General features: G+C 31.2%; 6 protein-coding genes across 7 annotated transcripts in view; 2 read left to right on the forward strand and 4 right to left on the reverse strand.

Moving 5' to 3' along the window:
* Positions 1-2,800, reverse strand: part of LOC115874659 (guanylate cyclase soluble subunit beta-1) — a 69,019-nt gene extending 66,219 nt beyond the window's left edge. The window contains exons 1-2 of the mRNA XM_030889876.1: positions 2,728-2,800; positions 2,583-2,656 (exon numbers count right to left, since the gene is read on the reverse strand). Coding sequence (XP_030745736.1) covers positions 2,583-2,656; positions 2,728-2,730 — 77 coding nt within the window. The 5' untranslated portion in view covers positions 2,731-2,800. The remainder of the gene's footprint in view (positions 1-2,582; positions 2,657-2,727) is intronic.
* A 19,909-nt stretch (positions 2,801-22,709) lies between these two features.
* On the forward strand, positions 22,710-226,949 carry LOC115874661 (head-specific guanylate cyclase). Its single transcript, XM_030889880.1, has 13 exons — positions 22,710-22,788; positions 34,338-34,631; positions 107,139-107,215; positions 110,157-110,239; positions 111,271-111,441; positions 116,700-117,044; positions 123,933-124,144; positions 161,679-161,867; positions 165,747-165,885; positions 173,133-173,299; positions 173,417-173,560; positions 221,566-221,720; positions 226,487-226,949. The coding sequence occupies exons 2-13, from the start codon at positions 34,437-34,439 to the stop codon at positions 226,719-226,721; spliced, it is 2,112 nt and encodes a 703-aa protein (XP_030745740.1). The 5' UTR covers positions 22,710-22,788; positions 34,338-34,436; the 3' UTR covers positions 226,722-226,949.
* A 16,398-nt stretch (positions 226,950-243,347) lies between these two features.
* Positions 243,348-259,789, forward strand: LOC115874662 (RIB43A-like with coiled-coils protein 2). The gene is made up of 8 exons (XM_030889881.1): positions 243,348-243,558; positions 246,369-246,509; positions 246,571-246,734; positions 248,858-248,994; positions 249,050-249,153; positions 252,227-252,454; positions 252,524-252,630; positions 259,612-259,789. The coding sequence occupies exons 1-8, from the start codon at positions 243,436-243,438 to the stop codon at positions 259,751-259,753; spliced, it is 1,146 nt and encodes a 381-aa protein (XP_030745741.1). The 5' UTR covers positions 243,348-243,435; the 3' UTR covers positions 259,754-259,789.
* Positions 259,790-261,135: 1,346 nt separating this feature from the next.
* On the reverse strand, positions 261,136-268,061 carry LOC115874663 (histone deacetylase 11). Of its 2 annotated transcripts, XM_030889882.1 has the most exons (8): positions 267,660-268,061; positions 265,432-265,566; positions 265,205-265,315; positions 264,994-265,085; positions 264,378-264,549; positions 263,270-263,475; positions 261,405-261,513; positions 261,136-261,340 (listed from the first exon to the last, which is right to left on the reverse strand). In XM_030889882.1, exons 2-8 carry the CDS (start codon positions 265,561-265,563, stop codon positions 261,167-261,169), a joined length of 996 nt encoding a protein of 331 aa, XP_030745742.1. In that variant the 5' UTR covers positions 265,564-265,566; positions 267,660-268,061; the 3' UTR covers positions 261,136-261,166. The 2 variants fall into 2 exon arrangements, with proteins under 2 accessions (XP_030745742.1, XP_030745743.1); XM_030889883.1 differs by lacking the exon at positions 267,660-268,061 and having other exon boundaries at positions 265,432-266,182.
* Positions 268,062-272,545: 4,484 nt separating this feature from the next.
* Positions 272,546-278,230, reverse strand: LOC115874664 (serine/threonine-protein phosphatase PP1-gamma catalytic subunit-like). The gene is made up of 7 exons (XM_030889884.1): positions 278,084-278,230; positions 277,719-277,850; positions 277,323-277,553; positions 277,063-277,239; positions 275,070-275,218; positions 272,966-273,100; positions 272,546-272,850 (listed from the first exon to the last, which is right to left on the reverse strand). The coding sequence occupies exons 1-7, from the start codon at positions 278,130-278,132 to the stop codon at positions 272,815-272,817; spliced, it is 909 nt and encodes a 302-aa protein (XP_030745744.1). The 5' UTR covers positions 278,133-278,230; the 3' UTR covers positions 272,546-272,814.
* Positions 278,231-280,514: 2,284 nt separating this feature from the next.
* Positions 280,515-288,358, reverse strand: part of LOC115874666 (probable cation-transporting ATPase 13A3) — a 17,242-nt gene continuing 9,398 nt past the window's right edge. Inside the window, exons 10-17 of the mRNA XM_030889885.1 lie at positions 287,895-288,012; positions 287,422-287,600; positions 287,171-287,365; positions 286,361-286,567; positions 286,084-286,168; positions 283,789-284,056; positions 280,775-280,982; positions 280,515-280,713 (exon numbers count right to left, since the gene is read on the reverse strand). Coding sequence (XP_030745745.1) covers positions 280,552-280,713; positions 280,775-280,982; positions 283,789-284,056; positions 286,084-286,168; positions 286,361-286,567; positions 287,171-287,365; positions 287,422-287,600; positions 287,895-288,012 — 1,422 coding nt within the window. The 3' untranslated portion in view covers positions 280,515-280,551. The remainder of the gene's footprint in view (positions 280,714-280,774; positions 280,983-283,788; positions 284,057-286,083; positions 286,169-286,360; positions 286,568-287,170; positions 287,366-287,421; positions 287,601-287,894; positions 288,013-288,358) is intronic.

Here is a 288,358-nt window from a genome sequence, read left to right on the forward strand (position 1 = left end):
CTCCTTTATTTAGAATATAGAGGGCGGCACAAGCTAGACTCTAGGATGACTAAATTAGGCAATCTTGCGACTAGTACCTATACTACCTGTTAAGGCTAAACTGCGACTTTATTAGTCCAGTATGCGACTACTCGAACTAAAACACTTTACTGGACTAATCAGTATGCGACTACTCGAACTACTCCATCTTAATCTCCAAAATAACAAAGTGAAAGCCGCCATGTTGTTGAATAAGAAAATTCCTGCTTTTTAATACATTAACTTGAAATATTTAACCCTAAACAACACGCGGAATTTTTTTTCGACGGCGAATAAATTATTCTCATTTTACTAAAAAAAAATTTCAAGAAATTTTTTAACACTTCTTTAATTTTAAGGCCCATTAGTATTTTTCAAAGTAGAAACAATACATTTATCAATAAAGTTGTTTGCGTTTTACTTTTTTGCCTTGGGTAACGAGTTACAGAGTTGGTTAAAGTGTTTCAATAATTATGATCTTCAAACATCCTCCACACTTAAATACTTTTGTATTGTTTTCCTTTACTACCATCTGGGATATGTCTCTAACTAAATCATAAAAATAATATTTTTACTATAATTATCCTAATTTAGGATAAAACGCGACTTGACGCCATATTATTATAGTTTTTTATTTGTGTGAATTAGGATTTTAAACAACGTTGCAGTTTGTACTAAATTAGGATGCTAGCCAACGTAGGTATCCAACGTCGTTTCGACCTAAATATTATTCTCCAAATTAGTGCAGACTAGGGTTGGCAGGAGGTTGTGCCGACGTTGCGCCCCCACCGTTTGGTCGCGTGACACAACGTTGTCCCGACGTCCAAATGCTGCTTGGGTACGTATAGCGTCAATACAATAAAAATACGGAACGAGTATGGAATGGATATGGAATGGAAACGGAAGGTATAGTGAGAATCAACCTTTAAATGGAATATAATAATAGTTATTTTTTATACAAGAATTTTTTTAGTGGTATTTTATGGTCGACCGAAAAGATTAATTCACGAGCGATGAAATCGCAAGTGAATTAATTTCGGGAGACGATAATGCAATTTTATCGTCATGCATATAACGAGTTACGTTTTAAAAAATATTCAGAAATTATTATTTCAAGGAATGTATTACAAGTAGAAAAAATATTGTGCTGGGTTGGCGTTGGTTTCTATGTAATTTGACAAATAAATAAGGCTGTCTCTTTAGTTGTCAGTTTTGAGTCAATATTTTTGAATTCTTTTTCGTGTCGATTGCTGATTCAATTGGAGCCAGAAATGGCTCAAAACGAAATAAGTAAATTACCAACAGATATTCAGGCTGAGGTGACAAACTCTATATCCACACTACTTCCATTTAAATCCCGAATAACTTATGAAAAGGAATACAAAGATTTTCACAAATGGAAACAATTAAAAAGCGTGCGAGAAGAAATAAAGTTTTTAACCTATCCTCGCTCTTAAAGTATCATTTAATCTACCCTTGCGGTTAAAGTACTATTTTTGATAGATATAAAGCAATTTTAACAGTTGCTATGGAAAAAATGGAATTATATTTTCATGTTTTGTTTTTAATTTTCTCTAAAACGGTATGGAAATTTAAAAAAGTATAAATAGGATTTTAGAAAAAGGATTTTTTTAAGAAGAATGCATTTTTTCAAAATGTCAATAATAAAAAAGTTTTTCCTATTGTGTGGTCAAAATTTTACGCCAAACTTTTATCAAAGTCACCCAGTGATTTTTCTCTCGTATTTTACCATTGAAAAAAACATATGAAATAATACTGCGTGTGTCTGCAAAACTATTAAAAATTTTGATATTCTTTAAAACAAAAAATGTTCATTTTTTAACTCTCCATCTAATAAAAAAATAATATACAAGTTGTTTTATTTAAAAAAAAACAAAGAAAAATTATTTCATATTTTAGAACGTTTGGCGTAGAATTTTGAGCTCCCTGTATGATTTAGGATTACGATATTTATAGCAAAGTAAGTATATCTAAAGTACATCTAAAGTAAATACCTAATGTAGTTTTGATTTCAGGACAATTCTTATATTTGTAATAATTTTTTTAAACGAAGGTTGAAAAATATTTATTTTTTATTTTTTTTATTAATATTTCTGGAATTATGAAAATATATTTACTCATAAATAAATTTGAATCGTTTTTTTCATGTTTTTCTTTCAATTTTCTCTAACATTCTTTTTAGGACTATTCTTATATATTTGTAATATATTTTTTAAGGAATGTTGAAAAATATATATTTTTTATTTATTTTTATTAATATCTCTGGAATTATCGAAATATATTTAGTCAGAAATAAATATGAATCATCTTTTCATGTTTTTATTTTAAATTTCTCTAAAACGGTACGGAAATTTCAAAAAGTATAAACGGGATTAACCATTTTAGAACAAGCAAAAATTTTATGAAGCACTTTTCTCAAAATGTCAATATTAAAAAAAATGTTCCACTTGTATAGACAATCCGGGGACATAATAATTGTAGACAAATATTATTTTTTTATTTAAATTTTAAAAATTAAATTTGTAATAATAACAAACACTTACTTTATTTCTTCCCATATTTCCTCACTGTACGTTTTGGTGACTAATAGCTCCAAAGCGTAGTTTACGAACCCATACTACAAAAAAACAATTTCCGATTAAAAAATTAATTTAGGAAAGCATAATATCTACTATCGTGAACAAATACCATTTTCGAACACGTCGATTTTCAATTTTCCCAGCTTCCGACAAAAAGTGGCGTTCTAGTGATCGACTGGCGGGAAACTAAATGTGTTTTCATCGGAAAATCCGGAACAGTAGAGCGAAGATCGATTGGGAAGGTTGTACGCTTGCGTCATAGTCCGAGTGTTGAGTTTTCCTTTGCCGGCCGTTTGAAACACCATCAAAAATTAATAATGTCGTTAAATAAACCGATCATATATAGATTCAGAGCCAGAAGAAAGTCTTAATGAAATTGCTTATGATGCAATCTACAGGATGATCCAGTTTTACGTAAAAACATTAAATGAGATTTTCTTCTGAGATTTCTATCTCAAACATTATTACGAAATACGCGAGCGTTTTGGTGGCGCAAGTTTAAAAGAAATCATAGATATACAAAGTAAGGTGGATGGATCAGAGAAGGCCAATTATAAAAAAGTCATAGTTGTAGGCTTGGTGCATTCTCTGTCGGTGCTGCCACCATCGGAGAATATCGTAAACAACTCGTACTTACAAATACACGGGCTTAAATAGCGAGAATACAAAAAAAATATTATCTAATTATTCTAAAAGTATTAGTAAGTTAAGGAAAAATAAAAAAGTAACTATTTTGATATTTTTAGAAGGTCTAATTTGTATTATAATTTATTAATCCAGTTAAAAAAAATTTAGATGAGTTCAGCTACGGTAACGATCATAGTTTTAATCAGCGGTTTTGCTAGTGGGGCATATTATATGCATATATGGGGCATATTGCGGCTATTTCGGCTATAACGAAATTTTTTAAAGGTATATAATGTATATGAAAATGTTTTATGAACATTTAATCACCAGTTGATTAAAAAAAGTATACCATTAATATTGCAAATTATATTTTGTCCTCTCATAGTATATGTATGTCTTTTTAATTTTTTGATTATGTAACGAGCACTTTGCTTACTCACTTGTTTCGGGAGAGTTGAATATCCGGAAAAGTTGAATTATTGAATGTTATTGCACCCAACAACGCCCTAATTATCATATAAGTACCTGTTATGGTACTAAAAAAAATAATAATTTTGCTTTGATTTCAGATAAAATATCGGTAGTGTTCCTAAGAAAGACGGTGGTTCCTTATAAGGCCAGTCAAAAATTTGACGGCTGGCCTTGCTAGGGTACATGGGTCTTACTAGGAACATTTACAGATCATGAAAATATGAACACTTAGTTTTTAGTTTTAAATAGGTAGATACTGGGAAAGTTGAAACAATGTTTTATGTTTTGTAATATTATTATTTATAAAGGTTATTTCAACTTTTTAGCTGAAAAAACATTTTGGTCTTACAAAGAACAAAACCATAAGAAGGCTATTAGTATAGGTATTTTTTTCTTTTTTAATTTTGTCCTAAAACGCATTGGCAAATTATTTGTTATTGATATAATACTCAATATTATACTTACTATAATTTTTAAATAATTTTTAAATAATTTTTAAATAATTTTTAAATAATTTTTAAATAATTGATAAAATAGATTTAAATAAATTTTTAGATAATTTTTAATTGCCAATTAATCATACTATTGTCTCTAACCGGTTTAAAAATAGTGTTTAAGATTTACTAGAAAAATATATAAATAGCTTTCGAAGGAAAGCTTATTTTTTATTATAATAGTGTGGAAAATAGTGGACGTGGAAAATAAGTATTATTGTTGATTGAAGAAATAAGAAGATACGCAACCTAATGGGCGATTTCGTGGCATAAAACCTGTCCGAGATGTAGCTGGCGTTGCCGTCAGCCTGTACGAGATTTAGTTTACCTCTGCGCCGCTGCGCGCTGATAGTCGTTCACAGCGCAACAAATAAAGAATACTGTACCGTATGTCTATGGTACCGTAGTTCTGCTTTCAGTCGACAGAGTGAGTGGTTGTCCGAGAGAGTGTTGCCAGAACTACTGATAAATCCGTAGATTTAGGGATTTTGTGTACAGTACTTTAATAATACGAATATTCTATCATTATAAACAATTTAATATATTATACAAATTATCACCCTACAGTTTGTTGACCACCAAGTGCCATCGAGGGAATTCAAAGTATTTATCATAATTCATTTTCGAATTAATGCCTCGACGTGGTAAGTTACCTTGCTAAACAATTATTGCATTTTCCGCATACTTTTTCATAGCGAGGCGATGCCGATGGCTCGAATGGGGCGTGAAAATTGAGAGAAGAGGAATGTGTGGTAGTTTTGCGTTTATTGACGATATTATCCGTGAAATACGAGTGTGATTTTATTACTTTCAGCGCGATAACAAAAACGGGCAAAGTAATATTGTACGGTGTGCTTTCAAAAGGAAATTCTTTTTCGTTATTTCGTTTTAAAAGAACAATTCGGGAGTGACATAGGCGATTTTTATTCGTAGAACTGTAATACAAATATAAATTTTGTTATAAAATTGCATTATTTTATGTCATTCTAGCTAAAGGACATATTAAATTACAAAATATATTTATGAATCTTGGATCATTCCCATTGCACCAAAACGCTCTCTGTTAACAAGTTACTTTTTATTCAAATCACTATTATATTATACTCAAATCTAGATTGCCACTTTATCTAAAGAAGAAAACATTTGACCAATGTATTCCATTATATTATTTATACGAACTTTGTTATTTATTTTAATGTGCAGAATATGCTGCCGAAGTTTCCGGAATACAGTTCGGACCACCCTGTATTATGGCATTTCGTTCAAAAGAAAAGCTTGGGGATCTTATTAAGTCGGAATAAGAAAAATTCGATGGTAAGGTTTTTGCGGCGTTACCAAATTTATCTACAATTTTTTTTTCGAAAAGATAAGTAGACAAAATCATTAAATATGTTTCCAGGCATCTGAAATCGGATCATAAGAATATCATTAAGATGTCCATTTTTTTTAATAATGAAAAAATGTCAATAATCGCAGTAATTTAAAAATTTTAACACATAACACGCGATAACTCAAGAACCACTTTAAATATTAAAACTTTCTTTTTTTTATTTTGAAGTTCGGATATTCGCCAAGTTGTTTAAAGAAGAAAAATGTACAACCTTCCCTAGAATTCTAAGTACTACATTTCAATTTTATAATTTTATGAGACGCGACAGCGCTAGAATAGCTGAAAAGAAGACAATTTATATTTTTCGAATAAAGTAATATTTTATAAGCTTCTACTTCAGTATACATTAAACTGAGATGAACCGCCTACTTAAAAATAAACATATTTATTTAAATTCAAAACATTCATTTTTAAGGTACTCTATACAGGGTTGTTCACCACATACGACACGAAGTATTGTAGCTAAACGACTAGATTTTTACAAATTGTAAGTTTTGGATTCGTTGAAGGACTATTAGAGCTACAATTTAAAAATATTTTTACAAAATACAGAGTGTCCCAAATAAATAAAAAATATCAGAGTTGTATTTTTTTAAATGGAACACCCTATATATTATTACATTTTTAGTTTCTACGCTTAAAATAAAGGTAAATTTGATTAAGGTTTATTACACTTAAACCTTACCGTTTTTGAAATATTTTCAATTTTGTGAAATTGCAGTATAAACTTTAAGGCTTCATTTCTCCGAGGGTATCAAAGTTTTTATTACTAAATATTTACTGAAGTTTATCTATTGATCAGTAATTGTGTTGCAATAATAAAAACTTTACTACCTTATACAGAGTGTCTAAAAATTAATTTTAAATAATTACTAGCTTTAAACGGCAATAATTTGTTTAATTTAAATAGAACACCCTGTATATTTTATGAGAATCAGATGCACAATTTAATTGTCTATCAAATTATATTATACCATTTTTTACCTATCTCTTCAAGTTTCCGTAGAAAATACATTTTCTTGTAATTTAGAACCCATTTATCAATATACCCATGGAATACTGACATTTTAGATTATTTTTAAAGATGTACCAAATTTTTAAAGAGTACAGATACTAATATTGTCGATATAGTTCGTTTATTTCATTAAAAAAAACTGTTTAAATATTTGTTAAAAAGGACCAATTAATATGATTCCAGTATTCAAACTACATTAATTGACTGTTTGCGTTGATTAATAATAATTGCTCCAAATACTAAAAAGCTGAATTATGTATGTGTATTAGACAGTGTGGTAAAAAGTAACACCTTAAAAATGATATTTAATTTTTCGACAAATGCCTATTTATAACAACAGAGACGTTCATTTTCATAACTTATTATTATATTGATTTCTGACTCAAATCCACATTTATTTAGAATAATTTATTAACGAACACAATTAAGTATGTAGTTAATTAGTATTTGGGCGGAAATACTGGTGGTATATTTAATTAATGGTATACTCTTTTATAAAGATTTAAATAGTTTTCTTTTTGCATACAAATGGGCTAGTAATATTATCGTTTTACTAAAAACGATAATATTACTAGCCTGTACATTTTGTACATTTGTTGTTTTAAAAACAATCTAAAATGTCAATATTCCATGGGTATATTTATAAATGAGGTCTAAATTATAAGAAAATGCATTTTCTACGAAAACTTGAAGGGATAGGTAAGAAGTGGTATAATACAATTTGATAGACAATTAAATTGTGCATCTGATTCTCATAAAATATACAGGGTGTTCTATTTAATGTAAATAAGTTATTGCCGTTTAAAGCTAGTAATTATTTAAAATAAAATTTTAGACACTCTGTATAAGGTAGTATAATTTTTATTATTGCAACACAATAACTGATCGATAAATAAACTTCAGTAAATATTTAGTATTAAAAACTTTGATATCCTCGGAGAAATAAAGCCTTAAAATTTATACTGCAATTTCGCAAAATTGAAAATATTTCAAAAACGGTAAGGTTTAAGTGTAATAAACGATTCAAATTTACCTTTATTTTAATCATAAAAACTAAAAATGCAATAATATACAGGGTGTTCCGTTTAAAAAAATACAACTTTGATATTTTTTATATATTTGGGACACTCTGTATCTTGTAAAAATATTTTTAAATTGTAGCTCTAATAGTCCTTCAACAAACCCAAAACATACAATTTGTAAAAATCTAATCGTTTAGCTACAATACTCCGTGTCGTATGTGGTGAACAACCCTGTATACATAAATAAAATTATTGATTTTTAAAAATATTATTCGTAAACTAGGGAGAGGGAAATCAGGCGACGAATAGACACATGATAGCTGTTAAATAATAGCTTTTAGACCGCCATTCGAGACGCATTATATTACTTTGCTTTGTAAATTTTGGTTATTGTGATAAAGAAGGTTATTAAAAGTAAAGTAAATGTTTTCCCATTAACTTTTTAATTTTAACTAGTGTTAACTAAAGCATAATATTTTGTTTTTCTGTTGTAAAATTCAGTTCTTAAGCCTTTCCGTATTTATTTGATTTTACAAAGGTATTACATAGCATGTAATGTGTATGTATTTAATAGATTGCATTTGTGCTGTGAATAATTTCTAGTATAAAATTAAATCTAAATGCAATCGTTTACTGTACAGGGTGGACCATTTTGGTTGTTTCTATAGGGTATCTAGGAAACCGTGAGAAATATTCAAATTTTGATATTGCAGTCTCGGGTTCTTTTTTTGAAAAAATTACAATGGCGCAAACGGATCGTGGCTATCTTGATCGGTTTCGAGGCTACAGAGGATTTTCAGATTTTGTAATTTTTGAAGATGTTCGATAGTTTGTTTATTTCAGCAACCACAGAAAAATGAATTATACATTCTAAAGGCACTTTTCTGTGTAGAATACAGTGGCGTAGTCAGACTTTTTTCGAAAAAAAATATTTTTTGAGATATTAACTATACTTATGTTGTAGTAGTTTAGGCTTTCGCGGCCATCGTTTGAAGAATTTTGGTTTTTCGGGTTATTAGGCCGTCATCAGTCTAGTGTGAGCAATCGGAGCAAACACACCTCTGAAGATGCTAGCCACTCGTGCTAGCGAAACGTTAGGAAGCAATTCTAACCGACGACGGCCTAATAACCCGAAAAACCAAAATTCTTTATACTTATGTTGTTTTAAATAGAACCCCCTGTATATTTTTAAATTTTCTTATTAAGCTTGGCATGGGCTTCTCCAAAATATATAACACTCTATATTTATTTTCACTATTATCTTCAACATTTCAAATTTTTCTTAAAATATCTACTTAGTAGACAGTAGGCCGCGCCGAGTAACAAAGTAAACGGTTGTCATGGTGATCGGAACATACCTTTGATGGATGCGAGACAGATTTCATTTTAACAGATTGAAGTGTGTGTATTTTAAATAATAATAAAATGAGTAAATTTGAAAATTTTGAGAAATATAATATGTTAGAGTCTTATATTGAGTCTAACAAACATAAGCAAATGGCAGCTGATTTATATTTTGAGCGGTATCCAGAGCGCGAACAACCAAACCGAGCCATTTTTAGAAGGTTAGAAGATAGTTTAATCAATTTTGGATATTTTCAAAAACCGCGTCCCAAAAATTACCAGAATGAAGATGAAGAAAATCGATATATTAATGTTCTCGGAGCCGTAACACTAGATCCAACAACATCAAGTAGAGCTATTGAAATGCTGTTAGCGGCGCGGCGCCGGCGTGCGGAGACGGTACCAATTCTGTCTAGATAATAACGGGCAGCAGTCTGAACATTTAATGTAGTCTTTGTGTTTTTATTTTTTTTATATTAGCCCGATTGAAGTAACCTCTTGAGTTTATATTAAAAATTTTCTTTTGTTTCTGTTACACTTATTTTTTATTTGCTTCGTATTGTTCGATTTTATTTAATTGCTAATTCATGTATTCAAAAATCGCGTCCGATTACGCGATTCCAAAGAAGATCCAAAATTGATTAAACTATCTTTTAATTGCTCGCGTTCTGGATACCGCTCAAAATATAAATCAGCTGCCATTTGCTTATGTTTGTTCAACTCAAAATAACATTCTAATATATTATATTTCTGAAAATTTTCAAATTTACTCATTTTTTTATTATTTATAATACACACACTTCAATCTGTTGAAATAAAATGTCCCGCATCCATCAAAGGTATGTTCCGATCACCATGACAACCGTTTATTTTGTTATTCGGCGCGGCCTACTATCTACTAAGTGGATATTTTAAGAAAAATTTGAAATGTTGAGGTTAATAGTGAAAATAAATATAGAGTGTTATATATTTTCGAGAAGCCCATGCCAAGCTGAATAAGAAAATTTAAAAACATACAGGGGGTTCTATTTAAAAAAACATAAGTATAGTTAATATCTCAAAAAATATTTTTTTCGAAAAAAGTCTGACTACGCCACTTCATTCTACACAGAAAAGTGCTTTTAGAATGTATAATTTATTTTTCTGTGGTTGCTGAAATAATCAAAAAGTACAAAATCTGAGAATTCCCCTGTAGCTTCGAAACCGATCAAGATAGCCACGATCCGTTTGCGCCATTGTATTTTTTTCAAAAAAAAGAACCCGAGACTGCAGTATCAAAATTTGAATATTTCTCACGGTTTTCTAGATACCCTATAGAAATAACCAAAATGGTCCACCCTGTACATTAGTGCCGATGTTTTTGATCCAGTATAACTTTTTGAGACACAACTATGACAACAGTACAACATTTTTGACAGTAGTTTGTACAACACTTTTCGAATGAATGGCTACTTCACAAGATTCATTCCATGCATTCTATTTCCTATTGGTCGAGATATTTTGAGGTTAGGGTTATTTTGTGTTTGAATTTGAAATTAACTGACTATTACCTTAAATTCACGTCTATCTGAAAAAATCATAACTAATGAATTAACACCCTCCAAATAACCACGCTAACCAACCCGCCAAATAACTAAAAACAATAAACAATGCCCTAACCCTAACCTGAAAATATCTCGACCAATAGGAAATGGAATGCATCTTGTGAATTAGCCGCTCATCTTTTTGACAGTATAATAGTGTAAAAATAAGGGCCTTGTTGCCTTGTAATCTTTTTGCCATAAATCTTGTTGGTCTGTAATAATTTCCAACCGTGCCTGGGCGAATATCTTAGCACACAAATGAGCAGTCAAAACCAATAAATGGTATAGTATAACTCATAGTCTAAAGATATTGGCACCAACCATATCAACTTTAGCTGAGCAACCTCCCGAATTCCAGGGACCTCAGTACCTGAAGGTGGGGACCTTCTAAATAACAAAACCTCTTCAGTTATATATGTATTAAACCTGAAACCTTGGTATGAAAGAATGGAGGCTTATGGAGGAGTATTTGTATTATTATTATTTCCCTTAAATAGCTCAGCATAGTTGGATCCTCTAGAATAGTGATCAGAGTTTGAGAAAATCAGGGCAGAGATGCCGTACTCTTTTACTTGTGAATTCCAGGCAGAATACGGTACTCCTTTCATTTTATTTAATAAAATAAGTAGGACTATTTACAAATTTAGCATTTGATTTAGGCTGTATTCCGTTGCAAAACCAGGCGAACCAAACCGGTAAACTACGGTAAAGAGCGGTTCCTGAAAAACATCGGTTTGATACGGAACGGTTTGGTAAAGTACTGGAAAGGTCAAATGTTGACGTTTTCTAAATTTCAATACCTCTATTATAAAATTTATCTTTTATGCATTTTTAATGTACCTATTCTCTGCTTTTACGTTTGCTTCTTCTTTTCAATGGAGTTTAATATTGAAAAGTACTTTATTAATAAACTGTTAAACTCGTTAGACAGCTCAAGTGAAAATTTGCAGGTCCAATATTAAAACAGATCAATAATAAATAAACAAATCTAATCAATATTTATATTTTCATAGCTTACAAAACATTCACGATTACTTGTTGTCTTGTTTTTCATGTTTTCTTTAATTGTTCCTGACTTTAAGAAACAATGGCTGCATGATAAGTTTAAATGGTCCTAAAAAGTAATTCTATTTAGTTAATGAAATTTATTTACCTTTACTGTCTACCTCCATTGCTTTTGGATGTAAATACAAAATATTATTACAAATTTTAGAAAATAAATGAGAATTTCACTCGAACTTCCAATATTTGCTTGATTTCTGTCACATAAATGACATTGATTGACAAACAAAACCAGAAAAACCAGCCTTCTCGCGCTGGTTAGTTTGGTGACAGTTATAACCGAATCTTTCAGGAACCGTGTTCCGTAATAAGAAAACTTTCAGGAAACCGATAGAAACGGAGCGTAAAACCATAACCAAGGTAAGCAACGGAATACACCCTTACATAACCGGTCCTCTTCAAATTTCCCAAAATATTGCTTCTGTCGAGAGCATCCAAGGTAATCACAATACAAAAATATTAATAACACAAAGTAGGTTCCTTTATTTCATTTAAATTGTTTTTATACCAGTTGTCCAAAATATTACCTTTTTAACTTTGTTGAACGAATATGGATTGTTATACTACAATACTTATAAGTTATTAACCTAAATATTTTTTTTTGTATCGTAAATGTGTTCTTTATTGACATTTGAATTCTGTTTCGCAGGCAAGAATTTCAAAAAGCAATATAGTGGAGCAGGCAGTATATGTAAAATAGCAGATACTGGAACCCCTGATTCAATTTAAGCGAAATGGAGCAATATAAAGTTAAAATTCAATAAGAGGCAAAACAAGAGAGCATAGTATATCTACACTATCAGTTGTATTTTATATTAAAATTGTTGGCATTTTTTATTTAAATAAACAAAAAATGATTTTGAGATGAACCTCCTATTTAAAAATAAACATATTTCTTTAAACTCAAAACATTCATTTTTAAGACACTCTGTATACACAATGTTGTAATTATTGATTACTAAAAAATTATTCGTAAACTAGGGAGAGGGAAATCAGATAACCAATAGAGATGTGTTAAATAATAGTTTTGAGACAAGGGTACAAATATAGTGGGACATCTCGATGCGATGCTCCCCATGATGCATCCTAAGCGCACGTTTTAAGCACTGTTTTAAGACGGCGAATAAGTGCGCGTAGGATGCATCGCGGCGAGTATCGCTTCGAGATGCCTTACTATGTAGGTGCTCACAGATTGGAGATGCATTGATGTTATTTTTTTTTGTTTGTAAATTTTGTGACAAAGAATGTTATTAAAGGTCAAGTAAATAATTCCTCATTATTTAACTAATGTTAAGTAAAGCATATATTTTTAGCCGACCATACCAACAGGTATGGTAGGCTATCAAGATCGGCAAAAAAAGTCTTTTTAATTTCACTCAAAATGAGTTATTTGGGTCATAAATGACCTAAATACAAAATATTTTCATGGTGTCTGTCTGTTCGTCGATCCGTCTGTAACACGATAACTCAAAAACCGCTAAACCGATTTTAACCAAATTTGGCACAAAAATACTGCGGCACCCGAGAATCTGGCCATTAGTTTTTTTGTAGGGGTGGGGGGTTGGTAAGGGGTATGGGAGAGGGTCAAAAATTTAAAAAAATCGTAACTCCAAAATTACAGTATACTCTGTTTTTTTCTCAGGTAAGATTTCGACAGACGATGACAGAAGAAAAGCAGATGACGTCCCATACCAATCAATTTATTTTACTAAAAAAAGTTTCTAATAATTTTTAAGTTAACTATGGATGGGTTTAAATATAAATCCGTCATACGTCGTCTCTTGTTGTTTCTAACCGGTTTTATTGGTTTATTTCAAAAATAACAGATCGTATTTCAATTTTATTGGTTTACCGGAACAATGAACGACAAACGGATTCCGTATGCGTATGAACTCGCCTTTAGATTTTTGACGCTTGTCAAAGTCTTGCTAAATTAGAGGTTATAATTTTGTGTCAACTTTTGTCAGTTTTGTCAAATACCCTGCGTTTTGGAAGATGATGCATTTTGATTCGTGTTATTACGTGTGTTTTGTGTCTTTTGAAGTCAAGTGGAGGAAAAATCGAGTGAAAATTAACTGTAGACCCAGAGCACAGTCTATGGTTAATACTCGCTGCCCAGGCAAAAAGTCTTATATACCAATAAAGTTACTATCTTTAAAGTTCGTATACCATCTCGTCGTAGATAAGTGCATCTCGAATATGGTAGAAGGACCATACTAAACACATACTAAAAACTGGAGTAGCTGTAAAATATCGACATCACATGATAGGTAAATAATGGATTTTAGTACTGCACAAGAAAAATAATGCCAAAGGTACTGGTTTAAAAAAATTAAGATTAAAGTTAATTAATCAACCTTTAAGGTACCTATAAAATTTGGTAAGTGTTATTAATAATAAAATAGTTTGTTTTATTTATGTTGTTTATTCCTGCGGAATATTACAAATTTGTATTTGTACATAAGTTATATTGATAAATATAATCATAAATGTTGGAAGTTTCATAAAGCTTGAACAGAAATAAGTAAGAAATAGTTCTTTTTTATATTTTTTTTGGTATGTGGTGTCTTGTTCTTGTTTGTTTTATATTAACACATACCGTTTTTTATTAAATTAAATAACTCGATTACATTTTTTCAGTTTTATACAGTTTTTTTCCACAATATTTTGAAGCAATCACTTGTGAGTCAAATTTTAAATATAATAATTTCCTGCTATGCGTTCCAGTTGTACCAACTTATTTTTTTGTAAAATAAAATAAACTACTTTGAAATTAAAATGACAGATACATCTATCACTGTCAAGGATCTTCTCGTTGGACAGACTGTAGCTAGCGAAACGCGGTTTTCAATTTAAGATTAGGAATATTTGCAACAAAATTTGTAATAACATCAAAATCAGTCAAAGTTGCAATTTTCGAAATAATTGAAACTAAAAGAACTACCTACCAACTTTTTATTAACATATTTTAGTATGGGCGGCTATACGTGCCTCCCGGCGCCAATTTTTTTTTGTTGTAATATTCTGTTCTAAAGTTTTCTTTATTTATTTGATCTGGCAAAGGTATTATAAATATAGCATGTATGTATATGTATATAATAGATTCCTTTTATTCTGTAAATAATTTCTAGTTTAAAATTAAATACAATCGTTTACGTACATACGTGCCGATGTTTTTGGTTCAGTATGACTTTTTGAGACGCAACTTATGACAACATTATGACTTTTTGACAGTAAACTAGTGTGACAATAAGGGCCTTGTAGCGTGTACTAATAATTTCCAACCGTGCCTGGGCGAATGTCTTAGCAAACAAATGAGCAGCCTAAGACAATCTCCTCGACTGTAAAGGATACGGAGGGCTAAGCCCAATCATATATTCATTATACTTATGCTGTGAGCCTCCTTAATTTTTTTTTTATTTGTTTAATACATTTTCTTACTTTTAACCTTTATGTAAATTGTCATTTGAGTTGATATCAACGGCGATAAATTTCTAAGTAGTTGTTGGGAACACAAATTTGCGTAGCCAACAAAGATATTTGACATTTCAAAAGGTTTCTCCCTTATTCTCGAAGGCAAAAAGGAAATAAGAGAAAACAATTTAAAATATTCAAATGAACTTAAAGAAGAACACTTTAACCGTTTTTACAGATGCATCTGTATGAGTGTCGAAGTGGTAAAGGAAATTACTAACGTTTTTTTTAATTTGTTTTCGTTATATAAGGTATATAAGGTAGTCTAGGTGTATAAGGTAGTCTAGGTGAAAGAATTTTAAAATTTATTATTTTAAAATATTATTGTGGTCTGCAATAATAGCTGACTACATTGTTTCACCCCTTTTCGAGTCTTTATGTTCATTAAGTGTTCCATATTATAGACGATTGTTATCGACTTCTTACTACACTTACAAGATTTCGACAGACGATGACAGAAAAAAAGCAGATGACGTCCATATCAATCTACTTATTTTACTATAAAAAGTTTCTAATATTTTTTAAGTTAACTATGGATGGGTTTATATATAAATCCGTCATGACGTTGTCTCTAGTTGTTTTTAACAAATTTGATTGGTTTATTTCAAAACTGACAGTTCGTATATCAATATCATTAAGATATCATTGGACTGACGGAGCGCTGAACGATACACGGACTCAGATGCATACGAACTCGAATTAAGATTTTATAGATTGTGTTAGAAGATGATAAACATTTGCGAATTGCTTTTGCATTTTGGTTCGTGTTATTAAGTTTTTTTTGAAGTTAAGTGCAGGAAAAATCGAGGGAAAATTAACTGTAGCCACAGAGCACAGTTTATAGTTAATATTCGGTGCCCAGACAAAGAGTTTTATTAGCCACCATCCACCAATAAAGTTTGTAAACCATCTCGTATATGGTACAAGAAACTGGAGTAGCTGTAAAATAACCATATCACATGACAGGCAAATGAGAGATTTTAGTTCAGCAGAAAGATAATTGTCAAAAGGCACTGGTTTAAAAAATTAATATTAAAGTTGATTAATCATCTTTTAAGGTATAAGTAAGTGTTATTAATAAAATATTTTGTTTTATTTAATGTTGAGTTTTATTTATTCCTGCAATATTAAACATTTTATGTTTGTACATAAGTTATATTCATAAATATAATAATATAAGCAGGAATTTTTTTTGAGATTCACAAGTAAGAAATAGTCCTTTTTATGTGGTGTTTTGTTTAAAATACACCCTTCTTTGTTTTGTATTAACACATACCGTATTTTTTTTTAATAAAATAACGTGACTAGATTTTTTCAGTTTTATACAGTTTTTTCACAATAATTTGAAGTAATCACTTGTCATTCAAATTTTAAAATATATTAATTTCCTGCTGTGCATTCCAATTGTAACAACTATTTCTTTGTAAAATAAAATAAACTACTTTGAAACTAAAATGACATACACATCTATCACTGTCAAGGATTTTGTCGTTGGTCAGACTATAGCTAGTAAATACACTCTATATCTTGGTTTCATGATTCCGGGTTTGGGAGTTTTTTGTTAAGGAACATCAGTAATTAGTTCCAGACTTACAAACAGTTTTAATGTTTATACTGTTTGAATATTTGCCTGATCTTTTTTGACGTTCCTTTCAAATATAAAAAAAAACAATTAATTGACTAAACATTCTCAATTAAATTTAAAAAAATGTGTGTACACTCTGTGCGCATATTTGAAGTTTAATTTCTAACTTCAGTCTGTCTGACCATCTATCCGTCTAAGGACTCCATTCGAGTACCTCTATCCACATACTCAGTTTGGTTCCAATCTACCCATAATTTACAAAAATCCTGATGATTTCGTCCATTTAGACCCATCGGTTCGAAACGTCGAGGACGTCGTCTTGTAGCCCGACCCCAATATCAAATCCTTAGTCCCACCCTGATGAAGATGTAAACGAAACGTCTTATCCAACTTTGCAGCAAACCAATCAAATTTGGTAGCTATTGGAAGACAACAACCTTTGATGTTTTTTACGTCAGAACTAACTGTCACAGTGACACGTGTCGTACACGGTCAAGTTGGCCTTGATCCAATCTATCGACATACCAAATTTTATATAAATTGGACGTTTTTTTTATTTTTTAATGATTTGATTCATCGATGATGGGGTTTTGTAGTACACAAAACGTTATCTAAATATCATGAAAAGATTCAGCCTCTTAGCTCACATAGGGCCCGAGTTACGACCCTACAAGATCGTTACCAGATTTCCTCTCGCCAGCTCGTGTGTCACGGCCTTCATTTTTCACTCATCATCGCGCGTAAAAAAGTTTAATTTCAAAAATATTAACCATCTTTCCTAAAAAAATACATTTTAATCAATCACCAAGTCAATCGAATATATTAAAGCAAAACGCTCTTTAATTTTCGGACAATTGAGGCAAAACCGCTTCAAGCTTCAACGCGCCCGCGTGAATCCGCGATAACGGAGTAAAAGGGAGCAAGCGACGGACGCCTTGCCATAGTCAGTTATTTGTCTGATTCCGTGACAGAAGCCACGCCACCTTCGAACTCGTACATCACGATATCGTATTTTTATTATTAACGACACAATTTTACTCGTGACAATTTGTGCATCTTGAAAAGGTCCAATCAGATTTTATCCAGGTATTTAATGGTATATTTTTTTATCAAATTCTACATACTTTGATTATTTAAGATAAATATTTAGATATTTTTGAATTTTTTGATCTATATTATATTTGTATGTTAAAATAAAAATATATTTTTTAATAATTTTGAATACAAGAAAAAAATTGTTTACTTAATTTTCCTTTATAATACATATAATTCTAATTTCTTATTTGGTTTTTGTTAAACGCACAGCTAATTTTATTTTTTTAAAAATGTAAATGCTTTAAATTATTTAAAACCATGTGTATGGATATTAAATTAATCTTAATAATTCCAGACTTGAACTTACTATTTAAAAGTAGAGCATACTTTTTACAAACACATAAAACAGTTTAAGATTAATCGGTAAGAAAGATTATAAAAAGGCAATTGGTTATCATACCGAGACAAATTATGAATATTATGCATTTGACGTTTAGGAGAAATATTAAAAATTATAGTAAAAGTCAATAACAAACGCTGTGAAGTTTTCCTGGAAACATTTTTATTGCAAAACTAAATGTTGTATTACAAATCTGTTTAAGACAACTAAGAAATAATCATAAAAAGTCAAGAATATAGCAGAAAAGTAAATTAGAAAATATATTTTATGTTATGGACATTTACAACTAGTCAGTAAAAAAAACAAACAAATGCAAAGGTTTATTATTCCTAACGTTAAAATATTATTTTTCAAATCTCCTACTATATTTATTTAATACCTATCTATTTTAAATATTTATTTTCATTAAATTGAAACCACTCTTTTATTTCATCGTTTTTTACTGGAAAAATACGAAATAATAATTGGTTTCTATTTGTTGCTAAAACTTTATTACGATATATATATTCATATAAATGTTTGCATGGTTTATTAAGGCACGTTTTCTAAAAATATTTTATTGTATACAGAATGTTCCAAAAAAATAATGATGTTTTATTGTTTATTAAAATGCAACCCACATTTCTAAAGAGAATTGGATTCAAAATAAAATTCTTTTATACGGTATCCTACTTTATTTGAAACGGTATTGACGTTCTATTTTTTAAGTGAATAAAATGTTAATTAAACACACTACATCCAAAATGTGTTTAAAAACTGGAGTGAATTTAATTTTATTGTTACTTAATCACCAAGGATATTAGAATAAATTTGTAGAGAAAAATTTACATTATCTTGTACCGGGTATTTTATAAGGCGTCGCTAGCATTCCAATATTTAAAATGCTATAACTGTATCATAATTTTTGATAAATGAATCATCCTGTATATTATTTTTCTTTTAGATTTTTTAGAATTAAAACATCAACATGTAAAACGTTAAAATCATTTTTTAATTCTGCACCTAAGAGAAAAATAATAAACATAGTGTTCAATTTAAACAAAATTGAGATATCAGCATCATAATTTTCAGCTTATTCAAACATTTTCAATTATGGTGTAGCCTCACGCATATATTTAAAAACTTTCTTTGTAGTTGGACTCATTAGTGTATATTGTTGATTATGCGGGCCCAAGTTATCCCTGCTAAATTTATAATATCATGGTCCCATCTCAAGTTTGATCTTCTTCAAGGTCTCTTAATTCCTTGTGGATACCATACTGTAATTTTTGTGCTCCATCAGTTGCTATCCGTCCTTCTTGCCAGGTGTCCTGCCCATTGCCAAATGAGGAATTTGATTCTGTGGATGACATCTATTACCTGGATCTTTTGTTGTATTCACTCTATTATTTTACGGTATTTCTTGGTTATTCCCAGCATAATTTCGTTCCATTGGGCGTTGTGCGAACTGCAGTTTCGTTATAATGCCCCTTTTAAGTGTCCAGGTTTTTGAGAGGTAAAATTGAGATATAGAATTCTAAATCTTGCATTATTGGCGATACCTTAAAAAATACCCTATATAAGATATGTATTTTTTTGCGGGTTGTTATACTTAATATTTAGAAATATATAGATTAATAAAGTTATATGCATTTCGGTTTTTTACAACTCTTCGAATGTAGAAAACGAAAAATTTTAGTAAATACCAAGAATTGTGAAGCATGTGAACCTTTATAATGCAATATTTATTAATAAAGTTTTTTTCATCTTCGACAACAACAACGATATTCGACTTTCTCGCACTAATGAGCTATCTGTATATATCAACTTTAGATAATGCAACTTCAAGATAGATGTTAAAATTATTTAATACTTAATTAGGCAATATGGATCCATATAATGCGGTTTATGACTGGATCTTGGGATAATCGTTTCATATTAACTCAGTAATATGTTTCGATATGAATGGCGGTATACATAGAGAAGTTGAATTTAATACAACCATTATGGCAAGTGGTGTATCAGGAGCAGACAAATTATGCATATGCTTTTGACGTTGAAGATTATAATTATAGATTTCGATGAAAAAACTATAGGTAACAAATTATAACATTATTATTTTAATAAAATACTCATAAAATTACTCTGATATTAAGGAAGAAAACCAGATTAAGGAAACATTAGAAAATAATAAAATCATGATAAAGTCCATTATGTCATTTGTTTCGAGGTTTCCAAAAAAATTTAAAGTATGAAAGTTATAGGGAAGATTAAAATAACAAATGTTAAAATTATTACAGAGTATACAGAGTGCTTCAAAAATGTAGCGGATATAACATGGTTTTTTTAGATTCAACACTATGTTTTATTTTCTTTTTAGATTCTGCGTAAAATTCTTTAACTTTTTTATATCTAAAATTAAGTTTATTAAGTTGGACTCTACTAGAGAGATGAAGAAAAAAATATATGTAGATATATTTTAGTTAGATGCTACAGGGTGTTCAAAATATATTTGTGAATTTTGTCTACTTAAAATTTAAAAATCTAAAATTTTTTAAATGGCACACCCAATATATATTTTCTGATAAAAAAAGTCCTGTAATTAATATACTAAATCTTAAAATTCGAATGAGATATGTTTGTGTGATGAATTTTTTCTATTTTAAAAACTGCTAGCATATTCAATACATTAGTCAATTGGTAATTATACATTTTTTTAGTAAATTTCAAAAATCTTAAAATTGCTTAGAACCGAAGAAGGTATGCTTTGACGATTAAATTACAATCATTACTTTATTTCATAAAATTTTACAAAGCAAAATAGAACAAGTAATTAATATTTTACTTATTTCTCCAAAAAAATCCTTTATGGGTATTTCGCCACTGCACTGCAAGAAAAATCTACAAAATAAAATAGTTATTTTTTGTAAACACTTCTGCGTTAAACCTAAACGGACACTGCTTGTCAAAAGTTATGTTTGCAGTAATACAATTTTGCCTAACAAAGAAAAAAATGCTTAACGTTTCGCAAAGTTTATCTCTTTCCGTCGTCGGAAGCAAAAAATTACAAAGAATAAAGAAGAAAACTATTTAAAATATTTAAATTCAACTATTCGAGAACACTTTACTTTTTTTAAAACAGATACATATACAAGAAATCGTTCACGTTCTGTTAAAATGACATTATATCAATCCGCCATATAAGTATAGACATTTTTAATTTGCTTATTGTTATATTATATTAGTACAAATTTCCAGATATGCATAACTCTATAATATCCCATATTTAGTTAAACCTTTACTGCAGAAATTATTAAGATCTCAACTTTATTTATAACTCAATTAGGATGCTGAGAATCCCGGTAATGCGTTTTCTAACTAGATATAGGTATAATCGCTTTATATTGATCCAGTGATATCATTTTATATGCGTGACAGGATTGAGAATATGAATTTAATCTTGCCATAAGCGAAACATCGCCATGAAAGAGAGGCAAAGATTATAAATATAAAGTGTGTCTCATACTTAGACAAATTATAAACACACTTAATGACCGTTAGATATTATTACCAAGTAAATTAATATGACGAAAAACAAAAGCAGATGCTATGGACTGTCGTATAACATGTTTCATATAATATCATTTTATAAGACTGTACATAAGATTGCATTATGTGTACCGGAACTTTTAGATATTTGTTTAGCTAATTTAAGTGAAATATAGAAATTTTAAATAATTTTCCGATGCACGTCATCAATCATATCGAAATTGACACTAAAGCCTACAAACCTGAGTAAATGAAATTTTAGCAAAAATGTTTAAATTTATTGACTAAATTAAAATACCAAGCAGCTCTTCATTATGCTTTATAGAGCAAATGATTGTAACAGATATTTTATTTAGATTAAAGCTGGAAAAATTAGTTTAAACCGATTTTTATTATCGCCTTGTTGGGTCAAATTGCGCCATGTTCAGCAGTGTTGTCGTCTATTATTTGACAATTATCCTAGTGTCAGTCATTATTTTATTTTTTATAATATGGTGTTGTTGAATTTTTGGAAATAATTCTCGTTTTTTGCCGTTTTTCATAGTTTTTTTTTCTTAAATTGTACTTCTAAACACAAACGCTTCTTTAAAGAACTAAATTTTCTAGATTTTTTACTGTATTTTTTGAAATTGTGAACTAAAAATATGCCGAAGCCTTTAAACAGTCAAAACAAAGCGCTTATAGCTTCCCTGATAAAATATTTTGAGCGCGAACGTGACAATAAAGGTCCTTTATTACCCTTGAATGCAGTCAGAGAAATAAGATTGATTGGTAAGCACATTATACCACTTTCAAGTTATTTCTACTTATTTCAATTTGTAGCGATTTACATACTAAATATATTGTTTATCACTTTTAAATTAAGATTCATCTCATAAATCCATCACAATCTGGCAGCGCTGTCGCCATCGGTTGTCACTCAAAGTTGATGACGTGCATCGGAAAATGTTTTAAAATTTCTATATACTGTCAGCAAGATAGACCCCTCACAACTTTGAGAGTATCAGAATTTTGTTAAACTTTCAAAGTAAAAAAACGAATACGGACCTATACGATGGGCTTCCTGATCTCCGCATTTTTGAAATATAAAATATATCATGGCAATTACAACAATGTCGAAGACCTGGAAAAAGCTGTCGGGTAAGCTTTTAGTTATCTGCCAAAATAAAAGTAAATAAGTAAAAATAAATAAGTAAAATATATTCAAATACTAAGTGGTAACAGTTTAAAAGTAGAGTATTTCAGTCCCAACTAAAATTTTAACATGTGTATGACTATTTCAGTATATACCATTTTGATTTTTTTGTTATCCATTACGGCCTACTAATAAGTTAACGATATCTTATAGATATTGTGAATATATTAGGTTTGTTCCAACCCGCCGTAGAACCGTCACCGAACGATCACGCTCGTGCGCAGTAATTCAAATGTGTTCCAACCGAGATTTGATGGTTATCGGACGATCCTATTTGCGTACCAACCTACCTTGGGATCGTTTGGTTACGATTTCAGAACGGTAATTTTGATACATGGTCCAAATTGAGAACTGTTTGGGTTGACTTGCGCATTAAAGCATAATATTGGCAGAGATTATCGATTTTTAACAGCTGATTCTGTTTCGGCGTCCGGCTGATGCTTATGTCTTGGTTATTTTTTACGAATTCGAATACGTGTGCGTTATACTTTGCATGTAAGTTTGTGTGGAGTAAATCGTTCGGAAATTTTAATTAATTTTTTATTTATAAAATAATGTTCAAAGATTCTACCACTGCAATGAAATAACAGGAAACAACGCATAACAGGATCATAAAAGAGAGGATAGGTAAGTGAGTTAATGCGTATACAGTTGAAACAACACTTACCAACAATTACTGAATACTGATTCTCTATTTCAAGAATAATAATAATTATTATTGCAAATTGCAAACAAAAATAATAGGGTTATGTTATAAAATTCTAAACAAAAACAAAAAAACGATCGATACACGCACGCTTGACACTTTTGCCAGTCCCGAAAACAATCCACAAAGCGTTCCAACGTTGATACTTTTTGCACCGTCACGAAACTATTCGAAGTCTGCGCATGCTAACAAAGTGCAAGAAAATCGATTCGAGTACGATTTGGAAACGACCCCGAAATGCTGGTTGGAACAAACCTATTATATTCTATTCTATTCTTTTATTTATTTTCTGATATTTGTGAAAATAAATATACAGTGATATATATTTTTGAGAAGGTCATAGGTAAAACGGATCATATGATTTGTAAATATATAAGGTGTTCCATTTCAAAAAACATTACTTTAGTTCATATTTTCAAAAATATTTTTTAGTAGAAAAACAAACTGCACCACTGTATTCAACGTAAAAAGTCTCACCTTCTGGATACTATTCGCATTAACGGAGATACAAAGATCCTGTAGCTCAAAAACTAAGAGGGCAATAAAAATTTTGTTTACTGCATCTTCCGTTTGACAAAAAACTGGTACAGGTTTGTGCAATCTACATTGGTTGAAATCATACATGCCATATGATTTCAACTAAAATGGGATACCCTGTACACTGTACATCAATACCCCCCCCCCCCAACCTATTCTCCAAAGTTATATTTCTACATGTAGATTTATATTATTAATTAATTTAGGGCAATCAACACAAGCCATTTTATGGTAAGGCTTTTGTGTGGTAACGAAATAGATTAATATTCTAATTACATAGTAAACTGTAATAAACAGCTCGGTAAACCAGTATTTATACTTGTCATTAGTATCAACTAATATACTAATTTCTATTCATACTTTGTGAAAGCGTTTTTAATACTACTGCAGGATACAAACTTGCATTGTTAAATAATAAATCTGTTTTATATATTTTACTTATAGATTTATAGTTCTTTACTTTTAAAAATCTGTAAGTTAGAAATTTAAAAATAATTATTAATGGTTTTTTTTAGCAGAGTCTAATATAAGGCGACCTACTTAAAAGATTGATTCTTTTTCTGTTTTTACGCCAAATTAATTTAGAAGTCGATTTCTTTAGTCATTCATTTTATTCCTTTCTCTTGACGTATTCTATTAGCCTTTTTGAGACTGTCGTTAACAGATTATTATTAATTTTTGTACTTAAACTTTACAACCTCAAGATGATAAATTTGAGTCTTTTTTATTTAATTTTAATAAAATTTAATGGTTGCATTAATTTGCAAAATAGTCGAAGAGACACAAATTTTGTAATTATTTCCCAGCGGGCCCCGTTTTGTAATTATTTTCCCCTACAGGGTTGTTCACCACATACGACATGGAGTATTGTAGCTAAACGATTAGATTTTTACAAACTGTAAGTTTTAGGTTTATTGAAGGACTATTAGAGGTACATTTTAAAAATAATTTTATAAGATACAGAGTGTCCCAAATAAGTAACAAATATTATAGTTTTATTTTTTTTTAAATGGAACACCCTGTATTTTATTCTATTTTTAGATTCTACAGTTTAAAGAAAGGCAAATTTGATTAAGGTTTATCACACTTAAACCTTACCGTTTTTGAAACATTTTCAATTTTGTGAAATTCCAGTAAAAAATTTAAGGCTTCATTTCTCCAAGGGTATTAAAGGTTTTAATACTAAATACAGGGTGGCGCACCTCATTCGCCTCGGTTGATTATACGAAAACGGAAAGACGTAGAAACAAAATATTTTATGGCTATATGTGGGGAGACAATGTGCACAATTTAAAATTATTTTGAAATATACAGCATGTTTCAGAACTAAGATCCATACCAAAGTTATATTTTTTCTTATGGAACACCCGGTATTTTATTTCATTTTTGGATTCTTGGGCCTAAAAAAAGGCCTTTATTACAGCTACAGGGTTAAATATGTTTAAAATCTTTAGTTTTTGAGATATTTAAAGATATTTAAATTTGCATGCTGCAATATACTAGATTATTAACAACCTGTACATTACTTTTCAGAATTAATTCTTATGCTGAGTTAAAGGTAGAGAAATAAACTTTACTGAAAAATGGTATAGCTTCATTAAATTTATACAGGGCTACCAAAAGTTGCTGATCTATTTTAAGGTTATATTTTATATAAAAACTTCATTATTTCAAATGCAACACCCTGTATTTTATTTTTTAAAAGAAATCGAAGCAGATTTAAATGCTGTTTCAAACTATATTAGGTTTCCCTATACCTATCTAGCTCAGATTTTGAATAAAAAGCGATTTTTAAATAAAAGTGCAATCAAGATGGCTTGTGTCATCATGGCAATTTTCTAGTGACAGTTTAAGTAATTATTTTCAAAGTCGACATTAGTTTATGAACATTATTATTTATAATTTATAACAATTTACTTAAATGTACCTACAATTGTTTAATACGTAAGTATGCATTATTTTATCAAGAAAAATAAAGCAGTATCTGCTGGCGGAACGAATACATATGTTACTAGTGATTTTATTTTGTGAGTAAAATTGCTTCTTGGCCTCAAAGGGCTTATGCTCAAAGATATGCAACTATTAGGTTATTACTATTAGGCAGAAACCTGTCGTTGGAAGTGAAGAAAATGAATTTGTCGTATTTGGCTCTTTTATAGAAAATTTATATATCTACAAGTCATCGTAAAATAAATCAAAGAACTACTTTTTTGTTTTTCTTAATAGAATAATAAATACATATTTAATAAATATTATTTATTAAACTATTGTAGGTAAATTAAATAAATGTAAACTGGTATAAATTTAAATAAGCCCATAAACTAATTTCGATTTTGAAAATAGCTACTAACTGTCACTGGAAACTTGCCATGACAACATTAGCCATCTTGGTTGTCATTTTATTGAAAAATTGCTCTTTTTCAAAGGTATAGGAAACCCTAATATAGTTTGAAAGAGTATTTGAATCTGCTTCGATTTATTTAAAAAAATACAGGGTGTTGTATTTGAAATAACGAAGTTTTTATGTAAAATAAATTCTTAAAATAGATCAGCAATTTTTGATACCCCTGTATAAATTTAAGGAAGCAATAACATTTTCCTGTAAAGTTTATTTCTGTACCTTTAAAATCAGCACAAGAATTAATTCTGAAAAGTAATGTATAGGGTGTTAATAATCTATTCTATTGTAGCATGCAAATTTAAATAACTTTAAATAACTCAAAAACAAAGATTTTTTAACCCTTATAATAAAGGACTTTTTTTAGGCCCAAGAATCCAAAAATGAATTAAAATACCGGGTTTTCCATAAGAAAAAATATAACTTTGGTATGGATCTCGGTTCTGAAACACCCTGTATATTCCAAAATAATTTTAAATTGTGCACGTTGCCTCCCCACATATGCCCATAAAATATTTTTTTCTACATCTTTCCGTTTCCGTATAATCAACCGAGGCGAATGAGGTGCGCTACCCTGTATTTACTGAAATTTATTTATTGATCAGATCTTGTGTTGCAATAATAAAAATTATACTACCTTATACAGAGTGTCCAAAAATTTGTATAAAATAATTACTAGCTTTACAAAAAGAAAACTATTTAAATCTTTGTAAAAGGGTATACCGATTATTAGTAATTATTAATATAACAGCAATGTAATTTTGGCGCCGCGCCGGTAGTGCCGAAATTAAGAGTCCCAATCTATTCCAACTGCCTTCAGATAAACGATACCGAAAATCTTCACTGCCTCCTGAACTAAAACTGTTGATGATAGATGATATTACAAAACCATATATTTTCTACGTCATTTTTTATATTTGTACTTAAATTATTTCTGTTGTTATTAATCAACCAAGTTACTAAAAAAAATAGGAGTGATACTAAATAGATATTATTTAAATAATTACGGCATAATTGATAATATGACTCAAATAGCTTTTTTTTAATATTATCTCTAATTTATTACCCTACTTACTCCTAGTTATTATACAAATAATTTTCTATTTATTAAAAGTAATAATAAATAATATAACCTCTGATAAACAAAGCTTTATTAGATGTTTGATGTATTTCTTTTCATAATTTTAAGTTTGCTGTAATACTAATAACCTCAAAAATATAACTGTAATAAAAATTTGTCTTTTAATCGATAAAATATTTTAATTATTTCTGAAATTGGATTCGAATGCAATAATTTGAGGCAATATTTTTTTATTTCGGTAAGAAAAGTTGAATAACATTTTGGCTGTATTCTTAATTAAAAATTCGTGTCCCTATTGAAAAAAATTACGAAAAAAGTGTCGATGAAAAATGAAAATTGATTATCGCCTTTTTCCTCGGGGCTTAATTGGATACTTCCCTTGTAATTGAATTTTGAAAAGCAAAGCTTTGATACAAATTATCATTGGCAGGTGTTAGAATCAATGTTTTCAATTTTTCGGATAATTTTTAAACCTTGAAATTATTTTGACATTCGTTTTCATTCGGAACGGCTCTAGCATGGCAAGCTGTACCTTGTTATACCTAAACAGTTAAGTTTGATTTGTATGCATCCGCTGTACGACGATATGATGATACGATATTAATTTTATTGGTTGAATTTAAGACATCTATTAAAAGTGTCAAGCGTGCGTGTATCGATCGGTTTTTTGTTTTTGTTTATAATTTCATAACATAATCCTATTATTTTTGTTTGCAATTTGCTATAATAATAATTATTATTCTTCAAATGGAGAATAATTATTTTATTTTTAGTAATTGTTGGTAAGTGTTGTTTCAACTGTATACTCACTAACTCACTTACCTATCCTCTCTTTTATGATCCTGTTATGCGTAGTTTCCTGTTATTTCATTGCAATGGTAGAATTTCTGAACATTATTTTATAAATAAAAAATTAATTAAAATTTCCGAACGATTTACTCCACACAAACTCACAATCAAAAGTATAACGCACACGTATTCGAATTCGTAAAAAATAACCAAGACAGAAGCATCAGCCGGACGCCGGACCAGAATCAGCTGTTAAAAATCGATAATCCCTGTCAATATGCTTTAATGCGCAAGTCAACACAAACAGTTCTCAATTTGGACCATGTACCGAAATTACCGTTCTGAAATCGTAGCCAAACGATCCCAAGGTAGGTTACTACGCAAATAGGATCGTCCGATAACCGTCAAATCTCGGTTGGAACACATTTGAATTACTGCGCACGAGCGTGATCGTTCGGTGACGGTTCTGCGGCGAGTTGGAACAAACCTACTGTATTTTATTTATAAAATCAAAAGAAAATAATAATAAATTTGAATAAACAATATTTGGGGACATAATTCTGGAAAAAGCTGAACCGATCCGAAATTATCAAAAGCTTTGGATCGCGACCGTTTCAAGAACAGCGCCAAATAGTGTTTACATTGTCCTTATGTTATTGTCCTTTCCAATCTAAATATGTTTCATTTATCTATGGTTATCGTACGATCTTCCTCCGTTGACGGGCTGGAGTAAAAATTTACGGATGAAAAGTGGCGCGAAAACGTTATGACTAAAAGGTACATTCAGGCTGAGAGCGTCTAGCGTCGCGTCGAGTTTGCGTTGCATCCGCGTATCGAAATGGAATCAATTCACTTAACTTAAATTAGACCGTTCAGGCAGACAGCGTCGCGTTTGGCGTTGTGCTAGCGTCCGCTGACCGTCGGTGTTCGAGTTCAATGGACTTGACAGACGCGACGCAAACGCGACGCTCTCAGCCTGAATGTACCTTTAATGCTTTATATAGTTTAACACGGCAAGTTAAAAAAAAATGCCCGTAAAAAATAGACTCAGCTGCTTCAGAGAAATATCATGTAATGTAATATAATTAATAAGAACTGAAGTAAACTTATTTATTATTTTAATTTTTTCTTGTCAGCTGGTAATGACGCGTATAAAAAATAGGAGATATCTTGTGTAAGAATTAATCGCAAGTTAGCTTTTATAAAAAGGAACTAATTTGCTTAGAAAAGATGTTACTTTGCTACATCGTCGAAAGTTGTTTTAAATGGGTTTTTAATTACGTCCTTATTTTTTCTCTTGTTTTTTATTCTTTTCGCTTCTCCGTGCTTAAACGAACGTGACTTTCATCTGATTATGTCCAAGACATTACCTTCGCAACCAAGTTAATCAAGTTAATTAATTGGTTCTGGGTGGTTGATAGCAAAAAAGATAACGATAAGGGAGGTAGAGAAAGTTTGAAAATATTTACAGGATCCGTACGTAATTTGGAAAATTAACAGTTACATGTCTAACTTTGGGGAGTGATTCTGCAGATAAAAATAAAACAAAAAGTTATTATAAACATATGTTACAGCCCTCGAAAAGTTAAATAAAAATAATATACTTTGTTCATTTTTAAGAACATTCATAAACCGACTACTTTGACAACTCCAATTGTACTTGACAATTCCAATCCAGTCAATATACAGAGAGGGGTAAGACAGGGATGTTTGCTGTCTCCTTCGTTGTTTAATGTTTATTCTGAGGCAATTTTTCGGGAAGCTTTCTCTTCAACAGATTTCGGTATTAAAGTCAACGGCGAAATCATTAACAACATAGATTTGCCGATGACACAGTTCCTATTGCCGGCTCTGATACTGGACCCCAGAGTTTAGTGGAGCGACTTGAGGGCTCCTGTAAGAAATACTGGTTGAAGATCAATTCCTCTAAGACCAAACTCAACGTATTTGAAAAGAACCAAAATGTACCAATTCCTATTAAAATAGAGGGCAATACCTTAAAACAGGTCTACAAGTTCAAATATTTGGGGTTCTGGGTAGTTAACACCTTGAACAACGACGTGGAAATAAAAACCAGAATAGAACAAGCGAGAAATGCATTTTTAAAAAAGAAGAACGTTTTCCAGAACCCCAGATTGGACCTTGAGTTGAGAACTAGGCTCGTCAGTTGTTATGTTTGGTCAAACCTATTATACGGAGCAGAAACATGGGCGCTGAAAGTTCAAGAGAGTTCAATCGAATCGTTCGAAATATGGATATATCGAAGAATGCTTAAAATTCCATGGACAGCCGATATCACAAATACCGAAGTTTATAACAGAATAGACAGAGAAAGAGAATTGCTCAATATAATAAAAATAAGAAAAATATCGTACTTAGGGCATATATGAGAGAAATGAAAAATACCACGTCTTACAATTAATAGTTAAGGATAAAATTGAAGGAAAAAGAGGTCTCGGCAGGAAGAAACTATCTTGGTTGGGGAACATTGGACTCACCTAACTTTTGAAGAACTCATAAGGAAAGCCGAGAATCGTGAAGATTTTCCCAATGTGATCGCCAACCTCCATGAAAGAGACGGCACGTAAAGAAGAAGATGGGAATGCTTCTTTTATCCTTATAGATAGATATAGTTTTTTTTTGTTTCAACAAATGAAAATTAAAGCTAGGACATTTAAACGCATAAAAGGAGCTCGTCGTTTAGTTCGAAACAGTGAGCGGTTTTCAAGATATTTACATTTATAGGTTACGATGCATCGATTTTAGCATTAGTAGTATCAGGAGATTAATTTATTTAAAATTTCTTTATATTCTATCATTTCAATAATACTAAAATCGATGTATCGTAATCTTTAAACGCAAATATCAGGAAACCCGTTCACCGTTTTGAACTAAAAGAGGAGCACCTTTTTATGTAAAAAAATCTAGCTTTTTATTTCATCTGTTGAAATTACTCTATAACAAAAAAAAGGACCAACGGAATTCTACACTATCGCCATTCGCTTTGGCATTAAAATGAGTGTAAAAGTACCAAATTTCAAGAAACACGGTCTACGAATGTTCTTAAAAATAAACAAAATATGTTATTTTTATTTAACCTTTTGAGAGCTGTAATTTCTTCGAGAAGGTTTTTAAGGCGTACGTTTATAGGAACTTTTTATCTTATTTTTATCAGTAGAATGAACCATCGAAGTTAGATATGCTAGTTTTTGACACCCTGTATATTTCAATGAAAACCAGTAACATCCTTATTTCAATCGTTCGACTTCTGCAAATTTATATTTTTCTGCCTGAATGCGAATCAACTATGCACATCAAACTCCGTTTCACATCAGTGAAGAAATCCATAAATCTTTTAATACCCAATCTTTTTAAGCGTGTAGAAACGCCGTAAACTAAAAATTTTACCAAGCACGAATCTAAAATTTTTGAGAGGAAGAACAGTAAAAACAGGGTAATATTTTTCTTACTACCTATGTATATATTTTCGTATTATAGTTTTATTTAGGAGAAACAAAAATAACTTCAAAGAATTATCCGCATAAATGACACATTTTAAAAAAAAATTCGGTAGTATTATCTTTTTAATGGAAATTATACGGAGATTACATCGACCTATTATAATGATATTTTTCCGCTGTTTTTATAATATAATCTTGGAGCGTCAACTGGATTTTTACGAGAATATGTTTTCAACGAGAGGATAAAAATATGTAGAGCGCTCAAAAGTATATTAATCTCGCTTAGATGGAACGTTCGTAATGATTACGTCAAAAATCGTTTTTTTCGTGTAATAAAAAATCTCTACGTGGGGTAAATTATCTTTTAATGAGAAATATATATATGTCAATATTTACATAATAAATCCATAAATATACATAATAAGTCGATAAATACGGTGTGTTCCAGGTTCAGTGTGCATTAGAAGATTCTAGAGAACTATATCTAGATCGGAGATTTTTTGCACATCATTGTTTCACAATGAGATCTATCGATTAAAAATATTTTCAGTATAGTGACACTCTTCGGGAAATACCAGAATTTGACAGGAACTTTAAAATTTTTAGAGGAAAAAACTCGTCAAAAAAATGTATATAGCTTAAATGTCAAATTTAGTGATTACCACAGTCACTGTGATATTAGAAGACATGTGGCTTATCTATTTCAAAAATTACATTTTTTTTCAAATGGAAACCTACTTTTCTTTATTTCGCCAGTGAAAAGGTTTTATAATTAAAAAGTAACGAATTGAAAAACCTTTTCACTAGTGAAGTAAAAAAAACGGTTTTCTTTTTGAAAAAAATTGATTTGTGATAATTTGTTTATCTCCCAATACCATAACAGTTACAGCCAATATTATATAACAATAAAACAATTTAATTTTTGAAATAGATAGCCCCATATGCCTTCTCTTTATGTGACAGTGGCTGTGGTAATCACGGTTTAGGCTATACATATTTTTTGGCAGGTAATTTTTTTCCTCCAAAAATTTTAAATATTTTTTCTCAAAATCGTTTAATAATAGAGTGTCTGATATCAAGATTCATAAAATTTTACAGAGAAATCAAGTAATAATAATAGCTCCCGTATATAGCGTTTAACGCCTTGGGAGTAGCAAGGTACAGCTTGCTATACTAGAGACCTTCGGTATACAAGAAAGGTAATGTGGCTAGCACTACGCTTCAACCGCCTATTATTACCTCAGGATTGTGAATCCCAAGTACTCATTTAAGGCTGAGTCGAGGTACGAGGTGGCTAGGTACCCAAACTACTTTTGTTTTAATAAAAATAGTCGGCTGATGAAATGCCGGGTGTGGGAATCGAACCCACACCTTGAGATTGGTAGACGAGGGCCTGTACCTCTACGCCACCGGGCACGAATAGATTAGAAATCAAGTATGTAATAAAAAAATTACGGTATAGATATATAGATGCATAGAATAGACGCACGTTTAGCCTGGGATACCCTGTATGTATGTATACTTTACCATTTGACAAAGGAATCGTAGACCATATACCACCGTAAGCTATTTGTGCTGATGCTATGCCGGTGCAATCAAAATCGCAGTATTGGGAACTGCGATCGCATATCGCAGTGGCAAATCGCAACATAAGTAATATTGGTTGTCTAAAAATTCAAAATCGGTAGATAGAAGCCTCAATCGCAAGTCTTTACTATGCCTTAACGTTAAGTTAAAGTTTTACTATAGTCTTAACTACAGTTTATTATAAAAAACTCCAGAACAATTACCACGCTCCTAAAACTTAAAAACAAAATACCACCAAATATCATGCATTATGTTCATCAAGGAATATATATTTAATTAATACATGGAGTAATAACAACAGAACAAACTTAAACATGCTACAAAGACAACAAAATAAAATACTAACACCTACAGAAGAAGTAGGTATACCAAAAAACAAAAGAACTAAACATAAGACAATTAATAAAATATCATAAATATTACTTCTAAACAAAATCAAAGATAAATGAATAAAAACAAATATTTCTTTAAAAACTAACCAACAAATACACGCTTAAGAAACTAGAAGAAAATTAGACATCAGAACAGCCAAGAGAACTCAAAAAACATTCACAAAAACTAACAATAGAAACTACCACAATATAATATAATATGTTGCCAAAAAAACTAACACAATAAGATTATAAAAATTTTAAGAAAAAAATTAAAAACATGATATTTGAGAACAGCGTATAAACGTAGACGACATAGACCAATTTATAATAAAAAGAACAATGCCTTCGATACCACCTGTCCAAGGAGAGTCTTAAAAGTCTTCAAACTGTTGCAGATGAAGAAGGACGCAACCAACAACTGCCACGAAGATAAAGCTTAGTAATGTTAAATGTGATCGCAAGTTGCGATTGTGAATTTACAATCACTGCAATTAAATTGCAGGTTGCGATTTTCTGCTCTACAATATATGTACAAATTTCAATAAATGTATCTGTTTTCAGGTTAAAGAAAATGTAACAGATATTACCAACCACTTAAGTTCAACTCCGCGTCCGTAGCATTTGAACTCGACCCCCAATTAAACGGTGAGCCAACCGACCATGGCTTGCCCCTTTCAAAGTTTTCGAGGTGAAAGCAGCCAAGGTGGCAGTGGCGGCGCCAGCAGACCTCGGCTGAGCCGTAGTTTGACAAGACGACAGGGATCGATCCAGGTGGCTATGGAAGACGAAGAGGACAAGAACACACTGAATTTGAAGAACTTGAACGCCGCTATACTCACTTTGACCTCTCCATCGGTAAGTGTTTTTTTTGTAATTTTCTTGACCTGTATCATACAGTATGTCCCCTGATTGTCTTTGCAAGGGGAAAACATTTTTTATTATTGATATTTCGAGAAAAATGCATTATTCATAAAAAAATTTGCTTATTCTAAAATGGTTAAATTCGTCTATAATGTTTAAATCCTATCCGATAGTCAAACAGCACTAAACGCGATCAACTCAGTAACAATCAATTCAAAGTTGGGCAAAGAATGCCTAGAGAAGCTCAACAAAGTGGGCAAAGAAAATAAAGTCCTCCTACTCTGGGTGCCTGCTCACCAAGGGATAGAAGGCAATTAAAAAGCAAATGATCTAGCTAGAAAAGGAGCGAATACTCCACTAACTGGACCAGAACCGTTCTGTTTTCCTAACGCGAACCAACTGAAAGCGGAACTGAAGAATCTGGAAGACTCCATCCATAACTTGGAATAGACACTCAAAAAACTTCCTCAGAACTTACGACCGAGAAAAATTAAAGGTTTTCCTTGATTTAAGTAAAAACAATCTTCGGATTGTCACGGGGTTTCTAACAGGACGCTGTCTCCTCAACGAACACCTCAGTAGGCTGAAGCTGAGAAACAACGGCGAATGCAGATTTTGTGGGGAAAGTGCGCCGAGACGACGACTATTCGTGCCATGAACTTTGGTACGGCTGATGTCGAGGATAGAGAGCTGGCCTCTTTGGAGCCGTCTGAGATACTGGCTTTTGTTAAAGTCCTGCGACTGTATGATGAGTTATAACTCGTTATAACTGAGGAAAGGGGAACAAACAATAGATTTGTAAGGTCGCGGTGATTAACTCCCCTCCTAAACATTCTACATTCTACAAGCATAATATGTTATAACTTAATGTCTGGGATATACTTCAGGTAGAGAATATTGACGAAAGATAAAACTAAAATCTGACCAAAGAACTTCAAAGAATAGTGGAATAATTAAATAATAATTATTAAAATAATACTCTGATTTTATTAGTCATTATGGCGATGACTTTATGTAGTCCAAATATTCGTCACGATAATCGAACAGAACTGGGCAAATAGCGTTTATGGTTTCATTGCACGCAATTTTGCCACGACATTGCCGGCCACAAACGTGATTCTGAACAGAATGCGAATAGTATTAAATATCTATTAACACGGCGTTATGGATGCCTGTCATGTCACGCTCTCTATTGAGTGGATTAATTTTTACGAATTTGTTTTTCCGATAACCAAAAAATAAATTGGTTTATCATATTAATTTATTAGTAGTAATTAGCTAGTAGTAGCGAGTGATTAAATAACTCGTGAAGTAAGTATTATTTTTTGAAGTGAAATTTTCTTACGCGTGCTGGGAGTAAAAATTCATAGCCATGACACGACACACGACACACGAGAGCAAAGTGGAAAAAATCGTCCGATTTAAATGACCAAGAACCAAGGCTAGCTTAACCGTATACGACACGTGTCACTGTGACAATTAGTTTTGACGTAGGAAACGTCAAACCTTAATGTCGTCCGATCGCGACTAAAATTGGTGGGTGGGCTAAATAGTACAAAGAAAACAAGGTATGATCGATAGCGGCTCCAATTTTGTTCAATTTGCGCATACCACCTGTGACATCATACGCCAATCAAAAAAGTATCCATATTGTTCAATTGCCACTAATAAAAAATGACCTAAAATAGGGAAGAATTAGGACATAACCATAAAAGTTATGTCAAATCATCGAGCTTGACATTTGAAAAATTATTTTCAAATTTATTATGTCATCTGTTTTACAATTATTTGAGATCGGCGCGGGCGCGCGGAGCTTGCCGACCAATGGTGCGGTTTATCACCTGTGACGTAGTGCCTAACCTGCGCAATATCATACCTTGTATTCTTTGTATCATGGGTGGGCTATGTGAGCGATGATGTACACAATCCCATCCTGCAAAGTTGGATACGACGCGACGTTTCGTTTACATCTTGATCAGGATGGGACTAACTATTTAATATTGATGAAAAATGTGGGTCGATTTCAGCATAATTGGGAACGGGTTATAGGATGACGCCCTCCAAGTTTCGAATAGATGTCTCTAAGTGGACGAAATCATGGGAATTTTCCTTAATTATTGGTTGTTGGGAACCAAACTCGGCACTTAGATAGAGGTACCAAAATGAAGTCCCCAGACGGACAAATTTAATACAAATTTTGTGACAGTAAATCAAATTATTTATTAAATTTTAATTTATTATTTTTTCAACATTTCAAACTACACTTTTTCAAACATGTCTTTCAAATCCTCCTATTTAATTCGTAAGAAAGAATTAAATTAAATTACTAAGAAGTTTCACTTCAAATATGCGCTCATAGTTAATACACATTTTTTAAAATAATGTCATCAAAAACATTTATTGACTTAAAACTAAATCTATTCGAAGTACGTCAAACAATTTAAAAAAATTATAACTCTTTAACCTTTTTTATAAAATGATGTTTTTTGTAAATGATGTAAATGCAACAATTACTGCAAACATTGATAGCCGTAAAGATACAGGAATAATTAACATGAAAAAAAGAATTAAATGTATTGAACGCACGCTAATATCACGGCATATAAATCACACGGCAGGCCAACTCGCTTTGGCGGGAACGCTATGCGCATATTCTTGCGCACGCCGCCATTATGGGTGCCAACAACAGAAATTAACCAGTGTCGTAGTCTTTGTCATCGACATCATACAGTTACGGCAGCTTTGAGTCAGTAGCATGCGGCTTAATTTATTTCATTCTTTTCTTGAGTGATATATTTTGTTTTTTTATTTTTGTTTATTGTGTGATATATTTGGTTTTTGTAGTTTAGTAGTACAATGGAAGTCCGAAATTCTTTTAGTTTTAATACTCAATCATTGCCTCCCTCAAAGTAATTTTTATTATTAGGTATCCTGCAAAATGACAAACAAGATTCATTTCTAAATTACTGTTTTTCTGATTGTCCGTAACTATTTGTAATCTTTATGGATAGCTCATGACAATTCAGAGAGAAAAGAACAGAGGTCTCGTTGTTTTTTATAATAAGGTTTGCCGTTTTTAATAAGATGTTTGCCAGATCATTTTGGCAATTTTCAGTACCCGTGTGTAATATTCGGACACAAAGTTTTTAAATGTTCTTCTAAACTGGATGAATTTATCCTGGATGGGAATAATAATATGTTTACAAGATATTGGAATTACAAGAATTACAAGATAAAGTTGTGGTACCAGATTTTTATGAGTGCAACTGTACACTCAAATCTCGCGAAAAGCTTTTATATAATATAAAATTCTGTAATGAAGTTCATAATAAAAGTTTATTTTTTTCTTTGTAATGTATTTTTTTTTAGTTTTTTTTTTCTTAAATTTATTTTTTACTTTTTAGTTATGCTGGTTTCTCAGTGCCACACACTTAAACTCAATTCTTTTTCTTAAATAACTTCCTATGGGCATCCTAATGATATGTATATCGATTTTTATTAAAAAAGGAGAACTTAAAAAAAAACGACAGCTGTCAAATTTGACAGTTCAAATGTGAGACAAATAAAATGAAAACCGACTATGGGATAGGGAGCATCCAATATATCGATTTTTATCAAAATCGGACAACTATGAGATTTTTTTCACAGCTGTCAAATTTGACAGCTCAATTTTTTTTCTTTCATTTTAACCCATGGCCATCCTATATATAGGTTTTTATCAAAATCGGACAACTTTGAATTTTTTGTGACAGCTGTCATATTTGACAGCTCAATTTTTTTCTTTCATTTTAGCCCATGACCATCCTATATATCGATTTTTATGATCGAAATCGGACAACTTTGATTTTTTTTTGACAGCTGTCAAAAATTCGAGTCATGCTTTGCTTTGCTTTTTAGAGTCTCAAATACACTAAGATTTTCTAAGCCAGGTTTGATATCGATGTCATATATTCATTTTCTTAGTGTCTCTGGGTCTCCGGACGTGTAAGGCAAAATAGATTTGTCAAGAGCGTCTTGTATATTTTTGGCCGGGAAAAGTATATCGCCAGACATTTATATTTAAGTTCATCAGTTTCTTCCTTTAGCTGATTTGTTAATTAGCGAAATTTGAATATTAATAGAATTTGCTACGTCCATTGATGGACATAATTTGTACGTAGCCTCTTTATATTGCTCAACAGATATTTTATTGGGTATTTCTTTCATTCTTGTTTGTAACTCCTGGCACTCCTGGCATGTTTTTTAATTTTAATTCTCTATTCTCTACAGTTAAATGTTTAATTGATTTTATTTATTAGTTTATAAAGATAAAAGTATTGTGTAAATAAAATTCAGTTTCAGTCAATTACAGTATTTTTTTAATTCGACCCTGTCTATCAATATTTTATTTTCTGGGAAATTTTTTGATACGTTTTAATCCGGCCCTGACTCGGCACCCATAATGGTGTTTTCAAGGTCAAATTTTATAGAAATTTTAACAATGGAATTTGGGCAGAGTTTGCCGTGTGATTTATATGCCGTGCTAATATGGTGTAAAATGGATTAAAATAAAATACTATTTTACACAATTTATTGACGTTTCGACATGTAAACATACATAAACCCAATCAGCACACCAATAAAGAATCAGTTATATTGTTAGTTCCAAACAATGCAACATTATTTTTGAAAAATATATAACTTTCTAACTCATTAACTGTATTAATACAATAAAATTATATTGCTAAAATGTGCAATGTAAAATATTCATTATGTGTATGTAACCAGATAATTTACCAAATAACCTAAATAAGTAATTGTTACATAATATATAACTAACGTATTTATATCACAAAATACAATCCATTTTGTCCCACATAAACACCGAACAATAGAGAAAAACTTGACATAAAATATCATGTTAATGTAAGATATTTTATATTAAAGCATCATTCAGAACCTCGCAATTAGTGGTTTCATTTCTATTTCCTGACTAGATAGAGCAAAACCGACATAGATGCCATGGGCTTGATTTCTGAATCACGTTTAATGGCGTAAACCGCCTGTTGATATTTTCACAGTCAACTGAGATACGGGGTCTTTTTGAATTTTTTACCATTTGGAAAATTGCCCGTAACTTTTTTATTTCGCGTAATAATAAAATTCTGCAAAAACCTTCTTAAGGCACTATTTTAAGCGCAATCCAGTGGCGTATTAACTTTTTTTCTACGCTTGCCCTTTTTGTCAGAAATAATAAAAAAATATATTTTTTAAATGGAAATCATAGTTTGCTATGAACTTAAAAAAATGCTGGCGTTTAACTCTTTCCAACCAGATAAAGTTATGGGCATTTATTTTTAAGAATGAGAGAAATATTAGGTTTTTTAACTTTGTATAGAAGCGGGCCTTGATTTTGTGCTGACCTAGATGCCTAATTATTTTTTATCACAATTTAATATTCTATATTATTATTTATCAGCATAATTAAAGAGTTTTGAAAAGGTAAATCAACATTCTGTATTAGTATTATCAATTACAATTAAAACCCCAGTGTTACAAAAATGAACTATTAAATGGAGAATTGGGGGGAACAAGGGGCCCCATATCTTAGCCAGACAAGGTCCTGGGATTTAACTCCTTTCGACTTTTTATGGAGGAAATTAAAAGACATTATATATAAGAGAAGAACCATTGGGACGGGAGAAGAATTGCAGAAGGCTACTAGGCCAGCTTTTGGACTTATTACACCAGTTCATCTATAACAAATCGCTGTAACTCTGTACGCAAAAGATATTTATTGTGTATTCAACAAAGAGGTGCTCAGTTGGAATAGCTTTGAAGATTTTTTTTAGAAAACTATATTCGTCGCTCAAAAAATAGGTATTTAATTTTCTTGTTTGTTTATTGTATTGATTTCAATTGTAATTACTAATACTAATATAGATTTTTAATTTACCTTTTCAACAGTCTTTAATTATGCAGATAAATAATAATAATATAGAATATTAAACTGTGATAAAAATAATTAGTCCAATAGGTCAACACAAAATCAAGGCCCGCTTCGATATAAAGAAAAAAAACTTAATATTTCTCTCATTCTTAGAAATAGATACCCGTAACCTTATATCGTTGAAAAGGGATTTTTTAAAGCATTTTTTTAAGTTTATAGCCAACTATGATTTCTATTTAAAAAATTATATTTTTTATTATTTCTGACAAAAAGAGCCTGTATAGAAAAAAAATGACGACGCCACTGGATTGTGCTTAAAAAAGTGCCTTAAATAGGTCTTTACAGAAATTTATTATTCCACGAAATATAAATATTATGGGCAATTTTCCATATTGTAAAAAACTCAAAAAGACCCCGTATCTCAGTTGGCAATGAAAATACCAACAGACGGTTTACGCCATTAAACTTGTTTCAGAAATCGAGCCCATGACATCTATGTCAGTTTTGCTCTATCTGGTCAGAAAATAGGTTTTCTCTGTTAAAACAGACCAATTTCGACCACCCTGCACAGGGTTGGTCAAATTCGACGCTTTTAAATGGAAACATCCTTATCTATAAGAGATAGACGAAAACTAATATCGGTATCTGGAGCTCAATTTTCATCAAAACATGATGGTGAAAACCGCACATCAATATGTTACCGTTTCGGAGTTACGGGGTATTTTTCAAAAATGCGCATTTTTAACAAATCGCTGTAACTTTTTTGCTATGGAAAATTTTGTATTTCTATGAAAACATTTCCAAAGCACCTTTATACGTAGAATTTAATGGTTTAAGTATAGTTTTTTTAAAATTGTTAATTTAAGAGTTATCAACAGAAAAATTGATTTTTTATTTGGGACACCCTTTATATTTTTAATTAACTGAAAAGAATTTAAAATTACCTTTCCAAAAATATAGCACACTTAATATTTTGTTATAATCCCCTTCGAAATACAGAATTTTTAAAAGTTCGCCACTTTTAACTAGTAGGCTTTGGACCCCTTATTGATGATATGCCCTTAATGGAACTCGAAAACATATTTTTCCAGCAAGACGACGCACCGCCTCTGAACGCTGAAGTTATCAGCAAATTTTTGCAGCCAATTTCAAGGATAATTGAATAGCTAACCAATATCCCAGCCGTTGGCCGTCGAGGCTGCCTGACTTAGTGCCCATGGATCTAATCCTAGACAAGAATTAGAAATACTTAGCAGTTATGAGAGGGTATCTTTCACCCCCACTGAGATGAGTTCCGCGAGAAATGTTCAAAAACTGCCCTATCTGTCCATAATAGAAGACGGTTGATATGTCGACCTGTAGCAAAATCTCATGTCTTGGTTTGCTATATATTTTTATTGTTATTAGATATAGTTTAAATGTGTTGATGTTGGTTAAATATATTTCAAATTGTTATAAAATTCTGCATCTCTCATTATTTTCGTTTTAATTGATGCTCACAGCTAGAATTTTTTTGCATTACAGCCGGTGCCGTTCAAAGCCTTCTTATTTAAAGCGGGCGAATTTTTATATACTCTATATCTCGAAGAGGAATCGAGCAAAATATAAAGTGTGTTATATTTTTGGAAAGGTAATTTTAAATTCTTTTCAATAAATTAAAAATAGACAGGGTGTCCCATATAAAAAATCAAATTTTTTGTTGATAATTCTTAAATTATTAATTTTAAAAAAATTATACTTAAACCATTAAATTCTACGTAAAAAGGTGCTTTGGAAATATTTTCATAAAAATACAAAATTTTCCATAGCAAAAAAGTTACAGCGATTTATTAAAAATGCATATTTTTGAAAAACACCCCGTAACTCCGAAACGGTAACAGATATCGATATGCGGTTTTCACCATTGTGTTTTTGACAAAAATTGAGCTCCAAATACCGATATTAGTTTTTGTCTATCTCCTATAGAAAAGGGTGTTTCCATTTAAAAGCGTCGAATTTGACCCACCCTGTACACTTTATACTTTTTAGTTTACGATCATTCGCAATATTTAAAGAGCACAATTAAAATTAATAGAATAGCCTATTAACAGCTTGCGTTAATCAGTTGTATCCATAGAGAAAGCCTAATATTTAGCTTATAAAATAATAAACTTTTGATTTCTAACCACATTTTTCTGTTGACAGATGATAATCAAAGGCCAAAATAACATTCCTCGCAAATTTTAAAGTATAATTAGTGGAAAATTTGTAAATTTGTTAACTTTTTCTACTAATTGAAAATGACTACCACTAATTCTAACATTCTGAGCGCTTCCATTGAAATAAGGGAAACAAACTTTTACGCTAGTTGAACCACTAATATATTCGACTAATTTCGACGTTCTGAATAAAGCTTTATCTGTTGAGTGAATTAAAAAACATAACAAATATTTTAAAAAGAAATATTTTCGCAAATCTAAAACACCTTCTAGACTAGGCCCGAAATGTTTCACGAAATATTTCGGGAAATATTTCGTGAAACATATGTGTGTGTCATGTCTTCGGACACTATTTCAGTCTATTATGTGAGCATCAAAATTTAATATGCCCGACATATTGTTATTAAATTCTTCGCTAATTTATCTCTGAATTTGGGTCATCAGCCTATTCAAGCTGGATGTAAACTGTATTGTAATCCAGCCCAAAATGTTTTTGCCTCAAACAACCCATATCGCTCATTAACCCATTTTTTATTTTGATTTTTCGTTCTCAGCATCCTTATACATAAATGTTTTTGTCATAATTTTGGATATAACCTTCTCAAGAATATCCAATATACCATCAAAAGCATAGAATGTAAAAAAATACCCTTGCTCTATAAAAAGTTGTGATATCTCAAATCAAACCGAGTCAGTTTATTTTATTTAGTTTCTATTTAAACATCTGTTCAACAATTTTGTTATAAATTGTTGTTAGTATCAATATTAGACATCTTTATTTCACTAATAATTATAATGACTTGGCAATTGCACGGCACCATAATTTATAAAAATAATATACCATTTCGACTACTAAGTAAATCTAAACAGTGCCCTTAAGAACCAAGTTTTTTAATTAGTATCGACTATCATGTCGTGCAATTGCCAAGTCGTTATACTTATTACAGCAGTAAAGCTATGTAATATTAGGTTTGTTCCAACCAGCATTTCGGGATCGTTTTGAAATCGTACTCGAATCGGTTTTCTTGAACTTTGTTGGCATGCGCGCACTTCGAATAGTTTCATGATGGAGCAAAAAGTATCAACGTTAGAACGCTTTGTGGATTGTTTTCGGGACTGTCAAAAGTGTATCAATCGGTTTTTTGTTTTTGTTTAGAATTTCATAACATAACCCTATTATTTTTGTTTGCAATTTGCAATAATAATAATTATTATTCTTGAAATGGAGAATCAGAATCTAGTAATTGTTGGTAAGTGTTGTTTCAACTGTATACTCACTAACTCACTTACCTATCCTCTCTTTTTTGATCCTGTTATACGTACTTTCCTGTTATTTCATTGCAGTGGTAGAATATTTGAACATTATTTTATAAATAAAAAATTAATTAAAATTTCCGAACGATTTAGTCCACACAAACCCACAAGCAAAAGTATAAAATATTTTATTCAGTAAACTTTTGTATAACGCACACGTATTCGAATTTGTAAAAAATAACCAAGACAGAAGCATCAGCCGAACGCTGGTTCAGAAGGTTTGTTCCAACCAGCATTGCGGGATCGTTTCGAAATCGTACTCAAATCGGGTTTCTTGCACTTTGTTAGCATGAGCGCACTTCGAATAGTTTAGTGACTGTGCAAAAAGTATCAATGTTGGAACGCTTTGTGGATTGTTTTCGGGACTGTCAAAATGTCAAGCGTGCGTGTATCAATCGGTTTTTTGTTTTTGTTCGAGGAAACAACAAAATACAATTAAAAACTACCTAAATATTGTTCGTTTTTCACCCTTTCACTAGGCAGTAACTCCAAATTGTCACTATCTGAAGTGGAGGTAAAGAAATCGGTGATACCATCGCCACTCATTCTTAATTATTATCTATGGATAATTATGAAAGTGTACAATTTAAAATTTCCAAACGATTTACTCCACACAACCTCACAAGCAAAAGTATAACAAAGGTATAACGCACACGTATTCGAATTCGTCAAAAATAACCAAGACAGAAGCATCAGCCGGATGCCGGACCAGAGTTAGCTGTTAAAATTCGATAATCCTTGCCAATATGCTTTAATGCACAAGTCACCCCAAACAGTTCTCAATTTGGACCATGTGCCGAAATTACCGTTCTGAAATCGTAACTAAACGATCCCAAGGTAGGTTGGTACGCAAATAGGAACGTCCGATAATCGTCAAATCTCGGTTGGAACACATTTGAATTACTGCGCACGAGCGTGATCGTTCGGTGACGGTTCTGCGGCGGGTTGGAACAAACCTAGAATCAGCTGCTAAAAATCGATGATCCCTGCCAATATGCTTTGATGCGCAAGTCAACCCAAACAGTTCTCAATTTGGACCATGTACCGAAATTACCGTTCTGAAATCGTAACTAAACAAGCCCAAGGTAGGTTGGTACGCACACAAAAAAATGGGCAGCTTTTGGTAAACTTAACTTTATATTCAAAAGCAAAATCCCAAATAGCCTAAAAAGAGACGTTTACAACAAATGCGTCTTGCCTGTCATGACTTATGGTTTGGAGACTATGACGATGACGGCAAGAAGTGTGAACAGGTTGCGAGTGAGCCAAAGAGCTATGGAAAGAGCCATGATGGGTATCAGTCTTCGCGACCACATTAGAAATGAAGACATTCGCCGACCGACGAGGATAACGGACATCGTAGAGAGGATAGCTAACTCTAAATGGTCTTGGGCAAGACACTTGGCCAGACAGTCCGAGGAAAGATGGGCAAAAAGACTTCTTTGCTGGAGGCCACGCCTAGCAAAACGCCCAGTCGGCCGACCTCCTAAAAGATGGAGTGATGATATCCAAACCGTAGCCGGTAAGAACTGGATGAGGAGAGCACAGAATCGAAACGAGTGGAAGAAACTGAGAGAGGTCTACATTCTGCAGTGGATGAGTAATGGCTGAGAAGAGAGAAGAGAGAGAGATAGGCTTGGCGGTACTCTACGGCAGAAATCAGAAGTGATTAATATATAGTTCACGCTGGCGCCGCCGTCATGTCGATCACATTAAAATAATATTGAAATCGTGGCTTAGTCATAATATTTAAATATTTTAGTTTTTTGCTAGTGCAGTTATTGAGACTATAAAACACTCAGGTACGAGGTTTGTGTGATATAACGCTGTTTCGGGTAGTAAAAAATAAGTGAAAAAGAATTCGAACTAGGCGTCTTCTTGTGTTGTGACAATTTCAAATGTTAATAAAATTGCTCCAAAAAATGTTAAAGGAGTAACGCGTAAACGAGAGCGTAATTAGGGCGTTGTTGGGTGCAATAACATTCAATAACTCAACTTTCCCGGATATTCAACTCTCCCGAAACAACATTTTATAGCTTCATAATTTCTTACAGCAAAAACTTACTTGCAAAAATGCATTCAAGCAGTTCGACGAAACAAATAATGAGTAAACAAAGTGTTTGTTACATAATCAAAAAATTAAATAGACATATACTATGAGAGGATGACATATAATTTGTGTGCAATATTAATGGTGTACTTGTTAATCAACTAGTGTTTAAATGTTTTATGAACATCTTCTATAATAATAATAATAGCTCCCGTATATAGCGTTTGACGCCTTGGGAGTAGCAAGGTACAGCTTGCTATACTAGAGCCGTTCGGTATACAAGGAAGGTAATGTAGCTAGCTCTACGCTTTAACCGCCTATTATTACCTCAGGATTGTGAATCCCAAGTACTCATTTAAGGCTGAGTCGACCTAGGTACCCAAACTATTTTTATTTTAATAAAAATAGTCGGCTGATGAAATGCCGGGTGTGGGAATCGAACCCACACCTTGAGATTGGTAGACGAGAACCTGTACCTCTACGCCACCGGGCACCTTTATGAACATCTTCTAAAATTATAATAATTATGTATCTTTAAAAGTTTCGTTATAGCCGAAATAGCTCCAATTATGCCCCACTAGCAAAACCGGTGATAAAAATATGCTACCGCAGTTGAACTCATCTGATTTTTTTTAACTGGAATAATAAATTATAATGCAAGTTAGACCTTCTGAAGATATCAAAATATTTACCTTTTTATTTTTATTTTTAGAATTTTCACAAATTATACTTCAATTGCTCGAAATTTTTAAAATCAACTGAAATGCGCCAAGCCTATATGAAATTTTGTATTACATTTTTAACATTTAACAAAAATCTTTATATTACTTTGATATTGTTTTCATTTCATTAGACCAGTACCAAAACTATTTTTAACTAAAAATATCCTAAATTCAAAACCAGTGATTTTTAACTTCAAAAAGTATAATTTTAAAATTTTCCCTGACTATTAAATTTAAAAAAATATAGTATTCCATTCAATTACATACCTACGGTCTCCATAGATATTAAATAGGCCTGACAGTATTTAAAAAGTTGACCAAATATTTTTCCAAACAGAACAGGATTATGTTCAGGCAAAACGCCGGCTTTTTCAATAATGCAGGGAATGCCGTTTGATGTATTTGTCTTTGAAATTGGATGGTTTATTGGTTTTTATTGTGCGAATTTATTGTGATATTTTTTGGGGATTATTCGATCAGCAAATTGTGAAAAATATGTCGGTTTTATGATTAGTTGTTATTTCTGTACTTTTTTTATTAATTTTAGATGTTCAGCCGTTGTTGAAATAAAAATATTGTTAAAAGCTAACTAAAACAAAAATACTCACAGTATAATAAGGGGTTGTAGATCTGAAAAAATAAAACATTTTTTTTGTTTACAGTTTAATTTAAAAATAACCGACTGATTTAACTTTGAAAGTTTAAGTTAAGTTGGTTAGTAGCAGTTAGTTAACTACTAACTGCTACCACAGAATATCTAGCTACGCAACAGAAGCCTCGTTACATGTATAAAATTGTAGGTAGCAAAAGGAAACAGGCTTTAAAAGTCTGTCTCCAAATCAGATATTTTGATCTGGTAGTTTCGCTACTTAATAATAGAGGGCAATAAATTTAAAAGAAAACAGTTTTCTACAAACAAAATTTAAAAGAATTTTGTGCAGTGTTGCCATTGTGTAATTCATATCGTAATACTTCCTGATAAAGCCTACCTTCAAATTTGCTACATCATTTAAACATATTAAAATAGATCAGAGCTGTTTTTTTCAGTTTGCCATGTTAGTTGGAATTAAAACTTATGAGCTAAATTACAATCACTTCCTGACGTTTGATTGTATAATTGAATCCTGAATTTTCATTGTAATTCGGCGACAATATAATAAGTATTGTTCTACTATTATACCACTTCCTGACGTTCGATTGTGTTCATACCAAGTTCATATTGTATAATCGGGAAAAAACGGCGTTAGCGATAGCTATGAAATGAATATCACTGTCATTTTATATGTAAATTTCTATGGGAAATGTCATCGATCGTCCTTTTCCAGCCAACTAGACGCCGTTTTTTTCAGAAGCATATCAAGTGATACCATAATATAGTACTATACTACGATACATGGCGTTCGATTGGGCTTAAACTTGGTATACTATATCTTCAGTGACATTGTAATATCGTGGTATCATGGAGCATATAAAGTGGTACCTTCTATAGTACCATATTTGATGACATAGCAATATTAGGTACATGGCGGCAATAGGGCTTAAACTTGGTGTACTACGGATCTTCGGTGACATTGCAATATTATGGTACCTTAAAGTATATCGAGTGGTGCCATAATATAGTACACTATTATGATATCATTTCCTGGAGTTCGATTGGGCCCAAATTTGGTATACTTGCGTTTCTTTATAAAGATTTGTTTAAATAATAATTTTAATTTATTTTACGAATTTTAATTTATTGTTCGATGTCGTGACAGCAACTTTTATGCCGAACTAATATATTATTAATTGTACCTGTGTCACTTTTTAAAATCTACTTAGGTCTATATAAATAACGTGGCAAACGGAAGAAATTTGTTATTATAGTATTTTTTAGTCAGTTAACATTTTTTGTACTGCATTTTAATAAATTATTTCCATTATTATTAAACTTATATTGCATTACTAACGCTCCAGCATTAATAAATATCACTATCAATCGCCCTGTATATTATTAATTTTAAAGGTAATTAAAGGTATTTTCTTAGTTAACATTATAAGGTAGTGTATATTAAAATGTATATGTTTTGTAATAATATACTTAAACCTATTTTAATAGCCAAAGGAATAATTAATATAAGTGTATCTGACAAGAAAAGAAGAATAGAAAGAAACACATACTGCATTATACAAAATAAAAAGAATGGGATGCCAATTCAAGTCTTTTTGAATCTGGCAACTGTGCATATTTAGCCGAGCTATAAGGCCGTCGACGAGCCGTCGATCCAAAACCGAAAGTTCAAAATTTCTAATTATATTCTGATTATGATATTGTCGCGCCATCTAGTATTCTATTTGTGCAATTTTAGCTCTTTCATTTCGAGTATTTTTCTGTTGCGTAGCTAGATATTCTGTGCTGCTACTAAGCAACAATTTGTTTTGTGTGGTCTGTGGTCTATTTTTGTTTAAATGTTTTGTTCATTATTCATGTTGGGGATTTATTTTTAAATTAATCATTAGGCAACCAGTAAACTCAAAAAATATGTATTTCTTTTCCATAATCAAAATTGTCACTCTAAATTTTCCATAACCAAGTTTTCACTCTAAATCGCTGTCTTTTTTAGACTTTGATGTTTTTAAGACAGATGTTACTTGTCTTGTCATTATTCAATTAATTATTCGAATTCTCAAAATGTTGTTAACAAAAGTTTCATCTTAAAATAAAATTTTAATGAATCACAATTGTTTATCTCCATCATTTACCAAATTAATAATACAGAAATTACAGCTCAATTACAAACAATTCATTATTTATAGTGATATACAGTAATTTATTAAATTATACGAATATTCTCGTTGATTATTGGTTTGAAATAAATATGACAATTCTGGCAAATGAGCTAGATGCTTTACCTAGACCGTTATTCAGAAGCTGTACACCTATCGATAAAAATATGCATGAAAATTTACTTCCTATGATCAAGGTTGGTACAATATCAAGTGTATTATAGTGATTTTCTTAGCCGTGTAGGACACAGATCATTTTCCAGTGTTGCCACAAGCTAATTTTTCATCGGGGTAGATCATCATGAGATAGTGGGGTTAAATTGTTTTAGAAAGGGGGTAGATCTGCTACGAATGGAGTAACTGTGGCAACATTACCCCATTATCACCTTTCCTCTCGCTAGCTCGCGCATAACGGCCGCCATTCAAAATACAAAACAAAACAGGGGAAAACCCAGGGACGTCCAATTAAAAGTTGTATAAAATCTAAATCTAAACTAGTATTTCTTTGTTGTAGGAAGAAAATTATATTTAAGTAGGATTTTATTAGAATACATAAATTTACTACATGACTATAAGTAATACTAACTGCAAGATGCATGCTTGTCGCCCATACGTAAGGACATCTCTGGTTCTTACCATTTAAGTGTGGACTACTCTGGTTTTTCCCTTGTACGGCAAAATAACCAAACTGTAATATCTCTGGGACTAAGCGTATTATTACTTTCTTTGATGGTGCCTCGAATAACGCTTATATTTGCCTATAAAGTTGTGTCACTATTTTAATTTCTATGAAAATTTGAAACATCTGTTTTTTCCCGTGTAGTCTTGAAATGTGTCGCAAGTAGCTAACTTTTCCGGCCCTGCTGGTGTAAAAGAGTTCACTATCTTTATTAAACTGTCTAGGAAGTTCTTCGTTGTTTGTATGTTTGGTCGAGGAAATCTTAAGGATTCACCTGGAGCACCAGATTTCAAAGGCACTGCGATAACTTGAAACTGACAAGTGGAAATAAAAAGTTACCATTAATTTCCACAGGAGATACAGGATATTGAAGAAGTAAATTCAATCGGAAATGTTAGGACATAAAAGATAATATGTAGCCATGTTCCAAAGAAAGAAAAAACTCAATATCCGTTTAGTATTGAAGAAAGTATGAAGTCCATTTACGGTCATGATTAGATGTCGAAACTATTTGTGAAATGTTTTTACACCTGCAAATTTATTCTACTGATTCTGTGACTTATTTCCTTGTATGTACTGGGTGTCCCACTAAGAATAGCTCTGGGCTGTATCTCGGAAAGTATTAGCCGTAGCGGCTGCGGAAAAAAATATTTATAACTAAAGAGGCTATGAGAAAGGCTATGAGGCTGTGAGAAATTGCTGGAAATTATTTTCAAGTTAGTAGAACGACCGCTAGAGGGCGTAACTACAACAAAATAAGAAAATGTAGTTTTTACACAATTTTGCCTAGATAAGCTGTACTATAAGTAACAGCTTCATAATCTTCAGTAAATTTTGAATATTTTTTGTTAGAGCCATTTTCCCCTATCTACCAAAATAAAGTGGTGGGGGAAGGTTAGATCTGTTTTAAGTTGAATATTAATAACTCTGGACTGGATGATCGGATTCCAACAATCGAGAGCTCGTTTAGAAGAGCGTTTCTTACTCTATATTGTACCGTATAAACAATAATAATAAGCTTTTGAATGTAGACGCTAGGGGGCGTTGTCTTACAATTTAACACACATTGCGCGTTTTTTCAAAAAAAAATAAATGCAATAGTATATGTAATTTTAGCTGATAGTAAAGAGTAGTAAAAGTTTAAAAAGTCAGCGAAAAGCGCATCTTGATATCTTCTTTCAAACCGAAAATATTAGCAAAATTATAATAAATACAAAAAAATAAGCCATTAATTACATTATTTTTACAACACGGTATCAGTAGCTCTCTTGATTATGCCCATTCTATCCTAAAAATAAGATAGAAACAGTTAGTTTATTTTAAAATCGACGATATACCAGAATATCATAATAACAGATGTATTAATATCTAATAATTACGATATTAATATTAGTGAACAAGAAACGATGATTCAGTGAAGTCATGGTAGGCTTTGGAAAAAAGTTGCTTTTGACGTAATAGTATAAACTTCAAATTGTTATTAGATCAACATTTTGATAGTCTTAGCAGTAGTTTTTTATCTTTTGATTGCTTTTTCAAAATGCCCCAACAACTTCAACTACTTAAAATAATAAAGGCATTTTGAAAAAGTATTTAAAAGAAAAAAAACGCTGCTAAGACTATCAAAATGTTGATTTAATAACAATTTGACGTTTATACTATTACGTCAAAAGCAACTTCTTTCCAAAGCCTACTATGACTTCACTGAATCATCGTTTCTTGTTCACTATTATTAATATCTTAATTATTAGATATTATATGGTATATTATGGTATTCTGGTATTTCGTCGATTTTAAAATAAACTATTTCTATCTTAGTTTTTATCATTTAAATAAAGATAGATCTAACCTTCCCCCACTACGTTATTTTAGCAGATAGGGGAAAATGGTTCTAACAAAAAAAATCTAAAATTTACTGAAGATTATGAAGCTATTATTTACAGCACCCATTATATAGGCAAAATTCTGTAAAAATCTATTTTCTTATTTTCCATAGCAATTTCGCCACCTAGCGGCCGTTTTATAAACTTGAAAATAATTTCCAGCAATTTCTCATAGCCCCTTTAGTTATAAATATTTTTTTCCGCAGCCCCTACGGCTAATACTTTCCGAGATACAGCCGAGAGCTATTCTTAGTGGGACACCCGGTACTTTAATATATTTTCAAGTTTTAACTTTAAGTTTTTTTTACATTTTATTTATATAATAGTTTTATTTCATAACTATCAGTACAAACATGTCAGTCCAAAGGTCTTGTAAAACTTTAAGTTTAATTAATTTTGCTTATTTCTTATTTTTTTCATTAATTCAAAATTCAACTTTTTTACAAAAAACTGTTTTAAAATTCCTTGTCGTTTCTAACTTGTCGTTTCTAACGATGATAACTTATTACTCTTTGGGGATAAATATTAAACAAATAACATTGTAAGTGATAATATGTTTATTATTGAGAAAAATTATTTGTTAACACTCGTTAAAAAATACAAAGAAGATGTGTACCATGAATCAATATATTATGGTATTTTTCAAAAACTGCTATTAGTCTGTTAAAATTTACTTTCCTTCAAATAAACATACATATGTATTACAGTTGAGGGTTGGAACTTTTGGTGTTACACAGCAAAATAAAATACTAAATCACCACAATACACCAAAACACTTTTACTTTTACACTGGACGCGTGTTTCGCTAACCATGTTAGCATCATCAGCAGATGATTATGAACTAAGTTTATATACGGACCTAAATAACCTTAATATTCGGACCTAAATAATCACACACAATGTATAAATATTAAGAATATAATAGAAAGAAATGTAAATAGAAGAATGGAAATATAAGAGAAAATATAAACTTCTGTAGCCTAGTATTTATTTCTCAAAACAAACGGAGAATACCTATTTACGTAACATTTCAAAGTTGAGTTAACTTATACTAAAAAAATATTATGACACGGTTTGCTGCATCCGTTCCTTCCGTTCAAACCAACCCTCTCGGTGTCCGTTTTCTCGGACCAGCGGACAGCGCAAAATAAATACCGTCCCGTGTCGCTTTAATTAAAGACTAGAGATGAAGTTCCGACTCGATACTAATTGACTTTGCTTTTCAACATCGTCTTGAATAACAGGCGCCTAATAAACAAAATAAGTTACGGTGAAATTTTGAGTCGTAACATAACGATTTTTTTTAACGGTGGGAGCGCAAAATACCGGTAAAATACTTAATATATGATACAAATAATGACCAGCGGCAGCTCGTGGTTATTATTATAGGGAGGTCAATATCTAAAAATGTTGCGTCGATTTTTTTTAAGACGCTCCCTCGGACGCGCCCAAATTTAATTGGTTTCTTACAAGGTACTTGTACGCTTAGTTAAAGGAAAATAAATCTAAAAATAAATAAAATTCTGTTAAAATGAAACCTATCCTTACATTTTTAAGCAGGTGGTCTAGTGCCATTTCACTAAAAATCCAGTTAATGTTCTTTACACAAATTTGCCACGGAGAAAGATACGTCAAAATAGTTTCCAATACCGTTTGATACCGTTTTCAATATCGTTGAGAGTTATCCCGTGGTTTAAAAAGAATTTTTAAGAATGTCAATTATAAACTTGTATATAGTGCTAATAATAGACAATTACAACAATTATTAGGTAATTTTAAGATAAAACATCTTCACTGGAAAGGTCGTATATTTATGAAATTTCATGTAAAAATTGTAGCAAAATAAAACACTAAATCACAACAATACACCAAAACACTTTTACTTTTACATTGGACGCGCGTTTCGCTAACCATGTTAGCATCATCAGCAGATGATTAAAAACTGTTTTTAAATTATTATTCTTTACTATTTAAACCCATGTATTTTTTAGTCCGCTTGTATCAAAACGGCTCTGTATTTTTATTTTAGAAGATATCGGTTCTTTTTACTAAATAATATTAACATATTTTTACATTAAATAATAATACGCTAACCAACAGTGTATAGATGTAGACTAAAGGGTTAAATAAAGCCAAATATTGACATTTTGTTGTTGCTAAACAAACGCTAATTGATCGATTAAACCCGTTAATGCTGACGTGCACCGATAGAGCCAGACGAGTCGGTTTGGACTACAACGAAAACAAATTTCAAAGTAAATAGAAAAGACAAATTGCCAGCGCCCATTATAATGCTTTTGCCGTGTACCGCCCGAAGTTTGTCTTTTTTAAAGCTTCGTATTTTGGCTCGACTTCGGTATGGGTGGAATCGTTTTGCTAAGCGAATTGATACGTTAGTTATGTCTGCAAGTTACGGTAAACTTCTAAGTAAATTAATGGTGTCGTTTGACTTTGGCTGTCGATGTTAAATCGATTACTTTTAGTGCTTTAAACCAGTGTTCCTATCTATATAAATAAATACTGATACTTACTTTAACCCGACTAGACCAAAAAAAAATGGTTTAAGAATAGATGGAGAATATTTTAGCCATCTAAGTTTATCTGATGATATAGTCTTAATTGCCAATAGTCCTGAAGTACTACGAGCACAAATTAACAAATTAAATACAATCAGCAATAAAGTAGGTCTCAAAATGAATTTAGGAAAAACTAAAGTAATGTACAACGAACTGGTAGACAGAAAAAAATAGATTCTAGTAAATAACACAACACTGGAAATAGTAGAATAATACAAACTGATCGAAAAAAGTTAAGGATATTGTGATTATTCTGTCATCGATAATATGAATAGACGTCATTTAACAGTAAAGGAAGCAAATCAAGCCATTGTGTTGCCTCTTGGCGGTGCACGACAAATCGATGTGGCTGATCGATTTAAAGTCACTTAAAGTGTAATTTCTAGACTTAAAATCCGATTTAAAGAGACTGGATCTGTCATAGAAGGCATAGGGAGGGTAGACCAAGGTCGACAAATGCTAGGGAGGACCGAAGATTAATGAGAGGAGCTTGAATGGATCCTTTAAGAAACTACACGTTGTTCAGCCAGGACCTCTTCACTGCCAGCAGGGTACGTATTGCCTCTCGGACGGTCTTAAATCGATTAAAAAAAGCAGGTTTACATTGCTATAGGCCTATAAGACGTCCTCCGTGATCCTCCAATGATGTCGTCAGCATAAATTTTACCTGTCATTTCATCTTCACAGATATACAATTCCGTTCGGCCTCCGTAGAAAATTCAACCCCAGACCATTACACCTCTAACTCCAAAGAGATGCCCTTCTTGAACATATCGGTCGTTAAGTCTTGTATTTCTTAGTCTCCACACACGAACTGTACGTTTGTCAGTACAAAGAGAAAAGCGGCTTTCATCGCTGAACATCGCAGTATGCCACTCATCATTCCAGTTAGCTCTTTCATTACACCAGTGCAAACGTTGAGCTTTATGACCTCAACCTGACTCTCGCGGTCAACGAAGGGCGTCTTATAGGCCTATAGCAATGTAAACCTGCTTTTTTTAATCCCGTCCGAGGGGTGATACGTACTATGCTGGCAGCCAAAAGGTCCTGGCTGAGCAACGTGTAGTTTCTTGCAGGACCCATCCTAGCCCCTCTCAGTAAGCTTCGGCCCTCCCTAGCATTTGTCAACCTTGGTCGACCCTCCCTATGCCTCTCCATGACAGATCCAGTCTCATTAAATTAGGTTTAAAGCCTAGAAATTACACTTTAGGTGACTAAATCAATCAGCCACATCGATCGGTCGCGCACCAGTAAGAACCAACCCAATGGCTTGATTTGCTTCCTCTATTGTTAAATGACGTCTGTTCATATTATCGATGACAGAATAACCACAATATCGCACACTGCCGCTTAGCAACACGCAAACAAGTTCTATTCTAAACAAAAATTAAATGTACATTTTTGATGATAATGCTTTTCATTTGTTTGGGTACAATTTTTTATGTTTACAAACCAGTATTTTTTTAAACACAAACGACATAGGTATTAATAGTTATATCACATTTTTTCTGAAAAATTTTCTTCCTAGCTAAAACACAATATCCTTAACTTTTTTCGATTAATTTATATATTGGAAGCAACTAATATACAGCTCGACATCTTTATTACCACAAATTAACAGACCAATTACGTTAGCTCGGAATACTTATGGAAGAATCTCAATCATATTCAAATCTAGAATGCCACTTTATCTAAAGAAGAAAACATTCGACCAATGTGTACTACCAGTCATGACCTATGTATGCAAAACCTGGACACTTAAAACCGACATTATAAGGAAACCACAGATCGCACAACGCTCAATGGAACGAATTATGCTGGGAATAACCAAGATTGACAGAAAAAGAATAGAGTCGATACGACAAAAGACCCAAGTAATAGATGTCATTAATAGAATCAAATCCCTCAAGTGGCAATGGGCAGGACACCTGGCAAGAAGGACGGACAACAGATGGACCACAAAAACTAAAACTTTTTTATTACTTACTTTAGCTAAATATAAAAAGATGTCAATCATAAAATAATATGTTATGCAATAGTTAGTGCATTTAGTTTTTCTTAAAATATCATTAGATAATTTTGTGTCAATTAACTAAATAGTATTTGAAATATAAAATACCCGGAACAGTAATTTAGGAAAATTTAAAAGAAATTGCAAAAAAGAGAACAATATTTAAAACTGTATATATTTAAATTGTAAATAATTATAACATAAATTATATCAGATAATAGTATAGTAATAAGAATTGAATATAAAACAGTTAATAAAAAATCATAACGTGGTTAAAATAGTCAACATAACAAAATTTAGGTGAGTATTGCAAATCTCATCTAAAAAATATAGTAAACTAACAACTGGATTTTTGTTTTTAAATTCTACAAATCGTAAATATAATACGTTCCGTTGCACAGAATTCTTGTCTTTGGTTAATAAAATTATATTTTCACAACGTCCAAGCACAGATTTGTCAAAAAACAAGATAACATTCACAATGTGAGAAAGCAACAACTTCAAAAAAGCATTACCTCCCAAGAAATTGTTGTTAACTGGTCAAATCGAATGTCGAACACTGACTTATACGATTATTTCAATTCCGAATTATAATATTGTACATTATTGAATACCCACACAAATAAATATTATACAGGGTGGTCCAAACTGTATTCCGGAAACTTCGGCAGTATATTCTGCAGATAAAAATAAGTAAAAAATAAACACGTTGAGTGGATTTGTTAGTAGTTACTTGACTGAAATAATAAATTTGGTATATTTTTATAATTTTAAATACATCATATTTTTTTCTGCTTTTGGCACAAAAACATTTCAAGTTTATGGTTTCAGTCTAATAACTATTCAGTTAACATGTTTAATTTATGTCAATGATGACAGGTATCGATAATTTCGATTTCAAATATCTCGAGAATCATTACCCTTAGCGATATTTACCAAGAGACCTTTTTTACGTAAAAAACGTCGTCAATGTATATTATTTTACTCAGTACTTTTATACAGGTACGGGCGAAAAGTTATTACTCTTCAAACCAATTAAGAAATATATAGGCGGCGCCCTTTACATCTAGGAGTCATAATGACATCAAAATCAAATTTTTTATGTCAAAAAACTCTCAGACATCAATTCTCATCCAAATATTGACGTTATTTCATAAATTATTAGGAAAAAATCGAAATAAAAATGAAACTTCTACACCCTGTATCTCCGAAACTAAGCATTTTAAAACAAGCAGGTTTACACATTTACATTTTTTTTAATTATTTTTATCTGCAGAATATGTTTCCGAAGTTTCCGGAATACAGTTCGAACCACCCTGTATGTAAATAAAAGGAAAACTATTAATTTCTAAAAAAGCTTTTAACAAAAAACCTTTTTAACTTTGCTTTTACATGCTAGAGTTCCAAGTTTGTTATTTTTTAAAGCTCAGTCCTTGACTTAACTTGTCTGTGCGTTACTTAGAACTTAGAACATCAATATACAGTAAACTTTGAACTAGTGTTCCTATCTACATGAATAAAAATTGATGCTGCACACTTAAAGGTTATAATGTGACCGCTTTGATGGGCGAATACTACGTTACTTAGAGCATTAATATAGGGTAAACTCTGAAGATAATTATCGGAGTAATTTGACTTTGATTGTAGCCATTAAATCAAATTTCTTGAGTGCTTTGAACTAGTTTTGCTAACTACATAAACAAAAATTGATGCGGCTCATATGCTTGTTAAGTGCAGTACTTACATAGCTATTAAAGCAAGATATTTGAAATAGAAACTTCCTTAATTTAATCAATTACAAGATGTGTATGTAATTTTAAGTACTATAAATAATGTACCTTCGTAGCGAGATCATTTCTTGAGAAGAATCCCAAGTAGCATTTTTATACACATTTTAGATAATGTTTATAATAATCGTGTCTGTTATAGATAACAGCGCCTTTTATAGATAACACCACAGGATACCACCTAGTTGTTATTTTTTAAACATTACTACACACCTTAGTATCTGAGTAAACTTGAAAATATATAAAACAGTTTGGTTTATGGCAAATATTATCTAAATCACCTATAAAATACGATTAAAAACATCGTGAACAAACGAAAAGCATAAAACTGTATATTTGCTAAAGTGCAATTTTAGAAAAGTTTGGATAACTACTATTACAGTTCACCTTAAAGATTTTCTCAAGTGGATGTTTTCATTCTCGAACTATATTGTTTTAATCTATAATAGTTTAAAATTCATATTATCTAAATATTAGCATTATGACATAAAAATCATAGACAATCAAATTTAATTGCACTAAAAATAAATATGTTTAACATTTTTGTATTTATAGTAATCTATAATGTTTATTTTTAAGTCTCGAAAATTAGAAATAGCGTAAGCATGAGTCAATTAAATGAAAATTCATATGAGACCTTTTTTGAAGACCTTTCAATTTTCTACAAGCATATGTATTGATTTTTACAAAACGCTGATTTGTTTGTAAACGCAATAAAATTCTAAAGAAAAACAAAATTTTCCCCCGTGCCATTTAAATGGGAAATAGAAAATCATGATGAGGCATCTGTTAATATTAATATTAAAAGCTCATACTTTACCAGATTTTTTTCATCATCCTGAACGATATTTTCACGGTAACTAAAAAGAAAAAAAAATTGGTGCACCCTACTATTTATTATCTAGACCCTCAAATGTTCGAATTAAAGAACATAAAGATTATTTAAGAAAGGGAGATTTTCACAAATAATCTAAGATTTGTCAGCATTCATGGGACACAGGGCACAGAATAAATTTTAACAACGCCAAAATTATAATGAAAGAAGCGATAGCCTATAAAAGAAAATTAAAAGAGGTTTTTTTAATACAACCTAATAAAAATAAATGTATTGCTCATGCATCTGTAGATGTTAGTAATGTACGGCAATCGCTTCTTTGATTAAGAACATAACATAAATAAACATAACATACGTAAAAAATAAAAATAATCATACAAAAAGTTTGAGGCTCTTTTGTTTTACCTTATTAAGTAATTGTTATCAGGTAATAATTGTTAATTTTGAAGTTTAACTTGATATAATGTCATTTTAACAGAACGTCAACGGTTTCTGTAGACGTATCTGTTAAAAAAAACTAAAGTGTTCTCGAATAGTTGAATTTTAAATATTTTAAATAGTTTTTTCATTCTTTGCATTTTTGTTTGCTTCCGACGACGGAAAGAGATAAACTTTCCGAAACGTTAAGCATTTTATTGTTCGTTAGGCAAATTTGTTAATCTGTAAACTTAACTGCTGACAAGTAGTTTTTTTGGATTAATGCGGCAGTGTTTACAAAAAATAACTATTTTATTTTGTAGATTTTCTTGCAGTAGCGAAATACCCATACTTTTTTGGAGAGATTAATCCGCCACATAGGTATAGACATTTTCTACTATTTATATTATTAGTCTGAGGAAACTACAAATTCCCAGCGTCTATTATAATGCTTTTACATGCTAGAGTTCCAAGTTTGTCTTTTTTAAACTCTGCCCTTTGACCTAACTTGTCTGTCTAAATAGGATCGTTTTGTTGGGCGAATACGTACGTTACCTAGAACAGCAATATAGGGTAAACTTCAAAGTTAATTATAGGTGTAATTTGACTTTCATTGTAGCCGCTAGATCGAATTTGTTAAGTGCTTTGAACTTGCGTTTTGCTAACTACGTAAATAAAAAAGGATGCCGCTCTTTGGTAAATGCATCACTCAGGAAGATGTTTGACTTAACAAACTTCCGTAACTTAATAAATTACAAGATGGGTTTCATAACGTAACATATTATGCAAAAATTATCGAAATAAATTAATTTTATTAACATAAGTAACTAAATATATATTTAGTCAAAATAATTATGTAAATATACAGGGTAGCGCCTCTCATACGCCTCAGGGGCTTCAAGGAGAAGGACAGTTTGTATTGAAATGAAATTTTGTGAGCATATTTAGGTTAATTCAGACCACTTTTTAAAAATATAGAAAGTTAAAAACCAAAAAAAGTTACATATCAAAGTTTTGTTTTTGTAATGGAACACCCTATATATTAATTCATTTTCGGATTCTGGGAGAAAAATAAAGGTGAAGTTTGTAAGAAAAGTATATGACTAAAATGTAAGGTTTTTGACATAGTTTAATGTAAGGTTTTTGACATTTTCAAGAAATAAAGCAACAATTTTTAAGTAACAATAAAAGCTACCTAAATTTGAATTTACCCGGTATAGCCTAATATAAAGTTAAATTAATCTAGTACTTTAAATCGAATTAAAACTTGACCCAAAAAGTTATACAGGGTGAGACAAAATTAATATTAAACATTGGTGACTTTTAAAAGCATGTATTGCTCATGCATCTGTAGATGTTAGTAATGTACGGCAATCGCTTCTTTGATTAAGAACATAACATAAATAAACATAACATACGTAAAAAATAAAAATAATCATACAAAAAGTTTGAGGCTCTTTTGTTTTACCTTATTAAGTAATTGTTATCAGGTAATAATTGTTAATTTTGAAGTTTAACTTGATATAATGTCATTTTAACAGAACGTCAACGGTTTCTGTAGACGTATCTGTTAAAAAAAACTAAAGTGTTCTCGAATAGTTGAATTTTAAATATTTTAAATAGTTTTTTTCATTCTTTGCATTTTTGTTTGCTTCCGACGACGGAAAGAGATAAACTTTCCGAAACGTTAAGCATTTTATTGTTCGTTAGGCAAATTTGTTAATCTGTAAACTTAACTGCTGACAAGTAGTTTTTTTTGGATTAATGCGGCAGTGTTTACAAAAAATAACTATTTTATTTTGTAGATTTTCTTGCAGTAGCGAAATACCCATACTTTTTTTGGAGAGATTAATCCGCCACATAGGTATAGACATTTTCTACTATTTATATTATTAGTCTGAGGAAACTACAAATTCCCAGCGTCTATTATAATGCTTTTACATACTAGAGTTCCAAGTTTGTCTTTTTTTAAACTCTGCCCTTTGACCTAACTTGTCTGTCTAAATAGGATCGTTTTGTTGGGCGAATACGTACGTTACCTAGAACAGCAATATAGGGTAAACTTCAAAGTTAATTATAGGTGTAATTTGACTTTCATTGTAGCCGCTAGATCGAATTTGTTAAGTGCTTTGAACTTGCGTTTTGCTAACTACGTAAATAAAAAAGGATGCCGCTCTTTGGTAAATGCATCACTCAGGAAGATGTTTGACTTAACAAACTTCCGTAACTTAATAAATTACAAGATGCGTTTCATAACGTAACATATTATGCAAAAATTATCGAAATAAATTAATTTTATTAACATAAGTAACTAAATAAATATTTAGTCAAAAAAATTATGTAAATATACAGGGTAGCGCCTCTCATACGCCTCAGGGGCTTCAAGGAGAAGGACAGTTTGTATTGAAATGAAATTTTGTGAGTATATTTAGGTTAATTCAGACCACTTTTTAAAAATATATAGAGTTCTACAGGGTGTGTCCAAAAATAGTTACATATCAAAGTTGTGTTTTTGTAATGGAACACCCTATATATTAATTCATTTTCAGTTCTGGGAGAGAGAAAAATAAAGATTGAAGTTTGTAAGAAAAGAGTATATGATTAAGAGGTTTGAGCATAGTTTAATGTAAGGTTTGACATTTTCAAGAAATAAAATTTTAAGTAACAATAAAAGCTACCTAAATTTGAATTTACCCGGTATAGTCTAATATGTAGTTAAGTTAACTATTGTAGTTTAAATCAAATTAATACTTGATCCAAAAAGTTACACAGGGTGAGACAAAATTAATATTGAACATTGGTCACCTTTAAATGCACGTTACTCTTTTATTTTAAATGGAACACCCAGTATATTATTATGATATTTAATGGAGAATTCATGTCTCTTCAAAATACTATTAAGGGCTACCCCTCAAACAAAGATTTTCCTAGATATTTTCATTTACATGATTTGAACTGAGTAGATCTTTATTATTTGATAAAATCTAGGTGGCTGTAATATGTCTGACGTTACTTCAACATAGCTGTCTAATTAGTCCAACTTTAACAACTAGTTATCATTTTGTGTCAGTTGAAACAAAAAAAATTCTTAGAAATTTTCCGAAAATGCAAACTTATACTACATCAGAGAGAATTTGTATGATTCTATTATTTCGTGAATGCAATGTGCATTCACCAATTATTAATACTTAATTAGAATACTTAAATGCTCCTAATTTTATCTAGTCTGAGTTTTTTTATGGGGATATGTTAAAGACAGTGTTTACAAAACTCGACCAACTATTATCGACAACATGTGAGAAATTATTGTAGCTGCTTTTCGAGGTAGAACTCCACATATGCCTTTTAAAATGAAAATATCCTTTTGAAAAGACAATAATTTTATGTAGTTAACAGGAATAAAGGAAGCATTTTGAGCATTTTATTTCATTTAGCTAGTTTTTGTCACATAATTATAGGTTTATAGCTAGTTTTAATTCTGTAATAATTAAAATATGTTTTAGACGTGTATCTTTTTATTACCGTTGAGTATTTTACTCTACAATCTTTAATTTTTGTTAAATTAACAAAAGGTACATCACACAGCCACCCTAGATTTCTTCAAATAATAAAGATCTACTGACGCAAAATTATAAAAATTAAAATATCTAGAAAAATCTTTGTCTGAGGGGTAGGCAACCTTAATAATATTTTGAAGATATATAAATTCCCTATTGAACACCAGAAAATATACTGGGTGTTCCATTTAAAATAAAGGAGTATCTTGCTTTTAAAAGTGACTAATGTTCTATATTAATTTTGTCGCACCCTGTATAACTTTTCAGGTCAAATTTCAATTTGGTTTTAACATACAATGGTTACTGTAATTCAATATCAGGCTATACAAGATCAACTAAAATCTAGGTAGCTGTTAATAGAAATAGGTAGAAATTTAAAATTTACTCTTCATTTTCACAAAGTATGAAATATGTGAAAATCCTTGGATTTTGGGTATTGATTTGATTTTTGATTGATTGATTGGGATTTTGAAGATTACGATGCATCGATTTTAGTATTAGTGAAATGATAAAATGTAAAGAAATTTTAAATAAATTAATTTTTTGATTTCGGTAATGCTAAAATCGATGCATCGGAACCTTTGATCGCATAAATATCTCTAAAACCGTTCACTTTGCTTATTGAAATTACTGTATCTATAAGGATTTATTATAAGGATTATTATCTGTAAAATCACACACCGAAGTTATATACACTATTTTTTTGACACCCTGTCTATCTAAATATAGGCCAAGAGCAAGACTTTATTGCTCTTGTTCCTAGTCTTGCTGTTAATAAGTAGTCTTGGTTTTGGTCTTAGTGTTGGCCTTGCCGGATCCGATATTAGAATATTTCTCTGACAAAATTAATTTTTATTTATCCGTTGAATATTGAAAGTATTTATTTCTTTCAAATTTTATGCAATAGTTGTAATAGTCTAAGAACTAGCAACGTTTTTGAGAAAGTATTTTAAGGAAGCTGGCTCTTTAATATATCTTTTGCTATGCTCTCTGGAACAGCGTGCGAGTCGTCTGGCTGCCGATAGACATTTTCACTATTGCGCATTGAAAGAAGACCCTATATATTTTTTATGTATTTCGTTAAATACTAGTATTGAATATAAATTGAACAAATCTCCGTAGCGCTGAGCGAAAAAGTTCAGCCTATAAAGCGAGAAGTTCAGAATTCAATACCGTTTCGGGGTTTATTTTTATTTTATATTCCTTTGTATTCTGATAGTAGAGTACTAAATAATTGTTTTTTTTAATCACCAAAATTATGTAATACCCTACTATCAAATTTAATATAGTTATACTTGGATTAATGCTGACCAAGATGGTGGCCTTGGTCTTGAACTTGGTCTTGCACAAAAAGCAAGACCAAGACCAAGACCACCATCTTGGTCAGCACTAATCCAAGCAGACCAAATCGACCCAACCTTCCTACCGAATTGGACATTGTATAGCCGATTTAAGAATAAATTTTGTATTGAGTCAAGTAAAGTTTAAAAAATGTAGAATTTTAAAAAATAGTTTAAGCTTGTCTCAAAAATAAAATTTTTATCAACTCGAGTAGGTAAAACAAAAAAATATTTTCTGCTATAAAATTGCAGTATAACTGTATTATATTTATTCAAGTATTACAGTAGCATTATTGTCTTGTCTTTTATATTAAATTTAAGTTGCAAGCCAGTTGCGATCTAAACATACTCGTAAATATAAAATATTATATATTCGTATGACAAAAATAGTTATTTAAAACTTGTTTACAAAAATATTTTATATAAAATTCACTATATTACAATATTAGTTGTGACATATATATTACAATATATACTGTGTTCAATTTCAAAATAAGACTAGGTCACTTTTGTCTCGAGGGTATTTGATATAAACAGAAAGAAGTAAGACAAATATTTTCTGACATAAAATCGCAATATAGCTGTATTAGCTTTATTCAGATATTGCAATAACTTTATTGTATTGTGTTTTTATTAAATTGAAGTGGTAAGCCAGTTTGAGTTTTATGATATACGTATATCACATATGTCAAATATACAGGGTTGTTCACCACATACGACACATAGTATTGTAGCTAAACGACTAGATTTTTACAAATTGTAAATTTTGGGTTCGTTGAAGGACTATTAGAGCTACAATTTAAAAATATTTTTACAAGATACAGAGTCTCCCAAATAAATAAAAATATCAAAGATGTATTTTTTTAAATGGAACACCCTATAAATTATTACATTTTTAGTTTCTACGATTAAAATAAAGGTAAATTTTATTAAGGTTTATTACACTTAAACCTTACAGTTTTTGAAATATTTTCAATTTTGTGAAATTGCAGTATAAATTTTAAAGCTTCATTTTTCTGAGGGTATCAAAGTTTTTAATACTAAATATTTACTGAAGTTTATTTATTGATCAGTTATTGTGCTGCAATAATACAAACTTTACTACCTTTTACAGAGTGTCTAAAAATTTATTTTAAATAATTACTAGCTTTAAACGGCAATAACTTGTTTAATTTAAATATAACACCCTGTATATTTTATGAGAATCAGATGTACAATTTAATTGTCTATCAAATTGTATTATACCATTTTTTACCTATCTCTTCAAGTTTCCGTAGAAAATGAATTTTCTTGTAATTTAGAACTCATTTATCATTTTAGATTATTTTTAAAGATGTACCAAATTTTTAAAAAGTACAGATACTAATATTGTCGATATAGTTCGTTTATTTCATTAAACAATAAAAAAACTGTTTAAATATTTGTTAAAGAGGACCAATTAATATGATTCCAGTATTCAAACTACATTAATTGACTGTTTGCGTTGATTAGTAATAATTGCTACAAATACTAAAAAACTGAATTATGTATGTGTATTAGACAGTGTGGTAAAAAGTAACACCTTAACAATGATATTTAATTTTTTGACAAATACTTATTTATAACAACAGAGACGTTCATTTTTATAACTTATTATTATATTGAATTCTGATTCAAATCCACATTTATTTAGAATAATTTTTAACGAACACAATTAAGTTTGTAGTTAATTAGTATTTGGGCCGAAATACTGGTGGTATATTTAATTAATGGTATACTCTTTTATAAAGATTTAAATAGTTTTCTTTTTGCATACAAATGGGCTAGTAATATTATCGTTTTACTAAAAACGATAAAATTACTAGCCTGTACATTTTGTACAGTTGTTGTTTTAAAAACAATCTAAAATGTCAATATTCCATGGGTATATTGATAAATGAGGTCTAAATTATAAGAAAATGTATTTTCTACGAAAACTTGAAGGAATAGGGAAGAAGTGGTATAATACAATTTGATAAACAATTAAATTGTGCATCTGATTCTCATAAAATATACAGGGTGTTCTATTTAAATTAAATAAGTTATTGCCGTTTAAAGCTAGTAATTATTTAAAATAAATTTTTAGACACTCTGTATAAGGTAGTATAATTTTTATTATTGCAACACAATAACTGATCAATAAATAAACTTCAGTAAATATTTAGTATTAAAAACTTTGATATCCTCGGAGAAATGAAACCTTAAAATTTATACTGCAATTTCGCAAAATTGAAAATATTTCAAAAGCGGTAAGGTTTAAGTGTAATAAACCTTAATCAAATTTACCTTTATTTTAATCGTAGACACTAAAAATGCAATAATATACAGGGTGTTCCATTTAAAAAAATGCAACTTTGATATTTTTTATTTATTTGGGACACTCTGCATCTTGTAAAAATATTTTTAAATTGTAGCTGTAATGGTCCTTCACCGAACCCAAAACTTACAATTTGTAAAAATCTAATCGTTTAGCTACAATACTCCGTGTTGTATGTGGTAAACAACCCTGTATATGTTTAAATGTTGTATAAAAGTGGCATATTTAGAAGCAGTTCTTTATTAAAACAAGACCTACCTTTATGCTTATTAGGTTGTAAAAAATTCTGTTATGCAATTTATACCGGGTACGTCTCAAAAGTGGCCCAACTCTATAACTTTTTATTTTTTTAGATAAAAAAAACGAGATTTGGTATGTTAAAATACGATATAAATTAGGGTTGATTGACGTATTCAATTATTTTCGGTCACTTCCTCTTTCACCGGAAATGACTATAACTTTTGATTTTTAAATGACACCCTTGGCATTTTTGGCTTTATTCTATAGAAAATGAAACATTAAAATGCAATCGATTTTGAAAATATGAGCCTTCAGGAAATACTTGCATGTTTTTGCACCTGACTCTTGAACATATTTATATTTTAAAAATATTGTGTGCGTTTTTTATACTCGGTATACCGTAGTTTGGCGCGAAATTGATAACCGGGGGCGAAATTGATAATTACATGGTTTAGTCACATTTTTAAATTTAGCGCTAAATTTATGCAACTAGAAGCAGTGATGTGCATCAGTCTTGTTTAGTAAAGCTTTGATGACAAGACGTATGCAGTCGGGTGTGCCATTTTTTATAGATAGAAAAATAGATAAAAAATGACACACCCGACTGCATACGTCATCAAAGCTTTACTAAACAAGACTGATGCACACCACTGCTTCTAGTTGCATAAATTTGGCGCTAAATTTAAAAATGTGACTAAACCATGTAATTATCAATTTCGCCTCCAGTTATCAATTTCGCCCCAAACTACGGTAACTAATATTATATAAGATATCTCTACAACTATATGAGCGAATGGTTCCCGGTCGCATGGAGAAGATCGTGGAATCAAAACTTATCCCTCACCAAGCAGACTTTAGGCCAGGGAAATCATGCACTGGGCAAGTCTTGGCCCTTACTGAGGAGATTCGAGGATAGGCTGATCACTATAGTCGCTCTTGTTGATCTAACCGCCACATATGACACCATCATCCATAAAAATCTTCTAAATAAGTTATATGCAACAATCAAGGACTATAACCTAATGAAGGTGGTTGAGTCAATGATACAGAATCGACGCTTTTATGTCACCCGAAATAATAATAAGAGAAGGTGTGGAGAATTCAAAAGAATGAGTTGCCCCAAGGGAGCGTCTTGGCGCCCATGCTATTTAATATATATACCAACGATTAGCCCCTTCCTGCCTACTCAAAACATTTTCATTATGGCGACGACCTGGCAATAGCGGTGCAAGACAGCAGCTTTCACAGGATCGAACAAAAACTGGAAGCTGCAGTTAACACCATGGCTGATTACTACGACCAAAACTTACTAAAGCCCAACCCTTCCAAGACGCAGGTTTCTGCCTTCCACCTACGCAACAGAGAGGCTACGATAAAACTCAATGTTTTGTGGAGAGGTAGTTCATTGGAACACACAGAAACACCTAAATATCTCGGTGTGACATTAGACAGGACCTTAACATACAAGTACCACTGTCAGAGAACTCAACAAAAGGTCAACGCGAGAAATAATATTTTAAGAAGGTTAACCGGAAGCAAGTGGGGTGCAAATCCTCGACCTTAAGAACGACGGCTCGGGCTCAATGTTTTTCAACAAGCGAATACGCTTGTCCTGTATGGAGCAGATCGAGCAATGCGAAACAAGTTGACGTTGCTTTAAATGAAACGTTCCGAATAACAACCGGGTGTATAAAAGCAACAAGTCTACCTCAACTTTATAGAGCCTTCGGTTTTGCAGCCCCTCTACAGCGACGCAAAGCAACTGAATATACTGAAATGTTTAAACAGATGTTCAATGATCGCCATCCAATTTATGGAGAGTTCCAGGGACCGAGCAGACTTCGGTTACGAAAAAACTTCATAAAAGCTGTTCCAGAAGATCCACCATCTGACTACGCTCTTAAGGAAAAAGATCCCACCGGCCATCATCTTGATTGGGCCAACTGGCAGTCCTTGAACCGAATTAGAACAGGAGTAGCGCCGGTTAAGACCAACAAAGCCAAATAGGGGCTTATCAACGTCGAGGACACGGACTGTAAATGTGGCGAAACCCAAAATATGGAGCATCTGTTGTCCTCCAGAAGTTGCCCTCATACCTGTAGCCTAGAAGATTTATGGAACGCTGAAGAAAATGCTATAGACGTTGCTCGGTTTTGGGGCTAAAGAATTTTAAATTACACTTATATATGTACATATTTATTATCCGGACATGAAAAAGTAAAGTAAGTATATAAGATATCAATCTTATATAAAAATTACAAATTATACAATGTAACTCTATATACTAAAATCAGAAATACGTAGTTTTTAATGTCCCGATACTTGTAGTAATTCAATTTATAATGTTTACTTCGAATTTTCTCTTATCCTGTTGTTCACTTAGAAATAGGAGTAAGTTGAGATGAAATATTGTGTTAGTAGGAAAATCATAAAATATCGTGGAATTGAAAATGAAAACTAAATCAGTCTTGTCTCGAAGAATATTGGTATAAATTGAAAGAAGTAAAACTAATATTTTTAGATATAAAATTGGTAAACAACTATATTAGATTTATTCAGATAATTGCAATATCTTTCATTTCATGTCCTTTGTATTAAATTTAAGTTGTCAGTCAGTTTAAGTTGGAAGCTAAACATATAACATATATGACAAATATGTAATGTATTTAAAATACCTTTTCTATTATATTCTGCTTGAAATTTACTGAATAAATTATGATGCCATATTTTGTATAAAATCTTTATTTAAAAAAATATATCTAGAAAAATAAAGAGGGAGTTTCATAAAATAGTAATATGACTGTGTATTAGATTTATTCAGGTATTGTAATATCTGTATTTTCTTGTCGCTTATTTTAAATTTAAGTTGCAAGCCAGCTTTTAGAGCGAACTTGAGAGCTAAACATATAATATAAAATTTGAAAAAAAAATTTTTCCGAAGCTGATTTCCAAAAAATGTTTTTTTGTCACATCAAGCTATGGAGGCGCATAAAATAGATTATGCTCTTAATAATCTAGCTGGCCAAATTATTATGAAATTTTACGTTACTACTAAAAATGATATTGGACAATAAGCTTCATAAAAGCTTAAAGAAATAATAAATTCTATAATCTCTATTATTTTCATTGATGCTCTCTAACAGACAAAGGAACCACTTTTGTATAAAAGTAAATTATGTGCAATTAATTTATTTTGATTCAAAGAAAACCTAGTTGTTCACGGAATATTCGAACTCACTGTGTATTTTGAAGGTCGGCATTGGAAAAATAAATTTTCCAACTTTTTTTTCTCATAAACAATGCGATGTGGCGTTTTTTTTATAAGAGACAAAAAATGTAGCATTATGTAGCGTAATTTTATGAAAAGAAAATCGGTCGTCGGTTGAGTTGGAAAATATTTATACTAAAATTTATGGAGGGGTGGGGGTAGTTTCTACCCTTCCCGTAATTTTTCTTGATTTTTGTGAAAGTCAAATGTTAAAGCACTTAGCAAAATATAGACACCCAAAATCTCATTCAAATTGGAATCATCATCATCATCATCATCATCAACCAGCCTGAAGTGTCCAATGCTGGACGTAGGCCTCCCTCAAATCCTTCTAGTCTTCTCGGTCCTGTGCCACTTGAATCCAGTTTCCCTTAAATCTCTTCTTTTTTTGTATTCAAAGCATTTTGTATAGAGGTAAAGTCATCTGACCATCTTGTCGGAGGTCTGCCTCTGTTTCTGAGAGCATCTTGTCTTGGCCGCCATTCTAGTATTAGCTTGGTCCATCTATCATCCGTTCTTCTGGCAATATGCCCAGCCCAGTTCCATTTGAGTTTTTTAAGCAGATATATAGCATCTGTTATTCGTGTACGCTGTTTTATAACTGTACTGGGTATCTTGTCTCTTAGAGATACACCAAGCATTGCTCTTTCCATAGCTCGTTGAGCTACACGGATTTTTTCTATGGACTTTTTCGCCAATGTAAGTGTCTCTGCGCCATATGTAAGTACTGGCATAACGCACTGATGGAACACCTTCCTCTTTAAGCACATTGGTAGATCTGATTTTAACACATATCTTAGTTTGCCGAATGATGCCCATGTTAGTCCTACTCTTCTTTGTATCTCGTCCGTCTGGTTATCGCGGCCAATTGTTATTTCGTCCCCAGATATTTATATGAATATACTTGTTCTATATTTGCTCCGTCTATCGAGACATTTCCACTAATAACAAGATTAGCCATTAATTTGGTTTTTGAATAATTTATGGGTAGTCCAATTTGATCTGACTCCCGTTTAAGTGTTTTTAGCATATTTTGAGCTTCGTGTATTTTGTCTGTAATCAGCACCAAGTCATCAGCAAAACGCAGGTTATTGAGCATTTCCCCGTTAACATTAATGCCCATTTCCTCCCAGTTTAGTCTTTTGAACATATATTCTAATAGTGCTATGAACAATTTGGGGGAAATTGTATCGCCTTGCCGTACTCCTCTTTTAATACGGAATTTATTTGTGTTTTCGTTTAGCGATGCAGATGCTGTTGCATGGTCGTATATATATTTTAAAAGGTTAGTATAACGGGTGTCTATACGACATTCGGCTAGGGCCTTGAATAATTTGTGTTGATCGATAGAGTCGAATGCCTTTTCGTAGTCGACAAATATTAAAATGAGGGGTTTATTATACTCAACACATTTTTCTATTAGCGACTTCACCACCAACAGATGGTCATTTGTACCGAAGTTCGATCTAAATCCAGCCTGTTCTCTTGGTTGATATTGTTCTAGTTTTAGGGAGAGACGATTTGTGAGGATTTTTGTGAATAATTTGTATGTGTGGCTCAGTAAACTAATAGGCCGATTATTGTCGTCACCGGGAGACCTATTATTTTTCATAAAGTTTAATGCCGCCGATATTTCATCTGAAGTAATATCTGGGATTTCTTCTGAGCCTTGATTCATCACAGTTGGTATGGTACTATACAAGTTTCTAGGGTTCGGGTTTTCATATAACTGCTGGTAGAAATTTTCCGTAACACGCAGAATATCTGCTCTATTTGATGTTATCTATCCTTCTGCATTTTGCAATTTATGAATTAGTGCTCTCCCTATGCTTGCCTCTTTTTTGAAAACTTTTAATCCTTGATTTCTCTCAATGAGTTGCGTTATTTTGTTGGTATTGTGGGTTCTGCTGTCTTTCCTTATCTCTTTTGATATCTTCTTGTTAAGTTTCCTATAATCATCTGAGTGTTTGTTTATCATAACTCTACGTTGCTTTATCAGATCTTTAGTGTTTTGGGTTAGTTTTGTGTTTCTCTGATTATCCTTTTTAGGACAATTTTCTTTAATAGCTTGCGTTAAAATAGTTACAATGTGATTATTTATATCTTCAATTTCCATATTTTCCATTCTTTCCAGATTTCCTAAATTTTCAGCTGCCATTGCTCTATATTCTTCTGGCTTTTCTGGTGTTACCCATTTTCTCATGGTCCTCTTCCTTATCATTTATCGTCGTTCAGATTTAAGGTTGAATTCAATTCTAGTTCGAACTATTCGGTGGTCACTTCCTATGGAGAATTCGCCCAATATTTATACATCTCTAATTATCCATTTGTAATCAGTCATGATGAAATCTATCTCGTTCTTGGTAATTCCGTCCGGACTTGCCCAGGTCCATTTTCGATTTGGATGTTTCTTAAAGAAGGTGTTCATTACATATAGTCCATTTTGCAGCGTGAATTCGATCATTTTCACTCCTCTCTCATTTCTTTCACCATAACCATATGTACCCACGCATATTTCTGCTTCATCTTCTTTTAGTCCAGCTTTAGCATTAAAATCACCCATTAATATTGTAAATTGGGATTTGATTGATAGAGCTTTGGAGACGTCCTCATAAAAAATATCTATTTCTTCCTCGGTGCTATTTGACGTTGGGGCATTTTTTAGAGAGTAACGGTTATTCAAACGAAGGGTTAGGTATATGACTCTAGGACTGATGTTTCCAATGTTTACGATGTTCTTAATATGTCTCTTGTCAATCAGAAAGCCTACACCGCCCAGAGCATATTCGTTATTTCCCTGATGATAAAGAAGGTTCCCAGATTTCAATTCTATTTGTTTTTCGGTCTTCTTCTTACCTCACTTAGACCCACAACATCCCATTTTATATGTTGTAATTCTTCCTTCAATTCCAATAATTTCTCATCCCTTGACAGGGTTTGAACGTTAAAAGTGGCGATATGCAGTTTTCGTCGATTAAGGTAGCCTGATCCACTCCGGGGATTCTTAGCACCCTCTGCTCTTTTCCTTGCTCGGCCGCTACCATAGTCGAGGGAGTTTGAGCTGCCGGAGACTGAGGGCCGTATCTTGGAAGACGTTTCCATAGTTAAGGGGGAATTGGCTATACTCTACCACGCTAGCCCTGCGGGTTGGTAGAAGGTAGGGGGATAGGGTAGGATAATTGGTTGGAATAGGGTAGGATAAAGGGTTTGGGACATGATTCCCCCTAAAGTAAAGGAGGTAGAGGAAATCATGGGGCTTGCGTGGGCAGGAGCGCATTCCTGAAGTAAACCTATCCTCCACCGGGATCGTGAAGAAGTGCCTACCCGCTACCCGAAATTGGAATAACGGTTCTTAAAATATTTGAAAAAATATGATTATTTTTTAAAGTTTGGTGCCTTCTAGTGGACAAACGAAGCATTTTGTATAGAGGTAAATTGTGTCTAATGAACTTATTTTGATTCCGAAAATACGTAGTAGTTCTATGTCCACGAAATATTGGGATACCCTGTATATATAAAAAGTTTGAAAAGTATTTCGACTCTATGACTTCAATGACTATGGCATTAACCTAATTTTATTTTTATTTCTGTTTGCTCTTAACTTTTTTGAAATTGATATCCTGTCAGAGAACAACATATTACCACAAATAAAATCTCAAAGCACAAAAGTTTTCATTTATGGAGATAATTTGCACTGATGTATGTCTAGCACCGGTTATTCTTCGATTCTATAAAGCTTCCAACAGCTATAAACTCATGGTTTTATGAGGATTCATGCTATAACTTTGTAGAGGCAGTTTATAGAGGTAATAAAATTCAAATTATAAAAATCTTGACAGACCGTCTTAAAGTCTTTAACATCCCAATACAAAAGGAACTATTTGAGGAGTTGAGACATTTCGGATTTTTACTTATAATAAATACGTTTTTTTATGAAATATTGTTGGTAATAATAGTAGTTTAGGTTAGGTTAGGTTGCTGGGAATTGGGATCTTGTTTGCTCCCTCACTTATAATATTTTCGGAATGAAGATTAAAATTAAATTATGATTTGTTCGGACGAAACTATATAATCTACATTTATAATTATTTATGGTGCTCGGTGGCGTAGAGGTACAGCTCTCGTCTACCAAAAATCATGATTAACCCCCTCCTAAACATTCTACATTCTACAATAGTTGTTTTTATAAATAGTCAGTCGATATGAATTAATTGAAACATAATTCACAAAACAAACGTGTCTCATAAAATAAGAAATTATGTATCATTAGTTGGTAACAAGATTTCTAAACGGGAATGAATAGGTATAATTATTATCTTACTAAATTAATTTATTTTGAAATAGAGTGAAAATATCTATTAAAACCCTCTATAATTTAATTCTCCTAAGCTAATAAGAGTTGGGATACCTGGGGCGCTATTCTCTACACGTCATTGACAATCGTCGGTATCGGTAAGTTACCGACAGCTATCGTTACGTACGACTAATAAACGTCGTGTTAATTGTTGTTGTCATAGTATTAGCTGTCATTAATAGGGCATATAGCAAATTTAAATAGTATTTCCGAAGTGAATTGGAAATAGTGAGACCCTTAAGCTTTTTGTCTAGCCGACGCGATGCCGACAAAGGCGCTGATAAAAACAGTGCCGAAATTAAGAGCCCCTATCTATTCCAACTTACTTCAGACAAACTATACCGACAACTATTGGTGTCTCTACTGTGGGATTAAGAAGGGCACGGTAAAGATACCGATCCCCGTCTTTAAAAAATTGGGATATCTGCCATAGGGCCAATCAATAAGACCATAGACAATAATAATTGTCGGTTTTGATAAAAAAAATTGTCTCTTGCCATAAGAAAGGGATCAAAGTTCATGTGATATAATTTTTAGAAAATGAATTAAAACTTCCTAGAAAAATTTTGGAAAGCGATAAAATTGGTGAGCTTTATAGACTTGCGTTATCGTCTATACAGGGTCGCTTTTATGTATGGAAACGGTCGATTATTAAGTAAAATATAGGAGGTACCGCAAAAAGTTAAATACAAAAGTTATAGGATTTTTAAATATCTATTAGCGAATAATAAATTTAAGTATACAGGGTCGGTCATAAAGTCGTCGCACATCAATGTTTCATTTTATTAAATAGAACTCCATGTATCTTATTACATATTTCAATTCTTCCTTTAATTCTAAGCAAAAATCAAAATATACACAATGTACCTCAAAGCAACCGTTTCCGAGTTATTGACTTTTGAAAATATCACTTAAACAAAAATCAAAATATACACAATGTACCTCAAAGCAACCGTTTCCGAGTTATTGACTTTTGAAAATATCACTTAAACAATTCGATTTAATTAATTTCGAAGTGTTTGGTTTGATTTAATGATGCCATTCTGCCGAAACTCTGATACTGTTGTAATAGGTTATTAAATTCATATTACTTACTACTAGTAAATTTAAGTATACACGGTCTATCATAAAGTTGTGTCACATCAAATCTTTTTTTAATGAAATCTCCTGTATATTATTGCATATTTCAATTCTTCCTTCAATTTTAAACAATAATCGTAATACACAATGTTCGTAAATTGAAGAATTGAAATGTTAAACAAAAAGTTTGTAATTTCCAGACTTGCTACACTCATATTTTATACATCTATAAATGCGAACTTGAGAACTAATGCTATTACTAAGTATCACAGTTTCGTACTAAGGCTATTATTAAGTATCACAGTTTCGGGAAAATGGCATCGTTAAATGAAACTGAACATATCGAAAATAATTAAATCAAATTGTTTAAGTGATATTTTCAAAAGTCAATAACTCGGAAACGGTTGGTATGAGGTACATTATGTATATTTCGATTTTTGCTTAGAATTGAAGAAAGAACCGAAATACGCAATAATATACAGGGGGTTTCATGTGCCACGGCTTTATGACCGACCCTGTATACTTAAATTTATTACCCGCTAATAGATAAACCCTATGACTTTTATATTTAACTTTTTGCGGTACCGGCTATATTTTATCTAATAATCGACCGTCTCCATACATAAAAGCGACGCTGTATATAAGACTTCTAAAACATAAGGTTTTTGCTTAGAATTGAAGAAAGAACCGAAATACGCAATAATATACAGGGGGTTTCATGTGCCACGGCTTTATGACCGACCCTGTATACTTAAATTTATTACCCGATAATAGATAAACCCTATGACTTTTATATTTAACTTTTTGCGGTACCGGCTATATTTTATCTAATAATCGACCGTCTCCATACATAAAAGCGACGCTGTATATAAGACTTCTAAAACATAAGGTTTTTGCTTAGAATTGAAGAAAGAACCGAAATACGCAATAATATACAGGGGGTTTCATGTGCCACGGCTTTATGACCGACCCTGTATACTTAAATTTATTACCCGCTAATAGATAAACCCTATGACTTTTATATTTAACTTTTTGCGGTACCGGCTATATTTTATCTAATAATCGACCGTCTCCATACATAAAAGCGACGCTGTATAGAAGACTTCTAAAACATAAGGTTTTTGCTTAGAATTGAAGAAAGAACCGAAATACGCAATAATATACAGGGGGTTTCATGTGCCACGGCTTTATGACCGACCCTGTATACTTAAATTTATTACCCGCTAATAGATAAACCCTATGACTTTTATATTTAACTTTTTGCGGTACCGGCTATATTTTATCTAATAATCGACCGTCTCCATACATAAAAGCGACGGACGCTGTATATAAGACTTCTAAAACATAAGGTTTCTTCTTGCTCAAATAGTTGAGTATACAACTTTAGAGGTCAAATACACTTATATCTTATTTCAACACAAAATTGGCTTAAGTCCCTTCTTGCACGCATTGATTCAATTGTCGATACCGTGTCTATGCCGTAGTGCCCCTGGTTGAAAACTTGTGTTTGAAACAAAAATATCACTTCTCTGTCTCCCGCGACGATATTTTTATTTAATCACATAATAATTTTGGTATTGTTGTTTTACTGGATTTTGCATATTGATATCTCTAAAGGCTCTTGTAGGATTTTAAATAAAATTAATGTCGGAACTTTTGAAATACAAAAGACAGGAAGGCAGAAAAAATAACTAAAATATTTTAGTACTACCAAAAGCGCACAATAAAAATTCCATAAAAAAGTAATAAATCCGGAGTAAAAATTTTACAACTCGCCAATTGTCGTCCCACGTTAACTTTATATACTATTCTCACTTTCCTAGTTTTAGCAAGGTCTATTATGGGAGCTGTAAAGTAAAACAAAATAGAATTTATGAGGCCTTTGTATCATCCACACACTGGAATACAATTGAACGGTTTGATGTAGATGAGACAAACAAAGGAACGATTTAATAAGGCAATACAATTTTCTCGAAGATGTATTCTTTGAGCTCTATGCTGGTAAACACTTATATATAAATGCGTAGGTTGTTGTCAAATCTGTTCCTACGTATACAGGGTGAGTTTTGAATTAGTGCAAATATTTTCAGAGATGATAGATCTGGATAAAAGAAACATAACCGTTTTTTCGAATAAAAATAACCGAGGTATTTTACTTTAAAAATTTTGAAATTTTGATTTTTCTCCTAAATTTTGAAAAACACTGGATCTTTTCTGGATTTTTTTTTCTTGGAAATTTCATCTACTATACTGTGTGCGTCTCAAAAGTGGCTAACCCCCATAAATTTTTTATTATTTTCAGATAAAAAACTAGATTTGGTATGTTAGTAAATGACATAAATTAGGATTGATTGATGTATTCTACAATACAATACTAGGATTACTACTATAATAGGATTGATTGATGTATTCAAATACAATAAAACTGAATTTGAACCGCAGGTTATAATTTCAAATAAACCATAGGCACAAATGTCAAAAGTTGATATACGATATGTCATTCTATTCAGAATGTAATTTTCTATCGAATAAAGTAAAAAAATACTGAGTGTGCCATTTAAACATCAAAAGTTGTAGTAATTTCCGGTGAAACAGGAAGCGACCAAAAACAATTGAATATGTCAATCAATCCTAATTTATGTCATATACTAACATACCAAATCTCGTTTTTTAGCTGAAAAAATAAAAAAGTAATGAGAGAAGTCATATTTTTTTTATTTTCTCTAAAACGGTATGGAAATTTATAAAAGTATAAACGGGATTAATTATTTTGAACAAGCACAAATTTTTATGAAGAATGCATTTTTCCAAAAATGTCAGAGTTTTTCCTCTTGTAAAGACAATCCGGGGACAAACTGTATGGCAAATAATATTACGTAATATTTATTACCGGACAAAAGTTTGGTTCTGTTATACACCTTGTTTCATTCTAAAATAAATTAAAGGTTGAAAGTACAATATGCGGAAGTTTAGAAGCACTTAAAGTTAGTAAAGTAAAATTAATTACTCTTGCCATAAATTTTCTTTTCAAACAATTTTGATTAATTGAAAAAAGAACGTATATTAAAATGCGTGTTTCGCAAACTTTCAAAAAACTTAAAAGCAAGCGTTAGAATTGAAAAATTTTAATTTTAAAATAGTTTGTTTGCTTTAGAAATTATGTGGCATAACTGCAAATTTAAAATAAAATTTATTATTTCAGTGCATTTAATTTGTGGGCATAAAAGCCAATAGATAAAATACTTAATAAAATAGTTATTTTTTATACAAGACGATAAAATGGCGTTTTATCGTCGACCGAAAAGATTAATTCACGAGCGATGTAATCGCGAGTGAATTAATTTCGGGAGACGATAATGCAATTTTATCGTCGTGTATCAAACAATATTGTTTTCCATAACGAGTGACGTTTTAAAAAATATTCAGAAATTATTATTTCAAGGAATTTATATCTTTATACAACGAGTAGTAAAAAATATTGTGCTGGGTTGGCGTTGGTTTCTATGTAATTTGACAAATAAATAAAGCTGTCTCTTTAGTTGTCAGTTTTGAGTCAATATTTTTTAATTCTCTTTCGTGTCGATTGCTGATTGAATTTACTTCCAATTCAGTCAGTGTTGCACATATTTTTTTTTTAGAAAAATGGTGCAGTGATAACTGATATGCACGTCACTGGTCAATATGCCGACACTTTTTTAGCATTAAAATATGTCGCACTTATACCCAAAAAATTTCATTGTAATCGATAAAAGCACATGCAAGGAAAGTATAATAATTCGAAAAAAGATGAAGACTTTGTAGCTAAGAAACAAAGCAGAAGCGGACCTATGTTAATATGAGAAATAAATCTTATTTTTACGAGAGAAATCTCCCCACGAGAGATGGCATATGTTTTTTGAAACACCCTGTGTGTGTTACGGTTAAAGTCCGAAATAAAATGTTAATCTCAATATTACCCAAAAAATAAGATTATGTGTTAAAAAATGGCTTGACAAAAACACTTAAACTTAACCAAGTCTAATCCGATTTACCTGTAGTTATCAGACGACAAGCCTACACACAAACTGACTTTTCATCCAACTCGACTAAATTGATCCAACCTTCTGACCAAACTAGACCGTATATATACAATAAAAACAAATATTTATTGAGATATTATATATACAATAAAAACAAATATATATATATATATATATATATATATATATATATATATATATATATATATATATATATATATATATATATATATATATATATATATATATATATATATATATATATATATATATATATACAATAAAAACAAATATTTATCTCAAATAATATTTGAGACTAGCGTGTACCAGCGACTTCGTTCGCGTCGAACTAATCATTTGTAATGGTGATGATAAAGCAAAGTAAGAATTTCCATTAACGTACAAACTGGATAAAATTTTCTCACATTTATGTCAGCATGAGAAAAAACAATATGGCGATATTATTATATAACTTGGTAATATTTGATGGGTAGTTTCATCTCGTTTGAATTTGACTTTCGAAAAATCCGTTTGCCAAAAATGAGCTTTTTACGTCAAACGGTTTAAGCAGAATCGTGGTTAAGAAATTACCTAACTTTTTGGAACACCCTGTATGATTTTTTAAAAAATTTCAAAATATGTAAAAAAACCAAATAAATTATGCTTGTCCAAGCGTTTTCCCGAAAAACTAACCGTTTTTTAAATAACAAATATCGTAATATTTGAGGGGCGTTTTCACCCTCTTGGAATTTGAGATTTGAGAAACCCCTCCTTATCGAACCTCTACACACTCTACACCCCACAGTCGTCAAGTGGTATACCATAGCTTAATAGTCTTAAAAACTCGCAACTTTATTAGAATATTTTAAACGAGAAAGCGGTAGTAATGGCCATTTACGTCCCTTAAGTGCTGTTAGGAAGGTGAGTTTTGTTGATATAAATAATAACTGTTATATATTTATAATTAACTTGTTTTATTTCCTAAAATATTTTGATTAAAAGAAAATATATAAAAGTGGGCAAGGCTGTGACGATGAACTATACAGGGTGCTACAAATTCGAGGTACGAGCATTGGTATCTCGGTAACCGTAATAGATACGAAGATGGTTAAATTGGGGCAAAATTGCGCCTTGGGATGTTCACCAAAATGCCATCAAAAAAGTTTTAAAAATTTCAAGGATTGCTGAGTTTTTGGAAAAAACGGATTTTTTTGAAAATCAATTTTATTTTTTCCTGTCGCACAGTGGTCATTTTGTCTGTTCTAGGTGGACATAAATGTTCTTATTAAATTTCAACAAAGTTATTATTGCATATTAATAGTAAGTATTAGTGAATTCAAATAGTGGCCAATTAAGCACAAATTTAACAGTATTACCAGAAAACAATAAAAAAATATCCCCAATATACAGGGTGTTTTTTAATATTACCACAAAATTCAGGGACGTGTTCCTTGGATGAAATGAAGCAAAAAAGTTCCTATGAACATAGGTCCGGAAATGCATCGTTTCTTAGATACAGGGTGTTGAAAGTAAAAATGTCATATTTGTATATGATTGAAAAAAGGGTACGCCACTGCTTTTTTTAGAACATAAATTATTTTCATAATCTCTGACCAGTTTCTAACAAAAACGGCCCTTTGACATTTTTCTGTCCGACGAACGGTTTTTGCGTGGGAAAATAAAATAAAATGATCTACATTCCTAAAGATGCATAGGTCATGTAGATAGAAATAACCCTATCTATCAATCAATTTATCTATTTTTTTACGCAAAAACCTTTTGTCGAACAGAAAATTGTAGGGAGGCCGTTTTTGTTAGAAACTAGGCGGAGATTATGAATATAATTTTTATTCTAGAAAAAGCAGGGGTGTACCGTTATTTCGATCGAAAGCAAATATGACATTTTTCACTTTCAACACCCTGTATCTAAGAAACGAAGGATTTCTGGACATATGTTCATAAGAACATTTTTGCTTCATTTCGTTTCAAGGAAAACATCCCTGAATTTTGTCGCAATATTAAAAAAATACCCTGTATGCAAACAAACATACATGAAACTTCAAAAAGTGTTCTACGGGTGACCGAACATGTCGATTAGAACAAAAAAATATTGATAAAAGTTGCAAATATATGCAAAACAAGACTATATCACAATTAATATAAAACCCTAAGTATAGTTATAAAGCCAGAATCAAAGCGGAAATCCGCGGGAATCGATTTATATAGCTTTTTGAAATTGAAAGAAGAATAAAAATAAATATTTTTGCACGGACCACAAAACAACTATCTATATTATTAAAACCTTTCAAGTTTGAATGTGATATATTTTTAATTAATAGTACATACCTTGATCTACAACTTCCATGTTTTAAAATTTTTGAAATATTTTGAACTAGCGAACACAAGTCATTAAAATTCACTTTATTACTGCTCGGATTTGCAAAGCAGTCCATATCTGTTTTAAATTGCTCGACACAATATTTTTTTTATCAAACATCAACTAATATAGCATATCTGTTTGTGCATATTTTCTTAGTATGAGTTCTTATCTTTACAATATACATAAACAAATGTAAATTAGTACACCTAAGGAAACCGGATTTTTATCCATCTAGATTTCAAAAAATGACTATTGTGTGTCGTTAGTTTTTAGAAAATCAAAAAACTAATTGCATATTCTCAAAGCCACTTTATTAGGGCTATCTGATCGTATTTTTAGATTTTCAAATTAGCCGATATTTTGTGATATAGAGAGGCCGACTTAATTTTTTTGGACCTGCATTTTTATTTTAGATTTTGGAAGAACTCGGTCTCCTGAGTACAATGATATGCCACACTTTATAGTTTTTTTTTTGTTTCGGACATTTGAACACAAAATTTATTTAAACTAATTTCAAGTCCGGCTCTGTTTTTTAAATATTTAAATTATTCATTGTTACAATATTGATAAGCCTTCAAACTTAACTATGACGTGGGGTAAAACATTGAATACGAAAAATGAAATTCAATAAAAAAAATAATTGCATTACTTGACATCATTTGTAAAAGTGAAATCAATATTTTTCAACATTTACAATAAAGAGTAAAAAATGCATTCGGAAGTATAAGAAGAAGATATGTCCAAAGAACTATAAATAAAATTGAAAGAATAATAAATATGTGCAATAGGCAAGGTGGTAACTCTTTCGAACATGTAGAGCATTAGAAACTAGTTTGTAGAAGGTGATTTATTTATAATGACTACGATTAATATTATGCATATTGTTCGTACACTGAGAATTTCAAATTCACAATAAAAAAAGTTAAGAATAATATCTTTAAATTGCTGAGCTGGCATATTATTTATGTGAATATTTCAGTTGGCTCGATTTTCCGTATTCAATGTTAATTAGTACTGATCAATATTGTTGCAATGAATATAATCAGATTAAATATTTTAACAAACCAGGGTCGGACTTCACAATATTTTAAATAATAATTAAATAGTTTTGTTGTTGTTAAGGTACCCAAAACAAAAAAAAGTATAAAGTGTGGCATATCATTGTACTCAGGAGACCGAGTTCTTTCAAAAACTGAAATAAAAAATGCAGATCCGTATTTAAAAATATTAAGTCGGCCTCTGTATCTCACAAATTATCAACTAATTTGAAAATCTAAAAATACTGTCAGATAGCCCTAATAAAGTGGCTATGAGAATATGCAATTAGTTTTTTGATTTTCTAAAAAGTAACGACAGGAAAAAATGAAATTTTCCAAAAAACTCAGCAATCCTTGAAATTTTAAAAACTTTTTTGATAGCATCTTGGTGAACATCCTAAGGCGCAACTTTGCTGCAATTTAAGCATCTTCGTTTCTATTACGGTTTCCGAGATACTAATGGTCGCACCTCGAATTTGTAGCACCCTGTATATGGTCATACTCTATAAGAACCTTTGTGTATTTCCATCTTGTTTTTAGAGCTACCAGTAATAGATAACATTGCTAAAAAGCAAGAGGTCTGACATAGACTAAATTAAGTTATTTAACAAGCCAATTCTCGTAATGACCGCTGGAGGATTCGTATTTTACAGTTGGACACTTTAAATTGCAATTTGAAACAGTTACAACGTAGTAATTTGCACCAGACTCTAATCAAATTTCATTTCCTGCATTCTATTTAGTACTGGTGCACACTATTTATTTTTCGTGGATGGATGAATACGTATTATAGAGTTATATATAGAGTGATTCACGGCGATAGCACGTTTATATAGAATACGTTTATAGAGAACCAGTCATAGAATTTTTGATTTTTACAAAAAGGCACTTGTCCCATATATCTAAAATATATTCACAGTTTGAGTGTTGCCGCTTCATATTTCAAGTGGTAGCCTCTTTCTTATTTTAAATGGAACACCCGGTATATTATTATATTTTTGGAAACTATTTTCATATCCCAAAATTCTTCTATTATACTAACCTAGTATCTAGTATATCTATATAATTTTTTTTTGTTTTTCAATTTTTTTAAATAATATACATATTCTTGAATTTAAAATAACAATGAGTTGAGGCATTTTATAACAAACGGAAATAGTTTTTTGATCTCACTGTTTGATATCCAATCGGTTGGCTTAGACAGATCGAATGTGTCGACTTTCCTTAACCTATGAACCAAATTTCAACTTTCAATATGCCGAATTTATGATTTTTTCTTCTTGCGGTGGCGTGCCTGTCTTCAGGCGTTGGCGATCTCCATGACTATTTCGTGGAAGAGTTCTCTATCTTCTGTTGCATGAAACAGTCTCTCCACCCATAGACTGGTCCAGTTCCGTATATTTCTGAGCCATGACAGTTTCTACCCATCTTCTACCTTCGACTTTTCCTTGAATAATCAAACGAGGAATATAATATTTGGTTCCACGCGTTATGTGTCCAAAGTAGCTAACCTTTCTGGCCTTGATGGTGGTTAATAGTTCCCGATCTTTGTTCAGCTGTCCAAGAACTTCCTCGTTGCTTATATAAGTTCGGTCCAAGAAATCTTAAGCATTCTGCGGAATTTATAATTTAACCAATGCTTATTCTAGATCATGTTTTTATTAATTTTAAGCATGTTTTATTTATTATCTCTAAAACTACTCGAGATTTGTATAGGTTAGTATAATAGAAACATGTTGAGCTATGGAAGCAGTTTCGAAAAATATAATAATATACCGTGTGTTTCATTTAAAATAAAAAAGATTCTGCAACTTTTAGTATGAAGCGGCAACACTGTAATGCTAAAAATAATTTAGACAGATGGAGCAGGGGCCTTTATACAAAATTTTCAAAAAAATTCGATCACCATTCGTTTTCCATAAAAAGTGCCATGGCTGTGAATCACCCTGTATATTACGTATTATAGAGATACGATGATGAAAGTGTATTATAGATTTTTTATTAATTAAAGATAACATAGGGAACAAATAATTAAATAAAATACAACGAACAAGTTGCTAAAATAAAATCAACCTTTATATCTCTAGAGTTTTCGTTCCATATTCAAGCATTTCAAACAACTCGAATTAAAAAAACTCTTATTTCACGCTTTTCAACGTCTCTACGTTGTGTACCGAAACTAAATAAAAAATGCAAACGGAACAGAAAAACTTACACGACACGGTACGATAAAACTTTCCGAAAAATATGGGATAAAAATTGTTTTTCATTTCCGCTTGTGGCGCCGTCTCGCTGAGGTTAGCATCATTAATATTATTTCGAGAAAAAGTTAGAGCTGGAACATGTAGTACATTGCTGGATGCTTTAAAAATTAATTAAACAGAATGATTTACTACGTCCTGAAATTGATATAACATAATAATCAGTATATGATCAACCGACATTCGCACATGGAATTACAATAACATTATATTTGTTATACAAATTTAATTTTATTTAAGTTTAAGCGTCAAGCATTTATCATTTTTTTTTTCAAGGTAACGGCATGAATTGCTTTCAGTCCCAAAAACATGCCAAAATAACTAATAAAAATATACAGTGTAAAACAAAGATAAATGTATATTTGATACCGATTAAACTTGCAGTTGCGTAATCGATGGCGCCATTTTTAAATTTATTGTTGCCAACCATGGTCATATTCGGCGTCGCGTCGCGCGTCGGGCTGACTAACTGGAATTTAAATTGCACACGGGGGATTCAGGTGGTAGCTCTGCTGTAAAAAATGTCAAGTTGCCACATTTATTTGTTTATTTCCTGATATTATTATTCATTTTGACATTTTAGTTTTGTATTACGAGTTTCTGGTTTAAATTAATTATGTTGTGATACTTTAAGCTGATAAAACTTAAAACAGACCTTGCAGTCGAACGTTGGTCTTTTTAGAACTTCTTTAATGCGAAGTATACAAGATAGCTTAATAGCCGTAAAAACTCATCGCAACTTTATTAGAATATTTTAAACGGGAAAGTGGTAGCAAAACCATTTATATCCCCTAAGTGCAGTTAAGAAGGTGAGTTTTGTTGATGTAAATAATAACTGTTTATATATTTACAATTAATTTATTTTTGTTTCCTAAAATATTTTGATTAAAAGAAAATATGTAAAAGTGGGCAACGCTGTACCGCTCAATCTTAATTACGTTACTAAAAGTTTATTTGATATGAACTATAGTTGACAATTAAAGGAATCTCAGATCGTGTTGCCTATCTCATACTAAAAATAAAAAGAACATCGCTTAAAGTAATCCAAGTGTATGCCCCCACTTCTACCTACGATGACGAGCACATCGATTTATTCTATGAAGATATTTCAAAGGCTATGGAAGAACATAAAACCTGCCTTACGTTAGTAATGGGAGATTTCAATGCCAAATTAGGTAAGAAAATTCACATAGAGGAAACTAAAATAGGGGATTTTGGATATGGAGAAAGGAATGATATAGGCACGGCCTTAATTAATTACCTAGAGGAAAAACACATATACGCAATGAATTTATTCTATAAGAAGAAACCGCAACGAAAGTGGACATGGCTCAGCCCTAATGGAGCAACGAGAAACGAAATTGATTATATATTAACTACTGAGAAAAAGATCGTTAAGGATATAACAGTCCTAAACAGCTTTGCAACAGGCAGTGATCACAGGATGGTCAGAGTAAAAATATCTATTGATAGTAATTTCGAAATGAAAAAGAAAAGTAATAGCAACCACGAACAACTGGACATGAATAAACTTGCAGAGAATAAAACCACTTATAAAGAAATGCTAAAGGAACAGTTAGAACAAACCTTAAGAAGTGAAAATGGAACTGTAGACGAAATAAACGATACACTGACAAGAGCGATGAAAAAAGTAGGAAAAAAAGTCGCACAAAAGGGCAAAAAGAAAGAAAATTACATCTCAGAAGATATAAAAAATCTCATGGATAAAAGGCGTAACTTGAACAAAGAAGGAAAAAGGACATCGATGGAATACACAGAGATAAATAAACCATAAGAAAAATGATAAAAGAAAATAAAAGAAAGAACCAAGAAATACAAATTGAGAGAGTAATAGAAAATAACAAAAGTATGAAATGTCTAAACCCCACTCTAGGTAAATTCGAAATAAATAAAATAAAGGACAGGAACAGCATAGAAACTAACATTAAAGATGACATTAAAAAATCACACAGATGTTCTATACATAACTATACGAAACAAAACGGGAACCGCCGGTAGACACCGTAAAGAAACTCCAAACAAAAATAAGAAACGTAAACTCAGAACTACAACCTGAAATAAGCAAATCGGAAATTAAGAGAGCATGGAAGAAAATGAAAAACAACAAATCACTTGGAAAAGACGGAATAACAACAGAAATGCTAAAGTACGGCGGAAAAGCTGTAATTAATACTCTTCATATTCTCCTGAATAAAATCCTAATAGAAAAAATAATCCCAAACGACTGGAAGGAATCTATAACCATCATCCTACATAAAAAAGATGATAGGGTAGATCTAAAAAACTATCGTCCTATAACACTCCTTAACGTAATTTATAAGCTCTTCACGAAAATATTAACCGATAGACTAACAACAAAATTTGACGGATACCAAGCAAAAGAACAAAGCAGGCTTCAGAAAAGGATACAGTACAGTTGACCACTTACTAACTATGAAAATACTAATAGAACGAGCCAATGAATACAACATCCTACTATATATTGCATTTGTAGATTTTGAAAAGGCTTTTGATAGTATTGAGCACTGGGCAGTAAAAACTTCCTTAATAAATAGCAGGATAGACTACAGATACGCAGACTTAATAGCCAACATATATAGCGAGCAACAACAACAATTAAAATCCACGAAAGAACAAAGCCAATTCGCATAAGAAGAGGTGTCAGACAGGGTGATACAATATCCCCTAAACTCGTTAACCAGGCATTAGAAGATGTTTTCAAAAATTTAGACTGGGAAGAAAAAGGTATCAAAATATGTGGACAATACTTGAAGCACCTAAGATATGCGGATGATATCGCCTTAATAACAGAAAAGATAGAAGAACTGGTAGAAATGCTGAAAGAACTGGATACAGCAGCTAGAAGAATAGGCCTAAATATGAACAACACTAAAACTAAAATCATAACAAACACAGATGAAAACATAACAACCAAAATAAGCCAAGAAAAAATAGAACAAGTTGAAGAGTATATATATCTGGGACAAATGATTAAACTGAAAAAAGAAAACCAAACAGCTGAAATAAAGAGACGCGTAAGACTGGCCTCGGCAGCATTTGGAAAATTAAGTTACATATTAAAAAACAAAAGATATCCACAGTACCTCAAAACCAAAGTATATAATCAATGTGTACTTCCTGTACTTACTTACGGATCCCAGACATGGACACTGACAAAATCAAATATTGATAAGGTAACCAAATCTCAAAGATCTATGGAAAGACAAATGCTACATATAGGGCTGGCAGATAGAAAAAGGAATGAGTGGATCAGAGGAAAAACTAAAGTAAGGGATGTTAGAAGTGAAGTAGCAAAATTGAAATGGAAGTTTGCCGGTCACAATGTCAGACAGGAGGATGATCTATGGAACAAATGCATCGTAAACTGGAGGCCCTGGGAGAATAGAAGAAGTAGAGGAAGACCCAAGATGAGATGGGCGGACGATCTGAGGAAACATGCAGGCACAAGATGGATGAGCATGGCGACAGAGAGGGAAGAGTGGAAGAGATTGGGGGAGGCCTATGTCCAATGATGGACCGAAGAGGCTGAATAGATAGAAGAGATAGAGATAGTTGACATAAGTTATAACTAACTGATAGAGAAAGACAAAGCAAGGTAGGGTTGCCGGTTCTCAAGTAAATGTGGGCAAGGTAGAAATTAAACTGAAAAATAAAGAGAACAATAATCATATATTATATCACGGGGCGAGACCTATAAATTTAATCGATTTAACTATTCAAATATATTTTGAATATATATTTTGAAAATATTTTGAATATATTTGAAAAATAAAGAGAACAATAATCATATATTATATCACGGGGCGAGACCTATAAATTTAATCGATTTAACTATTCAAATATATTTTGCGCGCGATTTTGCTAGGAAAACAGTTGAATGGCACAATAATTTAATAAAAAATTTTATTCTAAAATTATTGTGCATGAAACTATTTTCTAAAAAGCAAAATCATGCAAAAAATTATTTGGGTAGTTTAATCAATTAAATTTATAGGTTGAGTGATATACGGCTAGATTGTTTCCTGAATGACTTAGAAATGAAGCGAATGACTTAGGATGAAGCAAGAATTTTATTAACTATAAAATTTAACATTTTCGGACAACATTTTTTCAAAATGACGTCTCGTAAGTAATGTTTGTGCTCCTGCTATCTTGGTTACGCATCCCAACAATGCATCGAGGACCGTTTCGCATGTCAACATATCAAATTCTGACGTATTTTTCTCCACTTATTTGTTCAAAATAATATCGAATAAGGGGTTTTCACCGAAATCGTTATGATTTTAAATGAACTGTTGCCAAAATATCTCAGAATTAGTGATAAACGACAAAAAGAAAACCCAAAAGGAAACCGAAAAAATAATCGCGGTTAAACTGGTCTTGGGATTTAATCACTTATCTAAACAAAATTTATTCGAAAAATTAGATTAGCTGATTGGTCCATTTCACGATAAGGGAAATAATCAATAAAATTTAACTTATTATGTAATATATTAATACTGATGACTTATAAATATTTAATGAAGAAACCGACAGTCTCTATGTAAAGAAAAAATAAAACGATTTTATGCAGTGGTATATTACAAAAAAAAACTTTTTTAAGATATCTATTTTAGTAGTGAAACACGCAAATACTATACTCTACTAGTATACAGTTTAAAAAATGGTGAATCATAACATCGTAAGTTATGGCATTAGGTATATAAAAGTGGAGTAGAAAAAATAACTTATAGTACTGAATTTAATACTCAATTCCGCAATTGATTTAAATAATATTGGCCGTCGTTTATCACCATGAAACAGAATAATTTCGTTAATTGACTATTAATTTACATCTATTCCTAAATATTCCACTCAAAAAAATGCGATTTTAAACAGGTCTCAAGTCCTCAATCGTTCAGAAAATAATTCAGACATTTTAGCTTTTAATTTAACGACTGAATCGAAACAAATTTGAAAAACCCAACTCTGTTTCCTTCTTTTTAATGAACTAAACTACAGTTATTTAATTTAAGATTTAAATAGACTGAAAATTGGTATAAAAAGGTTAATGCAACTAACTTTTTTATAGTATATTCTTTAGTCTTTTCCCCCACTTTGGTGAATTTTGTCAGTTTCCTATTCACATCTATGTAAGCTTTTCCTAAATATCTCATATTCTTGAAAAGTTGTTTACAGCAGAGTGGAGTTAAAAAATCCCATTAATTACCTTTTTAATTTTTAGGTACTATACAAGAAACAAAAAAAATATAAACTTTTTGTTAATTCGAGTAAATTTTTGAACCATAACTTTTGCTAATTATTTTCAAATTCGTTACACGCGAAAAACAGCAACACGCCAATTGTAGCCGAGAAAATAAAAGTTTTATTATCCTGTAGTCGTCGGTGTACGTTGCACAGCGTGAAGCCAATTAAATTATACAAGACCCCCGACTGAGAACGGCAGCATTAAATATCAGATAGTAACTCCGGCGTCCACAATCTGGACCAATTGAGGCAAAACGGCTAATGGAACGCTCGCTTCGACTGTTTTTAGAGTTTTATTATTTTATTTTGTGATTAAAAAACACACTTTTAGTTACATCATTATATCTCGTTAATTAGTTAAAGTTATTTTGTTATATTTACGCTTGAAAATTACATTTTTGAAGTGAAACTTCTTTACGTGCGATGAGAGTAAAAATCCAAGACCGTGACACCACGGCCTTGACACGACATGACCTTGAGCATACTTTGACGCACGAGCTAGGGAGAAAAAAAAGTTAAGAAAAGCATTATAATAAACTTGATACTATACCTGGGTACCAATATCTTCTGAGAGAGTGCTAGGAAGTAAATTTTCACTGGAGGTCATTTTATTTTTAAAATATTCATGAGCTCAAAAAAAATCCGGGTTTAATTTGACCTCGTGTGGTATTCGGTAAGAAAATTCCACACCAAATTGTGTTTGAAAATCAAATAATTAAAATGTATTTTTCGATTTTTGGTCGACTTGATTATTTAGTTACTATGGTTTTTCTTGTCACCAATGGATTCTTAGCCTATAAACTGCTGATTTCTACTGATTGTAGTAACTCAAAAGTGCCATTTTAGGACCTAAAATATTATATTCTTTCATTTTATAGTTACTGGAGCTTACTACAAGTGGTAGAAAATCATAATTTAAAAGGTTTTTCGGAACGCTGCATGAACAGATTTACAGCGTGTCACAGTTTTGGCAGCAATTTAGACCTTTAAATTGTTGACTTCTACTCGTTGTAGTTGCATGAAAATACCGTCTCCAGACACAACACAATATATTCTTTAATTTTACATAAGTTTTGAGTAACTACAAGTGGTAGAAAATTGCTTTTTTGCATTTTTATTAGCTTTTCATAAACGCTTTATTGGTATGGAATTCATAACAAGCGCGCAGCGTCAGCAAGCGTCAATCATAAAAGGCTGTGATCATCGTATTTTGACAGTTCAAAATATCAAAAAAGCTTGCGTTTTGTTGTAATAAAGAATATTGTGCAGCTTGAAAACCCAACAAAATTCTCTGTTTTAAAAATGAATCGGTTTGAAAATCATACTACATGCAAAATATGCGTGAAATTGTCTGATGTAATGCAATTATCGTGCGATGACTTATTTACCCGCATTAATAGAGGATTGTGGCTCCTACTTGAAGAAAGAAAATTTGTTTCGAATTGTTCACGAATATTTGCATCTAAACTACTCAAAATTCAAAGTACTAAATGGAAAAAAGGTGAATAAAATAGTGTCTAAATATTATATATATTTCACTAGACATAGACATTTAATTCAGTCCATTCCAGTCCTACATTTTCTTCATTAAGAAGAAAGGAGGTGTCCAAAGAATAGAGAAAACATCTCAGCTTTTTAATTGAAATGTATCAAAATTATCATGTAAACAAATAAAAACCAGAGTCTCAAAATGATATTCTGTCATTAAAAACGTCAAAAAATTTCCAGTATAATTCGCTGTTGGGTGCCCACAAGAAAAATATTTTCACTAAAATGTATCCGTTGCCATGGTGATTTGTCAAAAAAACACGTTTTGATTGGTTAAAAATTACAGGTGTGGAATTTTCAAGCATATTTTTATCGATAGGCTTGTAGCTTCTGAATAATCTAGGTAAAGCGTTTTTTTAGCTCATTTGCTAGTTCAGCATTAGAATTATTAGAGTAAAGCAACTCGCATTTTCATTGGAGGACATCGTTATATTTATTTTAAACCATTAATCAACGAGAACATTCGTATAATTTAACAAAATTACTGTAAACCACTATAAATACGAATTGTTAGTTAGGTTCAAAATGTTTTTCTCTTCTTAAATAAATTTAAGCGTTAACATTATTAGGCATTTGCATAGAAAAAATGTGTATTTTCGGTGGTATTCTACAAAATTTGCAGATTATTGAGGGAACAGAAAATGTACAGATTACAGAAATAAATTGAAAATAATTTTATATTCATCATTAAAAACGGTACATGTGTTACATTGTGATGTATGCGATCAAAATTAGTACTAACCATTTATCAAAGAATAAAAACAAAATGATATTAAAAAATTAATTTAAAAAGAAAAATTTAATTCAAAAAATTAGGAAATATTAACAAAAATTCTCGCAAAATGGTTCAACAAAATATTTAAAAAATACAAAGTAGGTCTTAGTAGTTAAGATGACCGAAAATCCGAAAATATATTATACACTCAGAAGCAAAAATAAACATTTTTCGTCAAATTTAAAGGGATAATTCTTTCATTTTAGCCCAATTTTCAATGATTTTTTTGGCAAACTGTATATGAATTTGTCAGTTTTAATTTGTAATAGCAAGTATATTAATAGTAATTCAGTATTTTATAAACTTTAGTATTGGGTTTTATTATGCAGGGTTTATTAAAAGGTCGTTTTTTACTCTAACTTAACTACATGATTTGGTTAATTTTTAAAAGCAAAATGAAGTTGCCACCAAAAATTTGCAATTTTTTTAGTTATCATTACTTTTTGATGTTATTTTTCAATATGACGAGGTGGCTTTGGTGACTTTTGTGGCAATGTCATATTACGCTATATTGGAAACACTACTAAATTAAAAAAAACGTTAAAAAGTAACAATACAGTATTAGTTTTAATAAACAGAACTAAAAATATAAAAAAGGCACTTATAGATGCTTTCTTTAATATTAAGTATACAAACAGAAAAAAAAACTTCTAAAAATACTTTGTATTTCCTCCCTTGGCTGCTATAACTGCTAGAGGCGTCCGCTCATACTGTCAACAAGGCTGCATATATATCATATTGCGTTATATTTTCCCATTCTTCTTTAAGGACCAAGCGAATCTCATTCAAAAAATATGATGTTAATTAAAATTAACACCCAAAATTTCGGTATGGAAACTTTGGAAAAGTATAAACGGGATTAACCGTTTTAGAATAAGCAACATTTTTTATGAAGAATATTTTACATTTATATATATAATATACATTTTTCTCAAAATATCAACAATAAAAAAGTTTTTTCTTTTGTGAAGACAATCCGGAGACATACTGTATATTACTACTGTTTTAGGTTAGTAGATATTCAGGAAAAATTCTAGTAATAATATTTTCTTAAATTTTTAACTATATTTTTAATTGTTTGACTAAATTCTGCAATTGATTAAAATACTATTTGCCATCGTTTATCATCATGAAACAGAATTAATTCGTTAATTGACTATTAATTTACGTCTTTTCCTAAATATTCCACTCAAAAAATGCGATTTTAAAGAGGTCTCAGGTGCTCAATCATTCAGAAAATCCTTCTGGCATTTTAGCTTTTAATTTAACGAGTGAAACGAAACAAATTTGAATAACCCAACTCTGTTCCTTCTTTTTAATAAATTAAATTGCAGCTATTTAATTTAAGATTTAAATAGACTGAAAATTGGTATAAAAAGGTCAGTGCAACCAACATTTTTTATAGTAGAATTTTTAGCGTTTTTTTTTTCTCCTCTCTGGGGGATTTTGTAAATTTCCTATTCGCATCTATGTAAATTCAGTTAGATTAAAAGTTCTGGCGACAAAATCTACTCTTTCGTAGGACGTCGAATATAGTATGCATTTTAAATGTAATTTTAAGAGAGCTTTTTAACAAATGCATGCATTTAAAAACATTATACCAAGTATATGGGGCATTAAAAATATTTGAAAAAAATTAGAAAATATTAACAAAAATGCTCGCAAAATGGTTCAATAAAATATATAAAAAAATACTAAGTAGGTCTTAGTAGTTAAGACTGCAAATAAAATATAATATATCTGATATCTATTGAAATATGATCCGTATGATCGAAAAAAACGGCGTTAAAGATGGCTGGGGAATCGTTGATATTTTTTTTCGGATCGTCATTTACTAAAATTTGACATAAAACTTGTCATAAATTCACACTAATTCTATAAAGATTAAAAAAGGATAAAACGTTTCCAGACATACAAATCAATTTCTAAACAATTATTTTTGCTCGATTTTTAAACTACACTATTTAAAATTTATTTTGACTTAATATAAAAATAAAATTCAACCTTCTTAAGACAAACTGGCCAAAACGTATAAGTGCCATTAAAAAATAAAGAAGAATACAAGCCAAGTAATGATGTCTAGGGTTTGACCTCGAAAAAATGATCATCCATTGTCATAATCCAGCCATTTTTGAAACCATTTTTCTTTTCGATTGTATGGTATAACATAGAGTATGTCCAACGACAAAATCTTTCATAGTGATACATGTGTCTCTCATTTTTATTTCAAAATAGTTTAATTTATTCTACAAAGAAATAGGTAAAAAAATCAAATCAAGTTATTTTATTTAAAAAAAAACGGTATGTGTTAGTACAAAACAAACCAGGGTGTATTTTAAACAATACACCACATACCAAAAAAATATAAAAAAACTATTTCTTACTTTCAATCTTCAAGAAGTTTCCTGCATTTACTATTATATTTATCAATATAACTTAAGTATAAATAAAAAAAAATAATATTGAACAGGAATAAATAAAACACAAAACCCCTGTATATGTTATCTGCGAAAGTTAGGAATTTATTGATATACCTAATAATTCAAAGAGCAAAATAAAGTCAACCATTAAAATCAGAACAAAAGCGTCCCGTGTCAGTTAAAAATCAAATCACTGACATTTTCGTTACTGATATCATAGACTAATGTCACGTTCTAGAGATAGATTGGACACTGATATAAAACAAGTAAGTCCATCATTGAGAGGCCACCTGGTGATCCGGAAGAAACTAATGAAGAGTTTTGGCATAACATAATTTTAGCGTTACGTTATTTATTAACGCTAACTAAAACGGTAACGTTATACAAGCGCAAAATTATTCCTTGTAAAATATAATATAATAAATATAGACTTGTTTACTATATTTTATGTTTTATTAGATCATTAAAAGTGTAACATATTCAAAACTAAAAATAAAATTATGGATACATACATTTTAAACACCAACAATAGAGCACATAGCGCCTATTTTTTTGATTTAACAAATAAATTATGATATAGTAAAAATATTATAGACTACTAATTAGCTGTTACTAAAAACACTATATTACCAACTATGTATTTACTTATTTATAATCAAACAATTTTTTTATTTCTATTTTATTCGTTATTAATCTAAGATGTCTAAAATGTCTTTACTAAAAAAAGTTTAGTATCTCATACGAAATTGATGATCGACTGTAAATATAAAAATACGCAAACTAATAAAAACACAAACTATAAACACAAATCACCGAACTTTCCGGCAAATCAGGAATATCTGAATTAATAAAATGAATGATTTAAAAATAACTTGACGGATCACCAACACTTTGACAACTAAACCAAAACTAGACCACAGATGGTAGTAAATATAGAGGCTGTCATGTCATCTTCATATATAAATTAGAAACCTGTACTTTAAAGTCTTTTGCGGCGCGGCGTCTGGTGATGCGAAAGAAACTAAATTTGTAGTTCCATAAAATTACCATTGAGTGTCTAGAGCCTGACTGATATTGACAGTTTTGGGATCATAAGCACTCCGGAGACTGGAGAAATGGAGAAATAAACTATTTTTAATAAACTGGCACTTTCGTTTAAGTTTTTCGGCCATGAATAGACGTTTAGACAGTTGTATCATCCAATTCAGATAAACTTAAAAAACAAGTTCACAACAAAGGTTCACAAAAACACCAATTTATAATTAGGTTATGTCAACTTCTACGCAGGCTAAATGTCATAGACAAAAGACAAAAGTTGCTACGGCAACTGATTAAATTACGGCATGTTATAATCTCCATTCGGAGTTGTAAAGTCGTCCAACGAAAACGGCATTTTACCAGGCCTTCGTATATCCTTATGAAATATTTAATTAAGTTTTCCGGTTCGGTGGAAAAGTCCCTAATTTGCCGCTGGTGCTACTGTCCTTTTCAACATGGTGACAAACCCTTTAAAACTGAACGCATACGTATAATAATTTGTTTACTCTCAAAACTCATATATTTTCGCGTCTATATTAATAATTAACATGTTTATCTAATTACATCTTGCAAATACACGAGACAAACACAGGAGTATACATGTAGGTGTAAACTGTTGTTGTCTGCGAGTCATTTTTTTTTCGAAAACTGTACAGGGTGGCGTCTCACTTACGACGCGGAGGCTCGGAGGAGAACGACAGTTTGTACTGAAATGACATTTTGTTAGCATATGTAGGTTAATTTAGGGCATTTTTTAAAAATATAGAGAGATCTACAGGGTGCCCCCAAAGAAAGTTACACATCAAAGTTGTGTTTTTTGTAAAGGAACACCCTATATATTAGAATTAGAATTAGAATGAGTGGGAGGGGGGTTAATCACTGCGACCTTACAGATCCATTGTGTCCCCCTTTCTTGAGTCATAACTCATCATACAGTTCCAGGGCTTTGACAAAAGCCAGTATCTGGGACGGTTTTATAGAGGGTAGTTCTCCATCTCCAATATCAGTCGTACCAAAATTCATGGCACGAATGGTTGTCGTCTCGGCGCACTCAGTGATGAGGTGTACTGGTGTTTCCCCATCTTCCCCACAGAATCTGCATTCGCCGTTTCTTCTTAGTTTCAATCTACTGAGGTGTTCATTGAGGAGACAGTGTCCCGTTAAAAACCCCGTGACAATCCGAAGATTGTTCTTACTTAAACCCAGGAAGATCTGTGATTTTTCTTGATCATAAGCCCTCAGAAACTTCTTCGGCCCATATTAACTGATTTTCGGATTCTAGGTGAAAAATAAAAGTGAGTTTCATTAGAGAAGTATATGACTAAAATGTAAGGTTTTTGACATATTTAACATTTTCTAAAAATGAAGAACAATTTTTAATTCAATAAAAGCTAGCTAAAATGGAATTTACCCGGTATAGCCCAATATATAGTTAAAATAACGACTGTATTTTAAATTAAATTAAAACTTGATCCAAAAAGTTATACAGGGTGAGACAAAATTAATATTGAACATTGGCCACCTTTAAAAGCAAATTACTTTTTTATTTTAAATGAAACACCCAGTATATTACTTTCATATCCAATGGGGAATTCATATCTCTTCAAAATACTATTATGGTTGTCTACCCCTCGAACTAAGATTATCCTAGATATTATTATTTTCATTTTTATGATTTAGTGTCAATCGTAATTACCTAATCTTCATTCTCTATTCCAAGAAAAATTTTGTAAATTGCATATTTTGGCAGAAACTTCCGGAAAACTGATTTTTGGGCCATTTGGGACCATTTTTTCATCCAAAGCTGTCCGAGCACGTTGATACAATTTCCCCCCTAAAACTACTCTTTAAAAGATAGAAGTTTCTTCGAGACAGAATATCTCGAAAACTACTAATTCTACGTAAAAAATGATAATTAGCTTTTTTGTAAGTAATAGAAAATAACTACATCTCACCTTAATACTTAATACTGAAATAAGCAGTTTGGTAACACCTCTTCCATTCTGTGTGATCACAAATATTCAAAATATCTGGGGATTACTCTAGACCGCACACTATCATTTCGAAGACACTTGTAGAAAATGTTGCAGGTAAAATCAGTACACGAAACACATCATACAAAAACTTTTTGGTACTTCTTGGGGTGCAGGAGCAACACTTCAGATCTCTGCCCTTGATCTGGTATTCAGTGTAGCAAAGTATTGTGTACCAGTGTAGTTCAACATCCACCATACAAATTTCATAGACAGACAGCTGAAGAGCACCATGCGGCTGATTACAGGGACAATCAGATCCACACCTGAAGTGACCCTAGACTGAAGTCGAGAAATCCACCTTTACCAACAGCTGAAAGAGATCAAAAACATTGTTTGTTTAGCAAATTTTAACAGAAAAACTTATTCCAGTAACGCAATTACAATTTTGTAGCTAATTAGATATTGGTTGAACTTGCGACACATAACTGACAGTATTTTTCAGAATAAAAGGAACAATATTATTTTTACCCGCGCTATTTGGAAATGGGAAAATTAGAACTTAGCTTTCCTGTAAAGGATAATTGCTAAATCGATACGACACAGCAAACTGCTATTTCAGCAAAAAGTATTTCCGAGATAAAATTGCATTAGACCTCGTTATCTCATTTTTCATCACTTTTATATAGCCCTTACTTAAACTCCAGTAAAATAAAAACCAGTTTAAACGGTCTTGTCACCGCTACTAAAAGTCAGGCTTGACTGTGTAATTAATACGGTCCTTAGTTTCTAAGTGGCGTCCAAGTTGGACCTTTTAAAATACTCATATACTTTTCTTTATTTCTTTTCCGCACTAGATTTTACTATATCTTAGTTTGCATAAAAATATGTTTAGTAGAGTACACTGAGCCCAATCAGCCAGTGTACATTCTATCTGCATCTTATGTATATAATGTACGTCCAAAAAACGTACACGAAAGTACCATTATAAGCGTATCATGTACTGTGCAGCTGGTTCCAAAAAAAATGAATACGACTCTTTACATATTTTTTCGAATATTTGAGCAGTGTATATTTATGTGTCAAGTATTTTGACATGTTAAGGTTATTGTGACATTGAATAGAACAACTTTGCTTTTGACAAAGTGGCAAATAAATTTTTCAGAATGTCAGCATGACATGAGTAAAGAAATGGGGGACTGGTATCATAGAATATACTGCCCGAAATAATACAAATATGTTTTATATCGTATTCAATTTTATTGGAACCAGCTGTACGTACCAGTGTACATTCTATATGCGTCGTATGTACATAAAATTAAGACATAATGAAACTAAAAGAATTTCGGACTTCTATTTCTTTATTTATTTTGCTTACACAACATTTTGGTATTTGCAAACAAGTTTTTTAACAAACAAGTCAGCAGTTCAAACCAATAAATCGAATAACTCATAGTCTAAAGATATTGGCACCAGCCATATCTTTCTCCAACCACCAGCCAAACCACTCTACCTGATTAGCCTCCTGCATCCCAAGGACCTCAGTACCTGCTAATTAACAAAACCTCTTTATGTATTCTTTTTCTATGAATGTATTAAATCTCAAACCTTGGTATGAATACAGTATTTTTATTATTATTATTTCTCTTTAATTAAAGTTCAGAATAGCATAGTTGGATTCTCTGGAATAGTGATCAAGGTTTTCTCTGCCGTGCTCTTTTACCTGTGAATTCCAGGCATAGTACGGCACTCCTTTCATTTCATTTAATAAAATAGATTATTTACAAATTTAGCGTTTGATTTACATAACCTATTCGCCTCAAATTTCCCAAAATATTGCTTCTGTGGAGGCGCAGCCAAGGTAATCACAATAAAAAATATTTTTAGCGCAACGTACCTTCCTTTATTTCATTTAAATTGTTTGTTATACAGTTGGCCAAAATATTATAGTATGAGAGCTAGCAACATCTGGAAAACAAGTATTTTAAGAAAACTGGCTCTTTGATATATCTTTTACTGTGCTCTCTGGAACAGCGGGCAGGCTATCTTGCTACCGATAGACGTTGCGTTCACTACTGCCGCATTGAAAGAAGTTCCTATATTTTTATTTAGCCCTTTAAATTCTAATATAGAATATAAACCGAACAAGTCTTCATAGCGCGGCGCGAGAACGTTCCGCCTATAAAGCGAGAAGTCCCGAGTTAAATACTGGCTCAAGGTAAACTTTATTTTCGTTTATATTCTGATAGTAAAGTACTAATTAGTTCTGGTCATTAAAAAAACAACTATTTAATACTTACTATACTATCAGCATATAAACGAAAATAAAATAAAAAAGAGTTTACCCCGAGCCGGTATTGAACTTGGGACTTCTCGCTTTATAGGCAGAACGTTTTCGCGCCGTGTTATGGAGACTTGTTCAATTTATATTCAACACTAGAATTTAACGGACCAAATAAATAAATATATAGGATCTTCTTGTAACGTTTTCTTGACACAATGCAAACGGCAGCTTTTCGTCTTTGCGAGCAGTCGTAGGTTCGTTTTTTATTTTTTTTATTATGTGTTATAATTAATCAATAAAACAATAATTATTTGGCGCCAGGACATTCACTCAGAAATAATAGATCTCCTTTCTCCAACTTAAATTTATTTATAATTAAAAAATTATGAGATAAGGACAGTAATTGACGGATTAAGTTAGGTTTTTAAAATGAATTAATACTTAAGAATAATAAGTAATCAAAATTTAAATGTATGACATAGAAAAATAGTATCACTTGATCTGTAGATTAAAAATCATTGACATTATTAATATTAAATTACGCAAAATAAAGCTAAATAAGTACCTCAAACTAACGCAGTCCATGAACCTTGTTGTATGCGCACATAATTCCGTAAATCAATCAAAAGTTAATTAAATTAAATATGTCAAGTGACACCATCACAAAATACTTGACAAGATATTAATATATATATATATATATATATATATATATATATATATATATATATATATATATATATATATATATATATATATATATATATATATATATATATATATATATATATATATATATATATATATATATAAATTGTATATTTAAAATTAAAATTAAAAATATATTTTAATAATGAAATTCAAAAACATCTAATAATTACATAATTGATTATGCAATTAATCAACAGTAAGTAAATATATTTAAAATAAGTTAATAAAAATATAATATATGCAATCTGACCTGATTATCCGGTGCAATTCTAGGCTTTGGCTCGTCCTTCTAGATGGTGTGTGGACGTTAGGTGTGGGAGCTCATCCCCAATCTACCACAGCCTCGAACAGCCCCTTACAATACCACCAGCCATGTGGAAATCAAACATGGATCATAGATACAGGCTCTCGTACCTCAAACCACCAATCACGACATATAACTCGCCATGTAACTTGACGGTAAAACCCTGGAAACGGCACAACTTATGCACAAAATGCATTTTAGAAGTTTTAGAACTTACCTCACAATGCTGAGGGTTTACTCAAAAATTAAATTCATGGGAGGACGACCAAAACCACGTTTAGAAAATCTGTAAAGAGATAAGGTTGAACCAAAAGAATAAAATTGTGATGAAGATCAAATTTACCACAAAAATACCCATGAAAACTTAAAATTGATTCCTTCCCCAAATGCCAGGAACCATTAGGACTACATTCTAAAGGTTAATATAATTAAAAAGTTGAAACTTTTTCGGATGACTTCAGATAAGTTGGTCGATGTCTAAGCCACAAAATCTGAATCAAAAATGGTGACTTCCGATAGTCAAAAAGATGCTCTAGTTCTGCGCCGACAAGGGCAAGTACGATCAACAGAGTATCCGAAATTACTCAGAACTAATTCGGTAGGCTGTATGTTGGGTTGCCAATAGTATCGTTTTTCAATGTGTAGTAGTGAACGCTACGTCTATCGGCAGTCAGACGACTCGCACGCTGTTCCAGAGAGCATAGCAAAAGATATATTAAAGAGCCAGCGTTCTTAAAATACTTTCTCGAAAACGTTGCTAGCTCTTAGACTATTACCTCTTCAACTTTGTTGAACGATCCTGGATTGTTATACTACAAAACAAAAAAAATATTTAAATAAAAATATTTTATCTTACTTCCGACAAAAGAAATGCACCTAAATTCTTTTGAAATGTAGAAAATGCTCATTCTGCTACTGCAAAAATGTTTGTTGTCTGACGAGCAAAGCAAGCAGGCGAAAAAGCTGCAAACTGACGGGGCCTTTATAAAATATATATGCGAATGGCACGCAGATAGGTCTTCTGGTCGTTATAATATACGACACCGCCCACACCACAAGAAACCTTTTAAGATAAGAGCGAACGAAAACTGAAAGAGGTTACGAAGAGAAATAAGGTAGATTCTTTTACTTTATTTCAACCAAAGCGTCTTCGGAATCAAAAGTTTAGATCTTTTTTAGAATAAACAACGATCAATCAAATGGTTACCAAGGGAAATCTCATGCAATTACAAAATTTACAGCGTACAAAACACGAGTTTAAGAACATTACTGAACATTTTAACCTATAAACTTGCTATTTTTATCCATTTATTCTCGCGTAATATTATTAAAATACTATTACTAATCCCAATAATTTCTCAGAACTTACGTGCCGAAGAACAATCCTTGAATTGTCACGGGATTTCTAATAGGACACTGTCTCCTCCACGAACCTCATTAGATTGAAGCTGAGAAACCACGGCAAATGCAAATTTTGTGGGGAAAATGGGGAAACATCAGAACACCTCATAACTGAATGCGCCGAGACGACAACCGTTCGTGCTAGAAACTTTAGTACAGCTGATGTCGGAGATGGAAAGCTGGCATCTGTGGAGCCGTCTCAGATACTGGATACTGGCTTTTGTCAAAGCCCTGTGACTGTATGATGAGTTATAACTCGTTATAACTCAATAAAGGGAAACACACAGTAGATCTGTAAGGTCGCGGTGATCCCCCTCCTAAACATTCTACATTACTAATCACCATTTAAAGTATTTTTACGATTTTAAAGATACTTCTAAGCAAAATATTTATATAATGTTACAAAATACTTTTGGAAAAGGTATTTAAAATACTAGATATAAAATACCTATTTTCTTAATACTTTTATTAAAATAAACTACTTTTCTAAAGAAATATTTTTTTCGTTATTTAGCTTAGTACATTAGTAATCAGTACAGAGAAGATCAGCAGGCAAATCAAGACTCGAGCGAATAACTAATGAACGCATAAGAGAGATTAGGGAAGTTAAACATACGATAGTGGACGACATAAAGAACAGTCAACTCATATGGTACGGGCATGTCCAAAGAATGGCAGAAATAAGAATCCCAAAGCAAATTATAAACTGGAAACCTGCAGGAAGAAGAAAACCGGGTAGACCGAGAAGAAGTTGGCAGGAAGGGATTGACACGTTTATGGAGGAAAGATCTCTCGGAGACGGTGCATGGAGAGACAGACAGGCATGGAGAGATGGCATCGGAAGACGTAGAACGTTTTAAACCGATTAATATATATATTACTAATATACATTAGTAATAAAATTATGAACAAGAATTGTGTAAATCTGAGGCTATCTTTATTACTTATGGCAGTGTATCTAAATAGCGGTGCTGCGGAGAAGAGGAATCAGAATCCTCTAAAAACATGTAATAAGATTTGTCTGTTGTCTTTCATTTTAGAAAGTTCTCATTTTTTTTAATCGGTATGAAAAAGAACTATGAGAGCACTATACGTGTTTCAGTCAGGACAACATCTTTGAGACATATTCTTTAAATGATTTTGGCACTCATTTCTTTTTAAAGAATGAAATAGGTGCTTTTCTTTAAACCATTCATTAATACTAGATATATAGAGAAAAATCAAAATGTTTAAAATTAATGTGATTTTTAGAATATTTATTTTGTTCTACCTATTTTAGGTTTAATGTTAATAAAAAAATGTTAAATAATAAATACGAGTTTTTTTATTCATCAACGGATATTTCATTATCCCTAATACAGATATTATATTGGGTCCATATTATGATATTTAATTATATTATATATTAATGATATTACTATTTAAGAATATATAACATGTGTATGCATTTAATGGATTCGATTTATACTATGAATAATTTCTAGTTTAAAATTAAACATAGAGACAGTCGTTTACTATACATTCGTGTCGATGTTTTTGGTTCACTTAGTGTGACAATAAGGGCCTTGTTGTTTGTACTAATATTTTCCCACTGTGCCTTCCGAATATCACACTAATGAGCAGTCAAAACCAAAGAATGGTATAACTCATAATCTAAAGATATTGGCACCATATATGGCATATTGACGCCAGTGATGCCAGTGATACCCGTGACGCCAGTGACGCCAGTGAGGCCAGTAATGCCAGTGATGCCATTGACGCCAGTGATCCCAGTGAGACCAGTGACGTCATTGATGCCAGTGATGCCAGTGACGCCAGTGTCGCCAGTGACGCCAGTGAGGCCAGTGACGCCATTGACGCCAGCGACGCCAGTGACGCCAGTGAGGCCAGTGATGCCAGTGACGCCAGTGAGACCAGTGACACAGTGACACCATTTACTGGATCTCTATACACGTATCCAGTAGCTGGCGCCAGTATCACTGTCACGCCTGTCTTCCACTGGCTGCCAGTCAGTGAGACCATTGGCGCCAGTTACTGGATCTCTTAAACGTTTCATCGTTATTATCAATTAATAAATCACATTCAATAAAAATTTGAAACAAACTTTTACTAATCGATGTTAGCACTCACTGGGTCTTTCTAATTACGACATTTTACATCGTGTATGATAATTATTATTGGGGTAGCCTCCCGAATCCAGGGACCTCAGTACCTGCAGGTGGGGACTTGCTAACTAACAATACCTCTTCATTTACGGATGTTTCAAGTATGTTAAACTTCAAACCTTAGTACGAGGACAGTATTTTTATTATTATTATTCCCCTTTTATTCAAGTTCAGGACAGCATAGTTGGATTCTTTGGAATAGCGATCTAGGTTTTCTATGCCGTACTCTTTTACATGTGATTTTCAGACAGAGTACGGCACTCCTTTCATTTCGTTTAATAAAATCAGTAGGGCTATTTACAAATTTAGCCTTTGATTGACATAATCTATTTTCCTCAAATTTCCCAAATATCGCTTCTGTCTAGTGCATCCGAAATAAGTTAAAATAAAAATATTTTTATTATTCAATATTTATTATTACTTTAAACTAACTATACTAGGTATATAATATTACTTTAAACAAACAAAATTTGAATTAATTAAAAAAGATATAATTAAATTGGTCGAATGACAAACGACCAATCTTATTATATCTTTTTAGGGGACCCTGATTCCTCTGTTGCAAGTAGCTGGCAATAAGTAGGTAATAAATAGCAATGCAATAAGTAATAAAGACACCCTTAGATTTACACAATTCTTGTTCATAATTGTTATTAATGTAGTAAGCTAAATGACGAAAAAATTTTTTCTTTCAAAAAATAGTTTATTTTAATATAGATAACTTAGAAAATAGATATTTTATATTTAGTATTTCAAATACCTTTTGAAAAAGGATTTTGTAACTTTATATGAATACTTTGCTTAGAAGAAGTATCTTGTAACTTGTATTTCAGATGCTTTTTAATGAGGTGTCTGGTACATTAGTAATATCATGATACTGTAAAAGGGTATAAGATTTCAAAATAAACAATAATTTAAATAGTGATTAGTAATATAGAATGTTTAGGAGGTTGGTTAATCACCGCGACCTAACAGATCTATTGTGTGTTTCCCTTTCATGAGTTATCATGAGTTATAACTCATCATACAGTCAAAGGGCTTTGACAAAAGCGAGTATCTGAGACGGCTCCACAGATGCCAGCTGAACAGCGATCAAGGTTTTCTCTGCCATACTCTTTTACTTGTGAAATCCAGGCAGAGTACGGCAGTCCTTTCATTTCATTTAATAAAATCAGTAGGGCTATTTACAAATTTAGCCTTTGATTGACATCATTTATTTTCCTCAAATTTCCCAAATATCGCTTCTGTCTAGTGCATCCGAAATAAGTTACAATAAAAATGTTTTTAACACAACGTCGGTTCCTTTATTTCATTTAAATTGTTTGTTATACAGTTGACCAAAATATTATCTCTTCAACTTTGAACGACCCTGGTTGTTATACTAAAATAAAAAGAAATATTTCAAATGGCTTTAAAACGTATCGTCTAACAAGCACGAATTTTGTTGAATCAAAAGACCGTTGCTTTTAAGAATGAGAGAAAATAAATCAAAGTGACGAATCAAAGTAGGAAGAGAGAATCTATTTCTCTAACCAACGTTTTATTTTTGTTACAGAACGATATCGTCCAACAGGCAGTGAGGAATGTAGTCCTGGAGGAACGGAAAAGAGACCCTCTGAAGTATTCTTGCCTGTAAGTAAACTGTTACATTAGAAATACATAAGAGAATTTGTTTCTTTTTTACTAAAAATAGAAGAATAAAAGAATAGTTGTACTGTCGTGATAAATTATACCGGGTGGTTCTCAAAAGTCGCTCATTCCTACAATTCTTTTTTATTTTTAAAGATAAAAACAGATTTAATACGTTAGTACACTCACCGGCACGAAAAACGGACACCTTAAAATTTTCGCGTGTTTTAAAGTTTTATATAATGTGTTCTAATGGACCGATTTTGACGATTTTTATGGTTCCGTACCCAATGGGTAAAAACGGAAACCCTATTACTAAGATTTCGCTGTCCTTCCGTCCGTCGGTCCGTCTGTCACAAAGGTCTATCTTATGAACCGTTATAGCTAGACAGCCAGACAGAAATTTTTACAGATAATGTATATGTCGCACCCACAAAGTGTAATTGTCCGTTTCATGAAATGGATATCCACTTCGCGAACTGGTTAGGTTAGGTTATGTTAGGTTCGCGAACTGGTTGGTTTCAGTTCGCGAAGTGGATATCCATTTCATGTAACGGACAATTACACTAAGTGGGTGCGACATATATATGTTGCTGCTATAAGAACAAATACTAAAAACAGAATTAAATAAACGTTTATAAATAAAAAAGTAATGTCACTAAACATTATCTTTTAAGTAAGATTTTTTTATAGAATCTTTCAAGTCCTCGGTGGCCGCGTGTTTAAAGCGTTAGTACTTTACGCTGCTTTGACGTTGGAGCCGTAGTAAGGCAGGCTCGAATCCTTCCTAGTCAAGGCGACTTTTATTTAATCGTTTTTTTTTAATTTTTACATATTTATTTTTACTTTTTACATATTTATGATTAATACAATTTTTAATTATGTGTTTCTTCATTTTTTTTAAATTACTTATATACGCGCATTCAAAATTTCAACTAAATCGGAAAAAATGTTAATAATAATATAGCGTCTTGTGTTGTATAGATAATGAATGGTACGGTGATATGGATGGTACCCTTGATAATTTTTTTTAAGCAATTGGTAGCTAAATTAGTTGACATTTAGTATCTCTTTCTAAATTAAAAATGAAACTATATTGGCAAGTATACGAAGGAAAACAAAACATGCCCTTGCTTGTGGTCCTAGTCAATAGACCTATAAAATAGTATTTATGATTTATATAATGTCACTGTCTTTGAAAAATCATATTATTATTGTCTGTTCGGCAGTTACTCTAGCAGATATGGTTTTTAAGTCCAAAAGTTGATTTCTACCATGATCACAAGATACAAAGAAAACAAGGTATGATATTGCGCAGGTTGGTCGCTATATCACAGGTGATAAACGGCACTATTGGTCGGCAAGCTCCGTGTGCCAACTTCAAAATGTCAAACAGATGACATATAATAAACGTTAAAATAATTTTTCAAATGTCAAGCTCGATGATTTGACTTGAATAATAATATGTCTATATTTTATTTCATAGAAAGCGTCGTATATAAAATGTAATACGGAAAAATGAACAACAACTGTGCTAATTTTAGCAAAAAAAATCTTAACGGACCGCAAACGAACTACGTCAACTCGCCCCTTTGACCAAACAGGATTTGTTACTTTTATTTTGTATGGTATATATTTTATTTTTTTATTATGGAAGATTGGTTGGAAAAGTTTGGACACAGGGTGTACGAAAAGGTCATGCTAGAGTGTACTATTTGCGCTAATTGATACTACTTTTTGTTCGCGGAGCAATTACGTGCATGAAATGTAGTACCAAATAGTGCAAATAGCGTGCTCCACAAACCCACCATTAGTTTCAACTACCGCTAGTTTTTTTTTTATAATACCATTATAGCAATATAATTTTGTGTATAATACCAATTACCAATATACGGTTTGTTGCCTCGAATTTATTTTATTTCATTCTCAACTCTAAAACACTGGTTATGATAGAAAAAAAAGGAACACTGGTCAATATTAATGCCGGGTTTATACAACATTTGCATAAGTCGTAATCATAAGCACAGTCTTAATCGACATAATCACAACGCAATTTTAATGTGCGTTTATAACATTTTCATAATCATAATTTTTATATCAGTGAAGTTGGGTAACATAATTAAAGGCAAAGTTCATGGTAGATGTCAAAAGGTTTATAAGAAGTGGATAGTTTAACTTTTATGATGACTATGATTGTGATTACGACTACGTAAATGTTGTATAAACCCGGCATAACTTGCGCAAAGACTTAATTATCACTTAAAAAAATGTATCATTTCTAACTTTCAAGAAATCTTGAATTCAAGAAATCTTGCAAGACTCTTGAAATTTCTTGCATATTAAAGTCTTGTCTTGTCTTGAAATTCAAGACAAGAAATTTTGAAAGTCTTATCTTGAATTTCTTGCAAGAGTCTTTGTTTTACAAGACTTTTTCAAGACTCTTGTGCAACACTACTATCTATCATACCTTGTTTTTTGTAACTACCATGCCATGATCAATTAAAGCAGCAATAGCCGATACTTAAAAATAAACAATAATAATATGACTTTTCAATGACAGTGGCATTTCAAAAACAATAAACACTATTTTATAAGTGTGCTGATGAGGACCAAAAATCAATGCTAAAATTGCTCTAAACTGTTACTGTCTTATTCAAAAGCGAATATCTCAAACAAAAATAAAGCTATTGAGATGAATCAAAAAACAAACTATCCAGAAAAGACGTACCTAGATGATATAATTAAAAAAAATAAGTTAAAAATATATTAAACTCTAAAATACATCAGAATTTAAGGTACCCGTTTTTCGTGAGTCTATGTGACATATAAAGTAAGATTGATGACGTATTCAGTTGTTTCAATTGGTTAATACTACGAAATTTGAATTGACGTATTCAATTCCAATTTTGTAGTACATTATTTTTGATGTAATCTATTTTTATAGGGACAAGATACCGGAAAATATATCCAATTGCAGACATTATGAACTTCTGGATGATGTTTTTGATATCCTCTCTAAAGATGAAGGTAAATTTCTTAATTTATTTTTATATTACGACCGGAGCTGCAAGCTTACAGAAAACTTAAGTCTTTTTTTGACTTAAATAATTTTAATGACTTAAATGATTATTTGATTTTAAGTCATACTTCAAAAGCTGACTTAAGACTTAAAATTTAAGTCATTTGAAGTCATTTTCAAAATGACTTGTGATTTAAGTCTTTATTCCGAAATAGAAAAAGATTTAAGTCATTAAAAAATATTTATGTCTATTAAAAGATTTAAATCTTTTTAGAAAAGATATATCCTTTTTTTCATATATTTTTATCATAACTTTTTAACAGCGGCATCAAATATGTGTTTACTTTACCTTTAGTTTCATAAAAAAGTAGCAATTGTGAAAACCGCATCTTTGTACCGCTGCTCATAAACGAGAAACACAAAAAAATGGGACAACGTGTACAAAGTACCATGAAATTTAATTTTATTTAAGTTGTTGATGTTTTTATATTTGTGTTTTTAGGTCCTTGATGCGTTTATTTTTTTATTGTTTATTGTAGTTGTTAATATAATATTTTATTCTAATCTGAATCTACAATAAATTAATATAGATAATAAAAAATCGGTAATGGGTAATACAAGAAAATTAATATTAACAGTTAATATATAAATATTTTAATTGAATTCTGGTTGTCTTGACTTGGAGAGAAATAATACTGATTTAAGTCATTTCACTGATTTAACTTGCAGATTATCATGATTTAAGTAAAAAAAAGATTTAAGTGAAAAAAAGACTTAAGTAAAAAAATAGCATTATATTGTCAAAAAAACAAAATATATTATTTTTATTTAACCTTTTGACGACTGTAACTTCTTCGAGAAGTATTTTAGGAGATATATTCATAAGAATTTTTTGTTTTATTATTATGTACGGCCGAAGTTAAATACACTAGTTTCTTAACGCCCTGTATAATATATAACGCCCTCTTTAATCGAAACACACATTAATCGGGCCATCCTTAATGACTACCATACTCACTTGGTGAAAATTTCTTTTCAGACGCCAATGAATTCGATTTTTTTGACAAGCTGGGACAAGAACTAATAAACATATGTTGTACCGAAGGCATGGAAAGGGCATTTAAATGCCTGGGTGGTGATTTGAAGGAATTTTTAACCACTTTGGATGGAGTTTACGATGTCCTAAAATACAAAGAGGATATAAATGCAGGTAGGTAATAAAATTAATATACACGACTCAATCCATTTCAGAAAAGGTAACTAAATTTAAAGTCAAAAATATTTACAAGATTTAATATTTCGGTGAAATATAAACGTACAACCGTTGATTGAAAGAATTGGGAAGATACGCTACTTAAGGGGCGAATTCGTGACAAGCCTGATTTGATTTCCCCTTACGTCTCAAGTGCTGTACGGTGAAGACACCAATCAAAAGGTCTGCTTTCTCAGAAAATAGGTAGCGTTAAAATATTCAAACTTGAGGTAGCATATATAGGGTGTTCAAAATCATCGGAGAAGAAATAACCAGAAATATATGACAGAAAATAGCAGTATAAACTATATATTCAATTGCAAACACTTACTTACCATAGTTATTTTGTTTGTGTGTTTGATAAATGCCATAAGCTAAATAAATAAAACCTACCATAGTTTAGAATTTACTGAACGTTTGATAAATATATACTATTATGGACAGTATAGGAAGTTACTTGTCTTAGTAAAAGCCTTGGTAAATGCTCTTGGAATTATAAACAACACTGGCTTGGATAAAAAAATATGGAATATTTTTTCATTGTTTTGCAGCATTACACAAATGGGAATAAATTTAAACTATAATAGGTGAGGATAACTAAAAAATATAATATGTGTTTCAAGATTTTATATACAAAAAAAACTAAATGCCATTTTGGGGGTTCGTAAGTAAAACTTACGCTTAGCTTAGTTTTCTTTACTCTTTCTCTTTACATAGGGCATTGTCTTTGTGGTAAAGACGTCATTCCTGTTTTTGCATAGTTCTTCAATAAAACATTAGATATTCTGAACAAGATGGATTTAATAGTTTGATGTTTGATGGCCTTTTTGAGGCATATTTAGTGCACTTCTTACCCGAGAACTACTAGTAGGAGTGAAATCTCTTTTAATAGCTGTCAACCATTTTTTACGAAGCTCCTCATTTTTGGGGAATATAAAAGCAGAAACCTTGGGACCCCCTCTATAATTCCCGTGACAATTTGGAACAGAGCATATAAAAGGCATGCTACAATAAAATGTTAACCTATCTTTTGATTATTGTAAGCAACCATTATAAAGTACTATGCAGACTGGCGGTGAAGGCTTTTTACTAATTTAGGTGTAATATCTTGATAAATACTTCTAGTTCTTACCTTAAAATAATTAATAATACAGGAGTAGGTACGACAAGCGCAAAAGTTTGAAGTTCCCTATGTGGAATGTCTGGTTTGGATTTTTATTACACTCTTATTTTATCACAATTTTCTGATCACACTTGAACACTAAGAACTAAACAAACATGTTGCAGAAGCACAACAAACTAGAGATAATTAATTATTTCTTGTATGCAAACGGAACGATGGTTAAAGGTAAACAACAGCCTTCGCCGCCATATTTGCCTTGCCCATATCATGTTGATTGGCCTTGAGTGGAGGGGGTAATGTGTGGATCTGAAAGCAACAGTGGTGCCATATTAAAATGGGTAATATCTGTAATGCGTTTGACGAAAATATCTTTGAATGAAAGATCCGCGTCTATGCATTGGAAATTTATTCGTGTTAAATATACATAGAATAAACAACAAAAATAAAAATTCTTTTATAGGTAGGTACTGAATATGTCGTATGATCGAAGAAAGTCGTTTAGTTGGCTTGGAAATGACGATTATTGACATTTACCATAATATTTTACATAGGAAATAACAGCAATCTTCATTTCCAAGCCAAATCTGACACCGGGCCGTTCTTGGTTTAATCATATAATATTATATTAAATTGCTTAATGCTAGAAAATCCGTATTATTAAAGTACTGTACTAAAAATCCGTAAATCTGCGGATTAATCAGTAGTTCTGGCAACACTGTCACTAACAACGTACTGAACCTTCACACGGTACCGCTTCGATTGTTTTGTTCAATCGATAATATCGAAATGCTACAATAGCACATAGTATTTGAATGCAGCTATTGAGAGGACGGATATTATGTGCCGTATACGAAAATTTTTCAGGATACGACCGTGTTGTGCGATCGATTTTGTCACTGCAATTCGTAAGGGTGATTCGATAAAAAAAACGTCATACGGTTTTATCGACGGTGTTCTTATGAGGTTGTTTACATGATCGGATTATATTGTCGACTATCGGATTGTAGGTTTGGTAGTAGGGACGTTCGATTTAAATCGATTCTTCATAAAAGCGATCTTTTGACATGCGATTTCCAATTTTTTAAATCGATGAATCCAAAACCGATTTTTTATAGTATCGATTCTTTTAGACCGAGATCGAATTTTAGATCATGAAACCCGAATTTTATTCTCAATTTCAGAAGATATCGAAGATTCAGGACGTTGAATGGCGCTCGGACGCAACGTTCTCTATTACGCCAGTCAAAGCACGCTGTGTATTTCTATCCTTTAATAAAGTTATCAATTTAAAGTCATTTTACAGTTTATTTATTTAGAATTTTATTTTATGCGCTGATACCTAAAGTAATTTAGCTTCCTGTTGTATTATTTAGAATTATACTTTATTTTGTTTTGTGTCTGTGTGTAAAAAAATAGAAATATATATTTTTAATTTATATCAAAAACGGAAAATCAGAGTCTAAAATTGAATTAGAATAAAAGATCGATTCTAACTAAGGTCGATTTTTTAGCTTGCGATTTTTCTTCTGTCGATTCGCAAAGATTCGATCTAGATCGTAATTCTAAGTCTTAATTCTCAAAAGATTTGTCCTAATCTTTATATCAAATCTTTATACCGGGTGCGTCTGAAAAGTGGCTCACCCTCTAACTTTTTTATTTTTTTAAATAAAAAAACGAGGCTTGGTATGTTTGTATACAAACTTTATTTGATAGAAAATGACACTCTGCATAGAATGACATATGTTATCATATGTCAAATTTTGACATTTTCGCATATGGTTTATTTGAAATTGTAACATGCTCTTCATGACGACAATTTGACTAAAAATACCAAGTGTGTGGTATCAAATTATTCGCAAAAAAATACTTTTTCCAAATATGCTAATGTGCCACCCTTGTTCCATTTGAAAAAAAATGAGATATAATTAAAAATACGATTTGGGCATCTTTTAACCGGCCTGGACAAGACACGAAAGACATTAGACGATCAAAACTATTTTTCCAAGGCTCCTTGATTAAAAATTAGTGTGTTTAACACAGCTGTGGCACTAAAATACGAATTTTTTTTTAGCAAAAATGTCAAAAGTTGACATATGATATGTCATTCTATTAGTATGAGTATCATTTTTAAATTGCATAAAGTAGAAATATACCGAAGGTGCCATTTAAAAATCAAAAGGTGTAGTAATTTCCGGTGAAATAGGAAGTGACCAAAATCAACTGAATACGTCAATCAATCCTAATTTATGTGATATACTAACATACCAAATATCGATTATTTATCTGCAAAAATAAAAAAGTTATAGAGGTGAGCCACATATTAAAATTATATTTTTATAATATATTATTATAAATCCATTTCCTGAGCTTCCAGTATTTGAAAGATTAATCGTAAAAGACAGCGGACTGCATTTCTTACTCAATTTGAAAGCGAGCTGCTGCACGAAAGGTTCTCCTGTTACGATATTTGCAATTTTAATCTAGGCCGATAACTATTGCGCTAAGGAAACGCTGCTGCACGATAAAACGAAAAAGAAGAAGAATAAAGCTATCGCGCATTCCGAATCTGAAATGGAACAAAGAAGATTTTCTCGATATGCAACGCTGTGTGAACAGTTCTGTCGCATAAATTATTTACGCCTGAAATTCCTAAACGTAAGGTAAAAAAACGATACGGTAACAGAAATGCCTATAAAATAGACATGTACAGGGTGGGTCAAATTGGATGCTTTTAAAGAGAAACACCATCTTCTATAGGAGATAGACGAAAATTAATATCGGTGTCTGGAGATCAGTTTATATCAAAAACATGATGGTCAAAACTGCACATCGATAACTGTCATCGTTTCGGAGTTAGGTTAGGTAACTTTTTTGCTATGGAAAATTTGGTATTATTATGAAAACATTTCCAAAGCACCTTTTTTCTTAGAATTTAATGATTTAAGTATAATTTTTTTTTAAATTAATAATTCACGAGTTATCATCAGAAAAATTATTTTTTATTTGGGACACCTTGTTGATATTTAATTATCTGAAAGGAACTTAAAATTAGGTACTTTTTCAAAAATATAGTACACTTGATATTTTGTTACACTATGTTTAAAAAGTCGCCGCTTTTAACTAGTAGGCTTTGGACCTCTTATTGATTGATCTGCCCCTAATGGAACTCGAAAACACATAAATTTTTGCATCCAATTTCGAGAATAACTGAACAGCTAACCAAGATCCCAGCTGTTGGCCGTCGAGGCCGCCGGACTTAGTGCCTCTTTATTTTTGCGGAAGAATAAAGGTTCTTATTTTTAAATTGCCCGTATAACCTAGACAAGAATTAGAAGTACTTAGCGGTTATGCGAGGGTATCTTTCACCCCCACTGAGTTAATGAATTCTACGAGAAATGTTCAAAAACAGTACCGTCAGTCCATAACAGAAGATGGTCGACATTGTAGCAAAATTCTATATCTTAGTTTGCTATTTATTTTTATTGATATTACCTGAAATGTGTTTTGATGTTTTTAAATATAGTTTAAATTGTTATAAAGTTCTGCATCTCTCATTGCAAATATTATTTTCGTTTTAATTGCTTCTCACAGCTAGAATTTTTTTGCATTACAGCCATTCAAAACCTACTTATTCAAAGTGAGCGAATTTTCAAAATTTCTCTCGAAGAGGAAACGAGCAAAATATCAAGAATGCTATATTTTTGGAAAAGTAATTTTAAATTCTTAATAAAAAAAATAATTTAAAATCATTTTTTTTTGTTGATAATTCTTAAATTATTAATTTAAAAAAATATACTTAAACCATTAAATTCTACGTAAAAAGTTATATAAAAACATTTCCAAAGCACGAAATGTTTTTATAAAAATACAAAATTTTCCATAACAAAAAAGTTACAGCGATTATCTCCTATAGAAAAGGATCTTTCCCTTTAAAATCATCCAATTTGGCCCACACTGTACAGGGTGTCCTACTAAGAATAGCTCTCGGCTGCATCTCGGAAAGTATTAACCCCAAAGCCTGCGGAAACAATATTTATAAGTAAAAAATTTTTTTTTTTATTAGAAATTATTGTCATTGTGTAATTATTTTCAGGAGAATCTCCCGAAACAGAAGCAGCCTTCGTCTGCAACGCGACCAGCGACATGGACCTCTATCTCGATTTTACGACAGACCGACCAGCCGTCGGTCACTTACTGGTGGGTAGTCTGAAGTCCATCGCCAAGACATTGTACTACACGCGCGTTGAAGTGACCATGATACGCGAGCTTGATGCCAAGGGGCAGTTCAAATACCACATCCGATATTTAGACGTAGCCAACCAGATTGGAACGCCCCACTGTCCAAAAACGCCTAATGGTTTTGCCGGTTTACTTCCAGGCAACATACCTATGAGTATACCTACGTTTTGTCGAGCTTTTCCGTGGCATTTTGTTATAGGTAAGTCTAAATTTTAACTTAAAAACAACCCGTTTTATTTAGTAATGGTTGTTTTGATTAAGTATTATATACTAATTAAATTGAAAAACATACGCACAGATCTTCATGACGTGGGGTGACATAGTGTGGCGTGGCGTGGCGTGGCGTGTTGGCTAATGGGCTCTCGGCATAATAGTTGCAACGATACACGTTATTTATTTAAGCTAGTCTTAAAATAACTGTACCCGTAATGCTCTATAGCTCAATATTTTGTTACGTTAAACTGGTTAAAATATAAAAAAATAAAATTTACAGGTAGAGTATTTCGAAAAATAGATCATTATTCACAAACTAATCACTGTTTTTTCATTATTAATGCAAATTGGCTTTGTTTCACGTAAATTATTATATATTTTTTTATTTTTTGGAAACATCATTATCGTTTCTGATAAAATCGGTCTATTAAAGAGTATATAATTAAAACCCGATAACAGCGTTCCTGTATTTATAAACTAACTGAAACTAATGAGTATAATTATATTTTGTTTGTTAATTGGGGCTTAAATAATAATTTTCATAATCGTAATATTACTATAATACTATTGTTATGATTTTAGATAAAAACTGTTATGTGTAAAATCGCTTATTTCTGGAACTTACTCAACCGGGTCTCACAATGCAAATTCACCTCAAATATCCATTTAGTTGGTCATTGGCAAGCAGGCTCTCATTGTACATGAAAATAACAAAACAAACATTTACTGATCTGGATAAAATTGATAGTTAAATAGTAAAACTCACCCGGGGGAACTCCGCCCCTTAGCCACTGGTATTCTATTGAACATATCCCATTCATTATGTTCCATCTAATTCAAACATTATTCGGATCTATTGGTTAATCTTCAACAACTAGTTGGTGTCACCTGAAATAAATATAGGTTTCCCCGGACGCAAATCTGCAGCTAAATAGATTCGCATCCCTAATAGTCTCGTATCCTAATAGTCAATAAGACTCGTAACCTAATAGTCAATAAGACTCGTATCCAAATAGGCAATAAGACTCGTAACCAAATAGTCAATAAGACTCGTATCCAAATAGTCAATAAGACTCGTAACCAAATAGTCAATAATACTCGTAACCAAATAGTCAATAAGACTCGTATCCAAATAGTAAATAAGACCCGTAACCAAATAGTCAATAAGACTCGTTTCCTAATAGTCAATAAGACTCGTAACCAAATAGTCAATAAGACTCGTATAACCAAATAGTCAATAAGACTCGTATCCAAATAGTCAATAAGACTCGTAACCAAATAGTCAATAAGACTCGTATCCTAATAGTCAATAAGACTCGTATCCAAATAGTATATATATATCCTATAGTATAGTATATCCTAATCCTTTATACCTAACCTAACCTAACCTTAGTCATAAGACTCGCAACCTCCAAATGTCAGCTCTGTGACAAAACACAACACAACACTACTTTACACCCGGCCGTCCCGTCTACTACTGACTGACCTAGCAAGCTAAGCCTCTTCTTACATCACATTTTTACCTGATTACAAATATTTACATCGCTTGCCAGTGAATCATACTATTTTCTCTAATCGACTATCAAATTAATAGAGTGTTCTAGCATTGCTAGATAAATAAATAGAGAGTTTCCGAATTATAAAACCATTATTACAACCAACTTATTTCCCAAGTTTTACATATGATTTTATTTAATTTTTACAGCGTAAAAACTGAGAAATGTAAAAGTAAAAATGGAAACGTACAAGATGCCTTTCAATTAATTTTGTTAACTTGTTATATTCAGTTTATTATAAGTAGTCAAAAAATACCAAGTATTGTACGATACAACAGATATAAACATTCTTTTTTAAAACTTTTATACCCATTCTCTCTCTTTATTCCTAAAAATGCTGAATCAGGTTTTAGCCTAACTGAAAGGCCTAAGTTGTGCCTCAAAAGGATTTGTTTTTTAACAACAACCTTTGTATTTGTATTTACTAAGAGTGGGTCCCAGGTGGGACTCTCTATTGCGGCCGCGAGGGCTTATGCACAACAACCCTTACTCAACAACTCTGTATTTACATTGTTTTGCTCCCACAATAGAAAATTGCAAAACGAAACACATTTGATGTTGACTTTGTATCGTAAAAAGTATATACCGAATGACAGCTATTGGCGGTGAAAAAATATTCAACGTTACAAAAGCATCTAGTCTAGCAGTATAAAAAGCATCTAAAAATTTTCGTTTAAAGCTGCGTTCACATTGCTCGCGAGCAGGCCGAACGAACACGTGAAATAGGAAAAACATGGCAAACAGTCGAAGCGAGATGTTTGCGGCGCTCGCGACGTTCGTGGTGCTCCACATGCTTGCGATCACATAAAATGCCTGCTTCGATTCTCTCGCGGTACATCAAAGAGACGCTTCGGAGCCATGCGAGCATACTTTAAAGCGGTTCGAAGCGCTCGAGCGTGTTCTGATGTGAGAGCTCTGCGTTATTTGTTTAGTTTTTAGTTTGGTTTAATTCATAGAATTCGGTATTTACTGCAGTATGATGATACTACCATAATTTTTCTTTTTTTCCAGATTTACAAATTTGTGTTTAGTTCTTGGATTAATAACATTAAATAGGTATACCTTTAATAAAATATAACTCTATATTTATATTGCCTACTTATCTTAATCTGATCTTTGAGAACTTTATTTATATTTTTGGCATACGCTTGGTATTATTTTTGAAATGATTTGCTTGGAAACTTTGAATAAATAACCCAAACCGGTATGTGAGTCTCTAGTTGCAAAGAATCTTAATGTCATGGCCAATCTTTATTTAACTCTTTCTTTAACCGGAATACACTTCCTAAACGTTGTATTTTTCCTTTCTATACGGGGGCCAACTAAGTTAATAAGTCTTTCAAAATCAGTAGCGGACATGCGATAAAAAATATTAAAAAAACATTTTGTCTGTAAATCGCGTAAATGTTTACTTTCACAGCGCTGGGATAGAATTTTGAAAGTATTAGACATCCAGCATCTACTTTTTTCTCTTTGTCTCCATCATTTTGCAATAATGATCGCACTAGCAGCCGCTATTAGAAATACTTCGGTATCATCCATGTCCGAACAGCACGAACGCAAGCACTACATTACAATGTGGACGCCGTTGCTTGCGTGCCGAAAGATCTTGAGCAACACGATAAACAGGAAGCGCAAGCAACGCAAGCACAATCAGAAGCAAGAGCGCGAGCAGGATTACAAGCAATGTGGATGCCAGCTTAAGACATATTTATAAAATTATGTGTCCGTATGTTACGCAATCAACCAATCATCTGCTAGGCTATTTCTGTTAAATCAACCATTTTTCTGATACACAATATTGCTTTTATGCATCGACTTTAAAACTGTTTTAATGACTATCAAAGCCATGCAATTTTGCATTGAATTATTGCAGTATTACACAGTAAAATATAACAGTAACATTATCTCTAACAGTTAAGTCGTGAAAAATAATGGCATGAAATAATGGCTGTCTCATATTTTATTTAAAACTTAATTAAAACATTTTGAGCTTATTGAGAACCCATTCAATATTTTTGGTCAATTTTTTAATTATAAAATGTTATTAAAAATTACATGGTTTTAGAAATTTCGACAATTTTACATACAGGGGTTTGAATTCCTCGTCTCTCAATTCCTCGTGGGTAACATGCTATAATTTTTGTGGTTTATCTGTTGTCTGTTGTTCTTGTCAGGTGTCTTGTCCATTGCCATTTGAGAGATTTGACTCTGTGGACATCTCTTACTTATGGTTTTGTCGTATCCACTCTATTTTCTTACGCTCTCTCTTGGTTCTTCTTCTTCTTTACGTGCTGTCTCTTTCATGGAGGTTGGCGATCACATTGGCAAAATCTTCACGATTCTCGGCTTTTCTTATGAGTTCTTCAAAAGTTAGGTTAGTCCAATTTCTGATGTTCCTCAACCAAGATAGTTTCTTCCTGTCGAGACCTCTTTTTCCTTCAATTTTACCCTTAACTATTAATTGTAAGACGTGGTATTTTTAATTTCTCAAAATATGCCCTAAGTACGATGTTTTTCTTATTTTTGTTATATTGAGCAATCCTCTTTCTCTGCCTATTCTGTTATAAACTTTGGTATTTATGATATGGGCTGTCCATGGAATTATAAGCATTCTTCGACATATCCATGTTTCGAACGATTCGAGGCGATTCATTTCTTGAATTTTCAGCGTCCATATTTCTGCCCCGCATAATAGGATTGACCAAACAACACCTGACGAGCCTAGTTCTCAACTCAAGGTCCAATCTGGGGTTCTGGATAACGTTCTTCATTTTTAAAAATGCATTTCTCGCTTGTTCTATTCTGGTTTTTATTTCCACGTCGTTGTTCAAGGTGTTAACTATCCAGGACCCCAAATGTTTTAACTTGTAGACCTGTTCTAAGGTATTGCCTTCTATTTTAATAGAAATTGGTACATTTTGGTTCTTTCCAAATACCATGACTTTGGTTTTAGGGGAATTGATCTTCATCCCGTATTTCTTACAGGAGCCTTCAAGTTGCTCCACTAAACTCCAGTGAATCCACTGAGTCCAGTATCAGAGTCGACAATAAGAACTGTGTCATCGGCAAATCTAATGTTGTAAATGACTTCGCCGTTGACTTTAATACCGCAATCTGTTGAAGAGAACGCTTCCCGAAAAATATCCTCAGAATAAACATTAAACAACGAAGGAGACAGCACACATCCCTGTCTTACTCCTCTCTATATATTGACTAGATTGGAATTGTCATTTTCAACTTTCATGTGGGCTGTTTGTTGCCAATATTTATTTTCTCTCTTGGTTATTCCCAGCATATTTCGTTCCATTGAGCATTGTGCGACGTAAACAGCGCAATAAAGAAGTTAGGAACGTATAATAGTATATTGTTTTATTAGGGAGTAAAATGACACTTTTTGAGGCGAGACTGTACGTTTGACATACAGCCGAGGGACAAAAGGTCATTTTTACTCCGAACAGAACATGCCTTTTTTCAAACGCCAGAAATAATTTGTTAAACAATTTCAAACGTTCCCAAATAATATAAAAATATTTACAAGTCAGAATGTAATTATATATCGAGAAAGTATGGTTACGCTCGTTGAATTTGACACTTTATGTCAGTTTAATAATATTTTTTCGTGTTTTTATGCTTAGGCATAAAAGTGCTTTATTTTTATGCTTAGGCGTTAAAATTACTTTTTATATTGTCAATCACGTCGCAAAAATTAATACTTTTGCGACGTTTGAAAAAAAATATATTATTTATAACAAATAATTTATAACAAAAATGAAAATCTACCCTTTCACAAGTTAATCAGCATATAATATGGTCTAATATATGCTGAATAATGGATGCTATGTAATCATAATATGAGTAAGGCAACTTAATGCTTTTGAGTATTTGATTTAGACACAAATCTGAATTATTTAAGCTAATGATATTTGGAAACGGTATATTTTATATTTATTAGAACCTATGCAATCCAAATTAAAATAATTCATGTGATATATAAAATAGTTTCTTTTAAAAAAACTCCTAAACTGATAAACAATGTTATTTTCCGAACAATATGCAACATACCTTCAATATATCACAGGGCAAATGCAGGACACAGCTACTATTAAAAATACATTACTTTTACATTAGTCAGATTTTAGATTCATTTTAATCTGTAGACATGTGCAAGATATTTCTCATTTTGTTTCATCGATATTAGATAGGTTTGCTAATGAAATTTGCGATATTGCTAATGACATATGGGGATGCTTTTAATCCGTATTCTATTTCTCAGGGTTAAATTCACAACAAATGATTTTTTTGTTATTGACGTCATCTACTCTATCGGCAAGCGAAGTCTAGGTGTTTACATGTCCAGGGGAGAATCGCATAGATAAACCAAACAAGTTTAGATTGGAAAGTGCCCATAAGGAAAATGTAACGACGCGTATAACGATACGCGTGTAACGGTTGCGACCCAAAGCTTTTGAAAATTTCGGAGCGGTTCGACTTTTTCCGGAATTATATCGCTAAATATTATTTGTTCAAATTTATTATTATTTTCTTTTGATTTTGTAAATAAAATACAGTGTGTCGCATACAAGAAACTTTATTCTATATAAGGACATTGGACAAATGGACGCTTTAAACGCATTTCGGGATTTTTTTCAGCGAGAGGGGTTTAGATTAAGATTTTATAATTTTTGAAGATTCTGACTTTGACAAGAGATATGGAAAAGAGAAAATTATTTCTGGTTATAGCGAGTTAAGTTTTAAAAAATATTCAGAAATTATTATTTCAAGGAATTTATTACGAGTAGAGTTACAAGAGTAGTATTGTGCTGGGTTGGCGTTGGTTTCTATGTAATTTGACAAATAAATAAAACTGTCCCTTTAGTTGTCAGTTTTGAGTCAATATTTTTTAATTCTCTTTCGTGTCGATTGCTGATTGAATTGGAGCCAGAAATGGCTCAAAACGAAATAAGTAAATTACCAAGAGATATTCAGGCTGAGGCGACAAACGCCATATCCAAACTACTTCCATTTAAATCCCGAATAACTTATGAAAAGGAATACAAAAATTTTCAAAAATGGAAGCAATTAAAAAACGTGCGAGAAGAAATAAAGTTTTTAACCTATCCTCGCTCCTTACTTGATACTTTATCATGTAATCCACCCTTGCAGTTAAAGCACTATTTTATCTACTATTTTTGATAGATATAAGGCAATTTTAACAGTAGCTATGGAAATCAAAATAAAATCAGTCTTTATTCCCGTGTATTTCTTGTAGTCTATACTAGTCTATGCTGTAGTATAATCGTTTTTTCTTGTTACAGATCGCCATCTAGAGATAGTCCAGCTAGGCTCAGGATGCATGCGCCTCTTCGGCTGTTTGCTCAAGAGCCACGGCACCTCGGTGTCCACCTACTTCGAGTTCAAGCGACCTCGCAGCCTTACCCTCTCCTTCGGCGAGATCATCAAACGGGCCAACACGCCCTTCGTCCTGGCCCTCAGACAGATTCCCGGTGATCGATCGAGTCAGCCGAAGGTAGGTCATCAATCTTGTGACGCGTATATTGTTTGGAAACGGGAATGCTATATCTGGCCGACATCAGTAATCGGTCTGTCTGTCTATACGTCCATTTGTTAGCGGGTGTTCTTCATTAAGATAGGCCGAATATGTCGATATTGATTTGTTACTGGCTTTTATTTTTCATATTAAGAACTGTTCTCAAACTGATCTCATGCATTAAATATTGGATGCGTCTCAAAAGTGGCTCATCCTTATAACTTATTTATTTTTTTTAGTTAAAAAATCAAGATTTGGTATGCTAGTATATGACATAAATTAGGATTGATTGACGTATTCAATTGTTTTCGGTCACTTCCCTTTTCACCGGAAATTACGACAATTTTTTATTTTTAAATAGCACCCACGGTATTTTTTTACTTTATTCGATAGCAAAATGACACTCTGAATACAATGACATATCATAACTCAACTTTTGATATTTTCGCTTAAACATAAATCGAATTTAAAATATTATTCTAGAATGTAATGGCTGTGTTAAATATAACTATTTTAAATCAAGGAGCCTTGGAAAAATAGATTTGAACGTCTAAAGTTTTTAGTGTCTTGTCCTGGCCGGTTAAAAGATGCCCAAATCGTATTTTTAATCATATTTCAATTTTTTCAAAGGGAATGAGGGTGGCTCATTAGCATATTTGAAAAAAGCATTTTTCACGAATAATTTGGTACCATGCACTTGGTACTTCGAGTCAAATTATCATTATGGATCGCATATTGCAACTTCAAATAAACCATATTCGAAAATGTCTAAAGTTGATATATGAGATGTCAGCCCAGTGAGCAAAGTTTTGCCACTTTTAAGGTTTGTTCCAACCGGAATTTCGGGATCGTTTCGAAATGGTACCCGAATCGGTTTTCTTGTACTTTGTTAGCATGCGCGGACTTCGAATAGTTTCGTGACGGTGCAAAAAGTATCAACGTTGGAACGCTTTGTGGATTGTTTACGGGACTGTCAAAAGTGTCAAGCGTGCGTGTATCTATCGGTTTTTTGTTTTTGTTTAGAATTTTATAAGATAACCCTATTATTTTTGTTTGCAATTTGCAATAATAATAATTATTATTCTTGAAATGGAGAATCAGAATCCAGTAATTATTGGTAAGTGTTATTTCAACTGTATACTCACTTACCTATCCGCTCTTTTATGATCCTGTTATGCGTAGTTTCCTGTTATTTCATTGCAGTGGTAGAATATTTAAACATTATTTAATTAATTAAAATTTCCGAACAATTTACTCCACACAAACTCACAAGCAAAAGTATAACGCACACGTATTCGAATTCGTAAAAAATAACCAAGACAGAAGCATCAGCCGGACGCCGGACCAGAATCAGCTGTTGAAAATCGATAATCCCTGCCAATATGCTTTAATGCGCAAGTCAACACAAACAGTTCTCAGTTTGGACAGTGTTCCGAAATTACCGTTCTGAAATCGTAACTAAACGATCCCAAGGTAGGTTGGTACGCAAATAGGATCGTCCGATAACCGTCAATTCTTGGTTGGAACACATTTGAATTACTGCGTACGAGCGTGATCGTTCGGTGACGGTTCTGCGGCGCGGCGTGTTGGGACAAACCTTTAGAGAACATTAGGAAACAGTTACATATCTGCGTTTTATTGCTTCATATAAGGCACAAGAAGAGCTTGGTAACGTAACAATGACGTCACCTAGAACACATTTCCCTTAAAAGAATAAAATGCTCACTGGGAATTTATTCAGCATATTGAATACCTCAATCAATCCTACTTTATATCATAGAGTGCGTCTCAAAAGTGGCTCACCTCTATAACTATTTTATTTTTTTTTAGTATATGACATAAATTAGGATTGATTGAAATGTTCAATTGGTTTTGGACACATTCTGTTTCACCGGAAATTACTACAACTTTTGATTTTTAAATAGCACCTCCGATTTTTTTTTTACTTTATTCCATAGAAAATGTCACTCTGAATCGAATGACATATCATATGTCAACTTTTGATATTTCCTGATGGTTTATTCGAAATTGTAACATACGGTACCAAATTATTTGTAAAAAATTTGTATTTTTCCAAATATGCTAATGTGCCACCCTCGTTCTATTTGAAAAAATTGAGATATGATTAAAAATATGATTTGAGCATCTTTTAACCGGCCCAGACAAGACACGAAAAACATTAGACGATCCAATCTATTTTTTCAATACTCCTTCTTTAAAAATTAGTGTTTTTAATACAACCATGGTCCTATAGATTGATTTTTTTTAAAGCGAATATGTCAAAAGTCATTCTATTCAGAATGTCATTTTCTATCGAATAAAGTAAAAAATACGGAGGGTGCCATTTAAAAATCCAAAGTTTTTTCCGGTGAAACAGGAAGTGATTAAAAACCATACCAAATATCGTTTTTTTTTATCTGAAAAAATAAATAAGTTATAAGGGTGAGCCACTTTTGAGACGCACCACTTTTCAGACGCACGTAATTCCTTTTTTTTCAAATATGCGATAATTGCTTTGACTAATGTATTTATGTTTTCTAACAACTAATGTTTATCTTCCTCGTATATTCTACAAAAGGTAATTTTATATTCTCAATCATGGTCATAGTAACCACGTTTATACATTTGAATCCACTCATTTGACAGCTTTAATTTAAATAACTAAAGCTCGCTCAGTACAAAATTGTGCTATATTATTAACGGGAACTCTGTTGATTTAACTAGTTTTCATTAAATAAATCACCTTCAATTACCTGCAATATCGGGTTTTGTGATGAAAATTTCCGATTATGGGTTATTCAGTAAAACAGAGCTTAAATAACAAACTGTCAATATGGAATTTTAAAAAAACACGACATGTTTTAATTAATTTTTTATGCATAAAAGGTATACCTAATTGGTGTTATCGACAATTATTAGGCCGCATAAAGTGTAGATTAACGGTCTTTCTGCCGAGGAGCAAGGGGAAAGACCACCTACCTGCTGAGCTGTATCCAGGGTCAGAACTTCAATGTAAGGATATCGAGTTGGCGAGTCATCAACTCGAGGAAGGAGGGTCATGGTCAGGTCCTCACAATAGGAATTATCCTCAAATCCAAGGAGGTAATAGAGAAAGAGAAACATATCCTCTATTATAGATACGGGACAACACCGGTATCAGGTCTAAAGAGAGACCAAGTTAAAGAGGTGGAGAAAATAAAGACAGATCCTCCAGCCTCCACCTCACGGATTCCTCAGCCGGAGGCAAGTTCCTCGACTCTGAAGAGCGGCACGGAGGGCCAAACTCCAACCGTGTGTGTGTACTCTCGGAGGAAGAACTGTTGTCAGAGGAGGATGGGAAATATCCTGTCCCCTCAACAACAGGGGTATGATGGGTTATAGACTGTGTGATGACTCAAGGAAGGGGGGCTCAATAGATCTTTAAGGTCGCAGTGATTAATCCCCCTCTTACTCATTCTACATTCTACATTCTACAAAGTGTAGATTAGGGTGAGCCAAAAAAAAAAATAACCTATGGAATTTATGGCTTAAAATGAACCTAATAACCGAGAAAAGAATATCCCCGGAAGGCAGGATTTTTAGCTCACTTTTAAAAGGTGTCGGTGAACATTCAAAGTTATCCATTTAAATAACACGTAAAAAATAGTTTTCCATTAAAAGTACCATAACTTTGTAACGGTTTATGATAAAAAAATTACATCGCGGATTCTTGTAGAGCTTAAAATTTACTAAAAAATCTATCTAAGAGTAATTTTTTATTTATTAATCAGTTTTAGTGTATATTGATTAAAAGTTTTCATATTTGGTAAAAAGAAACTAGAGTATCCTGAGATAGATTTTTTAGTAAATTTTATGCTCTACAAGAATCCGCGATGTAGATTTTTTTATCGCAAACCGTTTCAAAGTTATGGTACTTTTAATGGAAAAAGATCTTTTTACGTGTTATTTAAATGGAAAGCTTTGAATGATTACCGACACCTTTTAAAATTGAGCTAAAAATCCTGCCTTTCGGGGATATTCTTTTCTCATTTATAAGGTTCATTTTAACCCATAGATTTTATAGGTTAGTTTTTTTGGCTCATCCTAGTGTAGATTTTTTCTATTTTTTGTTTCCTTTAATATTAAATATGTGGGGTAAAATAATTTGCCACTGGCGAAGCCATTCTTCCATTGATGGGGGCGATTTGTCGCATTCCCTCAAAATATAAATAAATAAATAAATAATTGCCTTTACTGTCAAAAATTTTTTCAATTTGTAGACAAAGGTAAACTAAACAAACAAAGTAAACAAACAAGGTACTCAAACAAACAAACAAAAGATAATACAAAACATTATACAAATAATATTGTCAGTCTTATTGTTTAAAATAAACATTTATAAATGTTTACAATGTCAAAGAACAAAAAAATAAAAATAATATTCAAAAATACTTAGTTTATAGTAAATATCAATGACTTCTAAATAAATTTATTTCGATGTCATTAGTAAATATAACAATAGCTAACATTAGACCAGTGTTTACAAGATCAAATTCGATTTTCAAAATATAATTCATTTACGGGGTAGAAAGCCTTGTCTAGTAAATAAGAGTTCAATGCTTTGCGAAATGAAGAAAATGATGTTATGGATTTGATTTAAAATGGCAGATGATTGTGCATTTTTTTTCGAGTTGTATAATTGAACTTTTAACTAACTCTGAGCGTGGAGTAGGTAGATAAAGGTCTTGCTCCGCGTTCCTGAGTGGATAAGTGTGAGATGACCTTCCTTGAGAAGCTGATACATGCTTACGTATTACGTAAACCAAACCAAACACAAACGGATTCAAATATAAATAAATAAGGAAGAGTCAATATTTTTAATTTTTTAAAAAAGTCCTGGCAATGAGTTCTGCTGTTTAGTCCCAATGAATATCGAACAGCTCTCTTCTGGAGCTTCAAAATACGGTCAAATTGAGTCGCAAAACACGTACCCCAGAATGGCAGGGGATACCTGAGGTGCGACTCAAAAAGTGCATAATAAACAGTTCTATCCACTGACAAGTTAAGCTCCTTGGAAACAGATCTTAATGCAAAACAGGCAGAGCTCAGTTTTTTCGACAAAGCTTCGATATGTATGTCCCATTTCAGAGAATTGTCTACAACAAGCCCTAAGAATTTTACAGATTTTACGACGTCAATGGTGGTGTTGTTAAGTACAAAAGGCTGCAGCGAGTTTTTATACGACAAAGCTTTAGTTTTAGAAATGTTGAGACTCAGGAGGTTCGAATCACACCAAGATTTAATGGTGATTAAGTCATTTGATATAATCCTATGAAGTGCCGTGATTGCCATATTGTAATACGTTTTTATTTAAAAAAAAGTTACCGAGATCTCCCATTATAAATTAAAATTCTCAGTAAATTTTTCAAATAATTAAATTCAATTTATATTATTTAATGTGTATATTGGTCGAGATTTATAGATAACGCCAAGACCTACGCCAAACCCTAAAAATAAAAATATCAATTTTATTAATCACAATTAATAATATTAAAATAAAAATAAAATTGATAAATTATATATTTTACCTAATTTATTATTTAATATTATTGCTATTAGTTATTATTACTATTAGTCTAACATACAGCAATTTCAAATAAAAAATAATGGTATTTAAGGTAATTTCAAAAGATCTAATTTTAAAAATCTTTAACATTGTGTAACTCTGAAACTATGCATTTCCATAGCCATGTTTATAGGAACTTTTTTCATATTTTTTGATGAGGAATCAATGAATACTTATTAAAACTTTCGCAAGTTAATGATATTATAATATTTTAAAGATTGCTATTAGACTGGGATCAAGGCAAATTAATAAAATTGCGTTTATCTCAAGAAGGCCGAAATCGAGAAAATATGAAGAGACAACTTTTAATCAGCATTAAACTGGTTACACTACTTCGCTAACAAGAGAAAAAAGTCAGTGACGCACATGCTTTTTTTAGAAAAATATTCCAAATATTCCAGTGATAACCCAAACGCACATCCCTTGTGAATATATCAACACTATTTTAGCTTTAAAATATGTCGCATCTCTGGTAACTTTTACCCTAAAAATTTTATTCGAAACGCTAAAAGTACTTGGAAGAAAACTATAATAAATCGAAAAAATATCAAGATTTTAACACTCTATAGCTACGAAACAAACTAGAATCGGACCTATGTTGATATGAAAAATAAATTTTATTTTTACGTAAGGAATCTCCCCACGAGAGATAGCACATGTTTTTTGAAACACCCTGTACAGGGTGTCCCACTAAGAATAGGTCTCGGCTGTATCTCGGAAAGTATTAGCCGTAGAGGCTGCGGAAAAAATATTTATGACTAAAGAGGCTATGGAAAATTGCTGGAAATTATTTTCAAGTTTGTAGAACGACCGATAGGGGGCGCAACTGCAACAAAAAATAAGAAAATGGCGTTTTACACAATTTTGCCTAGATAAGGCGTACTAAAAGTAATAGGTTCATAATCTTCAGTAAATTTTGAATATTTTTTGTTAAAGCCATTTTCCCCCATCTACCAAAATAAAGTGGTGAGGGAAGGTTAGATCTATTTTTATTTAAATATTAATAACTCTGGACTGGATGATCAGAATCCAACAAGCGAGGGCTCGTTTAAAAGGGCGTTTCTTACTCTATATTGTACCATATAAACAATGATAATAAGCTTTTGAACGTAGACGCTAGGGGGCGTTGTCTTACAACTTAACAAACATTGCGCGTTTTTTCAAAAAAATAAAAAGCAATAGTATATGTAATTTAAGCTGATAGTAAAGAGTAGCAAAAGCTTAGAAAGTCAGCGAAAATCGCATTTTGATATCTTCTTTCAAACCGAAGATATTAGCAAAATTATAATAAATACCAAAAAATAAGCCCTTAATTACCTTATTTTTACAACACGGTATCAGTAGCTCCCTTAATTATGCCCATTCTAACAAAAGAATAAGACAGAAAGTTAGTTTATTTTAAAATCGACGAAATACCAGAATACCATAATACCAGAGGTATTAATATCTAATAATTAAGAATAACAGTGAACAAGAAACGATGATTCAGTGAAGTCATGGTAGGCTTTGGAAAAAAGTTGCTTTTGACGTAATAGTATAAACGTCAAATTGTTATTAGATCAACATTTTTATAGTCTTATCAGAATTTTTTTATCTTTTGATTGCTTTTTCAAAATGCCAACAACTTCAACTTTTTCAAATAATAAAGATATAATAATAAATATTTATTTAATTTTCTTGAAAAAACGCGCAATGTTTGTTAAATTGTAAGACAATGCCCCCTAGCGTCTACGTTCAAAAGCTTATTATTATTGTTTATCTCAACGCTCTTTTAAACGAGCTCTCGCTTATTGGATTTTGATCATCCAGTCCAGAGTTATTAATATTTAAATAAATATTTTGGTAGATAGGGGAAAATGGCTCTAACAAAAAATATTCAAAATTTACTGAAGATTGTGAAGCTATTACTTATAGTACACCTTATCTCTGCAAAATTGTGTAAAAACTCTATTTTCATATTTTTTGTTGCAGTTGCGCCCCCTAGCGGTCGTTCAACAAACTTGAAAATAATTTCCAGCAATTTTCCATAGCCTCTTTAGTTATAAATATTTGTTTCCGCAGCCCCTACGGCTAATACTTTCCGAGATACAGCCGAGAGCTATTCTTAGTGGGACACCCGGTACATATTTTCATGTTTTTTTTTAATATTCTTTAATAAAGTATGGAAATTTGCAAAAATATGAAAGGGATTAACCATTTTAGAATAAGCAACTATTTTTATGAAGAATGCATTTTTCTCAAAATTTCAATAATAAAAAAGTTTTTTCTCTTGTAAAGACAATCCGGGGACATACTGTATAATTAATTCAGCTATTTTCGAATAATATACTAACAAGAATTACATAAAATTTTAATAATTCCTTCCGAACACCTTTAGATAAAATTCTTTGTTTCAGCAAGTAGAACCATTTAGGATTTATCTCAATACAGAATTTAAAAATAAATACAGACTTCTAAGCTTTTAAAGCTTTCTACCGTCCTTTAACTGACAGCTTTATTAGATGCAGGATAAGAGAAATATATTTATTTGCCTAAAATGGCGCATTTTCCGCTTCAGCAGTGTCAGAGGATTTTGCACAAAGCAATGCAATTCGATGAAAATAATATTCTAGAATTAACAATAGACGAGGCAAGCTCATAATTTCAAAACCTTAATAATAAAAATCCTTTATGGCAACTATATTAATCTCGTTTATTTATTTTTGATTATTTTCTATTCCGTTTGTATTATCAGTAATTCCTGTTCGATATTAAAACTGAATATTGAAAATTAAATTTGTTAACGAAAAATATAAACAGTGATATGATTTTGATTGGAATTAAGTTTTAATTAAATATAAATCCAAGTTTTTTGTTTGGTTTAGAATGTAAATATTTTTTTGAATATTTTTTCTAAATTATGCTGATCTTTAACTTACTTTGAATCGTGGAACAAAAAAATGATTAAGACAGAAGCCTGTCTAAATATTTTGACATTAAAGTTTTGCTGATATTTTTTCTTTGCATCTTTTTTATTTTTCCTTGATTATTTTATGAATTATTGTTTTATGCGAAGTGCATAAATCTGAGAATACTTTGTATGAGGATTTTAATTACGGTGATATACAAGGTGTTCCAGAAATAAGTGCAAGTATTATTATTTTAAGAGGTGGTAGATCTCGATAAAATAAAAAAAAATTCGATTATGTGGTATAAAGTTACAATTGTTATGTCACCGACTAGTATACCAGTCAGTCAAAATGTTTATAATAATTTAATGTCAACTATGGACATCACATCTCTACAGGCTGTCCCATTTATTATTAGGTAATTTTCCACGCAGAATCAGCATTCCTGTTGTTTCTTAGCTTCAATCTAGTGAGGTATTCTATAAGGAAATAGTAACACCTTCAATCCGAATATTAGTTATGATTAGGTTACATCAATTTAATTAATTTTACTTATTTGTTTCAGTACAACACATCTTTATGTTTGTTATTAAATAATTATAATAACTTATTTATTTTTATTAGAAATATTTTTTTAAATTAAATTTAGTAGTTATTAGCATCTATTGACATGACGTAAAACAAAACCAAAAATTTATTTAATTTATCTTTATATTTTAATATATAACGTTCCAGTAAACCGTTGTGTAAGTTAAAACAAACAAAGACGATGGAAGTCTCTATTATTTTCCTTATTTATTCTTTCCTTATTTCTTGTATTATATTTTCCTTCTTTTTATTCAATGTTTTGAAACGGATTTTACGAAATTATTGTTAAAAGTTCAAATAAAATTACCTAATTAATGTAATTCAATTATAAAAAGTTACATGTAAGTACGTTTATAGGGGTATTTGTAAAGATTATAGAATTATAGAAATATAATTATGCTAAAAGAAAAATAGTTAACAAAATAATATTTTGTACAATATTATAAAAATAAAATAAGTAAATATTTTTTGTAAATAATATTTCAAGAAATTTTTATTGTACAAAAATTTGGAAATTTATTTTTAAGAAATAATGCGCTGTTGAAACATAAATCTCGACCTCAACTGGGCGTATGCTGTTTCTTGTAATAAAAGCGGCTTAAATATGACATTATCGATTGACTGCTCTAGTTTGAACTGGCACGTGCAGTCCTATTCGATCTAAAGTTATTCATTATATTAGGTGTCCTACTGTTTGAACAATCATCATAAATGTCAGTTTATTTAGAAGTTGACGTCCTCTAATTTGAATTATAATAACATATACTGGCGATATTGGCTTGAATATTCAAAAATATTTATTTTTGAAGAATTTCATTTAAAAAGATCCACTTTAGTGTAGAAATATATTTCTATTGCCCTGTATATTTATGAAAATGTCTTTAAAAGTACCTTACTACCCGTATATTGGATAAAAGAGGATTTTTCCAATATTTCGGAATTTTTTTACCAAACACTGAGTCACCCTATACATTTTCATTGAAAAAGACATTAATTCGAAGTATGGTAAGTTATATATATTTTTTTTTTACTTTTGATTAAAAAAATGTGATTAATTTTTCCGATATTCCCAATTATTTATAAAATGTGATTCCTATCCAAGAAAATTATGAATAGGAATTTATAGAAAATTGCGCACATTTGCTAATTGCGCACAAGTTATACAAAAAGTTAGGTATTAAACTCTAGATTACAGTTAAGGGTTAGAACGTTTAGTGTTATAATAGCAAAATAAATCACTTGTTCATCAGAATACACCAAAACGCTTAACTTTTAAATACTAAGGCGCGTTTCGATAACTATATTAGCATCATCAGAAGATGATGTAAATTTTTAATTTTAATCATCTGTTGATGATGCTAACGTTGTTAGCCGTTTTAGTTAGAACATATTTTAGTATATTATTTAAAAAAACATTTTATAAAAGGCATTTGAAGATAGAAGGACTATACAGGGTCCGGCAATAGTGCGTCGGGCATCTGTAGCTCCTAGAATAAAAAATTTTGTTTAAGTGCAAACCTAAAGTAACTGTCCTGAAATCAAAACTATATTAGGTATTTATTTTAGATGGTAGGTACTTACTTTGCTATAAATATGGTATTCGTAAATCATACAGGATGCTCAAAATTCTACGGCAAACTTTCTAAAATATAAAACGGACGACCCTGTATATTATTTTTTCAATAAATGGAGAATTAAAAAATAAACATATTTTGTATTGAGAGTATTTCAAAATTAATAACGGTTTCGCAGATATTCGCGAATTTATATTTCATATGGCATTTTCCACAGTAAATTTTTATCATTAATATATTAAGCCACCCAATGATTTTTCTCTCGTATTTTACCGTTGAGAGAAATCATACTACGTGTATCTGCAAAACCATTAAAAATTTTGTAATATTTTAAATACAAAAAATGTTCAATTTTTAATTCTACATCTAATAAAAAATAATATACATTTGAATAAAAACAAAGAAAAATTATTTCATATTTTAGAGAGTTTGGTGTAGAATTTTGAACATCCTGTATGATTTAAGATTACAAAATGCAATAATATACAGGGTGTTCCATTTACAATAAATAATCCCGGTCCACTCACACTTTTTTTGAGCCATCCTATAGAAGTTAAAATATTTTCCCGAAATACATCCTCATACATACTTTAGGTTTACACTTAAATAAAATTTCCATATTTTTTATGTGAGGAGCAACAGATGCCCGACGCACTATTGCCGGACCCTGTGTAAAAGTGGATTATAATTTTTACCTGTAACTTTTTTGAAAAAGTGAGTCACACTGTATATCTTCATTTAAAAATATATTAGCAAATATACGATGTGTTATATTTTTTTTCAACTATTAATAAAGTATGATTCATAGCCAGGATAATTGTGAACAAGGATTTATAGAAAATGTATCAAGATAAACAAAAATTCTTGCATTAAACTCTAGACTGACATTTTCCTAACCACATAAGTTTCATTAAGAATTAATTTAAACAGTTATAACTATAATAACCGTTAATTTGATTTTAACAGTAAAAATTCTGATTTATAATTCAATTTTATAAGCTAAATGTATTTTAGCTGTGGTTAAATAAACGATACTTTAGTTTATTATTTAAAAAAGCAAGTTAAAAAATTCAAGTTTAATTGAAACAACTACACAGGGTGAGTCTTAAATAAGTGCAAATCTTTTTAGCTGTAGTATATTTCGACACGTTTATGAGGTTTTTTCGCAAAAATAAAATTAAAAATTATGAATTTTTTGAAAATAAAAAAAATATATATTTTTTTGTTAAAAATCATATTATCTTGATATGGCAACTGTAGGTTATAAGTTAAACTTACAAGAAAGAAAACCCATAAAACATTAACATAAAAAATTTTTGGTAAAAAAAATATTTTTATTAAATTTTATGTTACTTATTTGAAAAACGGTATAGAGAAAATATATTTATTTTATCGAGATCTACCAATACTGAAAATATTTACACTTATTTTTGATTCACCCTGTATAAAAATGGAAATAAACTTTTATATTTTTTTATTGTTCTACATTAAGTCATAAAAACCACAGTGCATGGTGTTATCGATTTAACGCCTAAAATATAACAAGAACATATTTTTCACTATTTTTATATTATTTATAAATTTCTATTTAGTTATTTATATTGCCGTGACAGTCTTTTTAAATACGATGCTTATATTGTTGACTTAGAAACATTAAAATATTAAAATCCATCTTCTATTTACTGTTTTGCCACTGGCGAGCATAAGTTAACAATTAGCTCTGAACACAGAATGTGCTTTATGAGGTAAATAATGAAATGGAATTTGCAATAATGCGGTAATGAAATTTTAAATGAAACCTAGACCGAGGTTGAAAGGCGATCAATAGGTTCTAGGTATTTCCCCCTTAATCTATCTGCCACAAACCTACCGAAAACGATAAAGCTTTGTTTCTAATTTGCCTCAAAATAGCTTAGATTAATTCATTATTTAATATTAGTATATTTATGCCTAATAACATTAGATGGTAATTAAATTAAAAACTCTAGAATGTATAAAAGCAGATTTACCAGCAGCGCTATTTTGTCGTGCTTAATTTGTTTTATACTATCTAACTTTTATAAACACTCTAGAACAGAGTTGAAAATATAATAAAGTACTTAACTTTTAGGAAATAATATTATTACAAACACTACGTGAATACACGATATAGCTTTTCTGATATTGTGCAAACTCAACCATGTATGTCCTAATATCTTTATCGTTTATTGGATTATGTGCAGCGCTTTTATTTTGTTGTGTCCGAATTCTAACTAACTATAATCTTTTTATATTTGGATATAGAATATCTACTAAAAAAATTAATTTTAAAGTTTTTAATCAAGTTTTATTATTTATAAGCAAAAATGTCATACGTTTCAAATGTATAATATTAGATGTATATATACTATACTCATGTATCTGTAGAGGTCAGTAATGTATGGCAATCGCTTCTTTGATTTTAAAGAACATAACATAACATACGTAAAAAATAAAAACAAATTAAAAATAATTATACTAAAAGTTTGAAGCTTTTTGGTTTTACCTTACTAAGTAATTTTTATCAGATAGTAATTGTTAATTTTGAAGTTTAACTTGATATAATGTCTTTTTAACAGAACCACAGCGGTTTTTATAGACGTATCGTGGCTAATGTCATATTCAAGGCCTGACTGTTTTGACAGTTCTACCGAAGTGGTCCAGAATTAGTAGTCGTAAACAAACCAATTGTTTTCATTAGTTTCGCAACAAATCTGTGTTTTTCACGCATTTCTATGCTAATAAAATTATACTAAATAATTTTCAGTGAATAGTGAACTATCTAGATCCGATTCATAACATCGTACTCGCAAAAAAAAACATACTTTCCGTAAAATTTATAGTAACAACGGCGATACCGGCTGTGTGTCCGGGCTAGGAAAAAGTTGGGGAATTTATATAAAAACATAATTAATAGCGTTAGTGTTAGTGTATAGTGTTAAACCAACGTAAGTGACGTGTATTTTTAGGTAAAACAGTTGTCGTTTCTTTATTTTTACTCTGTGAAATAAAAAATACCGCAACATTGTTCTGTGCTTGTGCCTTGTAGCAGCAATTATAATAAGTACTCAGGATCGGTCTACATTCTCTTTCCCAACAATATTAAGTGTAACTAAGTCACGTTCAAAACCTACAGAAGACGCTGTGCCTACAATTTTTCTACAAATCAACCCTCTTATATGACTGTGCATGTTCCCATAAAGAGAAAACATCCCGATGAAACAAAACAAGATTTGGAAATTCAGGATGAAATAAATATTGAAAATTATTATTATTATTAGGAAATGGCAATATATTTTAAAGAAATTAAATGAATTGTACTTTATTTCAGTATTTTTTATAAAAAATATCTTTATCTTTTTATTTACGGTTTATGGAAATGGTTACTTGAACATCGAACTACAAATTACTTAATGATAATAGTTAATTCTACCTGATATCCACATTTTTTAAATATGTTAGGCAAATTTTTACAATTATTTTTAATTAAACTTTAAAATATATTCTGCCCTTATTATATACAATACATTTTCTTAACTTGTCGATAAAGTATAGTTTTCAATTTTTTAATATTTGGAAACGTTATCACAAGGTATATTATTTCTAGCTGCTAAATACTCGCTAACGCAATTTTTGGACATGCTTTTTATTATCTGGATTTTATTCTGTTCATCTTATGCTGTTGTTTATTTCATATTAATATTCGTGTTTTAGATCTAAATTTTAATGCTATTCAATTACTTTAACGCGATAAAAAATTAATGTTATTTTTTAACACCTTTGTGTATAATATTTTTCATATTTGTATCTGGCAAAACTATCAATAAATACTATTATTTATGCAAAAACTATATGCAGTACCATATGGCACAATTCAAAACCCGACTATAGCGGTGACGTCACAAATCGATATCTCTGGCCTGTATCTCATGTTGGTTATGGACGTATCTGTTAGGTTAGGTTAGGTTTAATAATTTCTTTGTTCTTTGTATGTTTTGCTTCCGACGACGGGAATAGTTATACTTCCTGAAACGGTAAGCATTTTTTCGTCCGTTAGGCAAATTTGCTAATTACTAAACCACTGCTGACAATTAGTCTCCGTTGGATTAATACAGCAGTGTTTACAAAAAATAACTATTTTATTTTGTAGATTTTCTTACAGTGGCAAAATACACATAGCACATTTTGAAGATTAGAAGTGTAACAATGCGTAAAACGTATTAACATTGGTGTATATTTAATATTTAATACAATTTTGATTATAACTGGTAAAATAAAAGGACATGAGTAATACAGGGTTGTTCACTACATACGACACGGAATATTGTAGCTAAACGATTAGATTTTTACAAATTGTAAGTTTTGGGTTCGTTGAAGGATTATTAGAGCTACAATTTAAAAATATTTTTACAAGACACAGTGAGTGTCCCAAATAAATAAAAAATATCAAAGTTGTATTTTTCTAAACGGATCACCCTGTATATTGTTAAATTTTTAGATTCTACAATGAAAATAAAGGTAAATTTTATTAAGGTTTATTACACTTAAACTTTACCGTTGTTGAAATATTTTCAATTTTGTGAAATTGCAGTATAAATTTTAAGGTTTCATTTCTCCGAGGGTATCAAAGTTTTTAATACTAAATATTTACTGAAGTTTATTTATTGATCAGTTATTGTGTTGCAATAATAAAAATTTTACTACCTCATACAGAGTGTCTAAATATTTATTTTAAATAATTATTACCTTTAAATGGCAATAACTTGTTTAATTTAAATGGAACACCCTATATATTTTATGAGAGTCGGATGCACAATTTAATTGTCTATCAAATTGTATTATACCATTTTTTACCTATCTCTTCAAGTTTCCGTAGAAAATGCATTTTCTTGTAATTTAGAACTCATTTATCAATATACCCATGGAATACTGACATTTTAGATTATTTTTAAAGATGTTCCAAATTTTTAAAGAGTACAGATACTAATATTGTCGATATAGTTCGTTTATTTCATTAAAAAATAAAAAAAAACTGTTTAAATATTTGTTAAAGACGACGAATTAATATGATTCCAGTATTCAAAATACATTAGTTGACTGTTTGCGTTGATTAATAATAATTATTGCTCCAAATACTAAAAAAATGAATTATGTATGTGTATTAGACAGTGTGGTAAAAAACTAACACCTTAAAAATTATATTTTATTTTTTTACAGATGCTTATTTATAACAACAGAGACGTTCATTTTCATAACTTATTATTATATTGATTTCTGACACTCTTCACAATACAATTAAGTATGTAATTAATTAGTATCTGGTCGGAAATACTGGTGGTATATTTAATTAATATAATATATATAAAGATTTAAATAGTTTTCATTTTGCATACAAATGGGCTAGTAATATTATCGTTTTACTAAAAACGATAATATTACTAGCCTGTACATTTTGTACATTTGTTGTTTTAAAAACAATCTAAAATGTCAATATTCCATGGGTATATTGATAAATGAGGTCTAAATTATAAGAAAATGCATTTTCTACGAAAACTTGAAGGGGTAGGTAAAAAGTGGTATAATACAATTTGATAGACAATTAAATTGTGCATCTGATTCTTATAAAATATACAGGGTGTTCCATTTAAATTAAACAAGTTATTGCCGTTTATATCTAGTATTTATTTAAAATAAATTTTTAGACACTCTGTATAAGGTAGTATAATTTTTATTATTGCAACACAATAACTGATTAATAAATAAACTTCAGTAAATATTTAGTATTAAAAACTTTGATACCCTCGGAGAAATGAAGCCTTAAAATGTATACTGCAATTTTACAAAATTGAAAATATTTCAAAAACGGTAAGGTTTAAATGTAATAAACCTTAATCAAATTTACGTTTATTTTAATCGTAGAAACGAAAAATGTAATAATAAACAGGGTGTTCCATTTAAAAAAATACAACTTTGATATTTTTTATTTATTTGGGACACTCTGTGTCTTGTAAAAATATTTTTAAATTGTAGCTCTAATAGTCCTTCAACGAACCCAAAACTTACAATTTGTAAAAATCTAATCGTTTACCTACAATACTCCGTGTCGTATGTGGTGAATAACCCTGTATATTTCGAAATCAAAAAAGTATGCTATCCGATATGCTCCTGTCATATAAGGTTTCCGTTAAAAAATGGTTTATATCAATAACTGTGACATTTCACAGCGTATAACATTTTTAGTAATACAATCTGAAACTTCACTAGAAACCCTACAATTTAACTTTTTAATGAATGGTTCTATTTCAAAGAACAAAAAATGATACAAATGTTTGCTTCTTCATTAGTTGACAAAATAATTAGAAAACGTATATATAAGTTTGCGATTTCTGAAAATTCAACTTTTCAAGTGGAGAAAGATACGTCAAAATATTTTTAAATACAGTTTGATAGACAGTTATCCCGTGGTTTAAAAAGAATATTCAAAATGCCATTTATATACTTGTGTATTATAGTGCTAATAATAAATTACAACAATTATTTGGTAATCCTAAAGATAAAACACCTCCACTGGAAAAGTCGGGTATTTCTGAAATTTCATGTAAAGGTTGTAATCGGAAATATGTTGGGCAAACTAGAAGATCAATATTAACAAGATTTAAAGAACATATGACTCAGAAGTTATTATAGTTATATTACAATTATATAAATTAATCATATTAATGGTTTGATGCAATGTAATTTACCTTGATTCTCCAAACTATTTATTTTCAAAATCTAATATGTAAATAATAAATTTATATATAAACTGGCAAATATTTATATTGTTTTGGTTGCCTGATTCTCATTAATTAATACCAGCAACGTAATATATATGTATATCATAAAAAAACTTTGTATATTTTCTCTCAAAATTATTTATTAGTTCGTATCTTCAGAGCGAAACCTTCCCTCATGAAGTGAATAATTCATACCTTAATATTTCCCATCATATATTACTCTTGTTGAATTTATAAAGGTTCTTTAAGATCTGATATCTGACATATAATATCAGCACTTAATTAATTTTCGATCTTGAAAATTATTTATTTTATAGTAATATGATTGCACCATAAAGTAGTCTAATTAATTATTATTTAGTTAAATTAATACACAGTATGTCCTCGGATTGTCTTTACAAGGGGAACATTTTTTTTGTTATTGACATTTTGGGAAAAATGCATGCTTCATTAAAATTTTTGCTTGTTCTAGAATTGTTAATACCGTTTACACTTTTCCAAATTTCCATACCGTTTTAGACAAAATTAAAAAAAGGCATCAAATATAGTTGATGTCCTAAAAATAAAAGAACTGTTCGAAGCAGGTCAAGGTCGCATTTCATCGCTCAACTTTGTCGCATTTCAGTTTATTTTCAGTTGTCTTTACCCACTTCGGTTTGCCTCGACCTACTTTCGATTCTTAAAAGCGACTGAAAACTACTCTTAAGGAGGACGTGGAGGATTTTTTTTGGTGTTTTTGTTGCTTTGTTCTATTTTGTTTTGTTTAGGGCTATTTCCAAAACGTGGCGGTATCTGTATCCGAGGCAAAGGATTTTTTTTCATAAATCTCAGTGAAATCAGTAAACCTAGACGTTTCTAAAATAGCTGTTGTTACGATGATATTTCATTAATTATTATATCTCGTTTTGTGTTGATATACAGGGTGGTCCGAACTGTATTCCGGAAACTTCAGCAGCATATTCTGCAGATAAAAATAAGTAAAAAAGTTCGTATAAATGTATGTCCTAAGATGCTTAGTTTCAGAGATACAGGGTGTAGAAGTTTCATTTTTATTTCGATTTTTTCTAAATAATTTCTGAAGTGATGTCAATATTTGGATGAACATTGGGGTCTGGGAGTTTTTTTGAAATGAGAAATTTGATTTTGATGTCAATATGACTCCTACTAGTAGAGGATGCGTTTTAACTGTCTTAAAGCGCAATAACTTTTTTTCCGTACCTGTATAAAACTACCGAGAGAAAGAATATACATCTCTGTGACGTTTTACGTAAAAAATATCTCTTTGTAAAAATCGTTACGAGCAACCGTTCTTAAGATATTTAGAATGGAAATAGTCAATACGTACCCGGTGGCATGACGTAGAGGTACAGGCTCTCGTCTACCAATCTCAAGGTAGTGGGTTCGAATCCCACACCCGGCATTGGATCAGCCGACTATTTTTATTAAAATAAAAATAGTTTGGGTACCTAGGTCGACTCAGCCTTAAACGAGTACCTGGGATTCACAATCCTGAGGTATCTAATAGGCGGTTTAAGCGTAATGCTAGCCACATTACCTTCCTAAGGGAGCTGATATGGAAGGTATAGTGAGAATCAACCTTTACCTTCCTTGTATACCGAACGGCTCTAGTATGGTAAGCTGTACCTTGCTACTCCCAAGGCGTTAAACGCTATATACGGGAGCTATTATTATTATTAATAGTCAATACATTATTTTCGTCATTATTGACGAAAAATAAACACGTTGAATTAGATAGTTATTTCACGGAAATAATAAATTTGGGAAATTTTTATTTTTTTTAAATTAATCATAAATTTTTCTGCAAAAAATTATGGTAAAACAGTTTCTGTTGAACTTTTGGCACATAAACATTTCAAATTTATGATTTCAGTCTAGTAACTATTTAGTCAACATGTTTAATCTATGTCAATGATGACAGGTATTGATAATTTCGATTCCAAGTATCTCGAAAACCATTACTCGTAGCGATTTTTACCAAAAGACCCTTTTCACGTAAAAAACGTCGTAAATGTATACCTTTATACTCATAGTTTTATACAGGTACGGACGAAAAGTTATTACTCTTCAAACCAGTTAAAAAATATGTAGGTGGCGCCCTCTACTAGTAGGAGTCATATTGACATCAAAATCATGTCAAAATACTCCCAGACAACAATTTTTATCCAAATATTGACGTTACTTCAGAAGTTATTTCGAAAAAATCGAAATAAAAATTAAATGTCTACACTCTGTATCTCCGAAACTAAGCAACTTAGGACATACATTTATACGAACTTTTTTACTTCTTTTTATCTGCAGAATATGCTGCCGAAGTTTCCGGAATACAGTTCGGACCACCCTCTATATTCAACAAGATTAATATTTGAATACGCGTTTATAATATGTAGAGTAAATATTTAAGAACAAAACTTTTCACACTCAATCTGCAGGAATATAATTACAATATGTTTAGTATTTAATTTTATTATAATCAATTAGTATAAAATTGCTTAATATAATATAGTGGAGTGCCCAGAAACTTTTACCTCAGAATTCAATTACTCTGAATGTATTAATGTGAAACCTTCTGTATTGTGTTTTATAGATAAAATACTAAAATGTTTACCCATTTTTTTTTTCGTTGCTTTTAATTTTTTATTTTAGTAATTTCAGTAAATTCTTAATTATTTCCTTCTTAATATTTTGACTTTTTTAATCCTTTTTCTAAGTAAATTTATTGAAAAAAATAAATCTAATGCATATTATGCACCTATTCTGCTTATATTCTAATCATTGAAATTTTGATTGAAATCGAATTATACAGGGTGGCGCGTCATATGCGACGCGGCTTTTGCAAGGAGACCAAAAGTTTGTATTGAAGTGGCATTTTCTGAGCCTATGTAAATCAATTTAAAGTATTTTCTAAAATGATGTAGAGTTCTACAGGGTGTCCCCAAAAAAAGTTATCAAAGTTATGTTTTTTGTAATGGATATATTATATATTAATTGATTTTTGGATTCTAAAAAAATAAAAGTTTGTTTCATTAGAAAATTATATGACTAAAATGTATAGTTTTTGAAATACATTCACCGGCTTAATTCCGGGTATAAATCCGGCTTAATTCCGGTAAATACCGGCATTCACCGGGCACCTTAAAACTTTGATGTATTTTAAAGGTTAATATATTTTATTTTAATGGGCCGATTTTGATGATTTTTTAAGCAGTGTGTTGCCAAATTATTTGACTTCTTAGTATCTTTTTCTAAATTAAAAATGAAACTCCCCATCTGTTAATTATACGAGGGAAAACAAAATGTTTGGTTTGGTTTGGTTGATATTTTTTATGAAAGTTTGAAATACCCTGTGAAATATGTTAAAACAGCAAGAAATTTAAAAATGATTTTATCATCTAGATACATCCTTTCTCGATGGTTTGTTTTTTGGTTCATCTCATTAGCTTTAATTTTGTTGGAAATATTAGGTTTTAAAGAAGGCACTAACATTTTTCGTAATTTTTACATTAAGACCAGGCCTTTGCTTTTGGGCCTAGTCAACACATCTAGTAAGTTCTGGTCCCGAAGCAGGCCTTCTTGACATAAGATTTGCTTCATTTAATCTTCTTCTTGTAGTCCGTTAGTTAATATGTACGGTTCTTAAGTGCAATTCATTATCAATTTGAAAATGTCTTGTATGTATGCATTTGTATATGTGTGTGTTTATTTAAATACTAAAGTGAAAGCAACGAATTTAAATAGGTAAACTTTGTAATATATCTTATTAGCAATACAATGCAAAAAGTTTTATAAAAATTCGTTCACAGTAAATGAATTCCGACGTTTGTATCTCATAAGGGCTTAAAGCATTCCACTAATAGTAGTATTGCTTGATGAGTAATACTGGGACATCAATATATCGAGCTGATTGGGAAAATTATTGATTGACCCGATGTCAATAAAAGATACTTTTATATATAATAATAACATGGATTGATATAAATCCATTCAAAAATAAGAAATAATTAAACAAATTTTTAAGTAGTTTAACAGTGGATTATAACCTATAAAAGGCGGACCGCCAGAACAGTTAGTCACTGCGTATTGCCCTGCAGTTTTACGATTTTAAGTTTTGGAAATACATATATTTTTTTTACTATATTGTAATTAATAATGTTAGACAATGATTAAAACTAAATATTCTTGTGTAACCTCAGAGGAAAAGCTAATTTAATCTAACATCTGTTTTCTAAATGCACTGTTTTTGATTTTTCATGTCAATTTAACGTAGTGGTATACATTACACTCCATTACAAATTAATGATATTTATTCATACTACATGTTCACTTATTTTTTCTGAAGCCACCACAACGTTTCACCTTGATTGCTTTCTGAGTGTTATAAAAATAGGTCCCACGTTTCCTGAAATAGATCGAGACGCGCCGTGATTGGTAGTTTGTTTTTATTGTTAACTCAGATTAACAAATAAAAAACAAACAACCAATCACGACGCGTCTCGATCAATTTCAGGAAATGTGGTAACTAATTTTTATAACACTGGCTTATATTTGAGTTTACTTCTGAAAGGATTCCCAGAAATATTTCGTAAAACATTTCGGGGATAGTGTATAGGCTGTTTTATATTAAGCAATCCTTAACTCTTACAAATAACTCCTATTCTATGCATTTCTTAACAAATAATTACTTTTTGAATAATTTAATTTTATTTTATTCCTTTTTCAGATAAATGTAGCAAATAATTTACTGCATTCAAAGTATTTGAATTTATTCCTCTAATTACGAAATAAGCAACATAAATACAAATCGGTTTAATGTATGGAAGATTATACCAATTTAATCCATTATTAGCTGAATAATATATTGCATAAATGATACAAACCGAAATGGTATAGTGCAGTTTCCAGTTTTAATTTCTGCATTATTTACACGTTTTGATCTGTAAATAAAACGTAATACCAAGATAATTAGAGAGGCTATTTTGATTTGTGCATTTACACATAATTTTACAAATTTTAGTCTATTCATTGGAGTTCATTAAAATGTATTTGGCAAAATATAACATTAAAAAGGGGTTAAAATAACTATAAAATAATGATAAAACACCATTAAATAGTCAATAAAATTGTATGTTTTTACTTTAAAATAAAATTGGGTTTAAACGTTATAAAACTTAAGGAGTTTTATACCAAAATAATACTATATTTTTAACTGGAATGATTTTACAGTGCTGAGCCCTTTGTGTTCGAGTTACTTTAACCACGGTGAACCTATTCAGTGGCTGTTTGCCAAATACTTACAGTTTAAAGCCGTTTGAATCTATTTTGAAATTGGTTTTCCCGATAATGCATGTACTTCCATCGATTTACTAGTATGGGTTTTTGGGCGAGATAATTATTATAACTGTTTATCCATCTAACTATATTAATAGTTATTTTTTATACAAGACGATAAAATAGTATTTTATCGTCGACCAAAAAGATTAATTCACGAGCGATGAAATCGCGAGTGAATTAATTTCGGGAGACGATAATGCAATTTTGTCGTCGTGTATAAAACAATATTTTTCCCATAGGGAGTTACGTTTTAAAAAATATTCAGAAATTATTATTGGTGTCTATGTAATTTGACAAATAAATAAAGCTGTCTCTTTAGTTGTCAGCTTTGAGTCAATATTTCTTAATTCTCTTTTTCGTGTCGATTGCTGATTGAATTGGAGCCAGAAATGGCTCAAAACGAAATAATAAGTAAATTACCAACAGATATGCGTCTTTTGCCAAGACTGATTTTGGCCTTGCCCTTAATAAAATTAATTTAGATTTACATAACATATATCTTGAAAACAAAGGTGATGTTGTTTGCAGGCGGAAATCATTATCAGGATCTCCTCGGCGAGGTTAGGTTATCAATTAATGGTACCATACTGCCTGTGGTCGAACAGGCAAAAAATCTGGGAGTTATAATAGACAGATCCTTTGCCTATAGCAGGCATGTATCGTCCTGCATTCAAAAATCATATGCTGGTTTGAGACAACTGTATCCTCACCGTTATTATCTGAGCCATAAGCTCAAGGCTAACTTGTGTAATGCCCTAGTTTTGTCGCATTTTTCTCATTGTGCATTCGCAAGCCTTAAACACTCATGAAGTGTATCGAATACAAAAAGTGCAGAATACATGTTTGAGATATATTTTTAATCTAAGAAAATTTGACCATGTTGCGCATAAACTTCAAGAATTGGAGTGGCTCAGTATGAAGAATAGGCATCGTTTGGGCACACTGAGTCTGTATCATTTTATTATTACTACCCAAGAACCAACTTACCTGTTTGAAAAGATTCAACTTAGAGAGAATGCGCATAGTGTTAATATTAGAGCAAAGGACACTCTTACAATTCCCTACCATAAGACCTCTCTTTTTGAAGGTTCGTTCAGTTATTGTATTGCGTAATTATATAATGAATTACCTTCAAACCTAAAAACTCTAAATATTCATACATTTAAGATGCATACCCGTCGATGGCTTTATGAAAATCAGTAAGTCTTTTTTTATCTTTATCTAACTGAAACTTTTTTTTTCTTTGAAATTGAGTTTTTTTTCACTGTTTTTTTTATTGATTTGTTTTGCTTATTATTGTTATTATTTTTTTATTGTTCTTTTTTCATATGACATATTTTAATCTTTTTCACCTTTTACTATTCTTTTTTTGTTGTACTTCATTCGGATGCCTTCGGAGTTAGATGGAAGAGCAGAAGCATTATGCTTCTGAATTTCGCTCCACTTCAAAATTGGGTTTTGATTATTTATATGTATATATATATTCTGATGGTGTAATTATTTAATTTCTATGATTTCTTACTATTTTAATGTATTAATAATTTACTGTATTTTATTTTACTTTTTTTTTGGAAATAAAGGCATTATTATTATATTCAAGCTGAGGCGACAAACGCCATATCCAAACTACTTCCATTTAAATTCCGAATAACTTACGAAAAGGAATACAAAAATTTTCAAAAATGGAAGCAATTAAAAAACGTGCGAGAAGAAATAAAGTTTTTAACCTATCTTCGCTGTTAAAGTATCATTTAATCTACCCTTGCGGTTAAAGTACTATTTATCTACTATTTTTGATAGATATAAGGCAATTTTAACAAGTGCTATGGAAAAAATGTTTTTGAAATGGAACTTATTTACGCGCGCTGGGAGTAAAAATTCAAGGCAGTGACACACTAGCGCGAGACGAAAAGTGGTAACGTTGATTGAAAGAATTGGGAAGATACGCAACCTAATGGGCGAATTCGTGACAAGGCTGATTTGATTTCCCCTTACGTCTCAAGTGCTCTACGGTGGAGACAACAATCGTTCTGCGGTCAACACCTAACCTAATCTAACCAAAGCAATCAAAACACGATGTAAGCTAAAAAGCATCTGTTTAGGAATTCGAATTGCCCAGTACTTTTCAAATCTTGCTATATTTTACAATATTTTATTAACAAATGAAAATGGTACACTTCCGCAAGAAGTTTTTTTGTTTTTCTAACTGGTAGAAACGAGCAATCGGTGTCACATAGGAGCACTGATAAAAAAGATAGACTTGAATTAAAGTCGTCATCGTTCTTGAGAAAAAAAATTAGTGACAAGAGAATTTATTTTAGCGTAAAAGAAAATATTTTGCCTGAAGAAAAACTCTCTTAACTCAAGAAAACTGGTTCTCTTGAAAAATTCGAAAATTTCTCTTGAATCTATTTTCATTCAACCAAGTGCAAGTTACTTTATCTTAAGATAATAAGAAAAATACGCTAGGAAGTACTTCATTCAAGAAACATGGCCCATTTTCCAATAGCTAAATACTCTTTTGATGAAAAATAATAACGACACGCAAAGACGATGACCAAAGACTGTATATACAATCAGTCGGCAGTCCGATCAGTCGTACATCATAGTACGCACGGGTTTTGTTGCTTGGAATTTTCCACTTGGAATTTTGCATAATTTGCTTTCTAAACGCATATCGTATAACAAATTAGTGATCGTTATTAACATGCATTTTTTATGGACAAATTTTAGGACATATGGATTCTTTAAAGGAGTTTCTGAAAAAAATGGAAATTAGAGCATTTATTTGCTATATTTGAAGGTAAGAGACATTTACCTAATGTACCTGTTTAGATAGGTAATGCATGTGTGACTATAGATAGAATAAGAATATAGGTATCGATTTTTTATGCAAATAATTACAAAAATTTTAGAATTTCAAGTCGTCGTATTAAAAAATTCAAAATGTGACCTAAGCTTATAATTTTAATAATTTATTTGCTTTGCTTTGATTAATCGTGATGTAACATTTCTTTGTAATTTGTAGAGTGATGAACCACCCCAAAAAATACCAAGGTGTGAAGAAGCAGAAATAACTACTATCGAGAAAAATAATATCACTTTACTTACTACACACTAGGAAAACCTAAATTTATCAGAAAAAAATATACCTCGTAATATGCCTGTATAGGATGTATGGACTTCTCTTAGATCAAAATAAATTTTACTCAAGTCAATAGTATTCGCTATTGGTTTAAGAAAAGTGTCTCTTTGATCAAGAAATGTCCCTTTTCAATCAAGAATTTTTGCATGAATCAAAGAGACTATTGTTCTTGTAGCAAGAACTTCTTTGCATATTCATTTTGGGTCAAGAGTGAAATACTTTGGACTGATAGATTCTTCTATTCTCTAAAGTAATTTTTTAAAGCTTATGAAAAGATAGTTAATGCTTTTGGCAAAGAAACGTCGTTCTTGGCCCTATTGAAAAGCGCCAATCTTTTGGGTCAAAGTCACATTCACTTCGACTGAGAGATCCTTTTTTTCAGTGAGGTATTGCAAATGTGTCTACGGGAATCACCCATTAAAAGCTGCATATTTCGTTTATAACAAATTTGAATTGCCCTGTAACGTGAGAAATATTTTCAAAATGTTAACTTGCGAACAGTCGATAAAAAATGAGTTACCCAATTCAAACTGCCAAGTTATACCAACAAAAAGTTATTTAATAAACGGACACGTCAGAATATTTTGATGGAACGTCTTGCAACAAACGAAGAATTTTTCTTAATACCGTTCTGAAAGTTTCCACATATTTGTTTGGATTTTTATTCGCGTACATTTCAGCGGGGCATAAAAATTCAAGGTGAACAGTCAGAACCCGGCCGGAATAACAATTTACCCTTGGAAAAAAATACCAGCACGCGGGTTATGGGAATAAATCAGTGGCGTAACAGGGAAGTAGTTCCGGACGATCAATAAATATTTATTAACTTGCAGACTTCACTTTGCTTCAATGAGTCTATTTTATTGGAATTTATCACATGTGTGAAGTTAGCACAACCACTTTAAAACATGTATGAAACTATGTGGAACAATTGTCGTAAATCAGCCTGTGAAATGAAAAATTTACCGCTCTTTGCTAAGTGTGCTAAATCGATGGTCGTGTTAAGTAGAATGTAGAGTGTTTAGGAGGGCTACCTGCTAAAACCATTAAATCAAATGATACCGCGCACACTAACGTCCTGGCCGTCCGTTGGTCATTGCGACCAGTAGACTGCACTAAAATATTATAATTTTCTGCCGCTTGTTGCCGGTTTTCTTCCAAATTAATAATTTTTCAGATGAAATCCCTCAAAATCAACACACAATATTTTATTTTCTATAAGATACAGTATTTTAGTGCAGACGTGCAGAAAATCCAAAGAAATAGTATACAGACTGGATCAAAGGGAAACTTAAATCTAGTCCCTTTTTTTATCAAGTTTTTTATCAAGGGTCGATTCTAGTAAAAATTCAATACAGTTTTATATGACATACTCTATTTGTGGTTGGTATGATACTTGTTATTATACCTTCGAGTTTCGATGTTAAAAAATATAAAAATCATATTTAGTTTTTCATCATATCAAGTTTTTCTACAACCACTTGTTTTTTTTTATTAAATTATTCTTTTTAGTTGTATTGTGGTCATGTACAAGGAGGACAACTGTATTTTAAATATTATATTTAATTTAACGTTTTTCAAACAGGGTTCATTAGACTAGGTCTATAGGACATTTCTACTAGGTACATTATTTAAAAATATAATTAAGAGTAAAAATAACTTAAACATTAATAAAAATAGAAATATTGACTGTTGTAGATTCTCAGTAACAATAAAAAAGAGGAATTTATATTGTAAACATTGAAATAACTGGAAGCTAAACTTTCTACCTGCTTATATTTAGACCCAAGCAGCATTTGGACGTCGGGACAACCTTGTGTCACGCGACCAAACGTCGGGGCGCAACGTCGGCACAACCTCGTGCCAACCCTAGTCTGCACTAGTTTGGAGAATAATTTTTGGGTCGAAACGACGTTGGATACCGACGTTGGCTAGAAGCCTAATTTAGTACAAACTGCAACGTTGTTTAAAATCCTAATTCACAGAAATACAAAACTAATATGGCGTCTAAGTCGCGTTTTATCCTAAATTGGGATAATTATAGTAAAAATATTATTTTTATGATTTAGTTAGAAACATATGTCAGATGGCAGTGAAGGAAAACAAAACAAAAGTATTTAAGCGTGGAGGATATTTGAAGATCATAATTATTGAAACACTTTAACCGACTCGTTGTGTAACTCGTTACCCAAGGCAAAAAACTTAAACGCAAACAACTTTATTGATAAATGTATTGTTTCTACTTTGAAAAATACTAATGGGCCTTAAAATTAAAGAAGTTTTAACACATTTTCTTGAATTTTTTTTTTTAGTAAAATGAGAATAATTTATTCGCAGTCGAAAAAATTGTTTCCGCGTGTTTTTTAGGGTCAAATATTTCAAGTTAATGTATTCAAAAAGCAGGAATTGCTATTTTAGGAACGAAACATTTTCTTATTTATCAACATGGCGGCTTTCACTTTGTTGTTTTGGAGATTAAGATGGAGTAGTTCGAATAGTCGCATACTGGACTAATAAAGTCGCAGTTCGGCCTTAACAGGTAGTATACTAGTCGCTAGATTGCCTAATTTAGTCATCCTAGAGTCTAGCTTGTGCCGCCCTCTATAATATAAATAAACGAGGGAGTGGATAAACTATCGGTAATATATGTCGATGTATATTTAAATTTAGTTTTATATGTACCTTTCTTATGTCCCATTTTAATTAAGTTTTTATATAAAAACAAAAACAGCACTGAACTGTCTGAACAGAACAATGAAGTGAAAATTTAAAATTTAAGGTTATGGTTCAATACAGTTGCAAAAAGGTAGTGACTCGACGTCCTACCAACGTAAGAATAAGGAAATCTAAACAACGTTGGAATTAGTAAAACAGACGACGCTTGCATAACGTTGGAATAGGTCCTGAAACTGACGTCGGAAAACTCTATATTGTCCAACGTTGTAACTACGTTGTCCGAATCACCTAAAGATCACTTAAGCAAAAAAGGTTACAAGACAACGTTTATTCGACGTCGCAGGAACTTTTACTTTGCTGTAGTACTAGTCCAACGTCGGCACAACGTTATAAAAACGTTTAAATTTATTTTAATACCCAAGGTAGGGAGCTATTTTTTGTAACTAATCCAACGTTGTGTTTAGTAAACATGTGGTCGCAAGTCGTTAAAATGCTACTTGGGGAGCCAGTGTCTGACGACTTTTTTTACGATGTACCTAATATGTTTACTTCTAAAGTCGATAAGAGCCATCAGTAGAAAAAAGAAACAGAATATCTCCCTTTTTGGCGGTCGCGCGTACACAATGCTTTTTGTTCGGCCTATTTGTTCTACTTGTTCGTGCGCGCTCGGTTCGTTCGGGCTAAATGCCAAAGTCGGGACGCGCCTTTAGGAACAATACTGTTTTTGTCCTTTATTGATATAATGCTGAAAATCTCACGAGTTACATGTCTCACTCAACACATATTAAATTACATAGACGTAGGATATAGAATATTCTGCTATGAACCGACTGATGGAATAGCAGGCATCGCGGATTTGAAAAACATGGAAATAACGAGGTTATCGTATAGTCGGTGTTAGAGATTTACTTACTTCATTTACCACACCAGTATTCGAAAATCCAAGAATATTTTAAATGCATTTTTAATATTAGAACATTTAATAAGCTCATGAAAAGCAACTTCGCTTATTAGTTAACTCGCAGATTTTAACATTTCTGAAACTTAATTCTTTCTGAAACAATATTTTCTAATTGGTAAAACGTAAAAAATCGTTAGATCTGACAACTCTGTTGAAACTGGTCGTTGATCTGGCCGCAGCTATAAACGCAATATATCCGGCCAGCCGACGGCCAGGTCGTTGCGACCTGGTCGTCAGTGAGTTCGAGCACTTACACATATATTGTGTTTCCCTTTCTTGAGTTATAACAAGTTATAACTCCTCATAAAGTCTCAGGGCTTGGACAAAAAAAAACAGTAACTGGGAGGGCTCCACAGAGGCCAGCTCTCCATCTTCGACAGCAGCCATACCAAAGTTTATAGCACGAACGGTTGTCATCTCGGTACACTCTGTAATAAGGTGTTTTGGTGTTTCCCCATTTTCCCCACATAATCTGCATTTGCCGTTGTTTCTCAGCTTCAGGAAACATCCTATTAGACCTACAACCTAACCGAAGCTTGTTCTTACTTAAATTAAGGAAACTCTTTGGTGTTTCACGGCCGTAAGTTCTCTAATAATAAGTTAGCACAACCACCATTGGAAATCAGTTAAAAAACATAATAAGAAACTTTACAGTATTGCAGGAATTTGCCATTCATATACAAACGTGACAGGCGCGAGCTACCGAAAGGAAAACTGATAACGGTAGTATTGCCACAGCTACCCCATTCGGGGTAGATCTACCCCTTTGTAAAACAATTTAACACCGTTATCTCGTGATAATCTACTCCGATGAAAAATAAGCTTGTGGCTACACTGGGTAACGATCTGTGCCATTCGCGGCTAAGAAAATCACTATAATAAACTTGAAACTGTACCAACCTTGATTTCATGCATATTTTCATCGATAGGTTTGTAGCTTCTGAATAACGGTCTAGGTAAAGCATCTGGCTCATTTGCCAGCTCAGAATCAGAATTTAGAGTTAGTAACTCGCATTTTCATTGGAGGACACTGTCATATTTATTTCAAACCAATAATCAACGAGAATATTCGTATAATTTAATAAAATTACTGTAAATCGCTATAAATAATGAATTGTTTGTAATTGAGCTGTCATTACTGTATTATTAATCCGGTAAATGACGGAAATAAATAATTGTGATTGATTAAAATTTTATTTTAAGATGAAAGTTTTGTTAAGAACATTCTGAGAATTCGAATAATGAATTGAATAATAACAAGACAAGTGACATCTGTCTAAAAAAGATAGCGTTTTAAAGTGACAATTTTGATTATGCAAAAGAAATACATATTCTATGAGGTTACTGGTTACCTAACGATTAACATTAATTTAAAAATAAATCCCCAACATGAATAATAAACAAAACATTTAAACAAAAACAGACCACAGACACTACACAAAACAAATTGTTGGTTAGTAGCAGTTAGTTTAGTAAAAGGTTTAGTAGTAGTCAGAGATATAGATGTAGTATTTTGGTTTAATGGCCACAGCGATCCGGGCGGGTAATATAATTATCGTTTTTTTATTAAACATTGAAAAAAATTACAAAATTATAAAGCTAGTATAATAATAATAATAGCTCCCGTATATAGCGTTTGACGCCTTGGGATTAGCAAGGTACAGCTTGCCATGCCAGAGCCGTTCGGTATACAAGGAAGGTAAAGGTTGATTCTCACTATACCTTCCATATCAGCTCCCTTCCGTTTTCCTTCCGTTCCATATTCTTTCCTTCGATATATTTTTTGGCGGACGGACTTAAGTACATCGGAAACAGCGTTGTCAAGTTCTTACATTTGTACCAGCTCTGTTAAAATTTTGCTGATATTTATTTATTCTTTCACCTCTTAATTAAATCTATTACCTTTTTCAAAAGATACAAATTTTTAAAACAAAACTTTCGTAACGATATGGATTGTACAATAAGAAGTATGGAACTGATACGGAACGGAAGCTTACGTATAGCGCCAATACAATATAAATACGGAACGAATATGGAATGGATATGGAATGGAAACGGAAGGTATAGTGAGACTCAACCTGGCTGATGAAATGCCGCTTATAGGATTAATAAATAAAGCTAGTATACGGTATTATATTAATCTCTAAAGCATTCATAAATAAATATATATATATATATATATATATATATATATATATATATATATATATATATATATATATATATATATATATATATATATATATATATATATATATCCTTCAAATCCTTCAATTTAATAGATATTAGTAAGAAGTTTCACCTCAAAAATGCGCACATAGTGCACACAAATTTTTTTCGATCATATTGTACTAGGCGATGCAATCTGTTATATGGAACGTGCAGTCTCCATGTTAGATTTTGTAAAAAATATACAAATGGAAAATGTATTCCGCTGATGAGAAGCACATTTTAGTATTAATTTTTATTAATTATATTAGTTGGACGTGCAAGTTAGAAATGCACAACTGAACTTCATCTCTTGTTCTACCAAAAGAGAATATTTTGCCTTTTTAACTTCAATGAACTGGTCATAAACTATAGAAAGTGCAATATTAACTCTTTTACGAAATAAATGGTGAGATTTCTCTGCTCTGTCCATTTAAAATGAAAAGAAATCTAAGGAATATTGTAGGAAATGAATCAGTGAGGTTATAAAGAGATTTTTACGCTCAGGAATTACTTTCTTTTGTGCTGAAGGGGAAACGATTATTTTTCAGGGCGATCCGTTAGTTTAAAAAAACGAAGCCATAAATTTACTAAACTCTGTGTAAAATCCTGTAATAAACTTTGGTTATTTTGTACAGTTTTACTTTAAAAACAGTCTAATGTGGTTATATTTTTATACGAAGCTATAATAATAAAAAATAAAGCCCATACCTCTGGAAATTCTTTTCGTGAAAAAGCCTTTATATGTCATCACTGAAAGAGGAATTTAAAAAATAATATACGTATTTTTTTGTAAAATGATGTAATAGAATCCAAATACAGGGTGAGTCTTAAATAACTACAAATATTTTCAGGGCTGGTAGATCTCGATAAAAGTAACATATTTTTTAAGTCCAAAAAGCCGAGTTATTTTACTTTGAAATTTCCAAAAAAAATAACTTCTTGCCTAAATTTTGGGAACCACTAGATCTTTTCTGGGTTTTTGTTCTTGTAAATTTAATTTACCACTCATGTTACCATATTAACAATAAATTATGTTTTTTTTAATCCAAAAATTGTTTGAAAAAATTCCAAATTTAAAAAAAATGTGAAAAATACATCAAAATCGTGTTTCTGAAGTCGAAATATACTACCCTTAAAAATATTTGCACTTATGTAAGACTCACCCTGTATAATATATAACAGGTCAGAGGCTTTTTTACTCGTTAAGAAAATTATGAATTCCGAGAAAAAATTAAATTCCGGACAAAATTCGAACTTATACAGGGTGTTTCAAAAAACATTTGCCATCTTTCGTGGGGAGATTCCTCACGTAAAAATAAGATTCATTTTTCATATCAACAGATCCGTTTATGCTTTGTTTTGTAGCTACAGGGTATTAAAGTCTTAATATTTTATCGATTTATTATACTTTTCTTCCAAGTACTTTTAGCGTTTCAAATGAAATTTTGAGGGTAAAAGTAACTATAAATGCGGCATATTTTAAAGCTAAAAAAGTGTTGAAATATTCACCAGTAACGTGCATACGAGTTATCACTGGAATATTTTTCTAAAAAAGGCATATATGTATTTATACACATTTTTAAATATAAAATAAAAAAAATATATGAAAGTTTATGTTTGTGAGCCAATATTTCCTGATAAAATATAAAAACTGTGGAAGTTTTCATATACTTTGATTTGAAGTTTAACTTTAACCTTCAATAACTTTCAAACGAGTTGATTAAGTAAAAATTCATATCAGACCTTTTTTGAATACCGTTCAATTTTCTATAAGAATGTGTATTGATTTTTACAAAACGCTGATTTGTTTGAACGCTATAAAATTCCAAATAAAAAGATTTTTTCCCCAATGATATTTAAATAGGAAATAGAAAATCACGATGAGGCTCTTAATGTTAATATTCAAAGCTCAAACTTTACCAGAATTTTTTTCATCATCCTGAACGATATTTTCACTATTACTAAAAAGAAAAAAATATTTTTTTATTTTTTTCTGTAATTATTTTTTATTTTAATTATTTCTTTCTTTAATTATTAGTTTCTTAATTTATCTTTTCTGGTGCACCCTAAGCCGGCGTCCATTCTTAGTTGGCCACTCGGAACAATATTAAACCGAACCCGTAAAATACATTGTTATTTTTTTTTAAATCTCGAACAGTTTGGCCGGTTTAAGTCTAAAAATAAATTTAAGGCAGGTAAAGCAGAAGAAAATGGCCGATCAATTTTAGAGTTCTCGTGGGCCTAGTAAATCATCCGGATTTTTCGAAATATTACGAATAGCGGGACTGGAACTCGGAACGGCCGAATTCGAAATAGGTCCCAGAATGGTAACAAAAAATAATTCGCTGGAGATCTGACAACTAATGGGCTGTGCTGCAGCTTATTCAGGATAATAATTTTATTCACATTTTTGTTTGAAAATCTGCAAATTGTATCTATGATAAATTGCTAGTGATGACACACTACCTAAAATGTATTTCAAGCTAACACCGTTAATTAAAATAGTTAAAAGGAGATTGTAATGACTGATATAAATGTATACTTTAATATTTACTATAAGTTTGATAGAAATTAACATTTAAAGCTATCCATAGTAAATACAAAAAACCACGAAAAGGATTGGACCGAAGAAATATTTTTCTTGTAGTTTTTAGGTACAGGATAAAATTATATAAAAATGCCTTGCCTTGACCTGCTAATATACAGTATGTTCCAGGATTGTCTTTACAAGAGGAAAAACTTTTATTATTGGCATTTTGAGAAAAATGCATACCTTATAAAAAATTTGGCTTGTTCTAAAATGGTTAATTCCGTTTATACTTTTCTAAATTTCCATACCATTTTAAAGAAAAATAATAGAATTTTTTCTAAGCCCTAAAAATTAGACCGCGTTTTTATGGTAATATAATTTAATTTTCATTCTTTGATAGATTCTTATTAATAGAAAGTATAATATCAACATATTCTGCAGATAAAACTAAGTAAAAAAGTTCGTATAAATATATGTCCTAAAATGTCTACTTTAAGAGATACAGGGTGTATAAGTTTCGTTTTTATTTCGATTTTTTCTAAATAATTTCTGAAGTTATGTCAATATTTGAATGAAAATTGGTGTCTGGGAGTTTTTTGACGCGAGAAATTTGATTTTGGTGTCAATATGACTCCTACTAGTAGAGGGCACCACCTACATGTGTTTTAACTGTTTTAAAGCGTAATAACTTTTTATCCGTACCTGTATAAAACTATCGAGCGAAAAAATATACATCTCTGTAATTTTTTACGTAAAAAATATCTCTTTGTAAAAATTGCTACGAGCAACCGTTCTTAAGATATTTAGAATGGAAATAGACAATACATGTCATTATTGACGAAAAATAAACACGTTGAGTAGATAGTTATTTCACTGAAATAATAAATCTGGGAAATTTTTGATTTTTTAAATTAATCATATTTTTTTCTGCAAAAAAATGACGATAAAACAGTTTCTGTTGAACTTTTGACACAAAAACATTTCAAGTTTTTGATTTCAGTCTAATAACTATTTAGTCAACATGTTTAATTTATGTCAATGATGACAGGTATTGATAATTTCGATTCCAAATATCTCGAAAACCATTACTCGCAGCGATTTTTACTAAGAGGCTTATTTCACGTAAGAAACGTAAATGTATATTTTTTTACTCAGTTGTTTTACACAGGTACGGACGAAAGGTTATTACTCTTCAAACCAGTTAAAAAATATGTAGGTGGCGCCTTCTACTAGTATGTGTCATATTAACATCAAAATAAAATTTCTCATGTCAAAAAACTCCCAGACACCAATTTTCATCCAAATATTGACGTTACTTCCGAAATTATTTGGAAAAAATCGAAATAAAAATGAAACTTCTACACCCTGTATCTCCGAAACTAAGTATTTTAGGACAAACATTTATACGAACTTTTTTACTTATTTTTATCTGCAGAATATGCTGCCGAAGTTTCCGGAATACAGTTCGGACTACCCTGTATATATACTTTCTATCTTATATTTAATTAGTCATATTTTTTGCTGTTTTTAAATATTAAAAAGCACAAAATTTATTTAGTTCAATGCTACGGAAAGGGTTATAATTGTTATTGGAAAATATCATACTTTAATAACACCAGAAATATGACTTTAATTAAAATTAATAATAACCATCTATAAAAGAATGAAATAGAAATTATATTACCATAGAAACGCCTTTTGATTTTTAGGACTTACAATACTACTTACAATAAATTAAGTAAAATTCAACCATATTTTTATGATTTCTATAGTTTTCTCTAAAACTGTATGGTAATTTGGAATTGTATAAACGGGATTAACCATTTTAGAATGAGCAAAATTTTTTATGAAGAATACATTTTTCTCAAAATGTCAGTAATAAAAAAGTTTTTCCTCTTGTAAAGACAATCCGGCGACATACTGTAGAAATTAATTCTACACTGTGTTTTTTGTCATAATGGCGAACAATCTGCTCTTAATACCGGTTTTGGACTTGTTTTGGAGCCCTACTCCATCATCAAGTAAGCTGGGGTTGATTCCACAAAATAACAATCACGGCGCTGAGTATCTAAATACGCGACTTGTCACAAAGTAGCGGTAAGAAAAAAAATATTTTTATGAAATTTCTGCAGCATATTCTCCAGATAAAAATAAGTAAAAAAGTTTTTATACATTTATGTCCTAAAATGCTTAATTTCGGAGATACAGAGTGTAGAAGTTTAATTTTTATTTCGATTTTTTCCAAATAATGTCTGAGGTAACGTCAATATTTGGATAAAAATTGATATCTGAGAGTTTTTTGACATGAGAAATTTGATTTTGATATCAATCTCACTTCTATTTGTAAGGAGCTCCACCTACATGCATTTTAACTATTTCGAAGAGTAATGACTTTTCGTTCGTACCCGTATAAAACTACTGAGAGAAAAATATGTATTTCCGTGAATTTTTACGTAAGAAATGTCTTTTGGTAAAAATCGTTCTCAAGATATTTAGAATGGAAATGGTCAATATATGCCATTATTGACAAAAAATAATCTTGTTGAGTAGATAGATATTTGGCTGAAATGATCAATTAAATATCTCGAGAACTATTACTCGTAGCGATTTTTACCAAGATACCTTTTTTGCGTAGAAAACGTAGTAAATGTATTTTTTTTACTCAGTAGTTTTATACAGGTACGGACGAAAAGTTATTACTCTTCAAACCAGCTAAAAATATGTAGGTGTCGCCCCTTACAAGTAAGAGTCTTATTGACATCATAATCAAATTTCTTATGTCAAAAAACTTCACCAAGACACCAGTTTTCATGCAAATATTGACGTTATTCTAGAAATTATTTGGAAAAAATCGAAATAAAAATGCAACTCTCTACACCCTGTATCACCAAAATATTTCGGATTGTAGGACATACGTTTATACGAACTTCTTCACTTATTTTTATCTGCAGAATATGCTGCCGAAGTTTCCGGTATGCAGTTCGAACTACCCTGTATATTAACTATAAATGTTAAAAATATAAAAATTTAACATTAATTTTATAAATATTTTTATAATTTTTATATATTTATCGATATAAAATTAAGGTAAAATGAAGGTAATTATACCTTTAAACGGCTAATTCCTATTAACGAAACTATTAATAAATTAAATAACAATTACTTCACTAAACGACCCATTTCTTGTTTCAGAATAACTTGGAACTGGAACTTAAAGGGCAAATGGTCCATTGTCCGGAGTCTGATTCTATTCTGTTTATCGGCTCTCCTTTCATAGACGGACTCGAAGGCTTAACAGGAAGCGGCCTCTTTATTTCTGACATTCCCCTTCATGACGCAACAAGAGATGTTATACTAGTAGGAGAACAGGCCAGAGCTCAGGTAAGACTATACTGGGACAAAAATGCTCTTATTATTTATAATAATTAAAACTCAAATATATTATAAAAATATATTGGCTACTACTGCATTTACACAATGAGTAGAAACTGAAGCCAAAGAAAAGAAATAGGAATATCAATCTTGCATAAGTCTATTTTTTTGGTTCAACAGGATTTTCGTGCGCACGCCCCAAATAAAACGATCTGATTCGTCTACTTCATCGCTGAACCATAGTACAAGGAAAAGAGTAGTTGCACTCTCCCAAATATTTTCTGTCAGTTTTTACAACCTGTCGAATATCAGCAGATTGCAGAGCGTTTCAGTCAGGTGGATGACACTTCTTATGGGAGAACTGGCAATGGTTCAAAACTTGACTACAAGCGATTTTTTAGGGATCTTCCTTACCGATAAATTATTGACAAGAGTGACAGATAAATCCTTGATGTTCTCTCAGTATTACAGTTCACCTCTTTTTCTTTCTAAAGTGTGCGTTGAAAGGAGACAAAAACAATTTTTGCTGACCCATAATTTGTTATTCGAACACCACTTTTCTCCTTGTCGGGTCGTTGACGTTGACTTGTCGCCATTTTAAAAGCCATTTTATTTGTTTTGTTTACACGCTGCAGTTTGCTTTGCAAATTTAATACATAGATTATTTAGGCAAATATAAGTTTTTGATAAAACTCCTCGGACTAACGTGTAGGTAAGTGTTGATAAATAATTTTTTTTCATCTTAACATGCTCATTGTCATTCTCCTGATTTAGGTGACAGAAAAGGATCATCAAATCAAATTGAATTTTATATTTTTTCACCCCAGGACCGATAGTAAAATATATATTTTATGGATACCTTCCTAAATATCAACGAGATGAGCCATCGGAAGAAAGGGACCATAGTACAAAACAGAAAGGTGATCTTTTTTCTTTCCACTTAGGATATTGAAATTATATACTGTAGTCGTGTTCGGCATTATGCTCTGAGAAATATAGATAAACAAAGAACAACAGATATAAAGCATCCCAGAGGAAAAGAGAGGCAATACCTGTACTCTCTCTGATATTTGTGAAATGTCGGTTTTTGATCGACCTGAAAACTTCGAGCAAAAAGATGACACTTTCAACAATACCCTGACAGATATCAGAGACGATACAGGTTTTTCCTCTCTTTTCCCCTGGAATACTTTTAATTTATTATTCTTTGTTTATCTAGATTTCTCAGAGCACTATGAACGAACTCAGTTTGTATGTTTGAAATAATCGTCCAGTTGGCTTAAAAATGATGATCGATGACATTTCGCATATAATTTTACTTTCAAAATTATGATATATATCTTCATTTCTAAGCCATCTATGACGCCATTTTTTTCAGTTTTGTTATAATTAATTTTGTCTCTTGATCTACTTGTAACATTATTCTTTTAATTTTATTAATTTATTGTGGTGAAATTAATTTGCATATTTGATATTGATTATTAAACATATTTTTAAAAAATGGTGTATTTTTGTGTTTTTATGTATGACATAATTAAAAATAAATGAAAGAATTAATTTTTTTTATTTTTTTAAACTTCCCGCCATGCGTGGCAATCTAGTCCGTAGTTCCTGCAAGCGATATTGGGGGCGCTAGTAGCAGTAGACTTGTCAACAGTGTCAAATTTAAACGTCAATTTCACTTTCCAATATTTAGCAAGGCGCTCGCACTTCTTCTTGTGCATGTGTTTTGTGGTTTCAGTTGAGTTCCGTCCGTCGACCTGCGAGGTTCGAGCGTTGCGTCCCAGCACAGAGACGGATTGACAAAAAATGAGTGCCTTACTGTGTGCTGCTATTGATTGTAGTAATAATTCAAAAAATTGTCCTTTGAGTTTTTTTTGAGAGTCATTTGTGATCATATTTGTGTTCAGGTTAATTTTCTCATGACTGATTACTACTTAAATAATATTATTTTCATTTAAACCTCAATTTTTTATCGATTTTACTTTTGACAACCATCTCTTGCTTGCTGTTTAATGAACTGCACCATCATTGAACAAATATTTGCTAGTACCGAAAGTACAGAAAAAAAAACTAGAAATCCCGGTTCCTTTGAGGCATGGTACCGAAATTACGGGTTCCGAAAAACAGCTCCGGTTCCACAAAGGCTATATCGTACCATAACCATGAATCGCCCTACACAGAGTGAGTCTTAAATAAGTGCAAATCTTTTTAGGGATAGTATATTTTGGCCCCAGAAAAAATGAGGATTTTTCTGCGCAATATCTTATTTTTGAAAAAAATTCTGGACTTTTTTTTTAGTTTTTAGTTAAAAAAGATAATTTCTTGATAATATGGTTCAGAACCGGAAATTCCCGGTTCTTTTGAGATATGAAAGAAAAAAATAGGAAAGCTATTTCTATTGGTTAATATAAAATAAATCAACTAATCGCGAAGCACTTTTCACGGTTGAGTAGTTCACAGCTGTTGAACGAAAAAAACTTGTGGATTTTGTATAGCTCCATCTCACAAATTTGGCATCAATTTCTGTTCTTTACTAGCAATATATTCTTATAATATATTTGATAAAACTAAATAATTTGAGGTTAATAGATACAGTTATTGCAAGATATTTTCCGATGCACGTCATCAATCATATTGAAATTGACACTAAAGCCTATAAACCTGACTAAATGAAATTTTGGCAAAAACGTTTAAATTTGTTGTATAATTTAAGATATCGAGCAGCTCTTCATTTTACTTTATAGAGCAAAAGATTGTAACAGATATTTTATTTGGTTTAAAGCTGCAAAAATTAGTTTAAAGCGATTTTTATTATCGTCATGTCGGTCACATTGCGCCAGGATCAGCAACGGTGTTGTTTATTATTTGACACTTTTACATATTTTCTTTTAATCAAAATATTTTAAGAAACAAAAATAAATTAATTATAAATATATAAACAGTTATTATTTACATTTACATCAATAAAACTCACCTTCTTAACAGTACAAGGGACATAAAGGGCCATTACTACCGCTTTCTCGTTCAAAACTCCTAACCAAAAACTCGTTTTTCTTAACCAAAAACTAGTAATACAAAACTAAAGTGTAAAAGCGAATGACAAGGTGAGGAAATAAATAAATAAATTTGGCAATTTGATATTTTTTACAGCAAAGCTACCACCTGAATCCCCAGCGGGATAGTTAAATTCCAGTCAGCCAGTCCGGCGCCGCATATGGTTGGCAACAATGAATTTAAAAATCCCGCCCTCGATTACGTAACTAAAAGTTTAATTGGTATCAAATATACTACACTCAGATGCAAAAAAAACGCAACGGAGAAATTTCTGGTCAGATTTAAAGGGTTATATTTTTGTTATTTTTAGCCCTATTTTCATGAATTTTTTAGCAAGCTGTGTATAATTATATCAACTTTAATTCGTAAACTCAGCTTTTTATTAATTTTAGTATTTGGCATATTATACAGGGTTAATCGAGGATTGTTTTTTTACCCTAACTTTAAAACGCCCTGTGCAATAATTGCGTGTGTAAATGTTCCTAAAATATAATTTGATGATAATTATATACAGCCTGCTAAAAAAATCATGAAAATAGGGCTAAAAATATAACGCTGTAAATTAGTAAAAAATGTATATAAATTAGTATGTTGTAATAACTAGAAAATAATTTAAAAAATGATTTTTTCCGGAATTTATTTTAAGAGAGAGTTTATATTAAAGGTGTATCTCTTCGAGTTCTTCGTAAAAATATTTAAAGAAAGTATTTTTCTAATATCGCATTTTTCATTTTGATCGATGGCTTTATTTGAACTACCTAGCGAACCGGATATCAAGATATCAATTTCAGCAATAGTTGCTTGCATAATCCGTTTCCGTTTCGGTTTCAGGACGGTCTCAGAAGGCGGATGGATAAGCTGAAAAGCTCGATCGAGGAAGGAAATCGGGCAGTGGACAAGGAAAGGGAGAAAAATGTCAGCCTGCTACATCTAATCTTTCCACCTGACATCGCCAGGCGCCTCTGGCTAGGTAGGTATTTATCAGTCGATTAATCTTTGCTCTCTCGCTACCTTTCAAATAGATTATTAATTTGTTCGATGTTATATGCTCCTTGTAGCATGATTTTATAACATATTTGCTATTCATGTTGATCGCATTGAAATAATATAAAAATAATTGTGGCTCAGTCATATATTTAAGTATTTTAGTTTTTACTAGTGCAGTTACTGAAACTATAAAATTCTCAAATTTCGCAGAACATTTCTGGAAATACTTTCGCAGAACATTTCTGGGAAATAATTTTTATAACACGGGATTATATTATTTATCGTACTATTTTGTGAAATAGCACAAAGCAATCAAGGCCAAACATTGTGGTGGCTTCAGAAAAATAAGTAAACATGGAGTATGAATAAATATCATTAAATTGTAATGAAGTGCAATGTAATACCACTATATTAAACTGATATGAAAAATCAAAAACAGTGCATTTAGATAACAGTTACCGATGGTAGATTAAATTGGCTATTCCTCTAAGGTTACACAAGAATATTTAGTTTTAATCATTGTCTAACATTATTAATTACAATACAGTAAAAAAATATATTTCCAAATCTTAAAATCGTTAAACAGTAGGGCAATACAGTTCAGTGACTAACTGTTCTGGCGGTCCGCCTTTTATAGGTTATAATCCACGGTGTTAAACTATTTAAAAATCGTTTCTTATTTTTGAATGGATTTATATCAAACTATGTTATTATTATATATATGTTATACATACATACATACATACATACATACTGCCATTACTTGCTGACGAGTATTTGACACGCATCAGAAGATGGTCAAGGCGTTTTCTTTCATGAGCTTTTCTGTGACTGAAAAGCCCGATACGTGATGTTATCTGTCTATCGCACTCCAGACATTCAAAAATCTTATTGCTTTGTTGCTTCTTTACTTTTTGGTTTGACTTTACAATTCTTCTCCATTCCGTTCTATTGTGAGCTGCTTCCTCCCACTCATTCTGCTTGTTAATTCCCTTTAAGTTTTCGTGGAAAATATCCTTGTATTTTTTTTTTTGAATTATCCACCCGGCTTCCTCTTACCGTTTTTTGCATTCTACATACGTGACCAGCCCACCTTAAGCGTGACTTTGTAATCATGACTTCAATACTCTCGCTGTTAGTTTTTTCAAGGACCGATACGTTTGAGACATGATGGAACCATTTTATTCTTAAGAGTTGTCTAAGATGTCTCTGTTGCAACTTGTTTAATGCGTTCATGTGTCGGCGGTACGGCACCCAGGTTTCGCTCCCATATAACATGGTGGGAATTATTATTATTGCTCGGTACACTGCAAGTTTCGTTTTTGTGCTCAAATCATGTTTGTAGAAAACCCTGTCTTTTAATTTCCAGAATGCTCTTAAGGCGCTGCTAATCCTGTGCTGAATTTTAGAGTCGATATTGGCCTTTTCCGAAATCAAATAAATATATTCGAAATAATAAATATATCTTTAATTGACATCGGGCCAATCAACAATTTTCCCAATCAGTTCGATATATAGGTTGTGATGATGATGTTGCCAGAATTACTCATCAAGCAATACTACTGTTATATTAATCAGTTAAGGCCAACATAACATATACAATTGTGTATATTAATTCAATATATTCCTGCAGATTGTGTGATTATACTATTCCTCCAGATTGTGTGAAAAATTGTTTTCTTAAATATCTACTTTACTTATTACAAACACGTGTTCAAATATTAATTTTGTGGAATATATATCAACATAAAACGAAATATTGTAACAACAGCTATTTTAGAAACGTCTAGGTTTACTTATTTCACTGAGATTTATGAAAAAAAGTCTTTTGCCTCGGGTACAGACACCGCCACGTTTTGGAAATAGCTTAAAACGAAACAAAATTGAACGAGGCCAACAGGAAACGCTAAAAAAATCTCCCCCGCTCTCCTCACGACTACTTTTCAGGCGCTTTTAAGAATCGAAAGTAGTTAGAGGCAAACCCAAGTGGGTCTTATTTTTTTATTGGGTGGAGAATTAAAAAATGAACATTTTTTGTATTTGGAGTATTTCAAAATTTTTATCGGTTTTGTAGATATTCGGGGTGTTATTTTATATGGTTCTTTCAATGGTAAAGAGTCAAATACCCGGTACGAGATAAAAACCATTGGGTGAATGTGATAAAAATTTAGAGGAAAATGCCATATGAAATATAAAACCCGAAATATCTGCGAAACCGTTAAAAATTTTGTAATACTCTAACAATCTACGATATTTTTATATTTAATTTTTTATCTTTATTAAGTCTATATAGTTTTGATTTCAGGACAGTTCTTGTATTTTTAGTATTTTTTAAAAGGCTGAGTCTAAAAAATATCCATGTAATAATATATCTTTTGCTTGGTACAACAATAAAAAAAATTTTAGTATATATTTGAATATTTTAGTTACCCAACTAATATGAAAAGCTTTACCGTGCAATTTCTGAATTATATATTATTTTTATCACTCTGATGCCTCATTAATGAGCTATACCGAAAACAAAGCCTATTTAATTAGACGTTCGGCGTCGGTTATAGCGCATGGCTCTTTTTGATATTACAAACTCTGGAAACAATGTATCGCTCCCGCCCACGAATAAAATTTCTTCATAATGTGAAGCACTCAAAGAAGGGAAAATATTAATTAATAGCTCAGTTTACAGGAGTTAATTAAACAGAGCCCATGTTAAAATCAAAATACCGTAGGGTATAATTTAACTTCGAAACTTCTTTTAATTATGTTATATTAACAATATAATAATAATAATAGCTCCCGTGTATAGCGTTTAACGCCTTGGGAGTAGCAAGGTACAGCTTGCCATACTAGAGCCGTTCGGGATACAAGGAAGGTAATGTGGCTAGCAGTACGCTTCAACCGCCTATTATTACCTCAGGATTGTGAATCCCAAGTACTCATTTAAGGCTGAGTCGACCTAGGTACCCAAACTATTTTTATTTTAATAAAAATAGTCGGCTGATGAAATGCCGGGTGTGCGATTCGAACCCACTTCCTTCAGATTGGTAGACGAGAGCCTGTACCTCTACGCCACCGGGCACCTTTAGAACAATATAAAAGTTCTTCCAAATAGAATGAAAAAAAGAATCCGTTGCTCAGGGTTAGAGGAAAGCTGGGTTCGTAGGTAAGGCTTCTGACTCACAGTGACTTTCTAATGTTGTTAAATATTAAAATAAAAAAATGATAATTTATAGGCTGCAGAGATTTTAATATTGATGTTAAGAATTCAAATAGGTATGGTCAAAGACAGTGAAAAGGGCGCCACTTACTTTGTTTATGAGAGTGGTAAAGTAAGAAACCAAAAAGAAAAATATGATATCACAACATAGCTAAAATAAAGTAATCAACAGCATTAAGGGTCTATTATGTTTATCAGGAATAAAAGTCAGAAATAACTATACTACATTAAACATTTATTGAAAACGAACACAAGTATCATCAATTAGTCACAGTGATCCCAATAAAACCGCAAGTTATTTTAAATAGATTTGAATTAGTAACTGTATTCTTTGAACTAAGTAAGCTACTTAATAAAAACAGGTGAAATTTATGTATGTCTCAATACGATGATGTTTCGAAACATGTCGTGTACAAAAACCTTTAAAATGAATACGTGTTAATAATTTTCATATAAAATATCATAGCTAAGCAAGAGTGTACTGTACGAATCAAATTATAACTTATAACGTTAAATAAAAATAATTTTGACTACAATATGTGGGATAAATAGTGATAATTTACCAGGTTATTAAATCTGTTGTCTCAAAAATTATAAAATAAAAGCGTACCTTGTGTATCAAACTTAAGAGAGAGAGAGACTTATCTGTATATAGTTTCTTATGATGTAAACAGGTAGTTAGGTAATCTCCAGACTAACAGAAGTGGATGCAGATGACTATGGCAGGAGAAGTCTTCGATATCAGCCAAAAGAACGATTGTAATGTCAGGAACTGTCTTAAGGTCTGCATAGGTCCATATAAAATGAAAGTGGGTGAAACATACAATAATTACTGCATACCATGTGGTAATTACTGAGTACCATGTGGTAGTTACTGAGTACCATGTGGTAGTTACTCTATAATTAAAAAAATAGTTCTCAGGACAGATACTCAATAAAAGAAACAACTTACGGTCTGAAAATCAGCTTTACATAAATATATTCAAACCATATGCCGATCCAAACCAGTAATTAAATACTCAAATAAACGAAATAACAAACGCAAATAACTGAAATAGAATTTAGTTAGATAGGGCAATATAAAATGGCGGATAAACTTACGGTGATCATTCCATAAAGAAAGCAAACAAATACGATCTATACTCTGGATTGCATACTTTACAAGGTTTTCAAATCTCCAAATCGGATACCCATGCAATCGAAATCGAAAAGTGGATGCAGAGTGCTTTTCACTGGAAAATTTGTCGGACGCCGACACACGCGTCTTCCTCAGATCCAAATTCCCAGAAAAAAAAAGACCTTCTTCTCAGTTCTCAGTTTCAGAACCCAACTGTCATAAATGAAGTTTGACATCTAACGAATAGATGCGCTTATAAAATTTAAATATCGGGACAAGTGAAATGCAATTAAGGAAGTTTGGCATATAGCGAATAGATGGCGCTAATAAACAAGACAAGTAAACTGTAAGAAATGAAGTTTGACATCTTTGGCACCTAGCAAATAGATGGCGCCAATACTAAGAAATTTAAATAAAAATAGATTTTTAAATTCAATTTTATTAAAGGAAATAAAAAATGCTACAAAATTATTATAAAGGCTGTATTTTTTTAATATAAAAAATGTTATTTTTTATATTGTTTTATAAAGGCTGTATTTTTATTATCCACCGGTGCTGCCAGCATCGGAAAATATCGTAAACAACCGGCATATACAAATACACGGCAATTAAATAGCGAATATATGAAAACACTTTATTATATAATAACTAGCGTGTTCCAGCGACTTCGTTCGCGTCGAATTAATCATTTGTAATGGCGATGATAAAGCAAAGCAAGAATTTCCATTAACATACAAACTGGATAAAATTTTCTCACATTTATGTGAGCATGAGAAAAAACAATATGGCGATATTATTATATAACTTGGTAATATTTGAGGGGTACTTTCATCTCGTTGGAATTTGACTTTCGAAAAATCCGTTTGCCAAAAATACGCTTTTTACGTCAAGGAGTTTAAGCAGAATCGTGGTTAAGAAATTACCCAACTATTTGGAACACCCTGTATGATTTTTTATAAAATGTCTAAATATGTAAAAAAAACAAATAAATTATGCTTGTCCAAGCGTTTTCCCGACAGACTAACCGTTTTTTAAATAACAAATATTGTAATATTTGAGGGGCGTTTTAACCCTCTTGGAATTTGAGATTCGAGAAACCCCTCCTTATCGAACCTCTACACCCCACAGTCAATCCGTTTGCCAAAAATCAGCTTTAAACGTCAAGCAGTTTAAGCAGAATCGTGATTACTCAATGGTCATATTTTATGAAACACCCTGTATATATCTATAAAAAATCTTAAAGTATGTAAAACAACATAATAAAATATACCTACGTGTTTAAGAGTTTTTCCGAAAAACTCACCGGTTTTTAAATAATTTTTTTTTTAATATTTGAGGGATAGTTTCACCCCCTTAGAATTCGAGTTCCGAAAAATCCCTTCTTATCGAACCTCTACACCCTAAAGTCAATCTGTTTTCCAAAAATCAGCTTTTTACGTCAAGCGCTTTAAGCAGGATCGTGATTTGATCGTGGAAATGACCAGATTTTTCGAAACATCCTGTATACATTTTTTAAAAATCTTAAAATATGTAAAAAAACAAAATAAAATATACGTGTTTAAGCGTTTTTTCGGAAACTTGACCGTTTTTTTAAATAAAAAAATATTGTAATATTTGAGGGGTGGTTTCACCCTCTTAGAACTGGAATTTCGAAAAATCCCTTCTTATCGAACCTCTACACCCTAGAATCAACCTGTATGCTAAAATTGAGCTTCTTACGTTGAGTGGCTTGAGCAGGATCGTGATTAATCAGTCACTTAAGGATTTTATATATTAGTATAGATTATTGATAATATTTTTATTAACTAAAATATATACAATTATTTAAAAATACACAATTCAACAATATTATTGAGTAAGCTTTATTTTCGTGGCAGTTGTTGGTTGCATCCTTCTTCAATTGCAACAGTTTGAAGCAGGGCAGTGTTCTTTTTTTTATAAATTGGTCTATGCCGTCTACGTTTATACGCTTTTCTCAAATATCATGTTTATTTTATCACATTTTTTTTTAAATTTTTATAATTTAATTGTCTTAATTCTTTTGGTAGCATGTATATTGTAGTAGTTTATGTTGTTAGTTTTTGTGAAAGTTTTTCTTTGAGTTCCCTTGCTGTTCTGATATCTGATGTTCTTCTAGTTTCGTAAGACTGTATTTGTTTGTTAGTTTTTAAAGAAATATTTGTTTTTAATAATTTATTGTTGATTTTATGTAGATGTAATATATTATGATATTTTATTAATTATCTTACGTTTAGTTCTTTTGTTATTTGGTATGTTTCTTCTGTTGGTGTTAGTTTATCTATCTAGTTGATTAAAACAAGTATACCATTAATATTGGAAATTATAATTTATCCTCTCATAGTATATTCTATTTCGAGCTGCTTGAATCCATTTATAAAATGTTTTTTTTAATGAGAGTTGAATATCCTGGGAAAGTTGAGTTATTGAATGTTATTGCAACCTAACCTAACGCTCTAATTACGCTCTCCTTTACGCGTTAACATTTTTTCTGTTTCTCTCTTCATTTTTTCAACACAACACGAAGCGACGTTTAGTTCGGATTTTTTTTCACTTATTTTTTACTACCCGAAACAGCGTTACATCCGTTACATCACACAAACCTCGTACCTGATTGTTTTATAATTCCAATAATTACATAATTAAAAACTAAAATACTTAAATATTATGACAAATCCACGATTTTAATAATATTTCAATGCGATCAAGATCGGAACTGCGTGAAATACGGAGCCGAAAACTTCTGATTTCTACCGTATTGAGCGCTGCGGTCGAAATTTTTAAAATCATCTGAAATTCACCAAATCTATACGCTATTGTACCAAGAAATTTTTGTTCGAATTTGTATCTTTTATAACCCCCACCTCATTCATAATTCCAGGTGAAAGTATTGAAGCAAAAACACACGTGGATGTCACTATGTTATTTAGTGATATAGTTGGATTCACATCAATTTGCGCCACTGCAACCCCTATGATGGTTATAAACATGCTCGAGGACATTTATAACAGATTTGATACATACTGTGGACAATTGGATGTTTACAAAGTAAGTATCATGAAACATATACGGTAGTTTTGTTATTTCCTTTTTTATTTCTTTTCAATTTTCTTTGTTATATTTGTCGTCTCTCTGAATTAATTCTATGTCTTTTTATCTTATAAGGTTGAGACTATAGGAGATGCATATTGCGTAGCTGGGGGTCTACATAAAAACACCAACACGCATGCTCAACAAATTGCCTGGATGGCACTCAGGATGATCGAGACTTGCGCATTCCACCAAACTCATGATGGTCAACCTATACGGGTAAGTTTATAATTTCTATTTTTTAGATTTTTATAACTCTTGAAAAAAATAACTATACGTGACACAAAAACAGGTTATATGCGTATCGTCATTTATCATACTTTTTAGGTAAAATTTTTATTTGATTGCACAATATCAACACAAAATAGCTACAGAATTATTTTATCACATATACAAAACATATACAAACAAACAAATATGGCATATACAAACAAAATGTAAACAAACAGTTTTTTATTTAGAGTTTGAGATAGCCACAGATTTAATACAATCGTTTTGCAAGATTTCAACAGCCTCACTGGCAGATAGTTATTCATAGACACAGTTAAAAAGTGTTTAATAAAAAAATATAGAGGGTTAGTCTTAAATAAGTACAAATATTTTCAAGGATGGTATATTTCGACTCCAGGAACATATCTATGAGGTTTTTTTCGCAAAAAGAAGATGTTGAAAGTCAAGCATTTTTTTAATTTTTCCTGTATATTTTAGAAAACGTACGTTTTTAGTAGTTTCTTAATTCTGGATATTACCATAGTTGTGCCGTAACTAAATAAAAGCCGTAATAAAAGGGTTGGAAATACAGAAAAAATCCGGTGACTCTCAAATTTTTTAAATAGATTTCATCTCATCTTATAAAAATATTTGCACTTCATTCAAGTCCCATTCATTCAAGGTCCACCCTCTATAATAATCATGTAGAATGTAGAATGAGTAAGAGGGGGGGTTAATCACTGCGACCTTAAAAATCTATTGTGTGTGTTTGTGTCCCTTCCTTGAGTCATCACACAGTCTATAACCCATCACACCTCTGTTGTAGAGGGGACAGGGTATTTCCCATCCTCCTCTGACAACAGTTCTTCCTCCGAGGGTACACGAGGATTTCCATTCCACGGTTGGAGTTTGGCCCTCCGTGCCGCCCTTCACAGTCGAGGAGTTTGCCTTCGGCTGAGGCACCCGTGAGCTGGAGGCTGTCTCCATTTTCTCCACCTCTTCTCCATCTCTTTAACTTGGTCTCTCCTTAGACTTGATACCGGTGTTGTCCCGTATCTATAATAGAGGATATGTCCCTCTTTCTCTATTGCCTCCTTGGATTTGAAGTCAATTATTGTGAGGACCTGACCATGACTCTCCTCCCTCGAGTTGATGACTCTCCAACTCGATGTTCTTACATTGAAGTTCTGACCCTGGATCAGGCTCACCAGATAGGTGGTGTCTTTCCCCTTGCTCCTTTGTAGAAAGACCGTGATGGCCGCTAGTAGTGGGAACTATCGAATGAATACTATCGAAACATTCGATAGTTGCAATTCATTCGAATAATTCGATAGCTAGTAAGAAAACATTCGTTGAAAACTATTCGAATAAAAATTATCGAATAGATGCGTCATCTGCCTTGAAATATTGTATTCTAGTAATTCGGCAGCAAAAAACATTCATTTATAAAATTCATTCATTTATAAAATTCATTCATTTATGAAATTCATTTATTGGTGAGGATCGATTGTAATAAAATATTAACTGGATTTTAGTTGTCGCCCGGCGTAGGTTTCTTTCCGAGAAACCCGACAGCGGTCGGTGGCAATGATATGAAAGAAAGCGGCATCTTTGATTTTTTGTGAAGTCAGATAAAGATAAGGACACATTATTTTTTTTATCGAGGTGCTAGTATTTACACAGAAAATATATTATGAAGGGCGCTGATGCCATATATTGGTATTAGTTGATATTAGCAAAGAATATTGTTGTTTGGCTTTAGTTAGTTAGGGATAGTATGTCTATATATTTTGCATTTTTTTATTAATATTCTGTTATTACACTGCAATAATACTTGTTATTTTGGATGTACGAAAATGATTTTTAATGTTTTTAAGCAAAGACTGGTTTAATAAATAATAATAACAGTAATAATTTGTTATACCTATTAACAACAAAATTTAAAATCATTTAATATAAACATTTTTTAAGTAGTAGCAAAATATAAACAACAAATTATATGTCAAAATTATTTATATTAGATCCTGTTTAAAAATAATATAGTCTCTAAATTTTTTGTGTGGCAACGTTGGTTTATTAAATAATAATAATTACAGAACTAATTTGTTATATTAACAACAAATTTTAAAATCATGAAATATCAATATTTATTAATTTTCTAAGCATGCAGTTTGTGATGCAGTGTAATGGAAGGAAAATATAAATAAAAAATTACAAACCAAAATTATTTATATGAGGTGCTTTATATTACGAAAATAATATATTTACTTTTACTGGCATTTACTTTAAAAAATAAATGAAATATTTCTTCGCAAAAAACTACATGTAAGAGAATTAGCATAAACAAAATACAAACATCGTTAACTTTTTTTTTAATTGGCACGTGTAAAACTTTCAATTTAATTTTCTCACCCCATAGTTTGAGTTCGATAATCATTTACTTAACCACATTACTTAAATATGATGATTAAGTTCAACTAATTCATATTATTAAAAATTAAAACATCTAAAACACAAATATGTATTTTTAAAATTAATTGTAAGTTCATCTCATCTCTCTTAAAAATTGCTACTTCTCAAAATTTCCCAATAAAAAATAGACCATATACCATATAAAATTAAATAATTGAAAGATCGGGCTACGGAAAATCACACAAATTTTCGGAAAAATTTTGACCACCTCCACACGCACTCAATCGTCAATTAAAAAAACTACTATTTTAGTATTTTAAATATTTTAATAAACGCAAAAATAGCACACTATTTATACGGCGTAGTTATAAAAATTTGGAAGAACTAATAATGCACTGACGCACACAAAAATCAAACGAATACTAAATTTCATTTATCAAAAATCAAAAGCATTCGACAGTCGTGGCTCAACGATAACCATTTTGTCGCACGGCGAGGTTGTCACATATGCTTTAGTATACAAATGAATGAATGATTTTATTCGAATAAAACCATTCAATAGTTGAAATCATTCATTCAGTAACCATTCGATAATCTAATTCATTCGATAGTTCCCATCGCTAATGGCCGCCCCTTTAGGGATGTTTTCTCCATTCACTGCGACCATGTCCGGCCCTTGCCATAATAATCATACACGATCTTTGTTAATAAACTTTTAGTATAACCCTAATATTTACTATGTCATAATCAAACCGTTCCTGATTAACTTATTTTAGTAGCTCCATTTAGTTTCTGTTACAAAAACTTTTTGCTTAGACAGTTTTTTTATTATGTTGCTAAAAAAGTTATTTCTGACTACTAAGCTTTCTAAAAGTTTCTGACTTTCAGCAATCACTCAATTAAGCTTGGCCACTTTCTTTGCCTAGTCTTAATACATATCTATTATTTCCAAAATCCCACGTAATCCATCCAAAAATATCCATTCTCAAAGTTTCGGGCGTGGGATTCTGCGAAAGGATTTATATTCCACAAGGAAAACTTGTCAGAATGTTTCTTTTGCATTTCTATTTCACATGCTAACTTTTAATGGACTAACTAATTATAAGTTGTCTTCTTTCTGAACTACGAAACGTTGTATGCTTACTTATACAAGAAAATATATTTTAGCAAAATAAACACAATGTTAACGAACTCCTTAATACTCTGATATTTTTGTTAGATTTAGTATTATTAAGTTATAGTTATATTGTATTTTAGATACTTATAAACAATTTTATAAAACGCCTTCTTTATTTTTGACGATAAATAAACAAAAAGAAAAAATAAATAAATGCCTTTATTGTCAAAAAATTTTTCAATTTGTAACCAAAAAAAACATTGTCAGCCTTATTGTTTAAGATAAACATTTATAAATGTTTACAATGTCAAAGAATAAAAAAAATTAAAATAATATTCAAAAATATTTAGTAAGTTTATAGTAAATATAGTAATAGCAAACATTAAACCAGTCAAGTTTAAAAGATCAAATTCGATTATCAAAATAGAAGTCATTTACGGCGTAGAAAGCCTTGTCTAGTAAATAAGATTTCAATGCTTTGCGAAATGAAGAAACTGATTTGATTTCAATTGGCAGGTGATTGCATTTTTTTCGAGTTGTATAATATTGAACTTTTAACTAACTCTGAGCGTGAGGTAGGTAGATAAAGATCTTGCTCCGCGTTTCTGAGTGGATAAGTGTGAGATGGCCTTTCTTGAGAAGCCTATACATGCTTACGTATTAGGAAAACGGATTCAAATATAAATAAGGAAGGAAGAGTTAATATATTTATTTTTTTAAAAAAAGTCCTGGCAACGAGTTCTACTGTTTAGTCCAAGTGAATATCGAACAGCTCTCTTCTGGAGCTTGAAAATGCTACCAAATTGAGTCGCACAACACGTACCCCAGAATGGAAGGACATATCTGAGGTGCGACTCAAAAAGTGCATAATAAACAGTTCTTTTCACAGTACTAGCCATAATAATGCAATTTCTATTGAAAATAATCGATTTCCATTTTGTTGACGTAATATTTTTGTAATTCACCCTGGATAATAGTTAATTATTGTAAAGATTTTATAGTAGAGTAAAATAGTTTCTCAAAAGTAAGCAACATAATGTTATGAAAAACAATTGTGTGTGCACTATGTGCCCATATTTGAAGTGAAACAGCTATTAAATTGAAGGACATGTTTGAAAAAGTAGTTTGAAATGTCGAAAAAGCAATAAATTAAAAATTAATAATTAATTTGATTCACTTTCACAAAATTTGTATTAAAATGACCGTTTGTCCGTCTCAGGTCACCATTCGGATACCTCTATCAACGTGCCGAGTTTTATTCCAATCTACATATAATTAACAGAAAAATTCTGATGATTTCGTCCATTTAGAGGCATCGGTTCGAAACGTCGAGGGCATCATCCTGTAGACTGTCCTTATGCCGAAATCGAGCCAAGTTTTTCTTCAATATCAAATCCTTAGTCCCACTCTGATGAAGATGTAAACAAAACGTTGTATCCAACTTTGCAGGGTGGGACCGTGTACACCGTCGCTCACATAGCTTACCCACCAAATTTGGTCGCGATCGAACGACATCAACTTTTGACGTTTCTTACGTTGAAACTAAATGTCACAGTGACACGTGTCGTACAGGGTTAAGTTGGCCTTGATCCAATCTATCGACGTACCAAATTTTATTTAAATCGGACGCTTTTTTTGCCATTGATGATGGAGTTTCATAGTGCTCGAAACGTCGTCAAAATATCATGAGAAGATGGGGTTCTTCTAGCCCAAAGACCCATCTCAACTTCCTCATGGGCTTACCAATTTTTCGATCGTTACCACTTTCCTTCCGCTTTTTTTTCTACCACTTTCCTTACCCAAATAGCATATTTGGATACTTTTTAGGTAATGTTTCTAATAATCGTGTCTCTGTTTCTTGACACAAAATGGAAACGGTATGCTACAAATACAAAACATTTTCAAAACCTATATATTTTATATGGCTTTATTACATGTGTCTTCAATGTGGTGGCACTAGCCGTTTCCTGAAATGTTTTGATGCGGAATCAAGATTTTTAGAGGAAATCTTTCGAAACATGTTCTGTAATTTGTGTCCAAGATGTTCCCGTTTTCAGCAGCCACTGTTTCTAAAGGTGAAGAAACAAAATACCAAACTAAAATAGTCTATATCTGTGTGTGGATGTCAAAATAAAAACAACCATCAACAATGTCTACCTCCGCCATATTTTGTTTGTCTTAAGATCTTTGTTTTTAGGTTTTCTCGAACAAATAATGTCATAAAGAATGCTTTATTGCAAAAACTGCAGAACAAAATCCAAACAATAAACTAAAGTAAGGTTCTCATATTTCACACAGAATATCAAATAAATTATAGAAACTTTTCAAGCACAAAACGGATACGAAATCTTTTTAAATGTGAGCCACATCTGTTTATAGCTTATGTAGGGAAACCATATTTTGGTAAAATGTTTCGAAACAAAAAGCGATTTATGTTACGAAACATATGTATCAAAAATGTGACGAAACTGTTTCGCTATGTTTCTCAGCAGAGATTTTGTTTCGATTTTGTGTCTAAAAATGCTACTCGGGTAATATATATTATGATGTACTTAAACAGCCGTTTAACGGTAGCCTACTAAAATGCCGTTAATAGATATTATGACGTCGTTGATGTCGGCGGAAAGTAATGCCTAGCGATAGGCATTTTGCAAGAGCACCTGTGGGTCCGTGACTGAAGCTATTGCTTCGTGAGCGGAAGGTCCGTGGTTCAATTCTCACGCGGGACCAAGACTTTTTTATATTTTTTTTGCTTATAGCTGTGCTTATAGTGTGATCTTATTGTATTGGTTTCACTCTTTTTGATTGGATTGGTTTAGTTATTTGGCGGGTTAGTTAGCGTGGTTATTTGGAGGGTGTTAATTCATTGGTTAGTTCGTTATTTGGTGGGGTTGGTTGGTTTTTATTAATTTATATTTTTTTACAAGTGTCAAGGTTAGTTGCGTTGGTTAAGTTGGTTATTTGGTGGGGTGGATAGCGTTGGTTAGTCCTTATAAAATTCCTATATTTCATAAAACCGTCAAGTGCGTCTCATCAACGACGTCATACCTATTAACGGTATTTTAGTAAGCTACCGTTTAACGGCAGTTTAAGTACAGCCTATATATTAATATAGCTAAACAAAATTCTTTGTCATTTATAATTAACTAAAACAAGATTTAACCAAAAGCCCAATTAATAACGTTATTAAATACCAAGAACTACGATTTTGCAAAGACATTATCGAACTTTAAAATGTAATAATGAACCGTACTAACTATTAAAACTTTTAAGGACTTTCCGAAGTTTATTGGTATTAATACCAAGCGATTGCTCATCAACAAAATGTCTAGCCAATTTAAAACAAGCCGCTATGCATAATTTGATAGAACAGAAGACACAAAACCACAGTAAAGACTATAGCTATAATTTCATAGCAAAATAAGTAGAAGTAATTCTGGATTAAAATATTTAATATTCTTCTAATTTTTCTTTTTTGAAACGGCCACAACGGGAAAATATAAAAGACGTCTATAATATGCCCATTGTGAAGCAAAATAATAAACTGGATTTTATTAAAACCTTTTACGAGAACCTTTCTTTACAAACTCGTAGTATTTTTGTATTTTGTTTTATTTAAATTCCGTTTTTGTTTAGCCCCATGCTAATTTTAAAACTATATTTACACCGGCTGAAATGTTATTAGAAAATTGAAAATAAATATTTACTTGAAATACAGAACAACAAGCAAATAAAATAAGTTTCAAACCTGTCCCACCTACGTAACCGGAGATGGAGCAGGCAAAAAAGCCTGAAAGCAAGTTAGAGTTCTATATAAAATATTCATAGTAAACAAAAGCGTTAAAAAAGTCCTTAGCCCCTACAGGTGTGCTAATTACTGTAAGTTCATCCGTTCATCAGTTTCGGGGATTTATTCCCATCACCAGGACGACTTTGCTGGATCTTTCGATCCAGTGTTGCCAGAATTGAAGGATTTCCTTCGATATGAAGTATTTTAAAGCCAAATTCTGTTGATGGAAGGGCTGAAAGATTTTTATCCAAAAATGAGCCAATATGAAGGTTTCTGGTAGTTTTGCACAATAAAAATTGTTAAAATATGTAGTAGGAGTATTTATTGTTTTTCCTACATATATTTTCTTCAATTTAAATAAAGATGTCTTATTTTAAAGCAATGTGTCTGTCAAAAAGTCCGCATTTCGAAGGATTTTAAGATTTAACAAAAAATTAATAGATACATTTTTATCTTTCAACACGCCTTATTAGGGGAAGCCGGGGGAATTCCGCGCACATTAGCAAAATTGCTCCTAGATTGGTGTTAATTTTTTTTATGGGGTATTTTTTTGTATGAAGAGTATTGATACAATATACAAACTATTGCAACATCGAAAATTAAACATTTTTGATTTGTTGTACCTATTAACACAAAAAAATAAAAATGTGTAACTGCGCGGTATTACCCGGGCTTTTGGGTAATACCGCGCATGGTCTGGGGGAACGGCACGCATTGAGGTATTTTAAGGCAGTTTAACTAAGACTTTATTGTACATAAAATATAGGTATATAGATAACACAAATAATAAAAAAGATGATAGTGAGAACAAAAGTAAAGATACATTAATGTATATTAACATAAAAAACACATTCTAACACAGATATTTATATAAAAAATAAACTGTTACCTAGCAACAGTAGTCACAAAGGTAGATTTTTCCTTTCTCCTTTCCTCTACAAGCAGCATGAACCCACTTTGAGCAGGAATTCCAGCGATACCAGACCTCGTTGTCCCTTCCAAACTCTCCGCAAATTAAACAGATGTCATCTTCATGGGTTGGGAAAGAATCAACTTCGTCTAAGTGATCATCAACACAAAGCTCGCTTTCAGAATAACTCTCAGGTTCAGTATCATCGTCATCAAACTTAATATTGCGAAAATCAATACAATATTTGCTTCTCTTTTCTGCCATTTGTCTCTCCTCTTTTCCTTCATATTTACATTACTTGCTTCTTTTTTTTCTTTTCTCTCTTCTTTTTTCTTTCATAATTTCCAATTCTGATTTAAGTGCATCCGCTGACCATTTGCCTTTCTCTGATGCCCTTTGGTATGTTCTGGGCATCATAAACTAAAAGTTTTGTTTTTGCGAGGTATTTCCCCGGAAGCCGTTTTTTTTAACTAAAAATTTATTTTAGCAAAAGTACTTACATTTTATTGGTGATCGCTTGCAATAACACTTATAGGTGCACTGGTAAGTGGAAATAAAATCAAGTTGCTTTTAATAATCACAGGAACTACTAATTATCAACCGATTAAATTGCCGAAAAGATGAAAAACTCATCTAGCACTAAAATGTTCCATATTGGTTAACGACTGCCGGCAATTATTCCAAACTTTTGGAGCAAACTTCATATGGCTTATACAACACTTCCAGCCTCAGACCTGCGTATTACTAGTTGTAGTTTTTTCTACAGCGGCGTGCGCGGTATTCCCCCGTGCACGGAATTCCCCCGGTTTCCCCTACACACATACCATAACTAAACCAAAGTTATTGATGTTGAAAACAAATAAATAGGTAAACGGAAAACGTATATCTAATAAGTCAGGTGAGTATTGCGTCTTGCACGATTAATTATTCTCGGTTCGAGCAGTCATTGTAAGCAATGAATTTTTTGAAACATACTTCATAATACTTTTATCGAGTATCTACCATAGCATTTTTGATCGCGTTATTTTTTTAATAAAAATTTATATAAATACCAGTGTCCAAAAATTACCAGAAATAAGTTTTTTAAAAAATTCTCCTAAGTATGAAATAGGTAAAATACAGGAAATTTGGTAATTTTTCGCAAGATCTGGAATTTTTTGTGAAGTTGAAAGAATATGAAGGTTTTTTAATGCTCCGGGTGTTGAAGGAATTCGCTCGAAAATTTCTGGCAACACTGCCTCTTGCCTCGACATGACAACCTGAGTACCTAATGTACTACTACAACGAGGGAGGGAGCTAGATGCTCACACCATCTAGCGGCAATCGCTTCGTCTAATAAAATCAGCGGTCTATTGGAAATTCAAGCGTACTTCAACTACGTAATCGTAGATGTAGCTGAATGCAAGGTAGGGTTGGTTCTATATAAAATATACATACACAGTATACAGAAGGGTAAAAATGGCCCTAACCTTGATGAACTTAATCCAGAAACCAAACCAAAAACTCGTAATATGAAACTAAAGTATCAAAACGAATGACAATATCAGGAAATAAATAAATAAATGTGGCAACTTGACATATTTTACAGCAGAGCTACCACTTGAATCGCTAGCGTGAAATTTAAATTCCAGTTGGTTGGCAACAATAAATAAACTAAAGTTTTAATTAGTATCGCTTAACCTTCATTCAGAACCTACCAATTAGTGGAATAAATTAGTGGTTTCAATTACACTTTATACTTTTTAGTTTACGATCATTCACAATGTCTAAAAAACACAATTAAAATTAATGAAATATCCTAGCAACAGTTTGCGGTAGTCTTTTGTATCCATAGAGAAAGCATAATATATAGCTTAGAAAACAATAAACTTTTGATTTCAAACCAAAATTTTTCTTGGCGGGTGATAATTAGTAGTGTGAACTATCGAATGAATACTATCGAAACATTCGATAGTTGCAATTCATTCGAATAATTCGATAGTTAGTAAGAAAACATTCGTTGAAAACTATTCGAATAAAAATTATCGAATAGATCCGTCATCTGCCTTGAAATATTGTATTCTAGTAATTCGGCAGCAAGAACCATTCATTTATAAAATTCATTCATTTATGAAATTCATTTATTCGTCAGGACCGATTATAATAAAATATTAACTGAATTTTAGTTGTCGCCCGGCGACGTAGGTTTCTTTCGGAGGAACCCGACAGCGGTCGGTGGCAATGCTATGAAAGAAGCCGGCATCTTTGATTTTTTGCGGAGTCAGATATAGATAAGGACACATTATTTTTTTTATTGAGGTGCTAGTATTTACACAGAAAATACATTATGAAGGGCGCTGTTGCCATATTTTAGTATTAGTTGATATTAGCAAAGAATATTATTGTTTGGCTTTAGTTAGTTAGGGATAGTATGTCTATATATTCTGCATTTTTTTTTATTAATATTCTGTTGTTACACTGTAATAATACTTGTTATTTTGGATGTAGGAAAATTATTTTTAATGTTTTTAAGCAAAGACTGGTTTAATAAATAATAATAACAGTAATAATTTGTTATACCTATTAACACCAAAATTTAAAATCATTTAATATAAATATTTTTTTTAAGCAGTAGCAAAATATAAACAACAAATTAGATGTCAAAATTATTTATATTAGATCCTATTTAAAAATAATATAGTCTCTAAATTTTTTATGTGTGGCAACGTTGGTTTATTAAATAATAATAATTACAGAACTAATTTGTTATATTAACAACAAATTTTAAAATCATGAAATATAAACATTTATTAATTTTCTAAGCATGCAGTGTAATGGAAGGAAAATATAAATAAAAAATTAGAAATCAAAATTATTTATATTAGGTGCTTTATATTACTATTTAAAAATTATATTTACTTTTACTGGCATTTACTTTAAAAAATAAATGAAATATTTCTTCGCAAAAAACTACATGTAAGAGAATTAGCATAAACACAATACAAACATCGTTAACTTTTTTTTTAAATTGGCACGTGTAAAACTTTCATTTTAATTTTCTCACTCCATAGTTTGAGTTCGATAACCGCACATTTACTTAACCACATTACTTAAATATGATTATTAAGTTCAACTAATTCATATTATTAAAACATCTAAAATACAAATATGTATTTTTAAAATTAATTGTAAGTTCATCTCATCTCTCTTAAAAATTGCTACTTCTCAAAATTTCCCATTAAAAAATAGACCATATACCATATAAAATTAAATAATTGAAAGATCGGACTACGGAAAACCACACAAATTTTTTTTCATTTATTTTAACTATTTTTATAAACGCAAAAATAGTACAGTATTTATACGGCGAAGTTATAAAAATTTGGAAGAACTAATAATGCACTGACGCATACAAAAATCAAACGAATACTAAATTTCATTTATCAAAAGCATTCGATAGTCGTGGCTCAACGATAACCATTTAGTCGCACGGCGAGGTTGTCACATATGCTTTAGTATACGAATGAATGAATGATTTTATTCGAATAAAACCATTCGATAGTTGAAATCATTCATTCATTAACCATTCGATAGTCTAATTCATTCGATAGTTCCCATCGCTAGTGATAATCACAGGCCAAAATGACATTCCTCGCAATTTTTGAAGTATAATTAGTGGAAAAGTCAGAAGTTTGTTAACTTTTTCCAATAATTGAAAATTACTACCACTAATTATGACGTTCTGAATGCTTACATTAAAATTAGGTGAACAAACTGCTACGGCTAATTGAACCTACTAATTTATTCCATTGATTTCGAGGTTCTGAATGAAGCTTAAGTTTACGATCATTCACAATGTCTAAAAAACACAACTATAGGAAAAGCATAATATTTAGCTTATAAAACAATAAACTTTTGATTTCTAACCAAAATGTTTCTTGACGGGTGATAATCAAAGGCCAAAATGGCATTCCTCGCAAATTTTGATGTATAATTAGTGGAAAAGTCAAAAGTGTATTAACTTTTTCCAATAATTGTAAATTACTACCACTAATTATGACGTTCTGAATGCTTACATTAAAATTAGGTGAACCAACTTCTACGGCTAATTGAAGCTACTAATTTATTCCACCGATTTCGAGGTTCGAATGAAGCTTTAGGCTATCATAGTACTATAGAGTAAAAAATAAACTTTTTTATATTAAATATTAGTAAAGATTTTAATTAATATTTTATTCTGCAATATGGAAACTGCTTGAGATTCATGATTTATTTCTTGTTAAATAATTCGATCATCTATCTCTGATTGGTGAGTGTTGCAGGTGTTGAGTATCTAATGCCGAAAACTAATGGTGTCACTTACCAAAACCCATTCAGTTAAGGACGACTCCGGTTGATTTAACGACTCGAACAATCTGCCGTGAGTTCGTTCGAGATAAATTGTCCCTTCTCCAACACTGACATTTTTCATATTGTTCGCGAATGAAAGATAAGTTGATTACAGATTATATACTATTCTGTTTATTTTTCCTGTTGATATTATGTGTTAAAATATACATATCATCTTATTTTTATGTAATTACTCTTATGTAATTTAAAAATTATGTCATTGTAAAATACTTATCACAACCTTATTAGAATATTTTGAACGGGAAAGCGGTAGTAATGGCCCTTTATATCTCTTAAGTGCTGTTAAGGAGGTGGGTTTTGTTGATGTAAAAAATAACTGTTTATACAGGGTGAGTTTCCTACGATGTTAAATGGGGAAAGAAGTGCAGTTTTGTGGGGTCATAAATATGCGCCTTTCAGATTTTTGAAGAAGTTCATGGCTTACTAGATATTTCGAAAAACACAAATTTTGGCTATTTTAAAAATTGTCCCGAATTCCATTACAATCTATTTCAGACAAAAAGTGTTCAGATAAAAGTTGTAGATAATCACATTCCTAATGAGTTTGTGTTCTCCGATTTTTCATAAAACCTGTAATTTTTGACATATGACATAAACATACGTTTTTTAAATGAAAACCATAGTTGGCTATGACTTCATAAAAAGCGCCATTTTTTAAGCTTTTCAGCAATATAAGCTATAATATGCTTCTTTCACAAAATTACTGAGTTATAGCCAATTCTTATCTTTCTTGACTAATTTCACTTAGTTAGCCATGGAAACAAGTTCAATCGTCGTTGCCATCAGAAATATGAAATTGTGTTACATCCAATCTTTGTAAATTAAAATAAACAAAAATTGTAAATAAAAATTTTTCAAATGAAGAAAAGCGTGTAGGATTATTGGTTCAACTTTTCTTGACCATACAGGATACTTTGACCGGTGAAAGTTACTTACGTTTTTTAGAGAACGACTTTCAATGGTGTTTAAATTTTGTTGTGATTTATAACTTATAAAAAGACAAAATATGTTATTAAACGGCTCTTTACAATTTAGATTACACAAACTAAAACTCAAAAAAATAATATCACTACGTACACTTTAAGTTATTTTAGAAAATGTTCAAAAAATCCGCAATTATTTTGAGTACATAAATGCATCTTTTTAAAACTGAATTTCTAGCTATTGTCACAGAACGACCGGTCGACTTAATTAAACTTCTCCTGTTCCGCCTCTTCGAGTGCCTCTCTTAATTCATAAGTATTTTTGTAAACCTTGTTGTTAACCATACCGCATAAAAAATCTAAAATGGATAGGTCAGGTGACCGAGGAGACCCATGCAATTGGTCCACCTCCCTGAGTCTACATAATTATGATATAAATAATTTTTTAAATAACATTTCTTTCATTGTGGGGGGGGGGTTGGTGCGTCATAATGAAGTCATGTAAGAGAGTTCCAACATACGTCATGTTGGAACCACTGTATTAATGCGCGAGTATCTAAATTTAACTTTTCTAACATGTCTTCAAAACCGTTTTCTAAAAAACGTAACGTTCGCCGGTGAACGTATCCTCGAAACTGTATGGCCAAGAAAAGTTAAACCAATAATTCTACACGCTGTTCTTCATTTAAAAAACTCTTATTTACAATTTTTGTTTATGTTAATTTACAAAGATTGGATGTGACAATTTTACATTTCTGAGAGCAACGACGACTGAACTTGTTTCCATGGCTAACTAAGTGAAATTAGTCAAGATAGATAAGAATTGGTTATAACTCAGTAATTTTGTGAATGAAACATATTATAGCTTATATCGTTGAAAAGCTTAAAAAACGGCGCTTTTCATGAAGTCATGGCCAACTATTGTTTCCATTTAATAAAACATATGTTTGTGTCATATGTCAAAAATGACAGGCTTTAGAAAAAATCGGAGAACACAATCTCATTATGGATGTGATTGTCTATAACTTTTATCTGAAAACTTTTTGTCTAAAATAGATTATAATAGAATTAGGGACAATTTTTGAAATATCCAAAATTTGTTTTTTTCGAAATATCTAGTAAGCTATGAACTTTTTCGAAAACCTGAAAAGCGCATATTTATGATCCCACAAAACTGCAATTCTTTCCCCATTTAACTGACTCTCTATCTCCAGTAGTTTCCGAGATACCCATAGAGAACATCGTAGGAAACTCACCCTGTATATTTATAACTAATTTATTTTTATTTCCTAAAATACTTTGACTAAAAGAAAATACGTAAAAGTGGGCAGCGCTGTGCGGATCAAGCTTAATCACGTGACTAAAATTTTATTTGGTGTGGTATATACAGGGTGACCCAGAAATAAGTGCAAGTATTTTAACTGATAGAATAGTTCAACCCCAGAAACACGCCTATGAGGTTTTTTCGCGAAAAACATTTTTGGAAATTTCGAAATTTTTAAAACATTTTTTGGATTTTTTTTTTAAGTTTTTAATTAAAAACAATAATTTCTTGATAATATGGCAACGTAGGTATTAAATTAAATTTACAAGAAAAAAAATCCAGAAAAGATCCAGCGGTTCTCAAAATTTTAGCAAAAAATCGTGTTGTTTCTAAATTTTCAAAGTAAAATAACTCTGTTATTTTGGACTTACTTGAAAAACGATAAAGAGAAAATATGTTTTTTTTATCGAGATTTACCACCCCTGAAAATATTTGCACTTATTTCTGGGACACCCTGTATAGATATGTATCGCATTTCATTTAAACCTATATTCATTATTCATCTTTTTAAAGGGTGTTAATTTTTTTAATATATTGTTTTATGAAATAATGAATATTCTGTCTATTTCACTTAAACAATTTTTTTTTTGTAAATGTATTATAAAGGGTGTATCATACCTTGACAAGTTGAGGTAACATTTAAAATGTTTTTTGCGAATTTCTAAACTGAAATATACTCTACAGCAAAATCCGTTAAATCAAAATTTTATTATACTTTGGTTGGTTAGTAAAACACCTGGTTAATTGGAAAAAGAGTTCAAACACCCAAAATAAACGAAGACTATTGAATTAGAAAAAGAGTTGTCTCCAATGAGCAAATTGTTCTTCGGTTTGTTGGCACAGTTAAAATGAATTAGTGATTATTTGTTTCGTGTTAAAAGTATATTTATACTTGTCTTAGTTAAAGTAAAATATTAATATAATTTGAAACCGTAATGTGCAGAGTGAATTAAAAAAACTGTAAAAAAATTTAAAAAACTGTGATTGGTATTAAATATTTTTAAATGTCACCCAATATTTCTTATTTTATTTCTAAATTTTACGTAAAATTCTATTTAATGCCTATCCATAGGAAGGATCTTTGACAGTGACAGTTATATCTGTCATTTTAATTCGATTCATTTGGGTTATATTCGACAGGGTATACAACATAAATTTACAATTTTTGACTAGTTCCATTCGAGAACAGAAATTCTATTTTTGATAAATGGATCATTCTAAATACCGCTATTTTTTCTGATAGATTTCGAAGCTAAGAAACAATCAGAAAAGAACTATAGTATATAGGGTGTACCATTTAAAAAATTTGAAGATTTTTAATTTTAATTAGTTGAAATCCATAAATATATTTTGTAACATCTAACTAAAATAAATATCTTTACATATATCTACCATCTATTTCTTCGTTTCTATCGAACTCTCCTACCAAATTTTAATAGTCGAACTTAAGAGACAATGGCATAACTGACAATTTTTCATCACACTGAAATCTAATATTTGTTTAAACAAATTCAAATATGTATTACAAAAAGTATCAATTTTCGAAACTATTAGAATTTTACGCAAAACCTAAAAATAAGATAAAAAATAGGGTATTGCATTAAAAAAAACATATTTGATATCCACCACACTTTTTAGAAGCACCTTGTATAATCTGTAATCATTTTAAAATGTGTTAATCTTAACCTTCTCTATAACTCTTATATTTAAAATTTTTTTGTAAACCTCGAAACAAATGAGATAATGGACTTTACTCTCTCGTTGGCACTCTCACCCTGTACTCTGTTGTTGTCTCATTCTGTATACTAAATAATACAAAAAAAAAGGATAAGTTCTCAAAACAGATTAGGATTTGTATTAAATTTTGCATACGCTTTTGTAATATTTTTTTGAACTTTGCAACTTATTTTTAATTTCTATATATTTCATTTGAAATGTTTTAAATCGTATTGAAGATATTAAGTTTCAATCCATATGCTGCAAAATGATACGTATTAATTTTATTTTGATGTAGAATTAGCGGATTTATAATTTATGGTCAATTCATCCATATTAGTACAAAACTAATCGGATTATTTCAGTTGGCAGGTAAAATATGTGATAAAACATTTCAAACTCCACTATTAGATTTAATTCCGGCTTAATACACACAATTATATCGAGCTCTATATATGTGTAACTAAATTAAAAGAACAGATTAATATGAATATTAAAAATTAAATCCTTTTCAATTATAGGCCTAAACGACTGTCAACGTCAAAATTATAGATTTTACTTTTAGATTTAAAATTTCTATTTAATTTAATAATACTACTGATGTTACCAATTTTATTGAATATAATTCTAGAAATTATTAAACAAACCTATTATTATCAAAAAAAAAAACGGCGTAAAGTTGGCATGGAAATGTTTGAGGTTATAATAATAATACTGGTTAAAATAAAGAAAAATATACGTTTTAAACCTAAATCTTAAATAACTTAAAAACGATTTATTTTAGGTATAAGAACATGTATAGTCAGAAAGTAACGAATTGAAATTTTTTTCCACTTAGTGAAATAAAAAAGTAGGTTTCCAATGAAAAAAAATTATTTATGATAATTTTTTAACCGCTCAATATCATGACAGTTACGGCCAATATTATATGACATTCGAAGAATTTAATTTTTGAAATAGATATTTACACGTCTTCCCTTTATATCACAGTGGCTGTGATAATCACTAAATTTGACGTTTAGGCTATACAGATTTTTTTGAGAGACATATTTTTTCTCCAAAAATTTAAAATATTCTTTTCTCAAAAACGGTTGTTAATGTTAGTTGTAGACTGTTTGATATAAAAATTCATAAAAATTTTCAGACAATGTAAGTATGTAATAAAAAATGGGGGTACCTATTGTAAAATCGCTTATTTCTGGGGCTTACTCAACCGGGTCTCACAATGTCAAATATCCATTTAGTTGGTCATTGGCAAGCACTCTCTTATTGTACATGAAAATAAAAAAACAAACATTTACTGACCTGGATAAAATTGATAGTTAAATAGTAAAACTTACCCGGGGGTACTCCGCTCCTTAGCCACTGACATCACTGACATTCTATTCAATATATCCCATTTCATAGCTTCCATCTAATTCAAATATTATTCGGATCTGTTGGTTAACCTTCATAAGATACCGTTAATTTTTTAAACTAGAAAGACACCCTGGGGTCATGCAGACCCATGCAGACTATTTATAGGTTTTGGAGGTCAAAAAAATATATCATAAAAAAGTATGTATTAGATAACACCTTAACTAACAAAAAACAACTATTTCTTATATTTTTAAATCCAACAATATTTTTTTAGACTTTTATTCAAGTGGTGTTTTCACGCTGCGAGCCTGTCCTTTAGGACCTGGCATAATGGATACAATATTCCTTATTGGACGTCTTCCTCTACTTTCATGATGTTCAGTACTCCATTCATAGCCATTTTTACCTTTCAGTATTGCAGTTCTATTCATAGAAGGCTGTTTTTCTTGCATATCCATATCACTTGACTCACTTCCTGATTCCTGCTGCTCTTCCTCTAGAGGCTGTTCTGCTTGCATTTCTTGATCACTCTGCTTACTATCTGACACCTACTGTTCTTCCAAATAATCTGAATCCCCGTCCGTGTAATTGTCACTAAAAAAAAATATCCTCTTCGTTATCCTCTTCTAAAAGAACTTTATTCATTTCTTCCTCGAGCTCTTTTTCTGTAAAGGGCGCTTGCTGCCGAAAGAACTGCTGGCTTGATCCATGTTATTTTTTTTCTGAAATATAGCGAAGTAATAAATAACAATCTGGAAAACTGATGAAAATTACTCATGAAATAGAAATTATGTAAAGTAGTAACAACTTTCACTACTAATAAATATGTAACGTCAAAGACACCTTGGGGTCAAGCGGACCCCACACACACTTTATCTTACTGTTGCAAGTCAACTAATTCAAATATCAACGAACGCTGCGGGCGACATATGGATAACATGCTAACTTAAATTTACACGAGAGGGCAGCACATTTTGTCGCTTTATTTCAAATTTGTTTACAGTAATATAAAGCCTGGGGTATATGCGACCCCACGGTGTCTTACGAAGGTTAATAATCTTCAATAACTAGCTAGTGTCACCTGAAATAGTATAGGGGATTCCTCCGGACGCAAATCTGCCGTTAAACAGATTCGCATCCCAATCGAATAGGCTAATTGGGGTACCTCACTACCCCAACGCCGGCGCCGCGCCGCACAGTGCTTTGTCCCATGGACAAAAATCGAAAAAAAAGTTTAAATTTACTAATATCTGAATATGTAATTTTATACTTATAGTAATGTTCAACCATCTTGTATATTCTCATTGGTCGTACAGGTAACGCCTTTTCAATTTTGATTCGCCGGCAAAATCTTATCTTTTACTTATGAAGCTCGCCCCGCCCCTTTACCCATTCCTAGGCCACGCCTACTTCCGTCAGAAAAATTACCCCCACCACTTGGGTACCAAAAACGACAGAATGGACCTTCATAAGAAAAAGCATGGGATTTTGCTGCCGGACATAGGTTGCTTATCTACTATTTTTCATAAACAGTGTTTTTTGTTAGCAAATATTTTCACTGAAAATAAATTTTGCGATCATTATCTTATCAGTGAAAAGAATAACATTCATAGTAATTCTGTATATTATGGAGTTAAACGGTACGTACTTAATTGAAAGTCACTATGGATATTGTTAAACAAGGTATGTACTTTAAATTTATTTCTAAACAAGTTCGTGATTGTTTAGTTTTTATTTATTTTTTAAGATGATTCTTAAATGGGTATAAAAATTTTACTTTTTCAAACTTCAAAAAGGCATTAAAAAAACATCAAAATATATCGTATATATTGAATATTTTATATTTGAATATTTTTTATTATATATATCATACACTTTTAATTTTTGTATAGTTCACCTGCGTCTGCTTGCGACGAACTTTATTTTATAATACTTTTCAGATAGAGTAAAATTGATAAGTAATGCCGATCTGGCTAATACTTGGCTTGATCATAAGGACAAGAACTCAAAATTATTTGTATTTCAAAAAATATGTTCTTTATTAGATATTGATGAACCTTCCAGTCAAATGAGACACCACTTGTGCCTGAAAAAGCCCACTATGTTGGAGCGAAACGTCGCATAAAAAAGTTTCCATCTTTCAATTTATTATAAAACCTCATACCCAAGAAAAGGAAAATATAATATATGGATATGGTCTATTAAAGAAGTAACTATTAACATCCGAACCCCTCATATCAACAAAAAGAACAGTAACAATGCGAAAAAGTAACATATTAGAAAATGATATACAGAAATATCTTATATATGAGGATACTTATCTACCTGTGATTTGGATACTAATAATTAGGAAGATTCTGTCAGCAGTGATTCTTCTGAATCAGAGTAGTTACGATCTATGCATTTTGTTGTCCTAAAGTAAATTTATAGTATCTTAAGTTTTTTTTAAATTAAATATAACTTTAATGTTTCTTTTTCATTAAAGAAAAATATGTTTATCTTATATTAGGCTTATATTGTAGGAATCATGTTCTAATGTTATTTAATTTTTTTTTATCACAGGTTTATTTAATACTTACACCGTTTTCATACTACAAATTATTATTTCCTTTGATGGAACACAGCTCCAACATTTTTATTATTTATTAGATTGTTTTCTATAAGCGTGGGACTAAGAACACCATCATTTAGTACAATGAGAGTACTCCTTATTTGTGCCAAATAAACCTAGTTTGAATAAATTGCCTACAATAAAAGAGAAGTTTTGCATTTATGTCCTCTAGAGCCATATGTTCGAAGCACTGTGCGCCGCATCGTCAATCGAGAAGCATTATGGAGACCTCAAACCTTCAAGACCAACTCGAAGGCAAGATGTCACAAGAGGTTCTCTTCTTGTGGTCAAACGACCCCGTTGCCTTATAGTCAAACGACTCGCAACTATGATAGTCAAAAGACTCGCAACCCCCAATTGTCAGCTCTGTGACAAAACACAACACTACACGGCTGGCCGGCTCGTCTACTACTGAACCCCGCCGGCAAGCTAAGCCTCCTCTTACATCACAATTTTATCTGATCACAAATATTTACATCGCTTGCCAATGAATCATACTATTTTCTCTAATCGACTTTCAAATAGAGTGTTTTAGCATTACTAGATAAATAAATAGAGAGTTTCCGAAGGAATGCATATTCTTTATGAGAATAGTGAATATATAAAAGCATTATTATAACGAACTTATTTTCCATTTAAGTTTTACACTATTTAAAATAAGAAAGTTGCTGTCAACTTCTGGTATTTCAGGAAGTGGCACCATAATATTGGAAATCTTTTAAATCGACAGATCTCGTTGTGAAACAGTGATGTACACAAAATCTCCAGTCCATGTAGTTTTTTAGAAATTTCTAATACACGCTCAGCCTGGGACACCCTGTATAATAATATGATCTGGGGCTAAGCCCCAAGGGAAATTCGAAAAAGTTTTTTTTTGTACTAATTTCAAGTCTACAACGATTCGTTAAAAAGACAATTTTTATTGGGTATCTGCGTAGATATATGTATGCACTTATTAAGACTCCCTAACCAATACTTCTTTTATACTCTGAATCTATGGCTTTACTAATCATAAAATTGAAACGTCGTGTGACGAATCTGACACAACCCAGTTAATTAGGATCTGAAATAGTGCAACAGTTATAATTGACAAATATCGTTACGGTTTCCACAAACACACATTCTACTCTAACCAAAATCAGTTACATTAATTTGAATTTACAACCTTTATATACGAAAGCATAAACTGGCGAAACATAACGCATGTTTCAGTTTCAGAAATTCGTTCAGTGTAATTAATTTTGTAGGACTCTCTGGAACTATTGGTACAATTAATTTGTCATTTATTATAGTATATTTCTTAATGGTTGATAGCACAGCGAGAAGGGTTGGGCCATAAAACATCATAAACCATTTACCAAGTTTTACAAATTCCATCAGCAGCCTTTTGTATTTAACAAAATAAATTGTTTTGTCCATGAGTGAGCTTGAAACTTCTTGACTTCTTGAAACTTAAAGACTTCTTCCACAATAGATTGCAGCAAAAAAAATATTTGCTTTTTATTGCGTTGTTTGGTCGTTCTGTATCGGTGGTATAATAGCTATTTGATCACGTTATGATTATCTCTCTCTTCAGTCCCCCATTAGGGAGTGTAGTGGTCAGCGTAACATCATGGACGATTTCTCTCCATGCGCCTCTGTCTTTTGTCATCTCGATGACATTGTGCATGGCTTGCCACAGATAGTCGTGATCTGGTCTATCCATCGAGTCGGAGAGCTGCAACATGGTCTACGTCCCTCCATCTTGCCTTGAATTATGAGTCTTTCCATATTTTCCGGACTTTTCCTCATTATATGTCCAAAATATTTTAGTTGTTTTACTCGGATTTTACAGGAAAGCCTCATTATATATTATGAGGAACTTAATATTACCAACAGGTAATATTAAGTTGATTTATAATGGAAACGTTTGTACGGCGTTCAGCCCATGGGATACGGAGCATACGTCGGTAAAAATACATCTCGGTAGCATCGATCTTCTTACGTTCCGCCTGCCTGAGAGTCCACGATTCGCAGCCATACGTCAATATTGGGAGTACCGCAAACAGTTGTCTAGCCGGTTTTTGATGGCTCTTGAAATCTGGCGGTCTTTCCAGATCTTGGTCAGTCTCCCAACAGCTACCTTTGCGATATGATATAAAAATATGTGCTTACTTAAGACTCACCCGACAGATAAAGATGCCTAAATCATTAAATAAAAGTGTGCCATCTTTTATTTTTAAACTTTATAATATAATGCCCATCTAGCATTTTTTGACATCTGGTTTAAAAATATGTAAGTGAGTAGGAAGAAATTATTAAAATGTGACAAGGGAACCAAATTTGCCGTATTTTATTTGTATTGAAGTTTATTCAGAGAGAAACTTTTTAGAATAAGAAATTTGTCATGAAAACATATCTAGATATGAAGAGTGAAAATTGGATTCTTTGGAACAGAAATAAATTTGAACTAAAATACTAAATCGTAAGTAAATTGTAAGAGATGACGTATATTGACCCCCTTTAGAATATTTTCTGTAATGGCAATGACTGGAAGTAAAAGCTAAACAGTGCGAACAAACACTAGAGGCTCTGCTAGTCATTAAAAAGTTAACAAATATTCATATGTTTTTTTAAATATGTCAATATTTTTATTTCGTTGTGGTTTCTGAATATTCGGTGTATGATTTTGACAATTTCCTCATTAATTACTGATGTATTTGTACTTATTTTACCAAGTACACTTTATTTTAATTATTCATATTTAATTGCACCGGCTTTTTTCGACCGAGAACGCAAACCTGCCAAGAACAACTATAGCGTTTCTAATTGCGATAACAAAAATGACAGTTTTTTCGTTTTCCAAAACTCTGGAAAGATTCGAATTGTTTTGTATGTTTTTTTTCAGTTTAAAAGTATGTAAAATACATAATTTATAATAACATCAATAATTGTTTTATTTTTATAAACGTTCGATCGGGTATAATTGATATAAATATTTTTTTATTGTGACAAAATAGTTATATTAAAATTAAATTATATGTTATGTTATATACAGGGTGGTCCTATCTGTATTCCGGAAACTTCTGCAGCATATTCTGCAGATAAAAATAAATAAAAAAGTTCGAATAAATGTATATCTTAAAACGCTTAGTTTCGGAGATACAGTCTGTAGAAGTTTCAATATTATTTCGATTTTTTCCAAATAATTTATGAAGTAACGTCAATATTTGGATGAAAATTGATATCTGGGAGTTTTTTGACATGGAAAATTAGATTTTGATGTCAATATGACTTCTACTAGTAGGGGGCGCCACCTACATGTTTTTAACTGGTTTGAAAAATAATAACTTTTCGTCCGTACCGGTTTAAAACTATTGAGTAAAAGAATATACTTTTACGACATTTTTTACGTAAAAAAGGTCTCTTGGTAAAAATCGCTACGAATAATGGTTCTCGAGATATTTCGAATCGAAATTATCAATACCTGTCCTTTTTTAATAAAAATTTCCCAAATTTATTATTTCAGTCAAATAACTGGCCGGCCGTAGCGCAAGCAGTAGTGTGTCGATCTGCGGTGCGAGAGGTGATGGTACTGGGTTCGATCCTCAGCCAGTTTGCTTTATTTATTTAAATAAAAATATTCGTTTATCTAAATAGAGCTACCAGCGAGCCGCAAGAAAGGTTACAACCAAAAGTTTACAACCTCAAGGAAGGCAATGGGAAACCACCTTGAGTATATTTGCCTCGTACAGCTTCTCAAATAGTGCGGTTCGGATTCGGCGATAAACTGTAGGTCCCGTGTACTTGTGAAACATTGATGACACACATCACAAGTACATGCGAGAGGTAGCCGACGCTCTGTAGAGAGTATGGCACTGTAAGAAGAAGTCAAATAACTATTTGCTCAACGTATTTATTTTTTGTAATACTGACCTGTACTGACTATTTCCATTATAAATATCTTGAGAACGGTTGCTCGTAGCGATTTTTACCAAAAGACATTTTTTATGTAAAAAGTCACGGAGATGTATATTTTATCACTCAGTAGTTTTATACGGGTACGAACGAAAAGTTATTACGCTTTGAAACAGTTAAAACACATGTAGGTGGTGCCCCCTGCAAATAGGGTCAATAATATTGACTTCAAAATCAAATTTATCATGTCAAAAAAATTCCAGACACCAATTTTCATCCAATAATTGACGTTACTTCAGTATAAGCAGAATCATTTCGAAATTAAAATAAAAGTTCTACACTTTTACTTATTTTTATCTGCAGAATATGCTGCCGAAGTTTCCGGAATACAGTTCGGACCGCCCTGTATATAAATTACATTTTTTTATTGTAATTTTTAATATATAATACAATTTTAATATACCTATTTTGTTACGATTAAGAAAATGTTTCTGCAATATTCAAAAAAATTAAATTTAATATAGGGATCGATATATGTCATAGCTTATATGGGACATTTCATGAATTTAGTTCGCGAACAAACTCAAGAGGGCACTTCTTTTACACTTATTTCATAACATATAAGTCAAAATGGTAAAGGGGGATGTTTTACGGTATCAATCACTTTAACTGACTGCCAAACAACCCGTTCGTGGAACAACTATTGTTTACTTAGGAAGTAGAGTGGAAGAAGAGTATCCAAGTTCAAGACGCTTCTTCTTCGAGGACCAGACGACCCGTGTGCAGATGCTCTAATAAATTTTCTAATTAAATAGAAATTAAATACCATTTTATTATTATAGTTTACTCCCGCTAATAGAAGCGTTTATTAGACATTCGATGGGCTCCTTATTGTAATTTGGAATTTCCTCATGCCTGAAGCAATATAAATTTGTTTAATAATATTCCACTTAAGGTAAAACTGATCAATTTTCGCTTTAATCAAACAACCAGCACTCGCGTCCCACTTCAAAATCCAATACACAACATAATTCAATTAGTTAGCGTTCTACCAATTTACCTTACCTTAATATATTAAATTAGCACCAAGCTAACTTTGCTTCTTCTAATTAACCTGGCGCGGCTTTCCGGTTCATATAACATGGAAACAAGTTCGAAACATGCAATTTGCGTTGCATGTAATTATAACAAATTATTTATAATTTTAAACTACACAATTTAAAACCCAATTTTTACTCAATATAGAAATAATTACAATTTTTTTAAAGCCAACTGGCTAATAATAGTCCGGGAGCTAGCAACGTCGGGAAAACAAGTATTTTAGGAAAGCTGGCTCTTTAATATATCGTTTACTATGCTCTCTGGAACAGTATGCGGCCCATCTGGCTGCCAGTAAACATTGCGTTTCCTACTGCGCATTGAAAGATGATCCTATATTTGTATTAATCCTTTAAATTCTAGTATTGAATATAAACCGACCGAGTCTCCATAGCTCAGCGCCTAGAGGTTCCGCCCAGAGAGAACACTAATAACTAAAGTGAGAGAGACCGATCAACGTTAATTTTTGAAGACTGTGTTAGTGGCGCGGCCTTTGGCGTCTAACCCGAACTATGAGCGCATTATCGATATAGTAGGTTGCATTCATACCTATATACTGGCGCCAAAAATTTAAAATTTGTATATTTGAACCGAATCTTAATCTTTCAAGTTTATAATAAGAAATCTTCGTAGTTTTTTTAGATTATTTTGTTGACAACGAAAATTTATTATTAGACTTTAAAGCATTAAAACCTATAAATAAAATACAGTGTAGGAACATATAAATTTATTTAACTCCATACTCCTTGCCATACTCCAACTCAAGGCTGCAATCTTCAATATCTTTTTTATCTAACTTGGTTGGGAGTGAACAGGGAAGCACGGTTGGGAGCTCGCACAGAGTATCAGTAGGTATCCTGTAGATATTCAATGTTTTTGATAGTCTTTATTCTATAACAAGAACTTAGCAGTTGAAGAAAATAATTTGTATTACTGGAAATAATACCAGGTATAATACCTAGTCGTTTCATAGGTATCAGAAAAGAATGTGATGTTTTAAATTTAAAAAATTAAATTAGCAATGTACGATTATTATGTGCCTCACTATTACTATTAGGTATCTTAAAATAATTACCGAGATAAAACTTACCTTTAAAGGAAACGTTTTGTCTGGGTCTCAACCACAAAAAAAAATTACAAAAATGCCGAATAATCGTGGAATCTGAAATAATCAATAATGACAATAATCTTCTCTTCTGACAAGCTAAAAGAACAGGCACATTCAGTCAAAAACAATTTATTACTCCGACTTGCTCCGATTATCAACAGATTTTAGTTATCTCCTTCTAGAACTAAGAAATAGAAAAAGCTACTGACAATCTAATTAATCCTGTCAAATGTTTAACTTGCAAAGTTGAAAACTTCCTTTTTTGACCGCCTAAACGCTATGCGCGTCTGGGATGCGCGGGATAAAATAAACTGGTCTACGAAATGTCCTATTCCACAAGCCCTCTCACTTTAGTTATTATTTTCTCTCTGGTTCCGCCTATCAAGCGAGGAGTCAGAGTTCGAGACCGGATCAGGGCAAAAACTTTTTTATTTTATTTTCGTTTAAATTCTGAGAGTAAAATATTTAATAATTCCAGTGATTCAAAAAAAAATATTTAATACTTTACTATCAGAATATAAACGAAAATAAAATTAAAAAAAAGTTTGCCTTGACCCGGTCTCGAACTCCGAATCCTCGGTTCGTGGAAACCCTGCGCGCTGAACTATGGAGACTTATGCCATTTATGTCTGTCCAACGACAAGATCCCTGATAGTGATAGATGTGTCTGTCATTTTAATTTCAAAGTAGTTTATTTTATTTTACAAAGAAATAAGTTGGTACAACTGGAACGCATAGCAGGAAATTAATGTATTTGAAATTTGACTGATCAGTGATTATTTCAAAATATTGTGAAAAAAATTCACAGTCCTTTACAAAGATGCAACCGGGGGGGCATTGAAAATGATGAATAAAAACGTAAAAATATGATTAGTGTTAGTATGAGTGTATTAAATACATATGTTTAAATAACGAACTTAACAAAAAACAACAGATTTAAAGATTCACTGAAAGAGTAGTTGTGTTAACATTAAATAAAACATTATCAATAATAATTAAGCGATCGCACCTATCCGTAAAACAAGCAAGCAAAAAAAACTCGAAAAAAACAAAATAACATACAAAACATCAGGTTAACATGATGACAGATCATGATCAATGACAGATAAATAATTCTTACGGAAAGTTACACTTTACGATATAATTTTTTAACTGTTAAAGGCAAACCCCATTTAAACACAAAACTTTTTAATACCTACTACTGTATCTAAGACTTTTTTTTAAATTACTAAATTCTTAGCCACGCTTCTGTTTTTCTTGGCTGTTGTGCGTCACGTCACAGATTAATAGGCCCACGTTTGCACCACAAGGCGATGCTGCAGACCACTAGGTAGACCGGTCGTAGAAATTTATGTTATACAACTTGTAGTCAATCTACACAATTATCAAAAACTTTTTTTCTTTTAAAATGTGTTCAGATTTTGTAAAAAGTATAAGTCAAAATGGCAAAACTTAAATTTGATATGAGTTTCTTAGTTTTTAACTAATATAGTGGCGAATTACAAAAATTCCTTTTCAATGAAAATTAATGAGTTAAATAAAATAATTTAATAAATTACTAGCTTTTTCTCGCGACTACGTTCGCGTTACACCTCGAATCGTTCATGCATTGATTTAAATGATTTTTTACTTCTTATAGAGAGCTAGTGAACATATAGATGTTTTTTATTTTTCATCTTTTTTTTATTTATTAAGAGCACTAATACTCTCTTTATAGGTTATTTTTTATTCTTTGAAGGATAATTGAGGAAGATATATTTCCTTATGATGTCACTAAATAAACCCTTGTATAAAATTTTATACTGTCTGGTTTATAATGTTATAGTATTGCATTTTCGTACAGCAAACTTTCATTCCCTATTTTACTCCCTAAGGGTATAAATTTCATAAATTCGCTTTACCTTTGTGCCAATTTTTATGTGTATAATCCAGACGTCACCAAGTTTTATATAAATTTTTACTAACTTTACCCATTTGGTTGATGAATTTCAAAAATTTCTTCTAATTCTTTTTGTAGGATTTCATTCTTCTAGACGAAATAGTAAGGAATTTTCATACAACAAACTGTTCCGAGATAATTTTACTCTCTAAGAGGATGAATTTCCTAAAATCGCTTTGTGTAGCTAATTCACTAATGTCGTTTAAACGAACCTTTGTGCTAATATTTATGTATCTAAAGCTGGCGGCATCAACTCACTCTAAAATATCTAAAAACGTAATATATAATCTAACTGACACACCACTGACAATGACAACTAATTTATTTCTGGAGGTATTGTGTGTAGGTGTTTTCAGGTATGTTTTAGTATTTAGTCGTTTTACACAAAGAAATAGCCATTAAGCACTATAAAAATACTTCATAACAAATCTACACATATATACCTTTCATTTAAAAAAAGAATCATCAAGATTGGTAAAGCGCTTTCGGCGGGATGGATGCAACAAAAAAACCCTTTGAGCTTTTATATATGTATGGACTAATTATTTTTCCAACATATTTTACTTTGCAAATTTTTATAATATTCAGACTCGCCAATATCGTACTCCACCGTGTCCAGCCTGTTTAGCCAAACGTAGGCCGATTCCTCTTCGGCGGCGTCGTGACCCTGGCCGAAGGAAGAGTCTTGAAGACGCTCATCCGCGCATAGGAATAAGTTGACTGCGTAGCGTATTGCGTATTAATCGATTCTGAAACTTTCTATCTCGTGTATAACATGTTACGCAAGTTTATTATTTTAATCTCGATTTTAATAGATAAATGTGTGAAATGCCACCTGAATATCTTCCGCCATGACATGTTTTTACTTTTTTGTTATGGTAAAGTGATTTGTATAAACTTTATTCAATAACGTATATTTTCCTCCATTTGTGATTTTTTAATTTTAAGCGAAAATTAAGTATAACATTTTAGGAAAAAGAAACACTGTAATATTTAAAAGAATAAGAAGAAATTAGTCTTATTTTGAAAGGAAAATATAGAAAAAACTCTTTCTATAGAAAAAGTCTTTATACTAACCAGAATCCGGTGACATATACGCGGTCTCACCGGAAACATTACTTATTACTTCGCATAACTTGAAGAATATCTACTTTTAATAATGAACACTTCAGAAATACACCAGTAAAAACATTTATTATTTGAGATTAAAACTCGAATTAAATTATAAATATTAGTTACCTATGTTGTTATAGCTTTTATAGGCCTGTTTAACGACTTAATAAGTTACCTAGCGAAAAAATCTGTGCGCGTACCTACCACTATTGTTACAGGTTAATTCGTTAAAGAAATATGTTACACAAGTTAAAAACGCTAAAATTTTAATGGTATTACTTGTGCATTATTGGCCTTATAATGTAATTTGTTGGAATTATATCTTCTTTAAATATAATTAGACTTTTTAACGACTTTTAAGTTACCTAGGAAAAAATCTGTGCACGTACCTACCAGTATTGTTACAGGTTAATTCGTGAAACAAATGTGTTACATATTATTCGTGGTATTAGTGGTATTATATTGGAATCAGCTTGGCATTAGTGGGGCATTATATGAGAAATTTTGGTATTTAATTTGTATTTTTGGCATTACTTTGGCATTAGTATACAGACATTTGTCAGCGGTTTACTCCTTGTAGATAATCAAAAAGTTTTTTGATAAAATTTGCTTTTCATGTCAGATCATTTCTATGAAAAATTACATTAGATTTTTATTAAAGACGCTGGGTAATTAAAACATTGACTAATAAACCTTGTCCACTTTAAATACGGGGTCACGAAATATCCTCCTTGGAGTGTTTGGGTTAAGGGGTGTATAATAAATTAATCGTTGTTTTATAATAAAAACCATAAAACATTTATTTGTGAGTAAAATAATGCAATGGTTGGATATCTCTCCTTTATAATTCGGTGACTAAAAATACACTAAAATAATTAGAAAAAAAATCTTGTACTTATTTAGTAATTACGTCAATATTAATTAATTGACTTTCTAGTCTATTTTATTTTATGTACAAATATATTATTAAATTTTAAGCATTAAGTAATAAAACACTTTGTGCCCTCTTATATCGTAAAAGGTTACGAAATATACTCCTGGTTACACCCCTTACAGAAAACAGTGTAAGGGGTGTAAATAAATTGTATAATCACTGTTTTTTATAATAAAAACTATAAAATATTTCTTATTTGTGAGATTAAAAAAACAAAACAATGCATTGGTTAAAATAAGTACATTCAATACTGTTTTCAATTGTTAATTCAATAATGTGTTATAACATAATATAGCCATTACTATTATACTATTATTATTAAAATAATATGTGTGTAACATATTTCTTTAACGAATTAACCTGTAACAGACATTTATATGCCCAGTATATTTTTGTTTAACAAACCAATCAGGAAAAATCCAAAACCTACCGTTATAGGAGGTATAAGACGATTAAACTTATATAATGACAACTACTTATCGGATAACAAATTAATTACTACTGTCAGCTAGTTCAGCTACTGTCTAGGTAGAATTTACCTAGAGTACCTACACCTACCTATGATGATGTAGGTAGATTAAAGCTTATTTTGACGTTACCTCTCACTTCGGTGTCACAAGCTGAATTTTTCAGGGATGGAAGTACAGTACATCACAGTACATGATATGGGGACCCTTATTCCGAAAGTAGTACAAAATTAAACAGGGTAAAAAGGCACTATCATCAAAAATCGATATATTAATACCACCGTATAGAGAAAACAAATACTTATTTTTTGATCCAGTACAGAATAAAGTCTTCGTAGGGAGTAATTTTTTATAATTATTTACAAAAAAACATTTCCATTAGCGCTTATGACCAAAAAAAAACTTTAAACATGAATAATCATTTCAATCATGCGAAAATTTGGTTTAAAAATAGATTTTTTTTAATATAACTTTCATTTAACGAAAAGCGAAGGCCTAAATGAAAAAAAGAAACAATTTAAAAGTTTCGCTTATGTTTTGACAAGGTAACAAAGCAAACCCCATATTTTTTGCTTTTAAACTAATAAAGATATATCAATAAACATTTAGCGATGTAATGGTTTTTGCGCGCGCTGGCCGACTGCCGCCGCCGCGCCGAGATTTCCTATACCCTTGTATATATGACGTCATGGTGTTGCAAATGTAGCATTTTAATTCGATTTGGGCTCCATTATATAGGATAACAGAAACATTTTCAATGTTAAAAAACTGTATAAAACTGAAAAAAATGTAATCGAGTTATTTTATTTAAAAAAACGGCATGTGTTAATACAAAATAAACAAGAACTAAACACCACATACAAAAAAAACTATTTCTTACTTTGAAGCTTCAAGAAACTTCCCGCATTTATTATTATATTTATCAATATAACTTATGTACAAATAGAAATAAACAAGAACTAAACACCACATACAAAAAAAAACTATTTCTTACTTTGAAGCTTCAAGAAACTTCCCGCATTTATTATTATATTTATCAATATAACTTATGTACAAATAGAAATTTGTAATATTCCACAGGAATTAATAAAACAACATAAATAAAACAAACTATTTTATTAATGAAAACACTTACCAAATTTTATACCTTAAAGGTTGATTAACTTTAATCTTATTTTTTTTAAACCAGTACCTTTTGACAATATTTTTCTGCAGTACTAAAATCCATTATTTACCTATTGTGTGATGTCGATATTTTACAGCTACTCCAGTAGTATAATATGTTTAGTACGATCCTTGTAGCATATACGAGATGCACTTATCTACGACGAGAGAGTATACAAACTTTATTGATGGTACTTTATTGGTGTATGACACTTTCTGCCAGGGCATCGAGTATTAACTATAAACTGTGCTCTGGGTCTACAGTTAATTTTCCCTCGATTTTTCCTTCACTCGACTTCAAAAGACATAAAACACACGTAATAACACGAATCAAAATGCATCATCTTCCAAAACGCAGATATTTGACACAGATTGACACAAAATTATAACCAATAATTTGGCAAGACTTTGACAAGCCTCAAAAATGTAAAGGCGAGTTCATACGCATCGGCGTCCGTTTGTCGTTCATCGTTCCGTCAAAACAATAAAATTGAAATATGATCTGTCGTTTTTGAAATAAACCAATAAAGCTGGTTAAAAACAACAAGAGACGACGTATGACGGATTTATATTTAAACCCATCCATAGTTTACTTAAAAAATATTAGAAACTTTTTTTAGTAAAATAAATAGATTGGTATGGGAAGTCATTTGCTTTTCTTCTGTCATCGTCTGTCGACATTTTACCTGAGAAAAAGAAACAGAGTATAGAATTTGAGAAAGGGCGTTAAAGTTGTACTTTCGCCTAGAATTTCATTTACTTGGAATAGTCATTTAAAAGTTATTTGCAAAAATATATTTTCAATATACTAAAATTTTATAATACAGCCCAGAGAAAGCGCTAATTAAAATACCAGCAACATTATGATTTTGTTATTGTCAAATTCGATGTCACATTTTTTTGTTTACAAGAATTTATGTGGTTTGGAAAGAGTGGTTATTTTTTTTCTTAATTAGAATGATCAGCTATAAAAGAATTAGTGGAACTGAGAACAGTATTCGCTGTGTATGACTTGTTTGTTGTTCATTACTGGCAGGATCACTTGCAGGCCTCGCTCATACCACATTTATCCACAATAATTAAACAAATAAAAAAAATATTTGTATAACTAAAGGAACTTTATTAAACTATACTAACTAATAAAATGTTTATATAATCCCCCACTAAGAGCCAAACAATGCCCCCAAATGATAATGCGCGCATTGTAAAATACGCGCCTCACAATAATACAAAGCTGTTAATTTTTAGCATTCCACTGAGATTTATTTTTCATTCATCTAAATTTATGTGTTTAATATACCTATAAAGACGGTTTTTAAGTGTGCTCCACTGGAAGAAGTCGTTCGGCAAAAGATCCCTGTGGTCTTTTCCTACTGTATCCCCAATAGACGGGAGTAAATATTTTTCTTTTCTTCAACATGAAAAATACTCAAGTCGTTGTTTTCTTCCTGTTCGATTATTTTTGTATTCGCACTTCCATGTGCTGAATACTGTACCTTAATCAGTTTCAAACCTCTGGTTTATTCTTGAAACTGTTGAAGACTGAGCTACGAACATATCATCTAACACAGCGGGAATATTATTTCTAGCAAAATGCTGTTTAATCATTGTAATTTTTTTAGAAGTTGCGAAAATCATAACTATTTTATACAAAATTACTGGTATTTTAGTAGTAGCTTTCTCTGGGCCGTATTATGCCTTTTTATAATTTGAAAGTAGATTTTTGCAAATAACTTTTAAATTACTATTCCAGATGAAACGAAATTCTAGACAAAAGTACAAGTTTTAATGCCTCTTCAAAAAAGTCTGATACAATTCTTGTATTATTAAGAATTAATATAGATGTCCTATATCACTCCATATCATCTTCTTCGTTCTGTTGAAATAAATATATAATGGTGCGACGCCTTTTGTTACAAAGGGTGAACCTTGATAGAATGTCAATTCCAAAGAAAAAGTTAGGTCATAGTTTGGCTCTTCATCACGTTTTCGATAATCTGCTCGTTCTTTTCCACTCTTCTCGTTGTCTCCGAATATTTCCAAAGGAACGGACATAATAATAAAAGTCTGATAGGAATATAAACTAAACCTTTTCAGTATTTTTGTTTATCTATTTCTATTTCTTATCTATATTATATTTCGACCTCTTCAGTACGCCAAATAATGTATATTAAAAATTTATAATTTAAAAGTATACTAGGTTATAATAAAATCATTGTATAATCTATCATGCGAACGGGAAAAAAATAGCGTCAATTTTGGCGAAGTCAAGCCCTAGTCTTTATTAATTTGCCTTACGCTTCTTTAATTTTTAATAAGAATTACTGCCAGTTCGCCTTAAGAAGGTTGTACTTTATTATTGTATATTATGTAGAAATAATTTTTAAATGACGTAGTTTAAAATTCGATAAAAAAATAATTTTTTGAAAATAAATTTGTGTTGAAAATGTCACTTGAATGACATATTTTATTTATAATTTTATTTCTTATTTCTAAGTATATTTTTGTGTAATGGAACCAGCTACACTTTGGCGTAGAATACTATTATTGCGCTATATTTATTAATAAAAAAAACAACAAAATAAACTACCATAGAATGTCTGCAAGTCAAAACTTTGAACTTCGTACTACAAATTAAAAAAAAATAAGTTACATTTAAAAAAAATAATTATGTATAATTTTTTCATACCTTTTCAGTTTAGTCCATCTCCAATGTTAGTTCAAACCAATGATTATATTATTATAGCTAACTATAGCAAGAAATAAATGACAAGAGATGACATATTATAACCTAAAAATTCAAAATTCGCAGTGAATATTCACAAAAATTAAACTAGTTTCAATATTTCCGGTCGTAGATTTTAAATTTTGAGAATCCTCAAAATATTAAAACAACTTTCTGTCAAATTTGCCGCCTCTTTTTTTTAAATCAACCAATAACAAGAATATTCACAATTCGCGTGTATATGATCCTATCTTATTTTTACATATATAAAATGTCATTAATAACCATTGGTGAAACTAATTTAACGCTATTTTTTCGATCACACGGTATATTCTAAGTTCATTGAATGTATACCACCAACCACCTTAATATCGGATATTCTAGATTGTCATTTCCAACGCCATGCTTAAGAATATGTTTGGAAATTCCTTGTTGATAACTTCATGCCGCCCGTTGGCGCTTGTTATATTAAGTACGTCGAACTTCCTCCAAATTCCATTTATGTCCAATCAAAACAATGCACTGTTTGACACAAGCTTGCCAACGAAAATGTCGCCTTTCTATTGGTTACGGGGGTTTAAATCGATGCGGAGATTGTTACCAAGGTCAATAGCAATTTCCAGTAAGTAATTTCTGTGAATATAAAGTTTAAGGAAGGAGTATAATACTATCAACTGCCTGTTCACCGTAAAGCTACACGCACACTGGTGCGATCATAGTCGCGATCACTATCACGATCAGGGCAGCGATAACATGAGCGATCATTCTAGCACACACTAACGCGTTCACGTTCACCGCCGTACCTATACAGTTAATTATATCAGTCCGACCCTATATAATACGAGGTATCCGTAAAGGGTAAGGGGAAAAACGATATTCTCTATATACGACCAATTCATCGGCGTGCTATAAATAGTTTAAATAACATTACTTACTTTTACACAATGGCGCATCCAGAAATTGAGTCTGAGAGGAGTAGTAGCAATATTTAAATAAAGTAGTAGGTTTAAATTAAATTTTCGCTCAAAAGAATTGTGACTATGGAAAAAAATAAACTTAGATTGTTCTGGATTTCTATTTTGGATTATAAATTTATTTATGTGACAATTTTATTTTATACCAGATTTTCTTATTTATAAATTTCTTCCTGGGAGGGGTAATTACCCTCATTACCCCTCCCGTATATGCGCCCCTGCTTGTACAAGAATTTCCATAATACCTAATCAGTTTTATTTTTTTTAACGTTTTTCCACGTAAATGATACATAATCTTTATAAAAATTAAAAAAATAAGGAGGAAAGTAATAAAAATTTAATAAAATCACACTGTTTTCATTCTATAATGACCGCACTGTTTTCCAAGCTCGGTCTACTACTGTTGTAAAAAAATAGGATAGGCATGGAAGGATTCTACCATATCTTCTAACAATTTTAAGTTTAATTTTTAGATTATTTTCATATGCATTAAGTCCAAAATGCTGCTATTTCAGTTCTTTAAAAATGCATTAAAACTTTATTCGTTTTTGGACTTGTATGTTTTGCTTCTAGACCGACGATATTATAAATATATGGTTATGAATGTCATATTTTTTAAATTTTATTGATTAGTTTCAAAATTTCAAAAAATAAAGGTTGCTATCTCCAGAAATATAATTTTATTTCTTATTTCTGCAAGACGAATATCTGCTATCTCCCTATTCAGTCTGAAAAAAATTAAGTAACACGAAATATTGAGTTTTATTGTTCTCCAGCAAATAAAATTCTTATCTCTTTATCATATTAACACATGAAACTACTTCCTACATGTGTACATTTTTTTATACCGTTTTTTTGCTCTCCTGTAAAATTAGGAATAATGGAGTTAGCAGTTTATCACATTTCACCGATGATATATATTCTTCAGCAACTTTTGGCAGCGGCTGCGTGGAGATTGTGATCGCGGCCGTGATCGCACCAGTGTGCGTACAACTTAAATTTTCCACGGTATAGTTTCTTAATCTCTAATATTACCATGGTTACTACTTTACACTATGATTACGATACTATAAAAGTAGTTTCATATAAAAGTTCATATTAAATAAACATTTAGTCACGTGTTTAAGCTTGGCCGGTACAGCGATGCCCAATTTTACATATTTTCTTTTATTCAAAATATTTTAGGAAACAACAATAAATTAATTATTATATAAACAATTATTATTTACATTACAACAAAACTCACTTTCTTAACAGCACTTAGGGATATAAAGGGCCATTATTACCGCTTTTCCGTTCATGAATATTCGAATAAAGTTGCGAGGAGTTTTTTAATATCTTGTACACTTCGCACTAAAAGAGGTTCTAAAAAGAATAATGTTCAACTGCAAGGTCTGCTAGTAAACATTTTTAAGCTTAAAGTATAACAACGCTATTTATTTAAACCAAATACTCGAAATACAAAACTAAAGTGTCACGACGAATGATTATGTTAGGAAATAAATAAATAATTGTGGCATCTTGACATTTTTTAAAGCAGCGCGAAATTTAAATTCCAGTTAGTCAGCCCGGCGCCGCATATGTCCATAGTTGCCACAATGAATTTAAAAATCGCATCCTCGATAACATAGCTAAAAGTTTGGTTTGTTGTTGTTTGGTTAAAACTTGATATTAAATATACACGCAAATTGCGAAACGCGTAATGCGAACTACCAAATTTAAAGAAGGCATCCATTTTTCTCAAAGAGACCTGGTTCAAATTAAAAAGTAGAAAAAAGACTCAAAGTCTCGGTCTCAACGTTTATACAATGTTAAACTGTTACACGTGTTTCGCTCATATACGAGCATCATCAGACCTAACAAGAAAGAACCTAAATAAATAACAAATAATAAAAAGGTCGTCATAAATTACAAATACAATTAAAATTAATCCAAATACACGTTCACATTTTACAATTAAAACAACACTGAGACGAGGCTGAAATGACCGGCAAATATTTGTCAATAAAAAACAAACAGGAACAAAAAATCAAACAAAATCAAAAATAAAATAAAAAATAGAATAACCCAGCGGGATTTGAACTCTAGGCTCCCGGGTGGGAACCAGAGAGCAAAGTCACTAAGCTACCATACTACTGAAGTAAAGATTCAGAACTCAACAATAATACACGGCCGAATTAATCTTTCAGATTATTGAAAATTAATGTCGGTTCGAAATTAAAAATGTCATTCACGCACACAAGAACCGGACTTTTTTTAGCTCTAGTTATTTCCATTTTCTCCAATAAATCAAGTTTTTTACTTTTTTGGCATTCGTGCAGAACACTAACGTTTTCTGAGATGGAAAAATCGTGACCTGTGGCTAATAAGTGGTTCGCAAAAGCCGATTTAGTCTCAGTTATATCCGAATTTCTGTATTTATTGACAAGACTCAGATGTTCCTGTACTCGGGTGGAAATCTTTCTACCTGATTGCCCCACATAGACCGCTTGACAGTCGCCACAATTCAAAGAATAAACTCCCGATTTAGAGAGCCTCTCCGTTTTGTCTTTATTTCTAACCAAATTTGCTTTTAATGTATTAATAGTTTTAAAGGAAATAGATAAATTAAGATTTTTAAAATATTTTGCCAATTGGAGTGAAATATTTCCAAAAAATTTTAAAACTTTATACGGGCCTCTCTGTAAATTTTTCGAATGTATGACATTATAAGACATCTTGTACCTATTTACAAACTTATAGTAAATCTTGTTAATAGTTCCTAGCGGAAACCCGTTGTTAAAAGCAATTTGTCTTATAATGTTGAGCTCTTTATTAAACGCTTCTCTGGATAGTGGCAAGTTACATAATCTATAGAACAAAGAATTAAACGCTGCGAATCTATGGGAATATGAGGAGTTAGATATATGCTGAATAACGTTATCTGTGGAGGAGGGTTTTCTAAAAATTTCAAACTCTATTTTATTTTTATTTCTCATAAGTAATAAATCCAAGAACGGTAATTTGCCTTCATTTTCTTTTTCCAAAGTGAAAGAAATTCTATTATGTAAGGTATTGACATAAGAAAGGAAATCCACCAGCTGCCGTTCACTGCCACCCCACACGATGCAAACATCATCTACATATCTTCTATAAGCTATTAAATACTGTGAAAAACTACTCTCCATTATCTGTATTTCCAAGTTGTTCATGAAAGCCTCACTCGAAAAAGGGGACAAACAGGAGCCCATTACTAAACCGGTTTTTTGGCTGAAAAACTCGTTATTAAATTTAAAAAAGTTTTGACCTAAAACAATTGAAAAGAGTGAAATGAGGTTATCACAAACCAACCTTGGAAGGGAAGTGCTGAACAACAAATCTCTAATGAGGTCAATGCATTCCTCTGGCGGTACCTATACTAGGAAATAAATTCTTAACATCCAGTGCACCAACATTGCTCCGTGTGGGATCTCAATATTTTTTAGCTGGTTGGCGAAATGTACCGAATTATTAGTGGAATAAGTACTATGAAATCTTGTTACGTCTCTGAGAACTTTGTTAAGCCAAGATGATATTCTGTAACATGGCGAATCCACAAAAGACATTTTCCTCCTTATGAATTTTGGGCAAACCATAAAGGAAGGGTGTTCTTGGATTCATGGAATATAGTCTTTCTTTACTAGTATTAAAATATTCTAAAGTTGTTAACGTCTGATCGAGAACCCTCTTTACTCTAGTGAAAAACGCATTAGTAGGATCTTTGTTTAATTTATCGAAATCGTCCGAGCCCAAGAAGCTCATCACCTTATCAACATAATCTGCTCTTTTCATAATCAAAGTTAAGGCCAACGATTTGATCATCACAAAGGCAGATAAAGGCTCTTGTTTGGTGATTATGAAAAGAGCAGATTATGTTTGTTTTTTATTGACAAATATTTGCCGGTCATTTCAGCCTCGTCTCAGTGTTGTTTTAATTGTAAAATGTGAACGTGTATTTGGATTAATTTTAATTGTATTTGTAAGATATGACGACCTTTTTGTTATTTGTTATTTATTTAGGTTCTTTCTTGTTAGGTCTGATGATGCTCGTATATGAGCGAAACACGTGTAACAGTTTAACATTGTATAAACGTTGAGAGACTTTGAGTCTTTTTTCTACTTTTTAATGCGAACTACCAATATTGGAAAATAAAACCTTCTAAAATAAAGTCTTTTATTTACTTAGTTCAGATATCAACAAAATCGCAATTAATTCTAAGGATATTTGTGTTTTTTATATGTATGTTAACCCCAATTTTTTTCTGTATTATGATTTTTACATTCATTTTCCAAGTTTTTATCTCTTTTCTTTACCTAAGGAGAGACATATATAACATATATTTTCCGCCTATTTCACTATTCTAGTTGATCTTTATTCAGCTAGTCTATCATATGTCACATAACTTGATAGAATCACTGAGCAGCGAGGTAAGTTTGTCTTTGAAATTTATATTCTATCAGGGTCTACCGTTCGCAATAAAATAAGCTGACATTAAATTTATTTTGAGAGCAATAAGGTTTAGGACAAAGGATAAAGAATATTCAGTTTTGTAAAACTATAGAGTTCCAGTGGCAAAGCCTTCGTGAATCCATAAAAAAATATTGCAATATTTTATTTAAAAATTTTTATTTAAAAAAGTTACTGAGATCTCCTATAATAAATTAAAATTCTCAGTAAATTTAGTCAAATAATTAAATTCAATTTCATTTATTTAATGTGTTTATTGGTTGAGCTTTATAGATAACGTTAAGACTTACGCTAAACGCTAAAAATAAAAATATCTCGACAGGGCGATGATGCGACTGTCCTCGTTACATCTTGAATAACGCCGAATGCGTGCCGGTGTCAGCGAACTTTCCGGCCGCGATTACATTTCCTCTTCACTGTTTTAGTCGGTGGATTATGCAGTTTTTTGAACACATCTCGTTCGCGGTATAAAATAAAAAAATACCGTCGCGCATCGCGATGACAAATAATTTTGCAATCATCCTTCAATTCTGTGGTTTATTCAGAAAAATTAAAAACTATTGTATATAATGGTTATACGAAAACGGAAAGAATGTAGAAAAAAATAGTATATAGGTATATGTGGGAAGGCAATGTGCACAATTTAAAATGATTTTGAAATATGCAGCGTGTTTCTAAACTAATATCCATCCCAAAGTTATATTTTTTCTTATCGAACATATCCGGTATTTTATTTCATTTTTGAATTGTTGGGCCCAAAAAAGGCATTTATTATTAAATATGTTTAAAATCTTTGGTTTTTGAGATATTTAAATATGCATACTAAAATAGAATAGATTATCAACGTCCTGTATATTACTTTTCAGAATTGATTCTTGTGCTGAGTTTAAAGGTAGAGAAATAAACTTTACTGAAACGTTTTATTGCTTCCTTAAATTTATTAGAATTATTTAGAAACTTAGATTTTGAATAAAAAGTGATTTTTTAATAGAATCGCAGTCAAGATGACTGGTGTCGCCTTGGCAATTTTCTATATAGGTAAATTTAGTAACTATTTTCAAAATCGACATTAGCTTATGGACTTTACTGATGGGAACAAAGACTATTTTAACATTGGCATCTCACTATAACCTAAATAAGATGCAGAAGCAAGAGAAACGGTAGTAACTGAAAAAAATCAGGAAAATTAAAGAAGGAGATAAGGAGAAGAAATATATTATCTAATATATTTTATATCGCCCAAAGACTTTCTAAGCTAAATATCCTTGAGATAAAAATATAATCAACTTAATTTTTACAGATTTATCGTGAGCAAATTATACTAAAAGCAACTAGGGGTAAAATAACAAAAGATATTTCCACTGCAGGATTAAAGAAATATTGAATCGGGAGTCAATTAAGACCACAGCATAATTCCTTGGCCGCATCCTTTTAACTTTTGCTTTTCTTTCGGATAAACGTTCCAATCTGGAGAACTCTATTCTTTTATATTTCCTTCTGTTTTATTTTTCTTTTCTACATTTACCAAGCGCCTCTTTTTCGATGTGTCGATTTTTTTATCAGGACATATCTACGGTGTTAATCCTGAAATTCACATAAGATTTAACTTGGAAAAACTTTAAATATGAACTGAAGTTTTTTTTATTTACTAATTATTGTGTTGCAATGATTAAACAATGTAACCTTATACAGGGTGTGTAAAAAATTAATTATAGGCTTGGTGTATTATATTATAGGCTTGGTGTACCGCAGAAGTTTTCACTCTGTATTTCACGCAGATCCGATGTTGATCGCATTGAAATAATATTTAAATCGTTGCTTTGTCGTAATATTTAAGTATTTTAGTCTTTAATAGTGCAGTTATTGAAACGACAAAACACTCAGGTACGAAGTTTGTGTGATGTAACGCTGTTTTGGGTTGTAAAAAGTAAGTGAAAAGAACCCGTGACAATTTAAAATGTTAAAAAAATTGTCGAAAAAATGTTAACACGTAAAGGAAGGCGTAATTACGTGGTTGTTGGGTGCAATAACATTCAATAACTCAACTTTCTCGAATACATACTCAACTCTCCTGAAACAACATTTTATAGCTCTCACACTGATTTCATCAAAACGAAAAATGGATTCATGCAGCTCGACGAAACAAGTGATTAATCAAAGTGCCCATTCCATATTTAAAAAATTAAATAGGCATATAGAAAGGTACTCGGTGGCATAGAGGTACAGGCTCTCGTCTACCAATATCAAGGTAGTGGGTTCGCATCCTACACCCGGCATTTCATCAGCCGACTATTTTTATTAAAATAAAAAGTACCTAGGTCGACTCAGCTAAGAACTAGATCGACTCAGCTTTAAATGAGTACTTGAGATTCACAATCCTGAGGTAATAATAGGCGGTTGAAGTGTAGTGCTAGCCACATTACCTTCCTTGTATACCGAACGGCTCCAGCATGGCAAGCTGTACCTTGCTATTCCCAAGGCGTTCAACGCTATATACGGGAGCTATTATTATTATACCTAATAAATTTCTCGTATACTCGCTATTTAAATCCGTATATTTGTATATGCCTGTTGTTTACGATATTCTCAGATGGTGGCAGCACCGGCGGAGAATGCGGCAAGCCTATAAGCATTCAATTAACAACATAAACTTTAGAAGGTGTTAAATTTAACATATTCTGTCTCATACGCATATACAAAATTCAATTATTTTTAGTATTAAACCATACACCTCTACAATATTAAAAACTATAGTTATATATCTATCGTTGGTGGCTTTATTTTATTGCTACTTCAGTTTTTAGTACCATATACGAGATGGTACCATTTCATAGCCATCGCTGACGCCCTTTTTTTTCGATTACATTGTATGTACATTACATTGTATGACAGGGTGGCTCGAATTCGACGCTCATCATTGGGATTTCGGAAACCGTAAGAGATATACAGGATCGGCTAAATGAAGGCAAAGTTGCACAATTTGATGCTCAATAAAATGCCGTATTGCATTTTGAAAAATTCCGAATACTTCCGAATATATTCGAAAAAAAAACCGGAATTTTCAATTTTGTTTTCTATTGTTTCCTGGCTTTATTTGTTAAGATAACTTAAAATGAAAAACACATTTTAATGGCCACTTTTTCTGCTCTATAACTCTGTGTGATTAAATATTGACTCTGACGTTGACTTATTTTTTTTAAATACAGACCTGATTTTTTTTAATTTAATTAAATCCATTCATTTTAATAAAAAAAATATTTCCTCTTAAAACACTATATATAGTCACTTTGATATTTGCCGACGTTTCGTACAGAAAATTCTATCACCAGAATATTTTATGCAAAAAAAATAAAAATGCAATACGGCATTTTATTAAGCATCAAATTGCGCAAATTTGCCTCCATTTAACCGATCCTGTGTCTCTTACGGTTTCCGAAATCCCAATGATGAGCGTCGAATTCGAGCCACCCTGTACAGGGTGGGTCAAATTCGACGCTTTTAAATGGAAACACTCTTTTCTATAGGAGATAGACAAAAACTAATATCGGTGTCTGGTGTTTAATTTTTGTCAAAAACATGATGGTGAAAACCGCATATCGATATCTGTTACCGTATCGGAGTTACGGGGTGTTTTTCAAAAATATGCATTTTTAACAAATCGCTGCAACTTTTTTGCTATGGAAAATTTTGTATTTTTATGAAAACATTTCCAAAGCACCTTTTACGTAGGTTTCCAAAGCACCTTTTTACAATGGTTTAAGTATAATTTTTTTAACATTAATAATTTAAGAATTATCAACAGAAAAATTGATTTTTTATATGGAACACCCTGTATATTTTAAATTTATTGAAAATAATTTAAAATTACCTTTCCTAAAATATAACACACTTGATATTTTGCTCGATTTCTCTTCGAGATATAGAGTATATACAAATTCGCTCGCTTTAAATAAGTAGGCTTTCAACGGCACCTGCTGTAATGCAAAAAAAAATTCTAGCTGTGAGCATCAATTAAAACGAAAATAATATTTGCTATGAGAGATGCAGAATTTTATAACAATTTAAAATATATTTAACCAACATCAACACATTTAAACTATATCTAATAACAATAAAAATAAATAGCAAACCAAGACATGAGATTTTGCTACAGATGTTCGACATATCGACCGTCTTTTGTTATTGACAGACGGGGCAGTTTTTGAACATTTCTCGCGGAATTCATTAACTCAGTGTGGGTGAAAGATACCTTTTCATAACTGCTAAGTATTTCTAATTCTTGTCTAGATTATACGGAAGAATAAGGAACGTTTATTCTTCGCAAATATATTCATAGGATTAGATCCATGGGCACTAAGTCAGGCGGCCTCGACGGCCAACGGCTGGGATCTTGGTTAGCTGTTCAATTATTCTTGAAATTGGCTGCAAAAACTTGCTGATAACTTCAGCGGTCAGAGGCGGAGCGTCGTCTTGTTAGAAAAATATGTTTTTGAGTTCCATTAAGGGCATATCATCAATAAGGGGTCCAATGCCTACTAGTTAAAAGTGAGGAACTTTTAAAAATTCTGTATTTCGAAGGGTATTAAAACAAAATATCAAGTGTGCTATATTTTTGGAAAGGTAATTTTAAATTATTTTCAGTTAATTAAAAATACAGAGGGTGTCCCAAATAAAAAATCAATTTTTCTGTTGATAACTCTTAAATTATTAATTTTAAAAAAAATATACTTAAACCATTAAATTTTACGTAAAAAGGTGCTTTGGAAATGTTTTCATAGAAATACAAAATTTTCCATACCAAAAAAGTTACAGCGATTTGTTTAAAATGCACATTTTTGAAAAACACCCCGTAACTTCGAAACGGTAACAGATATTGATGTGCGGTTTTCACCATCATGTTTTTCATGAAAATTGAGCTCCATACACCGATATTAGTTTTCGTCTATCTCTCTCTATAGAAAAGGGTGTTTCCATTTAAAAGCGTCAAATTTGACCCACCCTGTACGTCCATTTCTCTATTATTTTAAATGAAATAAATAAACTGCTCAATATAAAAATATACAATTCAAGAACTGTCTAATGACAGAGACTGTATTTGCTTTAAAAGAAGCGTTTTCTTTATAAAAAACCTAAACCACCACAAAAAGGAGATAACGTTAACTTTTCGAGCACGTCCTCAATAATTCTATCATTCATTCTATTTTTTTCTTTGAAAAAGATGAAAACATATTTGGGCTGCTCCCCAGTGAATTCAGAGGAAGCTAGATCCGTATATCGGACGATCTAATCTAATTGTATATCGGTAAATTTCAATCCAATAATGCTTTATTTGATTTCGCAGGACAGTCATCCCGAAAACTATATTTGGAGGTGCTATTTTTATTTATGAGGATCAACTTATAATTTTAAAAGAAATACAGGGTGGTCGGAATTGTATTCCGGAAACTTCGGCAGCATTTTCTGCAGATAAAAATAAGTAAAAAAGTTCGTATAAATTTATGTCTTAAAATGCTTAGTTTCGGAGATACAGGGTGTAGAAGTTTCATTTTTATTTCGATTTTTTCCAAATAATTTTAACCTCTACTAGAAGGGTACTTACATCAAAATCAAATTTCTGATGTCAAAAAACTTCCAGACACCAATTTTCATCCAAATATTGACTTGACAAAATGAAACTTCTACATCCTGTATCTCCGAAACTATGCATTTTATGACATACATTTATACGAACTTTTTTACTTATTTTTATGTGCAGAATATGCTTCCGAAGTTTCCGGAATACAGTTTGAACCACCCTGTATATATAAACCACATCTCAGTAAAATACAATTTATGTTAGAACTCTACAGCGGCGGCGCGGCGGCCCCGTAATATGTCCATGGTTGGCAACAATGAATTTAAAAATCGCGCCCTCGATTACGTAACTAAAAGTTTAATTGATATCAAATATATAAAAACAAATTCAGCAAATTATTGAGTGTACCTACTCTATTTCATATTTTAACATTATTTTTCTTCGTCTTATACCTAGTTATTTTTATTATAAAGATATTTCATGAAGAATTACACAGATACATAATAGAGAATTATCCCTCTTTTATAACTAAAAGACCTGAAAATAATACGCTTATTTTAAAAAAGACTTATAATGTTTTGATGTATTAAGTTTCGAGATATCTACAGAGAGCCTTATTATTAGTGCATATGACATTGATATTCTCATTGTATTAAATTATAAATATGCATAATAATGCAAGCCATTAAAAAAATTATGCCTCATTAAATTTTCAAGTTGTTTACGTAACAATATTATATTGAAAAGATGTCTTTTAAATCCACAATGAGTGTTCTTTAGATCAATTTTATAAAAATGTAGATAATTGGAAAAATAAATGCACAAGCAAATTTTACTTGACGTCTAAACAGCACGGTTTGAAGCATACGTCCAATTAAATCTATAGGCTTGGTGCATTCTCCGCCGGTGCTGCCATCATCGGAGAATACTGTAAACAGCGGACTAAATAAATACATGGGTTTAAATAGCGAATACCTGAAAAATTTGATATAATTATTCTAAAAAAGTGTTAGAAAGTATAAATTGTTAAAATTCTATAAATAAAATTAGAAAAGTAAATATTTTGATATCTTCAGAAGGTCTGTCTAATTTCTTATTCAAGCTAATAAAACTTTTTAGATGAGTTCAATTACGGTAGCGAGCATAGTTTTACGTAGTCAAGGTTTTGCTAGTGGGGTTATAATTACATTTGGCTATGACGAAATTTTTTAAAGGTACATAATTATAATAATTTTAGATGTTTATAAAAAGTTTAATCTCTAGTTGATCGAAAAAAAGTATTAATATTGCAAATTACTTTATTATATCCTCTCATAGTATATTCCTATTTAATTTTTTGATAATGTAATGGACACATTGTTTCCTGCATTGTTTACTCGCTTGTTTCGTCGAACTGCTTGAATCCATTTTTGCTTTTGATCAAGTCGGTGTGAGGAACTGTGAAGCTATAATGTTGTTCCAGGAGGGTAGAATATCCGACAATATACAACCATGTAATTACGCCCTCCTTTAGGCATTTTTTCGACAATTTTATTAATATTTGAAATTGTCACAACGCAACGTCTAGTTCGGGTTCTTTTTCACTTAATTTTTAGTACTCGAAACAGCGTTACATCACACAATTGCTGTCCTCCTTTCACGCAGTTGAGCAGCTCTGAACTGCTCAAGAACGCGATACTCTCACTCCATTCAATTGAGTCATAAAGTTCCAGAACTGTTCCGCGCCATATGGCGGCACGCGGCTATCGCGCACAGCTCCTTTCAGAACCGTTCTCGAGTAGCCCCAGGGCGTAAAGCGAAAAAAAAGAAACTCGAAGTTTGCGAATGGAGGACAGCAAATGAGTGTTTTATAGTTTCAATAACTACACCAATAACAACTAAAATACTTAAATATTATGCGATCAAGTCAAAGATATTCTTTACACAGAAAATTAAAGAATAACTGAATAAATAGTAAAATTGATTCCTTATTATTGGTTTCAGATGCGTATAGGTCTTCACACTGGTTCCGTTTTGGCAGGAGTGGTGGGTGTCAAAATGCCACGCTATTGCATGTTTGGACACAATGTCGCAATCGCAAACAAATTCGAATCTGGCAGCGAGCCATTGAGGATAAATGTTAGCCCTACGACATACCAGTAAGTCAAAAAATATTTAATTCTTGTAGTATGTATGTTAGGGTGTTTCAAAATAAAATAAAAATATTTTTTGACTTATGGTGTTGAAAAGTTGAAAGTACATTTAAAAACAAAAAATTTTGCGCATAGTAGAACCCTTAATATAAATATTAAGGTTTGTCTCAATTTATTTGTTGTTTTCCCATTTAAATAACACGGATTTTTTTTTTATTTTAGAATTTTAATAATTTCGGAATGGTTTGTTTCCGCAACACCCTTGCGAGCAGATTTATGTATCATATTTTTCCATTTCCAAACATATTTATCCATAAGTATCATATTTTTTTGTAGTTTTATTGGAAAATATTTGAAATTTTCGATTGCTGTTATTTTTGATCGCCGATATCTTTGAGATGGTTGATCTGAGGAACTTTGACCTTTAGACGTTTTTTTAGAGCGTGAAATTTCCTATAAATCTTGTCGCGAGGATGTTACGGAAACAAACCATTCCGAAATTATTAAAATTCAAAAATAAAAAAAAAACCTTATTTAAATGGAAAAACAACAAATAAATTTAGGCAACCCTTAATATTATTATGAAGGGTTCTACTAGGCGCCAACATTTTTGTTTTTAAATATACTTTCAACTTTTCAACACCATAAGAATTTTATTTTTATTTTGAAATACCCTAATGTATATGGATTATTATTAGTAGTAGTAGTATATTTTGATCCCAGAAAAACGCCAGATTTCTTTCCGCGAAAAAAATATCATAAACGAAAATTCCAAATTTTGCAAATTTGGAATTTTTTAAAAGTCGGCGACAAAAGGGCAACAACATATGGCAACATAGGTAGAACCATTCTGAGTAGCCAACAAATTTACAAAGAAAAAGCCCCAAAAAAGATCCAGAGGTTCTCAAAATTTAACCGAAAAATCATTTTTGTTGAAATTTTCAAAGTTAAATATCTCAGTTATTTGAAAAACGGTAAAGAGAAAATATAGTGGTATCCAGTTCATTGTTTTGTTGGGTAATCTGTTGTCATTCATACGTTGTAGGTACATGGCCGTACCAGACAAGTTGCCTTCTTTCGATGTCAGTCATAATCGTGTCCCGAATTCCCATTTGTTCCTAGATATTTCCATTTCTCACTCTCTCGGTTCTGGATACTCTGACCAAAATGTTTCCTTTGAAAAAAAACATACCTACATAAAAGCGTTAACTGCCTGCAGGCATTGATCAAAAATCTTCAAAGCAACAAACAGATCCATAGATCCTTTATTGAGTTACTAACATTGGATACATTCTATTCGAAAATATTTACATGACTTGCTGGAAAATATGTGTGTAAATATTTCCAGAATGTTAACAAAGCGAATTTTTAAATTGGCGTTCTAATGACTTTTACAAAACGATGCATTCGTAGTGTCTGTTTGTTTATGTTTTATATTACATGACGAAGAATTTTCTAGATATTTTCAATTTTAATGATTTTGCATGAGTAGATGTTTATTAATTGATAAAATATAGGGGGATGGTGATACACCTTTCGTTAGTTTAATAAAAATTAAAAGATGCAGAGTAAAATATTCAACGGTAATCAAAATATTCTAAGATAAGACACGTTTAAAACATATTTTAATTATTACAGAATTAAAACTAGTTATAAACGTATAATTCTGTAACCAAAATTAGCTAGATGAAATCAAATGCTCAAAATTCTTCTTTTTCTGTTCACTGCATAAAATGATTCTTTTTTTTTAAAGATCTTTTTAAATTAAGAGGTATATCTGGAGTTCTACTTCGAAAATCAGCGACAATAATTTCTCTCCTGTTATCGACAATAATTGGTCGAGTTTTTTAAACACTGTCTTTAACATATCTCAATAAAAAAGTCCAAGCTATACAGGGTTGTTCACCACATACGACACGGAGTATTGTAGCTAAACGATTAGATTTTTACGAATTGTAAGTTTTGGGTTCGTTGAAGGATTATTAGAGCTACAATTTAAAAATATTTTTACAAGATACAGAGTGTCCCAACTAAGTAAAAAATATTATAGTTGTATTTTTTTAAATGGAACTCCCTGTATATTATTCTATTTTTAGATTCTACCATTAAAATAAAGATAAATTTGATTAAGGTTCATCATACTTAAACCTTACCGTTTTTGAAATATTTTCAATTTTATGAAATTGCAGTAAAAATTTTAAGGCTTTATTTCTCCAAGGGTATCAAAGTTTTTAATACTAAATATTTACTGAAGATTATTTATTGACCAGATATTGTGTTGCAATCATAAAAAATTTACTACCTTATACAGAGTGTCCAAAAATGTATATTAAATAATTACTAGCTTTAAACGGCAATAGCGTGTTTAATTTAAATGGAACACCCTATATATTTTGCGTGAATCAGATGCACAATGTAATTGTCTATCAAATTGTATTATACAATTTTTACGTATCTCTTCAAGTTTTCGTAGAAAATGCATTTTCTTATAATTTAGACCTCATTTATCACTATACCCATGGAATATTGACATTTTAGATTATTTTTAAAGATGTAACAAATTTTCCAAGAGTACAGATAGTAATATTGTCGATATAGCTCGCTTATTTCATAAAAAAATAAAAAAACTGTTTAAATATTTTTTGTGAAAAAGGACCAATTAATATGATCCCAGTATTCAGACTACATTAATTGACTGTTTATGTTGATTAATAATAATTGCTCCAAATACTAAAAAACTGAATTTTGTGTGTGTATTAGACAGTGTGGTAAAAAGTAACGCCTTATAAATTTTATTTCATTTTTTGACGAATGCTGATTTATAAAAACAGAGACGTTTATTTTCATAATTTATTATTATATTGATTTCTGAGCCAAATCCACATTTATGCATTTTCTACGAAAAGTTGCAGAGATAGGTAAAAAATGGTATAATAAAATTTGATAGACAATTAAATTGTGCATATGATTCACGTAAAATATACAGGGTGTTTCATTTAACTTAAAGTAGTACTAGTAGTAAACTAGTAATTATTTAATATAAATTTTTGGACTCTCTCTATAAGGTAGTAAAAATTTTATTATTGCAACACAATATCTGATCAATAAATAATCTTCAGTAAATATTTAGTATTAAAAACTTTGATACCCTTGGAGAAATGAAGCATTAAAATTTTTACTGCAATTTCTTAAAATTGAAAATATTTCAAAAACGGTAAGGTTTAAGTATGATAAACCTTAATCAAATTTACCTTTATTTCAATCGTAGAATCCAAAAATTGAATAATATACAGGCTGTTCTATTTAAAAAAATACAACTATGATATTTTTTACTTATTTGGGACACTCTGTATCTTGTAAAAATATTTTTAAATTGTAGCTCTAATAGTCCTTCAACGAACCCAAAACTTACAATTTGTAAAAATCTAATCGTTTAGCTACAATACTCCGTGTCGTATGTGGTGAACAACCCTGTATAAATCAGAAGCATTATATCACACATTAATTCAAGCATTCTATTAATTGTTGAATCACCATTTTATAGAATCACATCAATTCTCTCTGATGTAAAATAAGTTTCCATTTTCGGCAAATTTCTGACAATATTTTTTTTATTTTAACTGATACAAAATTACAACTAGTTGTTAAAGGTGAACTAATTTGACAGCTATGTTGAAGTAACATCAGGTATCTGACAGCCACCTAGATTCTATCAAATGGTAAATATCTACTGACACTAAATCATAAAAATTAAAATATCTATGAAAATCTTTATTTAAGGGGTAGGTAACCTTTATATACATACATACTGCCATTACTCGCTGACGAGTATTTGACACGCATCAGAAGATGGTCTCGCAAGGCGTTTTCTTTCATGAGCTTTTCTGTGACTGAAAAGCCCTATACGTGATGTTATCTGTCTACCGCACTCCAGACATTCAAAAATCTCATTGCTTTGTTGCCTCTTTACATTTTTGTTGTCGCTGTTAACTGACTTTACAATTCTTCTCCATTCCGTTCTATTGTGAGCTGCCTCTACCCACTCATTCTGCTTGTTAATTCCCTTTAAGTTTTCGTGGAAAATATCCTTGAACCTTTTGAGTTGTCCACCCGGCCTCCTCTTATCGTCTACAAGCTCACCAACAAGGTAACCTTTATAGTATTTTGAAGACACAGGAATTCTCCGTTGAATATCCGAATAATATACTGGGTGTTCCGTTTAAAATAAATGATGAAAAAAATTGAAGTAACTTACTTTTAAAGGTGACCAATATTTAATATTAATTTTGTCGTACCCTATATATCTTTTTGGGTCAAGTTTTAGTTTGATTTAAAGAAAAACGGTTATTTTAATTACATATTAAGCTATACCAGTTAAATTCCAGTTTAAGTAGTTTTTATTGAAATTTAAAATTTGTTTTTCATTTTTAGAAAACGTTAAATATGTCAAAAAACTTACATTTTAATCATATAATTCTCTAATGAAACTCACCATTATTTTTCAGCTAGAATCCGTTATAAATCAATAAATATATATAGGGTTTTCCATTTCAAAAAATACAACTTTGACGTGTAACTTTTTTGGTGACATCCTGTAAAACTCTCTATATTTTTTAAATACTTCTTTAAATGAACCTACATATGCTCACCAAATTTCATTTTAATACAAACTGTCATTCTCCTTAGAGCACATTTTAATAACTATTTCCATTCCACTCCATTTAAACGAGTTCAAACTGCCACTGATTAAATAAACATCGGCTCGTTTTCAGACGCCTAATGACGACACCGGGGTTCGCTTTCGAGGCGCGCGACCGTTCCTGCCTGCCCAGTGGCTTCCCCTCGCACATTCCCGGCACCAGCCACTTTCTGACCAACTACACCCACCCGGACGTGGACGTGGAAGCGCCACTGGCCAAGCACATCCAGGAGGGCGCCGGCGATCTCGGCATCACCATCGAAGACGTTGAAGAGGACGAAGACGATGGCGGTGGACTGAGTCAATAGTGGTGCTCGCCACGCTGCGGCATCTTCGGACACTCGGCTATTATGACGCTGATTTCTTTTAATCTGCTATTTGTGTTCTTCATATCTGTTACTTTGCTGGTAATGTTTCTGACGGATGAGGAAGTGAAGCCGTCTACTGAACCGACGATGAAAACAGCTTGAATGCGCAAAATTCGTATTTTATGTAAAACAAAAAAGTTGTGATATTTTTTTGAAATAAATAAAGGTGGTAAATAAATGGAGGAGCAGGTGTATTTCTAATATCGGGGCTGTCGGCGGAACACACACGGCAAAATGCTATGATTAGCTTGACAAAAATCGAAATTACAAATATTTTTTTTTGGTATGTTCATCCACTCGTTCCAACTGTCGTTCTAATCAAAAATTTGTGAACCTCATTTTAAAATTAGGACATTGGAACAACACACACTGACATGGAAAAAATTATAACATTTAAGAAAGGGAGATTTTTACAATTTGTCAGCATTCATGGGACACAGGGCACAGAATAAATTTTAATAACGCCAAAATTATAATGAAAGAAGCGATAGCCTCTAAAAGAAAAATAAAAGAGGCTTTTTTAATACAATCTAATAAAAATAAATGTATTGCTTATGCATCTGTAGATGTTGTAACGTATGGCTATCGCTTCTTTGATTTTAAAGAACATAACTTAAATAAACATAACATACGTAAAAGTTGAAAATCATCATACAGAAAGTTTGGGGCTTTTTGGTTTTACCTTATTAAGTAATTGTTATCAGGTAGTAATTGTTAATTTTGAACTTTAACTTGATATAATGTCATTATAACAGAACGACGGATTTCAACGGTTTTTTGTAGACGTATCTGTTTTAAAAAAAACTAAAGTGTTCTCGAATAGTTGAATTTAAATATTTTAAATAGATTTTTTCTTTTTTCTTTGTATTTTTTTGCTTCCGACGACGGAAAGAGATGAACTTTCCGAATAATTTCGTCAATATTAATAGTATAATTCTTTTGAATCAACTAGTGCTTAAAGTTTTTATGGACGTGTTCTAACATTGTAATTATGTACCTTTAAAAATGTCCTTACAGTCCAAATAGCCCTAGTTATGTCTCAACTAGCAAAACCGGTGCATACAACTATAATCCGTAGTAGTTGAAAGAATCGGCGTGTTATTACTAATCTAAAAAGTTTTATTAGCTTGAGTAATAATTTATCATACACGTTAACCCTTCTGAACATATCAAAAGATTCACATTTTTATTTTTTTATAGAAATCTCACAAATTAGACTTACTAATACTTTTCAGATAATGTAAGAATTTTTCGTGTATTTGCTATTTAAACCCGTGAATTAATTTAGTCGGCTCTTTACGGTATTCTCCGATGGTGACAGGACCAGCAGAGAATGCACCAAGCTTATAAAAGCCTCTATAGAGTTCTGAAATCAAATTAATTTGTATCTTTGGTACAACACAAACTTAGTCCGGAACTTGACGCTTGAGATGAAGCTTTCTATATACAGTATATTTATGCGGTTATTATGTTTTGAAACTTAACATCAAAGCTTGTGGCGACGACGGTTCATTAGAGACTGAAAACGATACTGCACTATGGTCTTCCCTATATTTACACACCGTCAAATATGGATGTTGTTTTGCATAATTTCGTGTGATACGATTATCACTTTGTATCATTTTTAAACTACATATAATCTTTTTTTTTATTATTTTAAAGGGGGTACGAATCGTAATCTGGAAATTTCGGCAAATATTAGAATACAATAATTAGTTTGGAAATGTTTATGTGCCAAAGGTTAAACAAAAACACCATTTAAATAATGTGTTGAGATAATGATTTGAGATGATATTAAAAAAATACGTAAAAAACATTTATGGCGGGTTGGTTTCTTTAAAAAAGACTTCTGTAAAAATTAATTATTAGTTTTAAAAAATAAATTTTCCAAATTTATTGTTTCAGACAAATAACTATTTTGTTAATGCCCGATGTGTCTTAAAAGTGGCTCAATCCTACAACGTTTTTATTTTTTCAAACTTTATAAAACGAGATTTAGTATGTTAGTATATGACATAAATTAGGATAGATTGACGTATTCCTACATCGCGCTGTGCATTTCCGTAAATTTTGACGTAAAAAATGACTTGATAAAAATCGCTACTGACCGTTTTCAAGACATTTGGAATGGAAATAGTCAATACTTGTCATTATTGGCAAAAAATAAATATGTTGACTAGATAGTTATTTAACTGAAATAATATAAAAATATGGAGGAACATTTTATTTTTTTAAGCTAATCATGAATTTTTCTAGAAAAAAATACAATAAAATAGTTTCTGTTGAATCTTTGGTACAAAAACATCTCAAATTTGTTATTTCACTCATAACTATCCAGTCGACATGTACCGGGTGTCCCACTAAGAATAGCTCTCGGCTGTATCTCGGAAAGTATTAGCCGTAGGGGCAGCGAAAAAAAATATTTTTAACTAAAGAGGCTATGAGAAATTGCTGGAAATTATATTCAAGTTTGTAGAACGACCGCTAGGGGGCGCAACTGCAACAAAAAATAAGAAAATAGAGTTTTTACACAATTTTGCCTAGATAAGGTGTACTATAAGTAATAGCTTCATAATCTTCAGTAAATTTTGAATATTTTTTGTTTGAGCCATTTTCCTCTATCTACCAAAATAAAGTGGTGGGGGAAGGTTAGATCTGTTTTTATTTAAATATTAATAACTCTGGACTGGATGATCGGAATCCAACAAGCGGCTCGTTTAAAAGAGCGTTTCTTACTCTATATTATACCATATAAACAATAATAATAAGCTTTTGAACATAGACGCTAGGGGGCGTTGTCTTACAATTTAACAAACATTGCGCGTTTTTTCAAAAAAATTAAATGTAATAGTATATGTAATTTTAGCTGATCGGAAAGAGTAGTAAAAGCTTAAAAAGTCAGCGAAAACCGCATCTCGATATTTTCTTTCAAACCGAAGATATTAGCAAAATTATAATAAATACCAAAAAATAAGCCCTTAATTACCTCGTTTTTATAAAACGGCTACAGTAGCCCTCGTGATTATGACCATTCTAATAAAAAAAACAAGATAAAAACGATTAGTTTATCCTAAAGTTGACAATATACCAGAATACCATAATACCAGATGTATAAATATCTAATAATTAAGATATTAATAACAGTGAACAAGAAACGATGATTCAGTGAAGTCATGGTAGGCTTAGGAAAAAAGTTGCTTTTGGCGTAATAGTATAAACGTCAAATTTTTATTAGATCAACATTTTGATAGCCTTAGCAGCGTTTTTATTGCTTTTATTATTTGAAGTAGTTGAAGTTCTTGGCATTTTGAAAAAGCAATCAAAATATAAAAAAACGCTGCTAAGACTATCAAAATGTTGATCTAATAACAATGTGACGGTTATACTATTACGTCAAAAGCAACTTTTTTCCAAAGCCTACCATGACTTCACTGAATCATCGTTTCTTTTTCACTGTTATTAATATCTTAATTATTAGATATTAATACCTCTGGTATTATGGTATTCTGGTATATTGTCAATTTTAGGATAAACTAATCGTTTTTATCTTGTTTTTTTTTATTAGAATGGTCATAATCACGAGGGCTACTGTAGCCGTTTTATAAAAACGAGGTAATTAAGGGCTTATTTTTTGGTATTTATTATAATTTTGCTAATATCTTCGGTTTGAAAGAAAATATCGAGATGCGGTTTTCGCTGACTTTTTAAGCTTTTACTACTCTTTACGATCAGCTAAAATTACATATACTATTGCATTTAATTTTCTTAAAAAAACGCGCAATGTTTGTTAAATTGTAAGACAACGCCCCCTAGCGTCTATGTTCAAAAGCTTATTATTATTGTTTATATGGTATGATATAGAGTAAGATACGCTGTTTCAAACCAGCCCTCGCTTGTTGGATTCCGACCATCCAGTCCAGAGTTATTAATATTTAAATAAAAACAGATCTAACCTTCCCCCACCACTTTATTTTGGTAGATAGGGGAAAATGGCTCTAACAAAAAATATTCAATATTTACTGAAGATTAAGAAGCTATTATTTATAGTACACCTTATCTAGGCAAAATTGTGTAAAAACTCCATTTTCTTATTTTTTGTTGCAGTTGCGCCCCCTGGCGGTCGTTCTACAAACTTGAAAATAATTTCCAGCAATTTCTCATAGCCTCTTTAGTTATAAATATTTTTTTCTGCAGCCCCTACGGCTAATACTTTTCGAGATACAGCCGAGAACTATTCTTAGTGGGACACCCTGTACAATAAGTGTCAATTACGACATGTATTGACTACTTCGATTCCAAATATCTTGAAAACGGTTCCTTGTACCGATTTTTATCAAGAGACATTTTTTACGTAAAAAATTACGGAAATGTATATTTTTCACTCGTTAGTTTTATACAGGTACGGACGAAAAGTTATTACTCTTCAAATAAAGTTTAAAAATATGTAGGCGGTGCCCCATACAAAATTAAATTTCTTATATAAAAAAGACCAGATACAAATTTTCGTCCAAATACCGAGTTTAGTTTAAGTTAGTAATTTATTAGAGATTAAGAGAGTTAAGTTAGTAAATTATTACGAAATAAAAAGGAAATTTCTACACCCTGTATCTCCGAAGCGCAGCCTTTTAGAAAATATATTTATACGAACTTTTTTACTTATTTTTTTGTGCACAATATGCTGTCGAAGTTTCCGGTATACAATTCGGACCTCCCTGTATATTATTTTTAATAGAATTATGCTCTACGAAGGTATATCAGGTGAACACAGACAGAAGTTTGTAATTTTTAATTAAAACTGACACCGATGCGTATGTATATCAAGCGAGATCGCATATTGTGAATGCTAATCTACTTTCAGCATTTGATCGTTTCAAAACGTATTAAATTCGTTTTTAATAGAATCCTTTGATTGACAGAATTGTTTTGCCTTTGATAGCCATAAAATTTAAATTTCCATACGTTGTGTTCAGAAAGCCGTATTTCCATATATTGCAATTAATAGAGATATTTGCATATATTCCGTTTATTAAAAAACATTGTTTTTTTCTAAGAAAATTTACAGCATACAATAAAAAAAGAAGGCATCAGAATGGGCTTGGAAATAAAGATCGTCATTTCCAAGCCATCTTGACGCCGTTTATTTACAATCATACGGTACAATCTACGTTGGATCTTTGCTATTAGGTCAAAAAGTTACTGAAATATATTACTATACAGGGTCTCCCAGAAATAAGTGCAAATATTTTAACTGGTAGTATAGTTCAACCGCAGAAACACGCCTATGATTTTTTTTTCGCGAAAAAAAAATTTTGAAAATTCGAAATTTTTTGAAAAATGTTTTTTATTTTTTTTTTAGTTTTTAGTTAAAAAACATAATTTCTTGATAATATGGCAACATAGGTATTAGATTAAATTTATAATAAAGAAAATCTAGAAAAGACCACTGGATCTTTTCTAAAAAGTTTATGTTTATGTTTATGTTTTTTTTGGAAATTTTCAAAGTAAAATAACTCCGTTATTTTGGACTTATTTGAAAAACGATAAAGAGAAAATATGTTTCTTTTATTGAGATCTACCATCCCTTAAAATATTTGCACTTATTTCTGGGACACCCTGTATACTAAAATATTTTTTTAAACTTTGCATTCACGTTTCAAATTACTATTTTAAGTAAAAGAACATATGTCGAGAATTTAAATAAAGTATTTTAGAGTAATGTGGTAGAAGATAAACCATGATATTAAGACTTTATTCTACCTAATAACCGTAAATATATGAACTATTCAGTACTATTATTCATAGAAGCGAGGTATCATAGCACATAATAGTGGTCTTGAAGCCTTGAGACTTCATTCTACGAATACTATGCTGTTATGACAACACTTCAAAACACTTAACTTGACATGTATATGGAGTATCTCTTAAAGATATACAAATATTTTAACCAATGGTGTTCCTATACATCTTCACTAATTTCTACATGTGTCATCCTTGAATAAAAAGTAAGGAAGAAGTTTGATACAGAGATATAGAGGCAGAATGGACATCATAAAACGCCATTTTTGGCAGATTTGTTTGACTTTTCACTTAATCTATTTAAATTTGATTTGGATTTTTGAGGATTTAGTGAACTTAGTAGCATCAAGCACCTTAAAATTTTCATGTATTTTAAAGTTTGATATATTATGTTGTAGTGAACTGATTTTGATGATTTTTTAGGCAATTTGTAGCTCAATTATTTGACTTTCTAGTATCTCCTTCTAAATTAAAAATGATCTGTTAAAAAGATATGTCAATTATACGAGGGAAAACAAAATATTGATATTTTGGTGAAAGTTTGAAACACCCTGTGGAGTACGTTAACAAAGCAAGGAATTTTAAAATAATTTTATCAACTAGGTGTATCTTTTCTCTATAGTTCGTTTTTTGATTTATCTCAATAACTTTTTTTTGAGATATTTGCTTTTGAGGAAGACACTAACATTTTTCTTATCTTTGATATTAAATCCATGCTTTTGCCTTTGGTTCTAGTCAACAGACCTATAAAGTAGTGGCTGTGATTTACTTAATGTCACTGTCTTTGAAAAACATATTATTATTGTCTGTTAGGCAGTTACTCTAGCAGATATGGTTTCTTTTTTTTTAAGTCCAAAAGTTGATCTCTCCCATGATAAATTAAAGCAACAATAGTCGATACTTCAAAACTTAAAACCATCTCTACACGAGTAAACGTCAATAAACAATAATAATATGATATTTTAATTATAGTGAGATTACAAAAACAATAAACACTATTTTATGAGTTTGTTGATGAGGGTCAATTCAATGGTAAAATTGCTTTAAAATCGTTACTGTCTTATTCAAAAGCGAATATCTGAAATAAAAATAAAGCTATTAAGATGAATCAAAAAAACAAACTATAGAGAAAAGACGTACCTAGATGATAAATTGATTTTTAAATTCCTAGCTTTGTTAACATATTCCACAGTGTGTTTCAAACTTTCACAAAAATATCAACATTTTGTTTTCCTTCGTATAATTGACAGACAAAAACTTTCAATTTTAATTAAGTAAAATACAATCAAAAGTCAAATAATTTCGCTATAAGTTACTTAAGAAATCATCAAAATCGGTCCATTAGAACAAAATATATTAAACTTCAAAGTACATCAAAATTTTAAGGTGCCCGTTTTTCGTGCCGGTGAGTGTATATTTATTAAATAATTATATTATTATATACCTTTATTAAAAATATATGTTTTTTAAACATTTTAATAACTAATAACTTTACCCTACTTAATATTCAATAATAAACGATAATTTTGATAAAAATATATCGAAACAATACTGGGCGCAAAAAATTTTTTGTTTGTATGATTCTTCCTAATAATTGTTATATGTTATATGTGATGTAATTTCTGTCATGAATAATAATAAAACGTGCAGTTTTAAAACAAACATAATCAAAGGTATGTTAAAAATGTATAAACCTAATAACCAGCTAATAACTAACTAGGCTAGGGCAAGCTATGCTATTAGTTTTCTACATTTTATTTCAAACTATCTCTATGTACACAGTTTGTTTAAGAATTTTGGACTATATATTGAAAAAGAAAATTTATAGAATTTGATCAAAAATAAAAAAAGAATCAAACATATTTTTGCTTGAGTCCAAACTTCTTTAACACGCTGAATATTTGTTTTTAATTGCTAAATGTGTTGTAAGTTTTGTCACAAATGAATAATACTACAACGTGCAGTTCTAAAACAAACTTATATCAAAGATGTTAAAAGTGTATAAAACTAATAACTAGCTAATACCTATCTAACTAATAACTAGGATAGGGCAGCTACGTTATTAGTTTTCTTCATTTTCTTTGAAACTATCTCTATGTACGCAGTTTATTTAAGAATTTTGGACTATATATTGAAAAAGAAAATTTAAAAACTTTGATCAAGAATAAAAAAAATGAGAATCAAAAAACCATATCTCTACGTGAGTCCAAACTTCTTTAAGACGCTGTATATTTGTTTCTAATTGTTATATGTGTTGCAATTTATGTCACAAATTAATAATGTTAAAACGTGCAGTCGTAATACAAACATAATAAACCATTGTGTTAGATAATATCGTGCGTTATATCATTTGATCGAACAAAAGACGGCAAAGGCGGCTGGGGAAGGGCAACTTTGAGCCGTTTTTTTTCGATCGTATGGTATTTACATCTACGTGTTTATGATAATCTAAAACCCCAAAAAAAAACAAAGAAGCTCATACAATCTTTTTAAATGTTTGTCAATCGTACACTGTACCTACAAATCCTGTTTTGTATACAGACCGGTCCACCGTAGTAGTAACATAGGCAGAACCGGACGAATTAGCGTATACCTGTCCACCGGATAAAAAGCAGGCGAAAAAATGCGATAAAATAAAAATAGGTAGACATGTGATAAGAATGTTTCAGAATTTGTATTTATTCGTGTTTTAACAGCCAAAACGGATACATAGATTCTCGCAACAGTTCTCGTGTAAAATTTATTTTTTAAGTTAAATAATAGATGTTTACGAAGTTCGTGAGAAAATTCAAATTGTAAAATGGTATTTCCAAAATAGGTTTTATCAGGATATACAAACAATTTTTTCACAAACTTTTGTAAATAGGCCAATTCCATCTTTACCTACTATATCAAGTTATTAATAATTTTGAAACACATGGGTGCGTGTCCCCACAAAAAACACAAAAAGCCTGATGAATATTTGAACAATACTTTTCCCAACCGTTTAATTAGTGGATACGGAACTATTTTGTGGCCCGCTAGATCACCGGGTTATGTAAAATCCAAAGTGTATGGTCATAATAGGGCTAATAATCTGGATGAGCTTCAAGTAAAAATACGAGAGGCTTTCCAAACTATTAGCCCTAATATGTTAGCCAATGTCAGACGGGGATTTTACGACTCCCTAGGCTTCTGTCTAGCACAAGAAGGTGGTCTTTTTGAACACTTGTTATAACTTTTTTTTATTTAGAGTAATATTTTAGTTTTTTTTTTATTTTATTGGTGTATTTGTTAATTTTGGAAATGAGTTTTGTGTTCAGAGAATTTATTTATTTTTAGTTTTGGCTTGTAAGCACACTCAAATAATACATATTGAAGTACTTTTATTTTAAATGTTACCTTAAGTGAAGATAAACACTTAAAATGAAAATAATAAATACTAGGCACTCCTCGCGTCGTATTCCTAGTTTGTCACGACCTCCAATCCCAACTGCAACTGCGTACATACTGCGTACTGCCTGACTAGCCGAATAGCCGGCTGTGAATCTCGAGTACGAACGCAGGTAAATTTGTCCGGCAACTTACTATGTTACTAGTAGCCTGGTCTTCGCTGTATATGTTGCAGGCCTATTGCATAGTTTGACATTTTGCAAAAAGACTAGGCATATATATGAAACGTCGGCACTTTAAACAAGAAAAGTGAATTTTATAAAGAGCCTATCTGCTTTCAGTCGCTTTGCAAAATATCTAATCAGAATTAGGCATATCAAACAAAGATTATATTTGCCGTACATTTCTGCAAAAAGACCCCTGTTTTCAGTCATACTTCAAAATGCCTAATGAAGACTAGTCAGATTGCACAAAACATTTTTGATTGATTCATTAACAATGGTATAACCGTTGATTGAAAGAATTAGGAAAATACGCAAATCCATATTATTAAAATATTGTGCCCAAAATCTGTAAATCTACAGATTAATCCGTAGTTCTGGCAACACTGTCTCCGGCAACCACGGCTGTCGGCTGAAATCAGAACTACGATACAGTATTCTTTATTCGCTGCGCTGTAAACGATAAAATCAGCGCGCAGCGGCGCATAGCCAAACTAATTATCGGACATATTTTGTGACACTAAATCATAAAGTTGCGCATCTTTTCGCTTGAATGAACTGTATAACTAGCCTAAATTTATCCAAGGAACATCTCTTGGATTTCGCTTCCAAAATTAGGAAATAATGGCACAAAATAATGATTGTGCTATTAATGAGATTGTAACCACTTTGACGATTATAATAAAGGACTACATTTATTTTATACTAAAACACAGCAAAGTGTCATAAAGAAGCCCTGGACACAGAAATCGCATTACAGAGTATAATAATTAAATGAGAATTTATATTAAGAATTTAATATAATTTTTAAACTTATGTTACTGATAATTGTTATAAAAATTGTCTATACCTATGTGGCGGATGCATCTCTCCAAAAAAATCCTGTGGGGGTATTTCGCCACTGCAAGAAAATCTACAAAACAAAATAGTTATTTTAACAGAAACTACTTGTCAGCAGTTAAGATTACAGATAAACAAATTTGCCTAACGAAGAAAAAAATGCTTAACCTTTCGGAAAGTTTATCTCTTTCCGTCATCTGAAACAAACAAAAATATAAAGAATAAAGAATAAAGAAAAAATAAACTATTTAAAATACCTATTTGAAATTCAACTATTCGAGAACAAAAGTGTATAGTTGATAAACTTTCCGAATCGTTAAGCATTTTTTGTTAGGTTAGGTTAAGAGTTTACGTTCTATTAAAATGACATTTTAACAGAACGTCAACGGTTGTTGTAGACGTATCTGTTTTAAAAAAAAAATAAAGTGTTCTCGAATAGTTGAATTTTAAATATTTTAAATATATTTTTTTCTTTATTCTTTGTATTTTTGTTTGCTTCAGACGACGGAAAGAGATAAACTTTCAGAAACGTTAAGCATTTTTTTGTTCGTTAGGCAAATTTCTTTATCTGTAAGCTTAACTGCTGACAAGTAGTTTCCGTTAGATTAACGCCAGCAGTGTTTACAAAAAATAACTATTTTATTTTGTAGATTTTCTTGCAGTGGCGAAATACCCATACAGGATTTTTTTGGAGAGATAATTATTATAGTTTATAAAATATGGTTCAGGTTGTTTTCGTCTAAACAAAGTAACATTTTGACATAAAATATTGTTTTCCTATAGTAAAATAAGTGATATTTTTTATTAAAGCGCAAATAACTCAATGCTCATAGCTGACTTAACTTTGATCCTTTCATAATCTGCTGGCCTCGATTTGGCATTTTGTGAAATGACTAATAACAAGAAAATAGACTCTTTAAAAAAATTCTTTCTTTTGTTTAAAATAGCCGGCGTTTTGGAATATTATAATATGCCTATCTTGGAAAACAAGTTGGACTATTCTATACGTTTGCGACATATACAGGGTGTTTCACGTCCATTGTAACATTAGACGCTTATGGAGAACTGGTGATAGGATTTTTTTACAAATTTGGATTTTTTCATAAGCTGCCCCATTTTTCTAAATTATTTTGAGCGTTACAGTATTGCCGCTTCTTACTAAAAGTAGTAGCATCTTTCTTATTTTAAATGGGACACCTGGTATATTATTACATTTTGCGAAACTGCTTTAAAATCTCATAATTTTTCTGTTATAGTAACGAGGTAAATATTACTTTCGAGATAAAATAGAAAATATGCGTAAAATTGACAAAAAACATGATCTTGAATAAGCGTTGGTTAAATCATAAATTCGGAATGTTGTAAGCAGAAATTTGGTTTATGGGTGAAGGAAAGGGAGATCAAAAAAAAATCCGTTTGTTATAAAACGGAAATAAATACATTTTTGGCTCTCCCTGTGTAATATCCAATCGGTTGATTTAGACAGATCGAATATATAAACTTTTTCGTTAATATACAACCCAAATTTCACTTTTAAAAATTTGCAATTCATGATTTTACCAGTGCTTATTCAAGATGATTTTTTTTGTCGATTTTACACATATTTTATTTTTTATCGAAATTTATAAGAGATAAAAGCTAGTGCAATAGAAAAATTATGAGATATCAAAGTAGTTTTCAAAAATGTAATAATATATGGGGTGTCCCATTTAAAACAACAAAGATGCTACCACTTTTTGCAAACGATGCGATAACACAGTAATGCAGATAATATTTTAGATAGATAGAGCAGATGCAATCATGTAAAAATTCAAATTTTCAAAAATGATATCACCATATGGTTCTCATAAACGCCCACCTAACGTACCATCACCGTGAATCACCCTATATATTGTATATATTATGTGTTGCTTATTTCCAACAATTCCCTCTTGATTAGTGTGTAATTGGATGACGCAGATATTGGGGAATATGGAGAGCGCGGAGAGCAAAATAAAAATTGTTTTTGTGTCAGATTGAAAAGGTTTCGATGGTAATAATTGCTCATTAATTTTTTTAAGCCTTATAATAAGATTTTATAAATTAATTTTTATGTCACTGTTTCTATTATAAAACTATTTTTGCTTTTATTTAGGCATAAGAATTATTTTGTTTTTGTAGCAAAATTAAGTCCAAAGTATTTTGCTATATGTATAAAATATCTAAAATTACATCTAAATTCTAAATAAAACTATTTTTTTTAAATAAATTATCCCTTTGAAGCAATCAAATTGAACTTAGACCTATCAAGACTAAGATATGATCATGGTTTTCATTTATTAGAATATTAAAGTTTTTAGTAATAATAAGTCTTATAGTAATCTTATAGTTACTAAAAAATTAATAATCATCAATAATATTAAAAACTCATTACATAAATTGAATGACGTTATTTTCAAAACCTGCACTTTATATAAAATTAAATTTATTATATATCTTGAAGTAATGTGATTACAATCCTTGTAAAGAATTTATTATACACTGTACTTGTACAATATGATCTAAAAAAACGGCGTCAGCGATTGCTATGAAATGAAAATCGCTGTCATATTATATGAGGAATGACATCGATCGTCATTTCCAAGCCAAGGCAATTTTTTCGATCATATAGCACTTTAATAAAAAAGCTAATAATAATGACTGAAAGCTTCAATATATTATTAAGATACCTCTATATGAATATGTATATATTTTGTTACATCTAGTTTGTCTAAAATATAATTAAATTTTAATTGCTATTTTTATTATTTAGTAGATTCTGTTATATGTTAACTCTATTTTCGACAAACTATATGGTTGTAAAAGTTTAATTAAATACTGTAATATATTTTTCTTATTTTTTTGTATATTGAAGAATAATTCTCAAAAAAGCGTTTGTTCTAAATCTTTAAGGGTAGTAACGTAAGACTTATCTATAAAGCAATTGTAGGAAGATTTTCTAAGACAAATTGAAAGAAAACTGGTGTAAGTTGCTCTCGTCTATAAAGGTAAGTGTCAAAATGCAATAATTTTACTGGAATATATGTACAACTAACTATGTATGGTATTTCTTGTCCAAATAATAAATATACCAACTGTATACCAAGCTTATAATGTAGTTTTATTTTTTAAACACCTTCAATATTAACTAAATACTTGAATTTATTACAAACGGAAACAAATAATAGTTTTGCTCTCTCTGTGTAATATCCAATTGGTTTATTTAGACCGATCGAATATATCGACTTTCGTTAACTTATAACCCAAATTTCAACTTTAAATGTTTAATTCATAATTTTACCAATGCTTATTCACGATCATGTTTTTGTCAATTTTACACATGATTTATTTTTTATCTTAAAAACTAGAGATAGGTATAGGTTAGTATAATAGAAAAATTATAAGATATGAAATTAGTTTCCAAAAATGTAGTAATATGCTGGGTCTTCCATTTAAAATAAGAAAGATGCTACCACTTTTCGAACGATGCTACAACACTGTAACGCTGATTTTTTTTAGAAAGATGGAGCAGGTGCCTTTATGAAAAAATCCAAATTTTCAAAAAAAACTATCACCGGTTCTCCATAAACGTTTAACGTGCCATCACGTAAGGCGTTTTCTTTCATGAGCTTTCTATAATAACCGTCCTATAATTATACGCGCATGCGCAGATGATAAAAAATTGCTCTATTTCCATCTGCGCATGTCTTTGGCGCATGCGTATCACAGTTCCAGGACGGACGATTCAAAATCAGTAATAAAAAACCGAACTAAGCTATAGATAACATTTTGTCATCGACATAAATCAAGATAAATTTGATATTATATATATCGTTCTGTTTATTTTTTCTGTTAATATTAATGTTATATTTTATGATTGAAAATCATTTAAGGACTATGTAACTACTATATGTAATTTTTCTAAATGCTATTGCGTAGTATATATGGTCAGTATTTTATACATCTATAAATTGGTAAAAGTCGTTGCCATAGATAATAGTAAATATAAAAAAAGGATAATATAATCAAGTTCTATAGTAGAAATTGATGTCAACTGTCCTTGGAATGCTCTTATGTATCAATATAATACAAAGAAAATTTTCTTTCAAGAAAAATAATTCTACTACAACGGTTGGTTTGGTTTGATTGAAATTCTAAATAACAATCAATAACATGTCAAACTTCGCCCATTCCCAAAATATTTACATAATATCTCCTTTCATGCCATGCAAAGTTATATTTGTTACTTTGGCGTTTGGCAGTTTGACCGCTTTTGTGCTCTTGCAAACGTCTATCGATTTCAATACATTTCTATGAAACTTTAACACCTATACATAACTTTCATCTTTTCGTCTCTCAGCAGTAAGGTATATTTTTGTTCTGTTGTTAAGTTTGTTGTTAAGTTGAATAAAAGATCAAGGAAGATACGCTACTGAAGCAACTTATTTTTAAGACTAGATATTTTTAAAACTTTAGAAAGCATTTGGTGTGTGGAAGTTCTAATATAAAGAACCCCGAATTATCTTTTCATAAGCAAGTAAATTATTCAGTTGTACTTTTATTAATATTCAACGATTTCTTAAGAATACTGATATTCGTTCGTTCGAGGTGGCAAAATGTATGTTTTATACAGTTCTAATTTTCTTTTGTCAGGTAAGTATTCAATTTCATGTTCAAATATATGCATTTTAGAAATATGAATTTTTAAATTGAATATTCAAATTTGGCGTGTGGAAGATATACCGGGTCTCAAAAGTAGCTCACCCCTATTTTCTTAGTTAAAAAAACGAGATTTGGTATGTTAGTATATGATATAAATTAGGATGGATTGACGTATTCAATCGTTTTCGGTCACTTCTGGTTTCACCGGAAATGACTACAACTTTTGATTTTTAAATGACACCCCCGGTATTTTTTACTTTATTCGATAGAAAATGTCACTCTGAATAGAATGACATATCATATGTCAACTTTTGACATTTTCGCATATGGTATTTGAAATTATAACTTGCGGTTAGTAACGAAAATTTGACTCGAAATACTATGTGTGTGGTATTAAAAATTATTCGTAAAAAAAATGCTTTTTCCAAATGTGCTAATGAGCCACCCTCGTTCCATTTGAAAAAATTGAGATATGATTAAAAATACGATTTTCTAACTGGCCAGAACAAGACACTAAAAACATTAGACGACCAAATCTATTTTTCCAAGGCTCCTTGATGAAGAATTAGTGTTTTTAACATAGCCATGGCATTCTAGATTGAATTTTAAAATACTATCTTTTATTAAGCGAAAATGTCAAAAGTTGATATATGATATGTCATTCTATTCAGAATGTCATTTTCTATCGAATAAAGTAAAAAAATACCGAGGGTGCCATTAAAAATCAAAAGTTGTAGTCATTTCCGGTGAAACAGGAAATGACCAAAAACAATTGAATACACCAATCTATCCTAATTTATGTCATATGCTAACATACCAAATCTCGTTTTTTTTATCTAAAAAAATAAAAAAGTTATAGGGGTGAGCCACTTTTGAGACACACCCGGTATAGTTCCTCGACAAAGATATGGTAGAGTTGAAACACCGCGTGTGCAAGAAGATAAATGTAAGTCGTTGACATATGTCAATAGTTACTTAGCCATCCGTGTAAGTATACAGAGTGTTTCAAAAAATATGTGCCATCTCTCTTGGGAGGTTTTCTCTCGTAAAATTAAATATTAAAAAAAAGAAATTAATTAGTGAGTATCAAAATAACCATAAACTCCTTCCTTACTCTTTTTATTTAGTTGTAACAGCAGATTTACACATGTTTCTTAAATATATTTTTGGAAACATTTAGGCGTCTCTTTTTTTTAGTAATCTTCCATAAATTACATCCCTAAAACAAATAATTAAATTAAAACTAGAATTTCGGACTTCTATTGTGTTTATTTATTTTGCTTACACAACGTTTCGGTCAGTGACAGTTATCAAGTGTGATCTAAACTAGATCCCAAAACCACTGAGCTTAACAAGCTAGACAAGCTCAGTAACCGTTAGTTTTAATACTGAATCATTATCTACCATATTCAAAGTAAAGTAGTTAAATATCAAGATACTGTTTTTGGGGAAAGATTTCTGATAAACTAAACATTAAAAACCACTTACCTATATTCTATCCAACAAATCAGGGAAGGTTTAGACAGACGACATTCAAAAAATTACACAAAATACAATTTTAAATTCTTTTTTTAAAGATAAAATTTACCTGTGCATTGAAACACAAACGGCTCATGTTATCGATTTCAAATGTATTTCCATAGCAACTCTAAAAACAACTTCATTCTGTTGACTTTTAGTTGTCAGGTTGCTTGAACAAAAATATAAGTATTTATTAAACCTTTTCATTAAAAATATCTATTACAATGTTGCAATTTGAGCTTATGACTGAAAAAGATCGCAAAGAGGCTGCTTATATCGAAAGAAGGCGGATCCAGGAAGAGGAAAGAAGAAAAAGGATTTTTGACCCTAGATCGAGACTTATTGGGGTAATTTTGTTATTCACCTGTTTACAACGATCATACCAAAGATGCTTCAATGTTCTTTTAGCATAGACACGTCTATGCTAAAACCGTTCAAGTTCTGTGAAACTAGTAGATATTTCATTAAACATCAAATTAATAATTAATAATAACTGCTATGACAGCGAATGAAGTAAGACCTAAAAGCTTAAAATATATACATACGAAATATTGAATTTTTTGTACTAACCTTTTATCTTGAGTGGCGTTAATCTAGTACAGTAAGATCGAAAAAAAACGGCGTCAAATACGGCTGAGGAATAATTATCGACGAAAATTTTGGCGAGGTCATCCTTTAGACTTAGTAACATAACTTGTCAAAAATTGTAGTCACTAATTACCTTTGAATAAGAAGACTAAAGCTTGATTTTCATGCATCCGTTGTCCGACGATACGTTGATACGATATTAATTTTATTGGTTGAATTTAAAGGCTTCGATTGGTTAACCGTTTCTAACCAACCAACAAAGTCTTTAAATTCAACTAATAAAATTAATATCGTATCATCGTATCGTCGGATAACGAATGCATGAAAATCAAGCTTAAGGATATCAAAAATCTTAGGTCCACCGCGATGGGCCCCAAATATGGCCGACTTAAATTCCGGTTTATCAGTGCCGTTCTAATTTTATTTAAAAAATGTAAAACTATGATGTAGGATAGACGTGGGGTAGACACAATAATTCTTTTTTTATTTTACGTTGTGAATAAATATTGGTAGTTATTAAAATTGTTATAAAAAATATAAAATTCTAATAAAAATAGATAAGTTATAATAATTATTTATTATTACCTGAAGCAGGTAAGTCAAATTGACGTATCTAAATTCTTTGACATCTAATCTTTGACAAGTAGTAAATAAAAGCAAAAATGCAAGAAAAAATATATAATTAGTTAATTTAAGTGAATTTCATAAATGATCGGTTTACTACACGTATGTATATTATATAGTCACTTACTAGCGAAAAGTTGTTCCATTATTTCACTCACAATTTTTGCCGAGATCTACCGCACGCTACACAACCAACTATTTCTTTTTCGATAAATCGCGATAGTGTCACAGTAAATTTAAGTTCTGCCACAATTTCGATCTAGATTTACTACCTTTATACAACTATCAGTAGTAGAATAAATAATAAATAACATAAAATAAGCTCCGTAAAGACTGACAAATCCACAAAATTTCAAATGTGTCAAATGAATCGTCAAACAGAACTGTCAAGGATCCCCACCCTAGAGTCCTTTTTCCGCCCACAATGCATGAATACATGGATAAGCATTATACTCCTTCCTTAGTCTTCTTATTCAAAGCTAATTACAGTAAGATCAAAAAAGAATAGAACGTTTCCAGACGCACAAATCTACAGGGTGGTCTAAACTGTATTTCGAAAATTTTGGGAGCATATTCTGCAGATAAAAATAAGTAAAAAAGTTCCTATAAAAAAAATCTTAAAATGCTTAGTTTCAGAGATACCGGGTGTAGAAGTTTCATTTTTATTTCGATTTTTTCCAAATAATTTCTGAAGTAACGTCAATATTTGGATGAAAATGGGTGTCTGAAAGTTTTTTGACATGAAAAATTTGATTTTGATGTCAATATGACTCATACTTGTAGAGGGCGCCACCTACATATTTTTTAATTGGTTTGAAGAGTAATAAATTTTCGTCCGTACCTGTATAAAAATAAAGGTTAATAGTAAAGTAGTAAAAAGTAGAGGTTAATAGAGGTTCTCGAGATATTTGAAATCGAAATTATCAATACCTGTCATCATTGACATAAATTAAACATGTTGACAAATAGTTATTAGACTGAAATGCTAAATTTGAAATGTTTTTATGGCAAAGATTCAAGAGAAACTGTTTTATCATCATTTTTTCGAAGAAAAATGTATTATTAATTAAAAAAAAATTCCCAAATCTATCATTTCAGGTCAAATAACTATCTACTCAACACATGTTTATTTTTTGTCAATAATGACATGTATTGACTATTTCCATTCTACATATCTTGAGAACGGTTGCTTGTAGCGATTTTTAACAAGAAACATTTTTACGTAAAAAAAATCACGGAAATATATATTTTTTTCGCTCAGTATTTTTATACAGGTACAGACGAAAAGTTATTACCCGTCAAAACAGTTAAAACACGTGTAGGTGGTGCCCCCTACAAATAGGAGCCACATTGACATTTCTCATATCAAAAAACTCACAGACACCAATTTTCATCGAAATATTGACGTTACTTCCGAAATTATTTGGAAAAAATCGAAATAAATGAAACTTTTACAACTTGTATCTCCGAAAAAAAGCATTTTAGGACATATATTTATACGAACTATTTTTACTTATGTTTATCTTCAGAATATGCTGCCGAAGTTTCCAGAATACAGTACCTAAACACCCTGTAATTCATTTTATTTTCCTTATTCCGTATTTTGTTACCTCTTATAAAGAGGTAACAGTGATGCATCTTCGGTATGATCATAGCCTTAAACAACCACTACACTATTCTCAAAGTTGCTTCGACGCCACCTGTAGTATTTGACAGAACTATGAAGCACACGTGCACTCACTAGTGGTCAGCTGAGTGTCGAACTTTGATGCACCTTAAGTTCACGCAAAACGAAAATTCAAAAATCATTCTCTACATTATTGTCTTCTTACATTTTACATTTCTAGTTTAGTCTCCGAATGTCAAGTCTAGTCAACTTTCTTAATAAGTGTGAGAGCATTTTATGTTTAGTAATATTATTATAACAAAATATGTATGTACGCAGATCGACACTCATGTGCTCAAATCTCAAATTGAAGAGAAGAAACGGAGAGAAGATGAAGTAAAGAGAGTAGAGGAGATTTTCGAGGAGAATCTAAGAAGAGCCGATGAAGTAGCTATAGCTCTGGCTCAGAAAGAACAAGATGTAAGTCAAGATTGCTACGGATTCCGATTATTTTTATTTGATTTCAAAACAAACATTACAGGAACGCAGAAAACTCCAACAAGAAATAAACAAGTATCGTCATCAATTTCAAAAGCCCGAAGATAGACGCGAATTCGACTTAAACGATCCAAATGGGAAGAAGAAACAAATCCCTGCTAGAATGTACGATGAAGATCCGCGTTTGGGGCCGTCTTCAGCTCAAAAGTAAGTCATAAACATATACAATACGTTTTAGAGTTTAATCTCTATAGATATTTTTAATAATAATGCAACAATCTATGTTTCTAAATATATATTTAAGCGATACTTATTTTTGTGCTGCCACCATCAGAGAATATTGTAAACAACCGGCATATACAGAGTGCTACAAATTCGGGGTACGAGCATTGGTGTCTCGGTATCCGTAATAGATACGAACATGGCTAAATTGGGACAAAATCTTGGGATGTTCACCAAAATGCCATCAAAAAAGTTTTAAAAATTTCAAGGATTGCTCTGTTTTTTGGATAAAAACGGATTTTTTTTGAAAATTAATTTTATTTTTTCCTGTCGTTGCTTTTTAGAAAATCCAAAAACTAATTGCACATTGTCATACCCCCTTTTGAAGGCTACCTGATAGTATTTTTATATTTTCAAATTAGCTGATAATTTGTGAGATACAGAGGCCAATTTAATTTTCTTAAATACGGACCTGCATTTTTTATTTCAGGCTTCAAAAACTCGGTCTCCTAAGGACAATAACATGCCACACATAATATATTTTTTTGTTTCGGGCATTTAAACACAATTTATTTAAACTAATTTCAAATCCGGCTCTGTTTATTTTAATATTTAATCTATTAATAGTTACAATATTGATATATAAGCTTTCCAAACTTAACAATGACGTGACGTAAAACATTGAATACGGGAAATCAAATGCAATAAAATAATATAAAATATAATAATAATAATAATAATAGCTCCCGTATATAGCGTTTAACGCCTTGGGAGTAGCAAGGTACAGCGAGAGCCGTTCGGTATACAAGTAAGGTAATGTGGCTAGCACTCTACGCTTCAACCGCCTATTATTACCTCAGGATTGTGAATCCCAAATACTCATTTGAGGCTGAGTCGACCTAGGTACCCAAACTATTTTTATTTTAATAAAAATAGTCGGCTGATGTAATGTCGGGTGTGGGATTCGAACCCACTAGCTTGAAATTGGTAAACGAGAGCCTGTACCTCTACGCAAACTATTTTTATTTTAATAAAAATAGTCGGCTGATGAAATGTCGGGTGTGGGATTCGAACCCAATAGCTTGAAATTGGTAGACGAGAGCCTGTACCTCTACGCCACCGGGCACCTTTAATAATTAATATAAAATAAATTATATAAATATCAAATTATAATATAAACAACCAAATAATTTCCTCGGAAGATGGATTGTAAATGGTAGAGCAGTATAATGGCCAGCGAGGTTCCTGGATCCGTCGCCAAGGGGCAAAGGGGACATTACTTGACGTCATTTATAAAAGTAAAATCAATACATCTCAACATTTACAATAAAGAGTACAAAATGCATTCGGAAGTATAAGAAAAAAGTTCAAAGAGCTATAAATCAAATTGAACGAAAAATAAATTTGTGCAATAGGGAGGGTGGTAACCCTTTCGAAGATATAGAGCATTAGAAAGTAGTTTGTAAAAGTTAATTTATTTATAACTACGATTAATATTATACATATTATTAGATCGCACACTGAAATAATATCTTTAAATTGCTGACCTGGATATTATTTATTTGAATTTTCCAATTGGCCCGATTTTCTTTATGCAATCTTAATTAGCGCTGATCAGTATTGTTGCGATGAATATAATCAGATTAAATAGTTTAAAAACCAGAGTCGGACTTGAAAGTATTTTAAATAATAATTAAATAGTTTTTGTTGTTGTTAAGGTACCCAAAACAAAAAAAAAGTATAAAGTATGGCATATCATCATTCAGTAGACCGAGTTCTTTCAAAATCTGAAATAAATGTACTATTAAAAACTAAAATACTTAAATACAATATGATCGAAAAAAAACGGCGTTTTCATCATACGGTATTATGACAAATCCACGATTTTAATATCATTTCAATGCCATCAATATCGGAACTGCGTGAAATACAGAGCAAAAACTTCTAATTTCTGCAGTATCAAGCGCTGCAATCGGAATTTTTAAAATCAACTGAAATATACTGCGGTATAATATGTACAAAACATTTCGAAATATGCCCTACACGACTAATACTTCAAAAATCAATCTAATAGTAGATCGTTCGTTTCATCTAACTTCTTCTAACAGATTCGAAGGAGAAGATTTAATAAACGAAGAAAGATCAAGAGTGCAGAAAGAGCAGATTAACGCTTGGCTCCATCAGCAAATGTTGGAAAAGGAACAAGCGGAAAAGGAAAGAAAGATGGCCGAAGACGCTTACAAAGGTAGCTACTGTCGACATTTTCTTTTTGTTTTGTTATTTAATTTTTTCCACCTCAGCTGCCGTAATTGCGAGAGATCAGCGAGCCATCGAGTTGGACAACATGGAGAGAACTTGCAGAAGAAGACTAGAGGAGGCGTGTACGAAATACAATCTCGCTCTAGTAAGTATAATAATTGTGTTAGGAAGTAATATTGGCAGTAATTGAAGTTGTTAGATTTATTTCTGTCGATGAAAATAATTCCAATTTCGACAAATTAATATATTACAAATTGCACTCAATATGTTTCAATTTGTAACAATGCAGGATTTTTCGCAACAGTCATTTATTAAAAGTAATTTAGAATCTTGTGCGAGATATAATGGTATTTTGTCAATAATAGACAATATAAATATAATTTTTCCTCGAAGTTTAAACTACTCCATTTAAAAATCATTTTTACTCAATATAAAAATAAATTCCAACTTTTTTAAGGCCAACTGGCAGGGCTGGTAGATCTCTCTAAAAGAAATATATTTTCTCTTTACTGTTTTTCAAATAAATCCAAAATAACCGAGTTATTTTACTTTGAAAATTCCTAAAAAAATGATTTTTTGCTTAAATTTTGAGAACCACTAGGTTTCTTCCTATGTTTTTTAACAAAAAAGTAAAAAAAATCCAAAAAGTTTCTTAAAAAATTCGAAGTTTTCAATTTTTTTTCGCGAAAAAACCTCATAATAGTGTTTCTGGAATCGAAATAATATACTACTCCTAAAAATATTTGCACTTATTTAAGATGTATGTATACCGGGTGCGTCTCAAAAGTGGGGTGAGCCACTAGAACTTTTTTATTTTTTCAGATAACACAACGATATTTGTATGTTAGTATGTTAGTTTGTATGGTATGTTAGTATATGACATAAATTGGGATTGATTGACGTATTCAATTGTATTTTGGTCACTTCCGGTTTCACAGGAAATGACAACAAGTTTTGATTTATAAATGGCACCCTCGGTATTCTTTACTTCATTCGATAGAAAATGTCATTCTGAACAGAATGACATATCATATGTCAACTTTTGACATTTTTGCTTAAAACAAAATTGAATTTTAATTTTCAATCTAGAGTGCCATGGCTGTGTTAAAAACACTAATTTTTAATCAAGGAAAAATAGATTTGATCGTCTAATGTTATTCGTGTCTTGTCCTGGCTGGTTAAAAGATGCCCAAATCGTATTTTTAATCATATCTCAATTTTTTCAAATGGAACGAGAGGGGCTCATTAGCATATTTGGAAAAAGTATTTTTTTACGAATAATTTGGTACCACACACTTGGTATTTCGAGTCCAATTGTCGTTATGCATCGCATGTTGCAATTTCTAATAAACCATATTCGAAAATGTCAAGGTTGACATATGCTATGTCATTCTATTCAGAGTATCATTTTCTATCGAATAAAGCAACAAAAAACCGAGGGTACCATTTAAAAATCAAAAGTTGTAGTCATTTTCGGTGAAACAGGAAGTGACAGAAAACAATTGAATACGTCAATCAATCCTAATTTATGTCATATATTAACATACAAAATCTCAATTTTTAATTTGAGAAAATAAAAAAGTTATAGGGGTGAGCCACTTTTGAGACGCACCCGGTATATCACAGGCGTATCGAATAACTCGGCATTTTACAAAAAGACCAGACATTATAAATCGCCGGCGTTTTTAACAAAAGAAGGATATTTTACAAAGAGCCTACCTGTTTTCAGTCGCTTTGCAAAATGCCTAATGAAGACTAGTCAGATTGCACAAAACATTTCTTGGACTTCTCTTTAATGACATTTCTTGGACTTCTCTTTAAAAATTTGGTAATAATGGCACAAAAAGTGATCATTCTGTTAAATAGATTATGATTGAGGATGATTATTATAAAGATCTAAAGTCATTTTATTCTAAAAGAAAAGAAAGTTCTACAAAGAAGCAGTCCTGTACACAGAGCGAATTACAGAGAGTATAATAATTATAGTCTCCTGTGTTTTTCAATTAATTGGCAATATTAATATTGAGGTTTTAATGTATTTTGTATTTAAAATTATGGTATTTATAATTAAAATTTATAAAATAGGATTGTTTTCGTCTAAATATAATAACATTTTGACATAATTATTGTTTTTGTATAGGAAAATAGGGGTATTTTGAATAAAGCGTAAATTATTCAATATGCTTAGCTTAGGTTCATAGTTGACTAAATTTTCATCATTTTTTAATCTGCTTAGCCTCGATTCTCGATTTAGCATTGTGTAAAACAACTGAAACCACGCAGTCTTTTTGCAGAAGTGTACAGAAAATATCATCATTGTTCAATATGCCTAATTCTAATTAGGATTTTTGCAAAGAGACTGAAAATAGATAGGCTTTTTATAAAAATTAGTTCTTTTGTGTAAAAAGCCGGCGTTTTATAATATACCTAGTTTTTGTGCAAAAAGCCGGATTATTAGGTACCGGGTGGTGCATCGTCGTTGGAAAATGGTTGGAAACAAGAAATCCTATGCAAATTTTGAATTGCCCAAATATTGGCTCACCTATTGATTTTCCAGCAAAGTCATAAATATTTTTTTTAAATGTTTATGTATGGTAAGTACACATGCCAAATTTGAATCATTTTGGACCAGCCGTTTTTGAGTAATTTAAAAAAGATTGCATCTATTTTTAAATTAAAACCGACCAGATAACAATCAAACACCAGTCAAAATCTGACATACCTAACAAACCATGATTTTATCATTGTCAAAAGTAATTTAATTTTAATTTAATATTCGGGAGAAAAACCGAAACACGTCAGATACACTGTCTAAGCTATTTCCCGCGTAGTACCATTTTATCATGCTCACTTTTTCTTTATGTGTATAACAATAAATTATTACTAGTACTGAATATTAAAATTTTATTAAAATTAACTAACGTTTGAAAAAGTGATGTTGACGACTTAACAATGATGTTGACAACTTAAGGTATGTCGGTTTTTGACTGGTGTTTGTTTGTTACCTATTCAGTTAATTTAAAAATTACTCAAAATCGATCATAAAAAATTTTTGCCTCTTGTAAAGACAATCCCGGGACATACTGTATAGCCTACAAAATACTATTTTTGACCTAAAGTTGAAGATATATTTTATTAAATGATATAACTTTTTTGTTCGATCGATTAATTCACACTTTTTTTGAATTCACAACAAAGTTTTTCTTTTCTCTTACTAGGCCGAAGAAAAATGCAAACAGGATAGCAAAAAATACCAGCAAGCTCTCGAAGACAACGCCGCCGAAATATACAACTTTCTTACCAGCGACCTCCTAACAGAAAACCCCGACGTATCGCAGAGCAACATGGGCCCTGGTAAAAGGATCGCCTACCTCTACAAAGGCATGAGCGACGAAGAGAAAGCGAATATCAGGCGCGAACAACTTGCCCAAATGGAGGAAGTAAAAGTAATAAGTTCTTGGCACAATGCTAGCTGAAAATTTTTCTAATCAATGTGTCGCTCTATTATGTTTCAGAAAAAGAAGGACTTGGAATTGAGGATGCAAAGGGAGTATGAAGATTATTTGAATGGTACTCAGAAGTCGATTTATTTGATGGATTTGGAAATTGAAAGGAAACAAAGGTATATTTTGCGATTTTCGTTACAAGTATCATTAAATTAGAAATAAGATATTTGGAGCGAGAGTAGCAGGAATATATTCTGACATAATAGTCTAAGAGCTAGCAAAGCTTTCGAGAAAAAACTTTAAGCAAGCTGCTTCTTGAATATATCTCTTGCAATGCTCTCTTGAAAAGCGTGCGGGCTTTCTGGCCGCCACACAGTGCTTTGAAGGATAGGGTTTGCGGACAAAAATGAAATAAAGCATAAAAACGGGTTTTTAAAATCATGTTTAATTAAGAAAAAATCTTGATTGTAAATAATAAATTAAATGAACTCAATCGTGAACGAAAACTAAATAAACTTTAAGAAAAATTATATTCTGTCTCAGAAACCAATCACAAATCACAAAATTCTTTGCTCTAAAAATATAAACAAAAATAATACATTCGGAAACTATAATAAACTTTAACAAAACCTTTCTGTTTCACACACTAACAAAAAAATCAGAAAACTTTATTGTATAAAATGTAAATTACAGTATGTGCATTCGTAAACTATAACAAAGTTTAACAAGGGCCTCATCAGAATATTGACCGACGTTCAGCAGTGATTCGATTTTCAATGAAATTTTATTTTTTCGGTCACCTTTACCACTTGCAATCCACTCTTCTAATAGGTTAATATTTTTTATGGTGTGGTCAGCATCTAAAATAAATGGATCCATGACACCCCTCCCTAGTATGCTAGCAGAGCGCAATATAATTTGAATCTGTCAAAAACAGGTTTTTGTGAGAACAAAAACTCCTAATTTTTTTTGCTATAACATACTTAAATGGTTGAAACAAATGCGTGTTATTATAATCTAAAAACCGCATATTGAGCGATTTTTTGTTCAAATGTTACATACTTTTTGAAATTTTAACTGTAAAAAAAATCCTTAAAGTTGATGAATTTTAACAAAACTTCATTCGGCTTCTTAGAAACCCCAACAGTACTCTTCCAGAAAATTTCATCACAATACCTCCAGCGGTTTCGGAGCTCTCGTGACACAAACATACAGACAGAAAAAAAATCATACTAGCATAAGTTGCCAGTAGTTGCAAAAAACCTATACAATTTCAGTAGCCCAAGGTCCACATTATTTAATAAAACTGAAAGTACAAGATGTTTGGCATAGAACTCAATAAAAGTTTAATCAAAGTTAATTACAACAAAAGACTAGATTATTTTCAGTCATTTTTTACTGCCGTATAACTTCGTACCCAAAAATAAAATTGTATATTTCATAATGTACAGGGACATCATTTTAAGTGTCTCGCTCGATTTATAATTTTCCTGTTTGGTATTTAAAGATAGTAGAAAGATTTCCTAATGTAATTTTTTGCGAGGATGCCGATTCTCTACACCAAAATTTTTTAAAACGTCAATTTTGACAGATACGACGCCATTTTGATTTTTTTTAAATGGAAACCCCCACATATTTTAGCATGGTCCGGTAGACATATTTTAGCTAATTTCAAAAATATATAGTTTAGTATACTTTGCACTTACCGTTTTCGATATACAGTGGATTTAAAAATGAATTGTTCCAGAATCATTTTAAGTGTCTCACCCAATTTAAAATTTTCTTCTTCTCTATTTTAAGATGGTAAAAAGATATTTCAATGTAATTTTTCGCGAGGATGCCGATTTTCTACATTAAAATTTTTTAAATCATCAATTTTGACAGATACGACGCCATCTTGTTTTTTTTTTAAATGGAAACTCCCACATATTTTAGCATGGTCCGGTAGACATATTTTAGCTAATTTCAAAAATATATAGTTTAATATACTTTGCACTTACCGTTTTCGATATACAGTGGATTTAAAAATGAATTGTTCCAGAATCATTTTAAGTGTCTCACCCAATTTAAAATTTTCCTCTTCTCTATTTTAAGATGGTAAAAAGATATTTCAATGTAATTTTTCGCGAGGATGCCGATTTTCTACATTAAAATTTTTTAAATCATCAATTTTGACAGATACGACGCCATCTTGATTTTTTTTAAATGGAAACTCCCACATATTTTAGCATGGTCCGGTAGACATATTTTAGCTAATTTCAAAAATATATAGTTTAGTATACTTTGCACTTACCGTTTTCGATATACAGTGGATTTAAAAATGAATTGTTCCAGAATCATTTTAAGTGTCTCACCCAATTTAAAATTTTCCTCTTCTCTATTTTAAGATGGTAAAAAGATATTTCAATGTAATTTTTCGCGAGGATGCCGATTTTCTACATTAAATTTTTTTAAATCATCAATTTTGACAGATACGACGCCATCTTGATTTTTTTAAATGGAAACCCCCCACATATTTTAGCATGGTCCGGTAGACATATTTTAGCTAATTTCAAAATATATAGTTTAGTATACTTTGCACTTACCGTTTTCGATATACAGTGGATTTAAAAGAATTGTTCCAGAATCATTTTAAGTGTCTCACCCAATTTAAAATTTTCCTCTTCTCTATTTTAAGATGGTAAAAAGATATTTCAATGTAATTTTTCGCGAGGATGCCGATTTTCTACATTAAAATTTTTTAAATCATCAATTTTGACAGATACGACGCCATCTTGATTTTTTTTAAATGGGAACCCCCACATATTTTAGCATGGTCCGGTAGATATATTTTAGCTAATTTCAAAAATATATAGTTTAGTATACTTTGCACTTACCGTTTTCGATATACAGTGGATTTAAAAATGAAATCTTTAGAATTATTTTAAGTGACTCATCCAGTTTACAATTTTCGAATTTTAAAATTCTTGAAAATGTGAAATTTGACAATTACTACGCTTAATTTTTTTTATTTTTTTATACTTTGATTCTTCTTCAATATGACCTTTACATACGGGGTGATTCCGGAAACTTTGGCAGCATATTTTGCAGATAAAAATAAGTAAAAAAGTTCGTATAAATGTCCTAACATGCTTAGTTTCGGAGATACAGGGTGTAGAAGTATCTTTTTTATTTCGATTTTTTCCAAATAATTTGTGAAGTAACGTAAATACTGTGATGAAAATTGGTGTCTGGGAGATTTTTGATATGAGAAATTTGATTTTGATGTCAATATAAATCCAATTTCTAGGGGGCGCCACATACACGTGTTTTAAATGTTTTGAAGAGTAACAACTTTTCGTCCGTACTACTGAGTATACGTACTATAAAACTACTGAGTGAAAAATTGTTCATTTATAACGATTTTTACGTAAAAAAGGTCTGTTGGTAAAAATTGTTACGAGTAAGGGTTCTCGAGATATTGGGAATCGAAATTATCAATACCTGTCATCATTGACATATATTAAACATGTGGACTAAATAGTTACTAGTCTGAAATCATAAATTTGAAATGTTTTTTTGCCAAAAGGTCAACAGAAACTGTTTTATGATCATTTTTCCGCAGAAAAATTTATAATTAATTTAAAAAAATTAAAATTTCCCACATTTATTATTTCAGCCAAATATCTATCTACTCAACGTGTTTATTTTTTTGTCAATAATGACATGTATTGACTATTTCCATTCGAAATATCTTGAGAATGGTTGCTCGTAGCGATTTACCGAGAGATATTTTTACGTAAAAAGTCAGAAAATGTATATTTTTTTTACTCATTAGTTTTATACAGGTATGGGCGAAAAGTTATTACTTTTCAGAACAGTTAAAACACATGTAGGTGGCGCCCCCTACAAATAAGAGTCATATTGACATCAAAATCATGTTTCTCATGTCAAAAAACTCCCAGACACGAATTTTCAGCCAAATATTGACGTTACTTCAGAAATTAATTGGAAAAAATCGAAATAAAAATGAAACTTCTACACCCTGTATCTCCGAAACTAAGTATTGTAGGACATATATTTATACGAACTTTTTTACTTATTTTTATCTGCAGAGTATGCTGCCGAAGTTTCCGGAATACAGTTGGGACCACCCTGTATATAAAAAAAAATTAAAATTTAGTTTTAAACTGCTAGTCATTTATCATAAGATAGCTAAATTTACGTAAATTTCATGCATTTGGATACAAATGCCACTCAGTTGTAAGTGAATGGCATTCATATTCAAATACATAAAAATTAGAGGAATTCTTGATTTCAACCCCCTGTATATAAAAAACGGTAAATGCAAAGTATACTAAACTATATATTTTTGAAATTAGCTAAAATATGTCTACTGGACCATGCTAAAATATGTGGGGGTTTCCATTTAAAAAAAATCAAGATGGCGTCGTATCTGTCAAAATTGACGTTGTAAAAAATTTTAATGTAGAAAATCGGCATCCTCGCGAAAAATTACATTAAAATATCTTTTTACTATCTTAAAATAGAAAAAAGGAAAATTTTAAATTGGGTGAGACACTTAAAATGATTCTGGAACAATTCATTTTTAAATCCACTGTATATCGAAAACGGTAAGAGCAAAGTATACTAAACTATATATTTTTGAAATTAGCTAAAATATGTCTACCGGACCATGCTAAAATATGTGGGGGTTTCCATTTTAAAAAAATCAAGATGGCGTCGTAACTGTCAAAATTGACGTTGTAAAAAATTTTAATGTAGAAAATCGGCATCCTCGCGAAAAATTGCATTAAAATATCTTTTTACTATCTTAAAATAGAAAAGAGGAAAATTTTAAATTGGGTGAGACACTTAAAATGATTCTGGAACAATTCATTTTTAAATCCACTGTATATCGAAAACGGTAAGAGCAAAGTATACTAAACTATATATTTTTGAAATTAGCTAAAATATGTCTACCGGACCACGCTAAAATATGTGGGGGTTTCCATTTAAAAAAAATCAAGATGGCGTCGTATCTGTCAAAATTGACGTTGTAAAAAATTTTAATGTAGAAAATCGGCATCCTCGCGAAAAGCTACATTAGAAAATCTTTCTACTATCTTTAAATACCAAACAGGAAAATTATAAATCGAGTGAGACACTTAAAATGATGTCCCTGTACAAAAATAATACATACCTTGGTTAGCTTCCATGGCAGGTTTAGTTTTTTTTTTAATGAAAAGGCACTTGTTGGTACGATTTCGTTTTAATCACAGTAAACGATTGATAAGACAATTTTATTTCTTCTACATTTTTATCATTTTTCATAATGTTTTGTAACGATATCGAGGAACCTAACAATAAAAGTTATCCTGTTTGGTGAATTTTGATTATTTATCTCTAATATGGGACCAAAAAAAATTCTTTTTGCACGCAGAATTTTGATTGTTGTCCATAAGCGAAGCATTGTGCGCCGGTAGACGTTACGTTCACTACTGCGCATCACATCTGTACAAAGTGTACTATTTTCGTTTATTTTATGGGATTTCTCGTTTCTGAGTAGGAGATACAATGGTGCGATTTTCACATTACTTTGCTACTTTTTGTGAAAATTGTAGTGATGGGAAAAACCGATTAATTTCAATAATCGAGTACTCGAGTTTCAAGCGATTGCAATAACCGAGTGATCGCTCGAGCGAAATATCACTTGTATTTAAAAATATGGGTTTTCAAACGTGCATCGCGTCGCTTGCTTTGTAAGTACTCGTTAACGCCAAGCGCCAAGCAGTAACTTGCGTACGCAGGGCAAATATTCTTTCATTGATAATGGCAAGTACCAAGCGACGAGCGATTCGCTTGATCGTTTGATTTAGTTCATTTCAAAGCATTGTCGATGTAGGTCGTAAAATGTTGTCCCTCAGAACCTCAGATACGCAACATATAAATATATATACGGCGTCGTATAAATTTGCTACCTGCAATGTATGCAGAAAATTCGCTCGGCTTTTTATCGAGTATGTCATTAAAATTATCAGTATGTCATTAAAATCGGATTTCAATTTATTCCATTCTAAGATCGCTTGCGTTCGTCGCTTGTAACTCGTCACTTGCATCGCTCGTTCATAATCGAGCGATTGTCGGTTATTTCAATAATCGAGTACTCGAGCGAATTTTCGCTCGAGTTATCCCATCACTACAAAATAGCCTACACATAAATTTGTCTTAGCCCTCTTAGTTCCTGAATACAGGGCGAATTTGAGATTGATACATTTTTCGACACTATTACTTAATTCTCAAAATACTGTATGATGCTAGAGGTATAATACCAAGCTAAGAAACTTCAACTAAAATGTTATTATTAAATTGATATTTTTGTTAGACGCCGATACCAGTACTTGTTACTGTTTTGAGGCCTGTTAAAAATAAAAAAAAGTTAATATATACATATCTTAAAAAGAGAAAAAACAAGTATTTAATTGATTGACAAAAATAGGTTCCTAATTATTAAATATACAGGGTGAGTCATAAATAAGTCTAATAATATTTTCAGCGCTGGTAGATCTCGATAACAGAAACATATTTTCTCTTTACCGTTTTTCAAATAAATCCAAAATAACCGAGTTATCTTACTAAAAAAATGTTTTTTGCTTAAATTTTTGAGAACCACTAAATCTTTTCTGGTTTTTTTCTCTTGTAAATTTAATCAACTACCTATGTTGCCATATTATCAAGACATTATGTCTTTAACTAAAAACTAAAAGAAAATCCAAATTTTCGCGAAAAAACTTCATAATCGTGTTTCTGGGGTCAAAATATACTACCCCTAAAATTAATTGCACTTATTCAAGACTCACCCTGTAGTTTTTTTTTTAGACAGTGACAGTTTTGTCTGACATTTTAATGCAAACGTCATTTTTTGGATACCATCTGTCGAAATCTTCACTGACGCTTTTGAAGATATTTTAAATATACAATATGATCGAGATAAACGGCGTCAGCGATGGCTTTGAAATGAAACTCGTCATATTATATGCAAAATTATATGGGGAATGTCATCGATCGGCATTTCCAGGCCAACTGGACGTTTTTTTTTTCGATCATACGGTATCTTGAATGTGGTTAAATATGCTTTCATGCAAGTGTTATAAATAATTATATTTTTGCATTTTTAGGGACGAGTGTAAAAGAATCGCTGAAGAAAATAAACGATTAGCAGAAGAACAAAAAAATCGTAAAAATTATCTGTCTAAAATTGTGTACGCTAATAGAGCCACTGATGATTATTTTGATCAGTTTAATAAATCGTCTAGATAACAGTGTACTGTCAATAAATATTTAATAAACGTAAAAGTGGTTTTTCTTTCTGAGGGCCTTCTATTTCTAAATGCATGAATGTATTTCATATTAACCTTTAAGAAACTAAAAATTTCTAACTTACCTGCTAGTAGTTCTTCTTAATTGTTTAATTATTATCCAATTTCATTTATTTTTAGTTAGTTTTTATTTACTAGACAAAATATTATGTATACACCTACCTATTATGTTTGATAATTAATTTAACTTGAAAAATTTACTGTATGACCCAAGTATGATCCTTCTTAAAATATTTTAAAATGCATTTTAATAATCTTGATTTCATTTGTGTGATAACAAAAACTATAAAAATCACGACTCGAAACGCTGCGCTGGTTTAAAAGGAGGAAGCAAAAGTGGGGGTAAAACGCTCCTCAAAAAGCTCTTACGTTAATACGTTCCTCCTTTATGTTTCAATAAAAAAGGAGCTGGAATTCAGTACGAAAAGGGAGTTTGATGACTATTTGAACGATGCTCAAAAATCGATTTATTTGGGGAATCTGAATTTAGGAAGCTTGAAAGGAAACAAAGGTTTGGTTCCGATTGAATGGATTTAAATGTTTCAATTCTGGCAATATTTAGCATGTCTCAACGTTAAAATATAACAACTATCTTTTATTATTTAATTTAATTAATTAAATTTAAATTTTTGTACTAACAAACTTCCTTCAGTAAAGTAATAAGCAAGAGATTCAGAAATCTCTTACTTATAGAAGAGAGAAAATTGAATAATCAATACCAGAAAAGAAAGAGATTGGTATATGTCAACCATATGTCAACGAAGAAATTACAAACAACAAAAAATTTCATGTATCAAATGTGCACGATCCATGTGCGGCACATGCAGATCCTATATTAGCATGAACTGTATTTGAAAAAGTTATGTATTCAAGGTTTGCAGTTTTGTTGAAAATAATTTATGTTCATTACTTTAGCTTCACATTTCAGTTGTTTGTACTTTTAATAAAACAGTAAAATCATAAAATATATATGTTTTTAATTTCTATGGGTTTCTTAGCCAAGTTATATTTCTGTTGTCAGAAATTCCTAAAAATGCGTTTTTCTTTATTTTTGTGTCCGTTCTTATTAATTTGTTGAAAATTAATGAAATTGTTTGTTCACAAGTTTGAATATATTGTAAACAGTGTTAAAATAACAAGCTATTTCTAAAATCTCTTCATCATGTATTTTCAACGGAAAAAAAAATTGGGGTACGTCGGAACCCAGCACGCCATAAGCGGTACAAAAATTCACCACACGGTCGAGTTTTAAATGCGTAGAAAAGGTTATATGTAACATCGGTCTGTTGATTTCCATTCAAAATAAAGCACATATTTTCCCGATTTACCATTTATTTTTTACATCGTATAATGGTTAAAAATAATATTCTTGAGAGCCGTTAATAAGTCCTAATTCGTATAGATTTAATATGGAACTAGCTATAATTCGTGCGGTTTTTTTCTGATAGCCGCCGCTCGTCAACATCACTATCGGTATATTTCTCGTCTTGGCCTGTTGAAAAATGAATTCGTCTCGCTTGATTATGCCCTAAAACACCAAAAAAAGTCATAAATAGTATACAGATTATTTTTAAACACTTTGTTTTACATACATTGGCTGAAACTGAAAGTCCTCCGAGTTTGTCACCTATTAAAATATCGGTTCCGGCATTATAGACGATCAAATTTGGTTGAAATTCGTTTAGAGACTCCACCAGATTTCTATAATAAGGAAAAACAAAGTAAATTTAATTATTAAGTACTACAACATCTGAAATTATAAATACGTCTTAAAATGTATTTATATTTTAATTGCAACGGTAACAGTACAAGGTACACAGTACATCTTGTCTCTATAGCTTCTAAAATAAAAAAAATATCCTTCAAGTGCAGACTTAAGAACTGCCTACACTAACACGAATAATTCCTTCCAACAGCAAATTTAAACTCAAGATTCAGCAAAATTTTCGTTAAAGTTGGTTTGGATAGTTGGAAAGTTTGCCAACCAACTTATTAGTCCAACCTACAGCAATTTCAAATAGAAAAATAATGGCATTTAAAATAATTACAAAAAACCTAATTTTAAAGTTTTAACATCCTGTAACTCTAAAACTATGCATTTCCATACCCATGTTTATAGGAACTTTTTTTCATATTTTTTGATGAGGAACAATGAGTACTTATTTAAAACTTTCCAATGTTAATAATATTAAAATTTTTTAAATGTTGCTATTAGATTTGGATGAAGGCAAATTTAAAAAATTGCGTTTATCTCATCAAGGAGGCCGAAATCGACAAAATATCAAGAGATAACTTTTAATCGGCATTAAACTGCTTACACTATTTCACTAACAAGAGAAAAAAATCAGTGGCGTACATGCTTTTTTTACAAAAAATATTCTAGCGATAGCCCATATGCACGTCCCTGGTAAATATATCGCCACTTTTTTAGGTTTAAAATATGTCGCATTTATAGTAAGTTTCCCTCAAAATTTCATTCAAAACGCTGAAAGCACTTGGAAGAAAATTATAATAAATCAAAAACATATTAAAATTTTAACACCCTGTAGCTACAAAACAATGCAGACTTATTTTAACGTGGGAAATCTCCATAAGGGAGGCATTTATACATTCCGTACATGTATACGGCACCTCCCATCGGTCAGAACGTCAACGGATACTTGTAGACGTATCTGTTTTAAAAAAGTAAAGTGTTCTGGAATAGTTGAATTTAAATATTTTAAATAGTTTTTTTCTTTATTTTTGTATTCTTTTGCTTCCGACGACGGAAAGAGATAACTTTCCGAAACGTAAAGCGTATTTTTTTTTTCTTTGTTAGGCAAATTTATATTACTGTAAACATAACTTCTGACAAGCAGCGTCCGTTTAGGTTTAACGGACAAAAAATAATTATTTTATTGTGTAGATTTTCTTGCAGTGCAGTGGCGAAATACCCATAAAGGATTTTTTTGGAAAAATTATTAGTTAAAAATTGCTAGTTTTCAGAGAGTTAAGAAATACTTCAACAACAGTAATGATATAAAAGAAAGCATTATTATTTTAAGTTAAACAAAATACTTTATTTATAAATTCATCAATACGAACTATAAGCTAGTAAATGTTGAGATTTATAAATAGGTAGATACACTCAAGTTCATGAGACTTTATCATTATCTAAACATTGGTAATTATAGATAACTTGAAATATATTGACTTTCATACACATGTTATTCACACATAGTAAGTCATCATAAATATAGCAATCAGAACTGAACAATTACATGTTATCAGTACATGTATTTGATCAGTCCATTCAGATTCATTTATTTAAACTATAGATAAACTTTTTGCACGTTTCAGAAAACTAATATTTTCAAAAAAAAACATTTTAATTTTGTTAACTTATCATTGACTTTAAAAGAAACAATATAAATAAAAATACTACTTAAAAATACACTGCTCGGCCAAGTATACTTACTTTTTTACAGCTGTCAAATAATCGTCATCGGTAGTATAATAATCTAAAGGAACGTTACGTCTTATGGCTTGTCTGGCTCTCACATCTTTCGGATAAATCCATTTGTTGTAAACGTCCATGATGTAAACTTTGTCGAAATCTTTAAAATCATTTTCGTAACCATTCCCTTGATGAGCGTCCAAGTCCACTATCATCACTTTCTGAACCTGAATATGATTAAAAACAATCAAATATTAACTAAAAAATTTAAAAAATTATATAAAAATGTAAGGTTTTATAAAAAAAACACAGTTTTTTTGTTAGTTTGATATATCTAGTAATACTGAAGGGACACAGTTGCAACACAAGACAGTTTCAACAGGACTTAAATCTTAAGTCGCAAGTCATTTCTAAAATTCAAATCTTAAGTCTTTGACTTAAATCATCTTCTTTCAAGTCAAGTCATTGAAAGCGCCATATGTAATAATACTGCGTGTATCCGGAAAACTATTAAAAATTTTGTAATACTTTAAATACAAAAAATGTTAATTTTTTAATTCTCCATCAAATAAAAAAATAATATACAAGGTGTTCCATTTAAAGAAACGAAGAAAAATGATTTTATATTTTTGAAAGTTTGGCGTAAAATATTGAACATCCTGTATGATTTACGATTACCATATTTTCTACAAAGTAAAACCAGACTATCTAAAGTAAATATCTAATATAGTTTTGATTTCAGAACAGTTCTTGTATTTTTAATATTTTTTTTAAGAAGCGTTGAAAAATATATATTTTTGATTTAGTTTTTTAATATCTCTGAAACTATCGAAATATATTTACTCATATCTTAGGATTATGTAAAGTGATCTGAAAGGAAGCCAAAAATGCAATAATATACAGGGTGTTCCATTTAAAAAAAAACAATCCAGATCCACTCACACTTTTTTGAGTCACCCTATAGAAATTAAACTATTTTCCGGAAATACATCCTCATACATACTTTATATTTGCACTTGAACAAAACTGTCAAGTTTTTTATTCTATGAGTTACAGATGCCCGACGCACTATTGCCGGACCCTGTATAGTATGTGAATATAATTAAGAATTTTATGTGTTACTGTGTACCTGTCGAGGAAAGTGGTAGAACAAAAAATGAACGAGCAGGGTTATATCAGCATAGGCACAAAACCCACCACCCTTTGATGACGAACAGTGGTGGAATCCTCCACCAATATTGATGGCCCATCCTCTATCCAAGGCTAATTTTCCAGCAAGGATTGAACCCCCAGTTTGATATCTAAAAACTTCGTATGTCACAATAAAAAACCAAATAACATTTAGAAATGGCATACAGAAAATCAAACATTTTTCAAGTTGATTCTTCAACGTAAATTATCCTAACCTGAATGTTAAAAAAAACGTCATGCAAAATCTGTTTGATCTTTGATTTGATTTGAATATGTTGAAATCATGGTTATTATGATACGGATAATTCAGGTGTACTGAAAACGAAAGACAGTGTTGCAATTTTTGTCTCCGAACGACCGTTACGACGGAGAAAACCTATAGACCGCTGTTGCCAGCTTTATGAATGAGTTGCTCAGTTTATATTTTATTTTAAGTCTATGGTGGCAACACAGTAATAATCTAAATTATTTAGTTCGATGCAGTTGGTTTGTTTCTATACCGTGGATCGACTTGAAAAATGTACATTATATTTATTCTCTATTTGTTGATTTACCTCATAGGCCTCAAATAGGCCTTCTGTATTAGACAATTTGGCATTAGAACCAAAGGAGCTATTTCAGCTATCCTGGCTACCTTAAAACTACACTACAAATAAAATATATTAAATTTAATTAACCAAACCAAACCAAAAACACTTTTTTGCTTAAAGAAAATGTAATGTAATAAAAATGTATTAAAATGTAACAAAAAAAATATACTCTTACATTTAAACTTTTTAAATATTTCTTTTTATGCACCATCAAGAGATGTTCTTGTTTAGCTTCATTTGGCACCACGACAGTCTTTTTTGTTACCATTCCACTATCCGTAAGTATCTGAAAAATCCATCAAGTAGGACAAAAAAAACAGCAAGACAAGAAAAAGGTTCTAATTAACTTTTTAAGACACATTCATCACTGAAAATATATTGTGACATATTAACATGGTATACCTTAAAAATATTTCCCCATTTTTTCGTATCAAAAGGATGTAGTTTTTCCAGTCCCATAAAACGCACATTATATTCCTTTCTGTACACTATGGGAAGCTGTTCTTTAGATATATTGATATAAAGAGAATGCATGTTCTACAAAACAGAGAAATAAAAAAATATACACTCACCTGCACGAAAAAGGGCACCTTAAAATTATCATGTATTTTAAAGTTTTATATGTTGTGTTCTAATGGACCGAATTTGAGGATTTTAAGCAATTTTTAGCTAAATTATTTGACTTTTTAGTACCTCTTTCTAAATTAAAAGTGAAAATTGCCATCTGTAAATTATAAGAGGGAAAAACAAAATGTTGATATGTCGGTGAAAGTTTGAAGCACCCTGTGGAGTACGTTAACGAAGGCAGGAATTTAACAATTTTATTATCTAGGTAAGTCTTTTCTCGATAATTTGGTTTTTTGTTCATCTCAATAGCTTAATTTTTTTGGAGATATTCGATTTCGAAAGACATTAACATTTTTTCGTATTTTTTTACATTAAAACAATGCCTTTACTATTGGTCCTAATCAACAGACCTATAAAATAGTGTTTATGATTTATGTAATGTCACCGTCTTTGAAAAACCATATTATTATTGTCTGTTGGGCAGTTACTCTATAATAGCATATACAGATTGTCAATGACTATAGAATATAAGGACATGTAACGCCCATATACGGACTGCAGCAGAATTTGTGACCTTAGAAGCCATTCTTTTGATGGCAAACAATGAGTCATCATTTGGTCACCAGCGACAATTTTAGCGATTTTTAATAGTTTGTGTATAGTAAACTTTGTATAAACTCTATTAAATGGTGATTAGTTGTTCAGCTTTCAAGTGTAAAAGCAGCAGCGATAAGAAAGAGCCAGGAGTTACGTTTCATATGTAAATAAACAGTCCACTCCAACTTTTTAGCGTTTTCTTATTGAAGTCGATAATTATTCTTCAATTTCAATTAACATCTAATGTACTTGATATGTGCTATACGTCGAAACTAGTTTTGTACCCATTGTTAATATTTTAATACGTTTTTTTGGTAATTAATTAGGATGATACACCATAGACTTAGTCAAAACAATTATCAAAAAATATAAATATTGCTTCAAACAGCTGGGTTAAGAAAAATATGTGCCACGGCACTGTTTGGTGACATCGGCACAATTTGCTCTCGGGTGTTATTTGTCCTTGGATTCTTTAGTCATTGCAGATTGATAACTGGACAGTTACTTATAGGGGAACAGAATGGCAGCACTGCCTATTGAGAACGCATGCACTTATAGGGTTCTGCCGACTCGTCCCGTCGCGTCGTCTATCGACAAGCGGGCCGAGGTTGCCATGTTTCAACCATAAAGCTCTTGCCGCGAGTAATAAACAAATTAACAACCTGTATGGTTTTAAGTCAAAAATTTGATCTCTACCATGATCAGTTAAAGCAACAATAGACGATACTTCAGAACTTAAAACCATCTCTTCTAGAGTAAACGTTAATAAACAATAATAATATGACTTTTCAATGACAGTGACATTACAAAAACCATAAACATTACTTTATAAGTCCTTAGTGTTCCTAAGTGTTGATGAGTATCCAAAATCAATTCTAAAATTTCTGTAAATTGTAACTGGCTTATTCAAAAGCGAATATCTCCAATAAAAATAAAGCTATTGAGATGAACCAAAAAACAGACTATCGAGAAAAGACGTACCTAGATAATAAAATTATTTTTAAATTCCTTGCTTTGTTAACGTACTCCGCAGGATGTTTCAAACTTTCATCAAAATATCAAAATTTTGTTTTACCTCGTATAATTGACAGATGCAAACTTTCATTTTTAATTTAGAAAAAGATACTAAAAAATCAAATGATTTAGCTGCAAATTTCTTAAAACATCATCAAAATCGGATCACTAGAATAAAATATATTAAACTTTAAAATACACCGAAATTTTAAAGTTCCCGTTTTTTGTGCGGGTGAGTGTATTAGAATTTTTTTTTTCAGCGAACAAAAACTTTCCTTTTAAAATTAAAAACTTAAATTTCTATCGCGGTGTTAAATTCTGCTAGAAATAATCTGGATGATCACCCTGTACAATAATGTTTACTAAGCCAAAAAGTTTACAAATTTTTACTAATTTTTAACTTGATTACAGTTAAGTGATATTTAAAAAATAGACTAATGACAACAACATACCTGTTGAAACAAAAACTTAGTTTTGTATGTTATTATTTAAATATAGAAATTTGTGTTCTATATATAAACTCGCTATTTTACCATTTTATTTTTAACTGGTCAGTGTTTTGATCGTTTTTTTGGCTAGAATGGTGCGGATGTTCGTCCATTTTTACTGGAATAGAGATAGGGAGCTGGCTTGACGTCAGATGCGCCTGGCAAATCGGTCCTTTTGAGCTGCATTATCGACTTTATTTTAGCGCCAATATTATTTTGTTTTTAATTATTATTAAGCTAGGATTTATATTTGTTATATTAATTTGTTACGAGTAGTTGTAAACATTAATTGTTTTTCTAAGATTTAATTCAAGGTTGCTATTTTTAGAAAAAGAAATATAATTAAAATTATTATAATATCATAGGGTGTTTCCTATACAGGGTGTTTCAAAAAACATGAGCCATTTCTCGTGGGGAGATTCCTCACGTAAAAATTAGATTTATTTTTCATATCAACATAGGTCCGATTCTGCTTTGTTTTGTAACTACAGGGTATTAAAGTTTTAATATTTATTATAATTTTCTTCCAAGTACTTTTAGCGTTTCGAAAGAAATTTTTGAGGGTAAAAGTTACTATAAATTCGATATATTTTAAAGCTAAAAAAGTGTTGACATATTCACCATGGATGTGTCTTGGAGATGGGTTATCACTAGAATATTTTTGTAAAAAAAACATGTACGCCACTGTCCTTTTTTTTTCTCTTGTTAGCGAAAAAGTGTAAGCAGTTTAATGCCGATTAAAAGTTGTCTCTTGATATTTTGTCGATTTCGGCCTCCTTGATGAGATAAAAGCAATATTATTAATTTGCCTTGATCCAAAAGTCTAATAGCAAGCTATAAAAAAAATAATATAATTATTTAATATAAGTTTTAAATAAGTACTCATTGTTCCTCATCAAAAAATATAAAAAAAAAGTTCCTACAAACATGGGTATTGAAATGCATAGTCTCAGAGTTACCGGATGTTAAAACTTTTTAAAATTAGGTTTTTTGTAATTATCTTAAATACCATTATTTTTTATTTAAAATTGCTGTAGGTTGGACTAATAGTAAGAATAACTAATAGTAATAATAATAAATTAGGTAAAATATAATAATTTATTGTAATTTTATTAATCGTGATTAATAAAATTGAGTTTATCTCATCAAGTAGGCCGAATAAGACAGAATATCAAGAGATAATTATTAATTGGCATTAAACAGCACAATTTTGATATGAAAAGAAAAAAGTCAGTGGCGCACATGTTTAATTTTTGAAAAATATTCCAGTGATAACCCATATGCACGTCCATGATGTATTTATCGATACTTTTTTAGCATTAAAATATGTAGCACTTATAGTAAACTTTACATTCAAAATTTTATTTGAATCAGTAAAAGTACTTGGAAGAAAATTATAACATATCGAAAGATTATTAAGACTTTAACAACCTGTAACTACGAAACAAAGCAGAATCGGACCTATGATGATATGAAAAATAAATCTTATTTTTACGTGAGGAATCTCCCCATGAGAGATGGCACATGTTTTTTGAAACACCCTGTATAAAAACAAAAATCTTTAAATTGGCAATATTTTTCGTTCCCAAAAGTTGAAAATTTTGTATTTCTTTTAAAATTTTCGTAAAAATCCAAGGCAAGGATCATCGAATTACTAAAGACTGTTCAGCCATCGTTCACCGTTACGTCATCGTTATATGTCAAATATCTTAGTCTTAGGGTGTGTCTGAGATCAGTTCATATTGTCCAGAAATTTTTAAGTACGTTCCTATATTTTTGATTGAGCGAGTTCCGTTTTTTTTTCGGCATTTATTAATTTTTTTCTTGAACCCTTTATCAGTTATACGATCCCTTTAATTCCAATCCTTTGAACTTTTAAACATCCTATTTCTAAAGCCTCAGCAACTCGCTATAGTATTTAAAAAACCCAACAGTATGTATTTTACTTAGGAATATATCACCTTTGCATTGTACTCAATTCATATACGGCGTCCACGGGCAAGGGTGTAACACTCTGGTACAACAGTTCTACCAGGGTCTTTTTCTGGAGAAATATTATTTATAAGCTTAGCAATGAGCTCTTGTTCATTTTGGTTAGATACTTGAGGCATTTTTGCAATTGCAAATTTGAATTTTGTTTTACAACAATAAAATTTTAATTTTGGACATTGATCGATGTCCGTCAATAAAATTATAACCTCAAATCAAATGACAATTACTAAAAAGAATATGCAGTAATTTACGAAATGCCGTAATGACGTCACCATTTTTTTTCATCTGGTTGGCAAGTGATTGAGAGAGTTCGACAAAACATATAATGTGACGTTTTGAACGATGGCTGAACATTCTAATACCGTATGATCGAATAAAAACGGCGTCAGCGATGGCTATGAAATGACGATCGATGACATTTCCCATATAATTTTACATATAAAATGACAGCGATCTTCATTTCATAGCCATCGCAGACGCCATTTTTATTCGATCATACGATACCTGTAGTGAACTAAAATTCTAGATCAGAGAAAAGCAGACCGTACACTGGAGGGAATAGCCATGTATAACACTGTGTTTTATGGCACTTTTGTGCTGACACCTTTCAGTGTGTCATGGGTGTTGAAACAGCGTCAATGATTTTTTTAAAACTGACACTTTTAATATAACGCAGCAAGCTTTCCGCATGGAGTATCGTATCGAGACGCGGGCACGGTATAGTTTCGTTGGGTTCGCTATGCCATGGGTGTTGAAACGGCGCCAATGATTGTTTTGACACCGACACTTTTAATATAACGCTGCAAGCTTTCCGCGCGGAGTATCGTCTCTGGTATCGTATCGAGACGCGGGCCCTGTGCCATTTCGTTAGTTTGGCTATGCCAGCATGATACATGATACAATAAAACAGTTTTATTGTGTCATGCTGGGCCAATGTGATTCGATTTCTTGTTATATGCATACGAGTATCGATAATTGTTTGCAGTTTTGCAGACTCAGTATTAGTGAAAATCTACGATAAATTTTTGTTATTGTTTATGAAATAAATAATATTAGATACCGACATCTCAAATATATGGTTCATGGTTCATAGGAGGATGGAGAGCTAAATCTGACGTAGACTCGCGTTTACATCTTCTCGATTGTTATTGTAATAAAAAATTGATAGTAAATAATAATGAATTTTTTGTTTCTTATCGTGGAGAAAATATATATTTCATTGATAAAAGAGTGGTTTTCTTACAATATGGATTCGATTTAATGCCTTTCAGTTTCGATTTTGTTTAGGCAACACATCGTCGCGGCGCGTTGTTGCCAATGCTAATGTTAGTAGGTAGAATAATTATGGAAAAATATTCAAGAGGCTAATCGGTTATGCATACGAATACTGTAAACTAAACAAAACCAAAACATAACACGTGGTGTGCTATGGGAATTACCGATCTCCAATTTTACAACTACCTTTGCAAATCAATGTTGCCATCATCCTTTTATTGAGTATGTGTGCTCTAATTTAAAAGACTACTTTAGCTCTTCAAGATGCTATATTAGATAACATTGTATATGAAACTATCCTTAAATTATCAAAAAAGTGTATTTAATTTTTCTTGTATTTCAAAGTACGCAATTTTTCATCATTTGGCAACACGGAGTACCGCGTCAGCCGTCGTCGGGCCTCTCGACAGTGAGCGGGAGAAACCCTGCGTTTGTTTAACTGAAATAACGCTGATTCACTACTGTGCCATATTAAACAATTGTGCTGATACTCTGTGTTGATACCGGAAAAGGTGTCAGTGTTACTGCATCAACACCCGAAAAATTAGAATGCTACCCATGACCAGGAGGGGTACTACCTAATTCTAAGTCTAATGACACGGCATATAATTGTCAAGTGCTCCCTGAACAAACTATATTAAAATATATCAAGAAAGTCTTTGCTGCAGATTCTGCGTTAAAGACCCTGAAACAGCAAAATAAAAACTCTAAATCACCACAATACACCAAAACGCATTTACTTTTACACTGAACGCCCGTTTTGCTAACCATGTTAGAATTATCAGCAGATGATTATAAACTGAAATAAAATCTACAAGTTGAGCGTTTATATTCTCGCTCAGTGGGCACCGAGTGGGCGTGGCAAGATCTAGCCAACCGAGTCAGAGCCCACCGAGCGTAACAGTTAAATTTCCGCCACTAGAGTAGTAGGAACAAAGAACTTGAAGGAATTGGACCGTTGTCTCTGTTCATACTATCTTTACATTTATTAATTCTGATGCTTTCATATGCATCTAATTGCCTGTAATTTGAGACTTGTTTAATTAATTTTAAATTATTAAGATCTATAAAATGTTCTTTATCAACAATATGTTCGGCAACGCAAGATTTATCCGGTCTACCATATCTTATCTGAGCTAAATGTTCTTTAAATCTAGTTAATATTGATCTTCTAGTTTGCCCAACATATTTCTGATTACAATCTTTACAAGAAATTTCATAAATACCCGACCTTTCCAGTGGAGGTGTTTTGTCCTTTGGATTGCTTAATAATTGTTGTAATTTATTATTAGCACTATACACAAGTTTATAATTGACATTCTTAAAAATTCCTTTTAGACCACGGGATAACTCTCTATCAAACGGTATTGAAAAATATTTTGACGTATCTGTGAGACTCTGAATCGCAATCGGGACAGCAAGACTAGTACTGGAGGGACTACGCTCCTTTACCCTGTGAAGTACCTGAACAAGCGGGTGCACAAGGGCTCATAGGTCGGAGGTCAGTTCAAGTCACTAGAAAAAACTGTTCAACTATATTTAAAATCTAAAATAAAAATTTAAACAAAATTATACAAATTTAAGAGACATTTGTAGCGTATAATGATAACAAAATTATAATATGTAATAAAGATAAGTTCAATTTCTAAAAAATATTTTTTTAATGAAATTAAAAAATACATTTCAAATTGTATTAATAAAAAATTGTAATACATATAGGCAAAATACAAAAATTGTTTTATAGGTAAGTAAAGGTTATTAATCAAGTACACTACAGCTTGGACTTTAGGTCTTAATTCGGTTTTAACACGTAATATACAAAAATGTTGTAGTGTTTATACAACATGTTCTTCTAAGTTTTATTTGGCCGTTTCTTTGGGGTAAGTATCTGCAAAAAAAAGTAAAAAATATTATTCACAACATATTTGAAAAGAAAAATAATTAATTATAAGCTTAACTTATTAAGGAACCTCCAATAAATTTGTTATAAATTAGGTACTCACTTGAAAGGAACATAGCAAGTCCTCGTTGATGGACATTAATGCTCCAGCATTATCAAAAGAACCGCAATAATTAGGAGCGGAGAAGATAGTAATAAGTTTTCTTTGTGCGAAGAATTCGTATCCATCTTCGACCACCTAAAATGCAATTTTATTAACGTTTTAACCGGTACATCCTTTATTTCAATCTCATAAAGTAGTAATGGATTAAACAAATAGACTTGAATCTTTACCGATCTGTTATTTTAAAACTAGTATGGATAAAAAAACGTTGCTACTTAAGCAGAAATAAGAAATAACATACAAACAACCAAACTTATATGGAATCACTCTTTATTTCCGACTAAACATTTTGCAAGGAAAACTATTGGTATATACATGATAAATAAAGAATAAATGACTGTTGCAATTGATTTTCTTGTAAATTTCGTGTTCAGTAGTAAAATCACGATTGGTCCAGTAATTTTTATTCGATCGAAAAAAAAAATGCCTTATATTGGATTAACAGATGAACGGAGGGGAAGAATTATTGCTTCCATTGAACAAGGAATGCTCTAAAGACACGTAGCAAAGATAGTAGGCGTTACTCAGGGTGTTGTTTTTGACAAAGTCGTCAAAGAGTCAAGACTCAACAACAAAACCGCTTTGTGTGCCAAATTGCTAGAAGAAATCCCAATGTTTCTCATCCAGAGCTACAAAGACAACTTCTGGCAGTTACACGTGTGAACGTTTCAGTTGAAACCATAAGAAAAAGGCTTCGTGCTCGAGGGTTGTATAGTAAGAGTTACGGGTCCCACAGTTATCTCGGCAAAACAAAACTGACCGGCAAAATGGATGTCTTCAACATCAAAACTGGACAATTGAGGCAAAAGGTTTTTTCAGATAAAACCAGAATTGACCTTAAACCAGAAGATCAGATGACCATCGAATTCCTCTTCTCAAAACTCCAGGAAGACGAGCAAGACTCCAGACTGTCAAATTTCTACCAAGATATAAAAGAGGCACTATAAAGTTTTGGGAAGGTATTATGCTGGGAGCAAAAACACCATTGTTACCACTTCAAAAAACGTTAACGGGTCGGGGCTATGTTGATTTAGTGCTAGAACCAATCTTAAGGCTTTTGAGAGCTGCCATTGAGGATAATTTTAAGTTTATACACGATAATGCACCTCCCCATACCAGCAGAGGCTAGAAAATATGTTGAAACGGAATGTGTCATAGTTTTGGACTGACCTGCATGTTCACCAGATCGAAACCCTGTCGAAGACAAGTTTTTGGGACCAGCTCAAAAGAAGGATTAGAGCTCGTCGAAACAATTCAGGAAATCTCGCACAGCTTATTGAAGCAGCATTAGCAGAATGGGAAAACATACAGCAAGACAAGGTTGATAATTTAATAAGCATTCCAGCGCGGATAGAAGCTTGCATAAGGGCTAGAGGTGGCAACACGGATTATTAAAATTATCAATTTTCTTTTTTTTTGCTTTTTGACCATTAAAAATTTAAATGACATTTCGTTCAGAAACCAAAATTTGAGAACTGATTATTTTTTTATTGCAATATGGATTATTTCTTTTTAAAAGTCTTTGGTAAGGACTGAGTTTTATTCATAAATACGAAACGTTCATACGTATAAAAAATAATGAAAAATAATAGATGATTCCATATAAGTTTGGTTGTATTTATATAAAAATACCGGTACAGCAATGGCTTATGGTGCGAAGCCAGCATCGCCGAGCCACAAAATTCTATTGGTATGCCGGCAAAAGTTAGTCCTTTTGCTTTAGTTTTATTAGGTAATTTGATAAATTAGTTTCCTGGTAATAACAGGTATACATATTTCTGTACAGTAATCTTTCAAATATTTATTGAAATATGCTAGTTATAAATATGTAATATCAAAAACCTTTTTGTTTTTTTAATTAATAATAGCAGTTCCATCTGTTTTAGGATAATAACATATTTTTATAATAAAGAAAACAGACTAATAGAAATAAAATTAGTTTCCTGGATTTGGTTGAAAAATAAAGTGAAATAAGTTAATTTATAATGCCATAATTAATGATTTATGTCTCCTAAAAATGATATTAAAATAAACTGACAAATACCTGGTGCCCTCGAACGACCAAATCAAAATCGTGCTTTTCTAGAAACTTCCGAACCACATCGGGTCCATAACCAAATGACACGCCTCTGTCATTTTCAATCCAACCATTTTCCGGAGTGGGATCTGACCACAGTAAATCACATAAGAGACCTGTAGATAAACACAAGCATGAGGATTATACCACACAAAATAATAATATAAGCACAGATTATAATATTTGTTTTTTCTTTATTGTTTTTGGTTTGGTTTTGACTAGTTTGCGCAAATAGCACGCCCACTTATGGCCTCTAAAATTGTGCACAGCGCCTGACAGGCACAGTTATTAGAGAGATATCGGAAAACCTAATAGCGTCATCCAGTATTTACGCGTACCTTATCATGGTTACGATATGCGCGAGTCAATTTTTAACGCAACACCCGCTAATAACGTTACCGCCTGACGTAATTTGCGGATCAATTACACCAAGCGCTTTTTCTAAATAACCTCTGATAACGTTTAAAAATTGCTTAAATGGGCATGCGCGGGTATTTGACAACCGGAGCCGGCCGGCGAGATCTTTTATTTTAGGTTATGTTTGAATTGTTTTGAATTATTGCTTTAGTTTTATTAGGTAATTTGATATTTAACTAGCTGGACTTCCAATACTAAAGAACCTATAAAGAGTCTTAGGTTTACAGCAGATGACGACTTAGCCCTTCTAAGAGAATTTGTTGCTTGTTGCCCTAAACCCACTGGCAGACGTTGAACAATAAAGCACTTTAGCCCTTTAGTTTTAAAATACCAATTTCCAAAACAATTTCAAAGTTTTAAATTCAAAGTTAGGTAAAGTTTAAATAGCAGACGCGACGCGATCAGAATTCTTTCCGATCCGATAACTATAAATGAAGAGAGTTAATACCACCTCACGTAAAGGAAATAACACCTGGCCTTATTAACGTCCATGCACCCTATTCGGTTTAGCGATATCTCTCTATTACGCTGTTTATTGTTATTTTACGCGAGTTTATTTTTGCGCACAGGAAATTTGACTCGTTTGCATATCGTCATAAAAAACAATTTTCGTACCACGAATTAGGGATAAGATTTTTATCTGTATACTTATAGGATACCTAATCTGTGATATAAGTTCAAATTCTAAATTTAATTTTAAATCGATTTTTGAAGTGAAACTTCTTTACGCGCGCTGGGAGTAAAAATCAAGGCCGTGGTACGACACGTGATACAACAGGCGAGAGGAAAAGTGGTAAGGTAGTAGAAAAATTCGTCCTAGTTAAATCAAATTTGGTATGTCGATAGATTGGACCAAGGCCAACTTGCCTGTGTACGACACGTGTCACTGTGACAGTTCGTTACGACGTAAGGAACGTCAAAAATTGACGGCGTCCGATCGTGGCCAAATTTAGTGGGTAGGCTATGGTAGCGACGGTGCCCACGCCACGGTTCCACCTTGCAAAGTTGGATACGACGTTTCGTTTACATCTACATCAGGGTGGGACTAAGGATTTGATATTGAAGAAAAATGTGAGTCGATTCCGCATAATTGGGGACGGGTTACAGGATGATGCCCTCGACGTTTCGAACGGGTCGATTGGAACCAAACTCGGTACGTAGACAGAAGTACCCGACTGGAGTTTTTGGACGGACATTTTAATACAAATTTTGTAAAAGTGAATCAAATTGTTTATTAATAGTAAGAATAATAATATAGTAAGAAGTTTCACTTCAAATATGGGCACATGCACACAAAATTTTTTTAGTTTTAATTTTTTTTTCGCTGACATTAAAAAATTACAGTAGCATTTAGCAGTGCTATTTAAAAACTAAATCACAGAGTATTGCCCGTCCCTACTTATCGATACTATCTGTATGCATATATTTTTAAGTAGTTAATAAACCAATAGATTGTATGAAGACTCTTATTGTCTTAAAACTATTAACATAAAAATAAAAGTTAAACTAGATCAACTATATTAATTACGAGTTTCTATCATACCTTGAGTTGGGACATCGATGGGTCTTTCTATATTCCGAATTTGACCTATATGCAACAGGTCAGGACTCAGCCCACCGTGACAACAGAATATTTTGTCATCAATAATAGCAGCTACTGGTAACCTGTTAAACAAGTCCGTAAACGTTTTAAACAGTTGTATTCTGTGTCTTCTTTTACCTGAAATACAAAAAATACAAGAATTTATTAAATTTTTCAACTTATAAAACTTAACTAAGCAAAACTAGGAATTTTAACCTTACATTCGTCATAAAATCCGTATATTTTGCACACCTGAGCTGCTTCGTGGTTCCCCCTAAGGAGAAAAAAGTTTTCTGGATACTTGACTTTGTAAGCCAGCAACAGACATATGGTTTCTAGAGATTGCTTTCCTCTATCAACGTAGTCTCCCAAAAAGAGGTAGTTTGCATCAGGAGGGTAACCTCCAAATTCAAATATCTTCAAAAGATCAGTAAACTGGCCATGGATATCTCCTAAAATACAGGATATCTTTAATATTATGTTTTATATTTTATATAAATTATATATATTATTTATATAAATTATATATATTATTTATTAATTCTATTATTAGTATATCTTTTATACTTGACAAGCTGTAAATAAAAGGCAAGATCTTATATATAATTCATTGTTACCTCCAACTTTAATGGGAGCCTCCAATTCCAGAAGCATGGGTTGTTTCATCAAAACATCCATAGCCGCAAGACACAGTGCGTTAATTTCAGATTCACTAAAGTCGATCATTTCTATTTTTTTACTTTTTCGAACTGAAATTAAGTAAAATACTGAAATACATGTGATTTTGGGAAGATCTCGACAAACGACATCAAAAAATTACAGAAAATAAAATTTGTCTGTGATTTAAAATGACAGACAAGTGTCACCGTCAGGGATCCTCCCGTTGAGCAGACTATATATGAAGATAAAAGAAATAAATGTATAAAGAAAATATATTATAATATTTAAAACTATATCAAAAAAATTATATTTTCCTTCTTACCTTCTGGAGCTGTTAATCTTTTAATAAATTTATCCACGTTCACAGACATTTTTCTTTGGAGAATAGAAAAAGTACAAGAAAAAAATATAATATTTGTTCAGTACAAATAATTCAGATTTTCTGATAAAATGCTTTGTCAAAATATATGTGTATTACAACGATTAATGCAATTATCTGATAAGATTAGATTAAAAATTTATTATAATTTATTAGTAGACAATTTAAGATTCCATGTAAATATATAAAGTAAATTAAATTGTGTTTGATCTTAGAAAAAAATATATTTAAATCAGAAAATGTACAAGAACTTACAAACACTATATTGTACAAACTTTAAAAAATGTTTAATTAACATTTTTAAATTTCGAACTTTTTGGACCTATACAGGGCGGTCTATATTAAATCTAGTGAGCGAAACCAATATCTAGCATTCCATTTACCAAAATACAACTTCTGTGTAAAAATTCATCAGGTATATGAAAATATTTCTTAGATGTGTGCTATTATTGTCCACATATTTTACATTAATCCCAAAAACAAAACTAGTTTTTTGCATCACTATGTCACCCTGTATTATTTACCTGTGAACACCCTGTGTATTTACTATGAATTTTTATACAGATCATCTCATAAGTAGAAAATCTTGGTTTCTAATTGGTAGAGAATGCTTGAACAAATACTGTAAATTCACTTTGTTTTAAGTAATTCCAATGAACAAAAAATATTTTTTTAATAAAACTGACAAAAATAAAATTAAAATCCGCGGTTTTTTCAAACTGACGACACTTATAATTTATAATCAATCTCTGGATCAGCAAAATAAAACACTAATTCAATACAATACACCAAAACACTTTTATTTTTACCCCCAAGACATGCATTTTTGACCCAGAGGTTGAAATACCATTTATTTAAAAAAAAACCTATGGGTATTTCGGCACTGTAAGAAAATCTACAAAATAAAATAGTTATTTTTTTGTAAACAGTGTTGCGTTAATCCAACGGAGACTAATTGTCAGCAGTAGCTGACTCATAAACAAATTTGCCTGCGGAGACAAAAATTCTTAATTTTTCAGAAAGTTAATCTCTTTTCGTCATCAGAAGCAAAAAAAAATAGAACAAAGAACAAAGAAAAAAACTATTTAAAATATCTAAATGCAACACTTTAGTTTTTTTTAAACAGATACCTACGTCTACAAAAACCGTTGACGTTCTGTTAATGCCACAAAGGTTCTAAAATGACATTATATATAATGTTGACATTCTTAAGTTCTAATTTTGATAAATATTGATACAGGGTGTGTTATTAAAATAAGACATTTTTATTTTTATTATTATTTTTTGAGTACTTACGACGCCACTGGATAAACAACTAGTTTATTATCAATAACCACTTATAACCAATTATTAATTAATAATTGATTTAAGTTTTCAGATAGCTTCCATAATAATTAAGATACGATACAAAAAACTAAATATTTTCAATTTATTTTGTTTACTTTAAAAAATTGTTTTTTAAGTTTGCTAATACAAATGAATAAAATGAGTTACAAAATAATTTAAAACCCCAGCTTTCAATGGAATCTGAAATATGATTTTTATTCGTTTTATTGGGGATTATTTTAAATAATCCAAAAAATAGTTATTTAAAACAATCACTATTAACTTTGAAAAATATGCTCTAACAACAACATCGTTAACATCTTCAACCATCTTCGACCAAACTTAAATCGATTATTAATTGATAATTGGATATAATTGGTTATTGATAATAAATCAGTTGTTTATCCAGTGGCGTCGTAAGTACTTAAAAAAACAATAAAAATAAAAATATCTTATTTTAATGACACACCCTGTATCAATATTTATAAAAATTAGAACTTAAGTATCTTAGGTAAGGAGGATTCAAAATAATTTATCAGATTTGAAAAAATATTGTCCTAAGGGTAGTTTACTCTTGACACGAAAAATATTAACCCCATTAAAACGTACGTCTATGAGGTATCGCATTTCTTACCCTGGGCAAAATGTACGTCTTATAGCCATACAGCCTCCTGCCAAAAATGAAAAAGATCGCTCAACAAACAATCAAGATATTGGCTTGTATCCATCTTAAGTGGGACACCCTGTATAATATGGACTTTTTTGGACAGATGAATCCGCCACAGAGATATAGACATTTTTTTCATTTATTTTAAGCAAGAATTTCGACTTTTTTAAAATGTTAACGCACTGTATATCAGAAACTAAGTATGGACCCCATAATCGTATAAACTTTTTGACTTAAAACATACATAATATTATATGAGGAATCACACTAAATTTTTTTAGACTCCTTTTTTTTTGGAAACACACTGTATAAAATAACTGAAAATATTTAAATAACAAAACAGTTTATTCCTTAAATGGTTATAAATATTTAAAAACAATATAGTATAAAAATAGAATATATTGTATGCTTATAAACACTAAGGTTGAACACTAGGTTGAGCGGAAGAGCACAGCAGTGATTGGATTAAATGCGGAAAATACTGATCCTGTAATAACACTTTGTATTTATTCTTTGGCTTTTTTTTACATCGAATTATTTGGCACAATTTTTTCAACCAAGACCGGTCATCAATTAATCTCTAAAATTCAAGAATTATTTAGTTATTTTTTAATGATAAAAATTTAAAACAATCATGGCACCTCAATGAATCCAGCTATGATGAAGTGAGCTATAGGAAATACCAACAACAAACAACGAAATAGTCGTTGGTCTTTCGCCTTGAGTGGTAGATACATCAAGTCCATGAAATACGCTACTTCTTTACAGGGATTGATCATTAACCAGGTAGTAAAAACGGTCAAGAATGCAACCGTAATTATAAACCAAAAATTAGTGAACACGCTTTTTCTAAAACAAACAATAATACAGGGTGGTCCGAACTGTATTCCGGAAATTTTGACAGCAGATAAAAATAAGTACAAAAGTTCGTATAAATTTATGTCCTAAAACGCTTAGGATTGAAGCTACAGGGTATAGAAGTTTCATTTATATTTCGATTTTTTCAAAATAAAGTAACATCAATATTTGAATGAAAATTGCTGTCTGGTAGTTTGTTGACATGATAATTTTGATTTTGATGTTAATATGAGTCCTATTTGGGCGCCACCTAAATGCGTTTTAACTGCTTTAAAGAGTAATAACTTTTTGTTCGTAACCCGTATAAAACTACTGAGTGAAAAAAATATACATTTCCGTGATTTTTTACTTAAAAGTTTTTCTTGGTAAAAATCGCTATGAGCAACCATTCTCAAGATATTTAGAATGGAAATAGTCTATACATGTCATTATTGGCAAAAAATAAACATGATGAGTAGATAGTTATTTGACTGAAATAATAAATTAGAGAACTTTTTATTCCTCTAAAATAATCATAATTTTTTCTTGAAAAAATGATAATAAAACAGTTTCTTTTGAACTTTTGGCACAAAAACATTTCAAATTTATGATTTCAGTCTAATAACTGTTTAGTCGACATGTTTAATTTATGTCAATGATGACTGAGGTATTGATAATTTAGATTCCAAATATTGATGTTACTTCAGAAATTATTTGGAAAAAATCGAAATAAATTAAATTTCTTAACTCTGTATCTTCGAAACTAAGCATTTAGGACATACATTTATACGAACTTTTTTACTTATCTTATCTGCAGAATATGCTGCCGAAGTTTCCGGAATACAGTTCGGACCACCCTGTATAAAACAACAACATACCGTCGTGGTTATTCTAAATCCGGGAGTCGTACTTTAACATGGAAGACAAAGATAGCTAAAGATAGTTAACTAATATTTTAACAAGTTAATAGATACACAAATAAATACAGGATTGACTTCAATCATATTTTCATGTTTGTTTAATCTTCTCTAAAACGGTATGCGTATGGAAATTTGGAAAAGTCTAAACGGGATTAACCATTTTAGAACAAGCAACATTTTTTATGAAGAACGTATTTTTCTTAAAATGCCAATAAAAAAGTTTTTCCTCTTTTAAAGACAATCCGGGGGCATACTATATAATTAATTAATCTAAGTGAATTTTATAACTGATTGGTTTGAGAGAGGTGTGTAGTTCGTTCCAAGGAAACAACTAATGAGGAGGGCGAGGGGGGAATTTATTTTGGCGTTTTTGTTGCCTAATTCATTTTTTTTTGTTTTCAGCTATTTCCAAAACGTGGCGGTATCTGTACCGGAGGCAAAGGATTTTTTTTCATGAATCTCAATGAAATAAGTAAACCTAGACGTTTCTAAAATAGCTGTTGTTATGATGATATTTCGTTAATTACATCGCGTTTTATGTTCTATTGATATATATTCCACATAATTAATATTTGAACACGCGTTTATTATATAAACTTTTCACTTAAACTGCAGGAATATAACAATATTTTTATGATTTAATGTTATTATAATGAATTAGTATATAAAATTGTATATGATATGTTGTTTTAGACCTTAATTATCAATATATCCGTTTGGGAAAATTATTAATTGACCCGATGTCAACAAAAGTATGGTCCATATGCGGCCACCGAGGACTTGAAAGATTCTATGTAAAATTGTTACTTAAAAGATAATGTTTAGTAAAAGTATTTTTTTATTTATAAACATTTATTTAATTCTGTTTTTAGTATTTGTTCTTATAGCGGCAACATAGATACATTATCTGTGAAAATTTCAACTGTCTAGATATAACGGTTCATAAGATAGACCTTTTGTGACAGACGGACGGACGGACGGACAGCGAAGTCTTAGTAATAGGGTTCCCGTTTTTACCCTTTGGGTACGGAACCCTAAAAATAGCCAAAATATGAAATCAAAATTATAAGCGGTACTTTAGTTATTGCACTATAAACTTGTTCTAAAAAATCTGTCGGGGTAACTTTCAGACAGATGGACGTATGGACTTTCAGACAGTATGGACATTATTTAAAAGCAATGTTCTTTTATTGTTCTTAAGAGAAATCTGTAAACGATACTTTCATTAGCACCCAGCATAGTTTGATGTAAATCCATTCGACTAGTATTTATTATGCAGAGATTTAGACAATTAAAACTAGAAAAACAAAATCAAATTCGTAAACTAAACTTTGCTACAGTATAAATGTTACTTTACCATAACCAGAAATAATAAATAATTAGACAATTTTTTAAATAATTTTGTGTCTATTTTGTTCATGAGGCGCAATACTGCCGAATAAATGGTAGACCGCTAGTTAGTCACTGTTTTATATTTTTCTAATATATTTTTGTAATTGTAATTGTAGACAATGATTAAAACTAAATATTCTTGTATAACCTTCGAGGAATAGCCAATTTAATTTACCATCGGTAACTGTTTTCATGTCAGTTTTTCCATGTATACTTATTTTTCTGAAGCCACCTCAATGTTTGACTTTGATTGCCTCGTGCTATTTCACAAAATAGTACGATAAATATAAGCCCGTGTTATAAAAATTAGTTCCCACGTTTCCTGAAATTGATCGAGACCCGCCGTGATTGGTTTTATAACAAGGGCTTATATTTATTGTACTATTTTCGGAAATGCTTTGCGAAATGTTTCACGAAATATTTCGTAAAACATTTCGGGGATAGTGTAGCGGCTGTTTTATACTTTTAACAAATCATAGATGTCTTACAAAAAACAATGATCATACCTGTACGGTTTCCCTTTGGAAAAATGCCATGCCAAAACAATATACTGATAGCAGGAAACAGTAAACAACACTGTATTTTCCCAAGACACGATGATTTCGCCTTTACTATCCGGCGGTATTGGTTCAAACCATTTCTGACGGTACAGAAAGTAAAGAGCGCCCAATTGGATCAAGGCGCAAACAAAAATTTGCAGCAATAGTGGAAACATGTTCTTTGACGATACGAGTGATGACATTGGCCGTTTTGGGCATAACACATCTAATGGACCTAAAACGACAATTATATTTGTTTTTTTTTATAAAATATATTTCGGGTTAATGGATTTTAAAATTGCCGTAAACCTAGATAACTTTGGTACGATTTTTAGGGTTTTTCGTTGATATAGTCCTTGTTATATGAAATATACAGGGTGTCCCAGAAATAAGTGCAAATATTTTAAGGGGTGGTAGATCTCGATAAAAGAAACATATTTTCTCTTTATCGTTTTTCAAATAAGTCCAAAATAACGGAGTTATTTTACTTTGAAAATTTCCACACAAAAAATATTTTTTGCTAAAATTTTGAGAACCACTGGATCTTTTCTGGATTCTTGTAAATTTAATCTAATACCTATGTTGCCATATTATCAAGAAATTATGTTTTTTAACTAAAAACTAAAAAAATGTCCAAAAATTTTTTCAAAAAATTTCCAATTTTCAAATTTTTTTTTTCGCGAAAAAAACCTCATTGGCGAATTTCTGGGGTTGAACTATACTACCAGTTAAAATATTTGCACTTATTTCTGGGACACCCTGTATATTAAACTCAAGCATTGTCATTTAACATCTTTATTATAACACAAAAAATTGTCCAAGCGCGAGTCGGACTCGCGCACGAAAGGTTACGTACCATTCATTATATATATATTAGACCCACTATATTATTATAAACTTTTTTCCGATTTAGTTGAAATTTTGAATGCGCGTATAAGTAATTAAAAAAAATGAAGAAACACATTACTAAAAATTGTATTAATCAATAATAAATATGTAAAGAGTAAAATAAAGATGTAAAAATTAAAAAAAACGATTAAAAAAAAGTCGCCTTGGCTAGGATTCGAACCTGCCTTACTACGGCTCCAACGTCATAGCAGCGTAAAGTCCTAACGCTTTAACCACGCGGCCACCGAGGACTTGAAAGATTCTATGTAAAATTGTTACTTAAAAGATAATGTTTAGTAAAAGTATTTTTTTATTTATAAACATTTATTTAATTCTGTTTTTAGTATTTGTTCTTATAGCGGCAACATAGATACATTATCTGTGAAAATTTCAACTGTCTAGATATAACGGTTCATAAGATAGACCTTTGTGACAGACGGACGGACGGACGGACAGCGAAGTCTTAGTAATAGGGTTCCCGTTTTTACCCTTTGGGTACGGAACCCTAAAAATAGCCAAAATATGAAATCAAAATTATAAGCGGTACTTTAGTTATTGCACTATAAACTTGTTCTAAAAAATCTGTCGGGGTAACTTTCAGACAGATAAATTTTATACGTAAATAGCTGTAAAGAAGCATTCTGTCCCAAAGGACACGCATCAAAATATAAATGAAGCTAAAAAAGTTTGAGAAAATATATTTTCGTAATTGTAGAGCAGTAGATGTATGTTTCTTTTAAAAAACTAAATAAGAAGACAATATTGTACTAAAGAACTAACAAATACAGATAGCAAATAGATAAGTTTCACAGATTCCAACGATTAAATGTCCATAGATTTTCTTAGATAGGTACAAAGAAAGTTTACGACTTATTGTCTAAAATATTGCAACAAAAAATGTATTATTCTTAAATAAGAAGGCCAATGTATGTGCAACCTAATTTTAGGAGTCCGATAACTCTTTCAAAAATATTCTTGTTTCCTCCTTTAATCTTTTGTAATAGTACGAGAGCTAGCAACGTCGGCAAAAACTTTAGTACAAAATGATATTCAGGCAACAATTCGTAGGGCAACTTTGAGACAGTACCAAAATTGGTCCGCAAAGATAAAACTTTGTCTAGAAACAAATATATTTTTCTCCACGTTTTTTTACATAAAATATGAGGGAAATAACAGTGTTTTAAGATAGAATATTTTTAGTCCACTACTTCACTTTTTACATCTGCTAAACTTCTTTTTCGAAGATAAATTACAGGCATATTAATTTAAACACCGTAACAGGTCTTAAAGGAATAATTTGATATAAGAATTTTAAGAATATAGTAATAACTGTAAAATTAAAAAAAACATAATTTGTCAATATATGAAACTCACCTTGCCTTCCCATAGAAATTGCTAAAAACGTCGTTATAATCAAATCAATATAGAGGAACTGGAAATCACCAAGAATGGAATGGCACTAAAAATTAATTATTATGAGTTCAGTACGCAGTGTGTCATTTATAAGGTTTTAGGGATACAACAGAATAGCACAAAACAATGCGAACATTTATATAACTGCAATTATTGTATTCTATTCAGTTGTTTATTATGTTAGCTACGGTTTTTAAGTTTGGCCATTTAAAAGGTCCAAAAGAAAAGCACTACAAACCTTATATAAAATTAACACAGTAAAAAACTGAATCAAACTGTAGAGAGCCATGTATTTAAACAGAGCAAAACTAGTTACTAGTGAACACCTTCCTTCTGAGATCAGTCTTGTAAGGCACGAAATATTTGGTATACCTGAGGTAAATGGAGCGGCTACGCTAGCTTCTTCCGGCGATAGCGATACACCTACGTGAGCAGCTTTAAGAGCCTAAAAATAAGCAATAACTGACTTACCTTAACATTTGGATTATTTTATTGTTCATAAAGGCTTTAAATACGTTTCTGTTTAGTTTTTATTTAGTTAAATCATAATTAGTCTGAATAACCAACCTGGCTAACTTAGCCACAACATAACGTGCGCACATTAAACAAAAAGGCTGTAGAAGGAGCCTAATACTATTTTTATATTCATAATTTAGAGACAGTCCTAATTTTTTTATATCAGCTCTTTCCAATCTCTTGCTAAGATAACTAAATCATCGGCAACGGCTAAGTGCAAGGCATTGGTTCTTTTTGTATACAGAAGGCCCTCTCTGTTGTAGTAACTTTTACCCGTCAAATTTCATTCAAGTCGCTAAAAGCACTTAAAAATAAGGACTTTACTTCCTGTAGCTACCCAACAAAGCAAAATCGATCCCATGTTTGACCCATGACAGATTTAATTCGTATGAAAATGTTATTTTTGGATAAAATCTATGAAATACTCAAAAAATATTTTGAAGAAATGTTTCAAGCAGTAATAATAGTTCAAAAGACAGAATTCTTTTGATTATCAAATTTTCTCTTCTAAATTCTATAAATCAGTACAAACCCCACAATCGTTGGCACCATCCCCCACCATAGCTACTACATAATCTAATTCCTGTAAAGCAGTCACTACTTGCGTCTTCTGATCAGGCTGAAACCTAGCAAATACTTTAGTTCTTACTAGAAAACCTGGTAAAAGGTCTTGAAAGTGACTCTTTAACTTTATCCATGTTTTACCATCTATGGCACAGTAAAAACTCTAAAAATAATATAGTAAACAAAGTTTAAATGAAAGCAAAATATAAACATTTATACAGAATGATTAAAGTCAATAATAGTGTAGTCTCTAGAAGAACCACTGCCAGCTTTCTGGAGACTTAACTTGGGTGGTTCATTATCTAAATCGTCAATGACAGAAACAATGTATATATCGTCCGACGCGCCTACCATGCCACAGTCTCTAGCTACAGAAATAGCAGTCATTATATTATCACCTAAAAAAGGATGTACTATATTGTGAACCTAAATAAAAATATAAATACTCAGATGCAAAAAAAACCTCGATTAACCCTGTATAATATGCCAAATACTAAAGTTTACAAAAAACTGAGTTTACAAAATTAAAGTTGATATAATTAGATACAGCTTGCTAAAAAATTGTTGAAAATAGGGCTAAAAATAACAAAAATATAACAGTTTAAATATGACTAAAATTTTCTCCGTTGCGTTTTTTTTGCATCTGAATGTATTTTGAAGGGAATAAAAAAAATAACATTTTACAGACTAACCTGTAATCATTACAGTCGGTATATGAGCTCGGTGTAGGTCTTGTATGACAGGTTCAGTTTCATCTTTTAAAGGGTTTTGCATAATAAGAAGTCCCAAAAATTCCAAATCGCACTCAATCTAAGAATATTTTTACGTGTTACAACATACCAATTCAGATTATTACCTATCTCTATCTTTTTTGAAATGCTTGTCAATAAAAATCAGTACCCCCTAAGGTTTTTGTAAGTAAATATTATTATAACCCAAAAAATACAAAGTAAAATTAGATAACATATTACATAGACCATACAATCGAAAAAATGGCGTCAGAGTAGACTATAAATTATCGATCGATAATAATTACTGTCCCGCCAACGCTATAGGTTATTTAATGTCATTTATTAAAATTTAATTATATATTAAATTGTACCATAAGATCGAAAAAAAACCGGCGTCAAAGATGGCTGGAGAATGACAATCAATG

This window comes from Sitophilus oryzae, unplaced genomic scaffold (assembly GCF_002938485.1).
Source record: "Sitophilus oryzae breed Bouriz unplaced genomic scaffold, Soryzae_2.0 scaffold_1297_pilon_pilon, whole genome shotgun sequence".
NCBI classification, from domain to species: Eukaryota; Metazoa; Arthropoda; class Insecta; order Coleoptera; family Curculionidae; genus Sitophilus; species Sitophilus oryzae.

Excerpts from the sequence above, each read along its gene's own strand:
- LOC115874664 (XM_030889884.1), bottom strand. The coding sequence starts at position 278,132 with ATGTCTGTGAACGTGGATAAATTTATTAAAAGATTAACAGCTCCAGAA. Across the intron at positions 275,219-277,062 it reads CATCGATGTCCCAACTCAAG|GTCTCTTATGTGATTTACTG; the intron begins GTATGATAGAAA and ends GTTTATCTACAG. Across the intron at positions 273,101-275,069 it reads TGGTCGTTCGAGGGCACCAG|GTGGTCGAAGATGGATACGA; the intron begins GTATTTGTCAGT and ends ATTGCATTTTAG.
- LOC115874661 (XM_030889880.1), top strand. The coding sequence starts at position 34,437 with ATGGCTTGCCCCTTTCAAAGTTTTCGAGGTGAAAGCAGCCAAGGTGGC. Across the intron at positions 173,300-173,416 it reads GACAATTGGATGTTTACAAA|GTTGAGACTATAGGAGATGC; the intron begins GTAAGTATCATG and ends TTATCTTATAAG. Across the intron at positions 173,561-221,565 it reads ATGATGGTCAACCTATACGG|ATGCGTATAGGTCTTCACAC; the intron begins GTAAGTTTATAA and ends TATTGGTTTCAG.
- LOC115874663 (XM_030889882.1), bottom strand. The coding sequence starts at position 265,563 with ATGCATTCTCTTTATATCAATATATCTAAAGAACAGCTTCCCATAGTG. Across the intron at positions 265,316-265,431 it reads AATGGGGAAATATTTTTAAG|ATACTTACGGATAGTGGAAT; the intron begins GTATACCATGTT and ends TGGATTTTTCAG. Across the intron at positions 265,086-265,204 it reads AATATTTAAAAAGTTTAAAT|TGTAGTTTTAAGGTAGCCAG; the intron begins GTAAGAGTATAT and ends TTTTATTTGTAG.
- LOC115874662 (XM_030889881.1), top strand. The coding sequence starts at position 243,436 with ATGTTGCAATTTGAGCTTATGACTGAAAAAGATCGCAAAGAGGCTGCT. Across the intron at positions 248,995-249,049 it reads GGCCGAAGACGCTTACAAAG|CTGCCGTAATTGCGAGAGAT; the intron begins GTAGCTACTGTC and ends TTTCCACCTCAG. Across the intron at positions 252,631-259,611 it reads GAAATTGAAAGGAAACAAAG|GGACGAGTGTAAAAGAATCG; the intron begins GTATATTTTGCG and ends TTGCATTTTTAG.